This window comes from Hyperolius riggenbachi, chromosome 6 (assembly GCF_040937935.1).
Source record: "Hyperolius riggenbachi isolate aHypRig1 chromosome 6, aHypRig1.pri, whole genome shotgun sequence".
Classification (NCBI taxonomy): Eukaryota; Metazoa; Chordata; class Amphibia; order Anura; family Hyperoliidae; genus Hyperolius; species Hyperolius riggenbachi.
In genome coordinates, this window is record NC_090651.1 from 152071946 (window position 1) to 152357747 (window position 285802).

The 285802-nt window shown below is 43.8% G+C and overlaps 2 protein-coding genes and 2 long non-coding RNA genes across 6 annotated transcripts in view; 1 reads left to right on the top strand and 3 right to left on the bottom strand.

Annotated features, from left to right (window-relative positions):
* Nucleotides 1-67425: 67425 nt before the first annotated feature.
* LOC137521176 (uncharacterized) lies at nucleotides 67426-80382 on the bottom strand. 2 transcript variants are annotated; one of them, XR_011022069.1, is made up of 3 exons: nucleotides 80298-80382; nucleotides 79468-79568; nucleotides 67426-67808 (listed from the first exon to the last, which is right to left on the bottom strand). It is a non-coding gene; the product is annotated as an uncharacterized lncRNA (long non-coding RNA). The 2 variants fall into 2 exon arrangements; XR_011022068.1 differs by having other exon boundaries at nucleotides 67426-67825.
* On the top strand, nucleotides 77556-241998 carry LOC137521174 (mucin-3B-like). 2 transcript variants are annotated; one of them, XM_068240096.1, is made up of 35 exons: nucleotides 81256-81404; nucleotides 82113-82213; nucleotides 82447-82707; nucleotides 82931-83191; nucleotides 85476-85736; nucleotides 89690-89950; nucleotides 90230-90487; nucleotides 96853-97113; nucleotides 98302-98562; nucleotides 115249-115503; nucleotides 123770-124030; nucleotides 125045-125305; nucleotides 125389-125649; nucleotides 126934-127194; nucleotides 128822-129082; nucleotides 129609-129869; nucleotides 136118-136378; nucleotides 138007-138267; nucleotides 138374-138634; nucleotides 143058-143315; nucleotides 146492-146749; nucleotides 148261-148521; nucleotides 156820-157077; nucleotides 174789-175043; nucleotides 179670-179930; nucleotides 181644-181904; nucleotides 185974-186237; nucleotides 200352-200615; nucleotides 207828-208085; nucleotides 210513-210773; nucleotides 214923-215183; nucleotides 222352-222612; nucleotides 224212-224499; nucleotides 237349-237573; nucleotides 241867-241998. In XM_068240096.1, exons 3-35 carry the CDS (start codon nucleotides 82596-82598, stop codon nucleotides 241887-241889), a joined length of 8196 nt encoding a protein of 2731 aa, XP_068096197.1. In that variant the 5' UTR covers nucleotides 81256-81404; nucleotides 82113-82213; nucleotides 82447-82595; the 3' UTR covers nucleotides 241890-241998. The 2 variants fall into 2 exon arrangements, with proteins under 2 accessions (XP_068096198.1, XP_068096197.1); XM_068240097.1 differs by lacking the exons at nucleotides 81256-81404; nucleotides 82113-82213 and adding an exon at nucleotides 77556-77772.
* Nucleotides 209812-241440, bottom strand: LOC137521175 (uncharacterized). The gene is made up of 3 exons (XR_011022067.1): nucleotides 241355-241440; nucleotides 238101-238171; nucleotides 209812-209952 (listed from the first exon to the last, which is right to left on the bottom strand). It is a non-coding gene; the product is annotated as an uncharacterized lncRNA (long non-coding RNA).
* A 30804-nt stretch (nucleotides 241999-272802) lies between the features above and the next one.
* The window catches only part of PRPF38B (pre-mRNA processing factor 38B), a 66382-nt gene continuing 53382 nt past the window's right edge, over nucleotides 272803-285802 (bottom strand). The window contains exons 5-6 of the mRNA XM_068240098.1: nucleotides 278298-278521; nucleotides 272803-274171 (exon numbers count right to left, since the gene is read on the bottom strand). Of these exons, the coding sequence (XP_068096199.1) occupies nucleotides 273400-274171; nucleotides 278298-278521 (996 nt within the window). The 3' untranslated portion in view covers nucleotides 272803-273399. The remainder of the gene's footprint in view (nucleotides 274172-278297; nucleotides 278522-285802) is intronic.

Consider the following 285802-nt stretch of genomic DNA (forward strand, 5'->3'; position numbering starts at 1 on the left):
TGGAGTCACAATTTGTAAAACATTATTATCCACATAATAAAGGGGGGTCTTAGGTTTAGGCACCACCAGGGGGGTCTTAGGTTTAGGCACCAACAGGAGGGTCTTAGGTTTAGGCACCAACAGGGGGGTCTTAGGTTTAGGCACCAACAGGGGGGTCTTAGGTTTAGGCACCAACAGGGGGGGTTAGGGGTAGGTACAGGGAGGGTTACTTAGGCACCAACAGGGGGGTCTTAGGTTTAGGCACCAACAGGGGGGTCTTAGGTTTAGGCACCAACAGGGGGGTCTTAGGTTTAGGCACCACCAGGGGGGTCTTAGGTTTAGGCATCAACAGGGGGGTCTTAGGTTTAGGCACCAACAGGGGGGTCTAGGGGTTAGGGGTAGGTACAGGGAGGGTTACTTAGGCACCAACAGGGGGGGTCTTAGGTTTAGGCACCAACAGGGGGGTCTTAGGTTTAGGCACCAACAGGGGGGTCTAGGGGTTAGGGATAGGTACAGGGAGGGTTCTGTGTAAGAGTAGGCTTAGGTATAGTTTTAGTCAAATTTTAGTAATAATTACTAATGTTTTACAACACTTATTACGAACGTACTTATATTTATATCATCGTTATAAAGAATATTTTCAGATTTTATTATAAGAACAAACCATAAATGAAGGTTATTCACAATAATATACAATTATAACAATTAAACATATATTATTGTTTTTTTAATAAACGTAATTATAAGTTTAACTTTAGAAATAGGGAAGATTAACGTTTTCACAATTTCCGATTTTATAAACATTATTTAAGGATTTATAGTTTTGTTAAACTTTATTTGTAAACGAAATATAGCACACTATTTTTATAAACCCTATTAATGATTAATTATTATTTAGAGTTTACACCCCGCGCCCTTTTTGTCCAGGCGCCCTTTTTGTACGTACGCGCATTTTTATACTGCGAGCGAGATGAAGAGGTCATGATTGGGGAAAAGCAGCTTGATGTGCAGTGTGAGGAGTCTGACAGTGAGTGAGGAGGGGGGAGGCAGGAGAGCAGCAGTGTTTCATTTGAATTAAATGAATTAGAGTAACTTGTCAGATGCTATGCGATTATTCCAAATTGATAAGGGGGGGGGTTGCATTCTCACAAGTTTGCCTCAGGCAGCAGAAAGTCTAGGACCAGCCCTGGATAAATGTACTTATTAATAAAGTTAGGAGAATACTCGTGAGCAGTAGTGAACCTTTCTGATGCGTCATTCCTGGACTTATATTTAGGCCAAGTTCACAGTGACTGTTACATTGCAATTCCTGTGACAGCAGAAACACAACTGATCAGGTAATTGTCGCCACACCGCGTGTTGTGTCGCATACAGTGAGGCATACGGTCAATCAAATTATGCTTCACTGTAACTGTTAACCTGGACATTTTGTGGTAATGCACTGCATGCAGTATGTTACCCTGCCCCACTCCGTTATACCACAATACACCCACTGCACTGTGAACATTGCATAGCTGGTGCATAGCAGTGCAGCAAACCGCATTATAGAGCGACCGTTATGCTGTACCACATTGCCCCAAACAAAATATATAATTAGGATGGAAAATGTTCAACTCTTACATGTCATATTAGGTCATAATAGTGAGGATTGCTAAAAGGTTAATAAAATAACACTCATGCATTGTAGTCATGTGCAGTCTCTGCAGTGCAAACAGGTTTTTATGCAATAAATCAAAGACAGCTTTGACTGTTTACAAAAAACATTTTCTGTGGTGTCTTTACGAGACTGTTATTTGTATGATTGATCTTTCAATAATCTTTTATCAATCTTCACTCTGATCTGATATGACACAGGTGGTTTGCAATCTTTTGCCGCCTGTTGTTTTTAAAAGTATCCAGTGACAGTACATGGCTGCTGGATCCACTATTCCTCAATCTGTAATCAGGATCAGTGAGAGAAAGAGAGAGCTCTGCACTTCATATGAATATAGATTAAAAATGGGAGTTAGAGGAAAAGATCTGTTGCAACAGCCACCCTGCTTATCTTTAATCCCTGTATCCTGAAAAGTTGATTGTAGTTTAAAATGGAAAGATCAGACACAGTTTACACATATGACATGGCTTAAGCTGCGTAACCACTAACCACTAGGAGAGCAGCCTTTGCAGCCACTGGAAAGCCTTGCATTTTTTCCTTTTTCCAATACAGGGTCCCACTCTTGTACTCTTTGGGTAGCCACTTCCCATTCCTGCCCATGCTAAATTATGCAGTTCTGGATCAGATGAGTAGGCATAATTAGTGCCAAGTCCAGTCAGTCCTATGCTTCAGGGCAGCCACTTGCTTTCATGCACCTCCGTCCTTTGCTTTTGGCTTGTCAGATGATATCACGACGTGAGAAAATTTAAGGACCAAGTCAAAGGTGAGTGACAATAGATGGCTGCTTTAAAAAGGAAACAGTTTACACATTTAGATACAGTGTTTGTAGAGTGGCACTCCCTATTTGCTTTAAAAAGGAAGCCTGACTAAACCTAGCACTAGAAAAGGTGATGCACTAACTCAATTGGCACCACTGCTACACTGATCTATATGGTGTGAAGTGTCTTATTATGGCTGCTCTTGTTGGAGGTGGTGGGGGTGGGTGGGTATGTGTGTGTGTGTGTGTGTGTGTGTGTGTGTGGGGGGGGGGGGGGTTATGGTGGCAACACTTGAAATGAGGAGGTAAGAATTAATGGTGGCTACAATTTTTTTTTGGGATGGCAAGACCAGTTATGCAGGGAGGGGTAGCATGGTGCCTACATTTCGTATATGACTCCTGATGGATCTTCTGGCTATGAAGATCAAAAGTGGAGGGGTAGTGGGGCCTTAAAGGGACTCCGAGCAGTGCAGAAACTATGGAAAGATGCACATCAGTTTAAAGCTCTCTTTCTCCTCTTTCCAATGATATATAAACCACCACCCTACGTCTTTTAGTTTTCGCTATTTTCGCGATTGAAATTGCCGCGGCCGCGATTTCGATCGCGAAAATAGAGAAAACTAAAAGGTGTAGGGCAACGATTTAGGTGTCGTCAGAAAGAGGAGAATGAGAGCTTTAAAATGATATCCATCAAGCCATAGTTATATTGTATTACACAGGACGACACTTTCCCCAGTGTCAGCAGCTCCATTCTGCTGAATGCAGCTGCTGATTTTGACAAAAAGTCGCCCTGTGTAATACAATATAACTATGGAAAGATGGATATAATTTTAAAGCTCTCTTTCTCCTCTTTCTGACGACACCTAAATCTTCACCCTACGCCTTTTAGTTTTCTCTATTTTCGCGATCGAAATCGCGGCCGTGGCAATTTCAATCGCGAAAATAGCGAAAACTAAAAGGCGTAGGGTGGCGGTTTATATATCATTGGAAAGAGGAGAAAGAGAGCTTTAAAATGATGTGCATCTTTCCATAGTTTCTGCACTGCTCGGAGTCCCTTTAACATCATTATGTGTAAATGAGAAAGCATATTTAATAGAAAGGGTCAATCTGTACAGTTATTTTTGCCTTATCTACCCCTAAAGGTGGCCACACAACATACAATTTAGTTTATTTTGATTCGATTTTAGCATTCCAACTAAATTTTCCAATTGATTGGAAGTTTCGAACAGACTCTTCGAGGTACCCCAAAGTATTTTCGAGAATTTCGGAATAAAAGATAAAAAATTGGTTGATTACAAAAATCAAGAGTAAAAAAGTGCATTTTCGATAATCAAGTAACGTACAACTGGAATTTACGATTTAACATGATATTCCCATGTTTTTGCTTATATATATATACATATATATATATATATATATATATATATATATATATATATATATATATATATATATATATATATATATATATATACAGTATATATATATATGTGTATATATATATATATATATATATATATATATATATATATATATATATATACATCATTCCATCCTTTTTGTTGTTTGTATACAAGCAATAATAAAGTTTGGTATGTACTGAATAGTTACATACAATTATTTCTGGTTGAATGCAATTTCACAATCCATCACACACCATACAATTCTTGATAAAATTGGTCTGAATTTTCCAACATGGCCAATTTATTATTTTATTTATTTATTTATTGTATTTATAAAGCGCCAACATATTATGCAGCGCTGGACATTAGTTTAGGTTACAGACAATATTTAGGGGTGACATACAGCAATATGACAATACAGGAATACAAGAAAACACAGATCATGCAGCACAATATGAGTACAAGGTAATGCTTAGTCAGTCACTGGAGCATGGAGATTAGGCAAGTTGAGTTCACTCAAATGCATAGCATAGGTGCACAGTAATGGAGGTGCGTGATCAGGTAGGACACACAAGGAGGAGGACCCTGCCCGAAGGTTTACAATCTAGAGGGAGAGGTAAGGACATGAAAGGTAGGGGACCAAAGTTCATCTGTACGTTTAGAGCACCAGTGAGGGGTGGTAGGCCAGAGTGAAAAGGTGTTTTGAGAACCTTCTTTAAGATGTTAAAGGAGAGGGGGAAACCTAATGGGTGGAGGTAGGAAGTTCCATAGTGTTGGAGCAGCTCTTGAGAAGTCATGGAGGCATGCATGGGACTGAGTGATGCGGGGGCGGTCAGGCGAAGTTCATTGGAGGAGTGGAGTGAGCGGCTAGGTGTGTACCTCTGAGTAAGATTGGAAATGTAGGTTGGACAGGTTTTGTGGACAGATTTGTTGGTCAGACACAGTATCTTGAATCTGATTCTGGACTGCATAGGAAGCCAGTGGAGGGTTTCACAGAGGGGAGCCGCTGTGGTGGAGCGATGGGAGGAGTGGATAATTCTGGCTGCTGCATTCGTGATGGACTGCAGTGGGCCAAGTTGGGTCATAGGGAGACCAGACATAAAAGCATTGCAGTAGTCAAGGCGGGAAATCTCAAAAAAATCATGAAAAAATTGGAAATTCGATTGGATTTCTCGATCAAGAACAAAAAAAGCTTGCGATTTTTCTAGACAACCGATCGTATTTATTGAATTGGTGTAAAATTGGATCTTTTAATTGTATGGGATGTGGCTACCATAACACTTCATAAGGTCACTGCTAGGGGCTAATTTATGTTGTCTTTAGAGTTTGGTACGTTAGGTAAAAGCAAGACGTTTTGAATAAGGATGATACCATGAATTGGCTAACTTAAAAGAATAAAAGTAAGCAAGTTTTCAGCTGTGTAGCCTTCATTGGGCTTCAATCCTGTTTGCTTGTTTGTAAGCAAACAGGATTGAAGCCCGGCGAAGGCTATACAGCCGAAAGCTTGCTTACTCTTATTCTCTTAAGTTAGCCAATAAATGGTATTATCCTGATTCAAAACGTCTTGCTTTTACTGATGGCTAACATGGTACAATACCCCAGTGTTGCTCGGATACCTCATTATCCTATTCGAGTTTGGTCGAATTAGGATAGTAAACTATCCGAATTCACTCGAAGTCGGATATCCGATGTAATCGAATATCCGATTCGACCTCGGATATCCGACGCCACTATCCGAGTCTGTATTCGAGTAAAATATTTGAGCTGGCCTTAAATAGCTTGTAAAACTTGTATAGGAGGTCAATGATGCATGAAACCACCTTTTTTATGAAGAAAAACATCAAGTGATTATGTGGTGATGTAGTAGTTATAAAAAAGGTCTCAAAAAAAGTAAATTAACTTCATGAAACGTGTTTGCATGAGAATGTGTGTCCAAAATGGTTGTTGGAAGTCTTCATTTACGACGTCTTCATCTTCTTCTTCTATATCTTCTTCTTCTTCTTCTATATCTTCTTCTTCTATATCTTCTTCTTCTTCTTCTATATCTTCTTCTTCTATATCTTCTTGTATATCTTCTGTTTCTGTATTTTCTTCTTCTAAATCTTCTTCTTCTTCTTCTTCTAAATCTTCTTCTTCTTCTTCTTCTTCTTCTTCTTCTTCTTCTTCTTCTTCTTCTTCTTCTTCTTCTTCTTCTTCTTCTTCTTCTTCTTCTTCTTCTTCTTCTTCTTCTTCTTCTTCTTCTTCTTCTTCTTCTTCTTCTTCTTCTTCTTCTTCTTCTTCTTCTTCTTCTTCTTCTTCTTCTTCTTCTTCTTCTTCTTCTTCTTCTTCTTCTTCTTCCTCCTCTTCTTCTTCTTCTTCTTCTTCTATATCTTCTTCTTCTTCTTCTATATCTTCTTCATCTTCTTCTATATCTTCTTCTTCTTCTATATCTTCTTCTTCTTCTTCTATATCTTCTTCTTCTATATCTTCTTCTTCTATATCTTCTTCATCTTCTTCATCTTCTATATCTTCTTCTTCTATATCTTCTTCTTCTATATCTTCTTCATCTTCTTCATCTTCTATATCTTCTTCTTCTATATCTTCTTCTTCTATATCTTCTTCATCTTCTTCTACATCTTCTTCTTCTATATCTTCTTCTTCTTCATCTTCTTCTTCTTCTTCTTCCTCTTCTTCTCTATCATTATATTATGTGTCTTGGTTTTCCTTTCTTTTGTAATATTTGTTTTTACTTCATTTTTGGAAATATTTTATTGTAATAACACCATAGTTATATTTGTGTTGATGGCATAATAGGTAGGTAGTGGCACATTGCAAGCCACAGCGCCTTTTTCTGTGTACCCTGGCGGTGGTAAAACACAGACATTAGCAGGAGGAGGAAGTAGTAGTTGCAGGCTTGCAGCTATTTGTAGTGTGTGGTAATAGTCGGTCGGTACTCGGTAGGAGAGTGGGTGGGCAGGTGGCAGTAGAAAAAAGTTCTACTTCTGTTCTCCCTGGCAGTGGTAGCAGCACACAGACAGCAGAAGCTCAATGCAGCTACAGGAGAAGGAGTAATGTGTGTCAGGCAGTGTGATGTGACTGACATAATAGGCCCTGGTACCTAGCGGTGGTACCAGGGCCATAAATGAACATCATGAGGTTCCAGACAGCGATCGTGAAGCCCACATTGTGTCCAATACACAATTGGGACAGCACAGTTTTCAACACGGACACCTCTAAAATAATTACAATTTTTTTTTTTAATTCAAAATAATGCAGCTATTGTTGAGCGTAGGTGGCGCTTGGATAGCAGCACCTTGTAATGTGTTCCCTGGCAGTGGAGAGGAGACACAGACAGCAGGAGGAAATATAACAGCAGGCAGCGTGAGGAGGATAAGTGTGTGTGGCAGACTGGCATTTGGCAGCAGGCAGGAGGGCAGGCAGCGAGACATAGTAGGCCCTGGGTCCTAGCAGTGGTCCCAGGGCCATAAATGAACAGCATGAGGTTCCAGACAGCGGTCGTGAAGCCCACATTGTGTCCAATACACAATTGGGACAGCACAGTTTTCAACCCGGACACCTCTAAAATAATTACAATTTTTTTTTTCAAATTAATGCAGCTATTTTTGAGCGTAATAGCTGGTGGTGCTTGGGCAGCAGCACCTTGTAATGTGTTCCCTGGCAGAGGAGAGGAGACACAGACAGCAGGATGAAATATAACAGCAGGCAGCGTGAGGAGGATAAGTGTGTGTGGCAGACTGGCATTTGGCAGTAGGCAGGAGGGCAGGCAGCGAGACATAGTAGGCCCTGGGTCCTAGCGGTGGTCCCAGGGCCGTAAATGAACAGCATGAGGTTCCAGACAGCGGTCGTGAAGCCCACATTGTGTCCAATACACAAGTGGGACAGCACAGTTTTCAACCTGGACACCTCTAAAATAATTACAATTTTTTTTTTCAAATTAATGCAGCTATTTTTGAGCATAATAGCTGGTGGCGCTTGGGCAGCAGCACCTTGTAATGTGTTCCCTGGCAGAGGAGAGGAGACACAGACAGCAGGAGGAAATATAACAGCAGGCAGCGTGAGGAGGATAAGTGTGTGTGGCAGACTGGCATTTGGCAGCAGGCAGGAGGGCAGGCAGCGAGACAAAGTAGGCCCTGGGCCCTAGCGGTGGTCCCAGGGCCGTAAATGAACAGCATGAGGTTCCAGACAGCGGTCGTGAAGCCCACATTGTGTCCAATACACAATTGGGACAGCACAGTTTTCAACCCGGACACCTCTAAAATAATTACAATTTTTTATTTCAAATTAATGCAGCTATTTTTGAGCATAATAGATGGTGGCGCTTGGGCAGCAGCACCTTGTAATGTGTTCCCTGGCAGTGGAGAAGAGACACAGACAGCAGGAGGAAATATAACAGCAGGCAGCGTGAGGAGGATAAGTGTGTGTGGCAGACTGGCATTTGGCAGCAGGCAGGAGGGCAGGCAGCGAGACATAGTAGGCCCTGGGTCCTAGCGGTGGTCCCAGGGCCGTAAATGAACAGCATGAGGTTCCAGACAGCGGTCGTGAAGCCCACATTGTGTCCAATACACAATTGGGACAGCACAGTTTTCAACCCGGACACCTCTAAAATAATTACAATTTTTTTTTTCAAATTAATGCAGCTATTTTTGAGCGTAATAGCTGGTGGCGCTTGGGCAGCAGCACCTTGTAATGTGTTCCCTGGCAGTGGAGAGGAGACACAGACAGCAGGAGGAAATATAACAGCAGGCAGCGTGAGAAGGATAAGTGTGTGTGGCAGACTGGCATTTGGCAGCAGGCGGGAGGGCAGGCAGCGAGACATAGTAGGCCCTGGGTCCTAGCGGTGGTCCCAGGGCCGTAAATGAACAGCATGAGGTTCCAGACAGCGGTCGTGAAGCCCACATTGTGTCCAATACACAATTGGGACAGCACAGTTTTCAACCCGGACACCTCTAAAATAATTACAATTTTTTTTTTCAAATTAATGCAGCTATTTTTTAGCGTAATAGCTGGTGGCGCTTGGGCAGCAGCACCTTGTAATGTGTTCCCTGGCAGAGGAGAGGAGACACAGACAGCAGGATGAAATATAACAGCAGGCAGTGTGAGGAGGATAAGTGTGTGTGGCAGACTGGCATTTGGCAGCAGGCAGGAGGGCAAGCAGCGAGACATAGTAGGCCCTGGGTCCTAGCGGTGGTCCCAGGGACGTAAATGAACAGCATGAGGTTCCAGACAGCGGTCGTGAAGCCCACATTGTGTCCAATACACAATTGGGACAGCACAGTTTTCAACCCGGACACCTCTAAAATAATTACAATTTTTTTTTCAAATTAATGCAGCTATTTTTGAACGTAATAGCTGGTGGCGCTTGGGCAGCAGCACCTTGTAATGTGTTCCCTGGCAGAGGAGAGGAGACACAGACAGCAGGAGGAAATATAACAGCAGGCAGCGTGAGGAGGATAAGTGTGTGTGGCAGACTGGCATTTGGCAGCAGGCAGGAGGGCAGGCAGTGAGACATAGTAGGCCCTGGGTCCTAGCGGTGGTCCCAGGGCCGTAAATGAACAGCATGAGGTTCCAGACAGCGGTCGTGAAGCCCACATTGTGTCCAATACACAATTGGGACAGCACAGTTTTCAACCCGGACACCTCTAAAATAATTACATTTTTTTTTTTCAAATTAATGCAGCTATTTTTGAGCATAATAGCTGGTGGCGCTTGGGCAGCAGCACCTTGTAATGTGTTCCCTGGCAGTGGAGAAGAGACACAGACAGCAGGAGGAAATATAACAGCAGGCAGCGTGAGGAGGATAAGTATGTGTGGCAGACTGGCATTTGGCAGCAGGCAGGAGGGCAGGCAGCGAGACATAGTAGGCCCTGGGTCCAAGCGGTGGTCCCAGGGCCGTAAATGAACAGCATGAGGTTCCAGACAGCGGTCGTGAAGCCCACATTGTGTCCAATACACAATTGGGACAGCACAGTTTTCAACCCGGACACCTCTAAAATAATTAAAAAAAAATTTTTAATTCAAAATAATGCAGCTATTGTTGAGCGTAATAGCTGGTGGCGCTTGGGCAGCAGCACCTTGTAATGTGTTCTCTGGCAGTGGAGAGGAGACACAGACAGCAGGAGGAAATATAACAGCAGGCAGAGTGAGGAGGATAAGTGTGTGTGGCAGACTGGCATTTGGCAGCAGGCAGGAGGGCAGGCAGCGAGACATAGTAGGCCCTGGGTCCTAGCGGTGGTCCCAGGGCCATAAATGAACAGCATGAGGTTCCAGACAGCGGTCGTGAAGCCCACATTGTGTCCAATACACAATTGGGACAGCACAGTTTTCAACCCAGACACCTCTAAAATAATTAAAAAAAAATTTTCTTCAAATTAATGCAGCTATTTTTGAGCGTAATAGCTGGTGGCGCTTGGGCAGCAGCACCTTGTAATGTGTTCCCTGGCAGTGGAAACACACAGACAGCAGGATGAGACATAACAGCAGCAGCAGCAGCAGCAGGTGTATGTGTGTGTGGCAGTCGTCACTTCATGTACCCTTCTCGCCGACAACAGGGGCCATGAATTCGCCTTCCACCCAAGCCTGGTTCATTTTGAGAAACGTCAGTCTGTCCACAGACTTGTGAGACAGACGAGATCGCTTCTCAGTGACGACTCCACCGGCTGCACTGAAGCAACGCTCTGACAGTACGCTGGAAGGGGGGCAGGAGAGCACTTCCAGGGCGTACTGCGCAAGCTCGCTCCAGATCGGCAGGTGCTTGACCCAATACTCCATGGGATCAACAGGGGTCACGCTGTCAAGCCAGCTGAAGGACCCCATGTAGTCAGCCACCATGCGGGTCAAGCGCTGCCTGTGACTGGAGAAGGATGCTGCTGCAGGCACCTCCTCTCTAGTCCTTGGCAGCTCTACACTCATGTAGAGCTCTTGGGTCAGAGACAGCAGGTCTGTGGTGCGCGAGTGCTTGCTGCTGGTGGATGCAGGCACCTGCTGCTGCCTCTGGGCTGGCTGGACAGTGGGGGTGGATGGCTCAGGGAAGGCTTCCTGCAAGTGCTCAACAAGGGACAGCTGCAAATCCCTCATTTGTTGCGCACGGTCTCCTCCTGCAGGCAGGAACTGGCTGAGCTTCCCCTTCAGACGTGGGTCCAGCATCATGCAGATCCAGATGTCCTCCCTCTGCTTCATCTGGATCACCCTTGGGTCCTTGCGCAGGCACCTCAGCATGTGCGCTGCCATTGGGAACAGTCTGGCCACGTCTGTTGGCACATCATCGGCAGCCCCAGAGCCGACATTGCTGTCCTCCTCTGCCTCCTCCACCTCATCCTCTCTCCACCCCCGCACCAGTCCAGCTGCGCTCTGCTGCTCCCCCTCATAAGCAGCAAGGTCAGGGACCTCCACCAACTCCGAGCCCTCCTCCTCAGAGGTGGCCTGTGAAGCTGCCTGCAGCTCCTGCTGGTCCAAGGCTGCCGCTACCTCTTCCACCAGTGCATACAGGGCCCTGTCCAGCACACACACCAAGGGGACCCACTCGCACACCATTGCATGGTCCCTGCTCACCATGTTGGTGACCTGCAGGAAGGGTGCCAGGACTGAGCACACCTGCTGCATGAGCCCCCAGTCCTCCGTGGAGATGATGGACGGGAGGTTGGTGGCGGCACGCCCAGTTGCAGTGAGGGAGGCAACTGTTGCTCGTGCAACGTACTGGCTGACAGCCTGCCTCTGTTCAACCAGACGCTCCAACATCGCCAGGGTGGAGTTCCAGCGAGTTGGAACATCGAGCATGAGCCGGTGCTGTGGCAGGTGCAGCTCCTTCTGCACCTCTTCCAGGCTCGCCACGGCTGCAGGCGAGTGCCGGAAGTGACGCACAACCTTCCTTGCCGCCTCAAGGAGTCGGTCCATCCCCTGGTAGGTCCGCAGGAACTTTTGGACTACCAGGTTCAGGACGTGCGCCAGGCAGGGGATGTGGATCAGGTCTCCCCTGCTGATGGCAGCGACCAGGTTTGCCCCATTGTCGGACACCACCTCTCCGACTCTGAGGCCTCTGGGGGTCAGCCAATTCCTCTCCTGCTCTCGGAGTTTGGCCAGGACGTGGTTCGCCGTCAGTTTGGTCTTCCCCAGGCTGACCAATTCCAGCAGCGCTTGGCAGTGGCGGGGCTTCACGCTGCTGCTGAGGCGGGGGGTTTGGGCTGGTGTGGCGGAGGATGGAAGCGGATCAGAGGAACCTGCTGCTGTTCCGCTGACCCTGCATGGTGGCACCACCCACTGCGTTGTTGGTGCTGCTTCTGCTCTGGCAGTGCCGGCCGATGCTGCTCCCCCCTCCTCACCCCCTTCCACCAAGCTGACCCAATGCGCGGTGAAGGACAGATAGCGGCCTGTCCCAAACCGGCTGCTCCACGAGTCCATGGTGACGTGGACCCGTTGACCCACCGCGTGCTACAGCCCTCTCCCGACATTGGCCATCACAGAGCGGTGAAGTGCAGGGATGGCCGTGCGTGCGAAAAAATGTCGGCTGGGAATTGGCCAATCAGGGGCTGCACACATCAGGAGCGCACGCATGTCGCTCCCCTCCTGCACAAGGGAATAAGGCAGGAGTTGGGAGCACATGGCCCGTGCCAGCAAGCCGTTCAGCTGACGCACGCGACGGCTGCTGGGAGGCAGAACCCTGACCACCCCCTGGAAGTGTCGCTGAGCAGGGTCTGGCGAGGTCTTTTGCTGGCACGGGAAGCAGTGGAGGGAGCAGAGGAGGCCACTGAGGACTGGCTGCCAGAACAGGCCTCAGTGTCGGCGGCAGGAGTTGCAGAGGGAGGAGGAGCAGTGCGTTGCTGACACACTCCTGCTGCCGACGGCTTCGCAGTGGTGGCGGGTCTGCCACTGCCGCTGCCAGCTTCCTTCAACTTCACAAACTCCTCATGCTCGTGAAAGTGTTTCCCTGCAAGGTGGTTGACCAGAGAGGTGGTGCCAAACGCAGAGGGCTCCTTCCCTCTGCTGAGCTGCTTGCGGCACTGGTTGCAGGTGGCATACTTGCACTCCAAATATGGAAGGGTGAAAAAATTCCATATTGGGGAGGTGAAGTTGCCCCTTTCGGCTGGAAGGTGCTGCTGCCACTGGTCTCCCTGTGGTGGTTGGGGGGGGGTTCTTGGTGCGGCTGGTGGTGGCACTGGTAGAACTCGTCTCCTGATCAGCACGCTGTGTGGCCTGCATACCACGCCCACTTGTGATCCTGCCCATGCCTGCGATGCTGATCCTTCTAGCAAGGCCCGCAGACGCATCCTCCTCCTCCTCCTCAGAGCTGATGACATCCCCACTCCTAGGACCTGGTGGCAACCAGTCTTTGTCCTTCACAATGTCATCATCATCCTCCCCCTCCACAAACATGTCCTGCTGGGATCCCCCAAATTCCCCTTCTGCATGCATGGGCGGATGGACAGTCACCACTGTCTGACTGTCCAAAGCATCATTCCCCAAAGTGCCCATCAGCATTCCTTCCTCTGCCAATTCTTCCGCAACAGCACTCCATACCTTCTCTGTGCCTGGGGTCCATAAGAAGGTGCTGAGTGACAGGGTGCTGGGGCTGGAGAACTGCACTCCTCCTCCTGCTCCCCAGGCAGTGCTGGGCGGCTGCTGCTGCTCTTGCGAACAGGAGTGGTGGCGGGGGTGGAGGACTCTGTTCCAGAGCTAATGGTGGCCTGCTCATCCACCATCAGTTCCACCACAGCGTCTGTGTCCTTCTCCTCAATAGGACGGCTACGATCTGGCGGTGGGAGGAACATCTGGGCCACACGCTGCTGCTGCTGTGTCTCTGCAGCGTGACTCCCAGCTGTTGGGCGGCCAAGGCGTCCACGGCCAGTGGCTAATGGCAGAATAGCCACTGGTGCAGACGCAGAACTGCGCATGGTGGTGGTGGCGCGGCTGCCACGCCCACGACCTCCTCTCTTGGCGATGCCCTTGCTGCCCCTGCCTAGACCGCGGCTGCCAGTGCCAGACATTGTATATTTTTAGTATTATACAAACTTATGTATGTAAAGGCGGGTGGGACAAGTGGGGTACTTTAATGGGGTGGGACTGGTGGTGGTGGGTGTGTGAGGTGATGGACAGGTGTACTCTACAGCAGAGATCGGTGTAGCGCTAACGAGAGAGTGTGCACTGCGCACACAAAGACACTAGCTGACGCTGACTGACGGTGTCAGACTACAGTACAATTCAGCTAAGACACAATAGAAGTAGTATATATATAAACAATAGGAGGACGGGTGTAGCACTAACTGGAGGGTGCTGACAGTGCAGATGTGCACTGCGCACACAAAGACCCTAGCTGACGCTGACTGATGGTGTCAGACTACAGTACAATTCAGCTAAGACACAATAGAAGTAGTATATATATAAACAATAGGAGGACGGGTGTAGCACTAACTGGAGGGTGCTGACAGCGCAGATGTGCACTGCGCACACAAAGACCCTAGCTGACGCTGACTGACGGTGTCAGACTACAGTACAATTCAGCTAAGACACAATAGAAGTAGTATATATATATAAACAATAGGAGGACGGGTGTAGCACTAACTGGAGGGTGCTGACAGCGCAGATGTGCACTGCGCACACAAAGACCCTAGCTGACGCTGACTGACGGTGTCGGACTACAGTACAATTCAGCTAAGACACATTAGAAGTAGTATATATATAAAAAATAGGAGGACGGGTGTAGCACTAACTGGAGGGTGCTGACAGCGCAGATGTGCACTGCGCACACAAAGACACTAGCTGACGCTGACTGACGGTGTCAGACTACAGTACGATTCAGCTAAGACACAATAGAAGTAGTATATATATAAACAATAGAAGGACGGGTGTAGCACTAACTGGAGGGTGCTGACAGCGCAGATGTGCACTGCGCACACAAAGACCCTAGCTGACGCTGACTGACGGTGTCAGACTACAGTACAATTCAGCTAAGACACAATAGAAGTAGTATATATATATAAACAATAGGAGGACGGGTGTAGCACTAACTGGAGGGTGCTGACAGCGCAGATGTGCACTGCGCACACAAAGACCCTAGCTGACGCTGACTGACGGTGTCAGACTACAGTACAATTCAGCTAAGACACAATAGAAGTAGTATATATATATAAACAATAGGAGGACGGGTGTAGCACTAACTGGAGGGTGCTGACAGCGCAGATGTGCACTGCGCACACAAAGACCCTAGCTGACGCTGACTGACGGTGTCAGACTACAGTACAATTCAGCTAAGACACAATAGAAGTAGTATATATATATATAAACAATAGGAGGACGGGTGTAGCACTAACTGGAGGGTGCTGACAGCGCAGATGTGCACTGCGCACACAAAGACCCTAGCTGACGCTGACTGACGGTGTCAGACTACAGTACAATTCAGCTAAGACACAATAGAAGTAGTATATATATAAACAATAGGAGGACGGGTGTAGCACTAACTGGAGGGTGCTGACAGCGCAGATGTGCACTGCGCACACAAAGACCCTAGCTGACGCTGACTGACGGTGTCAGACTACAATACAATTCAGCTAAGACACAATAGAAGTAGTGAGATATAAACAATAGGAGGACGGGTGTAGCACTAACTGGAGGGTGCTGACAGCGCAGATGTGCACTGCGCACACAAAGACCCTAGCTGACGCTGACTGAGACTACAGTACAATTCAGCTAAGACACAATAGAAGTAGTGATATATAAACAATAGGAGGACGGGTGTAGCACTAACTGGAGGGTGCTGACAGCGCAGATGTGCACTGCGCACACAAAGACCCTAGCTGACGCTGACTGACGGTGTCAGACTACAGTACAATTCAGCTAAGACACAATAGAAGTAGTATATATATAAACAATAGGAGGACAGGTGTAGCACTAACTGGAGGGTGCATGCGCACGCACAGTAAGACCCTAGCTGACGCTAACTGACGGTCCCTAAACACAGACTAAAGTACAGTGAGTGAGTACACACAGTACTACTAGTACTAACTAAACAATAGAAGAATCGAGCTAAATAGTACAACAGGTGTGACTAGATTACTGAGAGGCAGATACAGCCGGACAGGTATAGCAGTAAAGCTGGGCCTTGCTAACTACAAAATAGTACAATATTCTATCTAACACAGAAGTAGTAGTGCAGGAGTAGAGTAGGACAGGTGAGAGCACAGGTAACTAGAGACTAGAGCACAGAGCAGGGCAGGCACAGGGCCTAGCTGCTGGCTGCAGGCCTGCAGCAGCAGCACCAGTGACAGTCTCCCTCCCTAGTCCCTAATCACACTAACTAAACTGCCTAAAATACAATCTATCTACAATACAAAGCAATACAGTTGAAGATCAAGTGTTGGAGTGTAAAAACGCTAGGTTTAGAGCAATGGAAATGCACTTGCACACAGACAAAAAGCACTGGAGCAGTTCTCTCAGTACTATCAGTCAGTAAGTCGCAAGCAGGACGAGTGAGGCAACATGGCGCCCGCTATTTATAGAGGGGGGCTTGGCCAGGCTCCCCCTCTGTGATTGGCTGCAGTCAGAGGGCTAGGAGCCCTCTGATTCGCTTGTGAGGACTCGAGATGACGTCTGTCGTGACGCTATCCGAGCTCGTGACGCTATCCGAGCTCGGATAGCTAGGATATCTCCAGATAGCTGCTTGCTATCCGAGCGCACTCGGATAGCACAGCCCGGATAGCTAATACTATTCGAGTTCGGTATTCGAGCTCGAATAGTGAAAAAGAGCTAGGATTATCCGAGTACCTCGGATAGCCTAGCTCTTATGAGCACCACTGCAATACCCTATTGCTACTAATATCTTAAATAAATAGGCATAGAACATATAATCACTGAATACAGAAGACATACATATATTAAAGAATATCGCTGTAACCCTGAATGTAACTAAAAATACAGTAAACTTGTATAAACTAGTACTTCTAGTGTAACCGACAGAGCTTGTTATGCCAGGCACTATCTTAATCTCTTGAGGATCACAGGTTTACACCCCCCTAGTGACCAGGCGATTTTTTTACAATTCATCACTGTGCTGCTTTAACAGTTTATTACTCAGCCATACAACTTAGCAGCCAAATGAATCTTACCTACTTTTCTGCCCACCAACAGATCTCTCTATCTGATTGTTGCTACGATTTTCTTAAATTAATTTTATTATTATTTTTTAATAAAAACTGCTATTTTTTAAAATGTTATCACTCCCACCTTCCCTCCAACCACTATGATTGCCTCTCACAGGCATCAGCCTATGAGAGGGATTAGATTGTGAGCCACTCTAGGGGACAGCTAAGTGACAAAGCTGTCCCCTGTACTGCGCTGCGCTGGATCGCAGCGCTGTACAAATTAAAATTGCCCTTTTTTTAATCAACCTGCCAGCTCCGATCGAGGCTGGCAGGCTGATCACAGATCCCTGCTGTGCGTGACGTCAGGGAGCACACTCACATTTCCTGCTAATCTCCACCTCCAGGACCTAACGCCAATCGTCATTAGGTGGTCCTGGGGGAGCCACTCTGCGACTGCCCATTGGCATTAGGTTGTCGCAGAGCAGTTAATGCTGCTAGGATCAGGGGGTCACATGGTTAATACATGATCAGCTGTAAGTCTGTCCCCCCTTTTTTCAAAAGTCTTCTGAAACCTTTGGCCACACCCACCTGTATTGCTATGGCCCGCCCCTAGTTCGGCAGCTACAGCCTAATTGGTGAGTGTCGAGCTTGGGGCAGGCTGCAACAAAGCAGGTAGGGGTGGCCACTGAGCTTCATGAAGACTTCTGAAAAATGGCCGCGACTGTCTTGCAGAGGAGGGGGGTGGAGCTTCACATGCCTAATAAATCATAACATTGTCATGCTCTCTTGCAACTAGCAGAGTCCCAGTGGATTGGCGTACAGCCCACGTTTTCCCATTATTTAAGAAGGGCAAAAAATCTGATCCAGGAAATTATAGACCTGGAAGCTTAACATCAGTTGTATGCAAACTATTTGAGGGGTTACTAAGAGATACTATACATGACTTCATAGTAGAAAATAATCTTATTTCTCAGCATCAACATGGGTTTACTAAAGACAGGTCCTGTTTGACTAACATGCTCAGCTTTTATGAGGTAGTGAATGCTAATATGGATATTGGGAATGCTGTAGATGTGATATACTTGGACTTTGCAAAGGCCTTCGACACTGTTCCCCACAGAAGTCTGGTGCAAAAGTTGAGGATGCAAGGACTGGGGAAGAGTTTGTGTGCATGGATAGGGAACTGGCTAATGGACAGAAAACAAAGAGTTGTGGTCAATGGATCGTACTCAAAATGGGAGACTGTTAGCAGTGGGGTCCCACAGGGGTCTGTACTGGGTCCAGTGCTCTTCAATTTATTTATTAATGACCTAGTAGATGCAGTAGTGAGCAATGTTGCTATTTTTGCAGATGATACAAAATTGTGCAGAATCATCAACTCTCAGGAAGATAGTGTCATATTGCAACAGGATCTGGATAGGATGGCTATATGGGCACATACATGGCAGATGAAATTCAATGTTGACAAATGTAAAGTCATGCATTTTGGTCGTACCAATGGTCTAGCACCATACAAAATAAATGGGATACAGTTGGGAACATCAAACTTGGAGAAGGACTTAGGAGTACTCATCGACAACAAGTTAAATAATCGTACTCAATGCCAAGCCGCTGCAGCTAAAGCGAACAAAATTTTGGGATGCATTAAAAGGGAAATAAAAACTCGAGATACTAGCATAATATTGCCCCTGTTTAACTCTCTAGTAAGGCCACATCTGGAATATGGAATTCAGTTCTGGGCACCACATTACAAAAAAGATATTGCAGTTTTAGAGCAGGTGCAGAGACGAGCTACAAAATTGATACGTGGGATGGAAGGTCTCGCTTACCAAGAAAGGTTAGATAAACTGGGTTTATTTAGTCTAGAGAAAAGACGCCTTAGAGGAGATCTAACTAACATGTATAAATACATTAGAGGGCAATATAATAGCTTGGCGGATGAGCTTTTTGTCCCTAGGCCTTCTCAAAGGACTAGAGGACATGAGCTGCGCATGGAGGAAAAACGTTTTAGCCATTTATTTAGGAAAGGGTTCTTTACAGTAAGAGTGGTTAAGATGTGGAATGCATTGCCACAGGAAGTCGTTATGGCAAACTCTATACCTGCATTTAAAGGGGGCTTAGATGCTTTCCTTGCGTTGAAAGACATCCATGGCTACAATTACTAGGTTATGCCTAATGATGTTGATCCAGGGATTTTATCTGATTGCCATCTGGAGCCAGGAAGGAATTTTTCCCATTTGGGGCTAATTGGACCATGCCTGGTGGGGTTTTTTTCGCCTTCCTCTGGATCAACAGGGGTAGGTGGGGGACGGGCTGGAGTTGTACTTTGTACTGGTTGAACTCGATGGACGTATGTCTTTTTTCAGCCAAAATAACTATGTAACTATGCGCAGGTAGCGCACAGCAATTTTACAGACACTTATTGGGAAACTAAACTAAGAGGGATATGGATGTTTCCTTTTAAACAATACCAGTTGCCTGGCAGTCCTGCTGATCTCTTTGCTGCAGTAGTGGCTGAATCACATACCTGAAACAAGCTTGCAGCTAATCCAATCTGACTTCAGTCAGCGCACCTGATCTGCATGTGTGTTCAGGGGCTGTGGCTGAAAGTATTAGAGACAAAGGATTAGCAGGAGAGTCAGGCAACTGGTATTATTTTAAAAGGAAAAATCCATATCCTTCTAAAGGTTCCCTTTAAGCCACTTACACAAATAGCACAACTCGTGTAACTTATTATACTAACAATTTTTACATTACCTAGGTAATGTGATTTGCGCAATGAACCCTATGCAACTGGGGTAAGCATCAGTAAAATTGTTGTGCGTTACCTGTGCATGACATTTTTACTGCTGATTACTGAATATGCCTCAAAGCAGACATGAACTGAAAATAAACTTATGAAATCATTAATTGTATGGGTAGTACTTATGGTAAATAGAACATTATTGACATAGAACAGTGTCTCACATTTTTATTTTTTGTTTCAGATCTGAATTTTTAAGATTTAATTCTAAACTGCAGCCATGACAGTCTGATGTAAAATGTGCTTCATTCAGTTGCAAAACAAAAAGAAGTAATAACTGTCAGAATCCGCTCTGCTGGCCTTGATTCCCTGGACAGTTTGTTGGTTTCCTATGCAGGTTGCATAGTTCAGTCCCGGGAAAAGAGTCTTTTTTGTCAGTTTGCAAGATTCGGGAGGCTTTCTGCTGTAGTGACTGATTTACATCCACTTATCTTGCAATCTGCGTGTTTGCTTCCTTTGAAGGTTTTCAGTATAAATGACACTTCCTCCCAGAATTCCTTGCTCGTCATAGTTTCTGTTAAGTGAGACTAACCTTAGAGCCTCAGCCTCTTTGTATCTTGTTGCTAATATTCTTGTGTAGTTAATTCTTGGGGAGTGCATTTTGCACTCCTACTAGTGCAATCAGGTTTGTGTATTATTTGTACTGCCTAGTCTTGTCTTGTCTTGTCCTGGCCTTGCGATTGTACTATCTCCTGCAGTGGTTGATAGTGAATCGTTCAGTCCTGTTCCTAGATCGCATTCACCCTAGCTCTAGAGGTGGTGGATCTCCCTTGTCTGTGTCTTGGAGTATAACCTTGGCAGCGGTTGCTACTGGTTACTTCTTCAGTCTGTTTTGTCTGGAACGAACGCTTGCTGTTGTCTGGTGTTAGGCAACCGATTAGCAAGCGTTCCGGCTATCTGTTTGTCTTTGTTTTCCGTGTTCATTTGTTAGTCAGGGTTGGTACGTCTTGTCACTGTTGCGCTTAACGTGCGGTGACCGTGATATTAACGCGCTTGTCACTGTTGCGCATAACGTGTGGTGACCGCGTTTAGTTTGTTCATTTGTTATTTTCCTTTGCGTTCGGATTGTAGTTATTTGCTGTGTCTTCCTTTACTCAATTCATGCTCTGTCTTTGCTCAGTCTTGTGTTGCTGATAGCAATCGCTTTTCTTGCGATTGGCTTTCTCACTCTGGTCTGTTCTGTTGTATGTCTACCGTCGCTGGGTGGCGACTAGATTGGTAGACATTCATATAGTCTGTCTCTGTTCTTGCTCTCTTCTGAGTTGCTACCTTGTTTATATTGCCCAGTGTTGCTTCATTGTGCAGTTTCAATCTGGCCTCTGTGGATGTACAGTGGACTTGTTCCTCTGTACTCCACAGCTCCACCTGCTGGTTGGAATTCCCGTCTACAAATATATACTGGGTACTCTGCTTCTGTGATTGTGGGGATTTCCATCTGCTTCAGCGCACTTGGTGTGCACTGACTGTGGAAATCGCCCCCAGATCATTACAATAACTGGAAGGTTGTAGGAGGCGCCCTTGTTGTAGGTTTAGTGGTGTTGTATAAGGTGCAGCATATGATGGTGAAATAAACCGCCTACCTCATGAGACGACACTTCACTCAGTAGGGATGGTGAAAAATATTTATTAGTAGGATGCACTCAGTCCAGAGTGCATCCTACTAATAAATATTTTTCACCATCCCTACTGAGTGAAGTGTCGTCTCATAAGGTAGGCGGTTTATTTCACCATCATATGCTGCACCTTATACAACACCACTAAACCTACAACAAGGGTGCCTCCTACAACCTTCCCGTATACATATAGCATCCCACATAGTGGGAGGGCTAGTTTTACCATAAACGTTTGTTTGTGGTGAAAAAAACTTTTTCTAAAGGAGTTGCGACCATCTATCCTAAAGACCGAGTGGGGACGGGACTTCCCCACAAGCCTTCTCGAGTGGTTGCCTTTCAGCAACCCACACTTGTGAGTAATATTTTATCTTTTTCTATACTGGTTCACGAAGATAATACACTATAGGGGCTCCCGGTGTCTCTGTGGTTTTTTTCGTTTCTTGTCTACCACAGCCTCCATTACAATAACTCTTTGAACTGTTAAGCCCTAAAACCTTATCACCATTGTTTTCTCAGCCAGATAAAATAGCTTTATCTTCTATTTACTTTTCAGGACATGGGGCTAAATTGGACTTTCTGTTTCAAGGCCTAATTTGTATAAACAGTAGTTCTAGTTTTTTAACCACTTTACCCCCGCGCGTACGTATTTCTCCGCCCCTTTTTCCATCCTTTAACAACCAGGGACGGAGAAACACGTACTTTCCGCGTTCCCGACGCTGCCCGCGCTCCCGCTCGTAAACACGCCGCCCGTCGCCCAGAGATCAATGAACGGGAAAATCCATTCCCGTTCGTTGATCCAAGCCCCGCAATGATCAGCTGCTCTCCTATGGGCAGCGCGATCATTGTGAGAAAAAACTCACGTGTCCAGCCTCCTTATACTTCCTCCAAGCTTCCGGAAGGAAGCTTGGAGGTCGCATTAAAACAAAAAGTTACTGTGGCCATCTTGTGGCCAAATAGTAAACTACACCCTACACATTTTTCACATACAAATAAATGACTTTTACACATAAAATTAACTCATTACCTCCCACACTCCCCAATTATTTTTTTTTTGTAATTAAAAAAAAATTAAAAAATTTACAATTAAAAAAAATACATAAATAGTTACCTTAGGGACTGAACTTTTTAAATATTTATGTCAAGAGGGTATAACACTGTTACTTTATAAACTATGGGCTTGTAATTAGGGATGGACGCAAAAATGAAAAAATGCACCTTTATTTCCAAATAAAATATTGGCGCCAAACATTGTGATAGGGACATAATTTAAATGGTTTTATAACCGGGACAAAAGGGCAAATACGTTTCATGGGTTTTAATTACAGTAGCATGCATTATTTAAAAACTATAATGGCCGAAAACTGAAAAATAATTATTTTTTTCCCCACATTTTTACTATTTTCCCATTAAAACACATTTAGAAAAAAATAATTCTTGGCATAATGTCCCACCTAAAGAAAGCCTAATTGGTGGCGGAAAAAACAAGATATAGTTCATTTCATTGCGATAAGTAATGATAAAGTTATAGACGAATGAATGGAAGGAGCGCTGAAAGGTGAAAATTGCTCTGGTGCTCAGGGGGTAAAACCCCTCAGTGGTGAAGTGGTTAACACTTGCTGTGTATAAAAACAAAAACGGACATATTTTTTGTGGGACTAGTATTATATTTAGTTCTGTGTTTAACTCATCATGTCATATGTCATTTCAGGCATCATTTAAAAACCAATACGTTAAAGCAGTAGGTTAATCAGATATTACTTTCTTGTTTGATTTGGTTTTTAAAGTTAAGGGGGATAACACTAAAATGTTGCCCAAAAAAGACCATGCTGAATAGATGGAGTGTGCTGTTTAAAAAAAATGGTAAGTATACCTGAACTGACATGTGACATGATGAAATTTACATGTGTACATATTGTACCAATCTTACTAAGAACTTATCTGTGTTCACTTTTCATTTTTTTTTTAATTCCAAGGGTTAATAAGGCAGTGATTTATGTATGCAAATTAGGCAGCTGAATTGAAATAGATTGCAGCAGCAGCTGCTCTCCTGAAAAGTAAATAAAAGCCACAACACTTTAACCTGGCTGAACAGGCAATACTGATCACAGGATAGTGCTGAAAAACAGTTGTTAAGATAAGGAAACAGCTGCAAATCCAGTTAGAAACATGGTAAATCCTGTAATTATCGAGTTGTTAAGGATGGTAGGAAAAACAAAAGTTTGCTTTAGGAAAACAAACTTTTGTTTTTCTTAACATCTTAGTAAGGGGGCTTTTAGGACCATTGTAGTCCCTTACAAACTCCAATGAGTTCTGGGTCACCATGAGCTTGCTGGTTAGTCTGTGCCTTAAGGATGGTAGAGGACCCCCTTTGTAACATAATGGATGGGCCATAATAAACAACATAATCACTTTGAAATCCTTTTCCCAGGACTATTCAAAACAGATCTGATTACATTTTTTTTGTCTCACTTATTTTCCATGGTGGCTGCAATCCATACAATGTTTCACATCCTCACAGTAAGGGTGAATGTTACTAAGTCCCTTAATGTGCATATTTTTGCACACTAACATATGCAAAGTTCCCATTAAAACTGACAGCCCATTGCAAGTCATTGGGTTGTTTTCATCTAAATGTGATTATTTTTGCATGCATTTGAGTGCAGAAAAGAAGTTGACAGCATGTCGTTGTTTTCTGTACACCATGCCTGTTGGTCTGTTTCCAAACACTGTGCGGCTGTGGAGAACATCGGGTACAAATGCGCGCAATGACTGGAACACTTCACACGAAAAATCACACCCAGACTTAGTGGAAATTCAGCAGTTTTGTGCAAACTGTATTCACATTTTGTTTATTTATGACACTTATTCTTTAATGACAAGTTTTAATTTAGTGTAACAACAAAGATACCATATCTTAATACTATTGAATTACATATAAATCTTTAACTTTTACTTTTATTTTATTTTTTTAGTGTTCAGAAGGCCAAAAAGGTAATGTATAATTACTATTTTGCTCACATTTTGTGTGTAGCTTTGTGTTAGTATACATTCATGTACAAATATACTTTTATATCATAAATCATTGATTTGATTTTTTTGTTATGTTTGGTTATATGTTAGTGCCACTAAAATCACAGATTACCAATAAACAGTGGAACAGTGGTATCTCTGTGGTATGAGGTACACTGCTTTTAATAACCACTGTGTGGGATGACTAATGACCAATGGCTACAGTTGTTAAGGGAACTTTCTTTGAAGTTCCCGCTGTGGGACTCTAGGTCATCTTTCCTCCTCCCACTTCATGGAACAGAAAGACAAAATGGTGCCCCAATGGTGATGTAGTGAATGCTCAACTTACCTTCTAATGACCACAGACGAGAATAGATTCAATGTTTATTTAAAACAGCACATCACACTGTACAGCAGATGCATTCTCTATTAGAATGTTCGTAGTGTGCTCGCCATACAACAGAGCTGGCAGGGTTGTTTTTAGGTACAGGCATTCCAGGGCATTGCCTTGCCATTGGTGCTGGGGGTGCCATTCCCTTGGATTAATCCCTGCCCACATATGAAGCACTGCGCCAGACTAAGCCCCGCCCCCACGGGTGTTCTATCACCTGCTTCTGCTGCGTGTGTACAGCAGCAGGAATTTCTGTGTCCTGAGGAGAAGCAGCATTGCATATTCCTGGAGACCAGCTGCTACTGTGTCCTTCTGTGTTAGCTCTGCCCCCTCCCCATGCATCCCTCTGTTACCCTGTGCCTCCGTCTTTCACCTTTTGTATCTCCTTCTGCCTCCTTCAGTCCCCCGTGCCAGCTCTGCCTCCTTGTGTTTCCTCTTGTCCACCTGTGCCTCCTTCTGTCACCCTGTGCTACCTCTGCCCGCTGTGCTACCTCTGCCCCCTGTGCTACCTTTGCTCCCTGTGCCACTTCTGCCCCGTGCCTCCTCCTATGCCCCTTTGTGAGTCATTTTGGCACTCGTGACTTCTTCTTTCCTCCTGTGCCTCCCTCTGTCCCCATGCCTACCTCTATCCCCTTGTGCCTCTTTTGTCCCCTTTTGCATCCCTCTGCCCCACTATGCCTAGGCTCCTACAGCCCCCCTTTGTTCCTCCCTCTGTCCTCCTGTGCCTCCTTATGTCCCCTTTTGCCACTATCTGTCCCCATCCCCCTCCTGCACTACCCCAGCCCAGTGTGTAAATGCAGAGTATAGTGAGTCCAGTGCTGTGCCTGTGCGACCATACCGTCTGTCTCTTGCTCCCTTTAGTGCTGGCACCTCACTCTTCTCATGTCGCGTGTAATCATGCTACAAGCAGTAGGAGATGATGGTCAGTAGGCCGACTGGTGAGTGGACAGGCGGAAGCACAGCACTGGACTCTGGCAGAGAGATGAGAGCACAGCTTCTACTGTACTATACTCTACATCTACACAATAAGCTGGGGGAGTGGAGGAAGGCAGTGTGCAGTGAAATGCTGCAGGATTGTCGGTTGTTTGTATCTTGGGTGGGGACTCCTTGTATTAAGAATCCACCTTATACGCCACATGGTTCATATCCTTTAGTATATGCATGTGTGTTTTTTTTTTTTGGGGGGGGGGGGGGACAGGACTTCTTGCCTGGAGTGACAAAAAGTCTAAAAATTCCCCTGAGAACTGTTTGCTCAATTAGGAACCCAACATTACATCTGCACAGCACTCAAATATTGTCACTTGGAATGATCTCTAATGACAACCATTCAGGAATATTCAGTTGCCCAAATGAAAAAAACTCTTTGTTGAATGGTTTATGCACGTAGCTAATTTTCTCCTGCTCTGTGAAGAGATAGTAAAAAGTTGACGTAATTGAAATGTAGATATGTGTATAAAGTATATAGTAATTGTATATCTAACTGTAACCATTTTTTAATTTAGACCTTCAAATCACCAATGTAACCAGTCCGACCTCTGCCCAACTTCTGGTGTCATGGAACTCCACCTCTTCAGCGGTGTCCTACTTCATGCTTGATCTTCGAGTGGTCAACAATGCTACTATTGCTGCCATCACAGCCATAGTCAACTCTATTACTCGGTCAAAGTTAATGCAAGGCTTGCGAGCCGGAACCTTTTATAATGTGACACTAAAATCGTATGGAATTAATGGAGCAGTTCTTTCAACCACTTGGGTACAGTCACAAACAGGTATTCATTATGGTGTCTAAATTACAGGTATGTCTGTATAGTTAGGGCCTGTTTCCACTACATCCGTATTCATATTGCGATTTTCCGCAATGACTCTGCAACCAATGCATATCAATGGACTAGTTTCCATTGAATGCAGTTGAGCCATTGCGAAGCGATACGATGAGCTGAAGGGGAAAATATTGGTTTGCATGCTGCAGATTTCTGCAGCACACATCCAATTCCCCTCAGCAGTGAATGACAGAAAACAACTAGAAGACACACGCGGCTGTCTGTCATATGAAAAGCCGGATGCAGAAAGTATTTGCCTAGTAGAAACGGCCCTTATATAATACAAAATCAGTAACAAAAATCTGCCAAAGAGCAGGGGTGTAACTAGAGGGTAGCTGCCCCTGTGATCCCAGGAAGGGCTCAGAGCTGTTATGGAACCCCATCAACACTGGGGAGGCCCCATTAAAGTTTCACTGGGGGAGCATCAATTGTAGTTACACCACTGCCAACAAGTATAGATTGTCAAAATCCTGGTACAAAGGCATATGTTGTTTGCAACTACAATCTTTTGGTGACGATTGGTCCATGAGACTGAATGGTCAGATAAACTATCCAACATTACAATTACATCATCAACGATCAAGTGATTGGATACAGACCTCTGCATACACTTGCAAACCATAAGATACCTATACTTAATGCCTTAGTAAAGTTTTAATGTCACTTGTCCCATGATAATGGTCTTCCTTTCTCTACTTCATACATCTCAAACTCTGGCAACCCTGGTCAAATATGGCCCACAGAGCCATCATATTTAGCCCCCAAGTTGTTTCCCCACTTTGCTAGACTAACAGGGCAGTTATATTGGAGGTGAAACCCTAGGTCTCCAGGTAAGCCATATGAGGGGAGGGAGAAGGGGAGCACTAAACACCAGGAAACTGTAAAGGGGATGGAGGGGACCACTAGACAGCAGGGAACTGTATAGGGGAGGAAAGGGGCCACTACACTAGGGAACTATATAGGGGAGGGGAGGATAACCACTATGCACTAGGGAACTGTATAGGATAGGGAGGAGTCATTAGACACCAGGGAAGGAAGGGGGCACTAGACACAAGAGAAATTCATAAAAGAGGGAGGTGTCCAATAGACATTGATGTTGGCCCCGTGACTTGATCCCAGGGTTCAATTTCAGCTCACTTAGAATTTGAGTTTGACACCCCTGCTCTACTTTCAAAATGATGCCACAGTAGGAACAGATGTAACCAAACACATTAGTGAACACATGTGTAAGCCACACATCTCAAGGATCTGGTACCCTATCAGGCACATAGGTATAGGCGTCATTGGACATCATGCCAATACTCTGCTGTGAGACTGGCGCTCATAATAATGCAATGAACAGATGAGTTACATAGTTAGTTTGGTTGAAAAAAGACATCAAGTTCAACCTGAAAAAAAAATAATAAAACACCATCCTGAACCTGCACATATCCCAGTTGATTCAGAGTGAATGGAAGAAAATTCCATTGCTTGAGCTTCCTTTAGAAATGTACAGTGTCACAGCTAGCAGAGTGTTCATGCATGTTTTTAGGCCCAAATCCTGCTGCTGTCTACCATGGGCGTAGCAATCACCCCTGGGACCTCTGCCATCGCAGGGGGATCCACAGGTTTTGGGGGCCCTTCACCCCCCTCTCACCAACCGCAAGTGCAGCCAGTTAGCAAAGAAGCCTCCCCATTCACTCATGAAAACCGTGTGCCGGAGCGTGTGTAATTATTTCCTGCTTCCAGAGACTGCTGCACAGCAGAACACTCTCTGCTGCCATTCGTCAGCTCCCAATCCTGTGAGGTGCGGGGACAAAGGAGGCCCCATGCTAGCATTTTTGCAGGGGGTGCCTATTAAGTCTAGTTATGCCCCTATGCCTGGGTCAGCTTTTAAACATCATTGTGTAAAGGACAGTGAAACACCAATTTCTCTTCACTATTGACCTGTTATTCTTCCTATACCTATATAAGAGCTTCATATACACTTGTGCGCTGGAATGCCCTGCAAACAATGTATCATGCTTAAGCTGGTCACACACCATACCATTTTTTAAATCTCTGTTCAGTTTAAGAATTGCAATCAATTTTTCTGACTGATTGTAACATTTCAAAAATATGACCAATGTACCACACACCTATGTTCAATTTTTTCCTCAATTATGATAAAAATGATTGGAAACTCAGAGAAAATTGCTAGGGTGTGTATATTAATAAATTAACAACCCAACACACACCATTGAATCTTAAGTAGAAATTGAAGAGAAATATCTGGCATTCCGGATCGATTTAAATCGAAAAAAAACAAAAAAAAAACGGGAAATCCGATCGCATTTTTCAGTCGAATGAAAAAAAAAGCTTTCGATTTTTTTGAGAGATCCATTTTTATCGAATTACTGTAAAATCAGATCATTTTATTGTATCGTGTGTGGCCACCTTTAGTGAGGTGAGTAACTACATAGATTTTGAGGATTGGTACCAATTGATTTTTATCAAACCACAGTCATTTCTCCCTTATTGTGGATGTTGATCATCACTTTTTGCACAGTACGTTTGTTTAATACTTGCAGTTGTAAAAAAAAGCAGCAATTACGGCCGGTGAAGACTTCTATATCACTCCTTTTTAGTGTATAGCAGTTTTTTTCAGTGGGAGTAGAAAAATATAAGAACCCCACAGTACTCACATTTGTGCAGGTCGTCCCCTATTTACAAATAGGTTCCGTTCCAGAAGTTTGTAAGTTGACTTTGTTTGTAAGTGGAGTCCAATGTCATACATAGTCAAACATGGATAAATGATTTACTTTCTGACAACTGAAACTATGTTTTTTGGTTGTTTCCAATGTGCTTTTAATGTGTTTTAAACTACCTTTAACAGTTATACAATACTGTTAGCTTTAACCACTTGAGGACCCACCCTTTACCCCCCCTTAAGGACCAGCGCTGTTTGTTTGGATCTGTGCTGGGTGGGCTCTGCAGCCCCCAGCACAGATCCTCGGCCACACAGAGCGATCAGATCGCCCCCCTTTTTTCCCCCCTATGGGGATGATGTGCAGGGGGGGTCTGATCGCTCCTACCTGCAAGCATTTTGCGGGGGGGGCACCTCAAAGCCCCCCTCCGCGGCGACATTCTCCCCCCTCCCTCTCCTACCTGCTCCCCCGGGAGATCTGGGCTGCACAGGACGCTATCCGTCCTGTGCAGCCAGTGACGGGACGTCCCCTGTCACATGGCGGCGATCCCCGGCCGCTGATTGGCCGGGGATCGCCGATCTGCCTTACGGCGCTGCTGCGCAGCAGCGCCGTACAAATGTAAACAAAGCGGATTATTTCCGCTTGTGTTTACATTTAGCCTGTGAGCCGCCATCGGCGGCCCGCAGGCTATTCACGGAGCCCCCCGCCGTGAATTGACAGGAAGCAGCCGCTCGTACGAGCGGCTGCTTCCTGATTAATCAGCCTGCAGCTGGCGACGCAATACTGCGTCGCTGGTCCTGCAGCTGCCACTTTGCCGACGCACGGTATAAGCGTGCGGTCGGCAAGTGCAAAAAACATGTACCCAAAAAACAGTATTGCATGCATATTTTGTACATGAAGACAACTTTGTCTGTATCTCTTAACCACTTGAGGACCGTGGGCTTTACCCCCCTTAAGGACCAGGCACTTTTTTCCATTCAGACCACTGCAGCTTTCACGGTTTATTGCTCGCTCATACAACCTACCACCTAAATGAATTTTGGCTCCTTTTCTTGTCACTAATAAAGCTTTCTTTTGGTGCTATTTGATTGCTGCTGCGATTTTTACTTTTTATTATATTCATCAAAAAAGACATGAATTTTGGCAAAAAAATTTTTTTTAACTTTCTGTGCTGACATTTTTCAAATAAAGTAACATTTCTGTATACATGCAGCACGAAAAATGTGGACAAACATGTTTTTGATTAAAAAAAACCCATTCAGTGTATATTTATTGGTTTGGGTAAAAGTTATAGCGTTTACAAAGTATGGTGCAAAAAATGAATTTTCCCATTTTCAAGCATCTATGACTTTTCTGACCCCCTGTCATGTTTCATGAGCGGCTAGAATTCCAGGATAGTATAAATACCCCCCAAATGACCCCATTTTGGAAAGAAGACATCCCAAAGTATTCACTGAGAGGCATAGTGAGTTCATAGAAGATATTATTTTTTGTCACAAGTAAGCGGAAAATGACACTTTGTGACAAAAAAAAAGGTTTCCATTTCTTCTAACTTGCGACAAAAAAAAAATGAAATCTGCCACGGACTCACCATGCCCCTCTCTGAATACCTTGAAGTGTCTACCTTCCAAAATGGGGTCATTTGTGGGGTGTGTTTACTGTCCTCGCATTTTGGGGGGTGCTAATTTGTAAGCACCCCTGTAAAGCCTAAAGGTGCTCATTGGACTTTGGGCCCCTTAGCGTAGTTAGGCTGCAAAAAAGTGCCACACATGTGGTATTGCCGTACTCAGTAGAAGTAGTATAATGTGTTTTGGGGTGTATTTTTACACATACCGATGCTGGGTGGGAGAAATATCTCTGTAAATGACAATTTTTTAATTTTTTTTACACACAATTGTCCATTTACAGAGATCTTTCTCCCACTCAGCATGGGTATGTGTAAAAATACACCCCAAAACACATTTTACTACTTCTCCTGAGTACGGCGATACCACATGTGTGGCACTTTTTTGCACCCTAACTGCGCTAAAGGGCTCAAAGTCCAATGAGTACCTTTAGAATTTCACAGGTCATTTTGAGAAATTTCGTTTCAAGACTACTTCACGGTTTAGGGCCCCTAAAATTCCAGGGCAGTATAGGAACCCCACAAATGACCCCATTTTAGAAAGAAGACACCCCAAGGTATACCGTTAGGAGTATGGTGAGTTCATATAAGTTTTTATTTTTTTGTCACAAGTTAGCGGAAATTGATTTTAATTGTTTTTTTTCACAAAGTGTCATTTTCCACTAACTTGTGACAAAAAATAAAATCTTCTATGAACTCACCATACTCCTAACGGAATACCTTTGGGTGTCTTCTTTCTGGAATGGGGTCATTTGTGGGGTTTCTATACTGCCCTGGCATTTTAGGGGCCCTAAACCGTAAGGAGTAGTCTTGAAACCAAATGTCGCAAAATGACCTGTGAAATCCTAAAGGTACTCATTGGACTTTGGGCCCCTTAGCGCAGTTAGGGTGCAAAAAAGTGCCACACATGTGGTATCGCCGTACTCGGGAGAAGTAGTACAATGTGTTTTGGGGTGTATTTTTACACATACTCATGCTGGGTGGGAGAAATATCTCTGTAAATGACAATTGTTTGATTTATTTTACACACAATTGTCCATTTACAGAGAGATTTCTCCCACCCAGCATGGGTATGTGTAAAAATACACCCCAAAACACATTATACTACTTCTCCTGAGTACGGCGATACCACATGTGTGACACTTTTTTGCAGCCTAGGTGCGCTAAGGGGCCCAACGTCCTATTCACAGGTCCTTTTGAGGCATTTGTTTTCTAGACTACTCCTCACGGTTTAAATGCCAGGGAAGTATAGGAACCCCACAAGTGACCCCATTTTAGAAAGAAGACACCCCAAGGTATTCCGTTAGGTGTATGGCGAGTTCATAGAAGATTTTATTTTTTGTCACAAGTTAGTGAAAAATGACACTTTGTGAAAAAAAAAAAACATTAAAAATCAATTTCCGCTAACTTTTGACAAAAAATAAAATCTTCTATGAACTCGTCATACACCTAACAGAATACATTGGGGTGTCTTTTTTCTAAAATGGGGTCACTTGTGGGGTTCCTATACCGCCCTGGCATTTTACGGGCCCAAAACCGTGAGTAGTCTGGAAACCAAATGTCTCAAAATGACTGTTCAGGGGTATAAGCATCTGCAAATGTTGATGACAGGTGGTGTATGAGGGGGCGAATTTTGTGGAACCGGTCATAAGCAGGGTGGCCTTTTAGATGACAGGTTGTATTGGGCCTGATCTGATGGATAGGAGTGCTAGGGGGGTGACAGGAGGTGATTGATGGGTGTCTCAGGGGGTGGTTAGAGGGGAAAATACAATCAATCAATGCACTGGGGAGGTGATCGGAAGGGGTTCTGAGGGGGATCTGAGGGTTTGGCCGAGTGATCAGGAGCCCACACGGGGCAAATTAGGGCCTGATCTGATGGGTAGGTGTGCTAGGGGGTGACAGGAGGTGATTGATGGGTGTCTCAAGGTGTGATTAGAGGGGGAATAGATGCAAGCAATGCACTGGCGAGGTGATCAAGGCTGGGGTCTGAGGGCGTTCTGAGGGTGTGGGCGGGTGATTGAGTGCCCTAGGGGCAGATAGGGGTCTAATCTGATGGATAGCAGTGACAGGGAGTTATTGATGGGTAATTAGTGGGTGTTTGGAGGAGAGAACAGATGTAAACAATGCACTTTGGAGGTGATCTGATGTCGGATCTGCGGGCGATCTATTGGTGTGGGTGGGTGATCAGATTGCCCGCAAGGGGCAGGTTAGGGGCTGATTTATGGGTGGCAGTGACAGGGGGTGATTGATGGGTGGCAGTGCCAGGGGGTGATTAATGGGTGGCAGTGACAGGGGGTGATTGATGGGTGATTGACAGGTGATTGACAGATGATCCTTGGGTTATTACAGGGAAGAACAGATGTATTTAATGCACTGGCGAATTGATAAGGGGGGGGTCTGAGGGCAATCTGAGCGTGTAGGCGGGTGATTGGGTGCCCCCAAGGGGCAGATTAGGGTCTGATCTGATGGGTAACAGTGACAGGTGGTGATAGGAGGTGATTGATGGGTGATTTGATGGGTAATTAGTGGGTGTTTAGGGTAGAGAACAGATGTAAACACTGCACTTGGGAGGTGATCTGACGTCGGATCTGCGGGCAATCTATTGGTGTGGGTGGGTGATCAGATTGCCCGCAAGGGGCAGGTTAGGGGCTGATTGATGGGTGGCAGTGCCAGGGGGTGATTGGTGGCAGTGCCAGGGGGTGATTGATGGGTGGCAGTGACAGGGGGTGATTGATGGGTGATTGACAGGTGATTGACAGGTGATCAGTGGGTTATTACAGGGAAGAACAGATGTAACTAATGCACTGGCGAATTGATAAGGGGGGGGGGGGTCTGAGGGCAATCTGAGCGTGTAGGCAGGTGATTGGGTGCCCGCAAGGGGCAGATTAGGGTCTGATCTGATAGTTAACAGTGACAGGTGGTGATAGGGGGTGATTGATGGGTAATTAGTGGGTGTTTAGGGTAGAGAACAGATGTAAACACTGCACTTGGGAGGTGATCTGACGTCGGATCTGCGGGCGATCTATTGGTGTGGGTGGGTGATCAGATTGCCCGCAAGGGGCAGGTTAGGGGCTTATTGATGTGTGGCAGTGCCAGGGGGTGATTGATGGGTGGCAGTGACGGGGGTGATTGATGGGTGATTGACAGGTGATCAGTGGGTTATTACAGGGAAGAACAGATGTAACTAATGCACTGGCAAATTGATAAGGGGGGGTCTGAGGGCAATCTGAGCGTGTAGGCGGGTGATTGGGTGCCTGCAAGGGGCAGATTAGGGTCTGATCTGATGGGTAACAGTGACAGGTGGTGATAGGGGGTAATTGATGGGTGATTGATGGGTAATTAGTGGGTGTTTAGGGTAGAGAACAGATGTAAACACTGCACTTGGGAGGTGATCTGACGTCGGATCTGCGGGCGATCTATTGGTGTGGGTGGGTGATCAGATTGCCCGCAATGGGCAGGTTAGGGGCTGATTGATGGGTGGCAGTGACAGGGGTGATTGATGGGTGATTGATGGGTGATTGACAGGTGATTGACAGGTGATCAGGGGGATAGAGGTATACAGTACACAGGGGGGGGGGGAGGTCTGGGGAGAATCTGAGGGGTGGGGGGGGGGTGATCAGGAGTCCCCAAGGGGCAGTTTAGGGTTAAAAAAAAATAGCGTTGACAGATAGTGACAGGGAGTGATTGATGGGTGATTAGGAGGGTGATTGGGTGTAAACAGGGGTCTGGGGGGTGGGCAGCTGTCGGCGATCAGGGGGCAGGGGGGGGGGGGGAGATCAGTGTGCTTGGGTGCAGACTAGGGTGGCTGCAGCCTGCCCTGGTGGTCCCTCGGACACTGGGACCACCAGGGCAAGAGGCAGCCTGTATAATACACTTTGTAAACATTACAAAGTGTATTATACACTTTGTATGCGGCGATCGTAGGGTTAACATCCCGCCGGCGTTTCCGTATAGCCGGCGGGATGTTGCGGCGGATGAGCGGAGTCAGGCGCCGGCGGAGGATCGCGTCACGGATGACGCGATCGCTCCGCCCATGCCCCTACAAGGACTGCCGCCATTTGTCAATACGGCGGTCCTTGCGGGGTACACTTCCCGGCCGCCAATTGTCTATACGGCGGTCAAGAAGTGGTTAAAGAGATACTGAAGCGAAAAAACTAATTATGATATAATGAATTGGTTGTGTAGTGCGGATAATTACTAGAACATTAGTAGCAAAGAAAATATTCTCATATTTTTATTTTCAGTTATATAGTTTTTTTTTTATTTTTTTATAACATTGCATCATTCTCTAATATTTGCAGTTAACACACTACTCAGCATTCTAAATGATTTCGCAGAGCAGGCTAGTGAACTTTTGAACTGTCCTCTGCAGAATAAAAAAACATACTTTGACAGACACTTGAGATAATAAGCTTCAGAACACAGAGCTCTCTGCGACTTTGAAAGTTGTGGAGCTCAATGGTTCTTCTGCACAGATAATAACTGGAGTTTCTTAGCGCTTCCTGTACTGGAAACAATGTTAGACTCATGTCTCTGCTCCTAATGCTTTATTTGTTAGCTGTACTACACATACAAATCATTATATCATAAAAAAAAAAATTCCGTTTCAGTGATTCTTTAAATGTTGTAACTCGAGTAGTTTTTAAGTAGGGGGCTGTCTGTATTTGCTTGCGGGGAAGTTCAAACATCAACTTGAGTCTCTGATATTCCAAAGGTTGTTTCAGAGGTGTGAGGGAGAGGGGAGAGGGGGGGGGGGGGGGGGCGAGAGAGAAAAGTTAATTGTGACAGTGATTATCAATAACTGCAGGCACCTATATGAAATCAGATCACAAAACCTTATGTTGGGTAAAATTGATGGATAAAGATAGGAATCAATGGAACTGGGTCTAATTAATTTTGATTTGCACTTATACCCTGTGTGGGATATGCCCACTTCCTCAGGTTATGTGTCAAAATGGCTAAAAACCTCATCCATTATGAGCGCCTCTACCTACAGACTAACCTTCATAAATGATCTACTGTACCTTAGTGGTCTAATAATAATAATAGCATCTAAGCTTTCCTTGGGATCCACAGTGCCAAAGTCATTTGGCCATTTAAATGATAACTTTTAAAATACTTGCGTTCTACAACATTATGACAAGATACTGTCCCCACGTCTCCTTGACCTCTTCAAAGAGGCTGATCGGATGAACTTCCTGCCTGACTCCATGCAGGAAGCGCTGATTGTGGTCACCCTCAAGAAGGGAAGAGATCCCCTGCTTTGTTCCTCCTACCGCACGATATCTTTGATCAACATGGATGCAAAACTGTTTTAAATGTTAAAATGTTGCAAGAGAACGAAATAATGTAGATAGGGGTTTAAAACGTATTTGCAGGACATCCCCCCCCCCCCCAAGTTTCCTCCCAAAACACAGGCATTTTTTGATGAGTAAATGGTGGAGGGCCAACTTCAATAAATGGGGTTCTTGAATGCTCCCCCCCCCCCCAAGAAAAAGCCCCACAAAATCTGGCAGCAATCTCCCACAAAATACACATAATTTGGCAACAACTTCCCACAAAATACACATAATTTGGCAACAACTTCCCACAAAATACACATAATTTGCCAACAACTTCCCACAAAATACACATAATTTGGCAGCAGTTTACCACAGAGTAAACATAATCTGGTAGCAGTTTTACGCAAAATGCAATTAGATTGGCAGCAGTTTCACAAAAAAATGCAATTAGATTGGCAGCAGTTTCCCACAAAAAGCAGGAAGCCTGGCAACACCCCTGCAAGGCTAAGTACCTGGTGCGGGCCACTACGCTATGCCCATAGGTGTAATAAAACAATTAAAAAAAAGAAAGGCGAGATGTCTTACCTTAATGACGACAATGTATATTGCAAAATAATTTTATTAGGCACTGGCAATGCGTTTCGTGGGACTATGCCCACTTCCTCAAGCCAATAAAAATGTGCCAAAGGGTACTCTAATGAGGGGCTCTGCACTTAGCTCATAGCACCCTTCGGCACTTTAATTGGCCTGAGGCAGTGGGCATAGTCCTGCAAAATGCGTTGCCAGTGCATAATAAACTTCATTTGTCATATGAATTGTCATTATGGTAAGCAACTTCAACCTTTTCTTTTTAACAAAGGTTTATTACACCTCTGGGCGCCTCTTTCCTCTTTACCCCGTTTGTGCTTACCACCCTCCTTTGGAGGGGTGTACCCTGACTCCTTGTGGCCCTGCCACATGTATGTCCATGGTAGTTGTTTTTTTTTAAGAGTGCGAATCCAGTAACATCTGGGCACCTGAGTGGAGTGGGGTTTATACATCTCCACCTGCTCGTCAGTGGTTGGTTAGTTACCCCATTGCAACCCATCTTTGTTAGTACAACTTTCTATAATTTACTTCTACACTCCCCATTTGTGATGTACTTCAATATCTGACCCCCCTTTGTCTCTGTATCTTTTAGAGTGCTAAACCACCCATCCTCCCTGCAATTTTACTAATGACACTTGAAACAGCATCAACTCATTAAAGTGTTGGACTTTTAATTATTGCAATCAAAATAGCATATACTACCTGCTAAGTATGACCTCTTTTTGTAATTTTAGTGCCAGCAACTCCACAGATCCTGTCATCCAATGGCACATCCAGTACTGAAATCACAGTTGCGTGGTCAGTTCAACCTGGAGCGGATTATTACTTTCTAATGGTGACGCTTGGGACAGACAGTGTCAATCAAACATTTAGAACTCTGAACTGCAGTGTAGGAGGCCTTCAGCCATCATCTCTCTACAGCCTTACACTGTTTGCTGTGAATTCAGCTGGACCAAGTACATCCAGCAAACGCATAACTGTGGTAACATGTAAGTATCAATGTGTTTTTTGCAGTGTATACACAACACATTGATAGACAGGTCAGGTAGGCTTATTAAACAATATACTGTATATGCAAATTTCTGACATCAGGAAGTTTGACGGTGACGGCACATATTCTATAACAATACAAGCTAACGAGACATGTTTGTGAAATTTCACATTTTCAGCGTGAAATCATGCTTGTTCTAGGTCTCAGCCCAACAAACATTAAGTGCACGTCCACCCAGCACTGCATCCAATTAAGTCCAAATAAAGACCTTTGGAGCCAAAGCTTTCTGTCAGGCTGACCCTACCCTTTGGAACGCCTTGCCACACCCAATCAAGACAGCTCCAACCCTGAATATGTTTAAATCAAAACCTAAAAGCCACCTGTTTAATCTGGCATTTATGATCACATAACTTTCTCCCCTGTACACATCACTATGTACTGACCTAAGACAAGCCCATGTGCCTTCGGTCCTTCGGGAGAAAAGCACATTACAAATGTTTTGTTTCTGTTATTCTTTGACTAGTGAGTACATGGATGATAAATCAAGCTGGTTTCAGTTTCATTTAAGTTTGTATTCAGTTAGATTCAATTTACTGTTTATAGCATAAGGACATGAATCGTATATAAAGCTGAATACAAAGTGATGTCTAAGTTGTGAACGGTAACCACAAATGTGTTATATTTTTTGGTTTCCACTACCTCAGAGAGCACTGTATTCTTCAGGGCTCTTTCACATTAGGGCAGATTTTCTGCGTTTCAACGCAAAGGATAAAGTTTGCGTTACCCAAGGTGAAATGAAAGTCCATAGACTTTCATTTTAGCTTTCACATATAACGCAGCCTTTTTGTGCGTTGCGTTACACTGCACCCAGGCGCAGTTTTTCGGCCAACGCTAGCTTTATGCGTTACAATGTTAGCCAATGTAAAACGCACACTATGCGCGTTTTTAATCCATTAACGCAGGCAATCAGTCCCAGAATGCAACAGAGGAACAATGTAGAAAGTTGAAAACTAAAAGAAAAAAAAAATTACCTGCGTTTTCCTATGTCCTGTAACGCATTGAAAACGGATTAAAAACGCACACTCACTGCAGTGCAACGCATATCAAAACGCATTAAAAAGCATACAACAAAACGTATGCTTTGAGCGTTCTCCAACGCAAGCTCTGATGTGAAAGAGCCCTCAGTTAGGTTGCTCAGTTGCTTAGTCCAGTCTTCCAGCCTTTTAACTTTGAGACACAGGTCTCTGAACATTATATGAAAGGAATAGTACCGTCTATTTATCTCTCGTTTATTTTATTCTCAAACATTCTAGATGCATTGGTGTTTAAATCCAGTATTCCCATATCAGACTGTATTTTCCCATGTCAGTTCCTAGCATTGTATCAGTAAGTGATCAATGCCAGAAAAATAACTGATTCAAGTTCTGTCTTAAAATGACAAACCAGAAGTCCTTGGATTCCCAAAATGGGTCCCTAATCCTCCTAGTTGAGAATCTGTAGAGGCATAGCATAGTTTTTTCTTTGTTGTTGTTTCTTTTTAATGTTTTTGACATGTAGTTAAAACAGGAAATTATCAGAGGAAATCTTGCCACTAACTTAATGAAAGCTGAGCAAAAATATAATATTATCTGACATGCAGAAATCATCTAATTAGCCCCATCCAGCAGGAAGAAGTTGGGATTAGCTAATTCAAGCTTTTTAGCAGCTGATCCACATAAACAGCACCTTCATTTAGTGATTTGCCAGCCCAAACTTCATCCACCAAGACACAGAGGAGTTGCTTTTTAACCACTTCACATCCAGACCTTGTTTCCCCCTTTTGGACCAGAGCAGTTTTGACATTTTAGTTTTGTCCTCATTTAATCAACAATAACTTTATCCCTACTTATGACACCTAAATTAAATATGTGTCCTTTTTCCAAGACTAGGGTTTCATTGTATGGCATTTTTTCCCTCAAACAATTTTGTTTTATATGCATTTTAATAGAAAAATAGAAAAAAACATTATTTCTCAGTTTTACCAATTTAAGTTTAAAAATAAAAAGCGATATTGTAGATAAAAAACACAAATTTGGTTTGGCTAGTTCTACTGTTGATGACAGAAGTAAAAATGTTTCTGTACCGTGTTAGCCAAACAAATTATGTAGGTTGAAAAAAACAAAGTCTTGTAAAAGTAATACCTTTTAATGGCTAACTTATTTCACTTATTTAACTTTATCAGTTAGCCATTAAAAGTATTACTTTTACAAGACTTTGTTTTTTTCAACCTACATAATTTGTTTGGCTAACACGGTACAGAAAAATGTTTCTACCTACATATACTGTTTATCACAAAACTTTATGGGAATTTACGTAAATTACTTTCCTGTCACAATTTATGGTGAAGATATTTGATTCTGAAATAATGGTACAGTGTGTATTTTTCACCATGAACTGGGAAAATAAAAGTATTTTTAATGGTAAAAATCAATCTTATTGGCTCAGGGAACATATAGTCGCTTTCACCAATTACAGCTGCAGCAGATAGTGCCAATGGTTTTGCACAGGAGCAAGCCCAATTGTGCATAGCTGTGCTTCAGCTACATGACTTATATCTATGTCCTCGTGGCTTAGATGCAGTCACAGAGGATGTAGATATACTGTAGTGGTGGAAAAAGTGTTTAAAATGTTTTATTTGTGCTTTACACAATTTCACATGCACTTTTGCATGGCTACTGAAATCTATTAGTTGTATCCAATTAATATTTTTTTCTCTTTACAGTAACACCTCCTCCAAGGGATGTAAATGTATCTGCACTTTCTAGCTATGCTGTGACATTAGCCTGGCCCAGTGTCCCAAAAGCGCTGATGTATGGAATCTTTGTGTATGAAGATGGAATATCTCCAAACCTGGTGTTCATCAGGAAAACCAATGCCATTCTTGTCACACTAAATAATCTGCTCCCCTGCACCAAGTATATTTTTGGTTTGACTTCATATAATTGGTTTTATACAGCGGGAGAGGAATATGATATACGTTATGAAACAGGAAGTAAGTGTTTTTTTTCAACTATTAAGCTATACCTTATGAAGCAGCTGGAAACTATGGATATGCTGAAACTTTAACCCAGGATTGAAATGTATCCCAATTATTAGCCTATACTCCCTTTCCCACAAGAAATCTTTGCATTTCCTCTAATAGATAATCGGGGGACGCCGACAGGAGACCAGGGTTTGAAAGCTTACTGCCATATTCCTATTCAGTAAGGAGGTACCTATTCAGTAAGGAGTACTCCAGGGTGGCCTACTGAGCGTGCCCTTTGCAGCTCGCAAGCTCTTTGAGTCTAACAGGAGAAAAGCACTATACATTGTTATGATTATTATTATTATTATTATAACTTTCTTATCGTTGTTAGCACAGCAAAGTATAAAAGCCTGTTGGGATTATATTTATAATATTGGAGTACGATATGATGGATAGGATGTTATAATTGTGATGATTGAACTTTTGACAGTAGGGACTTCTTCACGTGCATTCCATGCAGTGTATATTTGTTTTATTTGAACAGAATCAAGCATATATATTTTTATTTATGTTGTTTTTCTTTACTAAGGTAATCAGGCTTATTTGTACATATAGTCAAGCTTGCATAATTTTTGTCTTTTCCTGTACCTCTTGTGTCTCTGAATAGTTGTGGATTCTCCTCAGGGACTCACCATCCAATACAACAGCAACTTAGGCAATGCATTATTATCTTGGACCTCAAGTTTGGGAGCATCTTCATATGTGGTTAATGCAAAAACGGCAAATGGTAAAGAGTCAGATTGCACATCCCCTTCCACTAGCTGTGTGATCCAAGGCTTACAGTGTGAACAGACATATACAGTGACTGCCACTGCCATATCTAATACCTGCAGCAGCAACAGCAGCACCCCACTGATCCTGAAAACAGGTATTTTTGAAATAACTCTATTTTGCCATAAAGCCTAACATATAAAGATTGTGCTAAATAAGTTATTGCTTGTTACCTGTAGCAACAAAATTAACCTTCAGTAATCATTTTTACATTCCAGACTTAAAAATGAATTTAGGACTCTAACTGGTGGTCCCGAGCAGAATATGTGCCAACTTGTCCATCATGTCATGCGGCAAAAAGTGTAAAATAGAACTTGAGTCAGATAACACAGAAGCATTAGATCCCCAGTCAAGTCAAGTATTAGTGTTGTCTTAGCTTAGAGTCTGTACACATGTATGATGAATGTTACCCGGCAGGGATTGGTACTCCATCCCTCGGGCGACATTGCAGCTCGCTGACACTGTATAGACTTGTTGTTAGCCCGCAGGCTAGTGACATGTTCTGTTCCAATGCATCAGTAAAGGGCTGATGGAGCAGTGGACAAGATGAGAGAGGAGACTAAAGCTTCCTCAGGTCATTAACAAAACAGTCAACCTTAATACAGACCGTGTGCAGCGTGGGCGCCGTGAAAAAAGGCGCCCACGCTGCACACGGTCTGTATTAAGGTTGACTGTTTTGTAACTATTCGCGTTGTCAACAGTATCACCCTTTTTTTTTTAATAAAGGCTCCCTGAATACCACTCTTGAGAGTCCCTCATAGAGGTAAGATACCTCTTTGTTTCTTTTATACGCTTAAATAGTATCAGCTACTGTATTATACATAATTTTTGGGCGCCTCCTCACAACCCTGTTCCAGATGGTTCAATAGATAATTTCTGACATGTCCAATCTCCCTTTCGATTCTTTCGCCGCTCGATTTCTGATAGAAAAGTGACTGTAAAAAGATAAGAAAAACGAGCGGAAGATTAGGCCCCGTTCACACTTGCGTTTTGGCATGCAAACGGACCGGATCCGGATCGTATCAGGACCTGATCCGGATTCGAACCGTACGGTTCCGATCCGGATCCGGTCCGTTTGCATCAGGACTGCTTCAGGCTGCCATCCGGATCCGTGGGGGAAAAAACAAAACAAAAAAAATACCTTAAAATGTGTTGGGGTCTGCAGAAGGTGCACCTGGTGCACCTGTAGAATCAGGTCCTCCTCTGTAGGCCTCACCTCCACCTCCGACATACTGCCAAAACAGCTCCAGCACGTGTGTCACTGCTGCTCCACTCTAGATATGCTGGGCCCATGTGTCCCGATCCGAAATGGCCGCTATAAATCCTCATAGGAAGTGGGGTAGAACGTCTCGTGTTGTCTCCAGTGTGTTCTGTGCTTCCGTTTCCCATTGGTTTTCTATATCCGGATAGTGCAGTCAGGCTCCAGTCCGGGTGCGTGGGCCGGATGAGCCGGACCAAAAAATAGTGCATGTTGGAAAAGTGTCCGGAGTCCGGATTAGGTCCGGCTCCGTACTGTACAGAACGGACGCGTGTGAACGTCCGCATAGCCTTTGCATTGCTATGCGGAACGTACGTTCCGTTTGTACAGTATACGGTCCGGATCCGATCAGGCGGATCCGGACAGGGAACGCTAATGTGAACCGGGCCTATGAGAATCAACTGCAGAATCGAGCGGCAAAAACTATCAAGAGGAGAAACGCACGGCAGAAACGAACCGTGTATTCCCAGCATAAGACCTGGATTACAAGCAGGGAGATTAAGAGACACTTTATTGCTGTTGGTGCTGTTAAGGACTTCCAGATTCCATAATTAGTCATGCCTCAGTGTTTACCTCCCCTGCTTTACAGAGTTATGCAGAGTTGGGGATAGGCCCCTTGTCCTAGGAACTTGGACAAGGGTGCTTTACAATAGGTAAGAAGATTGGCATGCTGATGAGCTCTGTATTCCCAAGGGGATATTAGTTGCCATGGTGGATACAGGGTCAAAAGTAATTGGGAAGAGGGAGGGCCTCACATTTTTTAAATTTAAAACACACACAAAAAGTGGCATCAATTTTAGATGAGCAATATGTCTATTATCCTAAGTAGAACAAGTGAGAAACTTTTGAACCCATTTGCCTTCATTTTTAATATTAGATAATAAAGCAAAATCGCTTGTTTATAATACCAACAGTTGTAAAGTCTTTCCATTTCTGGCATGGGACAATGTGGATTAGATCAGCACAGCTCTTCCTTTGTTTATTAAATTAGGCTAAAATAGTTTACTTGCTTTAGGCTATTGCTCATCTTTAAAGGGAACCCGAGGTTAAGTGGGTTCAGCTGTTATACCCCAAACCTCTTGCCTGTGGCTGTACAAACTCCTGGATATCAGAGCCATTCCCCCTGGGGAGAGGAATGCGAAAGGGGTGCCCCTTATCCCCCCTTATCCCCCCTGCTATACGCCCTAGTAGTGGAGCCTCTGGCACACAGACTCAGATCCCATCCTGGAGTGGTGGGCTTCAAAACCTCTCATTCGGAGGACAAAATGAGCATGTATGCTGACGATACAATCCTATACTTGGCAGACAGTGGACCTTCCCTGTCCTGTGCCCTAGATGTTATTGATGAAGCTAGCTACTACTCTGAGGTGTGTGTCAATCGCTCCAAATCAGTGGTTCTACTGCTAAATGACAGTGATGGCTCCCCGTCTGCCTCGGTAGTGCCTTTACAAACTGTGTAGTCTTTCAAATACCTTGGGGTTCAAATTTATGTTTCCCCCAAACAATACCTCACTGACGAAATATTTGGTCTAATCCCTTATGTGCAGTCCCGCTGTAAATCCTGGGCTAAACTCCCTCTATCTGTAATGGGCCGCACCAATTTAATAAAAATGGTACTATTACCCAAATTGCTATATCTCTTCCACCAATCCCCCATCTATATCCATAATGTTTGTCTGCTTATTAGCAATCCATGTAAGGCATGGATGAAATGATTCTGTATGGATACAGTGCAGAAATTATCAGTGAGAGATCAGCCTGTATATGGGCAACCATGCATTTACCGGCATACATACAGATCATTAAAAAAGCCTTGATCTAAGATTTGCTTTCTACATTTCAATGCATACATTGACCTTTATTCAATTCACTTTTTTATCCTAGGTGATATTTGCAGACTTTATCAATAAAATGCATTCTAAACCAACAGCAAGCAAGAAAATACTCAAAATATCTTTGGCTGTACTTTTTCACCTACTTTTCAGTACTTTTTCAATTACAGAATGTGGACAAATTATTACAAACAGAAGATGAAAAGTTATCTTCTAGGAAAAAAAGTGAATTGAATAAGGGCCATGGGGGTTGATGCACAAAAGTAATATTGCTGTGCACAGACAGTGCATGGCAATATTACCATTACTTCCGGCAGCATGTATGGCGAGTTGTGCTATGAATAAGACCGGCGGTACTCGAGTAGCATGACTGTTGCTACGGTAGCGTACATTATAAATTATGTTACTGTTAGTAACGCTCATTACCGTAGTAATGCTTACGCACACTAATAGCGTAACTCGCAGTATACACACAGTAATATGGCCATGCACTGTCTGTGCTTGGCACTATTACTTCATTTGAGCATCAGGCACATTGTATGCAACATACATTTCTGCATATTGTTAAAATAAAATATATTTGTAAAAAATAAATAAATCATCCTAATCTCAGGATTTTCTTATTTTACAGCTCCATGTGCCCCTGAAAATGTGACTGTGGTTCGGGACTGTCTGATAAATACTGTGAGCCTGCACTGGAGTCCTGTCATTGGTTCAATTAAATACACAGCAAATGCCTTTGCACCAGATGGCAGTAAGGAGGAATGCGTAAACAGAGATACTTACTGCTTCTTCCTGAACCTGCTGTGTGGAACGGAATATGAGATGACCGTGTTTGGATTTGATGGCACTGTCAATGGCTCCAGCAGTCCAGGAATCAAAATGAGGACAGGTAAGATTTGTGTCTATTTTGCTGATTATAAGCAAGTATATTCAAAATACATGCATTAAATAAAAAAAAAAAAAGCTCTAAAAATATCCATACAAAAAAACTCTTTTTGTTGATATTAGGGTTCTGAATGAATCCTTAGTTTTTAACTATTGAACAAATATGGCATGCATAGCACTTGTAATAAATGGACTTGATTTTCCAAGGTTGTTCAAAGTTGGAAAACAACTGATCACCTAAGTAATCCAAACCAGACTGTGATTCAAACGTTTTTTAACCCTCACTTACGACAATAACATTTCAGGCACATGCACAATTTCTGTTGCCCTAAGTTTTTGTTAATGGATGATTTGAATCAAATGGGTGACAACTTTTGGAACAAATGCTGGTAACCCATCCAGTTCCCTTAGACACATGGGGAGTCTAAACGGAATAGGAACACAATAAAGGACACGTTAGAACTTTAATGGGGATGGGGATGTGTAATAGGGTTTGTTGGAGATGGATCACAATGCCAGGGAGCACAGAAGAGGATTATTAATAGAAATTAAGATACAGGGCACACAGGGGTAAAATTAAGAGTATGACTGAAATCTCCACAAGGGATATTTATAGGCAAATAAGGTCATAGATACTAAGAGAATGTGGGACAAAAGAGGAGCACAATGAGCACACAAAATAACATAATGGAGGTCTGAATGGTATAGTAGGATGCACAGAAACAGAAGCATTAAATGGTGACTGATAATGAGAAGAAGTCACCAGAGTTAAATGAGTCAATAAGAAGGCACATAAATAGGTTAAAGTAAACCTGAAGTAAAAATAACCTTGTGAGAAGATGAATTATATGTTTTCATCTAATGTTAAAAAGTAACAAAGAACAGAGTCTTAAAGGGATACTGTAGGGGGGTCGGGGGAAAATGAGCTGAACTTACCCGAGGCTTCTAATGGTCCCCCGCAGACATCCTGTGCCCGCGCAGCCACTCACCGATGCTCCGGCCCCGCCTCCGGTTCACTTCTGGAATTTCTGACTTTAAAGTCAGAAAACCACTGCGCCTGCGTTGCCGTGTCTTCGATCTCGCTGATGTCATCAAGATCGCACAGCGCAGGCCCAGTATGGTCTGTGTCTGCGCAGTACACTCCTGGTGACATCAGCGGGAGCGAGGACACGGCAACGCAGGCGCAGTGGTTTTCTGACTTTAAAGTCAGAAATTCCAGAAGTGAACCGGAGGCGGGGCCGGAGCATTGGGGAGTGGCTGCGCCAACACAGGATGTCTGCAGGGGACCATTAGAAGCCCCAGGTAAGTTCAGCTCATTTTCCCCCGACCCCCCTACAGTATCCCTTTAAATGTTATGTTCAGTCTACAGTGATTCAAGTTAAAACATATTTCTAAAGAGCTGCCTGGACAAATCTTCCTTGTTGATCTATAAAACAAACAAGAGATTTAAAAAAACCAAACAAACAGAAGTATTGACCCTTTGAGCTTTTCAGTACAAGCAGTGGAGTGTTGCACTGTGGTGGCCATCAGTAAAAGCAAGACGTTCTGAATCGGAATTATACCATTTATTGGCTAACTTAGAGGTAAACAAAAAGTAAACTTTCAGCTAATAAGCCTCCTCCAGACTTTGTTACAGATTAACCTATTGGGGACCGCCGCAGGTTGAATCAACATCCGGCAGGGGGTGGTACAGCTCTGAACGGACGTTGATTCAACGTCCGCGCTAAAGAACCACTTCTGACGCAATCGTGCGCACCCGAGAGGGGAGATTAAGCTGTCATATGACAGCTGGCATCTCCCCCGAGTGATCAGCAGCCATCGCGTATGGCTGCTGATCACGTGGTCACTACGATCGCCGTCGGATCGTAGTGATCACTTTGACAGCGGTGGCGGCAGGGGGTAAAAGAAGAGGATCCACTCACCTCCCTGCCGTTCCAGCAACGATCGGCGCCCCCCTCTGCTCTGGCCGGCATCTCTGCTTCGTCTGACGTCAGGGCCGGGTCCCGGCTTGATGACGTCATCAAGCCGCGACCCGACCTGAGCATCATTTAGAGCGGAAATGCCAGCCGGAGAAGAAGGGGGCTACTGAGGCTCATCGCTGGAGCCTGGAAGGTAAGTGATGGCTGCCAGCTACAGGCGGGACACTTGCCACCATGGGGGGGACACTGCCCAGCCAGCCACAGATGTGATCCGGCCGCCCGACCCCCCCAAACGCGCGCACCCCCCTCCACCGCAAAATGCCCTGGTCCCTAAGGGGGTTAGGAGGCCGGTCCCGAAGTGGTTAACAAGATGTTAAAACACGCAGCTTATATACACTGGACATTCGGAGGAGAAACATTATTTTGCATAAACAGATGCCTTAATCACAACTTCAGGAGGGTGGCACAGCGATGCTAGCTAATTTATGATTAATCGATAAGACCACTAGTTTGCTAAAACATCACATACCACAGACTCTGGGTGAAGGGGAGACATTATAAATCCAGAATTCAAACATAACTAGGCATCATACATACACTATTTGTTATACGCTAAAAAGAATTGTGCCATTTAAAACCCATCTCACCAGCACATAAAATACAATGAATTGTTGCATTAACCTCCTGGGCGATAATCCCGAGCTGAGCTCGGGGTATATCGCGCAGGAGGATTTCTCAGGCCCTGGTGGGCCGATTTGTATAATTTTTTTTTGCTACATGCAGCTAGCACTTTGCTAGCTGCGCGTAACTTCCGATTGCCGCTGCTCGCCGCAGATCCGCCGCTACTCGCCGTGCCGCGCAGCCCCCCCCCCAGACCCCTTGCGCAGCCTGGCCAATCAGTGCCAGGCAGCGCTGAGGGGTGGATCGGGACTCCCTCTGACGTCACAACGTCCATGACGTCGGTGACGTCATCCCGCCCCGTCGCCATGGTGACCGGGGAAGCACAGCAGGAAATCCCCTTCTGAACGGGATTTCCTGCTTACTCTGATCGCCGGAGGCGATCGGAGTGGGTGGGGGGATGCCGCTGCGCAGCGGCTATCATGTAGCGAGCCCAGGGCTCGCTACATGATTTAAAAAATAAAATTTTTTAAAAAAAGTGCTGCGCCCCCTCCTGGGCGATGCAATTGTATCGCCCAGAGGGTTAAAAGCCATCTTACCAGCACATGAATAAGAAATAAAAAGAATTGTGGTATTTAAAACTTATTGTACTAGCCCAAGAAGTCATGGAGTGCCTTGAATAGGCCAGAACGGAATGGAACATTCCCGTGCCTACAGAAAAGGTGTGAGACCTGTAAACATTCCACTGACAGAATGTGACTGACATAGATCGTGAATTTGCACGCGCAATCGCAAACAAAAACTGCAGCGTTTTTCACACGAAAATTTGCGATTGCGAAAGCAAATTCGCAAATGTGAAAACATGCATTAAAACGGCCGTGATATAAGTTATCACGGTTTAGTGAATCAAGCCCAAAATGTGTTATATGTAATAAACTTTATCAAGCCCACTTTCCCCTAAGCCTCAGTTGTACCCTCTGGGGCTTACAAACCACGTGTTGAGAGCGAGAGCCTAGGCAGTGAAGCATGTGACCAGGAAGCAGAAATATATACTTTTCCTAAATTCACAATAAGAAAGAACTCATGTGTCAAAAGTGTGAAAAATTCCTTCACACCTATCAAGCAAGTGCTTTTTTTTTCCTACTGTCATCCAGTGAACAAAGGAAAAATTTGCAACAGTGTTGGATATGCTGTTTCTGCTTCCTGGTGGCACAATTTATAAATGCTCAGCCACGTATGGCCAGGCTTGCAGGCACTTTTATTTCCATGACACATGGAAATAATATTTTTTTCTCTCTACATCCAAATGGATCACATAGGATTAATGACGGCTTTAGTTAATAAAGGTTTTTTTCCAGATGCAGAGAAATAAAAACTATAAAAGTTGGTTGATGTGGATTTTATTTATTAAATTAATCAGTAATTTGTGCTGCCTTGAGCTTACATTTACAATTTTGCATGCATACAATGTTTAACTAGTTTTCTTTATATCTCGTTTCTTTCTTTTCAAAGCTCCTTGTGATCCACAAAATGTTCAAGTTATCACCAACTGTTTAACAAATGCTTTGGATATTTCATGGGATCCATCAAATGGGGCTAATAACTACATTGCAACTGCCTTGGGGAGTAGTGGTGCCACCTACAACTGTTCCTCTGCAAACACCAGCTGTGTCATTTCGGGGGCACAGTGCGGTGAAAGCGTCTCAGTTACGGTGATTGCCTATGATAACAACTGTCCCAGTATGAACAGTGATCCACAGGAGGTCGTTACAGGTATACATCTTTCGATCTAGGTATAGGGAAACATCTTGCTGGTAAGGTCATTTCAGAATTTTGAAAAGCTTGTACTTTTCATTTACTGTATTTAATAGGCGTCTGCTTTTTAAGGTTCCAATAGTCACATATGGCTCCTGTGTAACCCATTTCATAGGGAAAAGAATGACCCTGGGGGCCAGACATGGATTAAGATGCAACGGGGCCCTAGGCAAGGTAGTATTTGGGGCCTTCTTGTGGTCCTTTTGGTAAGCTGAAGTGAGGAGAGGTCAAAGAGCATAGCAGGTGGGCCCTTTGCCACCCACTAGGCCCCCAGCACCTGCCTATTTTGCCTGGTGGATAATCTTGCTCTGCTGGGAGCAAATGCTCCCTCACCTTGCACCTGCTCAAATCTCTATATAGTGCACTTTATAAATTAGGTACTGATATATACTGATGTCCTTGTGAACCATCTGTAATAGCAACACAGTTAAAGTGTAACGCCACTTTTTCTAACAAAAACTAAAAATCTCATCATATCAGTTATACAATTCAATTGCAACCATAAAAAAGACAAAAAAAGCTGTATTGCAAGGACATTGATTGTTCACTAAAGCTGATTGTATAATGCACTGCAGAGGTTTCTTAACAATAATGCATTTTCTACACAAATACCTGGTACTAATCCTTCCTATATACCATGGGACAAGGGATTATCCCAAATCTCAACTAAATACACTTGTAAGTATATAACTAATCTTTATGAATTGCTCAGTGTTTAATTAATCAATAATATCAATAATACTATCAACTCTATGCAATTAACACTGGCAAGTTCTAAAAACCGGCTGTGATGAAATTAAAGTTAACACCCAGCAGGGTAAAAAAAAAAACGTGCTTGGATAACTTTTCTCCAAGCGAACTCTTTTTCACCCTATGCAATTAGCTTTTTCCTGCTGGCCCTTGGCCTTTATACCATAGGCCAGGGCTTCACAATCCTGTCCTCAAGTACCACCAACAGTACCACCAACAGTGGTACTCGAGGACAGGGTTGGGAAGCCCTGCCCTAGGCAGCATTAAAAGGGAGGAATCCTATTTGTTATGATAGAGGCCCTGGCACAAAGCATCTTTAAATCTGTCGCTGGGGTTCCTCATTGGTCCACTAAACTGATATATGCATGGATCAGTAATAGAAAGCCAATACTGTGCATTTACTCAGAATTAAATATGTACCATCATGGGACTTGGTCTAAAGTCCTATAATCACCGTTGTGCATAATTGAGATGAGCAACTTTAACCCAGAATTGAACTTCATCCCAATTTATAGCCAATATCCCCTTTTCTGTGAGAAATCTTTACCTTTTATGTAATACTTCAATTGGGATGCCTGTGTGGCTGGAGGTGAATCCCCTCTTGCAGTGTAATGGTTTAGCCTAAGCTATGGCAGTTCCCTGGCTGTGAACTATGTTGCATAGCACAAAAGATGATGACTTCCAAGCTCACGGAGGATGAATGAATTACGCGTGGCCCTAGATAGGAAGGAGGAGGTTTATAAACGCTTGACATTTTTCCCAAGAGTAATTTACCGTAGTCACAACTTTGATAAGGGCAGGCACATATTGGGCTTGATTCACAAAAGGGTGCTAACTTAGTTAGCACGCCTAAAAACCCCTTAGCACGCCTAAAGCCCTTTAGCACGTGCAAAGTTTTGCACGTTAAGTTAGCGCACGCAAAGTTTTGCACTGAGCGCTGCGCGCGAACAGTTGCACCGGGTGCGACCAAACCGTTCCACCAGGTGCACCTAAGACGGCACACCAGCTGCGCCCGAAACGTCGCACCGTGTGACGTTTCGTTAGGCACACCCGGTGCGACGTTTTGGTCGCACTTGGTGCGATATTTCGCGCGCACCGTGCAGCGCTAAACTTTGCGTGCAATCAGTAAAAGCTTTTAGGCGTGCTAACTCAGTTAGCACCCTTTTGTGAATCGAGCCCATTGTGTCTATATAACCAGTAATACGTTTTTGTCTCAATATAATTTTTCTTTAAATTGGTAGCAAAGGTTACATTCATAGGAAATGTGGGGTCATTGTATAGGGGCCACTGTGGTAAAACAAGAGCCAATACACAGTATGTCTCCAATTTTTCTTGTAACTTTATGAATCAAGCAGTGAATGAATAGTGCAAATGGAGAGATGGGAATTCTGGGAAGTCATCCACACCAAACCATGCAGTAATGCCAAGGCAGGAGCATAACTAGAGGAGAGCAGCCCCTGTGCCTGCAGGTGGGCCCAGAGCTGTAAGGGGGCCCCAACTACTACTTCACTACCTCCGATAAAGAGGTCCATTCTTCAGACCAGGTATTTTGTGGCTACACTCATTATGGGTGTGAAGATTCTGATGTCCACACTCGTTTTATGAGCCTTGCAAGATGGGCCCCCAAACTGTGAGGGCCACCAAGGGGAAGGATGCAAACAATGGGGGCCCCCATAGAAGGTTTGCAGGGGGGCCCCATGATTTGTAGTTACGCCACTGTGCCAAGGATTTCAGAAAGTTTAGGTTTTTGTTTAACAGCTATATTAGAAAGTTCTAGCAACAGACTGAAATGGAAGGTAAATGTTTAATTATATTGATTTGCAAAGTATTGTGCAGTGATACAATTTTCCTTTTTCTTAGTTCCATGTGCACCCAAAAATCCTTCAGCCTTGACCAATTGTGACAGCCATACTACTTTTATTCAGTGGGACTATAGTGAGGGTGCAATAGTGTACACTGCCAAGGCAGTGGCCATCGATGGATCAGAGCATTCCTGTGAAAGTTTTGATCGAAGCTGCACGCTGGCTGAACTACCATGCAGCCAAACTTACACAGTTTCCATAACTGCCAACAACTATCAGTGCGTAAGTCCAAAAAGCCCAACAGTGGAATTCAAGACAGGTATGTTAATTGTCACCCATCTAATGGAGTTATCATGCACATCATTCTAAGCCAGCCTTTTCCTAAACTTTGTTCAAATATTTATAATCATCAAGTTTGCAGTGTTTGAGTACCACTTATACTGAAACAATAGCAAAGTGTATCCTCCCGCTATGAGGAAAGGACTCAGTCAGGAGATTTTTTAAATCTTTTTTGGAAAACACACAAGCCAGTTGCATCTTGGAAACTGATTGTTATTAGTAACTCCCTTTATAATGAATATATTCTCCACTAGTGTCGTTCTGCATAGAAGTCCACTGTCTTTAGTGAGCCACCTACACTGTGGATAAGTCGTATCAGTTTTGCAAGTCCTGCACTCTGTAAAGTACTAATATAGACACATTGAATACAACTTTCTACACAAGGTTACTAGCTGCTAAGTACCATCCGTAAGTGCATATTATTTGTCCGCACGGGCCAGCAAACACACAGGTAAGGTTATCAGTAAAAAATTGTATTTTTACAAAACTCATTTAAACCAGACAATACAAACTGATCCTATGATGAAAAAAATACATAAGAAAATTCTGTTAACATCTGAAAATGAAAGTCAAGTGAGATGAGTTCTACAACTAGTCTGCATTACGCTACACTACCCAACACCAAGGACACATTTATTAGTAGGTGGCAGGCCTATCTTTGTACAAGAAAGATTAACATTTGCACATTAAAGGACAACTGTAGTGAGAATTATATGGAGGCAGTATTTATCTCCTTTTAAAGTGTAACTGTCAGGCATAAAATCAAAAATCAATTCTTTATTTTTATCTGGGAAACAAGTAATAAGGATGGTAACCAGGAAATCCAAAAGTTAAAATCACTATTACTTTTCTTGTTGATAAATGATAATTTCCCAAGTTACCTGACTCTTATTTGGTACACACAAAATTTGGTACACAAAAAGGAAGTTCCAGAGCATGCTGGGTTGTCCTTTTTTGCTTCTCTACTTCCCCTCAGACTTAACTAATGCAGCCTGATTGGCTGAAGCCTCTTTCCCTCCTGTTTTCCTCTTCCACACCTCTGTTCCTCTCTGATTGGCCAATATTTCTCATGCTGAGACAATGCACTTTCTATAGTGAAGGGCGGGAAAATCAGGCAGAGGAGAGTAAGGGAGGAAATGAAATCAGGATTGGCTTCAAAATAGCCACAGTTAAAATGGAAAATGCTAAGAAGAAGTTTCTCCTTTTTTTACTGTAGAAAAATCACTAAAATCAAAACATGGACAGTGCAATACATATGTTATGTAAGTAGCGCAAGTATTTATCTACTTATATATGTGGTTTTTTTACCTGAGATAGTCTAACTGACAGCTCCTCTTTAAACAATACCATTTGGCTGGCAGCCATGCTGATCTATTTGGCTGCAGTAGTGTTTGAATCAGATCAGAAACAAGCATGCTGCTAATCTTGTCAGATCTGACAGAAAAGTCAGAAACACCTGATTTGCTGCATGCTTGTTCAGGGTCTATGGCTTAAAAGTATTAGAGGCAGAGGATCAGCAGGGCTGCTGTAACGATTGTGGAATCGTCTCCGTGGTCAGCGCACCAGACGTGCGCTGACGCGGCGGATTTCCTCCACAAGCGTATTATTGCGGACACCCAGGCTAGGTGCTATGCACCCGCAGAGGGCAATTCCCACCGGCAGATGGCGCTGTGGAGTGCAGGCGAACACAGCCGCTGCACAGCCACAGATGCCAAATGGGAATTGTACAGATCCGGGACAAGGTACAATCAGGCAGGGCTGGATAGCCCACAGGGAACAGAGCAAAAGGACAGAACCAATGTGTGCCCACCAAATTAGTCGCCACCCAGCGACAGCGAACACACAACGGCGGAAACGAAGTAGGAAACGCAATCGCAAGAATGGCGATTGCCAATAGCGACACAAGACTGAGCAGGACAGAGCACAAGGGTAGCAAAGGCACAGCAAATCATACAAAGAGAAAGATAAAGAAAATAACAAATGCTAGCTGAACGCGAACACCGCACTCATTCGCAACAGTGCACGCGTTCGTGCGCGTTCTCCGCGTGTTACGCACAACAGAGACAAGCACGCCTAACTAACCAAAGACAGACAAACACGAAACAGAGAACGCGAGCGCTTGCTTAACGGTTACCTCACCGAGCCTACAGCAAGCGTTTCGAATCAGACAAGACAGACACACAAAAACAGGGACAAGCGAGAGATAGGAACAACAGCACTAGCGAAAAGTGGCTAGCGCGATCCAGGTACAGAGTAGTAGAACAGAAGGATCCCCAGCGCTAGCGAAAAGTGGCTAGCGCGATCCCAGAAGACAGAACAGAAGGATCCCCAGCGCTAGCGAAAAGTAGCTAGCGCGATCCCAGTAGACAGAACAGAAGGATCCCCAGCGCTAGCGAAAAGTGGCTAGCGCGATCCCAGAAGACAGAACAGAAGGATCCCCAGCACTAGCGCTAGGGCGAGTGCGATCCAAACACACGGCAGACAGAACAGATGAGGTAGGCAGAAACAACCGCTGTTCCAACCTACACTCCAGACTCAATCAGAAGGATCCACAGCCGCTAACGCTAGGGCTTGTACGATCCAAACACAAGACAGACGGAACAGGCAAAACAGATAATACAACCTGACTGGACTAGAAGGGGAGCCTAAAGCAACCCCCAGGAATTAACTTTACTAGATAGCAATGGCTGACACTCCAGCAGTGTCCATCAGGAACAGACCATGGAAGGGAAATGTCCAGCAAAGCATTCTGGGAGCAGAATGCTTTTATAGTGCCAGTCATCAAAAGAAGGCAGGTAACAGATTTGCATGACTAATGTATGCAAATCCCTCAGCAACACAAGCTGCACAAACTGACAGAAGGTCTCCTTTCCAGAGTCCTGCAGCAAGCAAACCTAAACAATGGTCAAAAGGCTGCCTGCCTGCGCAGGCAGCTGAGCGGATTCTCACAGCTGCCAGGCAACCGGTATTGCTGATAAGAAAATAAATATGGCAACCTCCATATAACTCTCACTACAGTTGTCCTTTAAGCACTAAGAAACCAATATCTATTTTACTATAGGTAGCCTATATTTTATTATAGGCTTATTCAGGTCTGATGCCAGTGTGCTTGAATTGAGGTGTACTCCCACTTTAGCTAACATACGAAGATCAATATGTAAAGTAATGTGATCTAAAATGACTAATCAGAAACGACATTCACCTTCTTTTCTGCTAAAGTACTTAAAATTGAAAAAAGATAGAAGACCGAGAGCCCAATATAGTGTAGTATGTATTAATAGGGGATGGGATGTAATATGAAATGCAAGTATTTTACTCACAAACCAGGGTTGCCTCCAACGCAACCACTGTTCAGGCAGGTGGGGAGAATAAGCCTGTCCCCACTCAGGATTAAGACGTCGCTCTCTGTGGATAGAAGGAAATGTAGGGTAATCACCCTTCCACCAAGGGTGGACTTCTGGATGCGCAAAGGTGTACAGAGGCGCCGGAAGGATAAAAGTAGCTAAAAAGTTAAAATTGTTCTGGTTGCGGTGGTGGACCAGCCAACCATAAACAGACGAAAAGGCTGTCGATTTTCAAAACATATATACAGTTTATTCAATTACTCCCAGTAAAGAGTCGCAACGCGTTTCGCAGGCAAGGGACCCGCTTCTTCAGGCAATAAAGGACAGGAGCAATACACAGCGTGTAGTCTAGAAGAAGTGTAGTCTAGAAGATACAGAGGTGCCAAGCATCTTCTAGACTACACGCTGTGTATTGCTCCTGTCCTTTATTGCCTGAAGAAGCGGGTCCTTGCCTGCGAAACGCGTTGCGACTCTTTACTGGGAGTAATTGAATAAACTGTATATATGTTTTGAAAATCGACAGCCTTTTCGTCTGTTTATGGTTGGCTGGTCCACCACCGCAACCAGAACAATTTTAACCTTTTAGCTACCTTTATCCTTCCGGCGCCGCAGTACCTAAAATTGGCAAATTATGTCAAATTCATTGTGCTGGGTAATTAATTAGCCGTTAGAATAAATGTGTAGCATTTCATCATTCAGAAGGCAAGCCTGTTCAGACATCAAACTGACAGAGTAAACCACGGGTGTCAAACTCAAGGCCCTCAATGCCATTTTATGCGGCCCTCGAGCCCTAGAGCATCAAATGTGCATCATTGTAAGCAGTAAAAGAACCACAGCACACTGCCTTCCCATCCAGACGATCACACCAGTGACATTTTTTCTGATTGAAACATTGTTAGTATGAGCTGGGGTGCAGCAATAACCCACAAGACACCCCCACCCTCATGGGGCCCCCTTCCTGTGATCCAAACCTCTCAACCCCCATGTGGCTTGTAAAAGACATACGCACCTTCCACCCAACACCATGTCTCACACATAGCAGAATAGCACAGTGGAGCAGTGCATACCTCCTTTTCCAGATCATGTGACATGCCTCAGGAGTCAGAGGTATGCAGCATAGAGCGTGTGACTGTCAGGAAGATCAAAAGAGTCCAGAAGCATCACTGGACAGGTAAACATTAAACTGCTTCTCTGCACTACTCTGCAGAAGGGTGAGGAGAGGGCCCCCATGGTTGCTATAGTTATATCACTTAGTTTGAGACTGTTCAATAAATGTTAAATCCTGTTAAAAAATTTGGCCCGCAACTTAGACTATGTTTTAGATTTTGGCCCCTTACGTGATTGAGTTTGACACCCCTGGACTAAACAATCACAATTCATATTTACGGTATACTGATTTTATTGTTATTGTATTATTGTATTGATATTGATATTGGTGCAACTATTGCCTTTGTTATTTAGTAACTTTTTAAAATTGAATTTTTCTTGTTGCCATGAATGGTAATGGTAGTGGCTTTATCTTATTCTGTTTTCTTGTAGTCCCGTGTGTTCCAAAGAGCATTGATGCTCAATTGAGCTGTGATCAGAACACAATACTTGTCACATGGTCAGAGGACAATGCAAACATGACTTTCAACACTGTAGCACAAAGTAACTCCAGCTATTATAACTGCACTAGCCAGGAAAGTCATTGTGAAATTGCAAACGTCACCTGCGGACAATTTTATACAGTCTCTGTTGATGCAGATAATGGCCAATGCCAGTCTTCTTCCAACCAGACTGCTTCTCTGTACTCAGGTATTGTGAATTTCTTGGCTTTTTATCTAATTTCTTTGTATTTGTTCAACTTCATCGAATATATTTTACTTTAGATTTAGATGCAAAAGAAAGGAACAGTGGCCTCAACTAGATTGTTACTGCTATCGGTGCCTGGTATTCTAATATGAGTTTATTGTGTCACTGGGAAAGGAAGTGAGGTCAGTAATAAGTACCTGACTTCTGCATTAGAGAAGGCCTTTAGCTGCATTATGTAAGCACTGAATGGACGCTTTTCACGTTTGTTCTAAAAAAATTAAAACAAAATTAGATTAGCTGAGGTACACACTAAGTAAACTCAGCTGGGGTGCCCACTACAGACTGCCTCAGATGAGAATCTATCATTTGTACCAGACCACCTCTATGTTGTGTAAAGGTACAGGATGTTGGATTGTTAGTGATTTCTGATGCACAAGCACATTGTTCTCTTACCCACTCCACCCACCGAAAGCATCACATGTCCTCCCTTGTCAATATAGAAGTTGAGCCCATCGTACCATTGCCGGGAGTAAGCCCCTTCCAAATCCTCTATAATGCAACCAAATGGGAGCCTTTGTATCCACATGAGTACCAGCAGTTGACCTAGTGCAGTTAGTGTCCAAAGAAAACCAGCTCTTATCACATCTCGTGTGTCAGTGTAAAAGTTCCACTTTGTAATTTGGGTGCCAGGTATTACTGCTATTTGAATATTGCAAATGATATTCAAATGATGGCTTAACAGCAGAAATTTGCTCGGCTCTATTACCATTACATTCTTATGCTAAGCTCTCCCCCTACCCTGTCCTCTAACAGTAACCCTCCCTCCTACAGGTATATATTCTCTAACGCCAACCTCTTTACGACGTGCACGCAACCTACCCCTTACCTACGCCTAATACTAACCTCCCTACATTACCGTATTGATACTACTCCATTGCATAATGGTAGTCGGCAACAGATTTAACCGTTACCTTTACTTTGCTGTACGTGCACCACAACTATTTTAAGTTCAGCTATACAGTAGCCATTCTCTGGTGCGGATGTTCAACCTTGCCGCATGATAGCTGGTGTTCAATACAATATGATAGCCGCAAGTTTCCCTATTTGATAGCCGAACTCCAGTGCCCCCAGCGCCCCATTTACACACGTGACACACTATAGCCACAAGGTACGAGTTTGGTTATATCATAGCCGAACTCTAGGGCAGAAAAAGAAAAAAGTAACATGGCCTAGTTTTGCTTAGCACTGTACATACACATGTCTGTCTCATCATGTCACACGTCACCTCAAGTATCCTTTAAAGTAAAAGAGAGATGTTAAAGTCTAAAGATTTGATACTTACCCGGGGCTTTCTCCAACCCCAACCCCGAGTCCCACGCTGTCCTCCCGCGGTCTGCCGTTCAGGAGCCCCAGTAACAGGCTCAGTCGCGTCAGTTGTGGCCTTCTGCTTATGCAGCTGAAAGCAGTAAGTTCACCACCTATTAGCTGTTCCCATTCATCGGCTGGGCGCTTGCTAGTGCTAGGCACAGGCGGTGGACAGGCAGTCCTCTTATGGAGTTGCATCTAAGCATGGGGGTTGCCCCTTCAGACACGACAAGAGACCTTTTTTTGCCGCCAGATATCGCCACCATGTGTCAAATGGGACATGTGTAGTGTTACAAAATGCTGCCATTCAGCTGCATGTAATTGAAGCTGAATGCCCTTGTGGCTGGGAGGTTGAACTGCCCAACAAGTGAGCAGTTCAGCCGCCCATGGGAAAGAGGGCTAATTGTAGTAAATAGAAGAACACACTTTTATGTTCTCTAATGTAGGGTTCAAACTTTTCTGTGCGACTAACGCACATGATTTTTGAACACTATGTGCATTCATCTGAATTACATTGCATGTGTTTTCCCACAGTAGATAAATGACCATCAATGAAGAAATGTACAGTGTGCGACTTTATGCTGCACTGCTGTGAATCTTTTTCCTGCATGTGAAATGCAACAATTTAAATGTGAACAATCCCAAATGTGAACCCTGCCAGACCCTTATGACGTGATCTAATCATATACTAAAAACAATGCAAATATATTTTCATGTATGTATTTGTGATTTACTTCTCCTAGCTCCTTGCAAGGCAACGGGTGTGTCTGCCAAAAGCATCTGTGCTAATGGCAGCACAGAGATATCCTGGATACAAAGTGTTGGATTTAGCCCAGATTTGTATGTGGCTTCAATGCAAACCAATAATGGGCAACAGCTGATGTGCCAATCAATGACCAATCGATGTCTAATTGGAGGTATTACATGTGGCGAATCGTACACTGCATCAGTGATATCTGTGAGCAGCACCTGCCAGACTACCTCCAGTGAATTATATGTGGATCCAGGTAACCGCAACAACAGCAATAATAAGATCTAACATGAACAAATGTATACAAATGCCATACAAGAAGTACGGTGAAAAGTACAGCAAACAATATCAACCAGTAAGCATTCACTTGAGCAAAAGTTATATGTGATACATTTTGCTGGTTGCTGTGGGTGGTAATTAAACCTGTATGTATTATTTTTGTATGCACTGACTTATTATTATTCTTAATAGTATGAGATACAACAGGAAAGAAGGAGGCACTCTGTAACGATTGTGGAACTTTCTCCGTGATCAGCGCACAACGCGTGCGCTGACACGGCAGAAATCCTACACAAGCGTATATTTGCAGGCACCCAGCAAAAGGTGCTACGCACCTGTAGAGGGAAATTCCTGTCGGCAGATGGCGCTGGGGAGTGCAGAGGAACCAATCCTCTGTACCTCCACAAGTGCCAGACAGGAATTGTACGAAGCGCAGAACGCAATCGCAAGAGAGGCGATTGCGAATGAGATTGAGCAAAGGGATAGGTTGTATGTGTGTGCGCCAATCCAGTCGCCACCCCGCGACCACGCACACACAACAGCAGATACGAAATAGGAACGCGATCGCGAGAGGTGCGATCGCCAGACGTGACAAAAGGCAGATCAGAATAGAATACGAGGGTAGCAAAGGCACAGCAAATACAATAAGGAGATACGGAAAATAACCAACGCTAGCTAACCGCGAACACCGCACTCATTCGCAACAGTGCACGCGGTTATGCGCGATATCCACGTGATAAGCACAATAGAGACAAGCACGCCTAACTAACCATTACCAGACAAACATGAAACAGAGGACGCGAGCGCTTGCTTAATGGTTACCTCACCGAGCCTGCAGCAAGCGTAGCGGACAAGACAGACACACGAAAACAGGGACAAACGAGAGATAGGATCCACAGCACTAGCGAAAAGTGGCTAGCGTGATCCAGGTACAGAGTAGCAGAACAGAAGGATCCCCAGCGCTAGCGAAAAGTAGCTAGCGCGATCCCAGGAGACAGAACAGAAGAGATAGCTGGTAGCAACCGCTGCACCAGCTATACTCCAAGAACAGAGATCAGAACCATTTCCTGTCGACCACCATTGGGGCAGGACAATGGCAACAGGCAAGACAAGACAGAACAGGCAATACAGATAATACAACCTGACTGGGCTAGAAGGGGAGCCTAAAGCAACCCCCAGGAATTAACTATACTAGATAGCAATGGCTGACACTCCAGCAGTGTCCATCAGGAACAGACCATGGAAAGGAAATGACCAGCGAAGCATTGTGGGAAAGACATAGTACTTATAGTACACGCCTCCAATGAATGTGGCCAGGCAATTTGCATGACAACGTATGCAAATTCCTCTGCAAGCACAAGCTGCAAAACTGACAGAAACTCTTCTTTCCAGAGTCCTGCAGCATGCAAACCTACACAATGGTCAAAGGGCTGCCTGCCTACACAGGCAGCTGAGCAAATCATCACACACTCCAAAGGCGTTTTAAAATTGCATTTATTATAAGGTAGCAACACACAACATGTTTCGTGGTTTCCCCCTTCCTCAGGTGTTCCAGGTGTGTGAAACCTTGTGTGAGGGAATGCTTTGGCACACCCTACTGTTGCTAATCCTAATAGCATGTTCTGTACAGGAGAAAGAAACATCCTTGTAATTTAACCATTATGGCTTAAAAAACAAACAAATAAACAACTGCAACAACAACAAAAAACGACAATGACAAAAAAAACCTCCTTTAACAAAAAATATGTAAATTCAAGGGAAACTACTTGACCACCACCAGTAAGAGTATCTATGACCCTGTATTTACACAAATATAAACAAATATCAACACTTGGTTCTGTTTCTATTTTTAGAACACACTAACTCTATATCTCCATCTTGTGGCCAAAAAGTAAAACCACATCCAAATACCCTATTATACACCTTCCCATAGAAAAACGAAATACATTTTCATTATTTTTAAAAACTCTTGGAGGGCAAGTGATTAAGCAAATTGTAGAACTAGACATTTTGAAACAATTGTTTTATTTTAGGTTGTGTAATCTGATTGAACAACTTTAGGTCAGTTGCACACCTCGCAGGAATCACCCTTCATATGACCTCACGCCATGGTGCAGCAACAGGGTCATATGCACAGCGCCGCCCCCCAGCTAGGGGATTCCTATGAGTTCACACAAGCGCACTGTGTTGCGCCGCATTCCTGTTGTGTGCACTGCCTGCGTCGCCCATTGAAATGCATTACTGCATATGCGGTAACGTGCTGCAACCTTTGCATCACGGGAATTTGTATAGTTCCTGCGCGCCCCGTTGCATTGTGTGGGTCGACAGCCACTATGGAGGGGACTCCAGAAGAGTAGCTGACAGTGGAACTGTGGCGAGGGACACAGAGGCTTCTTGGGACTGGAGGAAGCCCCAGGTAAGTAAATCTGCAGTAATTTCATTTGGCCTCATGTATCCTTTAAGGAATTTGTATAGAGTTGTCTCGAACCTCCGACTTTGCGAAAAAAGTTCGCGAACCGGTGAACTTCGCGAACCGCCATAGACTTCAATAGGCAGGCAAACTTTCAAAACTACAAACACTAATTTTGGCCACAAAAGTGATGGAAAAAATGTTTCAAGGGGTCTAACACCTGGAGGGGAGCATGGCGGAGTGGGATACACACCAAAAGTCCCGGGGAAAAAAATCGGGATTTGACGCACAGCAGGGTTTAAGGGCAGAAATCACATTGCAATGCTAAATTGGAGGCCTAAAGTGCTTTAAAACATCTTGCATGTGTATACATCAATCAGGTAGTGTAATTAGTGTACTGCTTCACACTGACAGACTAAACTCACTGTGTAACCCACTGCAAACAGCTGTTTGTGTAGTGACGGCCGTGCTGGACTAGTGTGCACCATGACGAGAGTGCAGGCGATGGTGGTTTTCAAGCCCATATGGTCGGGCTGAGGTAGCTGAATGACATAACAACAGTGACTGAGTGTCCAGCTGATTGAATTTGGTCTGTTCACAAGGAAGCAACAACCTTATTATCTTGGGTGTGCCCCCCAACACACTCATTTAGCCGGTCATTGCTTTATTGTGATACGCAAGCCCCTTCACCGCGGCAAGGTAACGATCACGAAGCGGAAATTGACACATGTACATGCCTTTTGTTTTGTTGTTGTAGCCGCAGTGCAGCCAGAAAAATTCGGCAGGCATGTACACGCACTAGAAAAATAATTGTAGTGGCCGCTGCTAGCAGGGGCCTTAAAAATTTAGGAATCCACCTGGAGTCCTGGACCCTGTTGGTGGTGGCGGAGAAGGCAGTCAAGCGGCCTGCAGGCAGAGATGCTGTGTGGCGACTGGCTTAGTCTTGGGGCAGGATGTAGCCTTCCGGGATCCATGCCTCATTCATTTTGATAAAGGTGAGGTACTGAACACTTTTGTGACCCTGGCGACTTCTCTTCTCACTGACAATGCCTCCAGCTGCGCTGAAGGTCGTTTCTGACAGAACGCTTGAGGCAAGGCAAGTCAGAAGTTGGATGGCAAATTGTGACAGCTCTGGCCACAGGTCAAGCCTGTGCACCCAGTAGTCCAGGGGTTCATCGCTGCTCAGAGTGTCTACATACGCACTTAAGGCCAGGTAGTCGACTACCTACCGGTTGAGGCGTTGGTGGAGGGTGGATCCAGAATGGCTAAGGCGAGGCATTGGACTAAAGAATGTCCGCATGTCCGACATCACCATGAGATCGCTAGAGCGTCCTGTCCTTGCCTGCATGGACATGGGAGATGGAGGAAGATTACTGGCAGTGGCACCTTTATTCCGTTGTGCTGTGACCCTTAAACGCACTGTAAAGCATACTTCCAAATGGTGTTTCAAGTGCTGCATCCTTTCAGCCTTGTGGGTATTTGGTAAGATCTCTGCCTCTTTGTGCTTATACCGAGGGTCTAGTAGTGTTGCCACCCAGTACAGGTCATTCCCTTTGAGTTTTTTTGTATGGGGGTCCCTCAACAGGCTGGAAAGCATGAAAGACACCATCTGCACAAAGTCGGATGCTGCCGTACTAGCCGTCTCATCTTGCTCTTCCTCAGTGATGTCAGGTAAGTTATCCTCCTCCCCCCAGCCATGAACAATACTATGGGAAAGGTGAGCAGCACAAGCCCCCTGCGACACCTGCTACGGTTGTTCTTCCCCCTCCTCCTCAAAAAAAACACCTTCATCATCTGACTCCTCTTCCCCAGATGACTCCTCCTCCCCCTCCTCTGTGATGCTGCAGGTGTTGATGATGCCGCAGGTGATGTTTCCAAAAACTCTTCCTCCTCCTGTTCCTGGTCAGGCTCCTCTACAGCTTGATCTGCCACTCTACGCACGGCACGCTATAGGAAGAAAGCATATGGGATCAAGTCGCTGATGGCGCCTTCACTGCGACTCACCAGGTTTGTCACCTCCTCAAATGGACGCATGAGCCTTTAGGCATTACTCATGAGTTTCCAGTACTTCGGCCATAACATCCCCAGCTCCCCAGAGCATGACCTTTCACTGTAGTGTTACAGATACTGTTTGACGGCTTTCTCCTGTTGTAGCAGGCGGTCAAACATGAGGAGCGTTGAATTCCAGCGAGTCGGGCTATCACAAATCAAGCACCTCACTGGCAAGTTGTTTCTCCGCTGAATATCAGCCAAGCGCGCCATGGCCGTGTAGGACCGCCTGAAATGCCCACACACCTTCATGGACTGCTTCAGGACCTCCTGTAAGCCTGGGTACTTGCACACAAGGATTTGGATTATGAGATTAAGCACATATTCCATACAGGATACATGTGTCAACTTTCCCAAACTCAAAGGTGACAAGAGATTTCTGCCATTGTCAAACACCACGTTGCCGATCTCCAGTTGATGCGGGGTCAGCCACTGATCCACCTGTTTGTTCAGAGTAGCAAGGAGAGCTGCTCCAGTGTGACTCTCGGCTTTGAGGCAAGACACGTCCAAGATGGAGTGACACGTCATACCTGGCATGCAGCATAGGCCCTAGGGAGCTGGGGGTGTGTAGTTGGAGAGGATGTAGCAGGAGGAGTAGGAGGAGAGGAGGTAGCAGCAGGCCTACCTGCAAGCCGTGGAGGTGTCACAACTACTGTAGGTCCGCTGCACAGCCACGTACTCCCTGCTTGCCAGCGGTCACAAGGTTGACCCAATGTGCCGTATAAGTAACGTACCTGCCCTGACCGTGCTTTGCAGACCAGGCATCTGTGGTCAGATGGACCCTTGACCCAACGCTGTGTGCCAGAGATGACACCACTTGCCTTTCTACATCACGGTACAGTTTGGGTATCGCCTTTTGAGAAAAGTAATTGCAGCCGGGTATCTTCCACTGCAATGTCCCAATCGCCACAAATTTTCGGAAGGCCTCAGAGTCCACCAGCCGGTATGGTAACAGCTCGCGAGATTACAGTTGTGCCAAGCCAGCTGTCAGACACCGGGCAAGGGGGTGACTGGCAGACATTGGCTTCTTCCGCTCAAAAATTTCTTTAACGGACACCTGGCTGCTGCTGTGGGCAGAGGAGCAGGAAGCGCTCAAGGTGAGAGGCGGAGTGGAGGAGGGTGGCTGTGAAGGTGCAAGGGATAAAGCGGCTGAAGAAGATGCTGCACCTGAAGGAGGAAAATTTTCTATTTATTTTTTTAGAAAATTCTGTAAAAGAGTGTACTGTTTGGTTGGTGCAGAATTGGAGAGTGGTGAGGACATGACTAGAAATGCAGTGGGGCCATAACTGGAAGTGTGTGAGTGTGTTAAGGGTATGACTGGAAATATGATTGAGACATGGCTGGAAGTAAAATAAAAGTATGACTAGAGATGTGGTTGGGGCATGGCTGGAAGAGCGGTGAGGGTATGGCTAGAGATGTGGTTGGGGCATGGCTGGAGAGCAGAGAGGGCATGGCTAGAGATGTGGTTGGGGAAATGGCTGAATGTGTGGTAAAGGCATGTCTACAGATGTGTTTGTGGCATACCTGAAAATGCAGTGGTGGCATAACTGGAGGTGTGTTATAGACAACTTAGGTTGTCATCCTAATAGGTGGCTGGCTGCTGAGATGGGGGCGGGCCGCAGCAACACAGGTAGGGGTGGCTACAGAAATGCTACGGTAAAGACTGTTAGTAATACTACTGCAGCTTTGTGCATCAATCCCCATGGCAGTAGAAGATTACATAAAAGACATAAATGAAATACCTAGAGTTGTCAGGCTTCTCATCACACACCACCTGTAACACCTACTGGCAGAATATACAATATGGATACACTATTTATTAATTATAAGCATTACAAATTATAATTTTGTTTTTGTCCATTATACTTAAAAATAACTTTTTTTATATATGCTTTCAGTACCCTGCTCTCCTGTTAATGTAAAATCTCAAGTCAGTAGCAGCCTTGTGGTTGTATCATGGATGAACATGACCGGAGCTGTAAGTTACACAAGTAATCTAACAGGAGTGGATGGAGACATACAAGTGTGTCGTGCTCTAAATACAAGCTGCACTTTGACTGGACTACACTGTGGCCAACAGTATAATATGGTGGTCACAGCCTCTGGCCATTACTGTAACAGTAGCTTCAGTGATGGATACACCTTCCAGACAGGTAAGAATGACATCATCTGTTATATACCTACTGTGGAAAGAAATCCTAAATATGGACCTGTGGTTTGTTGTTCTCCAGCTCACCTGCATTAGCAGGTTCTTTTAAGTATAGCTTGTGTAGTCTTTCAGTGTTTTTTCCAGTACATCAGAATGAATTGAGGAACCCTGTGTTAGTCTATCAGCACAACTGCACAGATATAAAAATGGAAGGCCAAATCTTTGTAGCTTACCAAATCTTAGAGAATCTATTTAGAGCACAAAATCGTATCAAACTTTGTAGAATACCACAGTCAGCATTTGTCACCCTGTCCTCCTAACTTGCTCAATAGCTTCATCTGGGAAAGGAAAATGGCCTGAGGTGTGTCATGAAAGATCCCTTCCCTATAATGGTCATCTAATAATTGGTGCAACTAGGCTAGAGGAGGAGGAAGGGAGGTAACGTCACTTCTCCCACAGCCACCTGTGGGCTCGGCTGAAAAAGTGCAGAGGCACTGTTAAAAGTAAATAAACTTACTCATGAGACATTCTTCGTTAAGTTGCCAAAACCTCAGAAATCTTTATTACTTGTACAAGGGCGTTTCTCAGCTAGCATATATATATATGGATTGTAGCTACACAAATCCTGCTAAGCAAAGAAATGCAAATTCTTCCTGTGTGCGGGGACCTTTAAACCTAATGAATATAATAAAATATTCCTCCCTTTGGGCAGTTCTTTCTGTTAAAAGTCCAATCAGCATGTCCAGTTCCTCCTTTTAGGTGGGGTTGTTCTTCCTCTGTGTCCCTCATGAATAAATGAAAGTCAACAGGAAGAGGAAATCTTCTGCTCATCAGTTTCTTGTTTCATGTCCTTCAAAATCACCCACACTTTCAGAGAACTGGTTTTAGGCTGTTCTTTCCAACTCGCTGCCCCGTGCCTGGCACACATTGACATTGAGGGGGTGGGGAGTTGCTCTGGAATTCACTGTGAAGAACACGAGACTGTGCACAGTAAATGGTTCAAAAACATATATTCAGTGATATCGTGATAACTCCTTGGTTAACAATAATCCTTTTACTTAAAGTGTCACTCTAACACAACAATCTGATTCTGTGCATGTGGTCCTTATAGCCACATAGGATATACATAAAGATTAACAGATTAATTATAAAATTCTTTCCACATTTCCCTCCTGTTTATAATTAATACTGTGGGTTGTGGCTTGATTATATATGTGTATAAAAAAAAGGGATATTTACATTCACATTTCCGTGCTTATGCTTTACTTAAGCCTCAGGTATCTGCAAATGTGTCTCCACTACAGGGTTTAGAGGTTCAAGCAAACACAGCCTTCTATCCCCTTTTGCTGCAAATGGGTATGCACTACAGCAAGTCAGGGCATAGAAGTGAAATGATCAAAAACAAAAAATCAGGTTCTGGCCGTGAGCTGGAATGATTGCCTCACACGTTGGCCTGGCCATCCCCCTCCAGCATACCATCATAATCTCCTCCCAAATCTCCGTATGCTTCTTCATCATGCTGTGCTAAGGCTGCATACATAGTAGTACTCATATGCTTATCTATCAACCTTGCAAAAAATGTTCTTAACATTGGAAAAATACAGCAGGCTAGCAGGAACAGAACCATAAGAACAGTTAGGAAGGCGATACCAAAACTCTGAAAAAATGAAGTCCAGCTTCCAAACCAGTTCTGTAACCAGTCTGTTATTGGGTTTGAAACACCTGAGTTTCGTTTCAGCTCTTCAGATAGGTCTTTTAACTGCTGAAGAGCCACTGTCAGTTTTCCATCAGGGGACGTATTATCTGGAATGTAGGTACAACATTGTTCCCCAAAAAATTCACATACTCCCCCTTTCTCTGCCAACAGCATATCTAATGCAATTCTATTCTGCAATGCTGTTAATGATGTTGCTTTCAATTGCTCTGCCAAACCTTCGATAGCATCTCTAGTATAATTAACAAATCTCTGCTGATTGTAGTAAATGTAATTAATCCAATCCACATTTTTGTTAACTGTTGGCCATAAGAAAATTGACTCAAACCCTGCAGCAATTTGATTCCTAGCCTTGAACTCGTCTGGCACCCCTCTGGGGACCCCTATCGCATCAATATATACATATGGGTCCAAACTTCCTTTTGGTGCCTCCCTTTTACTCCGGTGTACCTTTTTATCCACCAAAATTTTAAAGGACTCATAGGGCAATATAGTGACATGTTCTATCATCCAGACAGGGGCACACAACCCTTTCCATTCTGGTGGCAATGATGATTCTGCTTTGTTGGGTTCACAAGTCCACCAAGTATCTTCTAACTGCCATTTTGTTCCTAGGCTTAACCCTTTATTATTGGTTATCTCCACTATTTCTCCACAATACTTGATCATTGGATGGTTACTGGGGGCAGATCTATTATAGCACGTAAGATTGCTGGCTATAGCAAATGCACGCTGTGACGTGCCTGGTACCTTCATACGGACTCTCTCTGTGGTACAGTTCCGTGGTTGATTCACACTTATCATACTTTGTATCATACATTCTAATTCAGACCCATTCGCCACTACTGGTACCAGAACAATCTGCGGTCTAACCGCTACACACACAATACAGTCAGACACATTCACTCGGTACATTCACTCGGTTTGCAGTAAAAATTGCCAAAGTAATTCAAAAATTAAAAATTTCACCGGTCACTAGAACTTTATTACTAGTCACGTTCATCTTGTTAATACTGTTCAATGGGGTTATGTCAGTAGTCTCTTTGTCTATCCTGTCATTGCTGTTCAATGGAGGTCGTTTAGTCATTGTCATTGTCATTCCAGGACTCTTCTTCTTCTTTAAAATACTATGGCTTTAACCCAACTTCCCCTATGTAGCCTTTTTTTTTTAGGTATCTGTTCCCCCTTTTTTATTTCCTTTTCACCATGGTTCAAGATAAAGAACTACACCTGTGCCTTAGGAAGAATCCTCTAATATCTTCCCACAGCCTTTGAGATCGTGGTCGCACTGAGGCTCAAGCAAATGTTCCCGTCGCCTCAGGATCTCAAATTTCCACCCCTCTTTACCCCGTGGTGCTAACTATCAAGAACAGATTGTATCTGGCTACTGTTTTAAAAGGAAATGACCGCTAAGCGTTCTTCTTGTGCAAGATTCAAACAACATTTCTTTTGTTTCAAAACCACCGAAGCTCCATGTGAGTGTTCGTAGCAAGCTGTGGCTCTGGATCTTTTAATTAATCTGGACTCGGAAGGCCCATGTGCGCCCTCTTACAATAGCTCAAATGTTCCCATGTGGTTTTATTCTAATTTAGCCACTATCCCTCCTCTTGACACATGTAAGACTCATGTGTCATCACCACAAATTAATTGAACAGAATCAGTCAAAGGAAGGTCAGTAGGTCAGCAGTGTACAGAGCGACCTGTAGGTAAAGTCTTAGACTGCAAGTCAGCAGAGGGAGCTGTAGTTGTAGACGTCAGGACTGCCAAGTGGTTGCCACGGGAGATGAGGGGACTGGGATGTTGCACACATGTGAATGGCCAGTGTTGTGGGAGCCCGGAGAACATCCATGGTCTGTGGGACGGGTGGGCTCCTCAGTTGCTGACACCTAACCCTGCGGACGGCACTAAGCCGCAAACGTATGCATGATGGGAAAGCATACAAACTGTTAGTGAAAACAGTGGGGGACGGAATCCCATATAACAGGGTGGCGTAGGGTAAGTGATAAACACACAGCTTGAGCAAAGACGCAGAAAGAAGCTTATCTATTCTACGATATTCTTCAGCTCACTACTGTAAGACCAGCTTAGGTGTTGGTGTATTCCCTCCTGTGCATATAGAACTGATCCACAAAGATTTTATAATTGCCTTGCGGACAAGTCACTGCGCAGATGCGGACGGGAAAAACATCCTCTGGTCAGTAAAGAAAACAAAGTACAGGGGGCCAGGGTGGTGCAGCTTTTTTGGACAATGAAGACGTAAATGCCCAAGCAAACTGGCTGTGCAGCATAGGCAAGGTGGGGGGGGGGGGGGGGGGGTTGGATGGATGGATGGAGCTGGTGGGGGTGGGGCTGGTGGGGGTTGGCTGGTGGCGTTGGCTGGTGGCGGGCTCTTGGCAGAGAACTACAATCATGCATCCCTCTCTGCAGTCCGCCATTAAACAAAACATTGTAGTCAAAATATTTCTATCAGAGTCATTTTACTGAAGTTCTTCTAACATACCCACAAATTATAAAATTTAATCAGATGTCAATCAAAACAGCCAATCAATCGATGACAATGACCCACATACTACAGAAATGCAGCAATCAATTGTTCCCAGAAACAAAAACAAAAATCATAAACAAAAACAAAAATCTTATTTACTCTTATAATTGAAAGTAATATCTGCGGGGTTTCTCCTTTTTTTTTTTTTTTTTTTTTTTAGTATCCCGCATTCTGGGTTTCACAAAATATATACATTAACTTCTTTCAAACAAACCTTTCATCTTGCTACATGCATTCTCTCAAATCACTCTGTTCCGTTTCAACACACACACACATCTAAACTGAAATCAGTTTCATCATCTAGCTGGGATTAGTAGTCCATGAAGTCTCTTGCCCCCTCCTCAGAAATGTGGGCGTAACTCATACCTTCTCACAGATCCCAGACAGAAACTCCACTCAAATTTCACAGATTTTAACATTACAAACGCATTCCAAGTAACATTCACAAACAGGCAACTGCAGGCAGTAAAAATCACTTTTAAATCTTCAATCTTCAAACAAAACATCAGACAGAGTATAAAACTTGTACAGACATTTTTATACTGTGGAAATTACACAAACAACAAACAGACAGACAAACAGCAGCTCATAACTTGTGGATTTCTCCTATAGCCCCCCCCCCCCCCCCTCCCTTTTTGCTGGATACTTCCCCTGGGAGCTCTGGTGATTTGGTTTTCAGAGCTCAGAATTCCCAGTTTCACATCTGACACACCACAACGTAACATTCTATGTTCATCAATAAATTCACTTGCTCATTTGCCTTCAACTAGGGCAGAATTAGTACCCTTAACCATACTTTGTCACTGTGGACCTCGGACCCTCTGGGGGCAATTTCGGGCCAGGTGACCTTTCAACCCACATTCAAAACATGCTCCGCGTTCTCTGCGACCTTCAAAATCCTCAGATTTGCGCTTTCGTGGGCGTGTAAAGTGCCCATTATCGTTCACATAACAACCATTCTCATCACTGCAATCATAACCATGTGTAGCAACTTTCTTCCCTTTCTCTTTGATCACACATACAGGGTGCCGGGTGCTTTTTAGAAAATCACTCGGTCCGCAGATTCTATGATCCACAACATATTGTGTGACACACTTGTGTATCCCTTCAGTCAAAACCTCACGTACAGCAATCCTAAACCGTTCATAAGGGGAATCTTGTTTCAGCAGCAGGGGGAACTACACCTCTATATTTACTAAAAACCTTCATCACTTTATCCAGTAGCTCATCTATGTCTAATCCATTCATATCATCATTCCACAGCACATTTTTAGGTTAAAAAAAATCACTTTATTTAGCAAAATATAGATCAGTGCAGTGGTACAGCAAGTTTCAAAAAGAGATATAACAAAAGGACGTAATAGTCCTCAGCATAAAGTAATGAAACTCAAGAGCAATACAACAGAACACAATTATATGAAAAACAAGGAAAGAAAAGAACAAGTTAGACATATATAAAAGCAGGAAGAGTTAAGCTGATGGCTATTGTATCAGGTATCATTACGGGATTGCAGGTGGGTGACAATAACACAGTCTCACTCAAGTACAGTTTTTCTAATATATAGAGTTGGAGCGTTATAAGGTATATGAGCAAGAGGTTTCTGGAAAGGGTATGTCGGCTTTAAATTGTTGAGGCAGAAGCACATTTTTAAATGGGGCGTGTGGCTGCACAAAGTTTGACAGAGATCCATGTACATGTGGGAATGTTGGGGTACAGCTCACAGATTTCAGTACAATCTAGGTAAAAACAACCATCTTATGTAATGTTTTCATTTTACTTGAGGTGCACTTTATGGAAAGTAAATCACGAAATAATTAGCACAGATAATGGTTAAAGTGGGCCTGAACTCTTGCACAGGACAGAAGGAAAATATAGAGAAATGCACCATGTATGTATTTAGAGAGTTTAGCATGTTTAATTCCCTTTCATTTGTGTCTAATCACAAGTTGTAACAGTTGTTAACAATATGTCTGCTTCCATGAACCAGGAAGTAGAAATAGTGCCGATTTATTTTAGGATTTGTATCAGCTGTAACTGTAACAAAGACATTTTTTTTTGTTTAATGGTTATTATGCTGTTGTGTGTCTTTTAGAGCAGAGAGGAGTTCTGAGTTCAGGTCTACTTTAATTGGATCCTCTGCTAGAAGCCTTTATTTGCTGTTTCCAACCCCAGTCTTTTGTTTTGCTAATCACATCATTAGAACCTTTTTGTTCCTCAGAGATAATGACATGATGCAGAACCTTTAGTACTCTCGAGAAGCAGCCCTTGCAATGCACTAGTTGCTTAATTCAATGCTGAAGGTCATTGGTCTTTACTTTCCAACACCTAGGGGGCCCATAAGATGGGTATAGACATTGGCTGAGGTTTATGGATCTTTCTGCGCCCATGGGATGCAAGTATATAGTTCCCCTGTGAATGAGTTAAGGGGTCCCTTTTAGACCCTTTACCCATTTATCAGCAGCATGAAGGTTACAAATAAAAACAAATTAATTATCCCAAGGTCTTTTAAATGAAGCACTTATGCCAGCTTTACAAAATATATATATTATCCTGTTGTTCTGTTCTGGAATGTAGATTTCATGGTGTTTATCTAGTAGAGCTGGATCTCATGTATTAACTCTCCAGTGTCCTACTGGTGTTCCCTCACTGACACCACTGACCTTTAGCACTTCCCCATAAATGGTAAGTGATTTTACTGAGGAAACCCGGAAATGTGTATAAATATGCCCTACAGCCAGAACACAGTCAGTTGTCAGTGTAAAACTGAAGAGTAGACGTGGGGCCTGGTTCTTCTGGGGGAAGACCATGAAAACTGTAATCAAGAACAGGAGACAGAAAAAGAAGACATCATGTAACAATCTTACCTTCCTCCGGCGGGTCCTGCGGTATCTCCGACAGCGGGACTTCCGCTCCGGCATCTTCTCAGGGCATCCCTCCGACATCCTCTGGAGGCGTCCCCGGCATTCCTCTGTTGGTGCAGCAAGGGGCTCGCATGCGCAGTTCCTCCTGTCTCTTGGGTATATTAGGCCAAGTGAGTCAGTTGCTCACTGGCCTTGATACTAATCAGTTCGCTGATACTAGGTCTAGCTAGTGATTTTGAGCTACATTGATATATTGTGTAGACGCACAATATATATGTACTCCAGTTAGTCAGTCTTTGTTATTTTCGTATATATTCCTTATGTTATTACTGTAACATCTGATTGTATATTATCTGTGTACCGATTTCTTGCCTGCCTCCTGACCTTGCTCTTGTCTAGTCCTTCTGTACCGCTGCCATCTGATACACGTGTTTGACTCGGCCTGTCTTGACTACTCTATTGCTTAATCCTTCCAATACGACTGACATCTGACTGATGTGTATGACTGTTATTGACTTCGAATTTGCCTAACTCCTCTGTACCTCGTTACCTCTGACTCTGACACTGTACGACTACGGCCTGTTATGACTACGTTTACCACGAATCAGCGTGATAAATCATAGCCATAATAAACTTTATTTTCAATAGTAGTCATAAGTACTGTTTTTTTATTTTAAGGTTTTAAACAACTTATGTGGGTTTATGGCGGCAAACTAATACTGACCTATAGAAGAGTTTAGATCTTTTATTCAAGTGTCATTATTTCAAGTGTTATTTCTGTCCAACAGTTTTAAAGCAATGGTTAAAGCTGCTGTTAGTCAGACTTGTCTGCTTTACTGTGTACATTTTCCTTTGAATAAAGCAGATGAGCAATTCTCCTGACCTGCAAATTTTTTTTTCAAACAATCTTTACTGACCTACAAATTAACTCCATCTAGGAGGTGGAAGTTGGAAGTAGTGAATCACTGAGCTGTTAAATGTGCTGCTTGAAGCTGTGATTTGTTAATCTCAACGTCTGACTTATGGCTAAAACTAGCTTAGTTAAAGCAGACCCAAACTCTTGAACAGCATATAATGAAAACCACATAGTTGCTGCGGAGATCAGCCTGTCTAATTATCCGTTATCAGCAAGTGTGACTCAGGGCTGTGAGCTAGGCCAAGGTGCTGTGATAATATTTAAACACTGAAGGTTAACCCTTTCTTTGCCCCCATGAATGTCCAAAAAGTGAATTGAAACCTGAGAGTAAAAATTCATACATACCTGGGGCTTCTTCTAGCTCCCTTTGGCCTGATCACTCCCTTGCCACCGTCCTCCGCCTCCTGGATCCTCCACTATGACTCCCGGTAACTTTGTGAGTCGAGGCTTACTGCACATGCTCCTGTGCGCTCTCGTGGCCGGGGGTGCGATGAGGGCACACGGGGCTGCACGGCACCTGTGCCCACTGGCCCAGTGGCGTACCTGAGGTATTTTGCACCCAGTGCTAATCATATCCAGACAGCCTTCCCCACCCCCCCAAAAAAATCAATGATCCATTCATTAAGGCATGTTCTGTCAGCCCCAGCTTCCTAGTTCCAACCTGGCACTGGCAGCAGCTAGGTCTAACCACTGATCTGGTTACATGCAATCAATCATCCATTCATGCATCTGCTGCAAGCATGTTCTATCAGCCCCAGCCACCCCCCATACAAACCTGGCACTGGCAGCTTCTTGCTCTGCCTCTAACCACTGCTCTGGTGACATGACAATGACATGCAATAATAATATCAACCGCCATTCATGCAAACAGCATGTGCAATCATGTTCTGGCACTGGCAGCCCCAGCCCATACCCCCTCACACCAACATAGCACTGGCAGCCTCTGGCTCTATCCACTGCTGCTCTGGTCTGCTCTTTGCATACTAGTGCACTTGGTCATCTGGCTCAATGGCTGCATACATGACATTATATACAAACACTAGTATTACCAGCCCAGTGCCACAATGTCTGACAGTAAGCACACACAATATGACTTACTGGTGGGGTCACACAGGGGTGATGGATGCTGATTGGTGCTGTGACTGGTGAGTCTTTAGGGGCTTCAGACATCATGGCACCAGAGTCCAGACAGTTGTGTCTACAGCAAAGTCCAGGGCAGGCTTTCCTGACAGACTGTGCCACACGTGGTTTTTGACTCTCGCCCCGCCCGCCCAATCTGCCCGCTGAAGTCCAGTCCAGAGGAGGGAAATAGCAGATAGTGGAAGCGTGGTACTTGGCAGCTGGTAACCTTCACTCTGCAGGCTGCAGTGTTCATTGTGTGCCCAGCAGCTCACCACCACACACGTGCTGCTAGCGAAAGCGCTGCGTGACCAGCCCAGACAGAGTCTTTACCGCCGGATGGCCACCGAGTACCACACTCCGTGCTTTTGCTTTTTACCCTCCTCCTTTCATGGCTCCATGCCCATGATGCCAGGCCGGTCCATGGTGCCCAACGCCTCTAACGCGCACGTTACTTCCATTCCGACAGCCCTCATAGCATGCAACAAAGGAGGAAGCCGCAAGCCGGAATTTAAGCAGAAGTTTCAATGACGCAGTCCCGAGGTCAAAAGACATGTGCAGAGGCGGGGCCAAATGGGTCAGGCAGAGCAGCGCAGCAAGCTTATTGCAGGAGGGGGGAAGGAAGAGGTGCCTAGATGGAGAGGAGGCTGCAATTGAGCATGGACTTCCGTGCGCTCCACAATAGACGGTTCAGCCAGGTGTTTTAAACGAAAATGAGCTGGCCTTTTTGACATCCCTCACCTAGACGTCACCCGGTGCGCCACGCCCCCCCTGCGCCCTATTAACAGGACGCCACTGCACTGGCCCTAACTGGCCGAACTTACCGGGAGGATTGCGGAGGGTCCAGGAGATGGAGGAGAGGGCACGATTAGGCCGAAGGGGGCTGGAGGAATTCCCAAGTATGTATGAATTTTTACTTTTACTTCATCTCAGATACACTTTAAAACCTCAGATTTTTTTTAGGATTTCTTAATGTTTTTCTTTAAAGGTTATTATGATGTGGCTTACCTTTTAGAGCATGGACGAAGTTCTGATTTTAGGTCCACTTTAAAAAGATTTTTTTTCTCAATCAATGATAAATGCAGCAAAATGGCCATGTTTCATTATTTTGATCCTTTGCTATATTTTTTAAAAAGATTTCTTTACTTTGTATTCTGCTGCCTAATATACTAACATTGTATGATTTGGGTTTAATTTACTAATGTTTGCTTGACTCGAGATTATCAGTGATCCTACAGGTTAACATTTGTAAAAACAGTTTGCTATTGGAGGGGAAAAGTTTGCAACCGCTTCACATATTACAAAGCTGACAGATTAGTCAGTTAATGGCTGTATGATTGCAGTTATATGCAAGGGCCCCTGGTCCTGCACATTCACATTCTGCCAGTGTGTGGCTGTCACTGCAATTTGTACACTACAAAGTTTCAACTGAGGCCAGTTTTGAGGAATCATGAATGGACTCCAGCATTTGCACACCTTAGTAAATCAGGCCCACTGTGTTTTTTTTACAGCTCCTTGTAGCCCGCAAAATGTGACAGCAGTTTTGGATAGTGCCAGCAATGTTGCGACCATTACATGGAATGTAAGTCTGGGAGCAGACAATGTTACTGCAGTAGCAGTTGGTCCGGATGGCGTACAACACGCTTGCAATTCAAATTCCACATCGTGTAACATCACTGGGCTGTTGTGTGGGCAGATATATGAAATAACTATCACAGCAACTAACGGAGCGAGCACCAGTGAACCAAGTCTTCCAATATCTCTGCAGACTGGTGAGTTTATTGGTTGCTCATGCAGCTAGGGCTTGTGTACAACTGATACAGACACGATTGCTTAGAACAATGGTGTAACCGTAGACCACAGGTCCTCCAGTCCTCAAGAGCCATGTCCATGCCAAGTGTTTAGGATGCACTGAGAAATGTGTTCTATTTGAGGAACCACACCTTTAATTTGAGCTGTGTCAAAAAAGTATGAGGACCACCTCAGTCCTTGAGGACTGGAGTTCAACATCCCTGCCCTAGGCTCTAAAAACATATCCAAACTCAGTATACTGTATCTCAGTATGTATATAAATGTTCTCAAATTCTTTGAGAAGAATTTCACTGAACGATTTGGAAAATTACATTTTCTGAATGGTTATTGACCATGTGGGTGGGTCATACATGAAGTCTTTTGTTAATGGTACATTTTGCACTTGTATATGCTAGAAAATTTCATGATGATGCATGCTTGAACAAAAAGGAGAAACATGGTGCATACTTGAGCAAAGATTGGGAATTGCTCCCCTGGACCAATAGTCTTTCCCAATATTTAGTCTTGATATCAAATCTATTACTATTCACCAGTGCTAATAATTTGTTTTACATATACATAATATTTTTCCAAGCATTGGGACGCCCCTCCAAATCATTCAGATGTTCATATTGCTTCCATGGCCGCAGGTACATAAAATCAAGCACCTATGCATGCAGACTACGTCTACAAAATTTGTGAAAGAATGGCTCACTCTCAGGAGCTCAGTAAATTTCAGTATGCTACTAAGTATTCCACAGTCAAGTATTATTGGTATTATAGCAAAGTGACTTGCAACAACAGCAACTCAGCCACAAAGTAGTTGGTCAGCTCATACTGAGGTGCACATTGCACAGAAGTTGCTAACTTTCTGCAGAGTCAATAGACCTATATTACTTCATATGGCTTTCAAATTAGCTAACAATAGTGTGCAGAGAACCCCATAGAATGGGTTTCCATGGCCAAGCTGCTACATCCAAAGCTTACATCACCAAGTGCAATGAACAGGGTTTGGTGTGAAGGAACTTGACTGGCCTGTACTGCGCCCTGACCTCAAATTAATAAAACACCTTAGGGAAGAATTAGAGCAAAGACCTAAAGTCAGGCCTTCTTGTCCAATACCAGTGCCTAATATCACAAATGCAAATCTGGAAGAATGGTTAAAATATTCCCATAAACACACTCTTAAACAATGTAGAAAGTGTTCTCAGAAGAGCTGAAGCGGTTCTAGCTGCAAAGAGTGGGCCAACTCCATATTAAAGCAGTAGTGGATGATTAGTGTCAGGACACCTTCTGGGGAAAAGGCACAGGAAACAAAAAACACGGGAGCCCAATAGTGTGATATGTTTAGTCAAAATTGTCAATATAGAAGATAAGAATCTACTCACAAGAGTGGGTTGCAGAGGGGCAACCGACCACAGGAAGCAGGTGGAGACAATTAACCCGACTCCACTCGGGGAGGTCACTAAGGACCTAGATGCGGTCGCTCTCCTTGGAAAAAAGAAGGGAGGCAGATGTCCACCGTGGTGTAAACCACATATGTTCTGCCTCCACCCCTCACACGGGTATCGTATGGGGATTTAGGGATGCACTAAATGGTTTAAAGAGGCGCCCTGGTGGTAAATAAAAGCGTTTAAAAGCAGTTTAAAACCGAGAAAAGGTTTGAGGTTGCTTACCTCAAGGACGACAAATCTTTGTAGGGACAAAAGATTTTATTGGTAGCACAGGCAACGCGTTTCACGGGTCTGAGCCCGCTTCCTCAGGCCAATAGCAGTGCCTATATTAGTAAACATGAGACTCCTAAGCATACTTGTATTAAAGATATACATACATTTACAGCATCAGATTGTAATCAGCGATAGCATTGAATCCAGTGTTTCATTTCATATATATTATTACAGATGATATATTATAAATAAATAATGTACATATTATATTAGGAGTATTTACCCTTGTCTTACGGAGCTGCTGGCATTTATCAGCCAGAGGTATATAGATAATCAAAACATGTTTTTTCAAACATATGGAAAATTATGAAACATTGTTTAAAATAGGTGGGGGGGAGGGGGGTTGGGAGGAAAAAAAAAAAAAACAAAAAACAAAAAAAAAAAACAAACCTTTAGTTTTCCACCTTAATGTAAAAATATAATAAAAACTTCCTTTAATTTAATAACTATATATATGCACACAATTTTCTGCCCATATTACTATGGACAATTTGGATTAAAAGAGATTGCCAGAAGGGTGTGCTGTCATGATGAACAGATAAATAAATGAAAACATATAATTAGACCTAAAAAGACTTGGCCAGCTACTGGGATAAAATGACATTTCTTAGAGAGTGCTGGGCTCAAAAAGGCTGCGCTTCTCTATGTGTTAAAAAGTAAGCTGGTCACTGGTGGCTAAAAACAAATAGTGCATATGTACACATAAGTTAGCAGCAGGGGGAGTGCTGGCATAGCAGAAGTGCATGAAGAGCAAACATATAGTGTAAGCATTTACTTACCAGGCCAATTGAAATAGCAAGCTAAGGGAGCCTCTAGCGGGGGGGGAATTCCACTCTGGCTTATATAGATGTAGCAAATGTGTTGAACAGCTGCTGAATTGCAGGCTCATGGTGGACAGGAAGGGGCGTGGCCTCAACACTGTGATGTCCTCGCTTATGCCATTCCTACAGGAAGTTCTGGCGGCACCATTTTGGATAAGGGCGCCCCATTGATTCATAGTATACTTTACCAGTAGTCCCATTCAATGAATGGGATTCATTGTGAATGTGTTAATTGCATATTTTTTCCACTAGATGGCGCCAAAGGATAAGAAATTGCATTCTTATGCACAGTAAACTAACTTTTAAATTAGAAGCTATGTATAGTTTGTAAAATGCAGTTTTATAAGGTAAGTTCAAGTAAGGCAGTTCAAGTAACATCTTATTCTATTACTTCTAACCACTATACCTTGATGGGGTTTACACACCATCAAAAAATTGTCACAAGAAATATTAGTACAAAAAGATCACGCTTATTAATACATTGGGCTTATACATCAATGATTAATATAACACACACGTCAATCGATTATTCACAGTTTTTCATCAATATCTGCTATAAAAAAAAAAAAAAAAAAAAAAAAAAAAAAAGTTTATTATTATTATTACATCATTTAAAGTTCACTTATCCTACTAATTATACCCTACAAACAGCCACCTAAATTAGAAACGTCTTTTTACCTTATAAAACTGCATTTTACAAACTATACATAGCTTCTAATTTAAAAGTTAGTTTACTGTGCATAAGAATGCAATTTCTTATCCTTTGGCGCCATCTAGTGGAAAAAATATGCCATTAACACATTCACAATGAATCCCATTCATTGAATGGGACTACTGGTAAAGTATACTATGAATCAATGGGGCGCCCTTATCCAAAATGGTGCCGCCAGAACTTCCTGTAGGAATGGCATAAGCGAGGACATCACAGTGTTGAGGCCACGCCCCTTCCTGTCCACCACGAGCCTGCAATTCAGCAGCTGTTCAACACATTTGCTACATCTATATAAGCCAGAGTGGAATTCCCCCCGCTAGAGGCTCCCTTAGCTTGCTATTTCAATTGGCCTGGTAAGTAAATGCTTACACTATATGTTTGCTCTTCATGCACTTCTGCTATGCCAGCACTCCCCCTGCTGCTAACTTATGTGTACATATGCACTATTTGTTTTTAGCCACCAGTGACCAGCTTACTTTTTAACACATAGAGAAGCGCAGCCTTTTTGAGCCCAGCACTCTCTAAGAAATGTCATTTTATCCCAGTAGCTGGCCAAGTCTTTTTAGGTCTAATTATATGTTTTCATTTATTTATCTGTTCATCATGACAGCACACCCTTCTGGCAATCTCTTTTAATCCAAATTGTCCATAGTAATATGGGCAGAAAATTGTGTGCATATATATAGTTATTAAATTAAAGGAAGTTTTTATTATATTTTTACATTAAGGTGGAAAACTAAAGGTTTTTTTTTTTTTTTTTCCTCCCAACCCCCCTCCCCCCCACCTATTTTAAACAATGTTTCATAATTTTCCATATGTTTGAAAAAACATGTTTTGATTATCTATATACCTCTGGCTGATAAATGCCAGCAGCTCCGTAAGACAAGGGTAAATACTCCTAATATAATATGTACATTATTTATTTATAATATATCATCTGTAATAATATATATGAAATGAAACACTGGATTCAATGCTATCGCTGATTACAATCTGATGCTGTAAATGTATGTATATCTTTAATACAAGTATGCTTAGGAGTCTCATGTTTACTAATATAGGCACTGCTATTGGCCTGAGGAAGCGGGCTCAGACCCGTGAAACGCGTTGCCTGTGCTACCAATAAAATCTTTTGTCCCTACAAAGATTTGTCGTCCTTGAGGTAAGCAACCTCAAACCTTTTCTCGGTTTTAAACTGCTTTTAAACGCTTTTATTTACCACCAGGGCGCCTCTTTAAACCATTTAGTGCATCCATATTAAAGCCTATGAGTGTGTTAAAGCACATGTTTGGGAAGATTGGCATCCTGATACTTTTTGCAAGATAATGTATGTAAGATCCTACTGCCTATCTAGTTGCAATATTTCATTTTTTTCATTGTCTTTTGGCTTTTCAGCTCCCTGTATCTCAGTGTTGAATCCACCACAAATCAGCTGTTCCAACAATTCTGTGTCACTGTCCTGGAGTGTAGCCTTAGGTGCAACCAGCTATACCGCCAATGTCACTGATCCAGGAATAGAGACCCTTTCCTGTCACACAGGAGACATGGGATGCGTAATTAGTCAGCTGAAGTGTGGCAAGACATACAGTGTGACAGTCACGGCCTTCAATGCCCAGGGTTCAGGTCCAACGTCTACTCCAGCTACACTTACAACTGGTAAGCTATTTTTTTTCTCCTAGAGAAGTACCACATTGATTGACTGGTTTGCTGAAATCAATCAATATCAAACCCCACATTAAAAGTCCTTGTAGGTTCAGACCAGATCTTCAAATCTTTAAACAATATACAGTTTATGTTTCCTTATATAGTAATTCCATTGTTATTGTATTACATTACTGTATTGACTATATTCACACTCATTCTGTTTTTATAATTTCAGCTCCTTGCCAGCCTCAGAATGTGACTATTAACATGGACTGCTCTAACTCCGCCGCCCATCTGAACTGGGGCATAGCTCCTGGAGCTTTGAGTTATCTATCAGTGCTAAAATCACCTACAAAACAGTATCTTGTTTGCAACAGCACTGATGTGAGTTGTCAGATCAGCAGCCTCCCATGCGGAGAGGTCTATGACGTGGAAGTGACAGCTGTTGGCAGCCTCTGTACAAGTGCACCCAGCTTCCCAATTAAGTTATACGCAGGTAAGGAAGTCGACTGCCCCTTCATTGATTGATATCTTGATTTAAGAGTAATCACAAGATTCTCTGCAGCACAAATACCAAAAGGTCACTTCGATTTTACTTCTGATTAGTGCACTGTATTTTTTTTTATTAAAAGCCCAACAAATTGGCATGTAACATTTTCTTTCTAGTTGTGCATCTTGGTTTAACATAGTTTCATTAAATCCCTCAAACCATTCTTTTAGAATTAGTTCTCATGTAGCAAAAAAAAGGATGCAAGATAAATGTTATCTGAAGTTACAAACACATTTAAAACAAAAGTTACTTTATATGCATTGGCTTTTACAAAGTTTAGATTTACACATTTATTGAACATATTGGCTTTAGTTCACTGAGTATTACCGCATTTGGTATAGCAGAAAACAGCTGATTTTAAAGACCAGTTTGTCAAATGTCCATTCACTAAAGCTGGCCATACACTTTCCATCCAATGTCAAGTGATTCCTTTCTGAAGTGAATCGATTCAGAAGGAATTGATTCCTACCACACACTGCACATCAATTTCCAATACATTCCAGCAGGCAATCAATTGAAAATAAATTGAACCACAGCTTTGCACTGTTTGATGAAGTGCAACGATTTTGGGGAATCAACTCCCAGCAGATGAATCAAATCTGCAGGGAATGAATGGGAAAATCAATGAGTGTATGGGCACCGTAAGCTTAGTGGCACACCAGGCAGAATTGTTAGCATTGCGTAAAATGATACCCTCTTTGCAGACAATAAAAGCCTACGCATACGGTATATATGTGCTTTTTACATTCTGTGTTTTTTAAAATGCACAACTTGCTGCATAGTTCTCAAAAATGCATGTAAATGCACATAATGTATCTCAAGAGAGATGCGGAGAACTGGGTTTTTTATATAACATCATACTATTTTTAAAGGGAACATATTGAAAAAACACAAATGGAATTGCAAATGCACAATGCAGAAAACGCATGGTTTTCTGCACTGCCTAGTGTGCTCCTTGCCTAAGGCTGTTACTGTGTGGAAAAGTAAAATTACAGACTAGTGAGGTAAATTGTTGACTTGTGCATTAAATACCTCAATATATGTCTATTCACTAAGATAAGGGCATGCAGTAAAACAAGTCAGTTGATTGGTATTTTCCCAGCCACGGCTATCCTTGGCCCTCCCAGATGTTAATGTCACTGTTAACCACACTACCATTTGTCCTACCTCTCAAGCCCGCTGTCTGAGTGTCACCCTGGACTCGGTACTCTCCTTCACCCCCACACCCAAAACCTCATAAAGTCCTGCAACTTCCCCCTCCATAACATCTGCAAGATCCGCCCTTTCCTTACCTCTGTCACCACCAAACTCCTCCTCCATGCCCTCATAATTTTCCGCCTTGACTACTGCAATGTCCTTCTGTCTGGTCTCAGTATGACCCGAATTGCCCCACTGCAGTCCGTCATGATGAATGAGGCAGCCAGAATTATCCACTCCTCCCATCGCTCCACCATGGCGGCTGCCCTCCGTGAATCCCTCCAATGGCTTCCTATCCAGTCCTGAATCAGATTCAAGATACTGTGTCTGGCCTACAAATCTGTCCACAAAACCTGCCCAACCTACAATCCAATCTTACTCAGAGGTACACACCTACTCTAGATTGTAAGCCGCCTAGCCGCTCACTCCACTCCACTAATGAACTTCAGCTGACTGCCCCCCACCGCACCCAATCCCATGCACACCTCCAGGACTTCTCAATAGCTGCTCCAACACTATAGAACTTCCTTCCTCCCCCCATTAGGGTTTCCCTCTCATTAAACATCTTCAAGAACGTCCTCCTTCTGGGCCAACACAGATTGCCGCAGCTCCATGCGATAGCGTAGTTCTGGCCCTGCATCCGGGATGCGTCAAAACCATCACTTCCTTCCCGTCACGTCATAACGTCAGAGCATGAAAGTCTCCATAGACTTTCATTGCCTGGCGGTGAGGTGGGGTAAAAATACAGCACCACCCTGAGGTAAAAGGGCCCTAAGGATTAGCAGGCAATACACAAAGTGTGTAACGCATTACGTAGCAAGTGTATATATGCACACAACTAATACGCTTCAGCTGCTATGTGGATTATTGGTTGACACAGTCTGAGTGCTTTGCGTACTGCTGGTTAATCTTTTCAGGCACTGTCAGCACACAGTAAAGGTTTGAGAATTGGTTCTCTTTCATAAAACTATTTTTTTGCCATGAAATGTTTTATTTATTTTACTGTAACCATTTTACTATGTGCTATTTGCAGTTCCCTGTGTACCAAGCACAGTGCAGTCTAATGTTGACTGTGGATCCAATGTGGTAACTGTAACATGGACTGGAACCCAAGGAGCTGTGAATTATACATCAGTTGTGACTGGGCCTCAAGGAGAACAGTATTATTGCCAAGCAACATCTACATCATGCAGTTTCCCGCAACTGTCTTGTGGTCTAATATTTAATGCGGCTGTTATTGCAGTTGGGAACACTTGCAACAGCACCATCAGCACATCCACTGCATTTTACACAGGTATGTGTATCTGTTCAGATATAGGAGGTTTGTCAATTACGTCAATTACTACCACTCATTTTGCATTATTATTCCCTCGCTAATAGTCTTAAAAACTGCTCCATTGATTCAGACTCTTCATGTTTTCTGGGGCCATCCATCACTATGTCCTCACTACTATCCAGAGTCCCCGACTGTCTATGTGCCGTTTCTGCATTCATGTCCTCCCACTTCCTCAAACTCAACATGACTAAAACGTGAAATTGTGATTTTTCCACCATCGCTATCTACACCCCCACCAATTGCAACCATAACGGTAGACAACACCCTAATAGCCTCAACCACTAAGGCCCGCTGCTTGGGGGTTATACTTGACTCAGAGCTCTCCTTTAAACCTCACATTGCCTCATTAACCACCACCTGCTATTTCCAGCTCAAAAATATATTCCGTAGTATCCATCCCTTCCTCACACAAGAAGCCACCAAAATGCTTGTTCATGCCTTAATCGTCTCCCGCCTAGACTACTGCAACACCCTGCTCTGTGGTCTACCAGAAAAACAGGCTAGCACCTCTCCAATCCCTTCTAAATTCAGCGGCCCGCCTCATTCACCTTTCCACACGCTCTTCCGATGCAGCCCCACTGTGCCGGTCTCTCCACTGGTTACCCATTACCCAGAGGATCCAGTTCAAACTACTGACTCTAACATACAAGGCCCTCCACGAGTTGTCTCCTCCATACATCTCCTCACTAATCTCAAGATATTGGCCTCGATTCATCATTCTCTTTGAGATAACTTTTTCCAGTTTATTATATTACCGAATTCGAAGTTTAGCGATTTCTAGTTGTATTCATCAAGGTTTTTCCTCATTCGGTGTGAATTCGATAACAATTCGGTAACCATTCGGTAACGTGTCGATATTTCCATTTTACAGTGGTACTTTAACACAAGGCCATAAGATTCCCATGGAATTGTGGGTAAAAGGCAGTCCTTTGAGCACTACGTAACAACATTCTGAATAGGGCTTTACACCTGGACCAGGATTCTGAAAGTGGTTGGGACAATCCCACAATTTGATAGGAGCCTTTTCTAAAAAATTATAGTGCAGCTAGCAAATTAGTTAACCCTGACACTGCCTGTGTTCTCTTACAAGATGATTCAAGAGAAATGCAGATGTCGTGTTATAGCAAAAAAATCTGTTCTCTTACAAATTTATATGGTTGCAGACCTTATTCTCAGCTGATACATAACCACTTCAAATGGCTCCATCTTCTCTGTCAGCAATGATCTGACAGGAATAACGACAGAGCAGTGAAGGAGATAACTAATCCTAAATGTAATGCTAAACCACGCCCACTTTCTTTTTCATGAATTGCACTTTATTCCGTTTTAGCGAATCGTTACCGAATCGTTAGCGAATGTTCGCTAACAGCTGTAGATAACTGTGATGAATCCTGAAATGAAGTTAACAAATTCGGTATTTTACCAAACTGTTGTTAACAAATTTGCTAAGTGTTGATGAATCGAGGCCATTGTCCCTCCCGCAACCTTCGCTCCTCCCAAGAAATTCTCCTGGCCTCTAAGCTGATCACCTCCTCTCCAGGACTTTACACGAGCATCATCCCTTATCTGGAACTCTCTTCCACAGCCTGTACGTCATGCTCCAAACCTGGGCATCTTCAAACGCACTCTTAAAACACACCTTTTCAGACAAGCGTATAACATTCTATAGCCCTTATTTACTTCTCTGTCACAATGTAATCAGAGGCAAAGAATCACTGCCTCATCCATCCTCCACCCCCTTACCTAGTGTGTCCCCCACAACCCATTAGATTGTAAGCCCACAAGGGCAGGGTCATCCTCCTAATGTTTACTGTTCTTGTAACAATATTTGTGCTGCTTGGAACTCTGCTGTACATTTGTTAGTTGTATATATGTTCCCCTTGTCGTCTTATTGTGCTTTGTAAAGTGCTGCGGAATATGTTGGCGCTATATAAATAAAAAATAATAATAATAATAATAATCACTATATTCACAGTGATAAGCAGATTTTTTTTTTAACAGAGGAACTGCCTATTCTATTGCTGTGTAACTTTTGGCTATCATATTCATGGTATTTAAAGCAGACCTGAACTCAGAACTTCCTCTTTGCTCTAAAAGATAAGCAGCAGCATAATAACCTTTAAAGAAAAAAAACATTTATTTGTTACAGCCCACAGAACTCCTGCAATAAATCTGCTGTGTGTCTACGTCCTACTTTCATAGAAGCAGACAAAGTGTTAACACAAACAGGGTGGATTACTCTGTTTTTACTTGTGTCCCATGCATGAGTTCAGATCCACTTTAAACAAGCAAGTCTATAGCTATGTGTGCATGCTGGATGGAATTTAGCTGAGGTGGCAATCCATGGCCATATGGCCTGGGAATCTAGCATGAGTACAGGCATCCCAGAGCTCCTCAAACATCTGGCATGCTGGATCTATAGCCCACACTGGTTCCTGAGTGCATTGTTACCCTTTTTAACCCACTCACTAGAAGCCACTCCAATATGCTTTAAGATGTTGTCTCTCCTCCCTAGCAGTTGTGCGTCCAACAGCATCTCACCTGAATGCTTTTCTGCTAGCGACCAGAGAAGCATTAGTTGTTTTTGGCCTGCGCATGGAGACACGGAAGTGCAGCGCTTTGCAATCCTAAAATCTGCATTTCGCTTCCAGGAATAAAAGAGACGATGGGATAAATCGGGATCGAGCTCAGCATTGGAGCAAATTCCAGCAAATGACAGTACCGGCTTGTCCATTCATTTGAATGAAAAGTGCCTGAATGACGAATGCCGCAGTTATTGTTTATGCCTGTGCAGAAGCCCAAGTGAACCAGCACTAAAGCCCAATGTGCTAAGTATAGCTTTATGGTGCCCCCTACTGCAGACATCACCCAAGGTATCTGCCTGGTTTACCTATGCCTAAAGTCCTCTGTGTGTTTGGAAAGTCTGTACAGCACTGATGAGAATGCAGTGCAGATCCATATTGTCCATTTTGCATTGCATTAAGGGAGAACAGGCCCTTAAAAATGTACTTCTGGAAGAGATATCCGTTGCTGCAAAGGTATTGTGAGTTGAAATACATATGGAGTGACAAATAGTTTAATGTCCATATTGGAGCATGCTACATGTCCTCTACTAATAATGAGGAGGTTAAAATACCTATTTGAGAATGGATTGAATATTAAATAGAGTGCATTGCCAGTCTTCAACTTTTTACACCATACATTATTCCTGTACTTTACTTTCTGACATGTTTCCACAAACATATTCCGAAACTGTAAAAGGTGCAAAGAAGGGCTTTTTCATCAATAGGGGACACAGGTAATTTAGTTATTAGGAAATGCTTACTTAATTGAATGTATAATTAACCCATACAACAATGTTGTGAAAAGTGGTTACTTTACCTGTTTCGATATTACAGTACCTAGAGTTAAATCTACACTGTGTTTATGGATGTTTAATATGGACACAGCATAGATTTAACTACACTGGCTTTTACGCACTCTCATTGTGATCACGCATATGCACCACCACAAATGCCAATTGACAGTTGAGTTGTATGTACAAATCAGGAGCCTTTTTTATTGGCTTCTGGCCCTGTGATCACTGTGAGCCACTGTGAGCATAAAAGACCACTCTTGAGAGTGTGTATGGGGCTTTACCTACTGCTTACTACATTACCACTTATAAGGTATCTCGCTGTCTGATTACTGGAGAATACGGCACTCATTGACCCATACGTCTATTCAAACTAGCCAGTGACTAAATGAATCAGCAGGGGGGATAGCGACTCTTGTGTTCTTCAACATTTTTTCTCCCTCAGGATAGCTTGTAAATAATGATCATGGAAACAAGTAAATGCTGGTGGGGTAAAGATGAATCATCCATTTCTCTTTGACTTTCATTAATATCCAGTTTGTATTCTTTTGCTTAGTTCCTTGTCAAGCAAGAAACATTAGCATACAAGTTCAGTGTGGTGTGGATCATGGAGCGATTTCCTGGAATGCAGCCCTCGGTGGAATCAATTATACAGCATCAATTAGTGCAGAAGATGGACAGAATAGTCAATGTAACGCATCAGGGCTCAGCTGTCTGCTGTATGGCATAACATGTGGACATACATACAACATGACGGTGCAAAGTTTTGGCTCAACTTGCAGCAGCATATCCACCTCCTCTCAGAACATTCAAACAGGTAAACTAACATGCTCTGAAATCAATACAGTGAATGTGCTACATTTCCTATGGAACTGTGTCCCATATCTCAAGTCCCTAATATAACCTACTGACAATATTCAGTCAAACTGTTGTGTTTTCACTAAGTGCAGCAATGCCAATATGTTATGCTAAATGATACTATTGCTCTTGCAAAGGACTGACAACAGTATTGATTCTAAACCTGAACAGCATTGTGGATGGTTTGAACTCAGTTTCATTTTACTATGAAGTAATTTCCATATATCTTTATTTTAAGCTCCTTGTGTGCCACAGAATGTTGCTGCAAATGTAGACTGCCAAGTTAATAATGCTGCCTTATCTTGGAGCAAGACGCCTGGAGCTTCTAATTACACAGCATCGGTGGTAGGACCAGATGGACAGTATACTTGCAACACCACTTCCACCACTTGTGGCATTCCGCATCTCAACTGTGGCCTCACCTACAATCTCACTGTCACAGCATTCAATGCACAGTGTCAAGGACAGAGCAGCAATGCCACTGCATTTATCACAGGTACAAAGAATTGTAAAGCTATACATCATCTGAGGTGTTCAAAATCTGGTAACTTATCCGATATGGTCATGTAAATTCCAATGGACTTTACTCATATCTAGGAGAACTTTCCTGTCCTGCCTTACTTATTGTTAATATATGTCAATGCTTCAAGATGTAAAAGTGTTTTATGATCAATACAAATTTCTATTGATAAAAAAATCTGGTAACTTACCAAAACAACTATGAAATCTTGGCCACAATTCAAAAACATCATACTAGTGATAATAAAGCAAGTGAAAACTTATCACCACACATTGATCGGTATTTTAAGTATTAATTCACTAAAGAAGCTTGCTTTCTTAACATGTACTGATAAGCTTTCACAGTGAGAGTGTTGTCTTTTCACTCTAGTCCTTAAGTTATCACCTCTGTAGTTATTCTCACATGCAGTAGGTAGGGAGTGGAGGAGCACACGCAGGCAGAATGTAGCTCCACCCTCCACCCCTCCTGCTTTCAGGATGATGACAGCTAGCCTGTGTAGGACAACAAGGGAAGGAGAGAGACTGTGACTGTGTGTGTGTGTGTGTGTGTGTGTGTGTGTGTGTGTGTGTGTGTGTGTGTGTGTGTGTGTGTGTGTGTGTGTCTGGTGTGTATAGTTCTCTCTATACAGAGTCCCCTTCTGTATAAACTAGTAAAAAATAAAGCAGACAGCTCAGAATGCTTCACTTTACATTGCAGTCTGTACTAACACTCTACTTAATGACAGCTCAGGTCAGGTGATTACTCCTCACACACTTTACACTTGCATTCCTCTCTGTGAATTAACACCCTGGGCCATATGCAATTCGAGGAGATAAGAAGCTGAAAACATGCAAGCTTCTTATCTCCTCACATCGCTCAGGATTTACCGGCAAATTCAATTGCCAGTTTCACCTGAGCGATGTCCTTGCGTAAAGGAGCATAACTAGGTATTCGCTGAGCGATGCTCCTGTGTGGCCAGCGATGTGGAGCAAGGCATTTGTGCCGTGGAGCTGTCCTTCAGCACCACAACACTGCTGCCTCGCTCCCCGGAAGATGCGAGCGCATCGTCGCAAGAGCCAGCGCATCGTCGCAAGGCTCTTACCCGCCACCCGTCGCCTCCTGCAGCTCGTCGCTACCACGGGACCTTCAGAAGAATGTCCCACGCCGCTCCTCCGCTCATCTCTGTGACTGTCATTGTTCTCGGAGCCCGGCAAAGCATCTTTGAGTCTCCCGCCGGGGCTCCCCATTCCTCCACTAGGTGGCCCAATGAGATTCATCCTGATTGTAATTGGACCAATGAGAATCAGGATGATTCTCATTGGGCCACCTAGTGGACAAATGGGGAGCCCAAAGACTCAAAGATGCTTTGCCGGGCTCCGAGAACAATGACAGTCTCAGAGATGAGCAGAGGACCGGCGTGGCACATGCGGCGAGCCGGAACGATGGAGGTATGTTTTTTAGTTACATTTTAAATAAGTAAGGAGTCAAAACTGACTCCTTTACCTATTTAAATCACTGGCATCTGGGGTTTCCTTAGTAAAGGAGGCTCCCAGATGCCAAAAACAGACCGCTGACAGCAGCAATAGGTCTTTGCGTCTGCTCAGAGCAGGTGAAAAGTTAGCACCTATGTTTGGCGGGAAGCATCGCTTCCCGGGGGGTGCAAAATGCAATTGCATAGGGGGAAAGGAACTTCTTTTCAGCCCTGGGGGGTGTTAAATGCAATTGCTTTAGGCGACCTTGCTGACGCCTAATTTAAGAACTCGCCAGCACTTAGCGCTGGCGAGTTTGGTAATTGCATAGGGCCCCCTGTTGTTAACTTTAGAATTCTGTTATTTTTATGAATGAAACCTTACTTAGAAACCACTCCTTAACTTAAGGACATAATCCTTATTTTAAGGTTTACTTGAGGAAAATTGCTTAGTGAATACTACATGCTTTATCACAATGGTGATAACAGTAAAAACAGCACAGAATCATTATTAAAGACAAGAGATGAGCTTAGTGAATTGTGGCCCTTGTCTTAAATTGAAGGAAATGTGTACTGTCTGCTTACCTCCTTAAATGTTTGTTTTCTGGCTGTCACATTTATCCTCTACTTTTAATATACAGCCTGAGCCTCAACCCCAGCTACAAAAAGAGTATTCAGATCAGGTTAATTTAGTGGTTTATGCTTGTTCCATGTCAATGACTTAAAGTACTCAATCCAAAACTTACCATATTTCTTTTAGTCTACTTGTCCTTTAAAGTGAACAACATCCGTGATTGTTGTCTTTATTTTTTGTTATAATGTTCATAGAGTCTGAAGATTTTTTTTGAAGGAAATACCCCTCCTCTCCATTCCTAGAGTGGTTTATTGCAAAGCCACTCTGTATTTGTGTACTGGTAGGAGTTAATATTATAATGTTAGTTATGATTTTAAAATCATAATTTAAAAATGTTTACATAATCTATTATGGCCTCTATTCATAAAGCATTCTCGCATGCGGCAATGCTCAAAACAGCTGACTTTCCCGACCATTTAGCAAAGTGTCCATTCATAAAAGCTGTTTCCACATGAAAAGCTAACATTCCTGAGCAGTGCGGGAAATGAGTGCCTTATGTGGTGATTATCACAATGCATGTCACTACACAGGGGCGTTCCTAGGGTCCTTGGAGATCGGGGGCACCTGTGAACACAAGGTGAGGGGGTGCGCGCAGCGGCAAAAAAAACGGGCGTGGTCATACAGTGCGTGGGCGTGGCCATGGGTTGGGGCCAAATTTAAATGAACTTAGCAGCGGTGTAAGCTACAGATAACAGGCCTGCCCATTAAAATATTGGATGGAGCCCCCTGTCCTTTATTTAAATAATTGATAATCAGTATAGGCATAGATCAAAGATGTATACGCACATACAAGCTTATACAGTACATACTGGAGGTAGCAAAGATCAGCACCCACTGCAGCTAGTTTACTATCAGTACAGGCACAGAGTAACAGCTTATACTGTATATACTGGAGCTGGCAGAGATCAGCACACTCTGCAGCTAGTTTACTATCAATACAGGGACACAGTAACAGCTTATACTGCACATACTGGAGGCAGCAGAGATCAGCACACACTGCAGCTAGTTTACTATCAGTACAGGCACAGAGTAACAGCTTATACAGTACATACTGGAGGTAGCAAAGATCAGCACATACTGCAGCTAGTTTACTATCAGTACAGGCACAGAGTAACAGCTTATACAGTACATACTGGAGGTAGCAAAGATCAGCACCCACTGCAGCTAGTTTACTATCAGTACAGGAACAGAGTAACAGCTTATACAGTACATACCGGAGGTAGCAAAGATCAGCACATACTGCAGCTAGTTTACTATTAATACAGGGACACAATAACAGCTTATACTGTACATACTGGAGGCATCAGAGATCAGCACACACTGCAGCTAGTTTACTATCAGTACAGGAACAGAGTAACAGCTTAAACAGTACATACTGGAGGTAGCAAAGATCAGCACATACTGCAGCTAGTTTACTATCGGTACAGGCACCGAGTAAAGCCTCATCTACACGCAGCGATGTTACTTATCAATCGAGCCGCATCAGCGGCTCGATTGATAAGATCCGACAGGTCGGATCTTGCCACCGCCGATACCCTGCTCTTTCCCCACGAGGGGACAATGGCAGGGAATCGAGCGGAAGATAAGCGGCGCCGGGCGGGGATGAGGGTGGATCGAATCCGACGCACGCGCGGCGAGCGGGGACGCGCAGGGATGCGGAATAGGTGATCCGGCGGCTAATCGAGCCGCCGGATCGCTGTGTGTAGATGAGGCATAACAGCTTATACTGCACACAACAGAGGTAGCAGAGATCAGACACACACACAGAGGACAGGGCACAGGACAGACACACACACACTAGGGCACAGAGAGGTAAACAACAAACACAGGATGGGACACAGAGGCGTACAGGCACAGATACCCACAGTTTCCATACTACCCCAATTTAGAACGAACAAGCACACACGCACACACACACGCACATACACACGCGCACACACACACGCACACACGCGCACACACACGTACACACACTGTACACACACACACTGTACACACACACACTGTACACACACACACACGCACACACTGTACACACACACACACTGTACACACACACACACTGTATACACACACACACACACTGTACACACACACACACTGTACACACACACACACACTGTACACACACACACACACACTGTACACACACACACACTGTACACACACACACACACACTGTACACACACACACTTACTACACACACTGTACACACACACTTCACTGTGAACACAGCATAGGAGATATAAAGGGAGGGGGGGAGAGATGAGAGAAAGAAAACAATCCAGAGTAGAAGCCAGATGGAGTATATTACCTTCTTCCAGACATGCAGTCTTCAGGGAGCAGCTGACTAGCTGCCGCTGTATACTCCGTGTCGCTGGCTTTAATCTTCTCCCGGTCAGTCTGTCTGCAGCTTTGAAGACTTGCTCGCTCTATCCTCAGTCCTACTACACTGAACACTTTTCAGTGTGGTGAAGTCCAGGTGCCCGCAGTCCTCTCACTGGACATGCTTCTGCTTCCCTGTCAACTCCAGTAATAATGCGCTCCGATTCAAACCCTGCTGGGAGGTGGAGCTTCAGGGTGGCAGAGTCTTCCGAGATGACAGGGAGAATACGCAGAGCAGCAGCTTGGCACTATGCGCATGTGTACTGGGCTGGCCACGGAGGGGAGCATAGAGCGGAGGCGTCATGGCAACAGACGCCGACGCTTCCTTTCAGAGTGCCCCGCAGCAGGCGTTCAGAGGTTCGTGGCACTGTGGACAGGATCCGTAGCCCGTGCTTCGGATCTATTGCCCTAACGACGCGCCTGTCACTACATGTCAATTCATAAACATTAGAGCAGGTGGAATGGGAACGGAGAACACCGACTGTTTAGAAAAGGAGATAAGCCAGCGATAACAGGCAAGATAACAGGCAAGCTAATGTGGACAGACCTCCCAGGCAGCAGCAGTGAGAGCAGAGCAAAAAAGGCATCCTGGAATACCAAGGCTGTGTTTTTTAATCCCTTGGGTACCTGTTTTCATATAAATTTCCCATCAGAAAGCCTGCATGTGTAACATTTCTGGAAGTTCTTTTAAGCTGCAGCAATTAAATAGATTGTTTAGAAAGACTATTAGACAGATTCAGCGCAGATTCAGGGCAAGGAGAGGCAATTAAAAAAATGCACATGGAAAGGGATGCTGGAGCTGCCTCCTTTATACTAACTCTGTCTCTGCACAGCGAAAATGTAACAACTCAGCAGCACCTCCAGTTTAGTGCGGGAATTCCTCGACCTTTTATCGCAAGTGTAAACATTTTTATGAATTAGCACAGAAAAGTCTAAAATACCAATGCGGTATTTTCCCTCCAAGATTTTTTTCCCAGCAAATGTTTTATGAATAGAGCCCAATGTGGCTTAAAATTCTGCAAGGTCGTTCAAAGAGCTTAAAGGACCTCTGTCGCAAAAATCTTAAAATGTAAAATACATGTAAACATATGCAAATAAGAAGTACGTTTCTTCCAGAGTAAAAGGAGCCATGCATTAATTTTCTCCTATGTTGCTGTCACTTACAGTAGGTAGTAGAAATTTGACATTACCGACAGATTTTGGACTAGCCCATCTTCTCATGGGGGGTTCTCAGGGTTTACTTTTTTTTAAAAGCACTTAGTGGATGGCATTTGCTCCGTCCAACTGCCCAAAAAGTGTGCAGCGAGCTGGGAGGCTGGCCAGCATCTTTGTATAAATCTTTTTTCAGGGAATATCTTTATAAAGAATAAAGACCATGCTGAGAATCCCCCATTAAGAGATGGACTAACCCAAAACCTGTCAGTAATGTCAGATTTCTACTACCTACTGTAAGTGACAGCAACATAGGAGAAAAGTAATGTATGGCTCATTTTACTCTGGAAGAAATGTACTTCTTATTTGGATGTGTTTTACATTTTAATATTTCCGCGACAGTTCCTCTTAAAGATATCAACTTTGGAACAAAAAAGTCCCCAGAGGCTATTTGAAATGTTAGTATCCATAGATGGCATCTCTCGCTAAGATAAATAGATAAAGGCTGGGAGTAGATAGCTTGCTGTGGTTTTGATCATCACCACTTAATGCCACTTGGGTCTGCATTCTTGCTCCTCTAGAATTAATTCTAGAAACATACCTGTTTGTATCCTGATATGTGGCAACTTGACAACAGAACACAACAAAGGTCATTAGGATCATGTCAGATATGATAAGTCTTCACATGAGGTTTATAGACTTATTTGTGTGTCTTTCCTCAGCTCCATGTGCTCCCGATAAGGTTGTGGCACAAACAGACTGTGGTACAGGATCTGTAGCTTTGTCTTGGTCACAGATGGCTAACAGTGAAAGTTTTACTTCCTATCTTATGGGATCTGATGGAGTCAATACAACATGTAATTCCACGGGCATGAACTGTACCTTTCCTGGCCTTCCATGTGGACATGAATACAATGCATCAGTATATGCTATTAACAAGCAGTGTGCAGGGCCATTGAGCCAAACTGTAAAGGCCTACTCTGGTAAGTGTAATGTCAAAATGTATTCCTACTATCTTGTGTAACATGCTAACATTATTACATAGCAATGTACAATAATGTATAATGTACAATAAATAATGGACTGAAAATTACACATCTGAAGTACATAGCTAACAAGTGCAAAATGTCATATAGAAGAGCTAGCCTAATTTTTCTTACATTCCATGAAGAATGGAGTATTGGACCCAACAGGTAAGAGATTTTAGCTAAATAGTAATTAAGAGTTATGAGATAGAGGAAGATGGGTAGGTAGTTTGGAAGAGGTAGATGATCTTAAGAGCCTGTTTAAATGTTTTAAAGGAAAGAGCAAACCTAATAGAATTAGGAATAGAGTTCCATAGACTTGGCACAGCCCTAGAAAAGTCTTGGAGCTGTGAATGGTTGAGGCTTTAAATGCGGCTATAAATGCAAAAGACATTGGAAAATCACTGGAAAAGCAGAAAGGTTAAGAATGTACCAAATAACACAAGGTTGCAGTAGTTGAGGTGAGAGATCATAAAGGCATTTAGTAAGATTATGGTGGTCTCTATGGATAAGATGGGCCTTATTTTAAATACAGTATGTTGTACAGCTGGAAATAGTAGATTTTACGGATATTTTGCATCTAGGAAGCAGAATCAGATAAGCCACAAATTAATTTTAGCAGATGTTTAGGGCACAGTTATTCTCAAGTCTGGCTGACCCCAAACTCTGACCTATGTCCCTGGGGTCACATTACCAAAAAGGTCAGGTGGCAAGCAAGGAAAGCCAAAGCTGCTACTTGCCCCAGTACCTAATTTGCCTGATCAATCTCTGATGGATGTGAAGGAGTGTGTAGATTCATAAGTGGCATCAGGTACCAGAGCAGTGAGCCTGAGGGGTGGGTAAAGGCATTGTGACATTTACACATAAGCTAGCCATACACTGTACAGCAGGCATACACTTTTCAATAGCACAGACATCAGATTTAGGCCAGTTGCACACCTGTTGTTACACTAACTAGTGAAATCTATGCTAGTGTTCAGTTTATGACTCTCATTTCTAATATTTCTATATATGATTGTAATGTTAATGAAAGATGTATTTTGTTCTTTGACTCCCATATGGTAACAGTAAGCCACCTGGCTTTATATTCTAGCAGCACATAAGTGACAACTGAGCCTAATACTTTGTATCACTTCTGATCACCAGCCTCTTGTGTACCTCTGAACGTGGCAAACTCAGTAGACTGTACAAATAACTCAGTGCTTCTGTCCTGGGATAATTCTATGGGAGCCATTAATTACACGTCATCAGTGATCAGTTTGCATGGAGACAACCGCAGTTGCTATGGTAGAGACACATCATGCCAGGTCCAACAGTTGTTATGTGGAGAACAGTACACCACTGTGGTGACGTCACACAATGGAGTGTGCAGAAGCGGGGGCAGCATGGCAGCCACATTTAAGTCAGGTAAGAGCACTGGAGACCTGTTATATATGTAGCCATGAATTATCAATATTAACAGATTTTTAGACAAATCCAAATGCTATAGAATAGTAAATCTAAATCTGTTCTGCAGTACAATACATAAAAACTAGAGATCAGCAACACCACAGGGATGCATTTAAGCTCTGTATTACATAACAGAGATAAAGCCCAGGGACAGCGACAGATGTTGTTTCAGAGGTGAGCTCCTTCCTCAAGCTGTATAGGGTCACTGTGAGTGAGCGAGCCTATACAGCTTAAGGAAGGAGTTCACCTCCGAAACAGCGTCTGTCGCTGTCCCTGGGCTTTATTTCTTTTATGCAATAACATCCCTGTGGTGCTGCTGATCTCTACTCTTCATGCTTTGGGAGCTGCTGGACTACAGCACCATATAAGCCTAGCACTCCTTTACCCTCACTTGGGTGCCTATCAACTACGGTTAACACTGCAGTACAATACATACTGTTTACTGACTTGCTTATTCTTGCCTGGGTTTTGTATTATGAAGATGATGATAAGCACTTCATGAAAAATAAATACATCCGATTTAAGTGTCCTACTGAAGGAAAACCCAGGGCCCGCCCGCTCATGAGGCGGGGTGAAACATTTGCCTCAGGCGGCAAACTTCTAGGGGCGGCACCCGCCTGTCCGTGGGGGCCGGCCGCCGAGCCGGAGGGGTAGCGGGCTGGACAGGGGTATTGGGCCTAACGGTGGGGAGGGGGGTCGGACCCCCCCTACCTCGCCTGGGTCCCCCGATCTGCTCTCCCCTCCAGCTGTAATAGGAAGCAGCCAATGCCCAATAGTAAGAGGCACGGGCGGGGAGGACTCACCTTATCCGCGTTCCAGCGTGCGCTCCACTGACGTCACTTCCTGCATCGCCGTCCACTTACAATACAGTGGGCGGCGATGCAGGAAGTGACATCAGTGGAGCGCACGCTGGAACACGGAAAAGGTGAGTCCGCCCCGCCCGTGCCTCTTACTATTGGGCATTGGCTGCTTCCTATTAAAGCTGGAGGGGAGCGCAGATCGGGGGACCCAGGCGAGGGAGGAGGGGTCCGACCCCCCTCCCCACCGCTAGGCCCAATACCCCCGTTCTGCCCGCTACCCCTCCGGCTCGGCGGCTCCCCACTTGGGGTAGTCTGGGCGGTGGCGGTGGCAATTTTTTTATAAATTTGCCTCAGGCGGCAAAAAACCTAGGGCCGGCCCTGGGAAAACCCTTAAAATTACAAGGAAGTAATGTTGAAATCATGTTAAGAGAAGTGTCTATAAAGTCTCTGTTTATAAAAGTTCAGATGTTAAATTCACTGAGAGACATTTATCAAGAGTTGTACAGTTGTACAGAGACGCCAAAAGTATAAAACGAGGATAAAATGTTTTAAAAGAGAATGGGGGGTTAGTGGTGGACTTACCTACCCCAAAATAGACACATAAAAATTTAGCTTAATTCAACAAAAGCGATTTATTTACATACTCCAGATAGATGCAATGCGTTTCGTGGGCACATCCCACTTCATCAGGCAATAAAATTGGAGTACAATCGACTCATGTTCTCAGTACAAGTTTAGCACTTTCTGTGTCTATTTTGGGGAGGTAAGTCCATCACTAACCCCCCGTTGTTCTCTTTTAAAACATTTTATCTTACTTTTATACTTTTGGCGCCTCTGTACAACTGTACAATTAGTGTGTCCACCCCTGGTGGAGGGGACTTGGCTCCCTTTTTTCCGATCTACAGAGAGTGACTTCTTAATCCTGAGTGGGGACAGGTCTAATCTCCTCACCTGCCTTTAAAGTGGTTGCCTGATATGATAACCCAGATTTGTGAGTATAACATTATACTTCGCCTTCTATACCCATAAGTCACAGTGCATACTACACTATATTGGGCTCCCGGTGTTCCCCCTCCTTATTTATCAAGAGTGTCTGAGACAAAATATTGGTAGGTTTTTAGACAATTCGTGCAGCACTGTCTCAGGGATCTTAAAGCGCATCCGAGATGAAAAAGTAACTATAACAAATAACTTATCCATGTATCTTATCTAAAGTTTAAATAGTTTACACAGCAAATCTAGCTGCAAACAGCTTCAAAAGTTTATGATTATTTATTTCTGTGATACAATGAGGGCAGCCATGTTCTGTTTGTCACACTACACTGAGGCACGCTGATAGCATCTCCAGCTCTCAGCCTGTGGAAAATTTCACCCCCCCCCTCCTCCTCCCTCCTCCCCTCTGCCTCTGAAATCTCTGGCTAGTAACCTCCTCCTCCTCCTGCCCAGACTGAGCTCCCACGAGCCCTTGCTACCTGGGATTAAGGGGCCAAGGCTCTCTGAAAAGCTGTGGGTGAGGCGTGTTTAGTTTATAGGGAATTAGTAGCATTAAAACAAAACAAAAAAAGTATTTGGCTTGAGGAATGCCCTATAAACTATATGAAAGGAACACAATTATGCAATGAATAAAAGTTTATCTCGGATCCACTTTAAGAAATCACTAGATAGTGCAGTTTCTTTCTTAAATTGCATTCTTTAGAGGCGCCCAATGTACTGCACTTCTGTGTGGTTCAGAAGCCACACAGAACTACAGTACACTGGGGACTCTGAGGAATGCAGGAGACTAGGAGAGATGATCAATGCCCAGCACTGGAAAGGTTAAACACAGAACAGCTTCAGACGACACTGGGTGGCAGGTGGCTCTAAGTGAGAAATTCAGCAGTGGAGAGGAGCACTTCCCAAGTCATGCCTAGCTTGTACTGCACAATCTGTAGAAGTGCTATTAAGGTCTTCTTAATCTGTGTGTCAGGGTCTCTCCTGTAGCATGTTCTGTCGGTTGCAGTGGAACTGCAACTGAGCAGTTCTGACTTATCAGGCTTGCATTCGGTTGCGCATTCGCAATAAGTCTCATTGTCATTTGCAATCACTCTGCAGTTCAGAGCAGCTCAGGATGCTGTCATGATTCCTCCTATTGCTTGCTGCAGTTGAACTGCAGCCAGATAGCCCTGGATTTCCTACATGCATGCTGTTGCATAATATTGCATGTATTTGTTATAAGAAACCCTTTTCACAGTCAGCTAGCAGCTTGTAATCAAGCTAGCTCCGGATTGAGTAATTACCATTCAGCTGTGTGGGAATTTGCATGCCTGCATCCATTGGCTGATGTCCATATAAAAGTCTGCCTCCCATTTCAGACTCCGCCCAACATAGCGTACAGCTACTATGGTTGTCGTTGGGTCCATGCTGTGAAAGTTGTTATTGTAAATTGTATATTGCCTTGCTCTGTATTTTCCTGCCTACTGGACGTTTGCTGCACCCGCGGGGGTCAGTGAAGTCCACTATCCTGATAGCTTGGATTCTGCCATCACCACGTTGGTTGTTTCTGGGGACGTAACTATAGGCTGCGGTTGCTATTAGTTACACTCCTTCCTGTTTGTCTTGTTCATGCCAGTGTGGATGCTTGCTGGGGCAGTGATTAGTCGTGCAAGCATCCTGTCTGTATTCCTGTTGTCTGTCTTGTTATTTAGCCAGAGGCTCAGGCGGCAGTCATCCTGGGCAACAGTCAATCAGTCTGTCTGTTCGTTGTTTATCTTGTTTCTCAGATCATAGGCGGTGCGGCATCACACTGTGCAACCATTGTGTGTTATATGTGGCGGTATCGGAAGACCAGAGCTGCAGTTGCTCTGGGCAATCTTGCTCCCTTGTTCATTACTCCTGTGGCAACCTGTGTAGCCTCTTCCATTACCCAGCTACATAGTCTTGTTGCTCTTGGTGGTAGGTCTGCTTTCTGCATCAGCTTGTATGCTTGCTCGCCTAAGTCCTGTTAGGGCCAGCTAGTGGTGTGCCAGGAAGAGACAGGTTGAGGGTCAGCTAGTAGCGTGCCAGGCAGGGTCAGCAGGTGAAGAGTGAGCCCTCCAGTCTTGAGCATACACGCTGACTCAGAAAGTATACCCCCCAGGTATTACACTGTGGCAGATTAGCAAAGGATTTGCACTTTTCTTAACTTTAGTGAAGTTCTAGAAATTCATGCTAACCTGCTGTTATTACGTAGGATTTAAGGAGTTTCTTATTATCCTGCAGAACAGTTCCCCCTGCTGGTTAGAAAAAAAAACTTTCCTTAAAGAGACTCTGTAACAAAAATGTCATCCTGTTTTCTACCATCCTACAAGTTCCTAAACCTTTTCTAATGTGCTCTGGCTTACTGCAGCACTTTCTACTATCACCGTCCCTGTAATAAATCAGCTTATCTATCCCCTGTCGGACTTGTCGCCCTGTGTCTGGAAGGCTGCCAACTCTTCAGTGTTGTTTATCTGCTATGCACGCCCCTCTCCAGGCCCCTCTATGCACACTCCCGTGTGTGTGTGTGTGTGTGTGTGTGTGTGTGTTATCTACATTAGCCAGCTTTTCTCTGCTCTCTTATATTTTACAAGCTGGATAAATCCTCTGTTGTGAAAGGAGTCACATGCTGAGGAATTACAGACACGGGAAGAGCTGTCTGCAGGAAGAAACAATCAGCCTGTAACACTTCAGTGGGTGAGAGCTGCAGGGGGAAAGAAACACACAAATGATCTCTTGAGTTTCAAACAGAAAGCTGTATACAGCTTGCTTGTGCATGGATGTATTTTCTATGTGTGGACATACCGTACATCAACCTACTTCCTGTTTTGGTGGCCATTTTGTTTGTTTATAAACAAACTTTTTAGAACTGTTTTTGACTACTTTTAATGCGGCGGGGAGTGGCGAAATTGTGACAGAGTGGAATAGGAGATGTCCCCTAACGCACTGGTATGTTTACTTTTGTGCGATTTTAACAATACAGATTCTCTTTAATGCTTTGATAAATCTGGCCCACTGCTTTCACTGCAAACATGTGACCACCACAGGGTATGTATTTCTGGCTAAACACCTTGTGGTCCTACATTACTAGTCACCATTGCTAGGTTGTATACAGAACTTCATGTCACTGAATGCAATGTCCGGCTGCCAGATATAGATATTCTGTAGCATTCACTAAATTCCACCACAGACAAGCCACTGCCGTGCAACTCAGTTAGTTTGTATCTTATGAGAGACGTTGCTTTGCAAAGTAAGATCTCTAACTAACCACATGACTAGTGACTTATCCCCTGAAGTTTGCTGCCAAAATGTATTTAGGCTTTATTAAAGGAATACTATCGATTCACATATTTTTTTCTATTGACACAGGAATTTTTTGGGAAATGCTGCTAAGTACTGGTGTATACATTTTAGTAGCAACTTCTTTGTTTACTGTTAGCAAAATACATTCAAACTTTACTGACGCCAAAACTGATGGCTGACTGAGCCATGAAGAGAGGGGAAATTCCCCTCACACTTGATCAGTGAACTCTATGGGCTTGATTCACAAAGCGGTGCTAACCTACTTAGCACGTCTAAAGTCTTTAGACGCGCTAACCAGGGTGCTAAGTAGGTTAGCACCGGATTTCTCAATCAGATCGCGCACTAACTTTGCACACGCAAAGTTTTACGCACGCAAAGTTTTACGCGCGCTAAGTCCCATAGGCTTTGATGGGCACTTCGCGCGGAGCGCCCTGTGCTCTGTGCAGTACGCGCGTAAAATTTTATGCGCATAAAGTTTTGCGCGCGTAAAGTTTTATGCGCGAAAAGCTTGTTTAGACGTGCTAAGGGGGTTTTCACAGGCGTGCTAACAGTTAGCACCGCTTTGTGAATCAAGCCCTATGTGTAGCTCTGTGTGTGACAGAGAAGAGAGCTCCCAACAGCTGCAGCTCCTGTGTCCTGTGTTTCTGACTGACGTGTCTGAAGAGAGCAGAGGAAATGTAACTAATTGTCACAACTTTTCATACTGTTTATGCTTTCAGAGTTTGATATGTTTGATATTTGCTTTCTGTAGTCTGATATGCAACTCTGGCTGTGCATTGAAGCAGACACCCCTTCTGCAATTGATTTGGCCCAATATAGCTAAATCCTACCCTCAATAAATTACAGCTTTTGCCTCTGATATTTAACATGAAAAGTAGGAAAATGTTTGCACTTCTACTTAGACATTATTTGCACACTGTCATTTTAGAACACTTGGGTATCGATAGTATTCCTTTAATTAAGGCTTGCTGACTCACAAGCCACCATTCCTCATGGCATTTTAGTGTTGTGCACAATGATTCTGAAGTCTGCTCTGCTCTTTCTCCACATTCAAATGCGCCTTTCCTGATATCCTGATTTTTAACTCATGATTTACTTTTTCATATGGGAGCAAATCCTCTATATGAATGCAGAGAACCCAAGCAGAATATTATGCCTGGATTTCATTAAACTTTAGTAAATCTGTTCGTATCATAATATTAGATATCGCGTTAAGGTGAAACTGACTAAAAAATAATAATTCCACTTTCTATAATGGTAAACATTGTAGTAAAAGTTAAGATACAGGGATGTCTGAAATGTTACTTCCTAATTTGTGTAGACTTCTGGGTAATCCTTAGTAAAACTATGTAAAAAAAAATACTGGCACCATGGTTTCACACGAGCACAGCTTGAATCTTCAAATATCAGTCTGGAAGGCAATGGGATTTGAGTAGAAAGCTAACCAAGAACTAGCTATACCATTTCAAAGAAGGATACAGTGCAAAAATATTTGGTTATAGCAAACATCTATCTGCAGGTAGGGAAGGTGCAATTCACCCACTCAAAATGATTTGCATCTCCATGAATGTCCATCTCATCAGGGCTACATGGATTTTTCTAAGCCCATGTGGAGAAACAAAAGGGGAAATTGAGCGCCCACTATAGTGTAGTATGTAATGACCTGCATCCTCTATAATAATCTGTAAGTGTCCCTGTGTCATCAACAGAATGGCTGTGTGTCCCTGTTTTTTTTGTACTGCGCATGTGCACAGTACAGGCAACCATTGGGGCAGGATGACGGGCCAGGGAGCAGGGCGGCCGTGTGCGCGCAAGGGCGGCGGAGGCGGGTGTGCGCGGCGCCGCGGTATCAGTACCTAGAGCTCGTTTTTAAATGAGCTTAGGTAGACTAGTTGGTGAATAATATCCTATAGTGAAATAATACTCACAAGTGTTACTGCTGAGGCAGCCACAGTAAAGGCAGATGTGGAGATTAGACCTGTCCCACTTGGGTTAAGAAATCGCTCTCTGTGAAGAAAGTGGTGACACCCCTCCACCAAGGGTGGACAAAATATAGCAGATATTTGAAAAACAGAGGCACCAAGAAGAATAAAATACACTAAAACCAGTTTTAAAGTGGAACTGAAATTTCTATAAAAACAAACAGTTTCAATTACCTGTGGCTTCCTCAAGCCCCCAGCAGCCGTCCTGTCCCGCACCAGTCCTCCACAATCCTCCGTTCTCCCACTGCCAACTAGTTTAGTTACCGTTGACTTGTAAGTCAATGGCAACTGCGCCTGCGCACCCCGGGCCACGCGTAGCTTTCTTCATGTTCCCACACGCTATATCGTCTTGTGCTATTAGCATTTATATAGGAATCTGCAGTTCTGCTTTAAAATAGGAGGTAATGGTGGACTACTATTCATGATGACACAAATTGTCTTATTGTCTGATTCAGGTGAACAAAAAATCTTTATTGGCTCATACTCCACTGTGCTACGACGTGTTTCAATTGTAACACCAGCTTCATCAGGCAATTAAAGGAGTCACTGGGAGGCATAAAAAGTATGCTAAGAGATAAAGTAGATTCTAAAATGCATTGGTGTATAACACATAATGTATAACAACTAAAGACAACTAATAATAGCATGAAATTGATTCTGATGTGTATTCCATAAAAATGTCCACCTCATTTTTTTGTGGCAAAGTGTAATCAGCCTATGAAAGTGTCTTAAAGTGGATCCGAGATGAACATTTACTCATTGCATAATTGTGGTCCTTTCCTATTGTTTATAGGGCATTTCTCAAGCCAAATACTTTTTTTGTTTTGTTTTAATACCCTAATTCCCTATAAACTAATCAAGCTACGCCCACAGGTTTTCAGAGAGCCAAAGCACTGACAGTAGCAAGGGCTCATGGGAGCTCAGTCTGGGCAGGAGGAGGGGGGGGTATTACTAGCCAGAGATTTCAGAGGCAGAGGGGAGGAGGGGGGATTAGTCTTTTTTCACAGGCTAAGTGCTCAAGATGCAGATAAGCCTGCCTCTGTGTAATGTTTACAAACAACATGGCCGCTGTCATTGTATCACAGGAAGAAATATTCATATTCTATTAAAGCTGTTTCCAGCTAGATTTGCTGTGTAAACTTTCTAAACTTTAGATAATACAATACAATACAATAACATTTCTATAGCGCTTTTCTCCCATAGGACTCAAAGCGCTTAGGCTCTCTCAGATTCAGTAATTAGTAGGATGAAGTATTCACACAACAAAAGCTATATTTCTGCAAATGCCAGACTGAACAGGTGGGTTTTCAGTCTGGATTTAAACACGTCCAGGGATGGGGCTGTCCTGATCTGTTGAGGTAAGGAGTTCCAAAACGTAGGGGCAGCATGACAGAAGGCTCTGGGACCAAAAGTTTCCAAGTGGACTCTGGGTATGACTAGATTATTAGAACCTGTGGATCTGAGAATGCGGGGATTGCTACGCAGCTGTAACATATCTTTCATGTATCCAGGGCCTAGATTATTCAGGGATTTAAATGTCAGTAGGCCGATCTTGAATAGGACCCTCCATTCTATAGGTAGCCAGTAAAGGGAATGCAGGACTGGCGTTATGTGGCAGTGAAGGGGTTGGTTGGTTAGCAGTCTGGCAGCAGTATTCTGTATCAGCTGTAGGCGGTACAAGACCTTTTTTGGAAGGCCAGTGTAGAGAGCATTGCAGTAGTCCAGTCGGGATGTGATGAAGGCGTGGACTAAGGTTGGCAGATCTTCTGGGGGTATGAGGTGCTTGATTTTTGCAATGATAAGATATATAGATATAGATATATAGATAAGATATCTATACAATCTGTAGAAGTGCTATTAAGGTCTTCTTAATCTGTGTGTCAGGGTCTCTCCTGTAGCATGTTCTGTCGGTTGCAGTGGAACTGCAACTGAGCAGTTCTGACTTATCAGGCTTGCATTCGGTTGCGCATTCGCAATAAGTCTCATTGTCATTTGCAATCACTCTGCAGTTCAGAGCAGCTCAGGATGCTGTCATGATTCCTCCTATTGCTTGCTGCAGTTGAACTGCAGCCAGATAGCCCTGGATTTCCTACATGCATGCTGTTGCATAATATTGCATGTATTTGTTATAAGAAACCCTTTTCACAGTCAGCTAGCAGCTTGTAATCAAGCTAGCTCCGGATTGAGTAATTACCATTCAGCTGTGTGGGAATTTGCATGCCTGCATCCATTGGCTGATGTCCATATAAAAGTCTGCCTCCCATTTCAGACTCCGCCCAACATAGCGTACAGCTACTATGGTTGTCGTTGGGTCCATGCTGTGAAAGTTGTTATTGTAAATTGTATATTGCCTTGCTCTGTATTTTCCTGCCTACTGGACGTTTGCTGCACCCGCGGGGGTCAGTGAAGTCCACTATCCTGATAGCTTGGATTCTGCCATCACCACGTTGGTTGTTTCTGGGGACGTAACTATAGGCTGCGGTTGCTATTAGTTACACTCCTTCCTGTTTGTCTTGTTCATGCCAGTGTGGATGCTTGCTGGGGCAGTGATTAGTCGTGCAAGCATCCTGTCTGTATTCCTGTTGTCTGTCTTGTTATTTAGCCAGAGGCTCAGGCGGCAGTCATCCTGGGCAACAGTCAATCAGTCTGTCTGTTCGTTGTTTATCTTGTTTCTCAGATCATAGGCGGTGCGGCATCACACTGTGCAACCATTGTGTGTTGTTATATGTGGCGGTATCGGAAGACCAGAGCTGCAGTTGCTCTGGGCAATCTTGCTCCCTTGTTCATTACTCCTGTGGCAACCTGTGTAGCCTCTTCCATTACCCAGCTACATAGTCTTGTTGCTCTTGGTGGTAGGTCTGCTTTCTGCATCAGCTTGTATGCTTGCTCGCCTAAGTCCTGTTAGGGCCAGCTAGTGGTGTGCCAGGAAGAGACAGGTTGAGGGTCAGCTAGTAGCGTGCCAGGCAGGGTCAGCAGGTGAAGAGTGAGCCCTCCAGTCTTGAGCATACACGCTGACTCAGAAAGTATACCCCCCAGGTATTACACTGTGGCAGATTAGCAAAGGATTTGCACTTTTCTTAACTTTAGTGAAGTTCTAGAAATTCATGCTAACCTGCTGTTATTACGTAGGATTTAAGGAGTTTCTTATTATCCTGCAGAACAGTTCCCCCTGCTGGTTAGAAAAAAAAACTTTCCTTAAAGAGACTCTGTAACAAAAATGTCATCCTGTTTTCTACCATCCTACAAGTTCCTAAACCTTTTCTAATGTGCTCTGGCTTACTGCAGCACTTTCTACTATCACCGTCCCTGTAATAAATCAGCTTATCTATCCCCTGTCGGACTTGTCGCCCTGTGTCTGGAAGGCTGCCAACTCTTCAGTGTTGTTTATCTGCTATGCACGCCCCTCTCCAGGCCCCTCTATGCACACTCCCGTGTGTGTGTGTGTGTGTGTGTGTGTGTGTGTGTGTGTGTTATCTACATTAGCCAGCTTTTCTCTGCTCTCTTATATTTTACAAGCTGGATAAATCCTCTGTTGTGAAAGGAGTCACATGCTGAGGAATTACAGACACGGGAAGAGCTGTCTGCAGGAAGAAACAATCAGCCTGTAACACTTCAGTGGGTGAGAGCTGCAGGGGGAAAGAAACACACAAATGATCTCTTGAGTTTCAAACAGAAAGCTGTATACAGCTTGCTTGTGCATGGATGTATTTTCTATGTGTGGACATACCGTACATCAACCTACTTCCTGTTTTGGTGGCCATTTTGTTTGTTTATAAACAAACTTTTTAGAACTGTTTTTGACTACTTTTAATGCGGCGGGGAGTGGCGAAATTGTGACAGAGTGGAATAGGAGATGTCCCCTAACGCACTGGTATGTTTACTTTTGTGCGATTTTAACAATACAGATTCTCTTTAATGCTTTGATAAATCTGGCCCACTGCTTTCACTGCAAACATGTGACCACCACAGGGTATGTATTTCTGGCTAAACATCTTGTGGTCCTACATTACTAGTCACCATTGCTAGGTTGTATACAGAACTTCATGTCACTGAATGCAATGTCCGGCTGCCAGATATAGATATTCTGTAGCATTCACTAAATTCCACCACAGACAAGCCACTGCCGTGCAACTCAGTTAGTTTGTATCTTATGAGAGACGTTGCTTTGCAAAGTAAGATCTCTAACTAACCACATGACTAGTGACTTATCCCCTGAAGTTTGCTGCCAAAATGTATTTAGGCTTTATTAAAGGAATACTATCGATTCACATATTTTTTTCTATTGACACAGGAATTTTTTGGGAAATGCTGCTAAGTACTGGTGTATACATTTTAGTAGCAACTTCTTTGTTTACTGTTAGCAAAATACATTCAAACTTTACTGACGCCAAAACTGATGGCTGACTGAGCCATGAAGAGAGGGGAAATTCCCCTCACACTTGATCAGTGAACTCTATGGGCTTGATTCACAAAGCGGTGCTAACCTACTTAGCACGTCTAAAGTCTTTAGACGCGCTAACCAGGGTGCTAAGTAGGTTAGCACCGGATTTCTCAATCAGATCGCGCACTAACTTTGCACACGCAAAGTTTTACGCACGCAAAGTTTTACGCGCGCTAAGTCCCATAGGCTTTGATGGGCACTTCGCGCGGAGCGCCCTGTGCTCTGTGCAGTACGCGCGTAAAATTTTATGCGCATAAAGTTTTGCGCGCGTAAAGTTTTATGCGCGAAAAGCTTGTTTAGACGTGCTAAGGGGGTTTTCACAGGCGTGCTAACAGTTAGCACCGCTTTGTGAATCAAGCCCTATGTGTAGCTCTGTGTGTGACAGAGAAGAGAGCTCCCAACAGCTGCAGCTCCTGTGTCCTGTGTTTCTGACTGACGTGTCTGAAGAGAGCAGAGGAAATGTAACTAATTGTCACAACTTTTCATACTGTTTATGCTTTCAGAGTTTGATATGTTTGATATTTGCTTTCTGTAGTCTGATATGCAACTCTGGCTGTGCATTGAAGCAGACACCCCTTCTGCAATTGATTTGGCCCAATATAGCTAAATCCTACCCTCAATAAATTACAGCTTTTGCCTCTGATATTTAACATGAAAAGTAGGAAAATGTTTGCACTGCTACTTAGACATTATTTGCACACTGTCATTTTAGAACACTTGGGTATCGATAGTATTCCTTTAATTAAGGCTTGCTGACTCACAAGCCACCATTCCTCATGGCATTTTAGTGTTGTGCACAATGATTCTGAAGTCTGCTCTGCTCTTTCTCCACATTCAAATGCACCTTTCCTGATATCCTGATTTTTAACTCATGATTTACTTTTTCATATGGGAGCAAATCCTCTATATGAATGCAGAGAACCCAAGCAGAATATTATGCCTGGATTTCATTAAACTTTAGTAAATCTGTTCGTATCATAATATTAGATATCGCGTTAAGGTGAAACTGACTAAAAAATAATAATTCCACTTTCTATAATGGTAAACATTGTAGTAAAAGTTAAGATACAGGGATGTCTGAAATGTTACTTCCTAATTTGTGTAGACTTCTGGGTAATCCTTAGTAAAACTATGTAAAAAAAAATACTGGCACCATGGTTTCACACGAGCACAGCTTGAATCTTCAAATATCAGTCTGGAAGGCAATGGGATTTGAGTAGAAAGCTAACCAAGAACTAGCTATACCATTTCAAAGAAGGATACAGTGCAAAAATATTTGGTTATAGCAAACATCTATCTGCAGGTAGGGAAGGTGCAATTCACCCACTCAAAATGATTTGCATCTCCATGAATGTCCATCTCATCAGGGCTACATGGATTTTTCTAAGCCCATGTGGAGAAACAAAAGGGGAAATTGAGCGCCCACTATAGTGTAGTATGTAATGACCTGCATCCTCTATAATAATCTGTAAGTGTCCCTGTGTCATCAACAGAATGGCTGTGTGTCCCTGTTTTTTTTGTACTGCGCATGTGCACAGTACAGGCAACCATTGGGGCAGGATGATGGGCCAGGGAGCAGGGCGGCCGTGTGCGCGCAAGGGCGGCGGAGGCGGGTGTGCGCGGCGCCGCGGTATCAGTACCTAGAGCTCGTTTTTAAATGAGCTTAGGTAGACTAGTTGGTGAATAATATCCTATAGTGAAATAATACTCACAAGTGTTACTGCTGAGGCAGCCACAGTAAAGGCAGATGTGGAGATTAGACCTGTCCCACTTGGGTTAAGAAATCGCTCTCTGTGAAGAAAGTGGTGACACCCCTCCACCAAGGGTGGACAAAATATAGCAGATATTTGAAAAACAGAGGCACCAAGAAGAATAAAATACACTAAAACCAGTTTTAAAGTGGAACTGAAATTTCTATAAAAACAAACAGTTTCAATTACCTGTGGCTTCCTCAAGCCCCCAGCAGCCGTCCTGTCCCGCACCAGTCCTCCACAATCCTCCGTTCTCCCACTGCCAACTAGTTTAGTTACCGTTGACTTGTAAGTCAATGGCAACTGCGCCTGCGCACCCCGGGCCACGCGTAGCTTTCTTCATGTTCCCACACGCTATATCGTCTTGTGCTATTAGCATTTATATAGGAATCTGCAGTTCTGCTTTAAAATAGGAGGTAATGGTGGACTACTATTCATGATGACACAAATTGTCTTATTGTCTGATTCAGGTGAACAAAAAATCTTTATTGGCTCATACTCCACTGTGCTACGACGTGTTTCAATTGTAACACCAGCTTCATCAGGCAATTAAAGGAGTCACTGGGAGGCATAAAAAGTATGCTAAGAGATAAAGTAGATTCTAAAATGCATTGGTGTATAACACATAATGTATAACAACTAAAGACAACTAATAATAGCATGAAATTGATTCTGATGTGTATTCCATAAAAATGTCCACCTCATTTTTTTGTGGCAAAGTGTAATCAGCCTATGAAAGTGTCTTAAAGTGGATCCGAGATGAACATTTACTCATTGCATAATTGTGGTCCTTTCCTATTGTTTATAGGGCATTTCTCAAGCCAAATACTTTTTTTGTTTTGTTTTAATACCCTAATTCCCTATAAACTAATCAAGCTACGCCCACAGGTTTTCAGAGAGCCAAAGCACTGACAGTAGCAAGGGCTCATGGGAGCTCAGTCTGGGCAGGAGGAGGGGGGGGTATTACTAGCCAGAGATTTCAGAGGCAGAGGGGAGGAGGGGGGATTAGTCTTTTTTCACAGGCTAAGTGCTCAAGATGCAGATAAGCCTGCCTCTGTGTAATGTTTACAAACAACATGGCCGCTGTCATTGTATCACAGGAAGAAATATTCATATTCTATTAAAGCTGTTTCCAGCTAGATTTGCTGTGTAAACTTTCTAAACTTTAGATAATACAATACAATACAATAACATTTCTATAGCGCTTTTCTCCCATAGGACTCAAAGCGCTTAGGCTCTCTCAGATTCAGTAATTAGTAGGATGAAGTATTCACACAACAAAAGCTATATTTCTGCAAATGCCAGACTGAACAGGTGGGTTTTCAGTCTGGATTTAAACACGTCCAGGGATGGGGCTGTCCTGATCTGTTGAGGTAAGGAGTTCCAAAACGTAGGGGCAGCATGACAGAAGGCTCTGGGACCAAAAGTTTCCAAGTGGACTCTGGGTATGACTAGATTATTAGAACCTGTGGATCTGAGAATGCGGGGATTGCTACGCAGCTGTAACATATCTTTCATGTATCCAGGGCCTAGATTATTCAGGGATTTAAATGTCAGTAGGCCGATCTTGAATAGGACCCTCCATTCTATAGGTAGCCAGTAAAGGGAATGCAGGACTGGCGTTATGTGGCAGTGAAGGGGTTGGTTGGTTAGCAGTCTGGCAGCAGTATTCTGTATCAGCTGTAGGCGGTACAAGACCTTTTTTGGAAGGCCAGTGTAGAGAGCATTGCAGTAGTCCAGTCGGGATGTGATGAAGGCGTGGACTAAGGTTGGCAGATCTTCTGGGGGTATGAGGTGCTTGATTTTTGCAATGATAAGATATATAGATATAGATATATAGATAAGATATATAGACAAGTTACTTGTTATAGTTAGTTTTTCATCTCGGATCCGCTTTAAGTTTGGGAGGGGGGAGGGTACACAAAGGATTGATATATATATAAAAATATCAATAAAATATTTATAGATCACTCAATGGGTATTACTTAATGAAAATAAAAATACACTTTACTATCACTATTAGATACAGGAATCCACCGCCACATGATTATGAACCAAAATGCGCAAAAAGTCAGGAACCTAAATCTTCATTATTTCACTGTGTATGGGAATGTCCCATAATCTCTTCTTTTGGGATTCGATTTGCATGCTGATCCAGAAAATGTGTGGGAAGAACATTTCAAAGGATCCACAATTATTTTTATTTAATTACTGTAAGCCTGTGGATATTGCTGATCCTAAAGACCTACTGAACATATTGGTACACACGGTGCTCACAGCAGCCAGAAAAGTGATCTTTAATAGGTGGATTTTTCCGGTAACACCTAGAATTGGTAAGGTAAAGAAAGTATTGAGATTCCTTTTTGAGAAGGAAAAATTCACAACATTGGCGCACAGAAGTAAATATACTAAAATATTGTTTACAAAATGGAAAAAATGTATTATATTCTACTATACTAAGCAAGAAATTAATATTATAATGGATCCATTCAAGTATACAGAATGGTACTGTGTGGAACAATTGAACGGTACGTTAGGGAAGCTTGAATGTACAAGTGTTTATAAAATATTTTACATGGTATAGATATTATAGAATACAAGAGTGAAAAGTGAGACCTAAAAAAAATAAATTTCAATCTAATTGAATCACCCCTTCTGCATAGTAATACTGTGTTTTATGTTTCTACAGCTACGTAGGCGGTTACGTTTTTTGAGGGGTTTGAGGGGAGGGAAGGTTGGGAGGGAGAAAAAAAAAAAGAAAAAAATGGACTTGGGACTCTAATAATCCTAAAGCATATCAAACATGTCCTTATTGATATTTGCATTGAATTTAACCTCTGTGAATGTAGACATGTATATTTATTTTTGTTACGATGCCCTTTGTCCTAATAAAAATGTGTTTAAAAAAAAAAAATACACTTTACATGGTTATTAAAAGATACATGATTGGTTGTAGAGTGGTTACAACCACTTTATAAATAGTGATATATAGTGGTTGAGGTCGTAGGATCATAGCAAATTTCATCTTCATCATTTGCCATCTATTTGATGATATGACCATAGTAAGTAGATTTCATCACTGTGTACAGAGTTTCAGTACATGAACTGGTATATGTTGTTCCTAGCAGCAGAGTGAATTGGCATACTGATTCCGATATTTGCTCCACTTATCGACCAAATACTATTTTACCCAAAGTCCTTAACAAACTCCTAGCATCAGGAAAGTACACTTTACTTTGCTTGTCAAACCATGGCAGGTTGATTACCATGTCAAATACATTTATTTTTTTTTAATAAAAAACAATTTCCTGTTAATACACTAAACGATATGTGATATCATGTGTTTGTGATGAATTACTTTCTTCATTTTTCAGTTCCATGCCCTCCAGTAAATCTAGGAGCCAATGTTACTTTTGGTCTGGTTGTCACTTTCTGGGCAGCAGCGTCTGGTGCTGGGAACTACACCGCAACAGTAACTGGAGATGATGGAAACACCCACATATGTCATTCGTCTAATACTTCATGTGTGATGTCGGATCTGATGTGTGGCCACAATTACTCTATGACAGTGACAACCAATGGAGAACAGTGCAGCAGTACAGTCAGTCAAAATTATAGCTTTAAAACAGGTGAGGAACACACATTAGTTGCTATAGTTATGAGCCAATCAGCTTGGAGATGAGATGAAAGCATCTTATTCTTATTATCCAAACTCTTATTTTCTAATTTAACAAACAGAGCTAAAGGCAAAGTACACGGTGGTTGGTATAGTACAATAACTTACAATCAGAATATATGTTGCTCACACACTTGGCAACCTCAATGAGTAATCATAGGAGGAATTGAGTGAGGTAAGGGCCATGAACTCCTTTGCATATGTGATTCCAAACAGCGTATTCCACTTTAAAATCAACTTTATGAGGTTTTCAGGACCCTTACCAAACTCACCGGAAAATGGTGACCACTGTTAGACTGGTCTGCTGCGCTTTATACCAGGACACCTCCGCATCAGTAACCCTAGTTCATCCGATCTCAATGCAACCAAGATGCTATTGCAGACACCTCAAATGCAAGAAATTTCCATAGCGTAATACCATCAAACACTACAAATCTGTATTCATTAAAATGCACTCACATATTCCAGAAGTTTTTACAAGGTTTAGAGTTTTGTGTGCTCTCCCCAGTTGCCTCTGCTAAACTGGTCCAGTTAGCATCTCTCCTCTGCTCACCATATATATCTATAAGCCCCCCGACATGTTTCGTCACTCCTCGTGACTCATCAGGGGGTTAGACACAGACCAGGCTATTTACCACTCCTCCTCAGTTTGTGATTGGATGCCTCCCTCCTCTGTCTCTGCTGCCAATTATCTAATGCTCGAACCCCCTTTCACTCGCCGCTGTTATGTATCGGAGATTCCACTTACATAGTTTTGCATGATAGTATATAGAAAAAATGAGTAAAACTGGTTCTATATAAAAGAAACGCTTATTCCATGTAAAATATAAAATATACTAGGTGACATAATAATATTACACATCCTATTAAGTCTGTTATTCCTACCATGAACAATAATGGTCCCCACACACCTTCAATCACAATTGGTCATGCATTTTTTTTTTAATATATGCTTGTTTTACTCCACAATATTGGTACAAATAAAGTCAATCCTATATTTATTTGCCTACTTAGATATAAATTCAGGCTAATTATTCGCTACAAAACAATTTAAATACAGGTCTATATTATGACCTGGCTACATGCATCCCTTGTTATAAATCCATTTTGTCGCTTTCATTGAGACCTCCCTGGTTTTATTACAACCCCTCCAGTTATATTTTACCCTCTCAATTCCACAGAAGTAAAGGGCTTTGGGTCACTAGCTTAAAATGCTCTGACACACTATGTCCAGTGAAGGACAGCGAAGTGAAGCTGGAGATACCCTCAGTATTAGGTTGCCACAGTGCAAGTAGATAGAGGTGCTCCCAGTATAGGTAGGCAGGGGGCCCCCCATTATAGGTTGCTGGACTACCTCCCCAATGTAGGTAGCCCCTCAAGTACAAGTAGCCCCAAGTAAAGATAGTCAGATAACCCGCCAAAGTATAACTAGCCAGATAAGCCCCCCAGTATAGGTATCCCCCAAAAGTATAGCTAGCCAGATAAGCTCAGAGACCCCATGCTCACAGTTTCCCTCCTTGGCTGGTAGGTAGGCAGGTAGCCTAATGGTCTCCCTGTACAGCAGTGGCCGGTAGTAGTGCCCCCACTTCATAGTTACTGCGTCGGCATGCAGATTTTGGGAATCGGCAGTCTTCAGCAGCAGCCAGCACTGTTCTTTCTCGCAAAGTGGTGGAGGCAGAATGGATGGGCGCCATTATGTCATACTGCCTATTGTAAAACCAAAAATTGGACAAGCACCATCAGATAAGCATAATCATAAATCCAAAAAGGATCACTAGTACTCAAAATATTTTGTGGCCATGCAGAATGACTAACAAAGTATAATGTATAAGGCTGGGCTCCCACTAGACCGGATCCGCAACAGAGAGTTCACAGCGTATCTAGAGCAAATATGAACTATGCCCCCTCGCATATCCTTTGCCATGTTACCACTGCTCACCAATGTGCATCCATTCTGTTGTCGCCACCGCCGTTCGGGTCCTCTGTGCTGCTGCCATTGGATTGCTCTGAGCATCCTGTTTAGTAACATCAACCAATAGGAGCCTGCTTCCGCCCGGGTTTTGAGATATATATACAGTGGCTTGCAAAAGTATTTGGCCCCCTTGAAGTTTTCCACATTTTGTCACATTACTGCCACAAACATGAATCAATTTTATTGGAATTCCACATGAAAGACCAATACAAAGTGGTGTACACATGAGAAGTGGAACGAAAATCATACATCATTCCAAACATTTTTTTACAAATAAATAACTGCAAAGTGGGGTGTGCGTAATTATTTGGCCCCCTGAGTCAATACTTGGCAGAACCACCTTTTGCTGCTAATACAGCTGCCAGTCTTTAAGGGTATGTCTCTACCAGCTTTGCACATCTAGAGACTGAAATCCTTGCCCATTCTTCTTTGCAAAACTGCTCCAGCTCAGTCCGATTAGATGGACAGCGTTTGTGAACAGCAGTTTTCAGATCTTGCCACAGATTCTTGATTGGATTTAGATCTGGACTTTGACTGGGCCATTCTAACACATGGATATGTTTTGTTTTAAACCATTCCAATGTTGCCCTGGCTATATGTTTAGGGTCATTGTCCCGCTGGAAGGTGAACCTCCACCCCAGTCTCAAGTCTTTTGCAGTCTCCAAGAGGTTTTCTTCCAAGTTTGCCCTGTATTTGGCTCCATCCATCTTCCCATCAACTCTGACCAGCTTCCCTGTCCCTGCTGAAGAGATGCACCCCCCGAGCATGATGCTGCCACCTCCATATTTGACAGTGGGGATGGTGTGTTCAGAGTGATGTGCAGTATTACTTTTCCTCCACACATAGCGTTTTGCATTTTGGCCAAAAAGTTCCATTTTGGTCTCATCTGACCAGAGCACCTTCTTCCACATGGTTGCTGTGTCCCCCACATGGCTTGTGGCAAACTGCAAACGGGACTTCTTAAGCTTTCTGTTAACAATGCCTTTCTTCTTGCCACTCTTCCATAAAGGCCAACTTTGTACAGTGCATGACTAATAGTTGCCCTATGGACAGAGTCTCCCACCTGAGCTGTAGATCTCTGCAGCTCGTCCAGAGTCACCATGGGCCTCTTGACTGAATTTCTGATCAACGCTCTCCTTGTTCGGCCTGTGAGTTTAGGTGGACGGCCTTGTCTTGGTAGGTTTACACAGTGGCGTATCTGGGTAAAATAGCGCCTATGGCAAACACTTAAATTGCGCCCCCCGGCCCCGCCCCCAAGAAGAGTCTCATTCCCCCATAATAAAAGCAGCCAGGTGCCTCAAGATAAGAAGTTAAATAGCCAGGTGCCTCAAGATAATTAAGTAGCAGTGTCCCCTATATACATAATTTGAGTAGATATGTTCCACAGACAATAGCATTAAGAAGGCACATGTGCTCCTAGATATCAATATAAGGTATAGTTATATGTGCAAGCCACATTTGAAAAGTGCTCATCTAAGGACAGTTACTGGCATGACTATGTACTCTGTAAAGTGTTGCAGAAGATGTCAGGGCTATATAAATACAGTACATAATAATAATATGGTAGGACATTAGACTAGGACTATGGAAGGATTAGATTGTGAGCTCCTCTGAGGACAGTCAGTGGCATGACTATGTACTCTGTAATGTGCTGCAGAAGATTTCAGTGCTATATAAATACATAATAATAATAATATGACTGGACATTAGACTATGACTATGGCAGGATTAGAGTGTGAGCTCCTCTGAGGACAGTCAGTGACATGACTATGTACTCTGTAATGTGCTGCAGAATATGTCAGTGCTATATAAATACATAATAATAATATGGCAGGACATTAGACTATGACTATGGTATGATTAGATTGTGAGCTCCTCTGAGGACAGTCAGTGGCATGACTATGTACTCTGTAAAGTGCTGTAGGAGATGTCAGTGCTATATAAATACATAATAATAATATGGTAGGACATTACACTATGACTGTGGTAGGATTAGATTGTGAGCTTCTCTGAGGACAGTCAGTGACATGACTATGTACTCTGTAAAGTGCTGCAGAAGAAGATGTCAGTGCTATATAAATACATAATAATAATATGGTAGGACATTAGACTATGGCTATGGTGGGATTAGTGTGAGCTCCTCTGAGGACAGTCAGTGACATGACTATGTACTCTGTAAAGTGCTGCAGAAGGTGTGTGTGTGTGGGGGGGGGGAGGGAGCAATGGAACTAAATGCAGCTACTGATGGAACAATTTCCTGAAAGAATCTCCAAAAATCGGCTGGCTGGGAGGCGGGAGCAATAGGAATGTGATGTGTACCTTTTTAAGGGCGGTGCAACAGATGGGGGGGGGGGGGGTTAAGGGAAGCAGGGAGAGCAAGTTGAGGAAATGGGCAATAAGAAGTGTTGGAAAAGCGGGGGGGGGGGGGGGGGGGGACGACGACACAAGTGAGGGCAAAAAAAAAAAGAGAGAGAGAGAAGGAAGGGTGGGAGATAAGGATGTGGAGGAACAGACTGTGTGGAAAGGGAGAAATCACACCAAGGCAATCTTCACCAGCCCCGTTGGGCAGGAACATCACACCACAATTATGCTGCACAGTACAGGAGAGAGAGGGGGCAGAGCACATGCTGGAAGCAGAGAGAGGACAGGAAGTAATCAGCATAATAATCTTATCTATATTGTAGGGAGCTGCCTCTCTCTGCTCCGGTAACTTCACACACATGGTTATCAGCTTCCCCACGGCTCATCTCCTGCCTGTCTGTGTCACTCGGCTGCAGCTACGCAGACTCTTGTTCTCCTCTATGTTCCATCCCCCATCAGCCCCAGCGGCAGCAGCAGGGCTCCACACAGCCAATCAGGAGGGGGATATGAGCAGTGTCTACGTTGCCTGGGCGACATAAGCTGTAGAGAGGTGAATGGGACCCGACAAGTGTCTCCTTCTGCTGCGCGGCCCTGGCGGCCAGCTAAAACACCGCCATGGGAAGGGGCCAGGAGGTGATCAGACCTGGCTGGGAGGGAGAGAGGGGATTCTCTTATTTATGCGCCCCCTGGGAGGTGAGTGACAAGGGCGCCTATAGCAGGAGCCCCATGTGCACGCCTCCAGATCCGCCTCTGGGTTTACAGTTGTGCCATACTCCCATTTCTGAATGATCGCTTGAACAGTGCTCCATGGGATGTTCAAGGCTTTGGAAATCTTTTTGTAGCCTAAGCCTGCTTTAAATTTCTCAATAACTTGATCCCTGACCTGTCTTGTGTGTTCTTTGGACTTCACGGTGTTGTTGCTCCAAATATTCTCTTAGACAACCTCTGAGGCCCTCACGGAGCAGCTGTATTTGTACTGACATTAGATTGCACACAGGTGCACTCTATTTAGTCATTAGCACTCATCAGGCAATGTCTATAGGCAACTGACTGCACTCAGATCAAAGACTGAATAATTATGCACACACCACTTTGCAGTTATTTATTTGTAAGAAATGTTTGGAATCATGTATGATTTTCGTTCCACTTCTCCCGTGTACACCACTTTGTATTGGTCTTTCATGTGGAATTCCAATAAAATTGATCCATGTTTGTGGCAGTAATATGTCAAAATGTGGAAAACTTCAAGGGGGCTGAATACTTTTGCAACCCACTGTGTATGTATATATATATATATATATATATATATATATATATATATATATATATATATATATATATATATATATATATATATATATATATATATTGAGTATGTATATATATATATATATATAGTAGCTTTTTCTGCAAGCACATTCCCATTTTCTGCGTGCCATTCTCCTCTTCTTCCTCCTTCATCTGCTTCCCGTTCCCCGGTGATCATGTCCCCCGGCATATCCCTCTGATGACGCTACGTGCTCCCTGGTGTCAGGCGCACGCAACATTAGACAACAAATTCTATTTTTTGTATTGGCTTCAATACAAGCATCTGTATTGGATTCAATATAAAACATTCTATGTGTAAAAAAAAAAAAAAAAAAAAAATTATAAGCAACCTACTAAGTAAAACAAATAAATCAAATAAAAATATTTTGAATAAAAAAAATAAATAATAAAGTGCTTTTTTAAATATTGTACACATGCTTGTGGACAGCTTGACAGACCGTAACTTGCAAGTGGTCTGCAAAAAAAGTTTACAATATAAAGAAACACTTACAATTTTTTTTTCCACTTTTGGTGCAGAGATTGCAGGGGAATTAACCTCTTGATGACCAGCTAACGCCGATTGGCGTAAACTGGTCGTCTGCGGGTTTCCATGGAAACGGCTGCTCGATCGAGCGGCCTTTCCATGTCCGTTCACGGAGGGTGATTGCGGCTCTCCGGCAAAATGTAATTGATTGATTGGCCGGGGATCGCCGGCATATGATAGGCTGAAGCCTATCCTACAATGCGCAGGATGGGTACCCGTCCTGCGCAGCTCATACAGGGAGAGGGAGGGACTGAGAGGACGGGAGCGCCGAAAACGCTGCGGAGGGGGGCTTTGAAGAGCCCCCCCCCCGCAAATCACAGCAAGCCGGCGGCGATCAGACCCCCCCAGCAGGACATCCCCCTAGTGGGGAAAAAAGGGGGTAAGTCTGATCGCCCTGGCTCTATCCTGATCTGTGCTGCAGGCTGGAGAGCCCACGCAGCACAGATCAGGCAATAATCCCCTGGTCGTCAAGTGGTTAAAAGCCGGGGAGGTTAAACGTTGTTGCTACTATGACTTTACTGTATGTTAGGCTGCTTCTTTTACATCAATTACATTTTTCTGTAAATTCAACAGTCAATTCAAACAAGGCCAAACAAGGGTACTTAAAAGTTTAGAGTGATAGTGTTTGAGATGAAATAACTTATAGCCCATTGACACAGGTTGTCTATTTTAAATAAATAGGACTCATTTCACACTGTGGTGGTTTACTGGTAATTCTGTGTCAATGACCTCCCTGAACACAGAGGTAGTTGGGACATGGGACACAGCTGCACTCTTCCTGCCTTACTCCTATTAAACACAGCCTTTCCACTTCCCCTTCTGGGACACCTGAAATGACATACTGAGAGAGAGGCACAGCAATATCCCCAACTTGTGAATAGGCCCGTAGTTAGTACTAAAAGTGATAATCAAACTGTGCCAATTTTTTTCACAGCAAATACATTCATTTTGATGAGTGTTAAGAGCCATCGACCATTATTCAATTCACCATTTCTCCTAAGTGATACTTTAACACGTTCGCAATAGAATGTTTTTTAAGCCACCAGCAAGCAAGAAAATACTCCAAATAATTTTGATAGTAGTTTTTCACTTAAATTATGGTTCCGGTATTTATGTTAAAGGACCACTGTCACAAAATTCATTAAATTTAAAATACATGTAAATACATACAGATAATAAGTAAGTTTCTTCCAGAGTAAAATGAGCCATAAATGACTTTTCTCATATGTTACTGTCACTTACAGTAGGTAGTAGAAATCTGACAGAACCAACAGGTTTTCCACTAGCCCATCTCCTCATGGGGAATTCTCAGGTTTTTTTTATTAGTTTTGAGTACTTGGTGAATGGCAGTTGCTCAGTCCAACTGTCAAAAAAGTGTGCAGTGAGCAGGTATAAATTCTTTTCAGTGAATGTCTTTATAAAGAATAAAAGCCTTGCTGAGAATCCCCATGAAGAGATGGACTAGTTCAAAACCTGTAGGTTCTGTCAGATTTCTACTACCTAATGTAAGTGACAGCAACATAGGAGAAAGGTAATTTATGGCTCAGTTTACTCTGGAAGAAACATACTTCTGATTTTTATATGTTTACATGTATTTTAAATTTTACAATTTTTCCCGATATTGGTCCTTAAAACAGAAGATGAAAAATGATCTCCTAGGAGAAAACTCAGGAGAAAAAGGTGAATTGAATCAGGGCCCTTGTGCCCAGCACAGGATAAAGCACGACTTTCACTCATTCCATTTCCACCCCGTATTTGCCTAGATAAGAAATGTATGTAGAAATGCTGTTTTCTTTACGTTTTTCATTGTTTAGTCTACACACACTCATATGCTTTCAGTTTCATAAAACAGAAGTAATTAACCATTCTCCCTATAGATTTGAATGACATTATATGGTACTAACAGGATTAACAGTATTTTGATGTACAGCCCACTCTTCCTATTCAATACACTTACATAACTGTAAGAAGTAGTAGATTATTGAATTACACTTTTTTGGATCATATTTATGTTATTTTCCTTTCCTTCCACAGCTCCTTGTGCGCCACAAAATTTGCAGACACAAATAGACTGTGTGACTAACTCAGTGACAGTGTCATGGAACAGCAGTCTGGGGGCTGATTACTACACCTTGGTAGCTGTTGGGACAAATGGGGAATATCATGTTTGTAATTCCACAGGTACATCTTGTGTCTTCACTAACTTAACGTGTGGATTATCCTATGTGGTGAATGCCACAGCAAGCAATGATGTGTGCAGCAGTGACCCCACTCTTCCTATTCCTTTCATAACTGGTAGGTGTACCATAATTTAGCATTACTGTACAATCATTAAAACACACACATATTGTTATTTATCCTAATTCTGTGTAGGTGGTCAGTGGGGTATATTTTGTCTACTGCTGTACTTTAAAAATGAACATTATTGTAATGCACCATTGTTTTTTATTGAAATTATTATGTATTTTCAGTGAGGTCAGAATTTATAGCTGTATCTTTTAATCTGACTTTCTCAGAATTTGTTCTTGATATTTCCATTATTGCCAGAGAACTCTATCTATCTTGTTTTGATAAGTCTAAATAGGAGAGATATGAAAAATTGCTTGCAAATTGATATTTTCTTTCAAAAAGGGTCCCTATAGTGTTTCATTATTACTGCTGGCAAAATACACCATTTGAGGTTAAGCTCCATACCATGCCTGATGCATGAAAGGCTGCGCAGACAGCGCACACCAATTTTACCGGTACTAATGCCAGAGGAGCAATGAGTGGCACAACGAGCATTACCATAGTAATGCACGTATTAACCCGGAAACGTATGTGGTGCTAATAGAGTAACAGATTATCACTTGTAATCCACGAATGTAATATGGGCTCTCCTCTCTTTCTGCTGATGTGCAGCCTACTTACTGTGGGTCTCTCCTGTACTGGGCTCCTGCAACAACTTGGCACAAGGTTTGCAGCTCAGTCTTATGGTGCCTATTCATGGTACATTTTGTAATTTTTTTTTGGGTTAGATAATTTAGTTCAGTTATTCCGTTAGATCGAATATATAGATTTTTCCAACATGTCTGATTGGATTTTTATTGGAAAAACCGCATGATTGTTCGTTTTTCTTGATCGACAAAAAAAAATAATTCTTTTTAACTCTCATTCGATTCGATCATTTTGGTCGAATAAACGGGAAAATCAAACGCTTTTATTGTACTGTGTATGGGCACCATTAATGTGACTACTGAATAAAGTAATAATAATTGTGTTGAAAGATTCTGAGTGGACTTATGACATAATTGCATTTTGCCTTTTCAGCCCCCTGCGTTCCAGTCCTGCAGCCGCCAGAACTTAACTGCAATGACAATTCTGTTTCAATATACTGGAACCAAACTTTAGGTGCAGTCAGTTATGTCTCTAATGTCACCAGCCCAGGAGTACAGGCTCTTTTCTGTCAAACAGAAAACACCAGCTGCATAATAAGAAACCTAACATGTGGACAGAACTACAGCGTGACAGTGACAGCCATCAATGCTCAGGGTGGGGGCCCAGCTACTGCCCCACTTACACTAATAACTGGTAACATTTACATTGTTTTGTTTGCAATATAACTGTTTTGGTGGAACGCATAGCATTTCTGAGGAAAATGTTTATCATTACAGCTCCTTGCCAACCTCAGAATGTCATCACAAAAATGAATTGCCAGAATTCCTCAACACTTCTGAGCTGGGATGTTGCTCCTGGAGCTCTGAGGTATCAGGCCATTCTAATGGAGTTTGGTGTGCAGCATTTTATGTGTAATAGCACTGGACAGACTTGTGAAATCCCTGCGCTGCCCTGTGGAAAGAGCTACAATGTGACAGTGACAGCATTCAATGGAGGATGCCAGAGTTCACCAAGCTCTCAGACCACACTTTGCACAGGTAACAAAATGTAGTATTTTCTTAGGTCTCACAGACTTTTTCAATATATACTTTAAAAAGCTAGTTTTCTTCCCAGTTAATAGAAAGAGTACCAGCTTCGGCATATGTGATTCATCTCTTATTGGTTGTATTTTTTTTCCTTTTTTCCTGTGCATTACCTTATATTATGCTTTATTATATTTATATTATGTTTGTTCATACCTATTTTGAAAATATAATACAAATGAAAATATATAACAAAAATCAGTGCCGCACACCCTGATAGCAATATCTTGTATATTTCATCCAAACTATGGATCAAATATGTGATGAGCAAGTGGAGGAAAAGCTACTAGAGGGGAATAACAATATATGCAAGGTAATGTCAAGTAAAAAAATGGAGGGAATCTCATTTGCTGCTTATGTTTCAAGCAAACTATGCTTTCAGTATAAAATATGCCACCCCTCCTTAACATTATACTAATACTTGCCCCACAGTGCACTGATTTGCTGCACTGTGTCTGTCAGGACTTGCCCCTAGATACAAAGTCTTTGGGACAGGATAGCCTATTTTCTGCACAAAATTTGTGAAGGCAATAAATAGGACACCGATGTTGTAACTCTTCAACTTTGTTGAGCCCTCGCAGAGTGGGGACACACCAACTTCGTTCCCAGACATTTCACAACTCATCTTACTGGCTGCCCAAAAAGCCATGTTCAACAGATGTATCTACCCTATTCCACCCTCCATTTCAGATCTACAAGATTAACTTGCATACCTCCTGAAGCTTGACAGGCTGGATGCCACCCTGAACATTGAAAGGGCTGGGAGGATTGGAGATAGGAGGTTCCTCTTAAACTAACATCCTCTGGTAACAAGTGCCCCTGCCTTTACAATACTTTGACCCCTCATTGAACTTTTATTAGATATGGGGAAAGAGCAATGTGGGTGGGTTCCTGGCTGGGTTAGGGAAGCTTTTGGGTCTTTGGAGATTTTATTTTTCCTCTCCCTGATGGTCTTAGGGAGTGATAACCTTACAATGTTGTGCATATGTTACAAACACTGTTTATTTTTTTTCTCTTATCAGTAAACTAGTCATATATATTTTATACTATTTCTATAATAAAATGCAATCAGCCACACCCCTATTTTATTTCACATTTTTTTTTTTTTAATAAAATGAAACTTTTTAAAAAGGATACTGTATATTTCTATGTGTTAGTATTGCTGCAGGAGTTCAGGTCAGTTTTAATAAATAATTCCTATGAAATATTTCCAATAAATGGCTTTTTTTTCCCCTGTAGTGCCTTGCGTGCCCAATAACTTAACAGCTGCCATTGATTGCGGGTCTAATTCAGCAACTCTGTCCTGGTCATCATCTCTGGGAGCTGTAAACTATACTGCAGTGGTCACTGGGCCTAATGGGGATCAGCAATACTGTGTTACTACAAACCTATCCTGCAGCTTTACTCAGCTGTCCTGTGGCCTCCAGTATTCAGCCACAATTACCTCAATGGGAAAGGTGTGTAGCAGTAGCATTAGTCCCGCCTCTGCCTTTCAAACAGGTAAGAAAGTCTAATGCATGTATTAAATTTGTATGTACTTTATTTGATCGATCATGTTTTGATAATCACATCCCTTTTACATTATGGGATAAACTTAAAAAAAAAAAAAAAAATACTCTGTGTGTGCTAAAGATAGCTGTTTGTCATTATGGATTACAAAATGGTCTTAAAGCCCTAATTCAGGCATGTGTTATTAATGTATGTTTTGTGAATTTCATGTTAATTTACAATTTAAAAAGTTTCAGAAACCAGCCTTTATTTTATTGATTGGTTTTTAAAACTTTGAACAGAAGTCTGTGAGTTGTCCAAACTCCACCCTACACCTTTTCTGACTTTGGGAAATATGGGTGGGTGAACCAGGGTTTTAAACAGCAAAATGTATTTTCTATCTGCAGGGAAAAATAGTTCATACTTACCTCCGCCATGATTGCAGTACTGCAGAAAGGTCTTCTTCTTCCTTGATCCAATACCATTTCGTTTTGCAGAACACTAGTGACAGATAGGAAGAGTTGATAAGTCATCCCCATGAACTGTCTGGGTATTCCGTATCCCTGTCATTATGGACACATATGAATTATATAGGTCTTGTGACTAGTTAGACGCAAGTTTAGCCACACAAGTGTGTAAGTAGCCCAAGAACCTGCATAACGTAGATGTCTCAGTACTTACAGGCATGATATAGCAACCCTGGCTAGGGATAGACTAGAGAATTTTTTTAATAGATTAAAGGAAACTTGAGATATCAGGTACTGGAGTAGTTATACTTACCTGGGGCTTCCTCCAGCCCCATGTTGTCTGTGGGCTCCTTCACGACCCTGCTCCGTTCTTTCATGGTCACTTCCACTCATTCGGCAGATGTGCTCTTCTGTACATGCGCGTGTGCCACCATCACGTTTCCTTGCTACATGCGCAACCCATGGTACTTGAGTAACGGGTGTTACCAATAGGGTGCATACACACATCCACATTTTGATTGGCCAATGATTGGACAAATTTGCCATGTAGTATGAGAGCTTACCTACACAATCTGTTCATAGTAGTTAAAATTAATTGGCCTTCATACTACATGGAAGTGGTAAAATCACTAGCCAATAGAAATTGGATGTGTGTATGCACCCTAACATGGGTAGTGTGGGGAAAGTGGTGCATGTTGTAAGTTTGTTTCCTGAATATGGGAACCACATTTAAATGTGGCTGAGCCCATTGATTAACATTGTCTGTCACAGGTAATGTGAATCTGCATGCAGGTAAATCACGTGCAATCTGAGTAAGTGTGAACCTATCCTCGATGTTTCCTCAGCCCATTGTTAGTTATTGAGGCAGAAACCAAAGCCCCTATTAGATGCTTGTGGAGACAGGATTTGAAGTGTTGCATGATGATTAGAGTTTCCATGGAAATCATGAAAAGTCATTGCTAGTTTATAAATGTTTTTAGTGTAGTTTTAGTCACTTGATTAAAACAGCAGACCAGAGGCTGGTCATGCTCCTACAGTATAAGTTTGCAAAGATTGTCAAACATAATATAACAGATGACTAAAATGTTGCAACCATCTTTATGTATCATCGTCAGTGCCATCATACTGGTCCTTCTTTAAGAGTGTATTTTAATTAAGCATTTTTTTTTCAGTTCCTTGTATTGCAGGAAACATACAATCGCAGTTCCAGTGTGGCTCAGACCATGCCTTGGTCTCCTGGGGGGCTGCAGCTGGGGGACTACAATACACAGCTACTCTCAGCACTGTATCTGGGGAGTCCAGTAACTGTAGTACAACAAGCACACAATGTACAGTGAGCACTTTGCAGTGTGGGCGGATCTATAATGTAACTGTACAATCCTATGGCGCAATCTGCAGTAGTACAGCTGTCTCACAGAATGTGATTCAAACACGTAAGTGTCCTTTTATTTTACATCATATTTTTAATACAGGTAAATCAATGCTCCATGCCAATGCCTTCTTATTAATGTGTGACCAGCATTTTTCAGTAACAGTTTTATATATATATCATTACAACGATATTGGCAGCCACAACAGTTTAAGGAAGGTTAGTGTGTTAGGCCTCAAATATTAATCATTAAATTCCATAGGTAAAGGGTTTTGCAGTCTCACAAACACTAGTTCACTAGCTTTTAAGGGATCTTTGCTTTTATCCAATATGACCCAGGCAATGAATACACAGCATTGACATCTTATGGATGATTTTTAACAAGTCCTGGAGATTGTTTTGAGGTCACTTATGTTCTTCAGTGTTATGCACTGTTCTCCAGCCTAGGCAATATATCTGCTTCATATTTTAGGTGTTGCTGCAGCTTGCATTCAATAAGACATCAGGACACTAGAAATGCCAATTCATTGTTTTTTTCTACTTAAAATTTCACTATAAGTACTGATAATGTCTATTGTCTCTTGTGCTAGAGCCCTGTGTTCCACAAAACGTAATTGCAAATATTGATTGCCAGATGAACGCTGCGACTTTAAATTGGAACAGTGCTCTTGGATCGGACAATTATACAGCTCTGATGAGCACACCAAGTGGAGAGCAGCACACATGTAACACCTCATCTACTTCCTGTGTCATCAACAATCTCAGCTGTGGCCTCACATACAACATCAGCATCACATCTTTTAATGCTAAGTGTCAAGGAGGAAGTAACCATGATGCACAGCTGACCACAGGTATTTCATAATTCTCATCGTTATTAGTATTGCAAACCATCAATAACAAGCATTTTATAGTCACCAATCTTACTAATTATACAAGTGATCACAGATGTTTTATTGTTATGTTTATTACTGCAGACTTCCCATACCACTACCTCCCCCCTTGACCCCGTCCCTTCTGATTTACTCCATCCTCACCTAGTGGACTTGGCCCCAGTCCTCACTACCCTGTTTAACCTCTTCCTATCCACAGGCACCTTGCCCTCAGACTTCAAGCAGGCCACTGTATTAACTCTGCTCAAGATACCCTCCCTTGACCCCTCACTACCCTCCAACTACTGCCCTATCTTCCTCCTCCCCTTTGCCTCAAAACTCCTTGAGCGTCTGGTTCACAAACGCCTGACCCAGTACCTCAATGCCAACTCCCTGCTAGACCCACTGAAATCTAGATTTTGGCCTGCCCACTCAACGGAAACAGCTCTCACAAAAGTAGTCAATGACCTCGCCTTAGCTAAAGCTGAAGGCAAATACTCCATTCTCCTCCTCCTTGACCTTTCAGCAGCTTTTGACACAATGGACCATCCCCTACTCATCCAGTCCCTCCAGTCCATGGGCATTCATGACCCCGCCCTGGCCTGGTTCTCATCCTACCTCTCCAACCGCTCCTTTATGACCTCCTTCAATGAGTCCTCATCCACCCCCAACCACCTCTTGGTGGGAGTCCCCCAAGGCTTGGTCCTTGGCCCCCTATTGTTCTCCCTATACAAATCCTCCATTGGCAAGATTATCTCCTGCATGGGTTTTAACTGTCATCTGTATGTAGATGATACCCAGATTTACCTCCACCCCGCTAACCATCCAACACTACTATAGACAAGGTCTCCTCCTGCCTATCAGCCATCTCCTCTTGGATGTCCGCCAGGTTCCTGAAACTAAATCTGGACAAAACAGAATTTATGATCTTCCCACCCTGGCCATCCCTGAACCTCCCAGATGTGCATGTCACTGTTAACCACGCAACCATTCGCCCTACCTCTCAAGCCCACTGTCTGGGTGTCACCCTGGACTCCGCACTCTCCTTCACTTCCCACATACAAAACCTCACAAAGTCCTGCAACTTCTACCTCTGTAACATCTGCAAGATCCGCCCTTTCCTGACCTCTGTCACCACCAAACTCCCCATCCATGCCCCCATAATTTCCCGCCTTGACTACTGCAATACCCTTCTGTCTGGTCTCCCTATGACCCGAATTGCCCTGCTGCAGTCCATCATGAATGAATTATCCACTCCTCCCATCACTCCACCACGGCGGCTCGCCTCTGTGAATCCTTCCGCTGGCTTCCTATCCAGTTCAGAGTCAGATTCAAGATACTGTGTCTGACCTGCAAATATGTCCACAAAACCTGTCCAACATACATTTCCAATCTTACTCAGAGGTACACCTAGCCGCTCACTCCGCTCCTCCAATGAACTTTGCCTGACCGCCCCCCCCCCGCATCACCCAGTCCCATGCACGCCTCCACGACTTCTCAAGAGCTGCTCCAACACTATGGATCTTCCTACCTCCACCCATTAGGGCAGCACTGCCTTCAACATCTTCAAGAAAGCCTTCAAAACTCACCTTTCCACTCTGGCCTACCACCCCTCACTGGTGTTCTAAACCTGCAGCTGAACTCTGGTCCCCTACCTTTCGTGTCCCTTCCTCTCCCTCTAGATTGTAAGCCTTCGGGCAGGGTCCTCCTCCTTGTGTGTCCTACCTGATCATGCACCTCCATTACTGTGCACTCATGCTATGCATTTGAGTGAACACAACTTGCCTAATCCCCTTGCTCCCATCCAGTGACTGACTAAGCATTACCTTGTACTCATACTGTGCTGCGTGATCTGGTTTTTCTTGTATTCCTGTATTGTGTTATTGCTGTGTGTCACCCCTAAATATTGTCTGTAACTTAAACGAATGTCCAGTGCTGCGTAATATAAATAAATAACTTTTCAAATTGTCCACCCACAAGATTAGAATTATTTGTGACTAGAGAAACAGAAGTGCAACAAGCATACCAAATTGTTCATTTCAAGTGCATCATCAGTCTTCTTGATAAAATGGGAAGAAGTTATAGGGCCTGATTCACAAAGCTTTTCTCTTAAATTATCTCACCTTATTTATTAACTCACAATTTATCTCTCCTTAAATGACTTAACTTATTATTTACCTTATTCTCCTTATCTAACTTAAATTATGGTTTAGCTCTCTTTATCTAACTTAGCTCATGGTTTAGCTCTCCTTATCTAACTTAAATCATGATTTAGCTCTCCTTATTTGGCATAACTCATGGTTTAGCTCTCCTTATTTTACATAACTCATGGTTTAGCTCTCCTCATGGTTTAGCTCTCCTTATTTGGCATAGCTCATGGTTTAACTCTCCTTATTTGGCATAACTCATGGTTTAGCTTTCCTTATTTGACATAACTCATGGTTTAACTCCCATTATTTTACATAACTCATGGTTTAGCTCTCCTCATTTTACATAACTCATGGTTTAGCTCTCCTTATTTTACATAGCTCATGATTTAGCTCTCCTTATTTTACATAGCTCATGGTTTAGCTCTCCTTATTTTACATAGCTCATGGTTTAGCTCTCCTTATTTTACATAGCTCATGGTTTGGCTCTACTTATCTATTTATCTCATAATTTTATCTCTCCTTATTCGTTTATCTCCTGCATTAGCACTCCTTACAGTTAAGGTGAAAAATAAGTAACCTTTGTGAATCAACCCCATAGACTCCTGTTGTAGGGGAATGGCCAGCGTGCTGTATAGAGACAGTAGTTTGGGAAGCCACTACCTGAAGAAAAAACACATGATCAGGAGGAAGTGAAGTAGTGGTTGGGGCCCCCTTACAGCTCTAGGCCCCCCTGTGGTTGCAGGGGCTGCCCCCCTCTAGTAACGCCCCTGCTTATGTGACAAAAGGAATGGAAGCTGAAGTTTTCTCTTACAGTGCCAGTCGACTACTACATTTGTTACACCTACTACCGTATCACCAATCGAGCCACTCAGAAGCCCTACAAAAAGTAAAACATTCTGATGGCAAATCTTCTTTGCTGTGAGTTCTTGTATGCATGCCATGTGTTGAGTACCTAGGTTCTTGTCTAATGCCTGGTACACACCATGCAATTTCTCACCAGATTGGCAAGTTGAATCAATAATTTCCCGAAGGTCTGATCTGAATAAGATCGGAAATTAATCGATTTTGTACAAAAGTGATCAAAAAAATTATTGGAACTAAGATCAGACCTGCTGGAAATTAACGATTCGACCCATCGATCTGATGGGAAATTGCATGGTGTGTACCAGGCTTAAGATACAAGTGGTGTTATGGCCCATACTCACGGGCTACAATTGTCACCGCAACACGTGGCGCACACGTGTTGCGGCGACAGGTCGCCCGTGAGTATGAGGCGCAACACGGGTGCGCACCCCGAACCGTCATTCATCGCTGCTGTCGCCAGGCGATTGGCGCGGTCAATCGCCTGGCAACAGTTGCTGCCGCAACTGTCGCTAGTGCATGTGGGTATGTGGACTAGCGACAGCAACAAGCATGGAATACCTTGAGCTTCCGGCGGGGGGGAGGAACAACAGCGACAGCTTCCGCCGCATCAGTTGCCAGGTCCCTCCGCCGTGTGTATGCGGAGGGACCTGGCGACGAGCTGTCGCCGGCCTGTCGCGCACACGCTCCCGCGTGCTAGCGACAGGCCACAAATGTAGCCCGTGAGTATGGGCCATTAGTGACATTGCAAATGTTAAAGTATAAACACAGCAGTGATCACCATCCTGTTGACTCCTCCTGTAACTCAGCAGTATAAATTCATGGGATTCATAGAAGTGCGGCATGAGAAAAATATATATTTCATATCTTTTTTTTCAAAAATTGTCTACAAGACAAGCATGGAAATTAAACTGCTGTTCTAGAATAACTTTGTATGTTTGATTTTCAGCACAGCACACAATGCATTCAGAAACTTTTATGCATTTACATGTTAACAGAATATTATGCACTAGAATATAACAGAAAATAAATTGACCTGCATAATTCTTTACCATTACCAATTTTGGCGACTCCTTGTCACTAGGGATGTCTGTGATTTTACAGTCAAAAGGTGGCATTTAGTAAATTATGTCTGTAGTTTCTCAGGGTGTGAAAACATATTGAAGTGGTACAGTGACCATTTATAAACCCTTTGAATTGTATACATTTTATATGAATGTGACCTAAAATATTATCTGATTTTCCAAAAAGTGTTAAAATTAGATGGAACAAATGGAACAAAAATAAGTATATTTTGGTTGTGTATTAGTTATTAAAACAAAGAAAATTCAATAACATATTTGCAAGTTATTGCTGGTATAAATAATTTGAGCGGTATGACAAATCTCTTATAAATGTGTATCATGGCTTGAACAAAGGAGGTGTCTGAGGAAAAATGTATCTGAAGGCTGGTACACACACCTGACTAAAGTCGGCTGAGGTGGCCAATAATGACTGCCTTGGCCGATAATCAGGCCTGTGTACTGCCTCCACCGACCCCCAACCCGCAGGCAAATAAACTCAATCCCAGCATCGACTGATTGCATTGTTTACAAAGTTACCTCAGAGGGGAGGGCAGAAGAAACAAAAAGCTGCCATGTGACCATCATCTCATCAGGAAGTTCTCCAATGCAGGCCATGCTGTCGGATGAGCTGCAGGCTGTGTGTTTGCTGCCTCTGCCCGCTGGGTTCTTGTAGCACGTGAGTCTGACCCAGCACAAGCCTGCCCTTGCCTTTAGCTTTGTGCAAACTCCCTGTCAAAGCGCCTGCCGCCCGACTGCACTATGATTTATTCCAACCACCGGATCTAGGCTATTTCATTGGAGGTCCACCTGCACTCTCCTTTACAGCTACTCACTAGTAAACACAAGCAGCCCACAGCTCTGTTACATGGCATTAGGCAGCCAGACCTGATCTGTCTGCAGCCACCCACTATTCTCTGATGTAGGGCAGCTGTGGACAGATCGGGTTCAGCTGCCTCATGCCATGTACGTTTGTAACAGAGCTGTGGGCTGCTTGTGCTTACTAGTGTGGAGCCGTGGAGGAGAGTGCAGCCGCCGGCTGTAATAAATCATAGTGCAGTTGGGTGGTGAGCGCTCTGACAAGGAGTTTGCACCCACACAAAACATAAATGCCCTTCAGTCGCCCTAATTAAGGGTCACTTTTCTTGTGCACTAGGCCATGGCCTATATGGCCTTGCCAGAAATCCAGCTCTGTGTGTATGGCAGGTTAGCAAGGAGAAGGCCAATGCTCCTCCTCAAAAAATATTTTCTACCGCCAGTTTGGCAAAGATCATATGGACAGCTCAGGAGGATACTGGAATGATGTTTGGTGGATGAATGAAGCCAAAATGGAACATTTTGGCTTGAATGAGGAGTGGTGCATTTGGTGAAACAAAAACACAGCATTCCAGCATGGAGAGAAGAAGAGTGTTATCCCAGCGGTGAAACATGGTGGTGGGAGTGTTCTGGATTAGGCCTGTTTTTCTCAGCTTGGATGACTTGACATCATTGATAGACTAATACATTCCGAATTCTACTAGGGAATTCTAAAGGAAATGACAAGACATCTGTCCATGAAATGAAACTTAAGAGACAGTGTATCATGTAGACATCAATCTCAAACACAAAAGTCATTCTACCAAGGAATACCACAATAAATATCCTGGAATGGCCAGGTGAAAGTCCTGACCTTAACCCAACTGAAATGCCTTAGAAAGTCCTAAAGCAAGCAGTTCATGTTAGGAAACATCCAAACCCACCAACATCTGAAGCTGCTCTGTAAGGGGTAATGGGCTAAGATTGCTCCAGTTCGAGGCGCAGTGCTGATTAATAGTTCCCGCAAATATTTAGTTGCTATTTCTGCTACATGAGGGGGTCACATAAAAAACTGAGGGTATGGATAACTTATATTTGCCCCATGCCAATACATTATGGAATATTTTTTCCCAGTAAATTCATGACCAAAACTCCCTTGTTTTACCAACTTTTTATCATTTACTTCTAGAAATTGTCAGTCAAGTTCATATAAAAATTAGATAATAGAAATAAAAAAATAAAAATTTAAAGGGGTCACAAACTTTCAATCATCTCTGTGTATCAAGTTTGAAGTTTGTTATATTTTGAAGCAAGAAACATTTAGAGAAATTATTGACAGCCTTCTGTGTATCTCCCTCTACAGCTCCCTGCACTCCACAACAAGTCCATGCTGTGATAGACTGCATTACAAATAATTTACTTACCTCTTGGAATCAAGGTACTGGTGTAGATTATTACACTGCCTATCTTATAGCTTCTGATGGTGGACAAAGAACTTGTGATTCTTCACAAACAAACTGCACTATTCCTACCCTACCGTGTGGACAACAGTTTAATGTGACAGTAGCAGCTGCTAACAGTAACTGTGGTGGTCCATCCAGCAATGCCATAAAGATCTTGACTGGTAAGTATCAGAGAATGCATATGGTTTACTAATGCAGTTCCTCCTAGCCTGCATCTGTTCATATATTATGTGGGTAATGCCACTGTGACTTGTAAGTGAAATTGTGATGATAAATAAGTGTTAAAACCCTTCAACAACCTGGGAGTCCTGGGTTCGAATCTCGGCTCCTCCTGTTCAGTAAGCCAGCACATATTCAGGAGGAGACCATGGGCAGATCTCCCTAAGACTGCTACTGCCTATAGAGCGTGCTCTAGTGGCTGCACCTCTGGCACTTTGAGTCCGCCAGGAGAAAAGTGCAATATAAATGTTATTTGTTTTGTCTATAACAGGTTGCCGCATCGTAACGCACTGCATGCAGTGTTTTACTGCTAAATGTGCATATTATTAGTAAAAGCGAAGCATACTTTTCATTGGCTGTATGCTTCACTGTACAAGACCCAACACGAGCATAACCACTTTCCCAATCCGTTGCATTCCTGCCTGTCACGGAAACAACGCAACAGCCACTGTGAGCGTGGCTTATAATTATTCATTCCTAAAGGACTTAGTAGCAAAATCTGCCTCTTTTTTAGGAAATTAAGTTAAAGTGGATGTCTACCCAGGAGTTGCATTTCTTGTATATCATTACTGTACTTATTACTACTAGCCTATTATTATCAGTTATATAATATAATTATTATAATATTATATACTTATCACTAATTATTACCCAGCTTTTAGTCAAGGCATTTTACAAATTTTTATAGTAAAAAACGAAAACCTCTGACTAGGCTCCTGATCAGGTGACTATATCTATCAAATAACAATTTCTAAAAAGATGCATGCTAAGAGATTTATGGTAATATTGGCAAAGGCATATGGCAGGGCCGCCACCAGGGCATCAGAACCCTTACTGGTGTATGGGGCTCGTAGCCTGCCTGGTGCCCAGCCAAGCTGACTCCTGAGTCCCGCTGGAGCCTTGTGTTCCAACCTAGCACCCCCACTTAGAATGAAGATGGCACAACCCCCCCCCCTTCCCTTTCCCGGAATGCAGACTTTAGCACAGCAGAAGCAGTGATCCTCTCAGCTGCTACCATGCATGACATCCTGTCACTGCTCACCTCTCCCATACAGCTTAACTGGTGGTGTTTAGTGGCCCCCTTGGGGGATGGGAGCTACTAAGCACCACCAGTTAAGCTATATGGGGAGAGGGGGGGGTACAAAACACCAACAGGCAATCTATGTGGTAGGTGCACTAAACACAACCGGGGAATATATATTAAGGAGGGAGGGGGAAGCACTAGACACCAGGAAAGCTATGAGGGAAGGCTATATGTGGGGACAGGAGGCACTAGACAACCAAGGGCATACCCTATTAGGCTGGACTACACACCAAAGGGCATTATTTTTCGGGGATTTATGGGGGTACCCTGCCTAATTATCTTTGGTGTTTTTATTTTAAGAAACGAATGACTCTTCCCACTTATGTTTGGTGGTTTAAGGTGGGGAACTTTAAGGAAATCCCAACCTACAGATGTGAAATATTGCCTAATTATGGGAACGTGCTGCCTAATTATGTTTCTTGTACTTAAAACTATCCTTGGACCTAGAATAAAGTGACTAATTACTGTTTACTGTGCAATCTACAGCTCCGTGTGTGCCTGGCAGTGTTAACACAGCCATGGACTGTGTTAGTAACTCAGCACTTGTATCATGGAGCCAGTCCAGTGGAGCTTTGAATTATACACCTGCTCTGATTGGACCTCAAGGAGACCGATACAATTGCAGCAGTCAGACAACATCCTGCTGGGTGCAGAATGTGCCATGTGGGGAGGACTACACTGTGGCAGTCGTGACACAGAATGAGGTCTGCAGCAGTACGGAACAAAATTTCACCCTACTCCAAGGATGTAAGATTTGTGTGCCCATGAAAGATTTGGTTTTGTCTGAATTAGTCTAACTTAAGAATTGATACATCATTCTTGCATAAAAACAAATCGATTTTGTCTTCTCAAGGCTCCTGTTCACCCAAAAACCTGACAATATTCTACTCCTGTAACTCTGATGTGGTTAAGCTATATTGGACAAAGCCCACTGGATCTGTACATTTCACGTCTACTATTAAATCATCACATGGGAACAGTTACACATGTGAGACAACCAATTCCACCTGTGACATTGGAGGACTTCAGTGTGGAGAGAGCTACAATGTAACTGTCACAGCCTTCAATACCCATGAAGTCAATGTCAGCTTAGGAGGAAATACGTTCCAAACAGGTACATGGGAGGGTCATAAGCACGTTATTATTTCTTAGTACTGAAATTGTACAGCCTTTCCTATGTGATCTTAACAGATTAACCTTCCTGGCGGTAAGCCCGAACTGAGTTCGGGCTATGCCGCCGGAAGGCACCGCTCAGGCCCCGCTGGGCCGATTTGCATAATTTTTTTTTTGCTGCACGCAGCTAGCACTTTGCTAGCTGCGTGCAGTGCCCGATCGCCGCCGCTACCCGCCGATCCGCCGCTATCCGTCGCGCCGCAGCCGCCCCCCCCCCCCCCAGACCCCGTGCGCTGCCTGGCCAATCAGTGCCAGGCAGCTCTATGGGGTGGATCGGAATCCCCTTTGACGTCACGACGTCGATGACGTCGGTGACGTTATCCCGCCCCGTCGCCATGGCGACGGGGGAAGCCCTCCGGGAGATCCCGTTCTTTGAACGGGATCTCCGGATCTCCGATCGCCGGCGGCGATCGGAGGGGCTGGGGGGATGCCGCTGAACAGCGGCTATCATGTAGCGAGACTTTGTCTCGCTACATGAAAAAAAAAAAAAAATTTAAAAAAAAGATTTGCTGCCCCCTGGCGATTTTTTTGCAAACCGCCAGGAGGGTTAATAAAATGTGAGCTGGAAGTATTGAGTGAGGCCTCTGATATATGAAGGCTTGAGAAACAACAGCACATTCTGATATAATAGTATTGAATTATTATAAATTTAGTTTTTACACTACACTTTTTTGAAATTTCAGTGAAACCTCAGCTTTTATCTTGATTGCAATAATGGGTTAATCGTGCTGAAATCTGTGCCAAAATTTAGAAGAGCATGTAAACCTTTATTAAAGGGGCACTATGGCGAAATATTGTAAAATTTAAAATATGTGCAAACAACTAAGAAGTATGTTTCTTCCAGAGTAAAATGAGCCATAAATTACTTTTCTCCTATGTTGCTGTCACTTACAGTAGGTAGTAGAAATCTGACAGAAGTGACAGGTTTTGGACTAGTCCATCTCTTCATAGGGGATTCTCAGCAAGGCTTTTATTCTTTATAAAGATATTCCCTAAAAATGATTTAAACAATGATGCTGGCCAGCTTCCCTGCTCACTACACAGTTTTTTGGCAGTTAGACAGAGCAACTGTTATTCACTAAGTGCTTTTGAAAATAAATAAATCCCTGAGAATCCCCTATGAAGAGATAGACTAGTCCAAAACCTGTCGTTTCTGTCAGATTTCTACTACCTACTGTAAGTGACGGCAACATAGGAGAAAAGTAATTTATGGCTCATTTTATTCTGGAAACAACGTACTTCGTATTTGTATATGTTTGCACATATTTTAAATGTTACAATTTTTCGCCATAGTGCCCCTTTAAGTCAAATAAAACCAAGACACCAATATAGCCAACTGAAATTCACAGATGTGTTCCACCTATGTTGGAGTCTCATTTCTTTTGCTGCAGTGACAGGAGCTTCATGCTTCAGTCTGCACAACTCCCTTGTAATTTGTAAAGTATGTTTGCAGAGATGTAAGAAGCTGGTGGATCATTTTATTCCCCATCATCCTTCGTGATGACCTGAACTCAGAACGTCCTCTCTGCTCTAAAAGATACGCAACAGCATATTAAGCTTGAAACAAAAATAACAAAACATTTTTTGTTACAGCTGATACAAATCCTAAAATAAATCTGCACTGTTTCCACTTCCTGATTCATGGAAGCAGACATATTGTTAACATCCTATACTTTCAAATGAGCTTATCTGCCTTCCCTGCTGTGGCAGTCGTGTGACACAGGGGAGAGATCAAATTACAACTTGTGATTAGACGCATATGAGCAGGAATTAGACAGGCTTAACTTTCTAAATACATACAGGGTGCATTTCTCTGTGTTTTCCTTTTGGGCTTTGCAAGAGTTTAGGTCCACTTTAACCCCTGTGATATTCTGGGTTTTTTTAACTCAATGGTACAGTAGGTCAGCAGCATCAAGGGTCATAACACACCAGCCAGTGAGTCTTTTTAGGGTAAAAAAATAAAACAATTCCGCTTTATTGTCAGTCAAACAATGTCCATAACAAAAAGGAGAAGCAAAGAAGTCTGGCACTGTAGTTTTAATGCAAGCAGCAGGTGTACAAAAGTTGAAATCACAGTGGTTGCACAAGGACATGTGTACACGTGAAAAAATGATGATGTACTTATCGTGCTCTGCTGGAGTGGGGAGGCATCTGTGGGCGCCAGAGGGTGCACGGCCCTACGACCGTTTCGCAATGGGGTGAGCCTTGCTTCCTCGGAGGCTAACGTGCACCAATGCAACAATGTCCATAAACAGCAACAAAATAGACCACTCTGAGTATGCAGTAATCACACTGTCGGCACAGCACAAAATTATACAGCCTTCTTCAGCCGCACTGGCTTTCCAGTGACACCCTGCCACGGGCCTAATGACAGTCCTGGTGTCACTCACCTTTTCCCAGGCTTCTCCTGGTTTTCCAGTACTGTAGTCCACCTCCCCTCCAGCACTTCCACATCAGCAGCTTCCCTGCTGCTACTGGCCTGGCAGCCCTCTTGGCTACACAGCCTTCCCGGAGCCTGCTTGCTCCACATACAGCCCACTGCATCCTGCCTGATGCAGGTACTTATCCATATTCACACAGGTGAATCCATTAACACCCTCTCTGCCAAACTCAGGCCTGGACTTGGAGGAGTGGCGTGTAAGGCCCACCCTTCTCCCAATACACGCCAGCCCTGGATCCCAAACTAATCTACCAGATAATGTTGTTTCTAAATTGCAGCAATAGTCATTATCCAGGACCTTTTCCTTCACATCCAGGCCAGAACCAAGCAGACATCTGCTCTGACCATCACACCCCGTACACTAGTGTCTGTAGTAGGTGAATGACACATACCTAATCTCAATCATTTACAACCTACCATAGTTGGGTTTAAAGCAGGGACCACACTTGTCTCTGCGGTAAACAAAGCAAATGTACTAACAAATGTACTAAGGCCCTTATTCAATTCACTTTTATTGTAGGAGATAATTTAATCTTCTCTATAAAATAACTTTTTAGCACTTAGCAATTAAAGAAATAACTTAAAAGACAACTGTAATGAGAGGGATATGGAGGCTGCCATATGTATTTCCTTATAAACAATACCAGTTGCCTGGCAGCCCTGCCCCACAGCATACGTAGGCCCATAGGCAATTCACATTTTTACTCTGCAATTGAAAAAGTAGGTGAAAAATTACTATCAAAAACTAACAAAATTACTCAGTGTATTGTCTTGCTTGCTGGTGTTACAGACTAACCAGCAAGCTCATGGTGACCCAGAACTCATTGGAGTGTGTAAGGGGCTACAATGGTCCTAAAAGCCCCTTTACTCAAATGCTATGGAAAACAAAAGTTTGCTTTCTTAAAACAGAAAGAATTTGCGATAATTCAGGTTGGAGTGAGCTTGAGATGTCTCCCAGTGCATCACTGCTGAATATATGCAAATTAACCATTGTTGCCCTTAGAAGCTAAACACACCCCCAGAACCGCTGGAATGCAATGTTGTATTAGCTTGTTAATTTGTACAGAGCCATATTAATCCAACATGCATTGCTGGTGGTATAAAGGGCATTTTTTATTGATTAAGTGTGAAAATAACATCAAGGAGAAACAGGGAATTATAGGGCCATAGGGACTGATGCACCAAAGTGCATTTAATTTTACTATTACTAGTGCATGGGGAGAACCGGCCATTAACTCACTATCGCCACAAGCGTTTAACGCACGCATTGCTATGGTAGCGTGCGGCACATGGCAATGTGTAACGCACTTGCCGCTAATGGGTTAATAGCCGGTGATCCCCCTGTGCTAGTAGCGGTGAAATTGCCGTGCACTCCCTGAGCATAAGGCCTATAGAGTGTTGACCCAGCCATGGATGGCTTTGGCTTGACATTTATCAGCACTGGGGATCCACTGGTTTGCAAACAGCCCAGGGCTGAAGATAAAGCCATTTTATAATTAGATTACGCTAAGGAGGCAATAGAAGGCATATTAATGTTCAGACTAATGCTGGGCATACACGGTAAGTTTCTTGCTTATCAATCGAGTCGCTGATGGCTCGATTGATAATATCCGACAGGTCCGATGACCCGCCGGATAGATTCCCCGCTCGATCCCCGCGGGCGGACAATAGCGGGGAATCAAGCGGAAGATAAGGAGCACCCGTGGGGACGAGCGAGGATCGATACAGGCGCCGGCGGGGACGAGCTGGGATGCACCAGGATCAAGCCAGCGGCTCGATCCGGTGCATAATTGCATCCATGTATGCCCAGCATAATACAGCCAGTATAAAGCTTTGCAAAAATACAGTTATGACAGGTTTTTTTAATGAAGAGTAATGGATGTTACCATAAAGTTTATATTGATCTCATTATGTTGTATTACAGCTCCGTGCACCACTACAAATATCACAGCACAGCTACATTGTGGAACCAGCACAGCATCTATGCTATGGAGTCCTGCACAGGGGGCTTCCTCCTATGGAGTGGTGATGACTGGGACAGATGGCTGGAGTGGTACATGCACTTCCAACACTACAACTTGTGACATTGATAACCTGCAGTGTGGACACATCTACAGTGTGACACTCACAGCATCCAACTCCCAGTGTAACACGGTCAACAACCAAACCACCATCTACTCTGGTAAAAGAAGCTTGAAAAAGTGCTTGCTATTGCTGTTATCACTATACCTCATTTTAACCTTTAAAAACAGATAGTTACAACCAGTGGCATACCTACCATAAGGCTGCAGGTGCTCACAGCACCGGGTGTAGCCATAGCTACCGGTGCTGCTGTGGTGCTCAGTCACTGTGTTCTTCCACCTGGGACCTTTTATCATAGTTTGGGTAACATTCAAGAAAATAGCAGCAGGCAGTGCAGGGGACTGTATTACTTCCTGCACTAGTTGTGGCATCCCTCCCCCTTCCTGTCCCATGAGCAATGTGTCTCCTCGCTCTCTATACACAGCCTGCAGTGAGTGAATGTGCAGAGCAGCAGGGTGAGTAGAGAGAATGATTGCTGTACTGCAGATGGGACATTAGCAGAGAGAGGCGGCAGGATGTGTTTAGTGCTTCAGAAGTTGCCTGTCATTAGTAGCCATGTGCACTGACTGCTGTAATACCAGAGTGCCCTAGACTATTGATTATTTATCCTGATCAGAGTACTTAATCAATAATGCAGAGCAGTCTGCTGTTGCAGAAGCCAGTGACACAGGTACTGAAAGCCGACTTCTGTAGTGAGCAGAGAAGCAAGCTCCAGGCAATTTAGATTAGCTTGGTTGCAGGTAATCTTATCTCTTTTCCCAGCTCCCCCTCCCACCCTGTTGTCTTCCCCTTTACTCTTTTCAGATTTCAGTGGCTTCTTTTAACAGCATGTCCTTGCCAAACAGCACTAGTGATGTCTGCAGTCCTGGTGAGAGTCTTTCCTGACATTTCTCCTTTCCCACCAGGCTCTTTGTCTTGTGCCTCTACCTCTTTATCCCCCCCTCCTATGCATCCCCATCTTTTGTATGTCCCCCTTTTCTGATGCTCCTCAGAGGAGCTCACAATCTAATCATACCATAGTCATAGTCTAATATCCTGCCATATTATTATTGTGTATTTATATACCACTGATATCTTCTGCAGCACTGTAGAGTACAGAGTTTCATAACGGTTAGCTCCGTCCACATTCTGGTGACTCCTTTTACCCCCAAATCTCTCAAAATTTGCAGCAATGCGCTCAGCGCTAGTGTTGGGCGAACACCTGGATGTTCGGGTTCGGGAAAGTTCGCCGAACATGGCCGCAATGTTCGGCATGTTCGGGCCGAACCCCGAACTCCCCGAACATCCCGCTTTTGGGGGCCCTATGGGGTCGCAGGCATAAGGGGGGAGCATGCCCCGATCGCGGGGGGGGGGGGGTTGGAAATTCCCCCCACCCCCTCCGCTAGCGCTCCCCCCTCTGCCCGCTTCCCCATACAAAAGTTTCAGGAAGTACCGGTCCGGTGGTAGTGGGTGGCTGGCAGTGGGCGGCACTGTGAAGTGAGTGACTGAGGAGGAGGAGTCCGGAGAGTGACGCGTTGAGGGAGGCCAGGCAGCGGGCAGTTCAACAGTAGTACGGTACTACTGCTGAACCGCCCGCTGCCCGGCCTCCCTCAACGCGTCACTCTCCGGACTCCTCCTCCTCAGTCACTCACTTCACAGTGCCGCCCACTGCCAGCCACCCACTACCACCGGACCGGTACTTCCTGAAACTTTTGTATGGGGAAGCGGGCAGAGGGGGGAGCGCTAGCGGAGGGGGTGGGGAGAATTTCCGACCCCCCCCCCCCCCCGCGATCGGGGCATGCTCCCCCCTTATGCCTGCGACCCCATAGGGGGGCAGTATTCGGCCGAACAGGGCCCTGTTCGGCCGAACAGGGGCCCTGTTCGGCGGCCAATTAGTAGTTCGGGGCGAACCCGAACTTCAAAGGCCGAACACCATCAGGTGTTCGGCCGAACTCGAACATCACCCGAACAGGGTGATGTTCTGCAGAACCCGAACAGTTGCGAACACTGTTCGCCCAACACTACTCAGCGCCCCAACCCGGCGCTGAGCGGGTGTCACAATCCCTAGGTACGCCACTGATTACAACAATTGCAGTTTTTAAGTGCCTTAATGTATTTATTTTGTATGTATAAAACATAAACATTACCAGTATAATAAAAACAGAAGAAAAGTTAAAAGTTAATTCCTCCTGTTAGGCAGCTGTTGGCGACCATGTGGTGTCACATCTGTCAAGGTCCCAACTCCCGAGATCACCTACCCGATGTCCTGGTTATATACAGAATTGCTCTGTTATGCTGCACATAACCAGCTAATAAACTTCCGATGAATTTCTGAGATTATATCCACTGAAATAGTCATAAACATGGTAACAATTGATTGTCAAATAGGTGGCAGAGGTTTAAATGCCAGGGTAGTTTTGTACCATGATAATTGATGCAAAGTCAGCAGAGCAGTGGCTCAATTAACCACTTGAGGACCTAGCCTTTACCCCCTCTTAAGGACCAGCGCTGTATTTTCAGATCTGTGCTGGGTGGGCTCTACAGCCCCCAGCACAGATCAGCTGGCATGCAGAGCCATCAGATCGCCCCCCCTTTTTCCCCCCTAGGGGGATGATGTGCTGGGGGGGTCTGATCGCTTCTGCATGCTGTGGGTGGCGGGGGGGGGGGCACCTCAAAGCCCCCCCTCCGCGGCGACATTCTCCCCCTCCCTCTTCTCCCTCCCTGCCCGAGAGATCAGAGGCTGCACAGGAACGGATCTGTCCTGTGCAGCCTCTAATAGGCTCCCCGCTGTCATGTGACAGCGATCCCCGGCCGCTGATTGGCCGGGGATCGCTGATCTACTACAACGCTGCTACTGTAGCAGCGTTGTAAAAATGTAAACAAAGTGGATTATTTCCGCTTGTGTTTACATTTAGCCTGCGAGCCGCGATCGGCGGCCCGCAGGCTATTCACGGAGCCCCCCTCCGTGAATTGACAGGAAGCAGCCGCTCGCGAGAGCAGCTGCTTCCTGATTAATTAGCCTGCAGCCTGCGACGCAGAACTGCGTCGCTGGTCCTGCAGCTGCCACTTTGCCGACGCGCGGTATGAGTGCGCGGTCGGCAAGTGGTTAATTTGAGGTCTGATTTCAACAGTTACAGATTTCCAATGTAGTACAGTTGCTCCCCAATCGGGTTTTGATTAGGAATTAATCAGGCTGATTAGGTTTCTATCCAACCGTTTATTACTAGATTCAGTTTGGTTATTTTTGATGATCTGAATCTTTCACTGTAATCACATCCTCTTTCTGTTTATTTCTAGCTCCTTGTGCTCCACAAAATGTAAGAACATTGGTCATTTGTGGATTGAATACAACAGACGTGTCATGGGACACAACACCAGGAGCCATCAACTACACGGTAACAGTGCAAAATGCTACTGGAAATAAATATTTCTGTAATACAAGCGGAACCTCGTGTAGCATGGAACATCTGCAGTGTGGTCAGACTTATAGTGTTACAGTGACTGCAAATGGAGATCAATGTAAAATTGACAGTGCTACCATTCAGTTCCACACTGGTAAGTTCATCACTATTTATTTTTTCCCCCTAATTGTGCCACAGACTAAAACAAAACTCTACTTCCATTATAAAATTGCCCAAAAAATAAGTGCTATTTTTTTTAAATTATCATTATTTAGTTTTCGGCATTTGATACTATCAAATGCATGTTTCCATTTCAATTTGCAGACAGCTAAGAAAACTGACAGCAAACTCAAACTGACTTCTCTGCAACCAATGCAACAATACTTTGTTTGGAATAAAGTTTAACCATCACCACACCTTGCTGGATAAGTAAAGAGTACTGAGCAAAAGTTTTTGTTACTCATTTTCAGCATCTGCACAAATCAATTAAGTGACAGAAAAGCTAAATTATGTTCTATCTCTGTTTGCAAAGGGGCACTATGGCAAAAACAAACAAACCCCAAACTGTAAAATTTAAAAATCAAATGTACAGTATAAATGTATGGTACATTAGTGTTAGACTAAATGCACTATCATTGTTTTACTTCCAATGTAGCTGTCTCTTACAGTAAGTATTATGATCTTACAAATCCTATGCTGGGAATACACGGCTCGATTCTGAGCCATTTAGATGACTCGATAGATAATTTCCGACATGTCCGATCTCCCACCCGATCGTTTATGTGCTCGATTCTTCATGGAGGACAATGGGAAAAGATAAGAAAAATGAACGGAAGATAAGAGAATCGCCTGCAATCGAGTGTGGAAAACGATTAGGCGCGGAAACGAGCATCAAAATCGAGCCGTGTATGCCCAGCATTATTCTCAGGTTTTCATGGGGGATTCTCAGGATTTCTTTATTTTTAATACCCGCCAGAAAGAGGTTTAGAACTGACAGGTTGCAAAACTAAATTTAAGTGACAGCTAAGTAGGAAATAAAACATTTACGGTACATTTACTCAGGGACAAATGTATGTATATATACATATGTATTTTATATTTTACAGTTATAGAGCTTATGTGGATAATATAATTTGGGGGCCTATGTATAAAGTGTACTGAGGGGGAACATTGCTTAGTGCGTCTCTTCTGCATAAGCTTTGGAATTATAATAAGTGTGATCACTTATTTAAGCTGCGACCCACTCATTTTCATTAGTTCTGCACCAGCTAAATTCATTCAGTTAGAAAAAATATGAATAACTTATGAATGCCTTGCATAAATTAGCAGCTATTAGCAGACAGTTACCTGACAGCACCTAATAGACTGTGTTATGGCTCATTCACAAGGAATGCTGTGCTGCTGAGTGACACATACTGCTCAGCATGGCCTCATATTACCTCTAAAAGTGATGCAGTGTGGTACAGGGCAGTGCCATGTAATACAAGTGAATGTGGTTGTGCATACGGTGCACCAAAATTCTGCAAGCTAGACTTTTTTTCACTGCGCTGAACAGGGCCGATTATAGACTTTTTGCTACCTGAGGCAATCTTGTGAGGAATGCAGGTTAATGCATTTATTCTTTTTATGGGGTTTATAAATATATTTTGTCCTTTCTCTCTCTAGATCCCTGTGTACCCAAGTCACTGACAACAACACCTACATGTGCATGGGACTTTGTGACTCTGTCATGGGCTGCAGCCTCAGGAGCGGATTATTATACTGGAATGTTGACTGATGGGAATGGGACTACACTGGCATGTAACACAACAGCCACAAGCTGTGACATCAGAGGTGTACAGTGTGGATACAATTACAGTGCTGCTGTAATAGCCTATAATGATGTGTGTAGCAGCGGGAGCAGTCTCACAACAACCGTGATCACAGGTAAACATCATCACAGAAAATGAAACTTGAGTTTCATCCTAATGCCCAGTTATGACTCCAGAGCACTGCTACTAGATTTTTTTTGTGTGTGGTTTTTGCAGGTAAGGTACCTACTGTATATGCATCATCATTTAACCATAGCTCCCAACCGTCCCAATCTTTTTTGGAGGAATTGCACCTCTTTTGGAGCTATACTCTCTCTTAGGGCTATATTCTATTGCTGAACTCGCCAGCGCTAAGCACTGGCGAGTTCTTAACTTAGGCGATGGGGGCATCGCCTAATCTAATAAAACTTTAGACCCCCCCAGGCGGAAAAGAACTCGCTTGGGCGATATAATCGCCCAGCGAGTTCTTAACACCGAATCCAATTACCCTTATCATGTCTCCGGGAAGCGATGCTTCCCGGCAGACATGAGCGTTAGCTTAGACCTGCAAAAAGCAGGTCTAAACTAGCTAACGCACGTCGTCGCCGCTGCATCTGGGGGTCTCCTTTAATAAGGAGACCCCCAGAGCTCCCCGTCGGGTCGCCACACAGTTTAGAAGCCCCCGCGCAGCTCTGCACCGGCACCCCTGCATACATACCGCCGCAGATCACCCGCCGCCTCTCGCCGCAAAATCCGTCGCGTAATTACAGTGTATCTAACACTGTAATTACTGTCGGCATAGAAGGAGCCCGGGCAAAGCATCTTTAAATCTGCAGCCTGGGCTCCCCATTGGTCCGCTGTCTAAACCAATAAAATGGCTCAGACAGCGGACCAATGGGGAGCCCAGGCTGCAGATTCAAAGATGCTTTGCCCGGGCTCCTTCTATGCCGACAGTAATTACAGTGTTAGATACACTGTAATTACGCGACGGATTTTGCGGCGAGAGGCGGCGGGTGATCTGCGGCGGTATGTATGCAGGGGTGCCGGTGCAGAGCTGCACGGGGGCTTCTAAACTGTGCGGCTACCCGACGGAGAGCTCTGGGGGTCTCCTTATTAAAGGAGACCCCCAGATGCAGCGGCGGAAGATGGCGGCGGGCGAGTGCGCATGTGTGGGGAGTGAGGCCGTGGTGCTGATGGACAGCACCACAGCGTAAACCTCACTCCCCATCGCTCGGTAAAAGGGAGCATCGCTCAGGCTTTCGCCTGAGTAATGCTCCCTAACGATCGGCCATCGCGCGAAGGATATGGGCAATAGGATTTGCCGGTAATCCCGCGCGATGGCAAGGTGATAAGTAGCTCGCATCTGCAAGCTACTTATCACCTTGAATAGGATATGGCCCTTAGTCTCTGTTTCTATCTCAACAGTTCCAAGTTAGGTTTTATGTACAGATCTGGGCAACTTAATGTGTTGATAGTAAAAGTATGAAAACTTTATGTCCAATAATATTTAATTAATTGTATTGCTTACTTTTCAAAAGTTTTTTTTTTTTTTGTTGAGGAAGATCATTCAAATATTCATATTTAGTATTTAAATAGCACAGACATCTTCCACAGCACTGTATATTGTCTTGTCACTTAACTGTCCCTCAGAGGGGCTCACAATCTAATCCCTATCATAGTCATATGTCTATGTATGTATTGTGCATTGTACTGTATGTATCATAGTCTAGGGCCAATTAACTTATTTGTATGTTTTTGGGATATGGTAGGAAACTTATGCAGCCACAGAGAGAGAGCATACTATTTCCCTGCCAGTAGTGGCCTGGCTGGGATGCAAACCATGGACCCAACCCTGCAAGGCGAGAGAGCTAACCACTACACTACCATGCTACCCGGTGCTTAAATGCTTACAAATCTGCAGTTTGCTCAATAATTCTTGATAAAGGCATAACTAGGGCGAAAAGAAACAACACAATCCAAATTTAGGTTACATTCATACAAAGACACACACATTAAATCATAGCACATATCACAAAAATAGCAAAAACATAAAATGACAGCACACAGATTATTATATTATATGATAGAAACCCCATACCAAGAATTCAACAAGGTTCAAAAGCATAAAAAGGCAGCTGAAAAAAATGTATTGCTGAAACAGATTACATTATTATGCACTCTTCAAAGCCAGTTGTATGTTGCTAAAGAACAAAATTAAACATAGTTACAATAGTTTCACATTAAATGTATACATTTAATACATAATACGTTTTCATGCATGCCCCAATACCTGAAGGAAAGCCTTACACTTTGTACATTTAAAATACCCATGGCCGGATTTCTGGCAAGGCCACATAGGCCATGGCCTAGGGCACCAGATAAACAAGGGGCGGCCTGCAGACAGTTGGCATTATTTGCAGGGCATTATTTGCAAGTGTCCAAACAAATGAAAGGGGTCAGGATAACTGCACTATTAGTACCAGCTGGCATCTGCCTGTGCAGTGCTACAGGCAGCTGCAGTCCGTTAACCAAACGTTTGTGAACAGTGTGTGACTAGCAAAAAGCCAGGCCTTGTCCAATGACATAGCAGCAGCTGCAGGCAGTTACAGAAGGCCGGGTCTCACGCACTTGGTGTGGGGGATGAAAGGACCAGGGGCAGCACCAGCAAATAGTACAGAATACAGAAGGCAGCCTCTCACAGTACCCATTTCTTAATTATTGATTGGCCAGCGCTGTTACCCTGGAGACAGCAGTGGGTACAGGACTCACTTTTACGTGTTGCTGACCCCACCCAATGTCCAATTGTGAGCCACTTTTGACAATGTGTGTGTGGTGGATAGCTCCCACCACGCCCATCACCTGTAGATCGCTTGATTGACCAGTTCCCCGTGTGACGTGATTGATTCACTTCATATTGCCATGGAGACCTCGGCACTAGCCGCAATAGAGGACACCAGCGGCCCAAAAATGTTTGGGTGGGTGTGTGTGTAGAGAGAGGTGGTAGGATACGGTTTTGGTTGGGGCGGCTGGTAATAGTCGGCCTTGGGCGGTAAGATGTACAAATCCGGCCATGAGAATACCCCCACACATAATTACAATCAGTGCGTTGTTGAGTGCATGGTAATTTAAGTGGCACTGACATGATAAGATGCAAACCATAATTAATAAAACACAGACAACCAGCTTGGATAAAATTGGCCGTAGGCTCTGTTTATTGCAGTTTAGAAATTATTTAATTATTTATTTATTTACTTTCAAAAGGAATCATTTGAAACATAATTGGTAACATTAGTGTCATGATCGCTGCTGCAGCAGGTATTGCTGGAAGTAGTAGTGCTGCAGCTCAGGTAGTTCTGATCTCTTTCCATGCAAGCTGCATAGCTTTGTCTGCCTTTCCCTGCTGTCAGCTTGTGACTGATTATCCTTCACCTGTGTGGGAATCTGCATGTCTGCTCCCATTGGATGACCTCAGTATAAAGATCTGCTTCCTGCAGGACTCCTCGGGTTTTTATAGCTTCAGTTTAAGCCTGTCTTGCTGTCGCTTCAGCCCCCGATCGTGTTTCTTGTTCTAAAGATACTTCGCTGGTCTTTGCATCATATATTGGTTCATTGCCAATATATATGCATACCAGCACGTTTATTATTTTCCTTGTATTCGTGTTACGTTGATACATCAGTGTCGCTAATGTATACGTACACGAACTGTTTATATCCTGTGTGCAGTTAGTCAGCTTTCCAGCACGTTTTGGTAGGTTGCGCGTACCGTGATCACCCGTGCTGAGGTAGGTACCCTGCTCCTGGTTCTTTTTGTGGATTGCGTTCATCTCTGCGAAGAGATAACGAATCCTTCTGAATCCTGTTCTGTTACCGTTTGTGGATTGCGTTCATCTCTGCAAAGAGATAACGAATCCTTCTGAATCCTGTTCTGTTACCGTTTGTGGATTGCGTTCATCTCTGCAAAGAGATAACGAATCCTTCTGAATCCTGTTCTGTTACCATTTGTGGATTGCGTTCATCTCTGCGAAGAGATAAAGAATCCTTCTGAGTCCTGTTCCCTGTATTGCTCCAGTCTAAGTCAGTGTTCCTGCTTATGTCATATATCGGTTCATTGCCGATATATACATATGTTAGTCAGACGTTACAAATAGTTTCATTGATAGCTGTAATTGTAATACGCTAGGAAAACATACTTATTGTATTTTTGTCTGTGTTACGTTCATCTATCTTGATCCTGCTATTTCCTGACTATCCTGTCCTGTCTTTGTGAGGCACGCCATCGCTGCAAACGCATTGGCTGCCTCATTCCAGTCTGTTCTGTTGTGGACGCTTGCTGTCACTAAGTAGCGGCTAGCTAGCAAGCGTTCATTCTGTCTACCTGTCCTGATCTCCTCAGTTCTGGTTTATGCGCTCAGCGCTACCTTGCGCTGAGACGTTATCGCAAAAGTATTGTTTGTGGCTGTCGGATCTGCACCGGCTCTGTGCGCCACAATCTCCTTTTGGAGTCAGTCCTCCCCTCCACTATACTAGGGATAGCCTGTTTCCTTGTGCTAGTGTGTGTACCTCCTCCACTAAACAGTCATAAATGTCCAATATCAGTTAGTCAATCCACAATCGTGGGTGACTTTAACCGCCAATAAAGTCAATCCGCCTACGACAGCGAAACCATTGAACAAAAGGGACGGGTGGGTGGGTGCTTCCAGCTTGCCTGACTAGAAACTGGAGAAACTTATTAGCCAGAGCATCACAGGTTTGAGGTAATCCCTTCTATGATTGGGCAGCTGAAACTCCAAATGACAGCTGCCAATCAACTGAGAGAAACCTCTCACCTCTGCTCAGCAACCAAATCTCCTCACAGACTCCTAGAGTCCGCCCAGCATCTGAAAGAAAGAAGAAAAAACAGCAGCATCAAAGGGAAAAAAGCACACACATATATATACCCATACCACATTATATATACCCATAAACGTATACCCTTTTTATATATGTATAAGATATATAGATAGACCATTCCTCAATCACCACAAACTGTCCAGCCACTAAATTAACAAGAAGGCTGCGTTCTATACTCTCACTATGGCATTACAGAGTGTGTGCATTCTTGTCTGTGTTTCCATTTTCAGCCTCTGTCATTGCTACTATCATTATTATGCATATGTTTGTGCTTTTAAAAATGCAATGCAAAAAAAAAAGTTAATATGGGTTCCCAACGGAAATCTTATGCAGGGCAAAACTGTTGGCTAGTTCACAGTGCTCAGTTCTGTTGCAGAATAATTCTGCATGACAACTCACTGCCCATTCAATTCTATGGGCCTGTTTACAGTACTGCATTGTAACAGATCTATCTAAAGCTGGCCACTAACGGTCCAATTTCTAGCGAAAAATTGTTCGAGCGATCAGAAATTTTGATTGGACGAAAAATCGTTCACTACACCATCACCTAACCAATCATTGCTTCCTATCTATCACGACCACCAAGAAAATCCAAATTTTCGTTAGACGAAAATTCATTCGGGCAACATTTTTTTCACTCGTTCATAATCGATTGTGTCCACCAATGGAGATTATTTACAACCAATCCGATCAGAATTTCTGATCGCTCGGACAATTTTTCGCTAGAAATTGGACCGTTAGTGGCCAGCTTAAGGCTGCATTTCCACTTGTACGGTGCGAATCGCCGTGGTAAATTCGCATGGATGACGATGTATGCGAATTTAACCATGGCAGTGCTGGTGTGCTTTTCCATTGTTTCTATGCGAATTCGCATGAAAATTCGCATACCCAAACCTCACGCGAATTTCCCATTAAATAGATTGTATGCGATTCGCATAGCGGTATGCGATATGCGAATTCTGATGGCTCTGCCATGCGAATTTTTTCTGCACAGAAAAACGCGAAGGAATCCTGACAAGTGGAAACAGTCCCATTCACTTGTATTGCTATGCGAATTTGCATGCGGAAAAACGCATGCGAATTCGCGATAGTGGAAATGGGCCCTAACAGATTATTCTACTCGCAGCATGCAGGCTTTGTATTAAAGTCTATGTCCAGTCTCCATTGCAGGTCACACTGACTATAACACATTATATCGCATGCAATATCCAGCTGAACACTGTGAACTTAGCCTAAAAGTTTTTACAGCATGTGATTTAATACCCCTGCCTGATATAACACGTGATTCCAATAAACCCTGTCCTCCAGGTCTGCTGCCTAAGTGTAATAACTGACTGAACTCACTCTTTCAATCCACACATCAACTCGCTTTCTACTTTTTGCTATTTCTAGCTTCTCTGTGGCCTGCCGGGCAACCTGCCGTGTACCTGTGTATGAAGATTAACTTTCACCTACAAAGTACTCTAAAGTCTAGCTCCTTCATACTTAAAGTGAACCTTAAAGTGAACCTCCGGACTAAAAATCGACTCAGCAGAACTGAAAAGGCCTGGTTTTTCTTTAACAGTTTCACAGCATTAGAACTTTGTTTCTGTTATACAAGCCTCATTTTTAGCTGCACATAAGAAAACTGCCCGGGCAGTTTTCACCTTATGCTGTGCACAGCATAATGGGATTTCTGATGTTGTTGTTCTCGTTCTGCTGTTTTGGTGCAATTTTTTTTTTTTACATTTTGAATTTGACATTTGAAGCCTAGTGTGTGCAGCTGAGAGGGGTTATCAGGACACAGGACAGTTGGAACTGTGTCTCTTGCTCCCTGTCACCTCCTTTCAACCAAAGAGATGGCTGCCCCCATGACAAAGATGGCAGCCCCCATGAATCACAAACATTTGCCTGTTCTTTTAAAACAGTGTGGGTAAAAGATTATATTACCTATCTATTCTAATTAACATACTGTAACTAATGTAACTTAATAACAGTATGTTTGTTTAGGCTGAAGTCCCCCTTTAAGTCTGGCCAAAAAAATGAGTTTAATTTACCTGGGGCTTCCCTCAGCCCCCTGCAGCTGAACGGTGCCCTCGCAGCTCCGCTCTGATGCTCCTGGACCCGCCGGCGACGACTTCTGGTTTCGCCCTCACCGGCCGACAGGCATGGGAACGTGAATGATTGTTCACGTTCCTAGCCACAATAGCACCCCCTATACTACTATTGCGGCCTTCTTCTGCGTTCCAAGCGATGCGTACCACCACTCATCACTTCCTGCAATGCCTCCCACTGTACACTAATGATGCTAATGATGTCAAAGCTACCAAATTAGGACAGATTCATATGATCTCATTGTCCACATCCAAAACTTACTAAATACACTATATCACCATGGCAACACCTTAGAATCTTTGTCCCGTTATCTGCAAAGGTCACTATCGATGCGCAAATTTCTTGTGATTCACTTCGCTGGGCAAACCTGATGGTCAAATTGTAGCAGCATTTCGTGGCATTCACATTTCTAGTGACTATCAGTGTTGAAAATGGGCATTATTTGGGACAGGTAGGTAAGAAAGTGTTAGACATAATAACATTTTTGATTAAAATATAGGGCCTCTTGTGCACCCTGTATTTTCTATATGCGAAAAAAATAAAAAGAATTGGCAGCAGGAAATATTACAACATATTTAATGTAGTTCTAGAATTCATTAGTCAGTATCATGGTTGAGATGTTATTTGAGGTGAACAACCCCACTCTACACCTTAATAAACAGGACTATCCTGTTTATTCCTATGCAATGTCACAGAATAATGTCACAAAGTTTCTTGTGAAGACATGTAAGGTATCATGGGATGGTCCTGAACAGGGCTGCACATATCTCTATATATTAAAATCAAAATCAAGAATTTAGTTTTTTTTATTTGTATATTTTTTGTATTTATATATTTATCTGTTGCTGCTGTTACTACATTAATATTACTTCTAATACTACTATGACGAGTACATTTGAATTCGTCGCCGGTAGACTTGGGCACAGGATCCAGCTGTTATATGGCTGATCCTGCTTCTGCACAAGTCCGGGCCGAATTAATTACTATTCCCCCTCCAGGCCGCCATGGATAGTGGGGGAATGAAATAATTCGGCTTCCAGCGATTGCTGGAGGCCGAATTATTATGTTTTTAAGCAACTTCGGCTCCGTCTTCTGACGGCGCCGACGTTACTCACTGAGCGCCGCTATAGACTGATTCCCATTACAGTCTATGGCGGCGCCGGCTGCGCCCAAATCTAGCAGCGCTGAATAGCACTGCTCCGTACTATGACTACTACTGAATTAGTTTACTACTATGTAACTTCTATCACAACTGCCACTGCTCTAATTGACACTAAAAATCCATATTACTCCATGTTACCAAATAAGAACCTATGTATTTACACAGAAAATGAAAAAAATATGTATGCCATTACTGTGTCTGCTTGCCCTTTTGTTGTATATAACATTGTAATTCATAAATATTAAACTGTGATTTTTCACTAACATACTTTTTGCTAATGTGTTTCAGCCCCCTGTGTTCCCACTAATGTTGTGACATCAGTGTCCTGCAGCACACAGTTTGTGACCGTCACATGGGCTAGCGCCCCTGGTGCATTGACGTATTCAGTGACAGCTAATAGTGGGCTGGATAAAACTTCCTTTCTAACTTCAAACACATCCTATGAACTGGCAAACTTGCTTTGTGACAGTGTTTATGAAGTTTCGATTATCAGCACATCTGCCTATTGCAACAGTCATGGGAACATTTCTGTTCATGTTAAGACAAGTAAGTATAAAGGTGATCACTGACAGCTGTCCTTAATTTTTTTAGACAGTTTGTCACAGAAAAAATGTTCTGATCTGAGCGTCATACCAATTAAATAACTTCACTTAAAAACCCTAATTCAGACACATTTTTATAATTGCTTTTCCATGCTAAAGCAAACAATAAAAAAGGTGCAAATGACATAATTGAGATAATTGAGATTCCACAAACACTAAAATTCTGCCATCTAAAAATCCAAAGTTCAGGCTGTAAGCTGTCACCTGTGGCAGTGTCTGCACTGCCAACAGCATGCTACTCCAAGACACAGGGAGGTAACTTCAGTCTATGATGCCCCCCAAGTAAAATTTTGATGGTGCATCCTACCCTTTATGCCTCTTCCCTCATACAGCCATGTAACCTCAGCAGTCCCACCTCCCCCAGTATTGCCATTTACCTCAACAGTGCAAAGCATGCCTCCTAAATATGCCACTCCCCCTCCATGCCTGCTTCCCTTGCCCCATTCACACATCAGGCCACTGCTGTCACCAGTTTTATATTTGCTGCTCACACCATGCAGGAGTCCTCCATTGCATCCATGCAACCTTGTCCAGATGCATTGTTGATGATGAGATGCCACGAGAGCACCAGATAGGCATCTTGCCATGGCTATATAGATGTAAGAACAGGGAGAGTGAGGCAAATAGGAGGAGAGGGCGTACATGCAAAAAAGGGCGTCGGGAAAAAAGGTCGCGGGGTGTAAACGATAATTGGTAATAGCGTTTATAAAAATATTGGGCCTGATTCACAAAGCGGTGCTAACAGTTAGCACACTGGTGAAAAGCCCTTTATCACGCCTAAACTCAGTTTAGGCATGATAAGTTTAGGTGTGATAAGTTTAGGTGTGATAATTTTAGGCATGATACGTTTAGGTGTGATAAGTTTAGGCGTGATAAGTTTAAGCACCAACTGGGTTAGCACCGCAGTGCACAGCTGATCAAAAGTTTTGCGCTAGCAAAGTCTGGTGCACTTCGCATAGAGTTTAATTGCGCTGCTTTGCGTGCGGGACGCTGCACGCGATCTAAACTTACATAAACTTATCATGCCTAAACTTATCACACCTAAACTTATCACACCTAAACTTATCATGCCTAAACTGAGTTTAGGCGTGATAAAGGGCTTTTCACCAGCGTGCTAACTGTTAGCACCGCTTTGTGAATCAGGCCCATTGTGTTGTATTTCATTTACAAATAATGTTTTTTTGAGAAATTAAAAAACATTTAATAATGTGTATGAAATCAGAACTTGTGAAAACGATAATCTTCCCTGTTTTAAAAGTGAAACGTATAATTTTGTTTGTTAAAATAAACATAATATATGTTTAATCGTTATAATTGTATATTATTGTGAATAACCTTCATTTATCGTTTCTTCATATAATAAAATCTGAAAATATTGTTTATAATGATGAAAAAAAATATAAGTGTGTTCGTAATAACTGTTGTAAAACATTAGTAAATATTACTAACATTTTACTACAACTAAACCTAACCCTACTCTCGCACAAAACTCTCCCTGTACCTATCCCTAATCCTTAGAATCCCCTGGTGGTGCCTAACCCTAAGTCGCCCCTAGTGGTGCCTAACCCTAAGACCCCCTGGTGGTGCCTAACCTTAAGAACCCCCTGGTGATGCCTAACCCTAAATCTCCCTTGGTGGTGCCTAACCCTAAGACCCCCCCTGATGGTGCCTAACCCTAAATCTCCCCTGGTGGTGCCTTAACCTAAGACCTCCCTGGTGGTGCCTCACCCTAAGACCCCCCATGGTGGTGCCTAACCCTAAATCTCCCCTGGTGGTGCCTAACCCTAAGACCCCCCTGGTGGTGCCTCACTCTAAAACCCCCCTTAGTGATTGCTTTATTGTGTGGAGAATAATGTATTACAAAGAGTGACTGTAAAAAATATATTACAATTTACGTTACGTACTGATCACTTTATTTTCTGAATAATAATGTTTTACAAACAGTAAGGGATACAATTTTAAATAATGTTTTAGTTAAATACGATAAATATGTTTAGTATTTTTGTAAACGTTATTCGTTACGGGCACATTTTGTAAACTTAACCACTTCAGGATCACAGGTTTTTTCCCTTAAAAACCAAAACAACTTTCACATTTCAGCGCTCCTCCCATTCATTCAGCAATAACTTTATTGTTAGTAGAGATGGCCCGAATGGTTCGCTGGCAAACGGTTCCCAGCGAACTTCCGGTGGTTCGCGATCGTGGAGAACTGCAAACCTTTCCGGAAGTTCGGTTCACCCCCATAATACACCATTAGGGTCAACTTTGACCCTCTACATCACAGTCAGCAGGCACATTGTAGCCAATCGGGCTACACTTCCTCCTGGAGCCCCACCTCCCCCCTTATAAAAGGCAGGCACCGCCGGCCGTTATACTCACTTGTGTGCCTGCAGCAAATAGAGAATGGACAGCTGCTGCAGACTCTCTCAGGGAAAGATTAGTTAGGCTCTTGTAGGCTTGTTAGCTTGCTCCTTGCTGATTCTTATTGCTAAAATAGCACCCCACAACAGCTCTTTTGAGAGCTAATCTTGTTCTTGTGATCTATTTTTTTTCTTTTTTGTATGTCCCACTGACACTTGTGTTGCATAGACAGCCTTGATAATCCATACTGTGTGTGTGCCACTGCCAGGCCCAGCACATTCAGTTACTACCTGTGTGTGTGACAGGAGCACATTGTAATACCCATTACTGCATATACCTACCTACCTGCTGTTCACAGTGCACCCACCTACCTATGAGAGCTGAGCGCACGCAGTGTCACCGTGCCTGTCCGCTACCTGTCTGTGTGTGTGACAGGTGCATATTGTAATACCCAGTACTGCATATATCTACCTACCTGTTGTTCACAGTGCACCTACCTACGTGAGTTGAGCGCACACAGTGTCACTGTGCCTGTCTGCTACCTGTCTGTGTGTGACAGGTGCACATTGTAATACCCATCACTGCATATACCTACCTACCTGTTGTTCATAGTGCACCAACCTACGTTTGTGAGCGCACGCAGTGTCACTGTGCCTGTCCGCGACCTGTCTGTGTGTGTGTGTCAGGTGCACATTGTATTACCCATTACTGCATATACCTACCTACCTGTTATTCACAGTGCACCCACCTACCTACATAAGTTGAGTGCACGCAGTGTCACTGTGCATGTCCGTTACCTGTCTGTGTGTGATAGGTGCACATTGTAATACCCATCACTGCATATACCTACCTACCTGTCGTTCACAGTGCACCAACCTACCTACGTGAGCTGAGCGCACTCAGTGTCACTGTGCCTGTCCGCTACCTGTCTGTGTGTGACAGGTGCACATTGTAATACCCATCACTGTTTTGTTCAATGCACCCACCTCATCACTGCATATACCTACCTGTTGTGTTCAGTGCACCCACCTACCTATGTGAGTGCACGCAGTGTGATATACCACTCCGTGCATACCTGTTAACTGCACCTGTGTGACTGCACATTGCATTAGTCAAGTCAGTACATACCTTTCACTTCATCACCCCCCCCCCCCCGATATGGACACAACGGACAAAACAGGCGGAGGTAGAGGCAGACCCAGAGGAAGGCCACCCGGCAGATCTGTGCAAGGTCGCGTTGATGTGATTTCGTGCGGCCTTCGAACAAAGTACAGTGCTCAGAAGAAGGCACGTCCCATCAACTCCCAAGATTGTCAGGACATGGTTGACTATTTAACACAGAACACCTCATCTTCTGCAGCCACCAGCGCTCCTACAAGCACCAAATCCATTGCATTTGACACTTCGCAGGAGTTAATTGGTGGGGAATTAACTGATTCACAGCGATTATTGTTACAACCAGATGAAGGCGCTAAGCAAGTTACACCACCTCATATGTCTGAGTTAGGTGGCGACACTATGGACGTAATGTGTGAAGATGATGAAGTACCTGCTGTTGGTGCAGTTTTTGAGGTGTCTGAGGCAAGCGAAGCTGGGCAGGATGATTATGATGATGACGATGATACGGATCCAACGTATGTTCCCAATAGAGGAGATGAACAGGGGGACAGTTCAGAGGGGGAGTCAGAGAGGAGTAGGAGGAGACTAGTTGCTGAAAGAAGCAGGGGGAGCTCGTCATCATAAACAGCTGGTGGTAGTGTCCAGTGCCTTGTATCACCACCTCTGGACAGCCAGCCAACATGCCCTTCAACGTCAGCTGCTGATGCCACCATAGTGCCATCACCCCTGTGCCATCACCCCTGGGGGGCTCAGAGGTTTGGAAATTTTTTAATGTGTCTGCCTCAGATCGGAGCAATGCCATCTGTTGTCTCTGCCTCCAAAAATTAAACATACATATATCCAGGCACATCGCCTCTAGTTAGGACATTAAATAAATTATTAGGGAAAGGGAGGTGCTGAAGGGGGTGTGGCTAGAAAACAGCAAAAATCTATTAACCCTTCGCACACTCACATACAAATGTTCAAACAATTGCATTCACAGATTCACTCATCCAGGCACAACAGTTGTGCCTGGATGAGTGAATCTGTGAATGCAATTGTTTGAACATTTGTATGTGAGTGTGCGAAGGGTTAATAGATTTTTGCTGCCTCCAAAAATTGAGCCGTGGAAAGGCCAACACTCACGTAGGAACAAGTGCCTTATGAAGGCACATGGAGGAAAGGCACAAACTGAAATGGGAAGAGCACCTGAGCAAAAGCAGCACACAAAAGAAAAGCCACCCTCCTTCTCCTCTTCCTCCTATAGGTGCAGCATCTTCAGCCACTTTCTCCCTTGCACCTTCACAGCCACCCTCCTCCACTCCGCCTCTGCCCTTGAGCGGTTCCTGCTCCTCTGCCCACAGCAGCCAGGTGTCCGTGAAGGAAATCTTTGAGCGGAAGAATCCAATTTCTGCCTGTCACCCCCTTGCCTGGCGTCTGACAGCTGGCGTGACGGAACTGTTAGCTCGCCAGCTGTTATCATACCAGCTGGTGGACTTTGAGTCTTTTCGTAAATTTGTGGCCATTGGGACACCGCAGTGGAAGATGCCAGGCCGCAATCATTTCTCTAAAAAGGCGATACCCAAACTGTACCGTGAAGTGGAGAGGCAAGTGGTGTCATCTCTGGCACACAGCGTTGTGTCAAGGGTTCACCTGACCATGGATGCCTGGTCTGCCAAGCACGGTCAGGGCCGCTACATTACTTACACAGCTCATTGGGTCAACCTTGTGACCGATGGCAAGCAGGGAGTACGTGGCTGTGCAGCGGACCAACTTGTGACACCTACACGGCTTGCAGGCAGGCCTCCTGACACCTCCTCTCCCCCTGCTACATCCTCTTAGCTGTCGTCCTCCTCCTCCTCCTTGGCTGAGTGGCAGTTGAACTCTACTGGTGCTGCAATCTCTTCTCCAGCTACACAGCCCCATCTCCCCAGGGCCTATGCTGCATGCTAGGTACGACGGTGTCACGCCATCTTAAACATGTCTTGCCTCAAAGCGGAGAGTCACACTGGACCAGCTCTCCTGGCTGCTCTTAACAAACAGGTGGATCAGTGGCTGACCCCGCACCAGCTGGAGATCGGCAACGTGATGTGTTACAATGGCAGCAATCTCCTTTCCGCTTTGAATTTGGGAAAGATGACACATTTACCCTGCATAGCACATGTGCTGAATCTAGTCATTCAAAGATTTGTGTCAAAGTACCAAGGCTTAGAGGACGTCCTGAAGCAGGCCAGGAAGTTGTGTGGGCATTTCAGGCGGTCTTACACGGCCATGGCATGCTTTGTGGACATTCAGCGGAGAAACAACTTGCCCATGAGACGCTTGATATGTGATACCCTGACTCGCTGGAATTCGACCCTGGTCATGTTCTCTTGTCTGCTAGAACAGGAGAAAGCCGTCACCCAGAACCTCTACAATTTCAGTCGAAGGACACAACCTGGGGAGATGGGGATGTTCTGGTCCCCGAACTGGACACTGATGCGAAATGCATGCAGGCTCATGCGGCCTTTTGAGGAGGTGACTAACCTGGTGAGTCGCAGTGAAGGCACCAGCGACTTGAATCCATACACTTACTTCCTTGAGCGTGCCGTGCGTAGAGTGGTGGATCAAGCTGTGGAGGAGCGTGAAGAGGAACAGTTACAGCAGGAACAGTTGTGGGAGCAATTTTCATCAGAATCAGATGTTCCCTCAACACCTGCGGCAGCACAGAGGAGGAAGAGTCGTGTGGGGAAGAGGAGTCAGACTCGGATGATGAGGAAGGTGTTTCTTTGGAGGAGGAGGAGGCGGCAGCAGAAGAGCAACTGCAGCAGGGGGCTTGTGCTGCTCGACGTTCCCGTGGTATTGATCGTGGCTGGGGGGAGGAAGAGGACTTACCTGACATCACTGAGGAAGAGCAAGAGGAGATGGAGAGTACACCTGGATCCAGCTTTGTGCAGATGGCATCTTTCATGCTGTCCAGCCTGTTGAGGGACCCCCGTATAAAAAAACTCAAGGGGAATGAGCTGTACTGGGTGGCCACGCTACTAGACCCTCGGTATAGGCACAAAGTGGCGGACATGTTACCAACTCACCAGAAGGCAGAAAGGATGTAGCACATGCAGAACAAGCTGGAAACTATGCTTTACAATGCGTTTAAGGGTGATGTCACAGCACAACGTAATAAAAGTACCACTGCCAGTAATCCTCCTCCCATGTTCACTCAGGCAAGGACAGGACGCTCCAGCGATGGTGACGGTGATGTTGTGATGGTGATGTCGGACATGCGGGCATTCTTTAGCACTTCCGGATCCACCCTCCACCAACGCCTGGACCAGCAGGTAGCCAACTACCTGGCCTTAAGTGTGGATGTAGACACTGTGAGCAGTGATGAACCCTTGGAATACTGGGTGCACAGGCTTGACTTGTGGCCAGAGCTGTCCCAATTTGCCATACAACTTCTGTCTTGCCCTGCCTCAAGCGTCCTGTCAGAAAGGACCTTCAGCGCAGCTGGAGGCATTGTCACTGAGAAGAGAAGTCGCCTAAGTCACAAAAGTGTTAGTACCTCACCTTTATCAAAATGAATGAGGCATGGATCCCCGAGGGCTACTGCCTGCCCGAAGACTAAGTCAGTCCCCACACACAGCATCTTTGCCTGTACGCCTTGTGTCTGGCTGCCTGCCCCAAGACTAAGTCGCTCCCCACACAGCACCTCTGCCGCTTGACTGCCTTCTCTGCCACCACCAACAGGGTCCAGGACTCCAGGCGGATTCCTGAATTTTAAAGGCCGCTGCTAGCAGCGGCCACTATAAAAAAAATTCTGGTGCGTGTACATGCCTGCCTAATTTTTCTGGCTGCACTGCAGCTGCAACAACAAAACAAAAGGCATGTACATGTGCCCATTCCCCTTCGTGATCATTACCTTGCCGCGGTGAAAGGGCTTGCATATCACAATGAAGCAATGACCGCCGGCTACATGAGTGTCTCGGGGGGTGGCACACCAAAGATAATAAGGTCGTTGCTTCATTGTGGACAGACCAAATTTGATCAGCTGGACAGTCACTGTTCTGTCATTTAGCTACCTCAGCCCGGCGACAATATGGGCTGGGAAGCCGCCATCACCTGCACTCTCATCATGGTGCGCACCAGTCCAGCACAGCCGTCACTACACAAACAGCTGTTTGCAGTCACTGCATACCTTTCACTGCATCTGTGACTGCACATTGTATTATACCTGGCAGTCAGTGCATACCTTTTACTTGAATGGATGGCAAACTTGCCCTCCATAACAGATTCTCGTTAAAGGTAGTAAAGTCTATCAGTGTCATATACAGCAGGGCCTCGAAAGTCCTTCTGTATTGTTATTTTTGGTCACTACCTCGGGACGTGCATGCCATGCCAGCTGCCTCCCTTGGATGTGTGTGGTAGCCATTCCTGCTCCTTTGACCACAGTGTGCCTGCTGTCTTCCTTGGATGTGTGGTGGTGGTAGGCGTTTCTTAGGCTCCCACTCCGGCCATGCCAGCTGCCTTCCTTGGATGTGTGTGGTAGCCGTTCCTGCTCCTTTGCCCACAGCGTGCCTGCTGCCTTCCTTGGATGTGTGGTGGTGGTAGCCGTTTCTTAGGCTCTCACTCTGGACCGGAATCGAACCAGGATTCCCTAGCCTTTACCCATGGTCACTGGTCACTCGCAATGGCAGACTTGCCCTCCATAACAGATTCTCGTTAAAGGATTTAAAGTTGATTCATATCACATATACAGCAGGGCCTCGAAAGTCCTCCTGTATTGTTATTTTTGGTCACTACCTCGGGACGTGCATGCCATGCCTGCTGCCTCCCTTGGATGTGTGTGGTAGCCATTCCTGCTCCTTTGACCACAGTGTGCCTGCTGTCTTCCTTGGATGTGTGGTGGTGGTAGGCGTTTCTTAGGCTCCCACTCCGGACCGGTATAGAACCAGGATTCCCCGGCCATTACCCGTGGTCACTGGCAGACTTGCCCTCCATAAAATATTCTCGTTGCAGGTACTGAACAGCAAGCAGAACAAGTATTTTAAAAAATAGATGTAAGCTTTAACCACTTGAGGACCTAGGGCTTTCTACCCCTTAAGGACCGGCCACTTTTTTTCCATTCAGACCACTGCAGCTTTCACGGTTTATTGCTCGCTCATACAACCTACCACCTAAATGAATTTTGGCTCCTTTTCTTGTCACTAATAAAGCTTTCTTTTGGTGCTATTTAATTGCTCCTGCGATTTTTACTTTTTATTATATTCAGCAAAAAAGACATGAATTTTGGCAAAAAAATGATTTTTTTAACTTTCTGTGCTGACAGTTTTCAAATAAAGTAAAATTTCTGTATACATGCAGCGCGAAAAATGTGGACAAACATGTTTTTGATTAAAAAAAACCCATTCAGCGTATATTTATTGGTTTGGGTAAAAGTTATAGCGTTTACAAACTATGGTGCAAAAAGTGAATTTTCCCATTTTCAAGCATCTCTGACTTTTCTGACCCCCTGTCATGTTTCATGAGGGGCTAGAATTCCAGGATAGTATAAATACCCCCCAAATGACCCCATTTTGGAAAGAAGACATCCCAAAGTATTCACTGAGAGGCATAGTGAGTTCATAGAAGATATTATTTTTTGTCACAAGTAAGCGGAAAATGACACTTTGTGAGAAAAAAAAAAAAAAAAAAAAAGTTTCCATTTCTTCTAACTTGCACCAAAAAAAAATGAAATCTGCCACAGACTCACCATACCCCTCTCTGAATACCTTGAAGGGTCTACTTTCCAAAATGGGGTCATTTGTGGGGTGTGTTTACTGTCCTGACATTTTGGGGGGTGCTAAATTGTAAGCACCCCTGTAAAGCCTAAAGGTGCTCATTGGACTTTGGACCCCTTAGCGCAGTTAGGCTGCAAAAAAGTGCCACACATGTGGTATTGCCGTACTCAGGAGAAGTAGTGTAATGTGTTTTGGGGTGTATTTTTACACATACCCATGCTGGGTGGGAGAAATATCTCTGTAAATGACAATTTGTTAATTTTTTTACACACAATTGTCCATTTACAGAGATATTTCTCCTACTCAGCATGGGTATGTGTAAAAATACACCACAAAACACATTATACTACTTCTCCTGAGTACGGCGATACCACATGTGTGGCACTTTTTTGCACCCTAACTGCGCTAAAGGGCCCAAAGTCCAATGAGTACCTTTAGGATTTCACAGGTCATTTTGAGAAATTTCGTTTCAAGACTACTCCTCACGGTTTAGGGCCCCTAAAATGCCAGGGCAGTATAGGAACCCCACAAATGACCCCATTTTAGAAAGAAGACACCCCAAGGTATTCCGTTAGGAGTATGGCGAGTTCATAGAAGATTTTATTTTTTGTCACAAGTTAGCGGAAAATGACACTTTGTGAAAAAACACAATTAAAATCAATTTCCGCTAACTTTTGACAAAAAATAAAATCTTCTATGAACTCACCATACTCCTAACGGAATACCTTGGGGTGTCTTCTTTCTAAAATGGGGTCATTTGTGGGGTTCCTATACTGCCCTGGCATTTTAGGGGCCCTAAACCGTGAGGAGTAGTCTTGAAACGAAATTTCTCAAAATGACCTGTGAAATCCTAAAGGTACTCATTGGACTTTGGGCCCTTTAGCGCAGTTAGGGTGCAAAAAAGTGCCACACATGTGGTATCACCATACTCGGGAGAAGTAGTACAATGTGTTTTGGGGTGTATTTTTACACATACCCATGCTGGGTGGGAGAAATACCTCTGTAAATGGACAATTGTGTGTAAAAAAATCAAAAGATTGTCATTTACAGAGGTATTTCTCCCACCCAGCATGGGTATGTGTAAAAATACACCCCAAAACACATTGTACTACTTCTCCCGAGTACGGCGATACCACATGTGTGGCACTTTTTTGCACCCTAACTGCACTAAGGGGCCCAAAGTCCAATGAGTACCTTTAGGATTTCACAGGTCATTTTTGTTTCAAGACTACTCCTCACGGTTTAGGGCCCCTAAAATGCCAGGGCAGTATATGAACCCCACTAATGACCCCATTTTAGAAAGAAGACACCCCAAGGTATTCCGTTAGGAGTATGGTGAGTTCATAGAAGTTTTTATTTTTTTGTCACAAGTTAGCGGAAATTGATTTTAATAGTTTTTTTTCACAAAGTGTCATTTTCCGCTAACTTGTGACAAAAAATAAAATCTTCTATGAACTCACCATACTCCGTACGGAATACCTTTGGGTGTCTTCTTTCTAGAATGGGGTCATTTGTGGGGTTCCTATACTGCCCTGTCATTTTAGGGGCCCTAAACCGTGAGGAGTAGTCTTGAAACCAAATGTCGCAAAATGACCTGTGAAATCCTAAAGGTACTCATTGGACTTTGGGCCCCTTAGCGTACTTAGGGTGTAAAAAAGTGCCACACATGTGGTACCGCTGTACTCAGGAGAAGTAGTATAATGCGTTTTGGGGTGTATTTTTACACATACCCATGCTAAGTGGGAGAAATATCTCTGTAAATGACAATTGTTTGATTTTTTTACACACAATTGTCCATTTACATAGAAATTTCTCCCACCCAGCATGGGTATGTGTAAAAATACACCCCAAAACACATTATACTACTTTTCCTGAGTACGGCGGTACCACATGTGTGACACTTTTTTGCAGCCTAGGTGCGCTAAGGGGCCCAACGTCCTATTCACAGGTCATTTTGAAGCATTTGTTTTCTAGACTACTCCTCGCGGTTTAGGGCCCCTAAAATGCCAGGGCAGTATAGGAACCCCACAAGTGACCCCATTTTAGACACCCCAAGGTATTCCGTTAGGTATATGGCGAGTTCATAGAAGATTTTATTTTTTGTCACAAGTTAGTGAAAAATGACACTTTGTGAAAAAAAAACAATAAAAATTAATTTCCGCTAACTTTTGACAAAAAATAAAATCTTCTATGAACTCGTCATACACCTAACATAATACCTTGGGGTGTCTTTTTTTTCTAAAATGGGGTCACTTGTGGGGTTCCTATACCGCCCTGGCATTTTACAGGCCCAAAACCGTGAGTAGTCTGGAAACCAAATGTCTCAAAATGACTGTTCAGGGGTATAAGCATCTGCAAATTTTGATGACAGGTGGTCTATGAGGGGGCGAATTTTGTGGAACCGGTCATAAGCAGGGTGGCCTTTTAGATGACAGGTTGTATTGGGCCTGATCTGATGGATAGGAGTGCTAGGGGGGTGACAGGAGGTGATTGATGGGTGTCTCAGGGGTGGTTAGAGGGGAAAATAGATGCAATCCATGCACTGGGGAGGTGATCGGAAGGGGGTCTGAGGGTTTGGCCGAGTGATCAGGAGCCCACACGGGGCAAATTGGGGCCTGATCTGATGGGTAGGTGTGCTAGGGGGTGACAGGAGGTGATTGATGGGTGTCTCAAGGTGTGATTAGAGGGGGGAATAGATGCAAGCAATGCACTGGCGAGGTGATCAGGGCTGGGGTCTGAGGGCATTCTGAGGGTGTGGGCGGGTGATTGAGTGCCCTAGGGGCAGATAGGGGTCTAATCTGATAGGTAGCAGTGACAGGGGGTGATTGATGGGTAATTAGTGGGTGTTTAGGGTAGAGAATAGATGGAAACACTGCGCTTGGGTGGTGATCTGATGTCGGATCTGCGGGCGATCTATTGGTGTGGGTGGGTGATCAGTTTGCCCGCAAGGGGCAGGTTAGGGGCTGATTGATGGGTGGCAGTGACAGCGGGTGATTGATGGGTGGCAGTGACAGGGGGTGATTGATGGGTGGCAGTGACAGGGGGTGATTGATGGGTGATTGATAGGTGATTGACAGGTAATCAGTGGGTTATTACAGGGGAGAACAGATGTAAATATTGCACTGGCGAATTGATAAGGGGGGGTCTGAGGGCAATCTGAGCGTGTAGGCGGGCGATTGGGTGCCCGCAAGGGGCAGATTAGGGTCTGATCTGATAGGTAACAGTGACAGGTGGTGATAGGGAGTGATTGATGGGTGATTGATGGGTAATTAGTGGGTGTTTAGAGGAGAGAATAGATGGAAACACTGCGCTTGGGTGGTGATCTGATGTCGGATCTGCGGGCGATCTATTGGTGTGGGTGGGTGATCAGATTGCCCGCAAGGGGCAGGTTAGGGGCTGATTGATGGGTGGCAGTGACAGGGGGTGACAGGGGGTGATTGATGGGTGATAGGTGATTGGCAGGTGATTGACAGGTGATCAGTGGGTTATTACAGGGAAGGACAGATGTAATTAATGCACTGGCGAATTGATAAGGGGGGGGGGGGGTCTGAGGGCAATCTGAGCGTGTGGGCGGGTGATTGGGTGCCCGCAAGGGGCAGATTAGGGTCTGATCTGATAGGTAACAGTGACAGGTGGTGATAGGGGGTGATTGATGGGTGATTGATGGGTAATTAGTGGGTGTTTAGAGAAGATAACAGATGTAAACGATACATTTGGGAGGTAATCTGACGGCGGGTTTGCGGGCGATCTAATGGTGTGGGTGGGTGATCAGATTGCCCGCAAGGGGCAGGTTAGGGGCTGATTGATGGGTGGCAGTGACAGGGGGTGATTGATGGGTGATAGGTGATTGGCAGGTGATTGACAGGTGATCAGTGGGTTATTACAGGGAAGAACAGATGTAATTAATGCACTGGTGAATTGATAAGGGGGGGTCAGAGGGCAATCTGAGCGTGTGGGCGGGTGATTGGGTGCCCGCAAGGGGCAGATTAGGGTCTGATCTGATAGGTAAAAGTGACAGGTGGTGATAGGGGGTGATTGATGGGTGATTGATGGGTAATTAGTGGGTGTTTAGAGGAGAGAATAGATGTAAACAATGGATTTGGGAGGTGATCTGATGTCGGATCTGTGGGCGATCTATTGGTGTGGGGGGGTGATCAGATTGCCCGCAAGGGGCAGGTTAGGGGCTGATTGATGGGTGGCAGTGACAGGGGGTGATTGACGGGTGATTGATGGGTGATTGACGGGTGATTGACAGGTGATTGACAGGTGATTGACAGGTGATCAGGGGGATAGATGCATACAGTAAACAGGGGGGGGGTGGTCTGGGGGGGTGGTCTGGGGAGAATCTGAGGGGTGGGGGGTGATCAGGAGGGGGCAGGGAGCAGGGGGGGGGATAAAAAAAAAATAGCGTTGACAGATAGTGACAGGGAGTGATTGATGGGTGATTAGGGGGGTGATTGGGTGCAAACAGGGGTCTGGGGGGTGGGCAGGGGGGGGTCTGATGGGTGCTGTGGGCGATCTGGGGCAGGGGGGGGAGAAATCAGTGTGCTTGGGTGCAGACTAGGGTGGCTGCAGCCTGCCCTGGTGGTCCCTCGGACACTGGGACCACCAGGGCAGGAGGCAGCCTGTATAATACACTTTGTAAACATTACAAAGTGTATTATACACTTTGTATGCGGCGATCGCGGGGTTAACATCCCGCCGGCGCTTCCGTATAGCCGGCGGGATGTTGCGGCGAGCGAGCGGTGACAGGCGCCGGCGGAGGATCGCGTCACGGATGACGCGATCGCTCCGCCCATGCCCTTAAATAGACCGCCGCCTCTGTGGGTGAGGCCGTCCTGAAGGGCTCCACTTCCCTGCCGCCCCTGTGTAGTGGGCGGTCGGGAAGTGGTTAACAATGGTAGAGAAAGAACCATTGAAAGTTGATAAGGCAGTCAGACATTATCTGACATCACTGAGTGAGGAAGAGCAATCTCACCATTGTGCGCACCAGTCCAGCACGGCCGTCACTACGCAAACAGCTGTTTGCGGTGCGTTACACAGTGAGTTTGGTGTGTCAGTGTGAAGCAGTACTGTAATTACACTCCCTGATTGATGTATACACATGCAAGATGTTTTAACCACTTGCCGACCGCAAAGTGGCAGCTGCAGGACCAGCGACGCAGTACTGCGTCGCCAGCTGCAGGCTGATTAATCAGGAAGCAGCCTCTCGCGCGAGCGGCTGCTTCCTGTCAATTCACGGCGGGGGGCTCCGTGAATAGCCTGCGGGCCGCCGATGGCGGCTCGCAGGCTAAATGTAAACACAAGCGTAAATAATCCGCTTTGTTTACATTGTACGGCGCTGCTGCGCAGCAGCGCCGTAAGGCAGATCGGCGTTCCCCGGCCAATCAGCGGCCGGGGATCGCCGCCATGTGACAGGGGACGTCCTGTCACTGGCTGCACAGGACGGATAGCGTCCTGTGCAGCCCGGATCACCGGGGGGAGAGGTAGGAGAGGGAGGGGGGTGAATGTCGCCGCGGAGGGGGGCTTTGAGGTACCCCCCCCCCCCCCCCCCCCGCAACTAGCCTGCACGCAGGAGCGATCAGACCCCCCCCCTGCACATCATCCCCATAAGGGGGAAAAAAGGGGGGTGATCTGATCGCTCTGCGTGCACCCTGATCTGTGCTGGGGGCCGCAGAGCCCACCCAGCACAGATCACAACAAACAGCGCTGGTCCTTAAGGGGGGGTAAAGGGTGGGTCCTCAAGTGGTTAAAGCACTTTAGGCCTGCAATTTAGCATTCAATGGGCTCGATTCACAAAGCGGTGCAAAGTGTTTGCACGCCAGTGAAAAGCCCCTTATCACGCCTAAACTCACTTTAGGCGTGATAAGAAGAAACTCGCGCGTAAGTGCGCGCGCAGCACCCGACGCTTCGCGCGAAGCTCCCATTAAACCCTATGGGACTTTGCGCGCGCGCTCACGCGCGGTAACTTCGCGCGAAGAGCAGGAAAAAGCGGTGATAACTCAGTGGTGAAAAGGTCATCACGCCTAAAGTCTTTTAGGCGTGATAACTGGGTTATCACCGCTTTGTGAATCAAGCCCAATGTGATTTCTGCCCCTAAAACGCTGCTTTGCATCCAATCCAGATTTTTCCACCGGACTTTTGGCGTGTATCCCAGTCCACCACGCCCCTTTCCAGGTGTTAGACCCCTTGAAACATCTTTTCCATCACTTTTGTGGCCAGCATAAATTTTTCTAGTTTTCAAAGTTTGCCTCCCCATTGCAGTCAATTGCGGTTCGTGAAAGTTTGCGCGAACCAAACTTTCGCGGGAGGTTCGTGAACCCAGTTTGCGAACCAAAATCGGAGGTTCGGGCCATCTCTAATTGTTACTTATCGCACTGAAATTATCTCTATATTGTTTTTTTCGCCACAAATTAGGCTTTCTTTGGGTAGTCGTTTTTGCTATGAATTATTTTATTTTGTATGCATTGTAAAGGGAATAATAAGGAAAAAAAGAAAAAAATGATTATTTCTCACTTTTCAGCTATTATAGTTTTAAAATAAAATGTGCTTCGATACATAAAACCCACACGTTTTGTTTGCCCGTTTTTACCAGTTATTACAACGTTTAAATTGTGTCCCTAGTACAACGTATGGTGATAATATTTTATCTGGAAATAAAGGAGCATTTTTCCATTTAGGGATTTTTAATACTATTTCACTTATTACAAGACTTTTTTTTTTTGCTAAATTAACAGTAATATACTCTCATGGCATCCATGTTAGAAAAGTCCCTAAGGTAACTATTTATGTAAAAGAAAATTAAATGATGTAATTTTTGTCTTTTTTTTTTAACAAGTGTTTTATTTCTGTAACTGTGGGGCAGGGTTGGAAGGGGTTAAATGTAATAAAATAAAATAAAAATAATAATAAACTTTCTATGTAAAACAGTATACTGGTATAATTAGGTGTATTTTTACGTTTTGACCACAAGATGGTGCTACTTAGACCGTGTTTCTATTAATAGAACACGGAAGTACAGGGAAGCGTCAGGTCTGAGAGCTTGTGTGACATTATCAAGCTTTTGGAAGACACGGGAACAGTGAACGGGCTTGAGAATAAAAGATTCTCACATCCCGATCACAGATGGAGGGGGCTGTGACGGTGAATCGGCCAAAAACGGCACGGGGATCGTGAACGCGACGTTAAGGTAGCAGTATGCATATCTACCTCTGATCCGCACGTGAAGTTTAAAGGGGTGTAGATATGCGTACCAGAGATCCTAAAGTGGTTAAATCATCACAAGCGCCATTATAAAACATTAAAAATCTCTGGGGACCGCATGAAAACGTTAATAATCTCCGGCACCCTTTTTTCGGCGCCCATCAAACGATATTTATTATGGGAGTAAATGGTGGCGCCCTTTTTGTCCACTTGCCTCATGCGCCCAAATTTCCTGCTTCCGAGGAGAGGACCCCTGCATGCCATAAGAGGTACATATAAAAATGGCAGCAGCAATATCCTGTGTACTCTGCCTAGTGGCTACTGAGAGCGAGAAGAAGGCGACCCCCGGTGGGACCCCATTGGCCCTGGTCTCTGGTGGTCACTTAGCTTACATCCTCCAGTAGTGACACCACTGCCCTGACACTATACCTTCTGCCCTTTTGTTTCCCCTTACATGGCCACTCTTCTGTCCTTGTCAGGGATAATTGTGATGTTATTGAGATGAAATGAACTGTAGTCACCACAGAAGTCCTGGTGACTGCTGACAGATTGCAGCCAAAACTTTAAATCTTTATATTGTAAAAACAAATATAAGAAAATAGCACATGCCATGAAAACTGCTACAGTAGTGCTCACATGAGACAAGGGCTTGCTGGTGACAGTCTGATAGTGACAGTCAATTAAGAAGGATTTGGAAGGGAGAGGAGTGTGGGTGTCTACATTTTTGCCACCATTTATTGTTGTTTCTGTTCCAGTGGAAGAGATTCTCTTACTTCCCATTGACAGTAAACACGGGTTAGGTGAAGATGTGGCACACTACCAGGAGCCCTGGCAACAATACAACCCTCACAGGATTCTTTACTTTCTTATCTAAAATTAAAAAAGAAAAATATAAAGCTGGAATTGCACTTGAGGGTCAGTTCACACCAGCTCCTCTGTGTTGTGTTGGGACGCCACAGGCACCAAAAAGGGCAATGTCAGGTGGAAGAGATAATGGCAGCAAATTATAGAAAAGAATCCTGTGAGGGTTAAAACAACTGACAGACTCACTGGCATAGTGCTAAAACAACTTTATACAAAGAGACGCATCAGACAGATTTATGACAGTACAGTCAAAACCAAAAGGGTTGAAGGGGAGCGTTAATGCAAATTTGCTAATTATTATTAGTTATTGGAAATGTTGCAAAGGTAACTACAATTGTCAAACTAACACTTTCTTGATGGTGTTTTTTTTAAGTTCCATGCCCTCCACAGATCCTGTCTGCCTATGCATCATGTGACAATAACTCAGGTATTATACAATGGAATTCCAGCCAGAATGCCAGGTCATATTTGGCTGTTGTGAAAGGAGTCGATGTCCTGTCCTGCAATACTTCTAACACTATTTGTGAAATACCACACCTGCAATGTGGACAAAATTACACAGCGACTCTCTGGGCAGAGGATGGGACCTGCACAGGAAGAGCTAGTAGTAATGTAACATTTAAAACAGGTGGGTGCTTGTATTGTATACATCTCCATAAGTACAAGATTCTGTTTTCTATTCTCAGTTGGGATATACAAATATCTATATTGTGTAATGTCTTGTGATGTAGTAGCATGATATACAGTATATAGTATAAATTATACTCTTGGCATCATTAGGCTGAGTTGCAGTAAACCTTAGTGAGGACATTAGATGTCCATCACTCTATCTGATTGTTTTATGGTGACAAGGAGAAATATCTGCCCTCCAAAGCTGACTCTGCTTAGGGAAAATAGTAAAAAAAAGTTTCTGTACCGTGTTAGCCAAACAAATTATATAAGTAGAAAAAAAACAACGTTTTGTAAAAAATAATACCTTTTAATGGCTAACTAATAGAGTTAAAGGGACTCCGAGCTCATCTAAAAAATAAAAGTTGAACTCACCCGGGGCTTTTTCCAGCCCAGTGCTGGTCGGGAGGTCCCACGACGGCGTCCTGGCTCCTCTCCTACTCCCCGCTCCGGAATGGCTGACCGGCCGCAGCCCGGGCGACACTTGGCCGAGTGTCGGGCTGCTCCTTCCGCGTATGACGTGGCTGACGTCACACGCCGGCCACCTCGCATCATCACGGCGGCCGGCGTGAAAGTACTGCGCATGCGCGATTAAAGCGCGCATGCGCGGTACTGCCACGCTGGCCGCCGTGATGACGCGAGGCGGCCAGCGTGTGACGTCAGCCACGTCATATGCGGAAGGAGCAGCCCGACACTCGGCCGAGTGACGCCCGGGCTGCGGCCGGTCAGCCATTCCGGAGTAGGGGAGTAGGAGAGGAGCCAGGACGCCGTCGTGGGACCTCCCGACCAGCACTGGGCTGGAAAAAGCCCCGGGTGAGTTCAACTTTTATTTTTTAGATGAGCTCGGAGTCCCTTTAAATGATGCAAGCTTTCTGTGATCTAGTCCCCTTCTTCAGCCATATTTCCAGATGTAAGCTGAATTAAAACACTGATGCAGATAAATGGTAAACACGAAGATGACAGTTGTGCTAGTTACTGTTTATCCGTTAGGTGTCAGGTGATCAGCAGGCTGGAGCCAGTGAGTTAGTGCAACCATACATGAAATCCAGCAGGTTTCTGAAGATCATGAAGCCAAATCAATCATGTTACATAAGGTGAACATTTTCATAAACTTGTACTCAGAAATTTTTCTTGATTGATCATTTTTGAAGTTACCCTTAAGAACAAGTACTTTTAGATCTTGCATGCTGTGTCCTGGTTCACAGAAGTGTTGGCCCACTGTTGTGTCCATTTTACCCTCATTAATTTTAAAGCGGTGATGGATCATTCTTGTGCGCAGTTTTTGTCCTGTTTCTCCTATATAGATTCCTCTTGAGGGGCATTTCATGCAGCATATCATGTATACAACATTGGATGACTCGCAGGAAAATTGGTCTTGTATTTGATGATATTTCTGTGAGTTTGGTATTTGTATTTGGCTTGTGCTTAAGATATAAGGGCAGGTCTCACACCTTGTGTTATTGCAGGGTAATGGGCCTGGAGTTTCTGGTGTAGATAATGCACTTCTGATAATCATTTGTCTCAAATTGGGAGGTTGTCTGAAAGCAAGCAGTGGTAAATCAGGAAAAACATCCTTCAGGCGTTTGTCTTTATGGAGTATCGGTTGTAGGGCTTTCGATATCTTCCTCAGTGTCTTTAATTTTCAGTTGTAGGTTACCACAATTGGGATTCTGTTGTTTTCAGTCTTTGGGGTCTACTTCAACAGTTCCTCTCTTGATTTTAAAGTTGCTCTGTGTATTTGATCATCAACGATTTGTGGATGATATCCCTGATCTATGAATATTTTACGTAGTGACATAAGTTGTCTGTCTCTGTCCTCTGATTTAGAACATTATCAGTTATACCTCAGAGCCTGGCTGTAAACAATAGATTTTTTGGTGTGTACCGGGTGCAAACTCTTCCATTTTAGGTAAATATGCCGGTCAGTTGGCTTACGGTATATGGATGTTTGTAAAATTCTATCTTGTATATAAATTGTGGTATCCAGGAAACTGACATGGGAGGTTGAAAAGCTGAGCGTTAACTTGATGTTCTTGTGGTACTCTGAGAAGTTTTTGTGGAATCTGATTAATTCTTCCTGTGATGCTGTCCAGATTAATAGGATATCGTCTATAAATCTGAAGTAAGCCCATGGTTTAATTTCACAAGTTGAAAGGAAGTTTTCCTCCAATCTGGCCATAAACAAATTTGCATACTGGGGCGACATCCTACTTCCCGTAGCACTGCCCATTGTCTGTAGATACATATCATTCCCAAATGAAAAATAGTTGTGAGTTAGTATATACCTGATAAGTTGTAGTGTGGGCTCTGTTGGTAGATCATTAAGCTGCAGGAAATGTTGGCAAGCTGCAATACCGTCCTCGTGTGGAATGTAGGTATAAAGGGATTCAACATCCATTGTAGCCAGGATAGCACCCTCTGGGATCGGACCCATGGCAGTCAATTTGTTAAGAAGGTCAGTGGTGTCCTGGATGTAGCTGGCTGTATTCCTTACCATGGGTTTAAGAATGTTTTCTACCCAACCAGATATCTTTTCTGTTAGTGTCCCCAAACCAAAGATGATAGGATGACCTGGATTTCCTTCTTTGTGTATTTTTGGTAAGATGTAGAAGGTGCCTATTTTAGGATTAGCTGGTATTAATGTAAGTATGTTAGAATTTTCACAAAGAATTTATATCGGTCACAGCAATTATTATTAAATTGTATATCGTATTACAGATCATACATATGACACCTATACTGCAGCAGTCAGTGCAGTATCAATTTAGAAATCTTGACTAGGCTTCTATCAGCTATATAAAATGCCACCTCAATTGTCAACATGTACCAAAGTGAAAGAAGCTGCCATAGTCATTTTTAGTCAAGTAATTCTGGCATGTAATCCAGGGCTGTGGAGTCGGAGTCAAGGAGTCGGAGCAATTTTTAAGTACCAGGAGTTGTTAAGTACCAGGAGAGGGTTTCATAAACTGAGGAGTCGGAGTTGGATGATTTTTGTACAGAATCCACAGCCCCGATGTAATCAATAGAATTTCATGAAAGTATTAGACTAAGGAGTTAGTGTTGAAGAGTCAGAGTCAGAGCAATTTTGGGTACCAGGAGTCGGGGGTTTCATAAACTAAGAAGCTGGAGTTGGATGATTTTTGTACCGACTCCACAGCCCCGATGTAATCAATAGAATTTCATGAAAGAGAAAATCACCGAGAAAACGGATTACAATTCCTTCAACATTTACTGCAGAGACACTGTTAAAAATAGGCTTCGGCTAAAAAAACCCCCTTAAAAACACTATACCCCACACTGTATACTTACCATTAACTCTGTATTGATGTTAAAACAAATTAAAATGTAGGGCAGACTTAACTTAATGTAACAGTAGTTTATTACTGTATAAAAAAGTGTAAAAATAGATTTATGCATCCTCCTTTTCTGGTTGCTTGAGAATTCTGGTTAACTGAGTTCTGGATAATGGGTGTTTTATGGTATATCAAACTAGGACTTTATTGTAAAATATTAAATAGTATAGCATCCTGGCATTGTTGAATACACTGATCACCCAAAGTATTAAAACCACCTGTCTAATACTATGTAGGTGCCTCATGTGCTGCTGAAACAGCTCTGATTCAACAAGATATGAAAAGGTCCTGTAATTCCTAACTCAAAGAAATGAAAAGCAGAGTTTTAAAGTAAACCAGAGATCAAAATATATAAAGAATCAATACTTACCCGGGGCTTCCTCCAGCCCCATAAGCATGTCTGCGTCCCATGCCGTCCTCCCGCCGTCTGCCATTCAGCCGCGATTAGCCCCGGTAACAGGCTCAGTTGCGTCAATCTGGGTCTACTGTGCATGCATGGGAGGTCTGCGCATGCGCAGAAGACCCTGACTGGACCCGACTGAGCATGTTACCGGGGCTGATCGCGGCAGAATGGCAGACCGCGGGAAGACAGCATGATCTCTGGTACACTTTAAGTTTTGTAAGTTGCAAGGTGGGGACTCTATGGATCAAATTTGTTTTTCCAGCAAATCCCACGGATGCTAGATTGGATCGAATGCGATCATAGTTCATTCACCATCAGGGATCACTAAACATCCGGCATGTCGGATCCTTAGTAGACATCGAGCAGCCACTATACAAGCTCTGGACTGACTCATAATTCTCAGCCAAGGCGGTCTTTATTGTCACCCATGGCCAAGTTCAATCGAGTGTGTGTACATAAGTTTAGAAAATGTATAAAACAAACTTGAATGTGATCTTTGCTATATGGACCAACACATGAGAAGCTGTATAGTAACGCAGAAGCAGGAGGCGTGGACAGCACAATTCCCTGATCTGTAAAAATGACAAAATTCAAAACTTTGGTTTGGTACTCACTGAAAGAGGAATCAGTGGGAATTGTGGTTATTTAGAAAAAAAATTATATAAATAGTCTGTTTAGTTGCAAGTACGTGGATGTAAGCCTGGCGGGGGGAGCGGGCGTGGTTTGTGGTGAAAGAAAGGAACATGCATCTCCTTTGTCTATAGAGTTTTTAACATCTTTGCTATGACTGAAGTGTAACATCTTTAATATTATCTTTACTTATTTCTAGTGCCATGTATTGCTCAGAATATCAACTACACACTAACTTGCCAGACAAATTCTCTCAATGTATCCTGGGGTGCCAGTTCTGGAGCAACTGCCTATTCCACTACAGCTGTAGGGACGCAGGGGCAGACCATTACCTCGGCCTCACAGGAACCCAGCTGCCTCTTGACTGGCCTTCAGTGCGGGAATGTTTATAACCTAACTGTTCTATCCCTGAATAATGAGTGTAAAAGTAATCAGAGTGCTGCACTGCAAATTAAATCTGGTAAGTGTGAATGACATGATGTGTATATGCATAGGCAGCAGGCAGTGGTGTATTACTGAAATAAATATTCTTATTAGAGTGCAGAGAATGACAACATAAGGCTAGCTGAAATAAAAAAAATATAAAGAACCTCATCCTATAACAATAAATTGCCAGAGGTGTAACTACTAGGAGAGAAGCCCCTACAGTCACAGAGGGGCCCAGGTCTGTGGGGATCTCAACTACTCACCCTCCCTCCAAGACAGACCCCCTCTTCATAGTAGGTATTGATGTAGCCACACTAGTTATGGGTGGAGGGGAATATAGTCACTGTGCTGGGATGGTTATGGTAGCCACACTTGTTACTGACCCCCAACAGACAAGGAAAGTGGAGAAGGTATGAATGTTGGAACCCCTATCAAAGTTTTGTAGAAAAGACCCTGTCAATTAAGCCACTAGTCAAGATGCTATATACTGTAAAAGGAATGGCTGCAATAACTAGCTCTACAACTATATTCAGTCCATAATCCAAAGTGCTATCGCACATTCCACTGATGGTGCCTTGGTTCTGCTTTTGATTACTCTGTATCATATGCTGTGCTGACTTAATGAAGTAATCTGGATATTTCCAGAGAGACACGAACAGACCATGCACCAATCAAAGGGGAGGTTATCACAGCCTAGGGTGGACATAAGCCTGTGCAGGCCATGCAGCTGCACAGGGGCCACATGCCCTCCATAGTCAGAGAAAGATTATCCTCTTGGTTCAGGGCCAGAGCTACCATAGGAAAAAATGGGCAATTGCCCCAGGGCCCCAGAGCCTGTAGGGGCCCCTAAGTTGTCCCTCCCCATCTTAACTGTTGCTCCCCAGGGACTCTGCAGAGTATGTTAAGTCGGGAGGTGATTGGGGGAGGGTCAGCAGCCAGCTCAGGGGCCCAGGAGGGAAATTTAGCTGCAACAAAGGGCCTCTAATGACGCTTTTTGGTCAGGGGGTGTCTGTTGGGGGGCCCCCAGGCAAATTTTGCCCTAGAGCCCAATTGTTACTTGAACCGGCCCTGTCTTGGTTCATGTATGTGTCAGCACCCAGCGCATTCAGAAACTGTCTCTCCCTCCCTATGCCACTCCCGTTCCTCATGTGTCTGCCTCTTATTATTTTTTTGAAGTGCTGCAAAATATGGCAGCACTATATAAATACTATATAAATATGACGACACACATGTTACATTTTTCCCCCAATTATGATAAAAATGATTGGAAACTCTGAGAAAATTGCTAGGGTGTGTATATTAATAAATTTAACACACACTATACAATCTTTAGAAAAATGTAATACTAAAGGGCACATGTAGCTACCTATGATGAGCAAGGGAAGTAAGGTAGAAGTGACTGCTGGTACAGCCAGCACACTTGTGGTGCGGTTCAGCGGGGGTTTGTAGGTTCATGGAGGGTGAAGTCTAGGGTGCCAGAACATCTGTGCCTATAGGTTCCTGTGAGGTAAATCCGAGCCTGGATGCATCAATATAAAGCTCACCTTGGAAACCAGCCCCAGACAGATTATAGGAAACACAAGAACAATTCGATTACTATCCATCAAACCCTCTACCTTAACCTTCCTCCACTCATCTCCCCCTTTATCGAGGCCAAACACAACCCTTCTAAAAGTTATTTTCTTTATACCATAGAGCAATACAGAATTCTGCCAACACATTTATTTGTATCCTATGTATTTTCTAGTTCCTTGCAGTCCTGTGAATTTAACAGCCTCAACAAACTGCAATATAAGTGGAGGAACAGCCTTTTGGGGACCAACTGCTGGAGCCCTGTCATACATGGCAATGTTCTCTGGACCAGATGGAGATCAGATTTCCTGCATGTCATCAGATACCTCTTGTTCTGTTTCTGGATTGCACTGTGGTGTAGATTACAATGTCACAGTCACAGCCTTTGATAATACCTGCCAGGGTGTTACATCGAATATAGTTAAAATCACTACAGGTAATGTGACCTTATGTGCTCCACATACAAGCTCCTTAATTTGCCATCAAATGTAGCATTTATCAACAATATGGTGGACTATACAGTTTATGTTCATGTTTGTATGTTATTATTTTCTAACCCTAAGAAAGGTGGGCTCTGGCCTAATATTTCCTGTCTTTGTGTCTTTCTGCTGGTTAGTCGGGCCACCCATTACAGTGATGTGAGGATGCTGGGAGAAGAAAGCCTAAACTTGTTGTACATTAGCAAAGTGGAGATTTGTATAACAGGGTTCTCCAGGTTTTGGGTTTTGTCATGGGTGCTCTGAGAAATTTGACTACAGCTATCATGTCATTTTTCTCACTTGCTAATCACAACATGTTTACAGTAAGATTTGGTCACTGTCCAGTCATTAGATGCTGGAATATAATACACATGCACCTATATCTTTATGCTGAGTGCCCTTGCATGCTGTTAATACCCAAATCCTAAAACCCTTTTCCAGGATTTGCTATTATTACATACTAGGCTCTCCACTTTCTTCCCAAATTGTTGCTTTGCATCAAAAATAAATGCTTAAAAAGTGCAGAAATATGTTCATTTTAGCATTTTCTATGTGGTCACATGACTTGGGCCTTGCTGCCCATTCTACTGGGTCTACTGAAAGTGTGATGCCTTCTGTAAGAGAAGATGGGGCTGACTTGATACTACTTCACCCATTCGTTTTTAAAACATGTATTCTGATGTAAAATGACTACCGGAGGGCAGTGGTCTTTGCAGGAAAGCAGGACAATTTTGGCAACTATTATTGGAAGAGATTATCGTTTATAGAGTGAACTTTGGGTGGCGAAGGTGGCTGCTAAATGACGGCCCTCTATGAAATTTGCAAAAGCTTCGGCACCCAAATTTCACAATGTAAATCAAAATTTGTATGGGTGCCTATAATTATAATTTTTGTGGGTTTGAAAATTATAGATTTAGCGTTTTTAAATTTGCGTGAGAAATTTGGGTGCCCAAGAACTAGCAAATTTCCCACTAAGGGCGCCCACAAAGTAGCAAATTTCACACTATAATAGCTGCAGCTCAAAATCATAATAATTAAGATTAGGGGTGTGTTAGGTATGGAGGGCATGTTTTTATAGGTTAGAAGCTGGGGGGAAGTGGTTAAAGAGAACCCGAGGTGATTTTTTGGGGGGCAGATGGGACACAGAGGCATGTTCTCAGCCTCATGACATACCTCTGTGTCCCCACACCACCACTCTCTGCCCCCCCACCGCCCCACTATAGCTCCCCAGAGATTAGCGACAATATTTGTCGCTATCTCAGAGTTAAACAGTGAGAGAGGGATTCCCTGTTCAAAACGGGTGTTCCTTCAGGGTTTCCACAGTTGCCATTGGGCACCCTTCTCTCCCTGGCCATGCCCCCTTCCTCTCCCTCGCCTCCCTGCATGCTGTGAATGAGAGAATTCCAGCTTTGTGACCCAGAGGTCACGAAAGTGAAAATGGTCCATTGCGGCCCACAGGAGCGGCGGGGAGCGACGGTTTTGGAGGCTACCTCATCCGCTCAACCCCCTGGATAAGGTAGCTAGTTTGTTTTCATTTTATGAGCCCACCTTGGGCTCTCTTTAAGCGTAGGAATGGGTGGAGGTTAAAATTAGGTGTGGGGGATTAACATTAAGTGTGAGGGGGGTGTTTTTAAGGGTTAGGCATCGGGGGTGGTTAAGGTTAGACACCGGTAATGGAGGGTTCTGTGTGAGAGTTATGTTAGGTTAAGTTGTAGTAAAATATTGTTATTTTACTACGATAATTTAGACTTTCAAAATGAAGAATATCTGTAAATGTTACCGATATTCTACTAGCCCATATTGAGCGCCCACATTTCTAGGTGCACAAATTTGAGTTGTGCCAAAAATGTACTGCAGACGTCGGCACTTGAGGACTGGAGGTGGACAGTCCTGTGCTTAATGGTCCTTTTTTCTTTTGTACAGTACACTGGGACTTGCCCATGGGGCATGTATGAAATCCCTATTTTATACGTGCCCCATGGGCAAGTCCCAGTGTACTGTATAAAAGAAAAAAGGACCATTTAGCACAGGACTGTCCACCTCTAGTCCTCAAGGGCTGACGTCTGCACACATTTTTGGCACAAATCAAATGAATTGATGGAACTGAAAATGTATGTTTCATCAAGTAGAACACATTTCTCCATTTCTCAGTCTTAAACACTGGATTGGTTTGAACCTCGAGGACTGGAGTTGAACTGCCCTGATTTAGCAGAATGTTTTGCCTCAGCTTTTCCCAGGGATCAAGAAGAGTACAGATTCGGGTCCTTCCTACTCTGGAGGGGAGGTTGCCTTTATCTGTTAAGAGAGAGAAGACCAGGAGCCCAATAGTGCAGTATCGTTATTCACGCCAATGGCTAAACAACTTATGAGATGTGTACTCACAAACACGGGTTGCAGTCCTGCAACCACCGTATAGGCCTGCGGGAATAAACCATTCCCGCTCGGTGTCCCGGATTATGCAGGAGCCGGGCAGACGCACCCCTCTTCAGGTCCTCTCTCCGTGATGGAAGCTGGTCCACCGTGGGCGAGGTCGTCACCTCTGTAGGAGGTGTGTGGTAACTGGAACAGGGTTGTGAGGAGGCGCCCAAAGGTATGTATAGTGGGATGACTGATACTATTTAGCGTATAAAAAGAAAAAGAGAGGTATCTTACCTCTATGGAGGACTCACAAGAGTGGTAATCAGGGTGCCTTTATTTTAAAATAGCGGTTATACTGTTGACAATGCGTTTCTCGGGCCTCGTTTTAAAATAGTGGTTATACTGTTGACAACGCATTTCATGGGACGAGGCCTGTGAAACGCGTTGTCAACAGTATAACCGCTATTTTAAAATAATGGCTCCCTGATTACCACTCTTGTGAGTCCTCCATAGAGGTAATATACCTCTCTTTTTCTTTTTATATGCCAAATAGTATCAGTCATCCCACTATACATACCTTTGGGCGCCTCCTCACAACCCTGTTCCTTTCCCCAGGGATGCCTTTTACACTTCTTTTTCTTCAATGCTCATCTCAAAAGCCCCATCTCTGACAAGCCCATCTAAAGGATAGCTGCTCAGGTTTCACAGTTCATACGCAACCTTCCATTCTGCATTCTACAGATGCATTATACAGATTCTACAGATGTGTGTGTGGTAATGTACAGCTGCATAGCAAAGGAGCTATGTCCGCCCTGTACAAGTTTTACATTGAATCTCATCAAGCACGCTATACATACCGGTAACAACCGATATAGAGTACCAGAACCTGCAAAGTGTCAGAGAGGTGTAAGCAGAAGAGGGAAACCGGCAGCGCACACTTCACTGTCAGCAGTATTAATGGCTGCGTACGGCAATGTTACCACGGGGTCGGAGGCTACTGTACACATGCTAGACTCTCGGTAGAGGTCATTGTTATTGGCTGCCTCGGCCGAGTTTCATCTAATGTGTGTATGGTGCTTTATAGCTAAGGTGAGAAATAACTAAGGTGAGATAACTCAAGAGAAAAGCTTTGTGAATCAATCCCATAGTTTGTTATGTAAATTTGTAGTTTGCTTTCCCTATTATTATTCATTCCACAGTTCTGTCTATTATTTTGGCACTTCTAAATAGATAATAATAATGACTTGTTGTACATTGCAATGTACTATAACTTTAGCTACTCTTAAGGGGCCCATACACTCAGCCGATTAGCGGCCGATCGATCGTAAATCGATTGCCCGATCGATTTGCGGCCGATTTCGATCGATTTCGATCGATCTGACATGCTGGAAAATCTAGGTCGATCTGTTGAGATTGCTTATCAATTTGCATTGGACCTAATGGAAATCTGATGGCAAGAGAATGCCATCAGATCGATTTTCAATAGATTTCATACTGAAATCTATTGGAAATCTGTTTCTAGTAAAAAATGTTCCTAAACACATCAGATAGATCAGAAATCTATCTGATGATCTATCTGCTGCTAATCTAACGAGTGTATGGCCACCTTTACCGTATATGCCTTATCTTATACTGTATATTCTTATCTACCCATTTATACCTTAACAGCACCATGTAAACCAACTAACCTAGTGGCCAACATAGACTGTGCTTCCGCGGACCTTATAAATGTCACCTGGACTCCAAACAGAGGAGCTGTGTCCTATGTGGTGACAGCAAGTGGATATGATGGGCATACTCTTTCATGTAACACAACAACAAACACCTGTAATATCACAGGTGTGCGCTGTGGAAACAATTATACAGTCTCGGTTACTTCATGGAATTCATACTGCAGCAGTGAAACTGTTTCCATTGCATCTGTTGAATCAGGTAAGTATGCATGTACATTATGGGGTGTAAGCATGCACATGGGGTGTAAGCATGCACATGGGGTGTAAGCATGCACATTATGGGGTGTAAGCATACACATTATGGGGTGTAAGCATGTACATTATGGGGTGTTTTCACTAAACTGCATTAAGCAGTAGTCCCACTGCACAATCAATAGAGCAGAATACAATACATTATATTGCTTACCACAGTTTAGTGAATCTACCTCTGTATTCTGCTTTAGCGTTGATAGTGATAATTTCATGCATACTGACACCTGGCTCTATTTCATTTTATTTTGGGGTACTTGTGCTTAAAACAGTGAGCTACAAAAAGGTCCTAAAAGACAAAGCCCTACACATACATATAAAACACTATAAGTTTTATTAGTAAAATTGTCGTACAGTTTCCCCGGTACACCCAAAAAAAAATACAATGGATGTGTGTTACATGATGCGGGAGCTCAGTCTTGGTCTACTTGATACTGGGGAATTTATGTATTGGTGGGGGGTGATTGTACTATATGTTGTACATAACACTGAACCTGTTTATATCACTCCTGATGATGGACCTCGGACCAAAACATATAGGGTTTGTTGGTGTATTGTCACGGTATATGTACTATATATAGCACCTCTATTAGATAGAAGTTGCAGCCTTTTCTCCAGACTAGTGACATTCACCAGAACTCCATATGTGAGGAGTCAGCGCTAGAGGTTGGACAGTCTCATACAGGCACGAATACTGCCCAGGCATCTGGCTCTCCACTAGGCTTTGTCACATTAATGTGCATTATCAAGGAGACATAGGGGGGTAATTACACCCCACACTGATATCACTAAACGGTGTGGTCGTGGATCATCAAGGACCCCACTTTTGTTATATCCCCCAAAATACTGATTGATTACACGCACATCCATTGTGTTTTTTAGAGCCAGGGCTCACACCGTGATCCCTGTCTGTACGACATTTTTACTAATAAAACTTATAGTGTTTTATATGTACGTTTAGGGCTTTGTCCTTTAGGACCTTTTTTGTAGCTATCTGTTTCCCCGGTACACCCAAAAGTTAGTATTATACATTCTGCTTATTACAGTGAGGCAGGAAACACACTTGCACGTGTGATATCGCGGCTGCTTCTTATTCTTCCTTATTTCTACGATCACATTTTGTTCATGCTTTTCTTTTACGTTGCTAAACCTAAAAAAAAGACACATTCTCCAAGCAATTAATTTAATTAGTGTAAATTATGAATATTACATTCAGAATTGAACTTTTAAAATGGAAGAACCCATTGTGTGGCTCTGTGTGCCTGCAACAGTGCACCTGTGTAACTAGGCTTATCTAAATCCAGAAAGAAGTGTGTTAAACTGAGCTAGCAGACCCATTTGGACAGTTTTGAGTTTATGAAGCTATAAATTCCTAAGTCTCGGTTCACACTAGTCCACGACCAGCAGGAGCAGTGTTGTATCCATATTGCACAGTTGCGCTTTACCACTCCAGTGCATGATGCTGGGGCCACTACTACTCTGGCACAGATGCCGGCCATTCATCAGATGAATGCAATGGGAAAATCTTGAGTGGCTTGTCCACAATTGACAAAAATTGATACAACTAAGATGGGTACATATCAACTTACCCATATAAAATTGCCATTCAACACTTTCTCTCCACTGCCTGGTGTTTTAAAATATAGGGCAGCAGATATAGTGTGGATCAAACCTAACTGTTTGGAAATCATTTTTATACAATACAATACAGTACAGCCAATAAATGTATATATGGGGGCAGGGCCGCGGGAATCAGAACGCCAGGCAGGTTAACACTCCTCCCACTCCCTTTTCTGCAAGGTCCGCCTGTGCAAGTTCCGCCAAGTTCTGCCCCCACCGTATGCATCAGGGTATCCAGTTGGAAACCTCACCAAGTGTTTAAGAGTTGAGCAGTGGAGCATTATATTGATCTGCTGCAGTGCTGCATTGTTTTTCCTAGTAGCCACATGCTCCTTGTTTGTACATCTCAGGCTCCTGATGCAAGCCACATGAGCATAAGGTCCACTTTTCCCCCCAAATTATAATTTACAGAAAAAAAGGCATTATTTTATACTACAAGTGTGATATCTTTAGCACCTTTATATGTACATATTCACAGTGCCTTGCAAAAGTGATTACCCCTCTTGACATTTTTCATGTTTTTGTTACCTCTCAACCTGGAATTAAAATGGTTTGTTTGAGAGTTTGCACCATTTCACTGTCAGAACCTGCCCACACCTTTGAAGATTCATTATTTGGTTTATTGTGAAGCAAAAAAAAAAGAAAAGGACAAAATAACTAAACATTTCAAAGTGCTTAACTTACCCCCCCCCCCCCCCCCCCAAGTCAGTGAGCTTGCCACATCTTGCCACGGGAGTTTTGAACATTGCTCAAAGCCAAAACTGCTTCAGCTCCTTCATGTTGGATGGTTTTTGCCTGTGAACAACAATCTTCAAGTCTGACCACAGATTTTCTATTGGATTGAGGCCTTGACTTTGTCTAGGCCACTCCAAAATATATAAATGTTTCCTTTTAAAAGAGGGATTGTCAGCCACAAAATCAAGTTCCATTTTAACACTGCAGTGTGTTAATAATGCTGCCAGTAATCTCACCCTGCAGTACAAGCTCTCCAATCTATTCAGAAATGTCTCTCAGAGACCCTGGCTCTTTTCTCTTGCTATCGCCAAAGGGAAGCGTGTCATGATGACTCATCTCCGCTCCCACATTCCTCCTTCTCTCTGATTGGGCTGAGCACATTTCATTCTGACAACAGATGCTGTGCTCACTTTTGTTTACAAATGACTCAGCAGCAGACTGGAGGAGAAAAGTAAGGGAGGAAATGACATAATTATCTTCAGAAGCCTTAGGCAAAAAGGCATGGTCCCTGCCAGGGAACAGAATTCTCTTCATTTACTATATAAAATTCACTGAAATCAAAACGTGGACAGTACAATACATCTGTGTGTAAGTAGAGCAATTATTGATCTACTTATATATGTGTTTTTTTTCCCTGGCATAGTATGGCTAATCCTCCTGCTTTAAATAACGTGAGTGTTGCTTTAGTAGTATGCTTCAGGTCATTGTGCTGTGGGAAAGTGAATCTCCCTCAAACACAGAATGACCAGGTCTCCACCTGGATTTGTGCAAAAGTTGCTTAAAAATGTATTGCACACTTGATAAGGGCCGTGAGGCTGAAATGTTGTGTTTTTGTTGCTATGGTGGAATACATTCACAAGCAATTTTTGCACAAATCCAGGTGGAGACCCGGTCTTTCTGTGTTTGAGGTGTATCCGAGCACTCTTGGTGGATCCGAGTGCATACTGGTTGACTCCCTGGTATCAAATTTTGGCGGTTAAACCCGGGGACTACTGCTATTGTTTCTGGAAAGTGAATCTCCCTCCTGGTCTCAAATCACTAGCAGAATGACATATAACAATATTCCTGTATTTAGAACCATCTTTCTCTCAACTCGGACCAGTTTCCCAGATCCTGTTGCTGAAACATGCCCCTGTTGCTTGGACCATGCCTTGTAAGGGTTTTTCGCCTTCCTCTGGATCAACAGGGATATGTGAGGGAGCAGGCTGGTGTTGTACTTTGTTCTCTGGTTGAACTCGATGGACGTATGTCTTTTTTCAACCCAAATAACTATGTAACTATGTAACATCCCCGTAGCATGATGCTGCCAGCACCATGTTTCACTGTGGAAATGAAGTTACTGGGGTGATGGGATGTGTTGGGCTTGCACCAGACATAGAATTTTCCTTGGCGGCTGAAAAGTAAAATTTGAGTCTCCTCTGACAAGAGCTCTTTCCTCCATACATGTGGGGAGTCGCCCACTTGCCTTTTAACTGCTTGCCGACTGCGTTACGGCAGTGGGCGTAGCCTTGGCAGTAGCCCCAAGACCGCCTAACGCCAATCGGCGTAAAGTCCTGGAGCTTCGTTTTGCAGGAGATCGCACGCACGCTGCGCACGCATCTCCTGTTTGGTAGGCGGAGTCTACAGAGGTACTTGGCTAGTTTGCTAGCAAGCTACTCCTGTGTGGACAGATCACAGACAAATTATTCCAGCCCCCAACCTGTGGTGTCACATGGCTCTACAAACAAGGGGGGGGGGAATAGAGAGAAACACTGTGTGTGTAGTTTCTTAGCTTAGTAGCATTGCTGGAGACTAGAGATTGTCTTTTACAGATTGGAAGTTTTGAATCAGGATTATTATTCTGATTCAAAACTCAATGTCTGTAAAATACAAGCTGTAGTTTATTGGCTAATTTAAAAGAAAAAAGTAAGCTCTCAGACTCTATTCCTGTTGACTTGACAATGTTAGAAGATACAATCAGAAGGAGGTAAAAAGATTGTTTGCAAATATAAATGTCATCTGTTAGGAGTGATCTAGTTACCTCTGCAGCGGGAAGCGGTGCGGCCGCCGCTCCCGCGCCTGACGTCACCGCGGATCTCGAAGCATCCTCACAGACCTCTCCTTCCAGCAGAACAGGTCTCTCCAGGTTGCATCAGAGCAGAGTAATGCACGTGCGCACCAGGAGACAGGACCTTTATGCGCTGAGGAGGCGGGTCAGTTGACCTGCTGGTCAGATGACAGCAGTGTTCTGACTCTCGCTGCTGATTGGCCGGGTTTCGCTGGGCGGGTAGTTTGGAATTGCCTGTCTGCATTTAAACCCTGGATTGTCAGTGGCTCGTTGTCTGCTGTTGCTGAAACTTCGCAGTGAAAGCTCTCAGACCTTAGTCAGATCCGTGTGTGTTTGATCCGGCAGGACCCCGAGGATTCACATTTAGCTTAGGAGAATATTATTATTACTGTATATTGATTTATTGTGTATGACCTCTTGCCTGAACTTCTGATTACTCTCTGCCTCTCGATTCTGTACCTTTGCCTATCTGATCTGTGGCCGACCTTGGCCTGTATACTCACGACAATTTTGTCTGACGATTCTGTACCGCTGCCTGACCAACCTGTTACTGACTTTGCTTGTACGACCACTCTTGATTTAGTGATAGCCCCTACCACCAAGGGCTTTCATTTAGGAGTACTCCTGTATACTACTGTGCAATTAAAACACGTGTGATCACACATTTAATAAAATACTGACTGTTGTTCTGATAGAGCTGGTTTTGATAATCAGATACCTCACTGATCATTACATAACAGAAGACCAAAAATGACTATGGAGGCTTTAAATGCGCAGGTTCAGACTTTAACTGTAGCTGTCGAGCAGTTAACTACTACTGTTGTATCACAGCAGGCTCAGTTAAATCTCATGTCTGAGGCTATAATCAGCCCCCAGAGATCTGCATCATCATCGCCTCCCTCACATGTTCGTGAACCTAAGATGGCACTTCCCGAGAAATTTTCAGGTCATAAGTCAGATTTCAGAAATTTCAGAAACAAGTGTATTTCTTATTTTGAAATGAGACCCATATCGTCAGGCACTGAATTGCAGCGGGTAACCTTGATTAAAACTCTTTTACACGGGGATTCGCAAACCTGGGCCTATAATCTGCCTGACGATCACAAAGCCTTAGTGTCTGTTCAGGCATTCTTTAAGACCATGGTGGTCATTTATGATGACCCTGACATTGCCGCCAAGGCAGAGAGAAATTGAAAAGACTCCGCCAGGGGCATGGTACTGTGGAGGATTATGCCTCAGAGTTTAGAAAGTGGGCAGTCTCCTCCAGATGGGAACATTTCGCCTTACTAGATTGTTTCCTCAAAGGATTATCAGAGTCAGTTTCAGATGTCATGATCAGTCATCCTGAACCTAAGACACTGGATGAAGCTATTGCATTAGATAGATCGCAGGGTGCGGTATCACAAACAGAGCAGGTCATCTCATTCAGAATTGCAGCAAGAAGTCGGAAAACGTCTCCGCCTAGGTGTAGTAGGAGGTACTACCATAGGCAAACCTGTTTTACCTCCAAAGATTCCCAAAATGTTATTGCCTTGTTCCATTACGTGGAGGAATCAAATTTTCTGCACCTAGGCCTTCATTGATTCAGGCTCCGCAGCAAACTTTATTGATTCAGGTCTAGCCTCTAAGTGGAATATTCCCATTCTTCCCATGGAGAGGCAGATCTATGTTACCACTATTGATGACTCTCCACTACAGAACAAGCAACCTCTCTCACAGACTCCTCTCCTCACCTGCCGTATTGGAGTTCTGCATAGAGAGGAATTACAATTTTATGTGTTAAAAATGTCCTCTTCCATGATCGTCCTGGGGCTCCCGTGGTTACACCAACATTCGCCCCAGATTGACTGGAACACCAGGCAATTGCTGGCTTGGTCCCCAGTCTGTCAAGACTCTTGTTTAGAGAAAATTACCCTGTGTTCCACTGAGGTTCATGTTGAAGGTGTTCCTCCTCCGTATGTAGCTTATTCTGATGTTTTTTGCCCACGAGCTGCTGATAAACTTCCCCCTCACAGGGAATTTGATTGTCCCATAGACCTAAGGCCAGGTACCATACCCCTCAGGGGACATTTGTACAACCTCTAAAGTCCAGAACAGTTGGCCATGAAGGAGTACATCAATGAGAACCTTGAGAAAGGTTTCATCCATCTCCCCAAATCGCCAGCTGGGGCAGGGTTTTTCTTTGTTCAAAAGAAAGATGGTGGACTTCGTCCATGTATTGACTATAGAGCTTTGAACAAGATAACCATTCCTAATCGTTACCCCCTGCCATTGATAGAAGATTTGTTTTCACAGGTCTCTGGGCGCAATTGTTCTCCAAACTGGACCTGAGAGGGGCATACAACACACCCGATGGGCATTACGAATACCTGGTGATGCCCTTTGGGTTGTGTAATGCCCCTGCAGTGTTTCAGGAGTTTGTTAATGAAATTTTCAGAGACGTATTGGGACGTTTTGTTGTCGTATACTTAGATGACATTTTGATCTTTTCCAAAAATTTTAGAGAACACAAGAAGCACGTTAAGGTTGTATTAGATAAACTCAGACAGAATTGCCTTTAGACAAAACTCGAAAAATGTTTGTTTGAGGTCTCAGAAGTTTCATTCTTGGGTTACATCATCTCCACCAATGGTCTGTCAATGGTCCTCAAGAAAGTCTCCGCTGTGTTGGAGTGGCCGCAACCCGTTGGCTTGAAGGCCCTCCAAAGGTTTCTAGGATTTGCAAACTACTACAGAAAATGTATTAAGGGGTTCTCCTCAGTGGTTGCTCCCCTTACAAATTTGACCAAAAAAGGGGCCGATACCTATAATCGGTCTGAGGAAGCCTGTAAGGCATTTTCGCAGCTTAAAACACTCTTTTGTGCTGCTCCCATTCTACATCATGTGGATGTTACACGTCCATTCATTGGTGGATGCCTCCGAGGTAGGAGTGGGAGCTGTACTGTCTCAATATTCTGGAACTCAGGGACGGTTGCATCCATGTGCATTCTTTTCCCGCAAGTTTTCACCAGCGGAAAAGAATTACGACATCGGCAACAGGGAATTGTTGGCCATAAACATGGCGTTTGAAGAGTGGCGACACTGGTTGGAGGGGGCGGAGCATGTGATTACGGTATACACAGACCATAAGAATCTGGAGTATATCGAAAGGGGCAAAGAGGCTCAACCCGAGACAAGATCTTTGGGCACTCTTTTTCTCCTGATTCAGGTTCATAATCACGTTCAAACATGGTAATAAGAACATTAAGGCCGATGCACTGTCCCATGGCTTTGAACCTGAGACAGTCCAGCCCTCACTCCCCGCTAATATCTTGCCTGAGCACATAGTGATAGCCGCTACAGAACCCATGGAGGATCTGGCAATCACTCTGCAGCCTTATCAGATTGATGCTCCAGAGGGAAAGCCAGATGGTGTCCTGTTTGTCCCGTTACACTTGCGCCTTCAAGTCCTACAGATGTTTCATAGCCATAAGAATGCAGGACATCCTGGTATAACCAGAACGGAAGAACTACTGTCTCGTAGTGTGTGGTGGCCGTCACTGAAAAACGATTGTGGAGAGTTCGTGATATCCTGTACAGTCTGTGCTCGCAGCAAGCCATCCAAACAGGCTCCTGCGGGGACACTGCAGCCTTTGCCAGCACCCACAGAACCATGGACCCATATCTCCATGGATTTTCTTGGGCAACTCCCTGCTTCAGAAGGGAAAACCGTGATCAGGGTGGTAGTGGACCGCTTTAGTAAAATGGTTCATTTTGTGCCTTTGAAAAAACTCCCGCCGGCCCAAGAGCTAGCGGACCTCTTTGTTACTCACATCTTTCACTTGCATGGGATACCAGAAAACATAGTGTCTGACAGGGGAGTGCAGTTCATATCTAAATTCTGGCGAGCATTCTGTCAACATTTGGGCCTGACCTTGTCCTTTTCCTCAGGTTACCACCCTCAGACAAATGACCAAACTGAAAGAATGAATCAATCATTAGAGCAATTTCTTCGTTGCTATGTGGCTGATTCTCAACATGAGTGGGTAAAGTTTCTTTCTTCTGCAGAGTTTGCCCATAACAATCTCAGGAACGCCTCCTCAGGCTTTTCTCCATTTCAAGTGGTCACGGGGAGGTCACCAAAATTTTGTCCATTGCCAGAGACTAATTCTCTCTTTCCTGCATTAGAAGGGTGGCAGAGCTCGTGTAAGAGAATTTGGTCATTGGTAAAAGCCAATCTGGAGAAAGCGTTTAAAGTTCAAAAGAGGCAGGCTGATAGAAAGCATTCACCTGAGTGGGATTTTACCCCAGGAGATATGGTTGGGTCTCCATGCGTCACATCGCCTTGAGACAGCCTTCAGCCAAGTTGGGGCCTAAATATATTGGTCCATACCCTATTACGGAGAAAATTAATGAGGTAGCTTATAGAGTTGCTCTCCCAGCTACCATGAGGGGAATAAAGTCCTTTCATGTGTCTTTTCTTAAGCCGGCTGTGTATTTGGATTCCTCCCCCCCCCTCTGTGGTTATTGATGGGAAACCAGAATACGAAGTTTAGGAGATTTTGGATTCTCGCAAGGTGCAGAATTCAATACAGTATTTGGTCCATTGGAGAGGGTATGGTCCTGAGGAGAGGTCATGGGTCCCAGCTCATCATCTTCATGCTGAGGAATTAAAACAACAGTTTCACTTATCACATCCTGAAAGCGCATCGGGGGCGTGTCCGGAGACCACGCCTCGAGGGGGGCGTAATGTTAGGAGTGATCTAGTTACCTCTGCAGCAGGAAGCGTTGCGGCCGCCGCTCCCGCGCCTGACATCACAGCGGATCTCGCCACGTCCTCACAGACATCTCTTTCCGGCAGAACAGGTCTCTCCAGGTTTCATCAGAGCAGAGTAACGCACGCGCGCACCAGGAGACAGGACCTTTATGCGCTGAGGAGGCGGGTCAGTTGACCTGCTGGTCAGCTGACAGCAGTGTTCTGACTCTTGCTGCTGATTGGCCGGGTTTCGCTGGGAGGGTAGTTTGGAATTGCCTGTCTGTATTTAAACCCTGGATTGTCAGTGGCTCGTTGTCTGCTGTTGCTGAAACTTCGCAGTAAAACCTCTCAGACCTTAGTCAGATCCGTGTGTGTTTGATCCGGCAGGACCCCGGGGATTCACACTTAGCTTAGGAGACTATTATTATTACTGTATATTGATTTATTGTGTATGACCTCTTGCCTGAACTTCTGATTACTCTCTGCCTCTCGATTCTGTACCTTTGCCTATCTGATCTGTGGCCGACCTTGGCCTGTATACTCACTATGATTTTGCCTGACGATTCTATACCACTGCCTGACCGACCTGTTACCGACTTGTACGACCACTCTTTATTTAGTGATAGCCCCTACCACCAAGGGCTATCACTTAGGAATACTCCTGTATACTACTTTGCACCCAAAACACGTGTGATCACACATTTAATAAAATACTGACTGTTGTTCTGATAGAGCTGGTTTTGATCATCAGATACCTCACTGATCATTACATCATCCACATACATTTATTACAATACATCTTGCAAGGATTTTAAGGTATTTATGACAAATAGATAAGATCCTTGGATTACTGAACACCTACTTAGACCCAGGCTGACATGGATAGTCTTTTACAGACCCCAACGTGTTCACTGTACTTGTGAGCGGGGGGGGGGGGGGGGGTCACAGTAAAAGTTCTGCGGGGAATGTAAACTTCATTTCATTTTACTTCTCAAATATCACTGTGTGTGTCTCCTATATGATACATTTAACTAAACATTTTTTATCATAACAGCCAACAAATTATACAGGACAATCATGATGATTAACAAGGTTGTCCAAACTTTTGCATCCCACTATATAGGCAGCACTGTATGTCCCAACAACTTACTCCCTAACTTGTTTGGCGAGCTCCTTGGTCTTCATGGTGTGATGAGTCTTACTTAGTGGTGTTGAGCCCTCTGACATGTGACACTTAGATTGCACACAGGTGGACTTAATTTTATTACTTATGTTACTTTTGAATGTAATTGGTTGCAACAGGACTTTTTAGGGACTTCATGGCATAGGGGGTGAATACAGTACATATGCACATGCCAACTTTCTAGTTATTATTTTTGTACAACTTGTTTTTCTATATATTTTTTACATTTCACTTCAACTATTTTGTGCAGATCCATTACATAAAATAAGATTAAGAAACATCAAAATTACAGGTCGGAATGTAACAAAATAGGTACAAAGCCAAAGTGGTGGTGATAGTAGTGGAGGGCAGGGGAGGGGGAGGGATTTGATCATTTTGCAAGGCCCTTTATATATATACATTTAGAGTGGCTGTAATACCAGGGGAACACTATGGTGTTTGTTAGGGATGGGACGACGAATCCGGCGAATCCACGAATCCCTCGAATATTAGGAAATATTCGAGATTCGTGGGTTCGAATCCCGACGCCATTTTCCGCTCGCCGAATCCCGACGCTGTATCGCCGCGCATCCGCCGCTTCCCCCGCTCGCAAGTGTCCTCCTCCCGCTGCCCGCAGCCTCCTCCGCTTGCCCGCCGCATAAATAAGAAGCAGCAGCCTCTCACCTCCAGCGTGGAGCCCGCAGCGGCAGACCTCCTTCAGACTTCCTTATTCCCCCTAGTGACCGGCTCTTACTACGTCATCAGTAAGAGCCGGTCAGGCGGCCACTAGGGGGAACTAGGAAGTGAAGTCTGCTGCACTGCACTCCACGCTGGAGGTGAGAGGCTGCTTCTGCTTATTTATGCAGGGGGGCGAGCGGAGGAGGCTGCGGGGAGCGGGAGCAGGAGGATATGACCCAGCTACCTACTGCAGTGTAGGTAAGGTAGCCCACCCAGCCTGCTAACTACACTGATCCCCCCAGCCTGCTACCTACACTGAGCCCCCCAGCCTGCTACCTACACTGAGCCCCCCAGCCTTCTACCTACACTGAGCCCCCCAGCCTGCTACCTACACTGAGCCCCCCAGCCTGCTACCTACACTGATCCCCCCAGCCTGCTACCTATACTGAGCCCCCCAGCCTGCTACCTACGCTGAGCCCCCCAGCCTGCTACCTATACTGAGTCCCCCAGCCTGCTACCTATACTGATCCCCCCAGCCTGCTACCTATACTGAGCCCCCCAGCCTGCTACCTACACTGAGCCCCCCAGCCTGCTACCTATACTGAGCCCCCCAGCCTGCTACTTATACTGAGCCCCCCAGCCTGCTACCTATACTGAGCCCCCCAGCCTGCTACCTACACTGAGCCCCCCAGCCTGCTACCTACACTGATCCCCCCAGCCTGCTACCTATACTGATCCCCCCAGCCTGCTACCTATACTGAGCCCCCCAGCCTGCTACCTACGCTGAGCCCCCCAGCCTGCTACCTACACTGATCCCCCCAGCCTGCTACCTACACTGATCCCCCCAGCCTGCTACCTATACTGAGCCCCCCAGCCTGCTACCTACACTGAGCCCCCCAGCCTGCTACCTACACTGAGCCCCCCAGCCTGCTACCTACACTGATCCCCCCAGCCTGCTACCTATGCTGAGCCCCCCAGCCTGCTACCTACGCTGAGCCCCCCAGCCTGCTACCTATACTGAGTCCCCCAGCCTGCTACCTATACTGATCCCCCCAGCCTGCTACCTATACTGAGCCCCCCAGCCTGCTACCTACACTGAGCCCCCCAGCCTGCTACCTATACTGAGCCCCCCAGCCTGCTACTTATACTGAGCCCCCCAGCCTGCTACCTATACTGAGCCCCCCAGCCTGCTACCTACACTGAGCCCCCCAGCCTGCTACCTACACTGATCAACCCCAGCCTGCTACCTATACTGATCCCCCCAGGTTGCTACCTATACTGAGCCCCCCAGCCTGCTACCTACGCTGAGCCCCCCAGCCTGCTACCTATACTGATCCCCCCAGCCTGCTACCTATACTGATCCCCCCAGCCTGCTACCTATACTGAGCCCCCCAGCCTGCTACCTATACTGAGCCCCCCAGCCTGCTACCTATATTGATCCCCCCAGCCTGTTACCTACACTGAGCCCCCCAGCCTGCTACCTATACTGAGCCCCCCAGCCTGTTACCTACACTGAGCCCCCCAGCCTGCTACCTACACTGAGCCCCCCAGCCTGCTACCTACACTGAGCCCCCCAGCCTGCTACCTACACTGAGCCCCCCAGCCTGCTACCTATACTGATCCCCCCAGCCTGCTACCTACACTGAGCCCCCCAGCCTGCTACCTATACTGATCCCCCCAGCCTGCTACCTATACTGATTCCCCCAGCCTGCTACCTATACTGATCCCCCCAGCCTGCTACCTACACTGAGCCCCCCAGCCTGCTACCTATACTGATTCCCCCAGCCTGCTACCTATACTGAGCCCCCCAGCCTGCTACCTACACTGAGCCCCCCAGCCTGCTACCTATACTGATCCCCCCAGCCTGCTACCTATACTGATTCCCCCAGCCTGCTACCTATACTGATCCCCCCAGCCTGCTACCTACACTGAGCCCCCCAGCCTGCTACCTACACTGATCCCCCCAGCCTGCTACCTATACTGATCCCCCCAGCCTGCTACCTATACTGAGCCCCCCAGCCTGCTACCTACGCTGAGCCCCCCAGCCTGCTACCTATACTGATCCCCCCAGCCTGCTACCTATACTCATCCCCCCAGCCTGCTACCTATACTGATTCCCCCAGCCTGCTACCTATACGGAGCCCCCCAGCCTGCTACCTATACTGATCCCCCCAGCTTGCTACCTATACTGATCCCCCCAGCCTGCTACCTATACTGATCCCCCCAGCCTGCTACCTACACTGAGCCCCCCAGCCTGCTACCTACACTGAGCCCCCCAGCCTGCTACCTATACTGAGCCCCCCAGCCTGCTACCTATACTGAGCCCCCCAGCCTGCTACCTATACTGAGCCCCCCAGCCTGCTACCTATACTGAGCCCCCCAGCCTGCTACCTATACTGAGCCCCCCAGCCTGCTACCTATACTGATCCCCCCAGCCTGCTACCTATACTTATCCCCCCATAGCCTGCTACCTATACTGAGCCCCCCAGCCTGCTACCTATACTGATCCCCCCAGCCTGCTACCTATACTGAAGCCCCCCATAGCCTGCTGCCTATACTGAAGTCCCCCATACCCTGCTGCCTATACTGAAGGCCCCATACCCTGCTGCCTATACTGAAGGCCCCTATACCCTGCTGCCTATACTGAAGGCCACTATACCCTGCTGCCTATAATGAAGGCCACTATACCCTGCAACCTATACTGAATGCCCCTATACCTTGCAACCTATGGTGAAGGCCCCTATACCTTGCTAGCTATACTGAAGACACCTTTACCTAGCTACCTATACTGCGGGCACCTATGCCTGAGTACCTATACTGCGGGCAACTATACCATGGATCGCACAATTCTTATGTGCAGGATTCGTTAGATTCGGGATTCGAAAGGTTCGAGATATTCGAGAACCTTTTTAGATTCGGATCCGGATTCAGATTCAAAGAAATTGTGGATTCGTCCCATCCCTAGTGTTTGTTGTAAACGGGTGCCCAGAAGCAAAAATAAAAATAATTGGTTTGATTGTTATGATTGCTCATGATTTTTCCTCAAAATATTCTGCTGCGTCTTAACCAAATATATTTCAATGTGTAGTTCCATGCAGACCTGACTCAGCTGTGGTGAATATCGACTGCTTGTCAAAAGTTGCTTTGGTGTCCTGGCCAGAAAACAACCTTTATCCCACTTACCATACAGCTATTGCAACAGATTCCACTGGAAAGCAGCAAAACTGTTCTGCCTTGGCTGGTTCATGTAACATTTCCAATCTGGAATGTGGGCTTCAATACAGTTTCCAGGTTTATTCTATCAACCGCCGTTGTAGCTCATTAAAAAGCATTGCTACTCTAGCTAAGACAGGTAAGTGATATTATTTATGAGAAAGAGAAGTGTTATTGTTATAATCATGGTCTGTATGTAAAGCAGAACTGTCTAAAATAAGTGTATAGTGCAAATCTGGTCAACCATACAGAATAGTGTCATTTTAAAGAGACCCTGTAACAAAAAAGTTCCCCTGGGGGGTACTCACCTCGGGAGGGGGAAGCCTTAGGGTCCCAATGAGGCTTCCCCCTCCCCTGTAGCTGCAGGCAGTCCAGCGCTGGCTCCCCTGAAGTGTCCAGGGAATTCTCCCTCGACAAGCCTGACGAGCGCTGATAAGCGCTGATTTATTTACCTTTCCTGGCTCCAGCGGGGCGCTGTTATGGCTTTCTGCACGTAGATAGGCGAAAGTAGCCGATCCTAGTCGGGTCCACTTTACTGCGCAGGTGCAGGAGACTTGTGCCTGCGCAGTAGGGCGGCCCGACAGTGATCGGCTATTTCCGCCTCGGAGGCCGAGAGCCGATACTGCGCCTGCGCTGGAGCCGGGAAGGTAAATATTTACTTCACCGCTGTTTAGGGAGCTTGATCTCTGCCGCCGTGGGACCGAGGACGACGGGGGAAGCCTCAATAGGATCCGGAGGCTTCGCCCACCGCAGATGAGTATGTCCCAGGGGAGGTTTTTCTCAGTACAGGTTTTCTTTAAGAAAAAAATGTTTGCCATTTAACTTCGTACCCAGTTAAAGTGAACCTGAAGGGAAAAAGTGCCCCTAGAGCAGGCATGGGCAAACTTGGCCCTCCAGCTGTTACAGAACTACAAGTCCCACAATGCATTTGCCTTTATGAGTCATGACTGTGGCTATCAGACTCCTGCAATGCATTGTGGGGCTTGTAGTTCCATAACAGCTGGAGGGCCAAGTTTGCCCATGCCTGCCCTACAGGGTACTTACTTTGGGAGGAGGAATCTTCTGGATCCTAAACGAATAGATGTACAGAGGCGCCAAAAGGATAAAATATGCTAAAATGTTTAAAATATTCGGGTGGCGGTGGTGGGCCGACCACTCCCAAATAGACACGATGCTGTCGTTTAAACTCAAGACAATTTATTTACATACTCCAAGAACAAAATTGCAACGCGTTTCACGGGCACAATCCCGCTTCATCAGGCATTAGACAACGGAGTATCTCACAGCTAGTGGTCCAGTATACGCTTGGCACCTCTGTACAGCGATTTTTTTCTAATTTTGCCTCAGGCGGCAAAAAGTCTTAGGGCCGGCCCTGGTACTGTGTTAGCCATCAGTAAAAGCAAGAAGTTTTGAATCAGGATGATACCATTTATTGGCTAACTTAGAGATAAATAAAAAGTAAGCTGTCGGCTAATAAGCCTTCATTAGACTTGGTTCCTGCATATACAAGAGTTTTAAAAACACAGCTTATATACACTAGACATACAGAGGAGAAACATTCTTTTGTAAACATAAATAAATGTAATTAGATGCCACTTGATTGCCACTTCAGGAGGGTCTTCACAGGCGTACTAGCTAAATAGATAAATTCACCAGTTTCCTAAAACATAACAGACTCCAGGTGATGGGAAGACATTGTAAATCTAGAGTTCAAACCTTACTGAGCTGACTACACACACCATTAGTTCTAAGCTAACAATAACACCATCTTACCAGCATACAAAACAAAAAATGAAAAAATAAAATAATTGTGGCATTTAACTACCTAATGACCGCATGACAGCGGCAGCAGCCCCAGGACTGCCTAATGCCGATTGGCATGAAGTCCTGGAGCTGCAGTTTAGCAGAGAACATGTGCATGCATGCGATCGTTCCTTGCTGGTTCACGGACTGCTAGCCACGATAGCGGCTAGCACACTGTTTACAGCCGAAAGGGGAAAGAAATCCCCTTTGTTAACATTTGTACAGCGCTGCGATCTCCTGCAGTGCTGTACGAGGGACACTCGGCTGTCCCTTAGAGCGGCTCATAATGCGTGGCCTCTCATGGGCTGATGCCTATGAGAGGCGGGGATGAGTGCCGATCGCCGTCCTATTGCGATTTAGGATGGCATGGGGGAGGGAGGGAGAGGGAGGGAGGAAGGGAAAAGCCTCCCTTTTTTTAATAAACAGACAAACCAATGATTGCAGCAGCGATCAAAGACCTCCTACAGAGTGTCCTATTGAGGACAATAAAAGGAGGCAAGACTCAGTTGTGTGCTAAGTTGTAGGGCTGTGCTGCAACCTGACCAAGCTGCACAGCCCTGTATTGTGAAAAATCACCAGGTCACTAGGGGGTGTAAGCCTGTGGTGCTGAAGTGGTTAAAACCCATTGTACCAGCACAAGAAGAGTCCTTGCTTAACCTTCCTAGCGGTCTATTAAAAACCGCCAGGGGGCAGCGCAGCCTTTTTTTAAAAAATTTTTTTAAATCATGTAGCGAGCCTAGGGTTCGCTACATGATAGCCGCTTTGCAGCGGCGTCCCCCTACCCTCTTCGATCACCTCCGGCGATCGGCGATCAGGAAATCCCGTTCAAAGAACGGGATTTCCTGGAGGCCTTCCCCCGTCGCCATGGCGACAGGGCGGGATGACGTCACCGACGTCATGGACGTTGTGACGTCTAAGGGAGTCCCGATCCACCCCTCAGCGCTGCCTGGCGCTGATAGGCCAGGCAGCGCACGGGGTCTAGAGTGGGGGCGCTGCGGCACGGCGGATAGCGGCGAATCAGCGCGGGGCGGCGACGATCGGTGTGCTCACGCAGCTAGCAAAGTGACGTCATGGAGATGATGTCCATGACGTCATTGAGCCAATCAGAGGGCTCCCAGCCTAAGCCCTAGAAACCAATCATAGAAGGGAACCCTGGCCAGCCCCCCCCCCCCCCCCCTGTATATTAAGGAGGGGTGCCGAGAAATTGCGTCCTTGCTTGTGACTGCTCACTGAGAGACATGCTCCAGTGCTGCTGGCCTAGCAAGTGCTGTATACAGTGATAAACCTAAAGCCTTTCAGTGCTAAACACCTTCACTACACTAATGTTCTATTGTTTATTAGTTAGCTAGCTTGATTTCATTCAGTGACAGTCAGACTCTGTGCTGCAGCAGCTGCTAGTTAGGTCCTGTGGCTGTGTGTGCTGTGCATAGACCAGGCCTGCTGCTGGCCTGCTATTAGCCTTAGCTACAGTGTAGGTTAGGGAATAGGATTACTGTGTTATTGTATAGTTAGTACTGCAGTGCTAGTTAGTTGCTAGAGTAGTACTACTGTGTTAGCTTACTACAGATTACTGCAGTGCTGCTGTGCTAAACAGTGTCAGTGTGACAGTTAGACAGTTAGTGTGCACTGTCTTCTACTCTGCTGTCTGTCACTCCGTGCTGATTTGCTTTAACCTCTTGCCGACCGCGTCACGCCGGTAGGCGTGGCCGCGGCGGCAGCCCCAGGACCGCCTAACGCCAATTGGCGTAAAGTCCTGGGGCTCTGTTTTGAATGAGATCGCGCGCACGCTGCGCGCGCATCTCATTCTCGGAGGGCGGAGCTCCGCCCCCTCTTCAGTCTCCGAGCGGCTATTGCCGCTCGGGAGACTGATAGACGGCGTGATCGCCATCTATTTACCCGTACAGCGCTGCGATCGGCAGCAGCGCTGTACTGGGGACAGCCATGTGACACGGCTGTCCCCCTGGGACACTGGAGAGCGATCGGCTCTCATAGGCAGAAGCCTATGACAGCCGATCGCCACAATTGGCTGGCTGTGGGGAAGGAGGGAGGGAGGGAGGGAATAGATTTAAAAGAACACGCTTTTTTTAATAAAAAAAGAAACAAAAATATTTGTAAACAAAAAAAAAACAATCTGGGGGCGATCAGACCCCACCAACAGAGAGCTCTGTTGGTGGGGAGAAAAGGGGGGGGAAATCACGTGTGTGCTGTGTTGTGCAGATCTGCAGCTTAGCCTTAAAGCTGCAGTGGCACATTTTGCTTAAAATGGCCTGGTCACTAGGGGGGTTTAGCACTGCAGTCCTCAAGAGGTTAAAGTCCAACCCTGATTTTAATAAAGTACAAGTACTCCACATCATCTGGTGACATCATCATCACATATAAGTTGTACTATGTCTGCTGGCACTGGCAGCCGGGGGAGGGGCGGCAAGCCCAAGAGTAGAGGGAGCAACATTGCACCACCATGAGCAGTTCAGCCGCGTCAGTGTCCATTCCGCTGCTAGGGGTAGTCACGCAGTAGAAGCGCAGCAGCGTGTGGCGGCCATTTTCCAGCTGATGGTGGATGAGCAGGCCACCACCAGCTCTACAACTGAGACCTCCACTCCCACCAGCACTCCTGTTCGCAGCAAGCTGGCGCTGGCAGTGGTCAGACTCGGAGCACCAGAACCCCATCTGCCACTCCTGCCGACACTGAGGCAAGAGGGGGACATGAAGTGACTGGGAATCACTATGCCTGCCTTACCACCCTTTACCACCACCACAACCTCCTGGCTCCTCCTGATTGTTAACTATTACTAACTAAGCCGCCTGATTCACAATTTTTTTACAGCCATGGTACCAATGCCACGTGCCACGGTACAATCTCCGGCATGCTCCTGGCACACGTTGCACCTGCTGCTGCTGCTGCTGCATTGCCCTGTTCCTGCTGCCTGTGCTGCTCCCACCGCCAGAGTGGCGCCATGAGCCACTGGTGCTGTGCTGATATCGCCTATATTTAACCCAAAACACAATTGCTATGTAATTTTTTTGAGGTGTCTGGGCTGAAAACTGTCATGTCCCAGTTGTGCACTTGGACTTTGGACACAATGTGGGCTGCACGACCGCTGTCTGGAACCTAGTCCTGACGTTAATTTACAGCCATTTTTTTGGGAGGGATTTTTAACTCCCCACATAATCAGTGTTTCTTTTTAAAAAAAACATGATGCTACATGCATCATTTACCCTAAAAAACATTTTGGAAGCAATTTAAAGGCCACTTCCAGTTTTCTATGCGGATATCTGAATCAATTCGGATTTCCCGGATAATGCATTCAGATATCAGCATCTATGCGGATACCGGAATGTTCGGATTCGGATATCCGTATCCGAATTAATTCGAATTTTAAAAAGGGGTATCCGAGCATCCCTGGTTGGTATGCCAGTAGGGGAGGTTCGACGAATCTAATCTGACATACCTGATCATGTGTGCAAAATTCCCCAAAGAAATGTATGTGGGAGAAACAGGACAAACTCTACGTAATCACATGAACCACCATAGGATAATAAAAAATATACTGATCTCCCATTACCCACACACTTTTGTTTATGTGGACACAGTTTAAGCGATTTTCTCGTCACTGTATTATTAATGGGAGGCTTCAAATCGCATCGAGAAAGACTAACACAAGAAACAAAATGTATACATTGGTTCTAAACTGTGGAAGAAGGTTTAAGCAAGGACTCTTCTTGTGTTGGTACGATGGGTTTAAAATGCCAAAATTCTTTATATTTGTTCATTTTTTTGTTTCATATGCTGGTAAGATGGTGTTAAATACCACTTTTTATTTTATTTCATGTTCTGGTAAGATGGTTTAAAATGCCACATTCTTTTTAACTTAGAACTAATGGTGTTTGTAGTCAGTTCAGTCATGTTTGAACTCTGGATTTACGTTGTCTTCTCATCACCTGGAGTCTGGTGTATGTTATGTTTTAGGAAACTGGTGATCTTATCTATTTAGCTAGCATGCCTGTGAGACCCTCCCAAAGTGGCAAGTAAGGCATCTAATTACATTTATTTATGTTTGCAAAAGAATGTTTATCCTCCTCGTACGTCCAGTGTATATAAGCTGTGTTTTTTAAAATCTTGTCAGTATATGCAGCAACCAAGTCCCATGAAGGCATATTAGCCGAAAGATTACTTTTTATTTATAATTAAGTTAGCCAATAAATGGTATCATTCGGATTCAAAACTTCTTGTCTCCTTAAGTAAATATCTGTTTTTTATTTCCAAAACTCAAGCTCATATTACACTTCTTAGCAGCCCTTATAGCTCATCAGAGCACCCTACAAGGCTTCTTGGGCTGCCACCCATAATGGGTAATCAACTATTTTGCAGCCTAGGTCACGGCCCCCTGGTTTGCCCAACTGGAGACAGAAAGAACAGAAGGCTTCTAGAGACTATTTGTAGACAGGAGGGCAGGCTGATGTGCAGGGCCGGTTCAAGGGGCCCTGTGGCCCTGGGGCAAACTTCAGCATTGCCCCCCCCCCTCCCCCCAATTACCTCTCTGCTCCCCGGGGCCCTGCTGCAAGTATATTAGCAGCCATAATTACCTTATTCCCAGCGGGTGAGCAGGCGGAAAGCGGCTGCACTCGGAGACACGCTGTCTCCCTCCTTCTCTATGACCCGGTGCATCATGTGTAAACACACGCCGGGTCATAGAGGAGGGAGACAGCGTGTCTCCGAGTGCAGCCGCTGCCCGCCTGCTCACCCGCCGGGAATAACAAATCGCCACAATAATCCGCCGCTCCAGCCGGTCATGCTGCTCTGTCCCCGCCACAGGTCCCTCTCTCTGCGGTCCCTATGATGGCAGAGATGTGCAAGCAGGTCAGGAGCCGCTTTCATTGGCTCCTGACGCTGTCAATCAGTGTAAGCCAATGGGATTGGCTTACAGTGATGACAGGGTCAGGAGCCAATGAAATTGTCTCCTGACCAGCTCATGTAGCTCTGCCATCATATAGACAGCAGGGCAAGTGATCTGCAAAGGGGAGACAGCGGCTAGTGGCGGTAGTGGAGGAACCGTGCGGCGACGGTGTTTGAAATCTACATCCTGTCAGATCCACACAGCCACAAGCAGGACATAGATTTCAACTGCGTTGGTCCAGATCTGGTTAAAGATGCAATGTGTGCATTGTGTATGAACAGTATGTTTGAATGTGTAAACACCAGTAAAATTGTTGTGCAGAATATGCACATAGTAACCTTATCATAGGTTCGTGATTCAGGACTGTTGTTACTTATTTTCAACATCTGTTCTAATCCATTGCTGCATACTTTAGCATTTCTATCTGCTAGGTTCTATTATAAACACAGTGGAATTGGGATTCTTTATTTGCACATACAAGGTATGCATGCTGAAAAGAGGTTCCCATTAGTTGTTGCAGGGTGTAGAGCTGAACTGAATGTTTTGTGTTTTTCGCAACAAAAAATAGAATTATTCTTTAACTATGTTTCTGTTATACTTCCTGTGCACCATAAAACTATCCTATATAAAATGTATTTATTCTTTCAATACAGCTCCCTGTCAGCCCCAAGGCATCCAGACAACAGTTCAGTGTGACAGTAATGATGGCATTATATCTTGGGCACAGAGCACAGGGGCCATGTATTATATAGCTACACTGACTGGAAATGGGTCAAGCTTGTACTGTAACACCACAACCAACAACTGCTCATATAAAGGACTCCAGTGTGGCCAAACATACAATGCATCTATTGTGGCTATGGATGACAAATGTGCCAGTGTATCATCTGCAATAAGTACATTTCCTGCAGGTATGTGAAAAATCTTCCTTATGCCTTATTGTAACTTGAAAGCTGCCATCCACCATTCAAGAAGTTAAGGCGGGCCTGCACTCAGAACATCCTCTCTGCTCTACGCATTAGAATAATTGGGAAAGGGTAGGAGGCGCCCCTAGTCCGTAGACATATAGCTATGTTCCATATAGTGTAGGAATAATTTATAATAGGATAAGATACCGTTGTTCCTACCTTAAGGGAGTCAGACTCACATGCAAGGTGACGGTAAAAATCTTCTCAATTTTTATCAGGGCACAATCGACAATGTGTTTCACGGCCACAGCCGCTTCCTCAGGTCTATAGATGTGTCTGGGATAAAAATGTCAAAAGGTTTCACTTGGTGCCCAGGATTTTGACATTTTTAACCACTTAACAACCAGCCAACGCAGATAGGCGGCGTCTGGTCGCAGTGGTATTTCCATGGAGCCTATCAGAGGCGGGACAGGACGGACCGCCGTCCTGTGCTGCCCACAGAAGGGAGGAGAGGGTGGGAAGGAGAGGGAGGGGGGAATAGCGCTGGGGAGGGGGGCTTTGAGGAGCCCCTCCCCCACTGAACACAAACAGCCGGCGGCGATCAGACCCCTCCAGCAGGACATCGCCCTAGTGGGGAAAAAAAAAGGGGGAAGTTTGATCGCCCTGCCTGCCACACGATCTGTGCTGGGGGCTGAAGAATTAAGCCGGTTCTTAAGTGGTTAAAATTGAGAAGCTTTTTACCGTTACCTTGCATGTGAGTATGACTCCCTTAACCTCCTTGGCGGTTAATTTTTTCTGCAAAAATTGCAGAATTCCATTTTTTTTTAATTTATTTTTTAATGTTTCATGTAAAGCTACCAGAGTGGTAGCTACATGAAACACCACTAGAGGGCGCATGTGGCCCTCTAGTCCGATCGTCGCCGGCATCTATAGCAAACAGGGGAACGCGTATATAACGCGTTCCCCTGTTTGGCTTCTCCTGTCGCCATGGCGACGATCGGGATGACGTCATGGACGTCAGCCGACGTCCTGACGTCAGGCACACCCGATCCAGCCCATAGCGCTGCCCGGAACTCATTGATCCGGGCAGCGCAGGGCTCTGGCGGGGGGCCCTCTTCAGCCGCTGCGTGCGGCCAATTGCCGCAGAGCGGCGGCAATCAAGCTGTGCGCGCGGCTAGCAAAGTGCTGGCTGCGCGCACAGCAATTTACAGAATGAAAATCGCCCCACCAGGGGCTGAGATCTCCCCCTGCGCGGCATAGCCCGAGCTCAGCTCGGGCTTACCGCCAGGGAGGTTAAGGTAGGAACATCGGTACCTGCACATCTTATCCTATTATAAATTACTAGTAACCTTAGCCCATTTAAAACCAGGCTAGGTCTGTCAGCACTCCTCCAGGTGTGCATGCGCGTGCCGCCGCACGCGCACACGCCCTCCCCTTCTGGCCCCGTCCTCCCTCCGCTCTACACAGTCTCTGCGTCCCTGCCTGCACGGGACACACACACACACAGACAGTCAGGCACAGAGGCACTTGCATATTATTATAGAGGATTCCTACACTATAAGAAACATAGCTATATATCTATGGGCGCCTCCTACCCTTTCCTAGTTACCTTCACCCCTGTATAGGGGTGTGCATACTTGGAACTCTCCAAGTGTGCCATCTTTTTTATCTGGAGCTGCGACCTACCCTCCTACTGGAAACAAAGCCGAGTGAGGACGGTACTTCCTTACATGTTGGTTGAGTGGTTGTTGTTACAGCAACTCAATTTTGTGAGTATATTTATTTTTCCACCACATCTTCTGGTGTTGTAGTGATAATACACCAGATCCGGCTCCCGGTCTCCCTGCGTCCTTTTGTCTTCTATAAAAGCCTGCATTAGCATAATAAAAAAAATTTGTTACAGCTGATACAGGTCATAAAATAAATCTGCTCTGTTTCTACTTCCTGATTCATGCAAGCAGACATATTGTTAACATCCTGTGCTTTCAAATTAGCTTATCTGCCATGGCAGTCATGTGACACAGGGAAGATATCAAATTACAACTTGCGATTAGAGAGAAATGAGGGGGAATTAAACAGGTTAAACTCTCTAAATACATACAGGGTGCATTTCTTATGTCTTCCTTCTGTCCTGTGCAAGAGTTCAGTTCCACTTGAAGGTGGCCTCACACATTATAATTTTTTTGTATCCTTTCTCAGTTCTAGAATTCAAATAGTTTTTTTTGCAGTTGAACGCAAAATGAGACTCATTGAACTGATCATGAGTAAAAGGATTGACTAAAACATAAAAATTAAAAACACAAAGAACCCAGGGATACTAAAGTGCCGCCGGTGCCCAAATTAGGGCTTCGGCATGTCTTGTTTATATATACAGTATATATTATTTATTCAGTAAGAAATCCCTAAAATGTACTGTTCTTTCTCTCTCAGCTCCATGTCAGCCCCAGGGATTTAATACTGCCCTTGATTGCGGCAGCCAGACTGTTTCCATGTCCTGGGGTAGGAGTGATGGAGCCAAGCTGTACAGCGTGCAAGCTGAAAGCAACAGTGGTGCAATAAACTTGTATAGCACAAGTAATGTCTTCTACCAGACAGGGGCTTTGCCATGTGGCTGGACATATGGGTTTACAGTTATGGCTATTGGTGATACGTGCAACAGTTCCCAGAGTTATACACTATATCAAAGCTCAGGTACAACCTTTTTGAAATGTATTTTGTGATTAACTGTAGATTTTTTTTCTGTATTTTTGCCTGTTCTTATTTGCTCTTATTTATACTCTCTCTTCTTGGAGAGATGTGAACAGAAACTTTTACATTGAAGGTGGATTCCTCTCGCCACTTACTACCAGCCTCTAGCCCCTATGTTTGTAGTCAGTCTCAGTGTGGTTGAGGATTTGAAAAATATATATATAAATTATAAACAAACTTGGATGAGTATTTTTAGGAATGGTATATAGTGAAGCTCAGTGTTCTTAATTCACTTCAAAAAGAAAGTATAAACTGCGTATAAACTGCATCACACACCTTTTCCCGGCCGATTCAGTTACTAATTCAACACTTGGCTTCGGTGTTTGGTTGTGCAATTCCTATTGCTTTTGATGAGCTTTCTTCATCAACACTCATCACTTATTAGATACTGCTTGACTAACTCTGTGTAGTTATTTTTTACACCTTTTTATATATTATGAATCCCTTATGTTGAATTGTATTGTCTAGGGAGACTAAGCCCACAAGTATGAGGTGCCTGAATTATACCAGTCCACATGGTTCTAGACAATGGGTGGTACTCTGCAAGAGCAGAAATACTAACACCTTTGCAAAGCAATCTTATTAAATTTTGATAAAACAAGGAACACCAAGAGCCCCAATAGTGTAATGGTTACTAGATAGAGTAAATATTAATACTCACAAACCAGGGTTACCATTAGGCAACCACTGTAAAGGCAGGTGGGGAGATTTTCCTGACCCCACTCAGGAATAAGAAGTTGCTCTCTGTAGATGAGAAAAACGGGGTTCAACCCTCCACCCAGGGTGGACTCAATATTATGCAGGAGAACAGAGGCGCCAAAAGGATAAAAGGAAGCTAAATGAGCTTAAAAACCAAATTCTTGGTAAATAGAGGAGGTAGTGGTGGACTTACCTCCTCCAAGTAGACACACAACGACTGTAGTAAACACAGTCAATATATTTTATTTATGAACTCCAAATATGCAACGCGTTTCGCAGGTTTGATCCTGCTTCATCAGGCAATAACAACGGAGCAATAGCATATGTGGTCAGTAGAAGAGCCAGGCACCTCTGTCTGGCTCTTCTACTGACCACATATGCTATTGCTCCGTTGTTATTGCCTGGTGAAGCGGGATCAAACCTGCGAAACGCGTTGCATATTTGGAGTTCATAAATAAAATATATTGACTGTGTTTACTACAGTCGTTGTGTGTCTACTTAGAGGAGGTAGTGGTGGACTTACCTCCTCCATTTACCAAGAATTTGGTTTTTAAGCTCATTTAGCTTCCTTTTATCCTTTTGGCGCCTCTGTTCTCCGGCATATTATTACATTTTGAGGGCAAGGGCTCATCCCCACCTCTGGTGCCTCGAAAGACACAAAGTCATAAATGCAAAGTTTTCAGAGTGGAGCTTCATTAGTTATAGCATGCTTAGCACAGCCTTGAGAGAAACAGACCCATTGAATTGTGGTTCTAGTGGTGTCCCCCCCCCCCCCCCCCACACACACACACACACTTGGTCTACTGGGCTGAATAAACAACCTGCACTGAACTACAGTAATTAGTTTGAAGGTTAATGATTGATACTTGTCAGCTTGATTCATTAATCAGCTGTCAGGTAATGAATCATTCATTTCTGAAACTGATTAGCTTTGTGCACTTATCTAGTTCTGTCCATGGGAATTCTTCTTCCTGTAAAACAACCAGGGGCGTAACTAGAAATCACTGGGCCCCCCTGCGAATATTTGGATGCCCCCCCCCCCCCATAGGTGCCAAATAATCGTAATGGGGCAGCGTTTCACTGTAAATTAATTGTAAAGTGGGCAGCATTTTACCAGACAATCGTAATGTGGGCCAGAAAATCGTAATGTGGGCAGAGTTCACCAGAAAATCGTAATGTGGGCCTTTAGAAAATCATAATGTGGGCAGAGTTCACCAGAAAATCGTAATGTGGGCACCAGTCACCAGAAAATTGTAACGTGGACAGCATTCACCAGACAATCGTAATGTGGGCAGCGTTCACCAGAAAATCATAATGTGGGCAGCGTTCACCAGAAAATCATAATGTGGGCAGAGTTCACCAGAAAATCATAATGTGGGCAGAGTTCACCAGAAAATCGTAATGTGGGCACCAGTCACCAGAAAATCCTAATGTGGGCAGCAGTCACCAAAAAATCCTAATGTGGGCAGCAGTCAGTCACCAGAATATCATAATGTGGGCAGCACACACCAGAAAATCCTAATGTGGGCAGCAGTCACCAGAAAATCCTTATGTGGGCAGCAGTCACCAGAAAATCGCAATGTGGGCAGCAGTCACCAGAAAATCGCAATGGGGGCAACAGTCACCAGAAAATCGCAATGTGGGCAGCAGTCACCAGAAAATCGTAATGTGGGCAGCATACACCAGAAAATCGTAATGTGGGCAGCAGACACCAGAAAATCGCAATGTGGGCAGCAGACACCTGAAAATCGTAATGTGGGCAGCAGACACCAGAAAATCATAATATGGGCAGCAGACACCTGAAAATCGTAATGTGGGCAGCAGACACCTGAAAATCGTAATGTGGGCAGCAGACACCTGAAAATCGTAATGTGGGCAGCAGGCACCTGAAAATCGTAATGTGGGCAGCAGACACCTGAAAATCGCAATGTGGGCAGCAGACACCTGAAAATCGCAATGTGGGCAGCAGACACCTGAAAATAGTAATGTGGGCAGCAGACACCTGAAAATCGTAATGTGGGCAGCAGACACCAGAAAATCGCAATGTGGGCAGCAGTGACCAGAAAATCGTAATGTGGGCAGCAGACACCAGAAAATCCTAATGTGGGCAGCAGTCACCAGAAAATCGCAATGTGGGCAGCAGTGACCAGAAAATCGTAATGTGGGCAGCAGACACCAGAAAATTGCAATGTGGGCAGCAGACACCTGAAAATCGCAATGTGGGCAGCAGACACCTGAAAATCGTAATGTGGGCAGCAGACACCTGAAAATCGTAATGTGGGCAGCAGACACCTGAAAATCGTAATGTGGGCAGCAGACACCTGAAAATCGCAATGTGGGCAGCAGTGACCAGAAAATCGTAATGTGGGCAGCAGACACCTGAAAATCGCAATGTGGGCAGCAGACACCAGAAAATCGTAATGTGGGCAGCAGACACCAGAAAATCGCAATGTGGGCAGCAGACACCAGAAAATCATAATGTGGGAAGCAGACACCTGAAAATCGTAATGTGGGCAGCAGACACCTGAAAATCACAATGTGGGCAGCAGACACCTGAAAATCGTAATGTGGGCAGCAGACACCTGAAAATCGTAATGTGGGCAGCAGACACCTGAAAATCCCCCTGCAGAATTTCAGAGCGGCCCCCCCCCCCCCCCCGGGGCCCGCTCGTGGCCGTTTTTTGGGGGCTGGAGGGGTGGCAGCATGAGGGGAAAGCCTTGCCCACAGTCGACGGGTAGAGGGGAAGTTCCCCCCTCTCCCTCACCTCTGGGCTCTCCCCTCTGCGCCCCCCTCCAGCTAGTGAATGTGTGTGGGCAGCGGGCAGCAGCGGCGGCGGGATACATACCTTCTTCCTTGCGTTCCATCGCCGCCTTCTCGCTCTAGCGGCTGACGTCACTTCCGGAAGCGGAAGTGACGTCAGCCGCTAGAGCGAGAAGGCGGCGATGGAACGCAAGGAAGAAGGTATGTATCCCGCCGCCGCTGCTGCCCGCTGCCCACACACATTCACTAGCTGGAGGGGGGCGCAGAGGGGAGAGCCCCGAGGTGAGGGAGAGGGGGGAACTTCCCCTCTCCCCGCCGACTGTGGGCAAGGCTTTCCCCTCATGCTGCCACCCCTCCAGCCCCCAAAAAACGGCCCGAGCGGGCCCCAGCGCGGGCGCAGGCGCTGCAGGGCTAAAATCAAAATTTCCGCCCATCTTTACCACTGTTTAATGAATCCATGCATTATTGGGTCTGGCTCAGTTTGCTATTCAGGGGCCATCTTGCTCATCCTTTGAGAATGAATGCCCTGCCTGGCAGTTTTTCAGGACTCACACCCGTACCATATGAGAATCTTTGGAAATGTGAACAATTTAATATCTTTACTGTTAATAATGGCTTGTTCTGTTTTCTCAGCACCCTGTGTACCAGTTAATGTCACATATACAACCATTTGTCCTACCACAACGGCTTTAGTGATGTGGTCTGCAAGTGGAGGAGCTACCGGTTATCAGGTGACAGCCAATGAACATGGAGGCCTACAAAGTCATTGTAACAGCACCAGCAGCAATTGCACTTTAGCTGGTCTAGACTGTGGCTTGAGCTATAATGTACAGGTGGTGGCTGTTGGGCAAAAATGCAGCAGCAATGCCAGCTCATCAGTACTGCTGAACACAGGTAACTTTGGTTTATGTTTATTGTGAAAAGCCATTGTAAAACACAAATGTACTTTTAACATACACATGCTAAACCATACCTTGGATTGTGCACTTATCTGAACACCCCCTACTAGTCTATTGTTTAGAAAAAACCTTCCGTGTGCTATGCCTGTTATATACTACAGTGGGATGCGAAAGTTTACGCAACCTTGTTAATCGTCATGATTTTCCTGTATAAATTGTTGGCTGGTACGATGAAAAATATCAGTTAAATATATCATATAGGAGACACACACAGTGATACTTGAGAAGTGAAATGAAGTTTATTGGATTTACAGAAACGCACTATAATTGTTTAAACAAAATTAAAGGGGTGCATGAATTTGGGCACTGTTGTTATTTTATTGATTCAAAAACCTTTAGAACTAATTATTGGAACTCAAATTGGCTTGGTAAGCTCAGTGACCCCTGACCTACATACACAGTTGAATCCAATTATGAGAAAGAATATTTAAGGGGGTCAATTGTAAGTTTCCCTCATCTTTTAATTTTCTCTAAAGAGTAGCAAAATGGGGGTCTCAAAACAACTCTCAAATGATCTGAAGACAAAGATTGTTCTCCATCATGGTTTAAGGGAATACTGAAAGCTGTCTGTAATGATCTGGGGGTGATTTCCTCAGTCAGCGCACATCAAGAGCGCTGAAGCAGATGGAAATCCCCACAATCACAGAAGCAGAGTACCCAGTATATATTTGTAGAGCTGTGGAGTACAGAGGAACAAATCCTTTGTACATCCACAGATGCTAGATTTAAATTGCACGATGAAGCAACACCGGGCAATATAACAAGGTAGCAACTCAAAACAAAGCAAGAACAGAGACAGACTATATGAATGTTTACCAACCTAGTCACCACCCAGCGACGGTAGACATATCACAACAGAACAGACCAGAGTGAGAAAGCCAATCGCAAGAAAAGCGATTGCTATCAGCAACACAAGACTGAGCATAGACAGAGCATGAATTGAGTAAAGGAAGACACAGCAAATAACTACAATCTGAACGCTAAGGAAAATAACAAATGAACTAACTAAACGCGGTCACCGCACGTTATGCTCAACAGTGACAAGCGCGTTAATAGCACGGTCACCGCACGTTAAGCGCAACAGTGACAAAACGTACCAACCCTGACTAACAAATGAACACGGAAAACAAAGACAAACAGATAGCGGGAATGCTTGCTAATCGGTTGCCTAACACCAGACAACACCAAGCATTCGTTCCAGACCAAACAGACGGAAGGAGTAACCAGTAGCAACCGCTGCCAAAGTTATACTCCAAGACACAGACAAGCAAGATCCACCACCTCTAGAGCTAGGGCAAATGCGATCTAGGAACAGGACTGAGCGATTCACTATGAGCCACCGCATTTACGAGTGCAATCGCAAGGACAGGACAGGACAAAACAAGACAAGACTTGGCAGTACAAATAATACACACAAAACTGACTGCACTAGTAGGAGTGCAAAATGCACTCCCCAAGAATTAACTACACTAGAATATATTAGCAACAAGATGCCAAGAGGCTGAGGCTCTAAGATTAGTCTCACTAAAGAGAAACTATGACGAGCAAGGAATTCTGTGAGGAAGTGACATTTATACTGAAAACCTTCAAAGGAAGCAGACAAGCAGATTGCAAGATAAGTGAATGCAAATCAGTCAGCCTTGCAAACTGAAAAAAAGGCCTCTTTTCCTTGGACTGAACTATGCAACCTGCATAGGAAACCAACAAACTTTCCAGGGAATCAAGGCCAGCAGAGCGGATTCTGACACTGTCTCAGAGATTTCAGCCGTCTGTTTCCACAGTTAGGAACATATTGAGTAAATGGAAGACCACAGGCTCAGTTTAAGTTAAGGCTCGAAGTGGAAGACGAAGAAAAATCTCGGATAGACAGAAGCGACGAATGGTGACAACAGTCATAGTCAACCCACAGACCAGCACCAAAGACCTACAACATCATCTTGCTGCAGATTGAGTAACTGTGCAGTAACTGTGTTCAACCATTTGGCTCAGTTTACACAAGAAGATGCTGTATGCGAGAGTGATGCAGAGAAAGCCTTTTCTCCGCCCACACAGGGCCGGCCCGCTCATGAGGCGGGGTGAAACATTTGCCTCAGGCGGCAGTTCTGGGGGGGGGGGGGGGGGCTGCACCCGCCTGTCCACGGATGCTGGGGGCCGCCCGCCGAGCTGGAAGGGTAGCTGGCAGAAAGGGGCTATTGGGCCTAGCGGTGGGGAGGGGGTCGGACCCCCCCTCCCTCGCCTGGGTCCCCCGATCTGCGCTCCTCCTCCAGCGTTAAGTACCAGCTTGCATAGGATTAAGAAGCAACGGGCGGGGGAATCACTCACCTCTTCCGCGTTCCATCATGTGCTCCACTGACGTCACTTCCGGCAACGCCGCCCAAGTGGACAGCGTTGCAGGAAGTGACGTCAGTGGAGCGCACGATGGAACGCGGAAGAGGTGAGTGATTCCCCCGCCCGTTGCCTCTTAATCATACGCATGCTGGTACTTAACGCTGGAGGAGGAGCGCAGATTGGGGGACCCAGACGAGGGAGGGGGGGGGGGTCTGACCCCCCTCCCCACCGCTAGGCCCAATACCCCCTTTCTGCCCGCTACCCCTCCAGCTCGGCGGCCCCCCTCCCACCCACGGCTGGGGGGGGGCGGCGGCGGCGGCGATTTTTTCTAATTTTGCCTCAGGCGGCAAAAAGGCCCACAGCACAAACAGAGCCGCTTAAAGTATGCCAAAGCAAATTTGGACAAGCCAGCTTCATTTTGGAATAAGGTGCTGTGGACTGATGAAACTAAAATTAAGTTATTTGGGCATAACAAGGAGCGTAATGCATGGAGGGAAAAGAAACACAGCATTCCAAGAAAAACACCTGCTACCTACAGTAAAATATGGTGGTGACCATCAGTACAGTAAAATATGATGGGACCATCATGCTGTGGGGCTGTGTGGCCAGTGCAGAGACTGGGAATCTTGTCAAGGTTGAGCGACGCATGGATTCCACTCAGTATCCGCTGATTCTGGAGACCAATGGAATCAGTGACAAAGTTGAAGCTGTGCCGGGGCTGGATCTTTCAACAAGACAACACTAAACATTGCTCAAAATCCACTAAGGCATTCATGCAGAGGAACAAGTACAATGTTCTGGAATGACAATGCCAGTCCCCAGACCTGAATATAATCAAAAATCTGTGTTGTGAGTTAAAGAGAGCTGTCTATGCTCGGAAGCCATCAAACTTGAATGAACTAGAGATGTTTTGGAAAGAGGAATGGTTCAAAATATCTTCAACCAGAATCCAGACTCTCATTGGAACCTACAGGGAGCGTTTAGACACAGTAATTTCTGCAAAAGGAGGATCTACGAAATATTGATTTCATTTATTTTTTGTGGTGCACAAAATTATGCACCTGCCTTATTTTGTTTAAACAATTATTGCACACTTTCTGTAAATCCAATAAACTTAATTTCACTTCTCAAATATCACTGAGTGTGTCTCATATATGATATATTTAACTGACATTTTTTATCGTAACAACAACCAACGATTTACACAGGAAAATCGTGACGATTAACAAGGTTGCCCAAACTTTTGCATCCCACTATATGTACTGTAATTTTTGGACTATAAGACTCACTTTTTCTTTTACAAAAGGGGGGTCTTATAGTCGAAATGCAGAGAGTTCCTGACTTGTGAATACCTGCCAGGATGAACCTGAATGTCGGGGACTCCCTGTACTGTGCCCATGCAGAAGGGGACATAAAAGGGGCATAGAGGAGGACACATGGTGATACAAAGGGGTATAGAGGAGGACACGTGGGGACACAGGAAGACACAAGAGGTAGAAGGGGGCAGGAGGTACAAAGCGGGCATAATCCACAAAATGCCCCTTCATCTTGGATGCACCAGGTTTAGTTTATATTTTTTTTCCCTTGGTTTGTGTCTTCTAAACCTAGGTGTGTCTTATAGTCTGAAAAATACGGTATACGCTCCTGTGAGTTTCAAATTCTCAATTTTTGGGTTTCCAAGTATTATGTTCCTTTGTGTAGTTGGGCTAAATCTCATATAATTATTATTATTATTATTTCTTATTTATATATAGGGCTGAATCTTATATATATGGGATGGGTTATCTACATTCCAGGTCTGAACATATTGTTTTCCTTTGCGTGAGGTGAATTTCATGTCTGGGATGGGTTATGCCAGGTAGTCTGAGCCAGGCATACACAGGAAGGGTGTGGACTAAAGACAGTACAGTTGAGGTTCACAAGCACAATACAGATCACAGGTAATACTTATGCACCGGCATACCAACCTGGCAGAATTCTATTAGATTAACCAAATTACCAACAGCCCAGGTAGTTTACTGAAAGCATATTTGCAATAAATGTTAGGTATGTTGATTTAAAACATCCAATAAAGTTATGAAAATATAGGATGTTCAATACACATGGCAGTGTGTCATTGTGAAATGTCACAGTTCTTCATTATGCATTTATTCCATTAGACACCCGAACAGCTGGTAGATTTTGATTATCTGCAATCTGTCAGATCAAGCTGCCAGAGTGTAGCCAGAATTAGGATGGTCACACTCCATGAAATTTTGATTGTACAATCTTAGAGTATACACCTCGTTGATGTCCCAAATCGACTGTGAATGATTTTAATTGTGATCATTCAATGACAATTTGATTGGAAAAAATGTTTTTTTACAATCAGTTGTGATGGATATGAAGCACAGATTGGATAGGAAGTACTTAAATTAGTGCCATAAAAACATTTTTTTTGTTTCTTTTTCCTGTTTTCCTCAATAACAAAATGTAATAAATAATAATAAATTAATGTTTGTTGATTACAATGGTAACATAGGGGTTGATTCATTATAAACTTCCATGGCTGTCACCACGAGTTATTTGAGGGAGCGCAAGATAATTGTAATGAGCGCACGCTATGTGTGCTCTAAACTTACGCAAGGTAAACCTAATTGCCGCATGAAGTGCGACTGCGAAAGTCCACTAACGTTAATTTACATAGTAGCGGCAACGTTAATGAACTATCGCAATCATGCTATATGGTATCGCTCGGCAATTAGGTTTACCTTGCGTAAGTTTAGAGTGCACGCTATGCAGAGACCACCGGGCGAAGCGTGCACTCATTACAATTACCTCGCGCTCAGGTAACTTGCGGAAGTTTATAATGAATCAACCAATGCCTCGAGGCCCTCTAGCTGTTCTCTGTGCAGAAAATGAGGTAATAAAATTAACAAAACTTTATTACAACCATTTAAGATGGCATCAAGGAGCCATACAAGTTCAGGTAGATAGGTGGCTGGTACTGAACCCTGCTGCTGAGCTGAAATGTACCTGGAAAATATGGTACAGGTAGTAAAATGCAAAACATCTCATCTACACCCTCAAATTAGCAATAACATTTATTGAAAATCTGCATGTTATATAAATGCTAACATGGCTGGGGATAGTCAAGGAAATGCCAAAAATTCCAAGTTGATGCAGGTTTATGCAGAAAATTCTGTGGAAATTTCACCTCCGTGGGATTTGATTGGTCCATTTTCGAGCTGCATATATTTACATACATAAACATTGCATATTCCTGACCTCTGCCACCATCAAACTCTTCATCCATGCCCTCATCATTTCCCACCTTGACTACTGCAATGCCCTTCTGTCTGGTCTCCCTATGACCCGAATTGCCTCGCTGCAGTCCATCATGAATGCGGCAGCCAGAATTATCCACTCCTCCCATCGCTCCACCACGGCGGCTCCCCTTCGTGAATCCCTTCACTGGCTTCCTATCCAGTCCAGAATCAGATTCAATATACTGTGTCTGACCTACAAATCTGTCCACAAAACCTGTCCAACCTACATTTCCGATCTTACTCAGAGGTACACACCAAGCCGCTCACTCCGCTCCTCGAAATGAACTTCGCCTGACCGCCCCCCGCATCACCCAGTCCCATGCATGTCTCCAGGACTTCTCAAGAGCTGATTCAACACTATGGAACTCCCTACCTCCACCCATTAGGGCAGCCCAACATCTTCAAGAAGGCCCTCAAAACTCACCTTTTCACTCTGGCCTACCACCCCTCACAAGTGCTCCAAACCCACAGCTGAACTCTGGACCCCTACCTTTCGTGTCCCTACCTCTTCCTCTAGATTGTAAGCCTTTGGGCAGGGTCCTCCTCCTTTTGTGTCCTACCTGATCTTGCACCTCCATTACTGTGAACCCATGCTATGCATTTGAGTGAACCTAACTTGCCTAATCTCCATGCTCCATCCAGTGACTGACTAAGCATTACCTGGTACTCATACTATGGTGTGTGATCTGGTTTTCTTGTATTCCTGTATTGTCATATTGCTGTATGTCACCCCTAAATATTGTCTGTAACCTAAAATAATGTCCAGCGCTGCGTAATATGTTGGCGCTTTATAAATACAATAAATAATAAATAAATTTTCCCGAATTTCATCGACCAACCCTATGCACAGTTTAGGAAAGGTTGCAATGGGCAACTGCTTGATTTGTAGTCCAATTTTCTATGCACTGCTATTGAGAAATGGTGGATTAGGCAAAGTTCATAGTTTGCCTATAAGAACAGGAACGCAACAGGAAAGTGGCACCCTACATTATCCATGCATTGTGTGGCCTAAAGTGATGCATACAGTCAATGAAAAGTATGCTGCACTGCCGCCACTGTTGATGTGCACATTTTGCGGTAACATACTGCATGCACTGCATTGGGATACTGCATGCTGCTATACTGCAACACACCTGCTGCACTCTGAACATCGTATAGGTGGTGCACTGCAGTGCTACAAGTCATGTTACAATGCAGCTATTATACCGCACCACAGTAAACATAGCCTTTGGCTCCACTCTAATTCTGAAAATGTCCTCCACACAGTAACATGGCATGTGGGGGAGATGGAAATAGGCATGGTCAAGTGTAATTCACAACTAAGTATCTTTTGTTTGGCATATTAAAGAAGGATCTTTATACATATGTATTCAAATTTGTAAAAGCTTTATCACCGGTATATATAGCATAGTGTAAATGTATAGCTAAACAAATAAAATCATGCACGTTTATTTATTTTTTTTACAGCCCCTTGTGTTCCAAATAACACGGCGGTCCAAATGACCTGTGGAAATAACTCGGCAACCATGTCATGGGGGCAAAGCCGAGGGGCACAGAGCTACTTCAGTGTGGTGACATCTGATCAGAATGTCACCTACTTATGTGACACTACTAGCACAAGCTGCAATGTATCAAACCTGACTTGTGGATCAGTCTTCTCCTTTTCTGTGTTAGCTAAAGATATGCATTGCAACAGTTCATTTACCGAGCCTGCTGTGTATGGAATGGGTAAGTTTCATATAAAAGCATACTGTGCTTGTCCTAAGTGATTATTATTAATGCTTTATACATTGCCTGCTGTGGTGCTGTATACAATACAATATTCTCAAGAGTTGATAACAAATATGGTGCCCATACACGGTACAATAAAAAAAAATCCAATTTATTCGACCAAAACAATTAGAGTGAAAATTAAATATAATCTTTTTTTTTTACATCAAGAAAAAAATGATTTTGATAAAGAGCTGATCGGACATGTTGCAATATGGCATATTGGATAATTTTTCTCAGATTTTCAGAAAAATCTAACATTTGTGTATGGTACCTCAAAAAGTAATGAAAACTATTTGAACAAACTGAATAATTGATTGAATTTCTCTGATCAAAAAAAATCATACCGTGTATGGGCACCAATACAGTACATACCATATATAGTTTACCGCTAAAACTAATTGGCACATATGCTTGTGGATACATTAGCATTAACTCTGCCATTAGCCACATAACTTCTCAAAGAAAAGTTTTATCCATTCATCAAGTATGCATGTACTGTATGTATGTGAAGTACAGGTTTAATTTGAGAAGTTTACATCTCTGTGGTGCACAACACCTTCAGGCCTGCAATAAAGGCATGTGATGAATACCCGGGGTCCCTGCAGTCTCTCACTTTTTCCAGCGTCCTCCTTCGTTCTTCCATTCACTTTGTGTCCCGTCCTGTGACAAGCGTACGTTAAAACAGTAGAGGGTGCTCTACTGTTTGAACTTCGCCTTCTCACAGGATTGAACAGGAAGTGAAGAGAAGACGCCAGAAGAAGTGAGAGACTGCAGGCACCTGGGGACTCACGCCGGCGGACAGGTGATATTACTGCTGCATTTGTCATTGCCGTATTGAACGCCGCAAACGATGCGCTACCGACCCACCGGCGGTCGAGCAAAATTTTCCACATTGACAGATCGACTGAATCAATCGATTTCGGAGGGAAATCGGTCGATCGGTCAACATCTGCGTTAGTGATTTCACAGCAGATTCGATCACGGTGATCGAATCTGCTGTGTTTCGACAGGAAATCGGCGTAGTGTATGGGTACCTTTAGACTTTGCAACTGCTGTTCAGGAAATGCTGATGAAAACTAAGAAAACCCTGAGAATCTCCCATTAAGAGATGGACTGGTCCAATACCTGTCGGTTCAGTCAGATTTTAACTGCCTACTTTTTCCGCGATAGTGGTCCTTTAACAAACAAACCTGAGATGTATTTTTTTTGGGGGGGGGGGGGGGTGAGTGGTTTAAAAATGCTTTTAAAGAAACCCAGACAAAGTCACTGCCATGGAGAGTGTCTGCTCCTGGATTCATGTAAAGGGTACCTTTTGTCATGTTACTGATGATGTCCTAAAAGTCCCTTTTAATGGCGTTTTTGATTTAGGCAAATATTGAAGTAAAACTGGCAGAAGGTTGATTATTTTGTTTCAATTAAATTGCGTGTCTGGCTAAAGATCTAATTTTGTATAAATCCCCACCCTGTTACTATAAAATGTTTAAGGTTTACTTAAATTTGTAACTTAGATACTTGCACGAAATTCCAACAAACTGTGTGTGTTGTTTGCCATAGTCCCATGCCCGCCTGATCAAGTGGAAACCACAATTTACCGTAAACTTCTGAAGCCACAGGAAGTGGAAGTGTCCTGGAATGGAAGTCACTGTGGCACAGATTACATGGCAACAGTGCAGGGGCAGATCGGCAATGATCCAACATCCTCATTTGTATTAAATTCTTACTGGACAACATACATGGACTTTTACATCCCTGTACCCTGCAGTTCATCCTACAATGTTACAGTAACTTCTCGTAACGCAGCAGGAGAAAGCTATCCCAGCACTTCCCTACCAGGTTACACAGGTGTGTATATAAAGCTTTATATAAACTGTAAACTATTAAAATATGAACATATATTTGTATAAACAGAGATTTGATCTGATGATGGTCAAATCTGGTGGTCATTTGTTAGTCTATGGTCATCTTTACTCCTCTACTTTTTAAATATTCATACATATGAATTTCCTTAGCTGATTCTGATAAGTATTACAGCATTTCATGATGTCATGGGAAAAAACACATTTCAGGACAGGCAAGTAGTGAAGGGTGACTTGGCTTAAATGAGCTTTGAAAAAATGTGGCTCAATTTACATCAAAATCTGATGAAAGTTTGAGTTAAATTGCATTTACAATAGAATGAAGTCTATTGGTGGTCCTTTTTATGTGTACCTATTAGCACGCCGCCGGTGAGCCCGGCGCAGGGTGAGCCGAATGACAGCTCATCACCCTGCTGCCGCTCAAATCGCCAGCAGTGTTAAATAGTATTCTCTCTCTGAGTTGTAGCAACTTGGAGGGAGAAGTAATTTGGGTCTGGAGATTGCCGCAACCCCGAATTATGCTTGCGCCGCGTTCGCACTATAGCATTAGTGCTATAGTCGCACCCAGTTCAGGCGCTCAGTGCCAGGGGGCGAAACCACCTGATTCACATTTTTATAACCAATTTTTCTTGTTTCAAGTCCTGTAGACATCAAATTAACAAACGTTGATTCCGGTGATACCTTTAATGACTCTACACGGTTTATTGTAAACTTTTGAAACGTTAAGTTTCTTCTTCAGGCATTATACAGAACTGTATCAGAACCGTACAATAAAAAGTTTTGAATCAAATAAAGACTTATATAGCACTAGCTAGGCCTCGGCCCCTCACAACCGTCGTTCCCCGATCGCCACCGCAGCATCGCGCGGCCACCGCACACGCATGCAATGGCCGCAACACGTGGCCGCAACATTTTCTCTAATGCTAGGTACACAACATACAATTTTCTGACAGATTTACCGTCAGATCGATTATTTCCAACAGGTCCGATCTGATTTCCGATCGATAGAGAAATTGATGCTTTTGAACTGTGAGTGTGGAGAAAGCTACTGAGAGTTCCCTGGACTGCTAGAAGATTTAACCAGTCAATACTTAAAAGGATACCAGAGCCTAATCGGGGGAAGCAGGCATGTATAGGGAGCTGTCCTGATGGCCACCGTTCCCACACTGTCCCCCTCCTTTCGTACCTAAATGCCCCCAGCAGCCTCTTCCGGGTCGCTGGAGTCGGGCATGAGTGTGCAGGCGATGGCTGTGCATGTCCTACAGCTAGCAACCGGGTTCGGGCATGCTCTGCGCTGGACGTTACCATTACATCATGCACATTCGCAAAGATCACTCCCGGCTCTGGTTTACTTTAAAGGAAACCTGAGACCAGTTACATAGAATTTATACTTACCTTAGGCTTCCTACAGCATATATGACAAATGTACAGCATGTATATGTACATATGTATCAAATTTTACAGTGCCTTTCTAAAAAAAAGGATAAAAGTGACTAGGTTGGTTCTGGAAAAGAATAGGCAGATTCAAAGGTGGAGCTGTTTCCAAAATTAATACAAATTCTCAGTCCATGCTTACATTCTGCATCATATTTCTCGGTGGAATGATATGAGATGATTAAACTCTACTTCTAATATTATTAAAAAGCAAACACGACCACCCTGCAATGATAAGTTCTGTAGAAACTGTTCTTTTGAAATTCTTAGCTTTCCAGTCTCATATTTACAATTATTTTGATAAATTGAAATTATTAGTAGAATTCCCCTGAAGTAACTATATATTCTGCAACTTTTACTGAATTTGACAGATATGAGTTTTCTGATTCACTTTCTAGAAGTCATGATTTGGGTTACCCAGCTATGATGACCCATAGCCTATTTGTGTATATTGAGTGTATATCTGGTGTTGGGAAAATACAACTGTATTGCCCTTTTTTAAATGAATGTATATGTTGTATTAATGATCTAATTGTATCAGTTTAAGTTCTGGTGTCTTTAAGAGAGTTTCTGTTTACTAAGTTTCCAGCTCAAGGAAACTCTGGACTCACTGGTGAGTTCACATTAAAGGTAGCCATACACTGGTCGATTTGCCATCAGATTCGACCTGCAGATAGATCCCTCTCTGATCGAATCTGATCAGAGAGGGATCGTATGGCTACCTTTACTGGAAACAGATTGTGAACCGATTTCAGCCTGAAACCGTTCACAATCTGTTGTGGTGGTGGTGCTGCCGCCGCTCCCCGCCCCGCATACATTATCTGCTCCGCCGGCGCGACTGCCCCCTGTCACCGCTGCTCCGTCTCCGCTCTGGTCTCCAGGTCCGGCATGCTTTACTTCTTTAGAGCGCCCTCTACTGTTTAAACTTCCTGCCGGGCTAGAAGAAGTGAAGCATCCTGGACCCGGAGACCAGACCAGCGTGGAGACGGAGCAGCGGTGACCGGGGGCAGTCGTGCCGGCGGAGCAGGTAATGTATGCGGGCTGTATTGCGTCGGTCGTCGCGTACTCGAACGCGCTCCCTACCCGCGGGCGATCGACGGTAATTTTCCGCACGGAGCGATCGACGGGATCGGACGAAATGGATCGAAATTCGGCGTGTTGCGGGAACGACGTGACAGCAGATTCGATCCCAGTGATCGAATCTGCTGTCAAGCTGGCGGGAATCAGCCTAGTGTATGGCCAGCTTAAGAGTAGTTCTGTTGGTTATGCATGTCAGTCATTACAAAGCATTGTGATATAGGGAGACTTGGTACTAGATAGACATGTGTATGCACAGTGCCAAGCACACAAATACCTAGGCTGTGTTCCTTTTTTTATTTCTCTGCCTTCCACAAATAACTAGGCTGTGTTCCTTTTTTTTTCTCTGCCTGCCACAAATAACTATGAAGGTGTCATTGAGAAGAAACAATGAAACAGTAAAAGCTTAAAAACTAGATTTAAATATAAAATAAAACTGGGGAATATCTAAAATATATCATTTTTAGGAGACTAAGGATTGATACAATTGTTTTTCTCATCAGTTTATTTTCACCTCGCATGTCCTTTAACCATTTCAGCCCGCGGGGATTTTTCACCTCCCATTCATTCGCTAATAACTTTATCACTACTTATCTTAATTTATTGATCTATATCTTATTTTTTCCACCAGTATTTAGGCTTTCTTTTGGTGGTACATTTTGCTAAGAATTATTTTTCTATAGATGCATTTTAACAGGATTAATAAGAAAAAAAGAAAGGGAAAAAAATTCATGATTTCACAGTTTTCGGCCATTATAGCTTTAAAATAATCCATGCTACCATAATTAAAACCTATGTATTTTATTTGCCCGTTTGTCTCGGTTATGACACCATTTAAATGTTGTCCCTATCACAATGTATGGCGCCAATATTTTATTTGGAAATAAAGGTGCATTTTTTCCATTTTGCGTCCATCACTATTTACAAGCTTATAATTTAAAAAATAAAAACAAGGAACACCAAGAGCCCCAATAGTGTAATATGTACTGGTAAATGGTTACTAGATAGAGTAAATATTAATACTCACAAACCAGGGTTACCATTAGGCAACCACTGTAAAGGCAGGTGGGGAGATTTTCCTGACCCCACTCAGGAATAAGAAGTCACTCTCTGTAGATGAGAAAAAGGGGTTCAACCCTCCACCCAGGGTGGACTCAATATTATGCAGGAGAACAGAGGCGCCAAAAGGATAAAAGGAAGCTAAATGAGCTTAAAACCAAATTCTTGGTAAATAGAGGAGGTAGTGGTGGACTTACCTCCTCCAAGTAGACACACAACGACTGTAGTAAACACAGTCAATATATTTTATTTATGAACACCAAATATGCAACGCGTTTCGCAGGTTTGATCCCGCTTCATCAGGTAATAACAACGGAGCAATAGCATATGTGGTCAGTAGAAGAGCCAGGCACCTCTGCGTTGTTATTGCCCGATGAAGCGGGATCAAACCTGCGAAACGCGTTGCATATTTGGAGTTCATAAATAAAATATATTGACTGTGTTTACTACAGTCGTTGTGTGTCTACTTGGAGGAGGTAAGTCCACCACTATCTCCTCTATTTACCAAGAATTTGGTTTTTAAGCTCATTTAGCTTCCTTTTATCCTTTTGGCGCCTCTGTTCTCCTGCATAATCATTTAAAAAATGTTCGTAGTATACCCCCTTAACCACTTAAGGACCGAGGTGATAGAGATCTACGCCCTGTTTTGATGGGCTCCTGGCTGGCAGGGCGTAGATCTCTATCACCGGCGCCGCCGCTCCCCGCCGCGATCGCGCGCACCGAACCGGCTGCACTTAGCTGTCTTATGACAGCTAAGGCTTCCGGGTATCGGCAGGAGCCGTCACTGATTGGCTCCCTGCCGTGTGATCGCTGTGAGCCAATCACAGCGATCACCCTCCGAAAGGCAACATAGTTGCCGTTCCGCCTTCCTCTCCGCCTCCCTCTCCCTGTCACTGTGGATCTTGTGTGACAGGGAGAGACGCACAGCCTGCAGCCGTGACAGGCTGTGCGATTTTAGTGTAAAAAAATCCAGATCTCCCCCCCATGTATCCCTTGATCCCCTCCCAACCACCTATATATATATATAGATCTATATATATATATATATATATATATATATATATATATATATATATATATATATATATATATATATATATATATATATATATATAGATCTATATATATATAGATCTATATATATATATATATATAGATCTATATATATATAGATCTATATATATATATAGATCTATATATATATATATAGATCTATATATATTTTACTGGATTGTGATTTTAACCACTTGCCGACCGCCCCTACCTAGGGGCGGCGGCAAAGTGGAGCCCGCAACGACCGCAATACGCCGATCGGCGGCGGCTCGTTGCGGACTAGCTGGCCGGGGATCGCACGCTGGATGTGCCCACCCGCGACGTCAACCCTCCAGCCAATTAGCAGCGGCGGCGGGTTGTTAACCCCCGATCTGCCGCATGTAAAGCGGATAATACGCTTTGTAATGTAAACAAAGCGTATTATACAGGCTGCCTCCTGCCCTGGTGGTCCCAGTGATTGAGGGACCACCAGGGCAGGTTGCAGCCCTCCTAGTAAGTACCCAAGCACACTGATCCTGCCCCCTGATCACCCACTGCACCCATCAGACCCCCCCTGCCCACCCCTCAGACACCTGTTTGCACCCAATCACCCCCCTAATCACCCATTAATCACTCCCTGTCACTATCTCAACACTATTTTTTAGATTAGGTCCTAAACTGCCCCCTGGGGGCTCCTGAACACCCCCCCCCCACACCCTCAGATCCTCCCTAGACCCTCCCCCCTGTGTACTGTATACATATATTCTTCCCTATAATCACCCACTGATCACCTGTCAATCACCCATCAATCACCCCCTGTCACCACCACCCATCAGATCAGACCCTAACCTGCCTTTTGTGGGCACCTGATCACCCACCCACACCCTCAGATTGCGTGCAGACCCACCCTCAAATCACCTCCGAAAGTGCATTGTTTACATCTGTTCTCCCCTCTAATCATCCACTGATCACCCATCAATCACCCCGTCACCAACTGTCACTGCTACCCATCAGATCAGACACTAATCTGCCCCTTGCGGGCACCCAATCACCCGCCCACACCCTCAATTAGCCCCCCAGACCCCCTCTGATCAACTCGCCAGTGCATTGCTTGCATATATTCTCCTCTGTAATCACCTACTGATCACCTATCAACCACCCCGTCACCCCCTGTCACTGCTACCCATCAGATCAGGCCCTAATATGCCCCCTGCGGGCTTCTGATCACCCGGCCAAACCCTCACCCGCCCCACCGCAGTGACAGAAATTTTTTTTCTGATCACTGCTGGTACGACTTAATTGCCATGTCCAGGTCACGATTTGAGAACATTCCTGCACTTCAGTGCCAATACAACCTGTCATCTAAGAAGCCACCCTGCTTATGACCGGTTCCACAAAATTCGGCCCCTCATAGACCACCTGTCATCAAAATTTGCAGATGCTTATACCCCTGAACAGTCATTTTGAGGCATTAGGTTTCCAGACTACTCCTCGTGGTTTTGGGCCCCTAAAATGCCAGGGCAGTATAGGAACCCCACAAGTGACCCCATTTTAGAAAGAAGACACCCCAAGGTATTCCGTTAGGTGTATGACGAGTTCATAGAAGATTTTATTTTTTTGTCAAAAGTTAGCGGAAATTGATTTGTATTGTTTTTTTTCACAAAGTGTCATTTTCCACTAACTTGTGACAAAAAATAAAATCTTCTATGAACTCACCATACACCTAAGGGAATACCTTGGGGTGTCTTCTTTCTAAAATGGGGTCACTTGTGGGGTTTCTATACTGCCCTGGCATTTTAGGGGCCCTAAACCGTAAGGAGTAGTCTAGAAACCAAATGCCTCAAAATGACCTGTGAATAGGACGTTGGGCCCCTTAGCGCACCTAGGCTGCAAAAAAGTGTCACACATGTGATATCGCCGTACTCAGGAGAAGTAGTATAATGTGTTTTGGGGTGTATTTTTACACATACCCATGCTGGGTGGGAGAAATATCTCTGTAAAGGGACAATTGTGTGTAAAAAAAATCAAAACATTTTAATTTACAGAGATATTTCTCCCACCCAGCATGGGTATGTGTAAAAATACACCCCAAAACACATTATACTACTTCTCCTGAGTACGGCGATACCACATGTGTGACACTTTTTTGCAACCTAGGTGCGCTAAGAGGCCCAACGTCCTATGAGTACCTTTAGAATTTCACAGGTCATTTTGAGGCATTTGGTTTCTAGACTACTCCTCACGGTTTAGGGCCCCTAAAATGCCAGGGCATTATAGGAACCCCACAAGTGACCCCATTTTAGAAAGAAGACACCCCAAGGTATTCAATTAGGTGTATGGGGAATTCATAGAAGATTTTATTTTTTGTCACAAGTTAGTGGAAAATGACACTTTGTGAAAAAAACAATAAAAATCATTTTCCGCTAACTTGTGAAAAAAAAAAATGAAATCTTCTATGAACTCCCCATACTACTAACGGAATACCTTGGGGTGTCTTCTTTCTAAAATGGGGTCACTTGTAGGGTTCCTATACTGTCCTGGCATTTTAAGGGCCCTAAACCGTGAGGAGTAGTCTAGAAAATAAATGCCTTAAAATGACCTGTGAAAATCCTAAAGGTACTCATAGGACTTTGGGCCCCTTAGCGCAGTTAGGGTGCAAAAAAGTGTCACACATGTGGTATCGCCGTACTCAGGAGAAGTAGTATAATGTGTTTTGGGGTGTATTTTTACACATACCCATGCTGGGTGGGAGAAATATCTCTGTAAATGGACAATTGTGTGTAAAAAAAATCAAAAGAAATCTCATTTACAGAGATATTTCTCCCACCCATCATGGGTATGTGTAAAAATACACCCCAAAACACATTATACTATTTCTCCTGAGTAAGGCGATACCACATGTGTGACATTTCTTTTGCAGCCTAGGTGCGCTAAGGGGCCCAAAGTCCTATGAGCACCTTTAGGCTTTACAGGGGTGCTTACAATTTAGCACCCCCCAAAATGCCAGGACAGTAAACACACCCCACAAATGACCCCATTTTGGAAACTAGACACTTCAAGGTATTCAGAGAGGGGCATGGTGAGTCCGTGGCAGATTTCATTTTTTTTTGTCACCAGTTAGCAGAAATGGAAACTTTTTTTAATTTATTTTTTTTGGCACAAAGTGTCATTTTCCGCTAACTTGTGACAAAAGATAAAATCTTCTATGAACTCACCATGCCTCTTAGTGAATACTTTGGGGTGTCTTCTTTCCAAAATGGGGTCATTTGGGGGGTGTTTATACTATCCTGGAATTCTAGCACCTCATGAAACCTGACAGGTGCTCAGAAATGAGAGAGATTCTTCAAAATGGGAAAATTCAATTTTTGCACCATAGTTTGTAAACGCTATAACTTTTACCCAAACCAATAAATATACACTGAATGGGTTTTTTTTAATCAAAAACATGTTTGTCCACATTTTTCGCGCTGCATGTATACAGAAATTTTACTTTATTTGAAAAATGTCAGCACAGAAAGTTAAAAAAATCATTTTTTTGCCAAAATTCATGTCTTTTTTGATGAATATAATAAAAAGTAAAAATCGCTGCAGCAATCAAATAGCACCAAAAGAAAGCTGTATTAGTGACAAGAAAAGGAGGTAAAATTCATTTAGATGGTAGCTTGTATGACTGAGCAATAAACCATTAAAGCTGCAGTGGTCTGAATGGAAAAAAGGCTCTGGTCCTTAAGGGGTGAAAAGACTGCGGTCCTTAAGTGGTTAAAATGCATATTTAAAAAGTTCAGGCCCTTAGGTAACTATTTGTCTTTTTTTTATTGTAATATGTGATGTGTATTTGTTTTCTATTAAAAATTTTATTTGGGTAATATTTTGGTGTGGGAGATAAACAGTTAATTTTTAATGTTATTATATGTGTAAATTGTAAAGTAAAAAAATATGTAGATGTAGTTTTACTATTTGGCCACAAGATGGCCACCTTGAATTTTTTCTCCCCTCCTTGTGCTTCTCGCTAAGTGGAAGCACAAGGGGGAGGCGGAAATTTTGACGCGCAGAAATACTGAAGCCTCTTGTAAGAGCGCTTCGGTTTTTCTGCTGGGGAGACGGATCGGTGATCGGGAACCATGTTCCTGTTCACTAATCCCAGGGCTACCGGGGGACACCACGGGGTGCGAGTGGGAGCGCGCCGAAGCGCGGCACCGCACCACAGCAGCCGCCCGGACGTGAGCTTCACGTCCGGGCGGCAGAAATAGTTAACTATGATGACATTTCCCTGAGACAAAAGCAGGCAGGGTAACTATATAGGCAATAAAAAGTAGTGAACCATGTAAATTTAATGCTGGGTACACACAGTGCAATTTCCCAGCCAATTGTCCAAACTTCTCCCAATTGATAAGCAGATCAATTTTCTGATCAATCAATCCTGTTAGCAATCAGGACCAGAATGGACATGTCAGAAATTATCGTTTTATTCTGTCAATCAGACAGGAAGTTGCATCGTGTGTACCCAGCATAAGGTACAATGGCTTCTTCCAAACTCCATCATGTCACTTCACAATGGAATTGAGGGAAATTAGTATTGAGGGAAATAGAACAGGTAGTAGCACTTATGGTAGATATATACAGTGCTGCCCATAATTATTCATACCCCTGGCAAATTTTGACTTGAAGTTACTTTTATTCAACCAGCAAGTAATTTTTTGACGGGAAATGACATAGGTGTCTCCGAAAAGATAATAAGACCAAGTACAAGAGGCATTATTGTGGGGAAAAAAAATATTTCTCAGCCTTTTACATTTGAGCAAAAGGTGTCCAGTCCAAAATTATTCATACCTGTAACAAACGTATCTGGTGTTGTTTCTGGAAGCTGCTCTGACAGTGTGGAGCAGCTGGAGGAAGCTTCAACTACCGTCAGTCGCATCCCCGGCTCCCCTGTAGACGTGAATCAACATGTTCGCATCCCCGGCTCCCCTGTAGATGTGGGTCAGCGTGGTGTTTCTGGCAGTCTCCCTAGGAGGATGCACGCAGCTCAGAGCTGCCTTTATAGGTTAAGGAGGCGTGTCTGAGGTGTGGCAGCTGATTCCTGCGGTCAGCTGACACTTTCTGCAGGGATGTTGCTGATTGGTCTGATTTTCCTGGAGGCTTGGTGTGTTCTCTACCCCTGCTATATAAGCCCTGGGCATTCAGTTACTCGCTGTCCGTTATAGCTATCAATTCACTGAGCGCTGGACCTTGTCTTGCTACTGTGCCTAGTCAGCTAGTTTTCAGATATATATACTGTATATGTATATATATATATATATATATATTTGTATATTATTCTGATTGTTATTCTGTGTATGTCCCGGCTAAACCCTCACTTTGATTCTGCCTCCTCCTTGTCTGTACCTCAGCCATCTGATCTAAGTGTATGACCTCAGCCTGTTTTACGTTTTTGTCTCGGTCTCAGCCTTCTTTAGTATAGCCATCTGAGCACCTGTGTATGATATCAGCCTGTTATTGACCTAGCCTTACCTCAGTCCTATTGTACCGCAGTATTTCTGACTACACGTGTATGACTTTAGCTGACAATCTGACCACGATTTATCTATTCAGTGATTACGTCTAATACCCAGCGTCACAATACCCTTCTCGATAATCAATAGAAAAGCTTTTATTGGCTATTACAGTAATCAAACGCTTCCTATAATTGCAGATCAGCTTTTTACATGCCTCCACAGGTATTTTTGCCCATTCATCTTTAGCAATTAGCTCCAAATCTTTCAGATTAGAGGGTCTTCTTGCCATTACCCTGATCTTTAGCTCCCTCCACAGATTCTCAATTGGATTCAAGTCAGGACTCTGGCTGGGCCACTCCAAAACGTTAATGTTGTTGGGCTTGATTCACAAAGCTGTGCTAACCCAGTTAGAGACTTTAGGCGTGATCACCATTGAACCACGCTGGTGAAAAGCCAGTTTAGGCGTGATAAGTCCCGCACGCAAAGCAGCGCCATTAAACTTTCTGCAAAGTACACCAGACTTTGCTAGCACAAAACTTTTGATCAGCTGTGCACTGCGGTGCTAACCCAGTTGGTGCTATAGTTATCACGCCTAAACTTACCACACCTAAACTTATCACGCCTAAACTTATCACGACGCCTAAACTGAGTTTAGGCATGATAAAGGGCTTTTCACCAGCGTGCTAACTGATAGCACAGCTTTGTGAATCAAGCCCGTTGTCTGCTAACCATTTCTTTGCCACTTTTGCTGTGTGTTTTGGATCATTGTCATGCTGAATTGTCCACTGATGCTCAAGTTTCTTTACAGACTGCCTGATGTTGTCATTGAGAATCCTGATATATTGCTCTTTTTCATGGTGCCGGTTACTGTGCTTAAGTTCCCTGGTCCATAGGCTGAAAAACACCCCCAAAGCATTAGGTTCCCACCAGCATGTCACAGTGGGAATGGTGTTCTTTGGGTTGAAGGCTTTTTTTTTTTTCTTTTTTTACACCAAATGAAGGAACCATCATTGTGACCAAACAATTCAATTTTTGTTTCATCTGACCATAACACAGAAGACTAGAAGTCTTCTTTGTCCAAATGAGCATTTGCAAAGGCCAAGCGAGCTTTTGTGTGCTTTATCTGGAGAAGTGGAGTCCTCCTTGGTCTGCATCCGTGGAACCCAGCAGTGTCTGTCTTGCCACCTTGCCACCAGCAGAGCCCAGATTTACCAGGATGGTCTTGGTGGTGATCCTTGGATTCTTTTTCACCTCTATCTCTATCCTCCTGGCCAGCACAGGTATCACTTTTGGTTTCTGACCACATCCTCTGATATTTTCCACAGTGCAGAACATCTTGTATTTTTTAATATTACTTTGCACTGTAGCCACTGGAACTTGAAAACGTTTAGAAATGGCCTTGTAGCCCTTTCCTGACTTGTGAGCAGCCACAATGCGCAGCCTCAGGTCTTCATTGAGCTCCTTTGTCTTAGCCATGACTGTCCACAAACCAACTGCAGAGCTGCTGTTTTTCACCTGTTGAGTTGATTAAAACCACTGTTCCCAATTAATCAGGGTAATTAGGATGCTTTAGAACAGCTTGGAGTATTTGGAATAGTATAGAACTTTGGATTTTCCCACAGACTGTCAACAGTTTGTGAAGGGTATGAATAATTTTGAACTGGACACTTTTTCCTCAAATGTAAATAAAAGCTGAGAAATGTATTTTCCCACAATAATGCCTCTTGTACATTGTCTTATTATCTTTTGAAACACCATGTCATTTTCCATCAAAAATTACTTGCTGGTTGAATAAAAGTAACTTTAAGTCAAAATTTGCCAGGGATATGAATAATTATGGGCAGCACTGTAGGTAGGTAGGTATATATACATACACAAAGTGCATCCAGAAAGTATTCACAGTGCATCACTTTTTCCACATTCCACAGGCTGAATTCAAAAAAGATTAAATTCATTTTTTGCCTCAGAATTCTACGCACAACACCCCATAATGACAACATGCAAAAGTTTACTTAAGGTTTTGACAAATTTATTAAAAATAAAAAATTGAGAAATCAACATAGGTATTCACACAGCCTTTGCCATGAAGCTCAAAATTGAGCTCAGGAGCTTAGTAAAAGGCACAGGGCATCACGCCTGAAGTTTGCCAAAAGGCACCTGGAAGACTCTCAGACCATTAGAAACTAAATTCTCTGGTCTGATTAGACAGAGATTGAACTATTTAGTGAAACATGGTGGTGGCAGCATCATGGTGTGGGGATGTTTTTCAGTGGCAGGAACTGGCAGACTAGTCAGGACAAAGGTAAATATGACTGTTGAAGTTGAAGATGGCAATGTAGAAGCATCCTAGATGAAAACCTGCTCTAGAGTGCCCTACAACTCAGATCTTGGCAATGGTTTATCTTTCAGCAGGACAACGTTGAGGGCCTGAGCATTTAAAAAAAGGGGGACAAAATGACTGTCAGACTCCAATGCATTCAACTAAATAATTTTAATAACTCTCGTCTAATTACATCAGTATCATATCAGCAAATTCAAATGTGACTTAAATTAAGTCTCATGCTCATTACAGTATACAAGGTTTTGTTTTTTAACCTATTGGTGTAGTTTAAGTGCATGTATCTTGCATCAACATGTCAATGTTATTTTTTTATCTCTGCATACTTCTTTCAGTTTTATTAAATAGATCCTTAAAAACCTTTCCATGTAACAGCTTGATCTTGCATTTGTTTTTATAGCACCGTGCCCTCCACAAGTGCAGCCACTTGTAGTAAGTGGAGGAAACCTAGTGATCTCTTGGCAGGCATCACCTTATGCAGATGAATACCGAGTTGTACAGATGGATAATAATAATACAATATGCACAACTCCAGGTCTGGCCTGTCAAGTGTCTTTCACTTCCAGCTCTTTCCAAGTTATCGCTGTGAATCCATCAGGAGAGAGCAACCCAATCCTTATTCCAGGTGATTATTCATTTATATTGGTGTGATGTTGCATGTCACAAATATGATGTATAAAGTATGCATTCTCCTCCCTGGTATATAAATATTTGTGATGATGGGTTGTACCATGTACTATGTGCATTTCATAAGTTCCACCTTGGATATTTGGATAGAAGGCAAGAAACATTGCTAAGTGCTAACGTGAAAATGCTCTCATATTTTAAACATAATTCTGAATTATTTTGTATTTGATATTTAAAGGACGGTTATAGCTAAGGATGGTCAATGAGGTGCAGATAATTACAAGATGGTTCAGAATTATGCAAGTGCATGCAGCTTCAAAACCGACCAATCAAATCCCACCAAGGTGGAATTGGATTGTTCCATTTTACAGCTGCATCTATTCTCATAATTTTGCTTTATCTAGAAATATTTACATCTCATGACCATCCCAAGTTCTAACAAAGGCGGATTTTGAACTTATTTATAAATAAACCAGTTTCAAAGAGAACCTGAGGCGTGATAACTGCCAAAAAGTAAATACTTACCTAAGCACATGGAAGCCTCTGTATCCTCCAGAGGCTTCCTATGCTGTCCTCTGCCACCCGCTGGGACCCTCCTGAAGCGAAAAGAATAGTAAGATATATTAAATTGTATGTGTAGTATGGAAAATTGAAGATTAGTAGCAAAGGAAAGAGTCACATTTTTTTTGTTTTCAGCTACATAGCTTTTTTTTATATAACATTGCATGATTTTCTAATATTCACAGTTTACAAACGACACTCTGCATTTTAAAACTATAAAACAGAGCAGAGCTAATGACCGTTAACTTTACTACAGTAAAATCCTGTGTGAAATTGTCTTTCACCGTTTCTTTGATGTATAAGTGCTTTAGAAAATAGCACTTCTCTGACTAAATTAGTCAGAGAGCTCAGATAAGCTCTTTTGCGTAGATAACGAGTGAAGTTTCTTAACTCTCCCTGTACTGGAAACAGTATTAGACTACTAATTGCTACTAATGTTCTATTTCTTACTATTTTCGTACTACACATACAATTCATTATTATCATAAGTTTATTTTCACCTCAGATTCCCTTTAACATGAGAGCTGTGCTCCTCTTCTGGCACGAGTGTGCCTGCTCAGTAGCACAGAGTCATTCATGCATGAGTGGCACCAGCTTATTGTGCAGGAGCCACTGTACTCACACAGGCACAGTACAGGTAGGTGTGTGTATAGGACTGCGGCACTGATGTGATTACCGACAAGCCCTCACTGGTGGTTTTCTGGGGGGCCTCGCTTGATGACGGACTGGCAGATGCCTTCTATAGGATCCAGAGACTTCCCTCTTCTTAGCTAGAAACCTCCATACTGGATCTATATTTGAATAGGCTCCACAGTAATCAGTGTATATTTTCATTGCTTTGTGGTTTTGTTTCATCTACATTATTGGGCAGCATTGGTTATGGGCATTTGTCTCAATTAGGGATGATCAATGAGATGCAAATATTTCTGAGTTCATGCACAATTATGTACATTTGTATGCAGTTTGAAAATGGCCCAATCAAATCACACCCAGGTATAAACTGATTAGTCCATTCTCAAGCTGCATAAATGTACATAAAAATCTACATAATCCTGCATAAACCTGGAAATATTTGCAACTCATTGATCACCCCCAGTATAAATACTGTGCTTGCAGTTCCACTGCTCCCCGTCAGTACTTTCCCCCTGCAGTTTATCCCAGGAAGCTCTATTGGGGCTAGTTCACATTGGGCCCTTTACCGCGATCGCATTTGCGTCCGCGATCCGAAAGACCAAATCTTGCGATTTGCGCTTGTGATTCCCTTTCAATAGAATGAGAATCACAGCACAATCGCCCCCAAAACGCTGCATGCAGCACGTTTGCAATTAATCAAAATCGCAACCGCTGCAGTGTGAATCTATCCATAGGGATACATTAGATAACCGGCGATCAGCAAAGCGCTGAATAATCGCCCCAGTGTGAACCAGCCCTAAGCCAATTAGGACTTCCAGCTCTTAAGCCTGATACACATATTACATTTTGATTGGCCAGTCATTGCCAATTTTACCACTTCCATGTAGTATGAGAGCTTACCTGCACAAAGATGGTTACATTGGTGAGTCACTGGCCAAACACAATTGGATGTGTGTACTAGGCTTTTCAGTTCTGTATGTCAGTCAGTGCATCTGACTTGTCCTAGCGGTTCTGTGTTATGGTGGCCATAGACTTAATTTCCCAATGATATCCAACAGATTCAATCACAGTGTTCAAATATACTAGACATCAATGCCCAATCAATTTCTAAGCAAAATTGTTTGAACCGATGGGCCCATACAGAAGATATCGCTCAGTCAGGGGTGGGTTAGGAGCGTGTCGCTGTTTGATTTCAGGACCATGGATGGTCAATGTTGATAGAAATGGGGGTGATCATGTGGCCTGACTGGCAGTGCATGGCACCTTGGATATTCAATAGATTTCATACTGAAATCTATTGAAAATCTGTGATGTGGAAAAATATGATCCCTCTCAGTGGTGGTTATAGGTCACTATAAACCTTTTGGGTATTCTGGAATTTATTTGTGATTGCTATTTGCTGGTCATTGAGGTAACAGGTTTGCTGATTTTATTTTTTTTCTCATTTTTTCCTGTTTTCTGCCACTACTGTAGATATTTTTTTACACATGTGCACTCTGTTAGAATACATCGAACTAAACAATGCAGAGCCTGGTATCACCTGTATGGTGATGACAGGAACATGTAGAATCTAAAGGTTTTTCAGATGCCTCATCATTAAAGCAGGACCAGCGCTACCATATAGGCAAAGGAGGGACTCCGAACAATGCTGGACCCCCATCACCTCCCAGCTTATGGTTCCCAGGGCCCTGCACCACTTTTGCAGCATAGCAACTCACCTGTCCTGATGCACTACTCCATCCATGTTCCCAGTCTTCACCTGTACCAGTGCACTGCACCATCCCCGCCAGCATGTCTTTATGTAAAAAAAATGTGTCGGGTAATAGAGAAAAGGTGTCATTGGGAGGATGAAGATGAGGGCGCATGAACTAATGGAGTAGCATGATTGCACAGGGGAGTTGCTATGCAATAAAATAATAAAAGAACAATGTGGAGAAATAGCAATAAATGGACAGCAACTGTAATGCTACCTACACACAATGCATTTTTTTGACCGATTTACTGTCAGATCGATTATTTCCAACTTGTCCGATCTGATTTCTGATCAATTCTCCAATCGATTTTCCATTCACTTTTATGAAAAATTGTTCAGAAAATCAGTCAGAAATCAAATTGGACATGTTGGAAATAATCGATCTGACAGTAAATCTGTCAGAAAATTGCATCCTGTGTACCTAGCATAACTGTGAATCTTGAAAATCAAATAATCATAATAAAGTGATCCGATGCATCCTGGTGGAGATTGAAATGGAGAAATAAACATTAGTGGGGTACTGTGACAATGAATATAGTGCAGTGATAATGAGAAAAGTGTACACGACAGTGTGGAAGTGATGTAAATACATAGAAATATATGAATATATAGACAAAACATTCCATACGCTCAGTTCAGACTGCACGGATCTAAAACTGATTCGGTAAAAACTGATGTCAAACTGATTTTCTTACATTGGGCATCAGTTTTCCATTCAATTGTAAACTCAGTTCCGTTACCTGTTGACCCCAGCTCGGTATACCATATATACCACCGGTATTGTGACAAAGAATGTTGGGCAGCACGGTGGCGTAGTGGTTAGCGCTCTCACCTTGCAGCGCTGGGTCCCTGGTTCGAATCCCAGCCAGGTCAACATCTGCAAGGAGTTTGTATGGTCTCCCTGTGTCTGCGTGGGTTTCCTCCTATATCCCAAAAACATACAGATAAGTTTATTGGCTTCCCCCCAAATTGGCCCTAGACTGCAATACATACACTACACGACACATAAATAGACATAGGACTTTGGTAGGGATTACATTGTGCGCTCCTCTGAAGGACAGTTAGTGACAGGACTATATTCTCTGTACAACGCTGCGTAAGATGGCGGCGCTATATATATAAATACTAAATAATAATAATAGTTCATATGGTACAAAGAAAAATAAGTCCAGAATAGCATCAAAATGCACAGGCATAAAAGAATTGGAAGATTATCAGTCCCTAATTTGATGGAGTACTATTACACAGCTCAACTAACACAAATCTCCAATATACAGATATATTAGTATAAAATATAGATTTCTGTACTTTCACAGTATTAACAGATTCTATTTTTTTTAACAGGATATAATGAACCCAGTCCATAATGAAGATGTTTTGTACAGTATTGTACAGCAGTCTCTACTAGATGCTACCTCTCTACAGTCAGTAGCAGTTATAAAGCACTTATGAATAAAAGCTTATCTATTTTATAAAGGACTAATTATTTCAATTTCCCTTGCATATATAAATATATATTATATCATTGCTCTTGTTATAAATATTAGTATTTCTGTTTCTCACATGTATCTTATGCTTAAAAGTATCACTTAATAAATCTTTTCTTATGCTACAGCATGTTAGATTTTCCCCAGTTTATGAGCTACCTGTAGTACACAGTCACATTTCATTACATTCATTTTATAACTACTTGGTTGGCAAGAAAGTTGTGCATAGTTGTGTGTGATGCAGTTGGTTAGTTGATAGCACTCTTTGCATCTCTGGGTCCCATTTCAAACCTGGACCAGGAGGCCCAGAAGCACACTGTCTGCATGCACTTTGTATGATTTCCCTGCATTTGTGTAGGTTTCCTGTGAACACTCAGGTTTCATTCCAAAATCATACCATTTAATAAATTTCCCCCATAATTGGCCTTACACGATTATAGGGACACAACTATTGTAGGGATTAGATTGTGAGCCCCTCTGAGGGACAGCGTTTAGCTAGCCAGTATACTGTGTAAAGTACTGGAAGAGGCAGGGATATGAAGGTAGATAAATCCTTCAAATCTAACTCCTCAGTTTCTGATACTTAATCCCTACAGGGGATGATTGCCTTAGAGTCAGGTCAGTAAAATACAAATTAGCTAGATTGTGGAGCATTATGCAAATTTGTATAGCTTAAAAGTGGACCAGTCCAATCCTGCAGTGGCATTTGATTGGTCTATTTTCAAGCTGCATTTATTTGCATAATTCTGTATGAACATGAAACTAATTTGGATCTTATTGATCATCCCTACTCCTCTGTATTTAAAGAGAATCTGTATTGAAGAAATGTTATATAAAAAAACATCAGCCTGTTCGGGGACATCTCCTAGCCCCCTCTGTGACATTTTCGCCGCTCTCTGCCATAATATTGGCAACAAAATAACAGTTTTATAAACTCTTTTGTAAACAGTAAAGATGGCCGCCAAAACTGGAAGTATACTGAAAAGAAACAGGATGTATACTGTCTTATGTTTGCATGACAAGTTTTATTATTACACACTGAATGCAGCCTTCAGATGTCATGTGCAAATTTAGAAAAAGTTTTACCTTCTGCCTCTGCGGCTCTCTGCCACTGAAGCGTGACAAGAATCCTCAGACTCCTTTATAAACACAGCTGTTTCTTCTGAGCCAGGAGTCCGGGCTCTGCACTTGTGTCTGGATAACAAATTGTCAGCATGTGACAGGCAGCTCCCTCCTCCCACAGCCTCACAGACACAGCTGAGACTGAGAGCAGGGACCTGTCTGTGAGTGACAAAGCACACAGGAGTAAGCCTGGAGGGGGCATGCATAATTTGTCCCCATCACAGCAGAGGCAGTTTCTTCCTCTCTGGGTCGACAAAACTTGACAAAGAGAAGATAAGATATTACAGAGACAGTGCAACTAGAAAAGGCTGCAGTAAACCAGAGCACTTTAGAACAGGTATAGGAACTTGTAGGATAGGAGAAAATAGGCTGACAATTTTGTTAGTCTCTTTAACCCTCCTGGCGGTTTAAAAAAATCCGCCAGGGGGCAGCAAAGTAGTGTTTTTTAAGGTCTCGCTACATGATTGCCGCTGCTCAGCGGCATCCCCCCAGCCACTCCGATCGCTGCCGGCGATCGGAGATCAGGAGATCCTGGAGGGCTTCCCCCGTCGCCACGTCACCGACGTCGTGACGTCAAAGGGGACTCCCATCCACCCCACAGCGCTGCCTGGCACTGATTGGCCAGGCATCGCACGGGGTCTGGGGGGGCGGGCGCGGCGCAACGAATAGCGGCGGATCGGCGGCGATCGGATGCTACACGCAGCTAGCAAAGTGCTAGCTGCGTGTAGCAAAAAAAAAAATTATGCAAATCAGCCCAGCGGGGCCTGAGCGGTGCCTCCCGGCGGCATAGCCCGTGCTCAGCACGGGCTTACCGCCAGGGAGCTTAAAGGACATCTGAAGTTAGAGGGATATGGAGGCCACATTTATTTCCTTTTAAACAATACAGATTGTCTGGCTGTCCTGCTGATCCTCTACCTCTAAGGGTGCATACACACATCCAATTTTGGTTGGCCAATTTTGCTATTTCCATGTATTAGGAGAACTTGTCTGCACAATCTGTTCATAGCAAACAGCATTGGACCTGTGTATGCACCCTAATACTTTTAGCCATAGACCCAGAATAATCATGTAGATCAGGTGCTCTGCATGTTTCAGGTGTGTTATTCAGACTGATACAGGTAGACAGCCAGGCAACTGGCTTTGTTTAAAAATAAATATGGCAGGCTCCACATCCCTATCACTTCATGCATCCTTTAATATGCTAGCGTATTTTGAGCTAGATTCACACTGGGTTACATTTTAACATGCACTTAATGCAAAGCAGTGCAAGTAAAAAGAACATTTGCGGTGGCCTGAGAGGAAATGTAGGCAGAGATGGAAATTATATTTTAGGAGACTTCAAGGCAGTATATAATGCGCCTGTGCAAATACTTTACTGTGCACTGTCATTGACTAACATCGTGTGCATCAACGAGAAGTGTACATGTATGTAGTAATAGATGTACATTACACTGGTGGCAACACACTGTAGTTTGTGCGTTAATTTAACGTAGTCTACTGCATCACATTGTAACTAATGCAGTGTGAACACCTTGAAACTTTATCATTGTACTGCGTTGCAGGAAGCAAAATAGCGTCTGATGCATTTGTCAGCGTGAAACCAGCCTTACATGTTGACTAAAGGAAGGCAGCATGCATGTCATTTAACCAGAGAACCACTGGCTAGCAAGCTGACGCTCTACTGTATCGGTCAGTTACAAGGTTTTATTTAGGGCCTGTACACACTTGTGCATTGACCAGCAACTTTACACTACTAACACACTGCACTGAGCTTTATTCTTAAAGAAAACCTGAACTGAAAATTAAAAATCAAAATAAGCATACACAAGTCATACTTACCTCCCGTGTAGTCTACTCCTCAATCTCTTTCTCCTCTCCTGCATCCTGTTTGTCCACTGTGATCAAGGGAATTCTCCGTCCTCCATTTTGAATATGACCATTACCCTATAACAGCTTTCTGGTCAGCACACTGTTAAACTGTAACATCGTCCACTTGAGCCATAGGGAAACATGGACATTACCGGGCACATCAGTTGTCCACTCAGCTATAACCGACAGCAACTGTTATATAACTGACAGCAACTGATATTTCTCAGTTCTGACAAAACGTTGTCAGAACTGGAAGGGATCATTGTCAGAAGAAAATGGTGAGCTTCTGAGAGGAACTGATGGCAAGGTAACTATTTAATGTTCATTTGAAGTTACCTTGTGTTTATTTTAAATAATTTTACTCAGTACAGGTTCCCTTTAAAGCAGAAATGTACTTAAAGCGATATGAAACTCAGCATTTGCTCTTAGTTCTTAAAGATTTACAATATCAAATCTATTGCCACAAAAAAAAAATTGTAGCAGAACAACAGTCAAACAGTTACACAGCACTTTGTTCTTCATTGGAAAGCTCCTGAAAGCTTCTGGCCGCATCGGAAGAGGTGATAACATCTTTGGTTTACATTATTCTGTTGCTACAATTAGTGTACAGCCAGCAGCTGCTAAAACGGAACTGTACTGAGCTGAGAAATGATCGCTAGGTAGATTTTCAGAATACCCAAGCAGCTTGGGATGATCAAAAACTACTAGGAAAGTATAGGGGACTTAAAGAGAGCTAAAAGTCCTCCTACTAAAAAGCAATGCAATGCAGAAGATATATACAATAATTCAGCTTTAACCGCTTGACGACCAGGGGATATTTCCCTGCGCTGTGCTGCGTGGGCTCTTCAGCCCCCAGCACAGATCGTATTAGCAGCAGGGCGATCACACTTCCCCCCCCCCCCCTTTTTCCCCACAAGCGGGATGTCCTGCTTGGGGGGGTCTGATCGCCGCCGCTCTGTGTGGCCGAGCAGGGGGGGGGCTGCTCAAAGCCCCCCTCCGTAGCGATTCCCAGCCTCCCTCTCTTTCCCTCCCTCCTCTCCTCTTTCTGGGCGGCACAGGACGGCGATCCATCCTGCGCCGCCTCTGACAGGCTTCAGAGGCCGGGGATCGCCGATCTCCTTTACGGCGCTGCCGTATGATGTAAACACAGAGGATTTCTTCCCCGCATGTTTACAATTAGCCTGCGAGCCGCGATCGGAGGCTCGCAGGCTGTTCACGGAGACACCCTCCGTGAACTGACATGGAACGGTTTCCATGGAAACACCACTGCGACCTGCCAACGTTAGGCGGTCGTTAAGTGGTTAATTGAGCCACTGTGGTTACCTACAATCCATCACTGCTGAATATGCAAATTATCTCTTTATACGCCTGAAGCCAACTACACAAGATATATTTTAATCTATAAATACAGCAGCTATGAATAATATGCAATGGAAGCTTTCAGAGCAGATAAACTGTACTTTGGGAACTTGTAATTTGTAAACAGGCAATATTACATGTGCATAAAAGTAAATATAACTGGGTAATGAACAGTAGGAAAACACGTTTTTATTGAATGCTATGTCAGAGTTTAAACCCACTTTAAAGAGTCTGTAACAATAAAAAAAAAAGTCCCAGGAGGGTTCTCACCATAGGAAGGGGAAGCCTCTGAATCTTATTGAGGCTCCCCACGTCCTCCTCTGTCCCACGGTGGTCTTTCACTGCCCCTCTGAACAGCGGGCATGTAAATATTTACCTTCCCAGCTCCAGTGCAGTAGCGGCTTTTGGCTCCGAAATAGGCAGAAATAGCCGATCGCAGGCGGGATCGGCTATTTCCGAGCGGAGAGCCGCAACAGCGCCCCCGCTGGAGCCAAAAAAGGTAAATATTGCACAGCCTGACAAATTGTCGGCTGTGCATTCGGGGGGCAGTGAAAGATCACTACGGGACGGAGGAGGATGGGGAAAGCCTTATTAGGATCCAGCGCCTTCCTCCTCTCAAGGCGAGTACCCACAGGGGCATTTTTTTTTGGGGGGGGGGGGGGGGGGGGTCGGGGAGTACAGAGTCTCTTTAAGACTTGTTTGTGTAAATTGTGACATTTAAACTTGCTGTCTTTTTTTTTCAATTTAAATTTATTAGGAGTACATTTTTTGTCAACCCCAAATCCAGGATTCAAAAATGTTTTGAACTCTGACTCCTCCATACCATAAGCCCTTGGAAAAGGCCAGCACCATATAAATACTACATAAGTAGATAAAGTATAGTTTGTTGTTAAGGGGAGGGATTAGTTCCTTCATATTTGTGTTTTTTCCCCCAGATTGTAAACTTCATCTTGAAGTAATGGGTTACAGCTAATACAGAGCGTGTAAGTTATAAACTTTTTTTTTTACACTTATCTCTACATTTGTCAATGCTTTTATTCCTCCTAGTCTAAAAGCACTAATTAGGTAAAAGGGGCACCCTGGTATGAGTTAAAAACGTTTAAAATCAATAAGGAAATAAAGTAGCTTACCTCAATGACAAGAGGCTCCCTATGCTGGACCTATCATTTGGTTTGGCACTGTTATTGGCCTGAGGAAGCGGGCTCAGACCCGCAAAACGCGTTGCCTGTGCTATTACTAACAAAATCTTTTGTACCACAAAGATTTTTTGTCATTTCCTTATCAGTTTTAAACTGTTTTTAAACGTTTTTTAACATATACCAGGGCGCCTCTTTTACCTAATTAGTGTTCCATATACCCCCACACGCCACCCGTCTGAGGGGTGGAAGCAGAGTACCCGTGGTTCACCAGTCAAGATCTGTTTCCTATCTTTCCTCAAAGAGAGCGACTGCATCCAGGTCCCCATTGACCTCTCCGAGTGGAGTCGGGTTTATGGTCTCCACCTGCTTCTCGTGGTCGGGTTGCCCCCCTGCAACCTACCTTTGTGAGTAGTTCTTATGTACATTTTCTATTTAGCATATTGTTTTTAGCTACGGCACCATCGGGCTCCCTTTTTGTCTCCTGTGCCTTTTCCTGACACCCACAGCCCACTACCTAGTCTAAAAGACTAGATATGAAAAGCACTGAAAACATTCACATTACCATAAAATAAGTGCTTTGCAGTAGCAGATGTCTGATGCTGGGAATACACCATGAATTTTTTTTTTGCCTCGATTTGATTTTGATTTTTCTGATAAATTTTCCTATTGAAGTGAATGGAAATCGATCAGCCAGTATATCTGCTGAAAAAAAACAACAACTCCATATATTCCCAGCATATAGAAATAAAAACAAAAATGGATGCTACGGCGGTCCCTGTACCACCGTTCACACTATATCAATAAAACGCCTTTTAAGCCACTAGCCAACATCCCAAAACCACTGTGGTTAGTTCTCACTGTTTAAAACACTTTGACCCATATGCAATAAAAAGGAAGAAGCACATGAGTGGTCCAGCCAAACTCTAGACCTTCATTCAATATAACAGGAGGAAGCTGAAAGTTCAAGTTGCCAAACTTTAGCCTTTAAACTTTACTGATTTGGAGAGGATCTGCAAGGAAGAGTGGGCTAAAAGCCCTCCAGAGATATGTACAAACCTGGTGGCAAACTACAAGAAATGTATGACCTCCAATTGCCAACAACGGTTTTATCACCCAGCACTAAGTCATCAAATACTTCACTCATTACAATGCACATCTGAGTTTGGGACACTGTGTTGTTGACAGTTCTTTTGACGTTCTATATATTACAGCTATAATAAACCTACCAATATAATTAGAGTGAACTTTTCTTGGTCAGAGGGCAAATGAACACATTCAGCAAGGGATCAAATACTTCTTTCCCTCTTTGTACTGTTGGTGGGCCCTGAGGAAAAGGTGGAACATTACAGTAACTCCTTAATGTAACTTTTTTAACCCTGCTCCCCCCTTTCCCAGGCTAGTTAGTATACTTCTCAACTAAAATGGTGTATACATGCTAGATAAAACTCAGTAAAGACAAGCAATTTACAGTGACTAGCTGAGAATCTAGTGGAGAGTTGAGAACGGGGACGTGAACCAGGCCTTCAAGTGGGTGAGGGAGGGTGCAGCAGCCAGGCTGGCGGGTGAACGAGGGTTAAAACATACCGATTCCTGAAGCCGGCGGTAGAGGGTTTCAGGCTTCTGTCTTCTTCCGCGTCATGTGGTTACATGTGAAAGACGAATGAAAAACCCTACCGCCGGCTTCAGGAATCGGTATGTGGTAACCCTCACCTGGCAAACCGAGTGAAAACGGATCCGATCTGTGATCAGATCAATTTTCTAGTGTGCACTAAGCCATCCGGATCCGGTGAAGCGGAGACCGGATCTGCTGTAACGGATCTGTTTGACTTAAAAATGAAATGTGAACTGGGCCTTATTGAATCTGAAGAGAGATACACTCACCTAAAAGGATTATTAGGTTATTATACTAATATGGTATTTGATCCCCCCTTTCGCCTTCAGAACTGCCTTATTTCTACGTGGCATTGATTCAACAAGGTGCTGAAAGCATGATTTAGAAATGTTGGCACATATTGATAGGATAGCATCTTGCAGTTGATGGAGATTGGTGGGATGCACATCTAGGGCATGAAGCTCCCGTTCCATCACGTCCCAAAGATGCCCTATTGTGTTGAGATCTGGTGACTTTGGGGGCCATTTTAGTACAGTAAACTCATTGTCATGTTCTAGAAACCAATTTGAAATTATTCGAGCTTTGTGACATGGTGCATTATCCTGCTGGAAGTAGCCATCAGAGGATGGGTACATGGTGGTCATGAAGGGATGGACAAGGTCAGAAACAATGCTCAGGTAGCCCGTGGCATTTAAACCATGCCCAATTGGCACTAAGGGGCCTAAAGTGTGCCAAGAAAACATCCCCCACACCATTACACCTCCACCAGCCTGCACAGTGGTAACAAGGCATGATGGATCCAAGTTCTCATTCTGTTTACGTCAAATTCTGAATTTCTGACTATCAAGACTCATCAGACCAGGCAACATTTTTCCAGTCTTCAACTTTCCAATTTTGGTGAGCTCGTGCAAATTGTAGCCTTTTTCCTATTTGTAGTGGGGATGAGTGGTACCCGGTGGGGTCTTCTGCTGTTGTAGCCCATCCGCCTCAAGGTTGTGCATGTTTTGGTTTCTCAAATGCTTTGCTGCATACCTCGGTTGTAACGAGTGGTTAATTCAGTCAATGTTGCTCTTCTATCAGCTTGAATCAGTCGGCTTATTCTCCTCTGTCTTCTAGCATGAAGGCATTTTCGCCCACAGGACTGCCGCATACTGGATGTTTTTCCCTTTTCACACCATTCTTTTTAAACCCTAGAAATGGTTGTGCGTGAAAATCCCAGTAGCTGAGAAGATTGTGAAATACTCAGACCGGCCCATCTGGCACCAACAACCACGTGACACTCAAAATTGCTTAAATCACCTTTCTTTCCAATTCTAAAATACAGTTTGGAGTTCAGGAGATTGTCTTGACCAGGACCACTCCCCTAAATGCATTGAAACAACTGCCATGTGATTGGTTGATTAGATAATTGCATTAATGAGAAATTGAAGAGGTGTTCCTAATAATCCTTTAGGTGAGAGTATGTCAGCTGCCTATACACCACAGACATTGGCCATACACCCAATCAATTTCATGCTGAGATCGATCCAGAATTGGCCCTATGCACTGCCTCGCCGGTGTGCCTCCCTGTGCCAAAGTGTACACATTACCTGTCCGCAGCCTCCCATGAAACCACGTGGGTAATGTGTGTATGCGGAAGAGGAAAATGTGCCCGGAGCAGCAGGGGACAAGTGGAGGCCGCGAACAGGTAATGTATACACTTTGGCATGGCGGGCACGGGGGGGGGGGGGGGGGGTAACATAGCTGCGGATGGTTTCGTTGATCGTTAGGAAATGCATGCTGTTCCCGCCACACACCCAACCAACCAACCTTGGCCCGACATCTTGCAGCATTCGCATTTCCTTCCTGAAATTGGTCGCTTTATCGGTCAGGCATGCACTTGGCGGCACAGACTTTCTTCCAATTCAATTATAATTATCGAATTGGATAGTCGATCGGCCACCAAGTCGCCCAATGTATGACCACCTTTACTTGACTCAAATGATTTGTTGATTTCAAATAGACCAGATCATGCAGTGTTCTCCCCAGGGCTTATTAGGTGGGCGGGCCGCCCGGCTGATTTGAAACCCCGCCTACCTGTTATGTGCCCGCCTAGCTTGTAAAATAAAGTGCTGTAAACCTTATTTAACTGCGCATAGGAGCACTCCATTGCCTGCTATAAATCAGCGCGCGCGGGCGCACACACACACAAGCTGCTGCTATAATCTGCAGGAGCGCTCCTCTGCCTGTCACCTCAGGCTTCCTGGTGGAGAAGGGATTGGCTGTTCGGGTTGTAAGGGGCGGGACTCTTTCTCCGATTCTCGCAAGATCTATTTCATGAAGGAGCCTCTCTCCTGTCAATGAGAAGCAAGCGGTAGCCAAGCTAGCACAAATACACATCCCTGGGGAATAGCAACAGCCTGCAGGAGTGAGATTAGAGCCACGTGGGTCCAGCAGTCAGGGACAGCCTCAGAGCGGCTCGTTATTTCTCCTCCTTCCTCCCCCAGACTGCAGATAACCATGCCGGAGTACAGCAGCTGCTGATCTAATCCAGCTGGGGCGAGACACAGAGATCAGGAGAAATTATGCCACTTCAGAGCTTTGCTTGTTTATTTTTTTTTACTTTGGAGGCAGAGAAGAGAGCGACGCACAGCATGTTTAGCGACGGGCTGTCTGTAAGGCAGCCTCTTGTGCACTCGTCTCCTGCTATGTATCATGCCTGTAGTGCTCCACTCCCCCCTTCCCCTTCAACAATCACATTACCCGAATTTAGTGAAGGGCCTTTTTCCACTAGCCTGCGATTTGCTTCTGATCGCAAATCGCAAAGTACATTAAACTAATGGAAACTGCAGCAGCAATTTCCATTAGTGCAATCCGATTGCGATGCGATTTTGGTCAAAGCGCAATCGTCGTCCTGCCGCGTTTTGTATGCGATTGTGCTGTACTATAATGAGTATAGTAGCTCAATCGCAATCGCATGGTGGAAATTGAAACGCGATTGCGATCAGAATCGCGATCGCATTCCATAGTGGAAAAGAGCCCTAAAGGAGCCCATACACCTAACGATTTTCCCACCGATATATGGCAGATTCAATCACAGTGATCGAATCGGCTGTAAAATCGCCACACATACCGCTGACAGAACGATCGATTACAGTCCGAAACCGATCGTTCCCATCGATTCCCGACAATCCGTCCGGAACATTTTTCTCGATCGCCGGCGGGATGGGAGTGCGTCGATAGCGGTGTTCAAATGCACGACGCAATACAGCGGGTATACATTACCTGTTCCGGCCGGCGCGAGTCCCCGCTGTCACTGCTGTCTTCTCCGCTCTGGTCTCCAGCATGCTTCACTTCTTTCTGCCCGGCAGGAAGTTTAAACTGTAGAGGACGCTCTACTGTTTAAACTTCCTGGCAGGAAGTGAAGCATGCCGGAGACCAGACCAAAGCGGAGAAGAAGACAGCAGAGACCTGGGGAGTCACGCCGGTGAAGCAGGGGGGGGGTGGAAACCGGCGGCAGCACCACCACCACAGATTGTGAACGGTTTCAGGCTGAAATCGGTTCACAATCTGTTTGCAGTATCGGTGGCCATACAATCCCTCTCTGATCAGATTCAATCAGAGAGGGATCTATCTGTTGGTCGAATCTGATGGCAAATCGGCCAGTGTATGGCCACCTTTACACTCTTGCACAGGACAGAAGTAAAACAAAGAAACGCACCCTGTATTTAGAGTTTAGCCAGTCTAATCTGATCTCTTCTTGTGTCACATGACTGCCATTTCAGATAGGGCAGATAAGCTCATTTGCAAGCACCTAAGGTTAACATGTAGCGGAAAGAATTGACAGATTATTGGGTGGGGCTGGGGAAGACCCAGCTGTCATGGTACACATTGGCACCAATGACAAAGTTAGTGGGAGATGGAAGGTCCTCAAAAATGATTTTTAGGTACTTGGAGATAAACTTAAAGCAAGGACCTCCAAGGTGGTGTTCTCTGAAATACTGCCAGTGCCACGCGCTACATCTGAGAGACAGAGGGAGCTTAGGGAGTTAAATAAGTGGCTGAGAAATTGGTGTAGGAAGGAAGGGTTTGGGTTCCTGGAGAACTGGGCAGACTTTGCAGTCGGCTACAGGTTCTACAGCAGGCATGGGCTGCACCTTAATGGGGAGGGTGCAGCTGCATTGGGGGAGAAGATGGCTAAACGGTTGGAGATTTTAAACTAGGATCTGGGGGGAGGTGGGAGGATAAAGTCTCAATATGTAGACAAGATAAGGTAAAAAGACAGTGGGAGCCTAACATTATGGGGGGTGGAGACAGTATAAAGATTAAGGAGGTTGGTAAAACTTCAAGTAGCCCATTTCGTGTAAACAAAATTGGTAAATGTGTTGGTAAAAATATAAAGTGCATGGTAACCAATGCTCGGAGCCTTGCAAATAAAATAGACGAACTAGAGTTCATTCTGAATGACAAAGGCTATGACATTGTGGGAATAACCGAGACATGGATGGATGAAAGCCATGACTGGATAGCTAATTTAAAAAGATACAATGTGTTTAGGAGGGATAGAACAGGGAAAAAAGGTGGAGGAGTTTGTCTCTTTGTTAAGAATTCTTTTACAGCTGTCCTCAACGATGAAATGGAGGAAGATTGCGAAGATGTGGAGTCCGTTTGGGTAAATATTCATGGTGGAAATAAAAGTTGCCAATTGCTTATTGGGGTATGCTACAGACCACCTCTTATTAATGAAGCTGCAGAACTGCGATTACTACAGCAGATTGAAAAAGCTGCAAGTAAAAATGAGGTCATAATTATGGGCGACTTCAACTTTCCAGACATTGACTGGGGTATTGAGGCTACCCATTCTGGTAAAAGCAGCAGATTTCTGGCAGCACTACAGGACAATTACTTGACTCAAATGGTAACGGAACCAACTAGGGGGAATGCGTTACTGGATCTGATCATTTCTAATAGACCAGATAATGTATCAAATGTGCAGGTTCAAGAACATTTGGGAAATAGTGATCACAACATGATAACGTTTGATCTGGTGACTGATAGGCCACGGGGCAGCGGGACCACTAAAACTATGAATTTTAGAAAAGCAAAGTTCAATCAAATTAGGCAGGCACTAAGTTTGGTGAACTGGGATAATGTACTACAAGGGAAGGACACTGAAGGGAAATGGCAAGCTTTTAAACGTATTTTCAATCAATATTGTAGTATGTATATCCCATATGGAAACAAAATGTCTAGGAATAAAAAAAGGCCTCTATGGATGAATAGAAAGGTTAGGAATAAAATGAAGAGGAAAAATAATGCCTATAAGGTCCTAAAACAGGAGGGGACTGAGGCTGCACTAAGCAATTATAAGGAGTGCAATAAAAATTGTAAAAAAGAAATTAAGCTAGCAAAGATCGAAGCTGAAAATCAAATCGCTAGGGATATCAAATCTAACCCCAAAAAGTTTTACAAGTACATCAACTCTAAAAAAAGAAAGGTTGACTGTATAGGAATCCTAAAGGATGAGGGTGGGAACTCAATGGTGGATGACCAAGGTAAGGCAGAGTTATTAAATGCTTTCTTTGCTTCTGTCTTCACAAAGGAAACAGCACTGTTGCAAATTACAGAGGCAGAAGAGTCTCAATCTTCTAACTGTAATATTAAATACTTAACGCAGGAAGAAGTAAAGGCAAGACTAAATAAATTAAAAATAGACAAGGCACCTGGCCCGGATGGCATGCATCCTCGGGTCCTAAGAGAATTAAGTTCAGTTATAGCTAAGCCCCTTTATCTTATCTTTTGTGACTCTCTTACAACTAGCAGAGTCCCAGTGGATTGGCGTACAGCCCACGTTTTCCTATTTAAGAAGGGCAAAAAATCTGATCCAGGAAATTATACACCTGTAAGCTTAACATCAGTTGTATGCAAACTATTTGAGGGGTTACTAAGAGATACTATACATGACTTCATAGTAGAAAATAATCTTATTTCTCAGCATCAACATGGGTTTACTAAAGACAGGTCCTGTTTGACTAACATGCTCAGCTTTTATGAGGTAGTGAATGCTAATATGGATATTGGGAATGCTGTAGATGTGATATACTTGGACTTTGCAAAGGCCTTCGACACTGTTCCCCACAGAAGTCTGGTGCAAAAGTTGAGGATGCAAGGACTGGGGAAGAGTTTGTGTGCATGGATAGGGAACTGGCTAATGGACAGAAAACAAAGAGTTGTGGTCAATGGATCGTACTCAAAATGGGAGACTGTTAGCAGTGGGGTCCCACAGGGGTCTGTACTGGGTCCAGTGCTCTTCAATTTATTTATGAATGACCTAGTAGATGCAGTAGTGAGCAATGTTGCTATTTTTGCAGATGATACAAAATTGTGCAGAATCATCAACTCTCAGGAAGATAGTGTCATATTGCAACAGGATCTGGATAGGATGGCTATATGGGCACATACATGGCAGATGAAATTCAATGTTGACAAATGTAAAGTCATGCATTTTGGTCGTACCAATGGTCTAGCACCATACAAAATAAATGGGATACAGTTGGGAACATCAAACTTGGAGAAGGACTTAGGAGTACTCATCGACAACAAGTTAAATAATCATACTCAATGCCAAGCCGCTGCAGCTAAAGCGAACAAAATTTTGGGATGCATTAAAAGGGAAATAAAAACTCGAGATGCTAGCATAATATTGCCCCTGTTTAACTCTCTAGTAAGGCCACATCTAGAATATGGAATTCAGTTCTGGGCACCACATTACAAAAAAGATATTGCAGTTTTAGAGCAGGTACAGAGACGAGCTACAAAATTGATTCGTGGGATGGAAGGTCTCGCTTACCAAGAAAGGTTAGATAAACTGGGTTTATTTAGTCTAGAGAAAAGACGCCTTAGAGGAGATCTAATTAACATGTATAAATACATCAGAGGGCAATATAATAGCTTGGCGGATGAGCTTTTTGTCCCTAGGCCTTCTCAAAGGACTAGAGGACATGAGATGCGCATGGAGGAAAAACGTTTTAGCCATTTATTTAGGAAAGGGTTCTTTACAGTAAGAGTGATTAAGATGTGGAATGCATTGCCACAGGAAGTCGTTATAGCAAACTCTATACCTGCATTTAAAGGGGGCTTAGATGCTTTCCTTGTGTTGAAAGACATCCATGGCTACAATTACTAGGTTATGCCTAATGATGTTGATCCAGGGATTTTATCTGATTGCCATCTGGAGTCAGGAAGGAATTTTTCCCTTTTGGGGCTAATTGGACCATGCCTTGTGGGGTTTTTTTCGCCTTCCTCTGGATCAACAGGGGTATGTGGGGGACGGGCTGGAGATGTACTTTGTACTGGTTGAACTCGATGGACGTATGTCTTTTTTCAACCAAAATAACTATGTAACAATATGTCTGCTTCCAAGAAAGCAGGAAGTAAAAACAGTGCAGATTTATTGCAGGATTTGTATCAGCTGTAACAAAGAAATACTTTTCTTTAAAGGTTATTATGCTGTTGTGTATCTTTCAGAGCACACAGAGAAAGTTCTGAGTTCAGGTCGGCATAAAAATGGACCTGAGCACCTTAATCTGAAACAATCTCTTCCTGATGCTAGGTACACACAATACAATTATCTGACAGATGTAAGATCGACTATTCCCAACATGTCCGATCTGATTTTAGCACTATTTCCTCTAGACGTGAACAGAAAATCGGAAATCAGATCGGACATGTTGGAAACTGTCGATCTAACAGTAAATCTGTCAGAAAATTGCATTGTATAGCAGGTACATCGGCTTGCCTCCTCATCCTCCTTTTATCCTGTAAGCAGAGTTGCACTGGCCTTGCATTCCCCCCTCGCACCTCACCCAGTTACTTTTTTATACAATACAATACAATAACATTTGTAAAGCGCTTTTCTCCCATAGGACTCAAAGCGCATAGCTGTGTCTCAGATTAATACAGGGTTTCAGGCTGGGTTGTGTTACAGAGGAGATAGTCAGATGTTCATGAATGCCAGACTGAAAAGGTAGGTTTTCAGTTTAGACTTAAATGTTTCCAGGGATGGGGCTGTCCTGATTGGGTGTGGCAGGGAGTTCCAAAGTGTAGGGGCAGCATGACAAAAGGCTCTGTCTCCAAAGGTTTTCAGGTTGACTCTGGGGGTGACCAAGGTGTTACGTCCTTTTGATCTAAGATTGTGGGGGGTGTGATGTAGTTGCAACAAGTCCTTCAGGTATCCAGGGCCCAGATTGTGCAAGGATTTGAATGTCAGTAAGCCAATCTTAAACAGAATTCTCCATTTTAGCGGTAGCCAGTGGAGTGAGCTCAGGGTTGGTGTTATGTGGCAATGGCGGGGTTGGCTCGTTAACAGCCTTGCAGCGGCATTCTGTACTAATTGCAGGCGGCGTAAGTCTTTCTTATGCAGGCCTGTGTAGAGGACGTTGCAGTAGTCTAACCTTGATGTGACGAAGGCATGAACTAGGGTTGGAAGATCCTCTGAAGGAATTAGGTGCTTAATCCTTGCAATATTCCTTAGGTGAAAGAAGGAATGTTTCACAACAGCTGAGATTTGATTCCTGAAGCTTAATTTCCCATCAATCAGTACTCCCAGGCTGCGCACACAGTCTGAGTTGTTCAGGTCTGAGCTCCCTATCCTTAGCGGTGTTGGTTGAGACTGGAGCTGCTTTGCTGTTGAGCCCTGGCCCTTGATAACAAGAACCTCAGTTTTGTCAGCATTAAGTTTTAGCCAATTATTCATCCACTCCTGAAGCTCAGCTAAGCATGCGTTTATTTGTGGAGTAGGGTCTGTGACGTCAGGTTTGAATGACAAATATAGCTGGGTGTCATCAGCATAGCAATGATATGTCAGGCCATGTTTTTGTATGATTTCTCCAAGTGGCAGCATGTATATGGTGAACAGTAAAGGGGATAATATTGCGCCCTGAGGTACACCGTATTTTAGTGGTACAGGGTTGGAGAGGAAGGGCCCTAAGGCTACCCTTTGTGTTCTGCCAGCCAGGTAGGAGTTGAACCACCGGAAAACAATGCCATCTATGCCACAGTACTCTTGTAGCCTGTTGAGTAAGATTTCATGATCGACTGTGTCAAAAGCCGCTGAGAGGTCGAGCAAAATCAGGATGCAACATTGACCCTTGTCTCTTGCAATGAGCAGATCATTGCAAATCTGGGTGAGGGCTGTTTCACAGCTGTGATATTTCCTGAAGCCAGATTGAAGAGGGTCAAGGATGTTGTTTCTGGAGAGCCTGGCTTCAAGTTGGAGGTAGACAGCCTTTTCAATAACTTTTCCCAGAAAGGGGAGGTTTGAGACAGGTCTGTAGCTGTTTAAAGCATCTGGGTCTAAGGATGGTTTCTTGAGTAGAGGTCTGACGATTGCTTCTTTCAGAGTAGAGGGAAACCACCCTTCTTGTAAGGAGCCGTTGACTATTTTGTGGAATGCCGGTGTAAATAGTTCACCCAGTCCACCCAGCTGGAAAAAATTTCTGGGGAGAACACGGTCATGTATCAAATGTGTGGGTTCAAGAACATATGGGGAATAGTGACCATAACATTTGATCTGGTGTTTAATAGGTCATGGAGCAGCAGAACTAAAATAATTTTAGAAAAAATTAATAAATCCCAGGGACACTAAGTTGGGTAGACGGTGATCGCATGTTACAAAGGAGGGACACTGAAGGGAACTGGTAAATAGAAATATTCGCAATTATCAATGTATTCCATATGGAGACTAAACTTCTAGGAATCTATATCTATATATAATCATGTGTGCGTGTTGCGATCACTCAAAAACGCTTGACCGATTTGAACGAAACTTGGTATACAGATCCCTTACTATCTGGGATGATTTGTTCTGGGGGTCTCGCATCCCCCCTGCACACCTGGGCAGAGCTACAAACAGCTAATCAGATTTCACCCATTTATGTCAATGGAAAAAATGGAAAAGGCTGCCATTCTCACAGTAATCAAGCCAGAGTCCCCACACTTGGCACAGGTGGTCACTTGGTGACCAAGGTTACAAATCCATGAAAAGTGGGCGGAGCATAAAACAGCCAATCAAATTTCAGCCATTAATTTTAAATGGGAAAATGTAAACTGCAGCCATTGTTACACTGTTAATCGCAGGGTTTTCAAACTTGGTCACTGGGCGAATGAGATTAGGAATCAGGAAAGTGGGTGAAGCCTACAACAGCCAATCAAAATACACCTATTGCTATTTAAGGGGAATATTTAAACTGCTGCCATTCTTACATGGTTAATGGCAGAGGCTTCAAACTTGCTACAGTCGGTCTTTGGGTGACTGGGGTCCAAATTCACTAGAGAGGCGGGGCTACAAACAGCCAATCAGATTTCTTTGGTGGATAAACTGCTTCCATTCACACATTTTTGATGCCAGGAACCTGAAAGCTCACAAACTTGGTCATTGAGTGACTGTGTGTCAAGGTTACAAAAAGTGGGCGGAGCCAAAAACAAATTTTACTGGGAAAATATAAACTGCAGCAATTCTTACACAGTTAATGGCAGGATTCTTAAACTTTGCAGTTGGTCACTGGGTGAATGAGATTAAGATTTTGAAAGGTAGGTGGAGCCTACAACAGCCAATAAAAATTCACCTTTCGATTTTCAAAGGCAATATTTAAGCTGCTACCATTCTTATACTGTTACTAGCAGATGCCTCAAACCTGTACAGTTGGTCACTGAATGATTAGGATTCAAATTCAAAAAGGGGGCAGAGCCACAAACAACCAGATTTGTTTATTTTTCAATGGGACTATACAAAGTATTGATACCAAGGACCCCAAAGCTGATAAACTTGATAATTGAGTGACTGTATGTCAAGGTTAGAAAAAGTGTGCAGCACCAACAACTTAATTTTTTACATGGCAGGGTTCCCAAACTTGACACAATTGGCCACTGGGATTAATATTCAGAAATGTGGGTGGGGCCTAAAACAGCCAATCAAAATTCCCCTATTGATTTTCAAGGGGAATATTTACATTGCTGACATTCATACACTCTTAATGGCAGAGGCCTCAAATCTGGAACAGTCAGTCACTGGGAGATTGGGGTTTAAATTCTGAAAAGGGAGCGGGCCAAAAACACCCAATCAAATTTGTTTAATTTCAATGGTAAAATGCAACTTATTGATGCCAAAGACCCCACAGCTCATAAACTTGGTCATTGAGTGACTGTGTGTAAAGGTTACAAATAATGGGCAGAGCCAAAAACAACTTTTTATATGGGAAAATATAAATTGCAGCTATTCTTACACGGTCAATGGGAGGGTTCTCAAACTTGACACATTTGGTCACTGGGGGACTAGGATTAATATTCGGAAAAGTAGGTGGAGCCTACAAGAGCCAATCAAAATTCACCTATTGATTTTCAAGGGAAATATTGAAACTGCTGTCATTCTTACACGGTCAATGGCAGAGGCCTCAAACCTGCTAGTCGGTTATCAAGTGACTGGGGTTCAAATTCACTAAAGGGGCGGAGCCACAAACAGCCATCAGATTTGCTTTTCTGCATAAACTGCTTCCATTCACAAAATGTTGATGCCAGGAACCCAAAAGCTCACAAACTTGGTCATTGAGTAACTATGTGTCAAGGTTACAAAAAGTGGGTGGAGTCAAAAACAAATTTCACTGGGAAAATGTAGACTACAGTAGTTCTTACACTGTTTATGGCAGGGTTCCCAAACTTTGCCCAGATGGTTACTGGGTAACAGAATAATATTCAGGGAAGTGGGTGGAGCCTATAATAGCCAATCAAAATTCACCTGTTGATTTTCAAGGGGAATATTTAAATTGCTGCCATTTTTACACTGGTAATAGCAGATGCCTCAAACCTGCTACAGTTGGTCATTGAGTGACTGGGGTTCAAATGCTGGAGAGGGGCACAGCCACAAACAGCCAATCTGATTTGTTTAATTTCTATGGGAATATACAAATTCATGCTAAAGACCCCAAAGATCACAAACTTGGTCATTAAGTGAGTGTGCATTATGGTTAGAAAAAGTGGGCAGAACCAACACCAGTCACATACATACCCGGGCAACGCCGGATCATCAGTGGGTGGAGACAAATACAAATTTCACTAGGAAAATGTAAACTGCAGCCATTCTTACACTGTTAGTAGGAGGGTTCTTAAACTTTGCACAGTTGATCACTCAGTGAATGGGATTAATATTCAGAAAAGTGAGTAGAGCCTTCAAAAGTGAATAAAGCTTCACCTTTTGCTTTTCAAGGGAATATTTAATTACTACCATTCTTGTACTGTTAATGGCACAGGCCTCAAACCTGGTACAGTTGGTCATTGGGTGACTGGGGTTCAAATTCAGTAAATGGGGTTGAGCCACAAACAGCCCATACGATTGTTTCATTTCAATGCAAATTATTGATGCCCAAGACCACAAAGCTCACAAACTTGGTCATTGAGTAATTGTGAGTTAGGGTTAGAAAAAGTGGGAGGAGCCGACACCAGCCAAATACATACCCGGGCAACACCGGGCAATCAGCTAGTGTAAATATAAAATTAAGCTGAAAAGGAATCCTCAAAGCCCTAAACCAGGAGCAGACGGAGGCTGCAATAAGAAACTATAATGAGTGCAATAAAAGCTGTATATATAGTCTTTAGAAGGGAAGTATTTTTCTTGCTTATTACAGATGAGGAAACGGTATCTGTATTCAGATTTTAATGTTGCAACAACATGATGGCGTAAGAGCAAGACAAAAATAAAAACTGATAAGGCACTGCGTCTGTATGGCATATGTCCTTGCGTGCTAAGGAAATTCTGTTCGATTATCGATAAATAAATACCTTTATCTTATTTTTGTGACTCTTTTAAAAGGGGCACTACAGCAAAATTTGGGCTACTGGGACAACCCTAGTAGCAGGTTTCTACTAGTAAGAGAAACATATTGGGTAGTGTACCGTATCTGTATAATAATGAAAAATGAGGATTGGCTCCTGGGTGCATACAAAAAACTCCTATTTATTTATCAAAAAGTACAACATATATACACAAATATCTTTGAAAACATTAGATAGACCTCACAACAACTGATAAAATTGTACTCATTAACACAATACATGACCTAAAGGAGGCTGCAGTCCTCCAAAAAACCGCAAAAGCACTGGAATATGGATTCAATATAGATGATAAACAGCAGCAAAGCAGCAGCCAAAAAAGCAGCCAAAAAGCAGCAAAAGAAAGTTTATGATGATTGCAGATTGATTGCACAAGCCCACAACTAGGTGATTGTTAATGGCAGCGAAGCAGGACACTGGGATCCGCATATGTTAGCAGCAGCTGGTATGTTAGGCAAAAACCAAGGTTAGGATGGTACATCTAGGTATGGCAACCAGGATCAAGAGGCCAACTCCAAATTTCCAACTGTTCCAAAGAGATAGTGCAGTTATCCAGCCAAACTATCTCTGTAATCCTCCATACGTTCCATAATCTCATTCGCAGATTGGAAGAGGAAAACAAACAGTTCATATCACTCAGTTCCTCAGAACTCTTGCAAAGGAATAGAATCAAAAAGGAGCAGTGCTGAGTGCCATGTTTGCCAAAACATCATTTCCATATAAATCATGCATGCTTGCTCTGCACAAGTTCATAACACTTTAAAATATTGTGGTAGGCAATCCATCATCCATAGTTACCAGTCCCCTGCGGTGTAGGTCATGGATGTGATGAAATGAGCATAACAAGCGCCAAAGATCACGACATGTTTCGCTGACTGCTCCGTCAGCCTCCTCAGGTGATAGCGCAAAAGGGAAATTCCCTTTTGCGCTATCACCTGAGGAGGCTGACGGAGCAGTCAGCGAAACATGTCGTGATCTTTGGCGCTTGTTATGCTCATTTCATCACATCCATGACCTACACCGCAGGGGACTGGTAACTATGGATGATGGATTGCCTACCACAATATTTTAAAGTGTTATGAACTTGTGCAGAGCAAGCATGCATGATTGATATGGAAATGATGTTTTGGCAAACATGGCACTCAGCACTGCTCCTTTTTGATTCTATTCCTTTGCAAGAGTTCTGAGGAACTGAGTGATACGAACTGTTTGTTTTCCTCTTCCAATCTGCGAATGAGATTATGGAACGTATGGAGGATTACAGAGATAGTTTGGCTGGATAACTGCACTATCGCTTTGGAACAGTTGGAAATTTGGAGTTGGCCTCTTGATCCTGGTTGCCATGCCTAGATGTACCATCCTAACCTTGGTTTTTGCCTAACATACCAGCTGCTGCTAACATATGCGGATCCCAGTGTCCTGCTTCGCTGCCATTAACCGGTTCAGCGCCGCAGTGCCGAAAATCTCATGCATCCGAGCAACGTTCACCTCCCATTCATTCGCCTATAACTTTATTGCTACTTATCACAATGAATTGATCTATAGCTTGTTTTTTCCGCCACCAATTAGGCTTTCTGTGGGTGATACATTTTGCTAAGAGCCACTTTACTGTAAATGCATTTTAACAGGAAGAATAAGAAAAAAACGGAAAAAATTCATTATTTCTCAGTTTTTGGCCATTATAGTTTGAAATTAATATACGCTACCGTAATTAAAACGCATGTATTTTATTTGCCCATCTGTCCCGCTTATTACACCATTTAAACGATGTCCCTATCACAATTTATGGTGCCGATATTTCATTTAGAAATAAAGGTGCATTTTTTCAATTTGCGTCCATCACTATTTATAAGCTTATAACTTTAAATAATATAATAACATATTCTCTTGACATGCATATTTAAAAAGTTCAGACCCTTGGGTAACTATTTATGTTTTTGTTTTTTTAATTTTTTTTTTTTTTATAAAAAAAGTGTATGTGGGTAATTTTTGGTGTGGGAGGGAAACTGCTAATTTTAAATGTAAAATGTTTTTTTTAAATCAAAAATGTATGTGGGTGCAGTTTACTATTTGGCCACAAGATGGCCACAGTGAAAAAAGTCCTAGATGCGAACCAGCTCGCATCTAGGAACTAAAATGCTGAGGAGTTGTTTCCTGGGGGCAGAAATACTGCGCTCTCTGGAGAGAAAGCGTCGGTATTTCTGCGGGGAAGTTAGATCGGTGAATGGGAATTATATTCCCATTCACTGATCGGGGGGCTAGCGGCAGGCAGCGGGAGCGCGTGCGGGGGCGTGCCCGATCGCGCGCACGAGCCGGCGGCAGCACCAGTGCCTATCTGGACGAGGAAACTCGTCCAGATAGGCCGAACTGGTTAACAATCACCTAGTTGTGGGCTTGTGCAATCAATCTGCAATCATCATAAACTTTCTTTTGCTGCTTTTTTGGCTGCTGCTTTGCTGCTGTTTATCATCTATATTGAATCCATATTCCAGTGCTTTTGCGGTTTTTTGGAGGACTGCAGCCTCCTTTAGGTCATGTATTGTGTTAAAGGGAAGGTCCAAGCAAAAAAAAAAAAAATGAGTTTCACTTACCTAGGGCTTCTACCAGCCCCATGCAGCCATCCTGTGTCCTCGTAGTCACTCACTGCTGCTCCAGTCCCCCGCTGGCAGCTTTCTGACCTCGGAGGTCAGGGCCAAATTGCGTACATTTTTACACACTCCCGCTAGTGCAGGAACATTAACACATACATTTTTACGCGTTAGTGGTGCAACGCGTACATTTTTGTTCCTGCACTAGCTGGAATGCGTAAAAATGTATGCAATGTGGCCCTGACCTCCGAGGTCAGAAAGCTGCCAGCGGGGGACTGGAGCAGCAGTGAGTGAATACGAGAGCACAGGATGGCTACATGGGGCTGGTAGAAGACCTAGGTAAATGAAACTCATTTTTTTATTTTGCTTGAACCTTCCCTTTAATGAGTACAATTTTATCAGTTGTTGTGAGGTCTATCTAATGTTTTTCTAAGATATTTGTGTATATATGTTGTACTTTTTGATAAATAAATAGGAGTTTTTTGTATGCACCCAGGAGCCAATCCTCATTCTTCATTATTATACATGTAAATTTGTTGGCATAGTGCATACTTGAAACATGTTGTAGGTTTAAGTTTATATTGACTTATTAATGGTATGATTCGACTTTTCTCTCTGGATCCCCAGTTAGTGTAATTTTTGAATGTGTACCGTATCTGGTTACAAATGCTGACTGGATAGGATATTTTATAGCACCTCTTACAGATCCTGGTGTCACTTAAAGAGAACCTGTACTCAGTAAAAATATTTAAAACAAACAAACACATGAGGTAACTTCAAATGAATATTACATAGTTACCTTGCCATCAGTTCCTCTCAGAAGCTAACCATTTTCTTCTGACAATAATCCCTTACAGTTCTGACAATATTTTGTCAGAACTGAAATATATCAGTTGCTGTCAGTAAAATATCAGTTGCTGTCAGTTATAGCTGAGAGGAAAACTGGTGTACCAGGTAATGTCCAGGTTTCCCTATGGCTCAAGCGGGAGATGTTACAGTTTAACTGTGTGCTGACCAGAAAGCAGTTATGGGTAATGGCCATTTTCAAAATGGAGGACAGAAAATTCCCTTGATCACAGTGAACAAACAGGACACGGGACAGGAGAAAGACACTGAGGAGTAGACTACATGGAAGGTAAGTATGACTTGTGTATGCCCATTTTTACTTTTAATGTTCAGTTCAGGTTTTCTTTAAAGAAATACATCCTTCTCTGTTCAGCTGCCTGTGACCGCTATTTCTGTCCTTTCAGTGTGTGAGATAAAAGCCTGTTCTGTAATGCCCTAAACACATGCTCAACAGCGGTCTTTTATGCAGCACAATTGTTGAACAACCTTTGTTGTGAAACAAGTTGAAAAAGCAAAAAAAAAAAAAAAAAAGTATTTTGCCATTGTTCAAAAAGCTGATAAGACATACCTGGAAAAGCACCAAAACTCCCGAGAGGAAAATCCTGAGCGTCTAAAGATTGAGTGCTCACAACCTCGAAATAGAGTCTGGAAGACACAGACAGACGTACAAACCCATGGAGGAGAGACTATGCCAACACTGTGAGCAGAAAACCCTTGAGGATGAAAGAGACTTCCTGCTGCACTGCCCCAAATATACTGCAACCAGAGACACTTACTTTAAGAAATTGTTGGAACTATTCCCAGACTTTCTTACATTAGAAGATGAGAGAAAAACCTATATTTAAGGGCTGGTTCAGACGGACGTTTGGAGGCGTCGCGCTCGTCGGCGTCGCGGCGGCAATGCGTTCGGGCTTTCAGCAGCGTTCGCATTGCGTTCGGATGCAGTCGCGTTTTTTCTTCCCCTAGGGGAACATTACCCGTCGCAATTAACCACCCCTGGAAGCAACATGTAGCTTCCAGGGGCTCCTTGAACGCCAGTGAAAATCGGGACCCAAACGCCGTGTTCGTGTAAACGCGCGTAAAAGCTTGGTACAAACGCTCCTATGCACTTGAATGGGAGCGTTAAACGCCAAGCCCCGAACGCTGGCAGTAAACGCTGCACAAACGTCCGTCTGAACCAGCCCTTACTGGGAGAAGAGGAATCCACAGTGACAATCGCTGCACACTATGTCACAGCATGCCACAGACAGAGGAGCATAACGGAACTGGAAACCTAAAAATGTCCACAGACTGCTTAGCCATTGTCCCCCTACCTCTCCCCCTTTCATATCCCCCTTTTTCCCCTTGCTTTGGCAATACCTGTATGAATCTTGGTCATGCCAATAAAGCTATCTTTGATTTGATTTGCCAATCCAACCGTTTGACTTCTTATCAGCTTTTTGAACAACAACAAAATACTTTTTTTAGCTGTTTCACAACAAAAGTTGTTCAACAATTGTGCTGCATAAAAGACCGCTGTTGAGCGTGTGTATGGGAGTTAAATTAGGCTGGCTCTGGAAAGTACAGATATCTTGGGTAAATAAACAAGCAGCTTCCTGTTTATTTACCCAAGCTATCCATACTACTTGCTGCTGAGGAGCCTGCCTACAGTCCAGCCTTTTATCTCACAAACAAAAAAGAAATAGCTTATAGCTGAACAGAGGAGGTGGTCACTTTCTAGTGACACCAGGATCTGTAAGAGGTGCTATAAATTATCCTATCCAGAAGGCATTTATAACCAGATACACTACCTAATATAGGTTTCTATTTCTATTAGAAACATGCTACTAGGGTTTTCCCAGTAGCCAAAATGTTGCTGTAGTGCCCCTTTAACTGGGATAGTTCCAATAGCCTGGCTTACAGACCACATTTTCCCATTAAGGTATTAAAAAAAAAAAAAAAATAATCAGATCCGAGAAATTAGACTTGTAAAGCTTACGAGTTTCGTGCAAAATATCTAAGGCTTCACAGAGAATAAGCTAAAGGTATCCATACACTTATAGATGTACATAAGATTTATTGGCTGCCCACAATGCACTGCTGCTGGCCAGGAAGCCCTCAATCTGTGCTTCCTGGCCAGCAGCAGTACTTGCACCTGTCTAGCTGGCACATGTCCTCCTGGGCCTGGCACTTTAACTTCATGCATGTCCCTCCTCTCTTTCTGGTCATGTGACAAGCTAGTTCAAACAATACAGCTTCGGCATGTATGCTGCCGGAGCTAGCGTTTGAACTTCGACCTGCCACAAGAGCAGGAAGGGAAGAGGACACAAGGAGGAGACTCCCCACTCGAAGCAGTGGATCCATAATGACACGCCAGTCAAACAGGTGAGAGTACTGTCACTATTCTGTGTCAGAAATCTATATACACACACACACACGGGTTGGACAAAATAATGGAAACACCTTGGAAATAAAAAAAAATATTTTAATATGGTGTAGGTCCACCTTTTGCGGCAATTACAGCCTCGATTCTCTGAGGTATTGATTCATACAAATTATGAATTGTTTCCAAAGGAATTTTAGCCCATACTTCAGTTAAAACACCCTCCAGTTCTTTTAGAGACGATGGTGGCAGAAATCGACTTGTTACTTGAATCTCTAATAACGACCATAAATGCTCAATGTTGAGGTCTGGGGATTGTGGTGGCCAGATGAGATGCTCAACTTCATTAGAATGTTCCTTGTGCCATTCTTTAACAATTCTAGCTGTATGGATTGGGGCAATATCTTGAAAAGATGGCATTCCCCTCTGGAAACAGTTCTTTAACCATAGGATGAACTTGGTCGCCCAAAATTCCTAAATAGTGTCGGCTGTTAATTCTTCCATGAAAGGAAATCATTGGCCAGGCGGATTTCCAAGAAATAGCACCCCAGATCATCACAGGACCCCCACCATGTTGGGAGAAGGCAGTCTGGATGAAATGCTTCTTTCGGCTGTCTCCAAACATACACTCGGGCGGAAATAAGGTAAACGATCATTCGTCAGAGGAAAATCACATTTTTTCCACTGCTCGAGGGACAAATTCTGGTGGTTTCTATACCACTCTAAACACTTTTAAACATTTGTCTTTAAGAGCAGAGGTCTTCTAATTGCAGTTCTTCCATGGAATCCAGATTTGTGCAGCTCCCGACTAACAGTTTTTGTGGAAACTGGGTTCTGTAGGTGTTCATTCAGCTCTTCAGTGATTTTAGGAGCCGTGGTCGTGCAAGCTTTGCTAACAATTCGATTTAGAGTCCGACGGGCCTGTCTCAGACAACTTCGACTTTCGGCCACAACTGTGCTTTGCTGAGGACGTTTTTCCTTCTCTTTCAAAGGCAGTCATTACTTTTGAGACAGTAATAATAATAATTGCAGTATTTGTATTTATCAGTACCTCTTGAGATGCCAAGCATTCGGGCAGTTTCTGTTACACGAGCACCAACAACTTGGCCTCTTTGAAAGTCTGAGAGATTTGCAATTTTTATAAATTATAACCAACTTTGGTTTAAATATATGTAAAAAAACAATTTTAATTAAACATATCAAATAACAAAAACAACCCAAAAAATTAACATATGTCAAGTTTTAATTGCTTAAAACATGTTCAAAGATTATGATGCAAAAATGTGTTTCCATTATTCTGTCCAAGCCCTGTATATAGATAGTCAAATTGACCAGTGTATGGCTTGCTTAGTTACTCAGCATCAACTCAACATGCGTTCACTAGAGACAGGCCTTGACTAACATGCTGAGCTTTTAAAAGGTGGTGAATGCTAATGTAGATTTTGGGAACTGGGGAAGAATCTGAATGCATGGATAAGGAACTGGCTTATGGACAGAAAGCAAAGAGTTGTGGTCAATGGATCATATCCAAAATGGGTGACTGTTAGCAGTGGGGGTCCCACTGGAGTTGGTACAGTACTCTTCAATGTATTTATTAAATACTTTCGAACAACACTAATTGAAATCCACACGCTGTTTGGCAGCTGTTATCCACCAGGGCATACATTTCACTCAACACCACCACACTCTCTCGCCGCTCCCTCCTTTGCGGCAGCCCACTCACCCTGCCGTTGGTATAGTCGCAGCACTGTGAGCCAGTCAGGAGACTATTTCATTGGCTCCTGATCCCATAAACCGATCTCTCCAAGTGGTGTGATGTGGGCAAGCCTCATTTTTGGTGGCAGCGGTCTCTGGCACGCTGCAAAAGAAAAGAGGTTTCACTTACCCGGGGCTTCCCCAAGCCCCATGCAGAATTCCGGTACCCTCGCCACTCAAAGCGGATCAGAGATGAAAAACTAACTTGTCTATATATCTTATCTAAAGTTTACACAGCATATCTAGCTGCAAACAGCTTCAAAAGTTTATGATTATTTATTCCTGCAATACAATGAGGGCAGCCATGTTCTGTTTGTCACATGCTGATGGCTGGAGATGCTATCAGCTTGCCTGTGTGTAAATTCAGTCCCCTCTGCCTCTGAAATCAATGGCTAGTAACCTGTTCCTCCTGCCCAGTCTGAGCTCCCATAAGCCCTTGCTACAGTGCCAAGGCACAAAAGGAGCTGTGGGCAAGGCTTGTTTAGTTTATAGTGAATTAGAGTATTAAAACAAAACAAAAAAAGTATTTGGCTTGAGGAATGCCCTATAAACTATATGAAAGGAACACAATTATGCAATGAGTAAAAGTTTATCTCGTATCCACTTTAAATGTTCTCCGGTCCCTGCTACTCCAGACCCCATACCTTATTGGACTATTCATCTAAGCCGCCGTACGTCTCAGGACATTGACGTACGGCTCTTATGAAAAAATGCTCCCCGCTGAGGCATCCCAGCTGGCTCAGGAACGGACAGATATTGTTGTCCGTTGCTGTGGAGACCAGCTCTCTGCGATGTAGCAGTACCTGCATTCTTTTCATCAGAGCCGTACGTCAATGTCCTGAGACGTACGGCGGCTTAGATTAGTAGTAAAACTTCTAGGGTGAGCCGTTAGTGGAGGAATCCTCTCACGAAATATCAAAGGGTGGGGGATTAAAACATCAGCTCAAACAGCTGATACGCTGCCTCCTACTGCACAATGGTATGTGCTGATTTGGCGTCAGGTAATTTCCTCTGCCGACGCGACTCATCTGTAACTAAGGGTAATGTAATACTGAAATACACTTTTATCCTGCCACAATATATGTGTTAAACACTGCTACAATTGCACATATTTTATATTAAATGATATAACCAGTTTTTTAACCATAGTGCCCCTCTAAAGATTACCACTATGAAATGCACATTATAGAGGCATTACCAGCATAGCACCAAGGGAAAGCTAATAAGATGGATGAAACAGGGCCCCTAGTGGTCCTTTCTGGTCCAGGGACCCCAGTACGGTCGCAACCTCTGCATCCCCTATTGCTATGCCATTGTTCAGGTTTACTCCTACCTTTAAAACCATTATAAACTAGTTCAAAAGCCACCTCTTCAAACTTGCCTACCCATTTTCTAATCATTCTCATACTCCCCACTTCCTAAATTTCTAAGCTTGATTGCAAAGGTTGCTCTTCTCCTCCTGCTACATGTGTAGGTTTGCTACTTGCATCCCCTATTATATAGTACTACATAAAATGTTCATGATCTATAAATAAAAAACTATATTAGTTAAAGAATCTTGCATCTTTGGATATCAGTATGTCAAGATATTGAATGGTTTTGAAGAGCTTCAAAATATAATTTCAACATTTGCATAGCAGTTTCTCCAATGGGGCTCAAAGCAGCCAAGGCTGTGCTCAGTAGGTAGTAACGTTAGAGAGTCTTGCCGAAAAACTCCTTACTGAACAGGTACTGGCTTACTAAATTGAAAGAAGATTTAAAGGGGCACTATGGTGAAAAAAATTGTAAAATTTTAAATACGTGCAAACATATACAAAGTATGTTTTTTCCAGAGTAAAATGAGCCATAAATTACTTTTCTCCTATGTTGCTGTCACTTACAGTAGGGAGTATAAATCTGACAGAAGCGACAGGTTTTAACTATTCCATCTCTTCATAGGGGATTCTCAGCAAGGCTTTTATTATTTTTAAAGATATTCCCTAAAAAGGATTTAAACAATGATGATGTCCAGCTTACCCTGCTCGCTACAGTTTTTTTGGCAGTTGAACAGAGCAACTGCCATTCACTGAGGGCTGGGGCACACAGAGCGGCTTTTTGAGGGTTTTGGATATGCTTGGTCAATGTATCTCAATTCGGTGGTGCACACCAGAGCAGGAGGCATTTTGCTGATGGACTAGTCAAAAACCTGTCACTTCTGTCAGATTTCTATGTAAGTGACAGCAACATAGGAGAAAAGTAATTCATTGCTCATTTTACTCTGGTAAAAACGTACTTCTTATTTGTATATGTTTGCATATATTTTAAAATTTTACATTTTTTTTGCCATAGTGCCTCATTAAACTCAGGTCAGAGGCAGTGCCCTTAAAGGGAATCCGAGATGAAAAAAAAAAATCTATCTATAACAAGTAACTTGTCTATATATCTTATCTAAACTTTAGATAGTTAACACAGCATATCTAGCTGCAAACAGCTTCAAACGTTTGAGATAATTTATTCCTGTTATATAATAAGGGCAGCCATGTTCTGTTTGTCACTTGCTGAGGGCTAGAAATGCTATCAGCTTGCCTGTGTGTAACTTTAGTCCCCTCTCCACCCCCCCTCTGCCTTTGAAATCAATTGCTAGTAACACCTCCCCCCCTCCTCCTGCCCAGTCTGAGCTCCCATAAGCCCTTGCTACAGTGCCAAGGCACAAAAGGAGCTGTGGGCGAGGCTTGTTGAGTTTATAGGGAATTAGAGTATTAAAACAACAACAACAAAAAAACAAAAAAAGTATTTGGCTTGAGGAATGCCCTATAAACTATATGAAAGGAACACAATTATGCAAGGAGTAAAAGTTTATCTTGGATCCACTTTAAATCAGACCAGAACCCAGAAGTCCTTTCTGCTTTAAAATATATGCAACAGTAAAATAAGTTTTAAACAAAAACATTTTTGTTACAGCTGATACAAATGCTAAAATAAAGCTGCCACTGTTTATACTTCCTGATTCATGGAAAAAGACATTGTTCACACCCTGTGCTTTCAAATGAGCTTATCTGCCATCTCTGTCGTGTCAGACATGTGACACAGGAGAGAGATCAAATTACACCTTGTGATTAGACAATTGGGGGGGGGGGTGGGGGGGGGGGAGTTAAATAGGCTAAACTCTCTACATACATACAGGGTGCATGTCTGTTTTCCTGCTGTCCTTTGCAAGGGTCCAGGTTCACTTTAACCATTACTATCCAGATATTTCAGTATTAAACAAGTAAAGGTGATGAAAGAATACAATAGTTCAAAATGTTATTTTGCTTTTTATAAAAAAAAAAAGGACAACTGAACAACACAAAATTCAAATGTCATATCTGCATTCATAATATTTAGAAAAAAAATAAATCAGTAGAGTTAACCATCCTAACAAAATTTCAACTAAGCCATGCACGCAGCGTCAGGTGGATAATCACAACCTCACGAGCGTTAGAACAAGAAAAGTGGCCATATGTTCATAAAGAACCTTCAGGTCTATTGCGTCAGAGGAATTAAAAACATCAGGGCATCACCAGGTGCAGGCTGTACAATTTAGAAACACTGACCCAATAAAAACGCAACAGTAGCTGCATGAGAGCAGAAATTCAGCACATGTAGGGAAGGAGCAAGTCCAGTCCTATGTACATAAGATTCCCAAGAAGGCACTTCCCTACACGAACAATTTAATGAGATGCCACTAACCATGACAAAAAAAAAAAAGTAAAAGGGGGGTGGGGTGGGGGGAGAGAGAGAGAGCTAAAGAGCAGAACATGGAAAATAAAAAATTAGGGGTAAGAAGCTGCACAAAAAAAATTTAAACCAACATTAAAATAATATAAAAAAATGATAAAGGTTCCATGTGATCCATTGGCTAAAATGTCTCAGTCTCCTCTTTGCCTTTCTGCTTTTCATCACACTCTGTACTTTGACGGTTGTGGTCCTTTGTTTCATGGTCACGCTTATGGCCTCCTCGGTCCTTACTCCTACTTCGTTTGCGTGGCCTCTCCCTGCTAGAGCTATGCTCTCTCTTTCTGGGTTTTTCTACACTGTCTGTCCTGTCACGACTGGTACTCCTACTACGTTTAGCTGACTTCTCCTTGTGTTTGTTTGACTTTTCCTTGCTTCGGCTTCTCCCACGTGCATTCCGGCTAGGACTCCTGCTCTTCCTTTGCTTTTTGTCTTTGCTTCTGCTCCGGCTGTGCCTCCTCTCCTTACGAGATTCTCTGTCTTCTCTGTGTCTCTTGTCCTCTCTGTCTTTTCTTTCCTCACTCCTCTTTCGCTCCTTTGAACGGTCACGTGGTTTATCAGATTCTTTATCTCTACCATTGCCCTTTTTGTCATAGTCCCGTTTTCTACTCCTGTCATTTTCTTTTTCTTTGTCCCGTTCACGTCTGTCAGTCTTGCGGTCTCGGCTTCGACTTCTAGTTCTGTGTCTGTCCCTGCTTTTACTCCTCCTGCGGTCTGTACCACGTTCATGACTTCGTGAACGACGTTTGTCTTTCGTCTCTCGTTCTATCCTTTGGCGTTCTTTTTCTCGTTCAAGTTCCCTATCAAAGCTTGATGTGCTATGGTGCTCTCTATGATGACTTCTGCTTCGTGATCGCCTGGGAGATCTGCGAGGGCTTGCAGATTTTTTTGGAGATCTGAAACAACAAGTATTAAAACAATGGGATTAGATGGGTCAGAAGAAAGGAAAAATAAAAATGTAGTGAACAGCATGTTTTAAAAAACATACGTGTTATCACACAGGAACTTTTTCTTTTAGTATAAATTGTCTTACGAATATTATAAATGAAAATGTTTGGATGTTTGTTAATCACGCAACAATGGCTGAACGGGTTTGAATGAAATTGGGCACACACAGTACATTACCTGGAACATCATATAGGTTCCTTTTTTCCCCACAACCAGAGTGGGCAGAGACCAAAAAATAATTCACTGGGAAAATGAAAACTGCAGCCATTCTTACACTGTTATTGGCAGGGTTCTCAAACTTTGCACAGTTGGTCACTGGGTGACTGGGATTAATATTCTGAAAAGTGGGTGGAGCTTAAAAAGCCAATCAAAATTCACCTACTGATTATTTTAAGGGGAATATTTAATTTCTGCCATTTATGCACTGTTAATGGCACAAGCTTTCAACCTGGTACAGCTGGCCATTGAGTAACTGGGATTCAAATTCAGAAAAGGGGGTGGAGCCACAGCCAGATTTGTTTAATTTCAATGATATAGGTAGAAAAAAAACAACGTTTTGTAAAAAATACCTTTTAATTTTAAATTATTTCAATGCACATTGATGCCAAAGCTCTCAAAATTGGTCACTGAGTAATTGTGTGTTAGTTAGAAAAAGTGGGCGCAGCCAACACCAGTCAAATACATACCTGGGTAACACCAGCCCATCAGCTAGTTTAGTAATATTTTGCAAAAAGAAAGCATGGTTTTACTTGTGTAATAAACAGGTCTCTAACAGAGAAGGTCAACGAAAATTCAATTTATCCAAATGCAGCTTAGAACTTGGTGTGTTGAAGAGAGGCTGGGGGGAGACATTGTGGGTTCGTCTTATATACTCTGGTTACAAAATATTAAGGTTTGTGAGAGGCAAAAGTTAGGGGCTCAGCTTATACTTGGGACGTCTTGTATTAGATATATGTATACAGTATATACACAATGAGTTTTTAACTTTCAACAAAAAATTGGTGTGGAAGACTACTTTCTGTGACAAAGTCGCTGTTGGTGCACAGGGAGGATCCTGTACACTATTTGTGGCAGTTACCCAAGTGCCGTGCACACTGTAATTATACCTAGAGAGGCTGTTCAGGATCAAAACATGGCTGAACATAGAGGCCAGAAATCCCTATAATCAAGCACTGCAGGTGAGGTCTCTGGCTATAGCAAACACTTGGACAGCCACTACTAGTACATGCCTGTCAAGCATTACATGTTGCATGGCATCAAAGCAGGCACTTCCAACCTACAGTTCTTCAGCACGGACAGCAGCAACATGGATACCCTAATGTAGACAGGGCTACAGAGAAGCACCCCACCTTAGGGGAAGGTTTGTTTTAAATATGTAGAAAGAGGGCTACGGAGAAGCACCCCCTCTGTATTTGTTTCAGATGCTCAGATTCCCTTAACTTCTTGCTGATAGAGTTCTATATAAACTCGAGACATTGTTTTAGGGAAAAAAAATTATCCCGACTCCCCTTTTAAAATATTTTTTGCTGCGCCAAAGTGGGAAAAAAAATTCTTCAAAATGTTGCGTTTTTATACATTTACAGTATTTTATTTTTGTAATGTGTGGGGTTCAATGTTTAACATTAGGAAAAAGCCCTATCCACCCTGAAAAAAAAAAAAAAAAAAGCAATACTAAGATTGTCTATGTCGGACACAAAGTACCAATGAACTATAACTGTGGAAGTGCAACACTCAAAGGCAGACACTCCTGAACACAGACAGACTCAGAAAGCATTTCTGCACACATTACAAGATGAATAAAACCGTTATGTACAGTGGTGTGAAAACTATTTGCCCCCTTCCTGATTTCTTATTCTTTTGCATGTTTGTCACACTTAAATGTTTCTGCTCATCAAAAACCATTAACTGTCAAAGATAACATAATTGAACACAATGCAGTTTTAAATGATGGTTTTTATTATTTAGTGAGAAAAAAAAACTCCAAATCTACATGGCCCTGTGTGAAAAAGTGATTGCCCCCCCTTGTTAAAAAATAACTTAACCGTGGTTTATCACACCGGAGTTCAATTTCTGTAGTCACCCCCAGGCCTGATTACTGCCACACCTGTTTCAATCAAATCACTTAAATAGGAGCTATCTGACACAGAGAAGTGTCAGATAGCTCCTCAAAAGCTAGACATCATGCCAAGATCCAAAGAAATTCAGGAACAAATGAGAACAAAAGTACTGTAATTGAAATCTATCAGTCTGGTAAAGGTTATAACGCCATTTCTAAAGCTTTGGGACTCCAGCGAACCACAGTGAGAGCAATTATCCACAAATGGCAAAAACATGGAACAGTGATGAACCTTCCCAGGAGTGGCCAGCCGATCAAAATTACCCCAAGAGCGCAGAGAAAACTCATCCGAGAGGCCACAAAAGACCCCAGGACAACATCTAAAGAACTGCAGGCCTCACTTGCCTCAATTAAAGGGGAACTGAAGAGAGAGGTATATGGAGGCTGTCATGTTTATTTCCTTTTAGACAATACCAGTTGCCTGGCAGCCCTGCTGATCCTCTGCCTCTAATACTATTAGCCATAGCCCCTGAACAAGCATGCAGCAGATCAGGTGTTTCAGTGGTTCAGACTTATAAGTCTGATCTGACAAGACTAGCTGCATGCTTGTTTCTGGTTTTAATAAGATACTACTGCAGAGAAATAGACTAGCAGGGCTGCCAGGCAACTGGTATTGATTAAAAGGAAATAAACATGACAGCCTCCATATACCTCTCTCTTCAGTTCCCCTTTAAGGTCAGTGTTCACGACTCCACCATTAAAAAAAGAGACTGGGCAAAAACGGCCTGCATGGAAGATATCCAAGGCGCAAACCACTTATAAGCAAAAAGAACATTAAGGCTCGTCTCAATTTTGCTAAAAGACATCTCAATGATTGCCAAGACTTTTGGGAAAATACCTTGTGGACCAACGAGACAAAAGTTGAACTTTTTGGAAGGTGCGTGTCCCATTACATCTGGCGTAGAAGTAACACAGCATTTCATCAAAAGAACATCATACCAACAGTAAAATATGGTGGTGGTAGTGTGATGGTCTGGGGTTGTTTTGCTGCTTCAGGACCTGGAAGGCTTGCTGTGATGGATGGAACCATGAATTCTACTGTCTACCAAAAAATCCTGAAGGAGAATGTCCGGCCATCTGTTAGTCAACTCAAGCTGAAGCGATCTTGGGTGCTGCAGCAGGACAATGACCCAAAACACACCAACAAATCCACCTCTGAATGGCTGAAGAAAAACAAAATGAAGATTTTTGAGTGGCCTGGTCAAAGTCCTGACCTGAACCCTATTGAGATGTTGTGGCATGACCTTAAAAAGGCGGTTTATGCTAGAAAACCCTCAAATAAAGCTGAATTACAACAATTCTGCAAAGATGAGTGGGCCAAAATTCCTCCAGAGTGCTGTAAAAGATTCGTTGCAAGTTATCGCAAACGCTTGATAGAAGTTATTGCTGCTAAGGGTGGCCCAACCAGTTATTAGGTTCAGGGGGCAATTTCTTTTTCACACAGGGCCATGTAGGTTTTGAGTTTTTTTCTCACTAAATAATAAAAACCATCATTTAAAACTGCATTTTGCGTTCAATTATGTTATTTTTGACTAATAGTTAACGGTTTTTGATGAGCAGAAACATTTAAGTGTGACAAACATGCAAAAGAATAAGAAATCAGGAAGGGGGCAAATAGTTTTTCACACCACTGTATAAAATGCAAAGGCAGCTCTCAGAGCAAAGAAAAATGTATTTTGGGAACATGTTTCGAAATGAATATTAATACTTCTGCACAAAAGCAAATATGATAACCGTATGGCATATAAAAAGTAGGAAAACATGTTTTCATTGAATATTATGTCAGGGTTTTATATTGTTTTAACCAAAAAGACTAAATATAATATCTAGCACAACTGTAAAATATTTTAAAATGGGACCTCATCAACTGAAGATGGAGTTATACAGTATATATTTGTATGTGTCAATAGAAGGAAAAAGACAAAAACACAAAAAACAAAACACTGAAGTGTTAATACCTGGATCGCCGTCTTTCAGCATGGCGTTCTACTTCTTCAGTCTCTTCTGCACATTCTTTCTTTACCTTCCTTGGCTTGCTTTTTATCTGCTGATCTATGTGCTTCTGCACAGGTACTGGGATCCTTGGAAAAAGGGTGGAGAACCATTCCAGTTTTGTTAGGAAAGAACGCAGCATCTCTCCTATGGTCATAACACAACCTCCACCAGCCTTCACGTCCAAATCCTGCAAAATAGGAAAAAAAATACATACATTTTACTGAAAACATGGTGTTTAAAGCCCAAATTAGTAAACGTTCACTCAATATTTATGGAGAATGGTGATCTGTAGCCTTTCAGGTGAATCTCTGATGCAGATACTGCTAGCAGTGAAGCCATAGAGCCATATGCCCATAGTAATACAAGTTCACTGTGCTTGCACCATTGGTAAACTAAACTCCGGTTGCAAACCTTACCATCACAAACGTGCACTATGCGACCTCTGTCTCTGGCCTACATCTTTGTGCTTAGCTCCTCTTATGCAGCCATACCGTACACCAGCTTAAAGTGGATTAGAGAAACTTTTACTCATTGCATAATTGTACCTCTTACATATAGTTTATAGGGCATTCCTCAAGCCAATCTTTTTTTTTTTTTTTTTTGCACCATTGGACCAATCAAATACTGACAAATCCCATCATGACCCCAGTCTCCTCGCGACCAGCTGTGCCAAGTCCAATGATCCCTCCCCAAACAGTCTAAGGGCCTGTTTCCACTTGTGCGGTGTGGATCCATCACAGAAACCATGTTAACGAATTTGCATGCGGATGCAAATTCATCAGCGTTTGTATGCAACCCCATCTATAAAAAAACCTCCTTCCTTCCATAGAAGCTCACTCAATTGTACCATGGCGACACCTTGGGGAGAGATATTGGTGTCTATATATAAGCCCAACAGAAGAGATCTAGGGTTGACCACCACCCTCTCTCCCATCACCTCTATCATAATATGGGCCAGGTCTGACCAATAGTTCGTAATAACTGGGCAGCTCCAAATCATGTGAAAGAAATCTCCCTCCGCCACCTTACCCTTATGGCTATGTAACTGTTGGGGGGTATAGTATGCCCGATAGATAAGTTTTGTTAATTCCCTATAAACTAAACAAGCCTCGCCCAAAGCTCCTCCATCGCCTAGGCATTTTGAGTCCCATGTAACAAGTGCTCATGGGAGCTCAGTCTGGGGAGGAGGAGGTTTTTTTCCCCAAAATAGGACTAGGAGGTTTTCCCAGCCAGAGATTTCAGAGGCAAGGGGGAGGAGAGGTGAGTGCAGTTTTCAGACTGAGGAGTGGAGATGCAGAGCAGCTTGCCTGTGTGTAATGATAACAAGCAGAATATGGCTCTCCTATCACAGGAATAAATAATCATATACTGTTGAAGTGATTTGCAGCTAGATTTATTGTGTTAACTAAACTTTAGATAAGATATAGTCAAATCACTTGTTAGTTTTTCATCTCGGATCCACTTTAAGGTATCATTGTAATGCAAATTCTGAGTTGATGCAGATTATGCAACTTAAAAACTGACAAATGAATTCCACCTTTGCAGGATGCAATTTGTCAGTTTTCGAGCTGTATACATTTGAACACAAAATTTGCATAATTCTACATCAACTTTGAACTGTTTGCATCTCATTGCCCATAACTAACTTGCATGTCTTGGGAGTAATATTTTTTAAAACAGCAGGTTATGGAAAAACATACTGATGCTTGTACAGTATAAAATTAAATAAGACTACATAGTTAAAAAACACTTCAGTGACACTGTGCTGCTCCAGTAAAAATATCAGAACTAGACACATTCCCCATCAATTTCTGGTATCAAAATGTAGCTTTAACCCTCCTGGCGGTTAATTGTTCTGCGGCTGCGTGGCCGCGGGAGGTTTTTTAAGCCTAATTTATTTTATTTGTTTTTATCATGTAGCTAGCCTAGCGCTAGCTACATGATTCCCCCCCTCCCTGCGGCCTCCCTCCCACCCCTCCGATCGCCACCGGCGATCAAGCCCATCCGGAAATCCCGATCTAAATGGGATTTCCTTCAGGGCTTCCCCTGTCGCCATGGCGACAAACGAAGTGATGTCATTGACGTCGTGACGTCACAGGGAGTCCCGATCCGCCCCATAGCGCAGCCTGGCGGCGCTTGGCCAGGCTGCGCAAGGTGTATGCGGGGGGGCTGTATCGCGGCGGGTAGCGGTGCATCGGCGCCGATCGACCCGAACATGCAGCAAGCTCGGGTTCTAAAAAGCTAAAAAGCTCCAAAAAGCTGTTGTAAAAAGCAAGCAAAGTGTTCTAAAACAAGCAAAAAAAAAAAATTATGAAAATCGGCCCTGCAGGGCCTGAGAAATCCTCCGCGGCGGCTTACCCCAAGTTCAGCTCGGGGTTACTGCCAAGAAGGTTAAAGCTGACCCAAACCAAACATTTTTTAATTCAAAATATTTACAGTAGTTGCACAACTTTGACACATACAAACAAACACTCCTTCACGCCTATGAACATTTCAGTGCATGCTGTTCACCCATTCTCTTTTCATAACTAGGGTTATTACAAAGGACTGTCATCCATCTGAAATGGTGACACTCTCTTGGCTGGCAGAACGCAAAGGGTAACCTTGGGACCTTTCTAGTCGAACCCTGTACCACAAAATTTGGTGTACCCCAGGGCTAGATACTATCCCCTTTGTTGTTCAGACCCCATTCCAAAAATAAACACATGCTTAGCTGCGCTCCAGGAGTGTATGAACAACAACTGGCTTAAACCAATTGCTGACAAAACTAAGGTCATCCAAGTTCAGCGCTTAGCAGCGAAGCAGCTCCAGACTTAGTCAGCACCACCTTGACAAAGGATGGTCATGCGCCCTAAAGAGCGACAGTCCGTTGTGCAAAAACCCATTTCCAATGTGACGCTGCTTGGTTTATCCAGTGGCTTGTCAACCATTTGCAGCATGAACTATTACATGAGCTATAAATACAATTCTTTTATGGATGTGATGGCTCTTAATCACTAAGTGCATGTGAATAAAAATAACTACTGAAATGTTCCTATGATGATTATAAAATTTAGTCACGTGGTAGTCAGAATCCCTTTAAAAATAGTGCTATTACTACCTTGTATGGTAAAGCCTTTCATAATGTAAAGCCCAACTACATTTGATACCCACCTGGCTTACTGACCTGGTTACCCAGAAATGATGAAATGCTGGGGCTTCCAGCTACGTGTCTATTACGTTCTGAACACAAGCCAAAGGATCATCACTACACTGGCATGGTTCATGCCAATCATCCCCTTCTAATACTACTGGTAGTACATTGTTCAGTGACAGCATGATGCAAAATATGCTTTGTGGTGCATAGTGAGTAGAACACAGTGTTCCTAAAATAGGGTGTGAGGTGGATAGGAAGAAGTTAAATGCTGACTGGAGCTGAAGTGGCTCCTCTGTATAAAATTACTTGTAAGGCCACATCTGAAGTATGAAATAAAGTTTTGGGCACTACACTATAGGTAGGACATTATAGGTATAGGTGGTGGTGGGGTGGGGTAGGTGGTGGTGGGGTGGGGGGGATTGGGAGGTCTCACTAACCAAGAAAGTTTGTACAAACTAGATTCAGCTTGGGAAAAAAAAAAAGACAGCTAGGGGGTCACCTGATTAACATGTACACATAAAACAGAGGGCAATACAAAAGCTTGGCAGATGAGCTTTTTGTTCTCAGGCTTGTACAAAGGACAAGGTGACATGATCCGCATATGCAGGAAAAATGGTTTTGCCCTCTATTTAAGAAGGGGTTCTGTACAGTAAGCTGTTAAACTGTGGAATACTTTATCACAGGAAGTAGTTATGACAAATTATATATCTACATTTAAGAGAGGTTTGATGCTTTCCATGCACATTGAAGGACATCTTCTGCTATAATTACTAGTTAATTCCCAGCAAAGCTGATCCAGGGATTTGATCTAGCTGCCACCTGGAATTGTGAAGGAAGGATTTTTTCCCCTTTAAAAAGTTAATTGGCCCAAGTCTGGTCAGGGTTTTTTTTTTTTGCCTTGCCCTGGATAAACTGGGATATGCAATGGTGCAGGAGAGAAAGGCACACAATGCTTATTTTTTTCAGGCAAATTGCAAACAAGGTTCATAAGCGCTCTGAAACCATTGGGCCTTTACCAGGCTGTACAGGATCTGGTCAGCCACACCAATCCATTATAGCAAACAAGAAGGATCTGCAAAACCAGGCGAGGTAGGTGAAAAAAGCTGGTATTTTTTATTGAAGACTCCACATGAAAGGGGACAATAAAACCACAGGATCAACGCATTCGTTGATCCTGTGGTTTTATTGTCCTCTTTCATGTGAAGTCTTCAATAAAAATACCAGCTTTTTTCAACTACCTCACCTGGTTTTGACGATCCTTCGTTTGCTTATTTTTTTCTGTTTGGACTTGGACAAATGTCTTTTTTTATTCTAAATAACTATCTAACTATATAACTATAACTAAATAACTATATAACTACTAACTAAATAAGTCTGCCCAGCTAAATAATGGGAATATGTGACCCCGAGGGTGAAGACCATCTGAGAGAAGTATGGGAGGGTTCATGGAGCAAGACTGAGAATACAATTTCTTGAAAAAACAAAAACAAAAAAACAAACAAACAAAAAAAAAACTTTAACCACTTCCCGCACAGGGAAAAAAAACTTTAACGCACAGGGGCGGCCGGGAAGTGGGGCCCGCAAGGACCAGCTCACCCACAGAGGCGGCGGTCCTTTTAGGGGCATGGGCGGAGCGATCGCGTCATCCGTGACGCGATCCTCCGCCGGAGCCTGACTCCGCTCACCCGTCGCAACATCCCCCGGCCATACGGAAGCGCCGGCGGGATGTTAACCCCACGATTGCCGCACGGAAAGTGTATAATACACTTTGTAATGTTTACAAAGTGTATTATACAGGCTGCCTCCTGCCCTGGTGGTCCCAGTGTCCGAGGGACCACCAGGGCAGGCTGCAGCCACCCTAGTCTGCACCCAAGCACACTGATCTCCCCCCCCCCCCCCCGCCCATCGCCCACAGCACCCCTCAGACCCCCTCCCCCCCTGCCCACCCCCCAGACCCCTGTTTACACCCAATCACCCCCCTAATCACCCATCAATCACCCCCTGTCACTATCTGTCAACGCTATTTTTTTTTAACCCTAAACTGCCCCCTGGGGACTCCTGATCACCCCCCCACCCCTCGGATTCTCCCCAGACCCCCCCCCCCCTTGTGTACTGTATCCCTCTATCCCCCTGATCACCTGTCAATCACCCCCTGTCACTGCCACCCATCAATCAGCCCCTAACCTGCCCCTTGCGGGCAATCTGATCACCCACCCCCACACCAATAGATCGCCCGCAGATCGACGTCAGATCACCTCCCAAGTGCATTGTTTACATCTGTTCTCTCCTCCAAACACCCACTAATTACCCATCAATCACCCCCTGTCACTGCTATCCATCAGATTAGACCCCTATCTGCCCCTAAAGCACTCAATCACCCGCCCACACCCTCAGACCCCAGCCCTGATCACCTCGCCAGTGCATTGCTTGCATCTATTCCCCCCTCTAATCACACCTTGAGACACCCATCAATCACCTCCTGTCACCCCCTAGCACACCTACCCATCAGATCAGGCCCTAATTTGCCCCGTGTGGGCTCCTGATCACTCGGCCAAACCCTCAGATCCCCCTCAGACCCCCTTCCGATCACCTCCCCAGTGCACTGATTGCATCTATTTTCCCCTATAACCACCCCCTGAGACACCCATCAATCACCTCCTGTCACCCCCCTAGCACTCCTATCCATCAGATCAGGCCCAATACAACCTGTCATCTAAAAGGCCACCCTGCTTATGACCGGATCCACAAAATTTGCCCCCTCATTCGCCACCTGTCATCAAAATTTGCAGATGCTTATACCCCTGAACAGTCATTTTGAGACATTTGGTTTCCAGACTACTCACAGTTTTGGGCCCGTAAAATGCCAGGGCGGTATAGGAACCCCACAAGTGACCCCATTTTAGAAAAAAAGACAACCCAAGGTATTCTGTTAGGTGTATGACGAGTTCATAGAAGATTTTATTTTTTGTCAAAAGTTAGCGGAAATTGATTTTTTTTTTTTTTCACAAAGTGTCATTTTTCACTAACTTGTGACAAAAAATAAAATCTTCAATGAACTCGCCATACACCTAACGGAATACCTTGGGGTGTCTTCTTTCTAAAATGGGGTCACTTGTGGGGTTCCTATACTGCCCTGGCATTTTAGGGGCCCTAAACCGTGAGGAGTAGTCTAGAAAACAAATGCCTCAAAATGACCTGTGAATAGGACGTTGGGCCCCTTAGCGCACCTAGGCTGCAAAAAAAGGTCACACATGTGGTACCGCCGTACTCAGGAGAAGTAGTATAATGCGTTTTGGGGTGTATTTTTACACATACCCATGCTGGGTGGGAGAAATCTCTCTGTAAATGGAAAATTGTGTGTAAAAAAAATTAAACAATTGTCATTTACAGAGATATTTCTCCCACCCAGCATGGGTATGTGTAAAAATACACCCCAAAACACATTATACTACTTCTCCTGAGTACGGCGGTACCACATGTGTGGCACTTTTTTACACCCTAAGTACGCCCAAAGTCCAATGAGTACCTTTAGGATTTCACAGGTCATTTTGCGTCATTTGGTTTCAAGACTACTCACGGTTTAGGGCCCCTAAAATGCCAGGGCAGTATAGGAACCCCACAAATGACCCCATTCTAGAAAGAAGACACCCAAAGGTATTCCGTTAGGAGTATGGTGAGTTCATAGAAGATTTTATGTTTTGTCACAAGTTAGCGGAAAATGACACTTTGTGAAAAAAACCCAATTAAAATCAATTTCCGCTAACTTGTGACAAAAAAATAAAAACTTCTATGAACTCACCATACTCCTAACGGAATACCTTGGGGTGTCTTCTTTCTAAAATGGGGTAATTAGTGGGGTTCCTATGCTGTCCTGGCATATTAGGGGCCCTAAACCGTGAGGAATAGTCTTGAAACAAAAATGACCTGTGAAATCCTAAAGGTACTCATTGGACTTTGGGCCCCTTAGCGCAGTTAGGGTGCAAAAAAGTGCCACACATGTGGTATCGCCGTACTCGGGAGAAGTAGTATAATGTGTTTTGGGGTGTATTTTTACACATACCCATGCTGGGTGGGAGAAATACCTCTGTAAAATGACAATCTTGATTTTTTTTTTTTTTACACACAATTGTCCATTTACAGAGTTATTTCCCCACCCAGCATGGGTATGTGTAAAAATACACCCCAAAACACATTTGTACTACTTCTTCCGAGTACGGCGATACATGTGTGGCACTTTTTTGCACCCTAACTGCGCTAAGGGGCCCAAAGTCCAATGAGTACCTTTAGGATTTCACAGGTCATTTTGAGAAATTTTGTTTCAAGACTACTCCT

Excerpts from the sequence above, each read along its gene's own strand:
- LOC137521174 (XM_068240097.1), top strand. The coding sequence starts at position 82,596 with ATGGGATGCGTAATTAGTCAGCTGAAGTGTGGCAAGACATACAGTGTG. Across the intron at positions 222,613-224,211 it reads GCCTGCTGTGTATGGAATGG|TCCCATGCCCGCCTGATCAA; the intron begins GTAAGTTTCATA and ends TGTTTGCCATAG. Across the intron at positions 237,574-241,866 it reads CAACCCAATCCTTATTCCAG|GATATAATGAACCCAGTCCA; the intron begins GTGATTATTCAT and ends TTTTTTTAACAG.